At 57.2% G+C, this 233,655-nt stretch overlaps 17 protein-coding genes and 1 long non-coding RNA gene across 28 annotated transcripts; 7 read left to right on the top strand and 11 right to left on the bottom strand.

Moving 5' to 3' along the window:
- Positions 1-1,559: 1,559 nt before the first annotated feature.
- Positions 1,560-12,398, bottom strand: SPATA20 (spermatogenesis associated 20). Its single transcript, XM_035558920.2, has 16 exons — positions 12,355-12,398; positions 11,437-11,574; positions 11,218-11,282; positions 10,729-10,883; positions 10,460-10,603; positions 10,022-10,223; positions 9,811-9,941; positions 9,626-9,730; positions 9,078-9,152; positions 8,741-8,953; positions 8,417-8,609; positions 7,639-7,807; positions 7,139-7,347; positions 6,845-7,044; positions 6,660-6,740; positions 1,560-3,622 (listed from the first exon to the last, which is right to left on the bottom strand). Exons 1-16 carry the CDS (start codon positions 12,384-12,386, stop codon positions 3,452-3,454), a joined length of 2,283 nt encoding a protein of 760 aa, XP_035414813.2. The 5' UTR covers positions 12,387-12,398; the 3' UTR covers positions 1,560-3,451.
- Positions 12,399-13,442: 1,044 nt separating this feature from the next.
- Positions 13,443-18,827, bottom strand: EPN3 (epsin 3). The gene is made up of 9 exons (XM_035558916.1): positions 18,257-18,827; positions 17,846-17,964; positions 16,592-16,675; positions 16,188-16,295; positions 15,975-16,059; positions 15,443-15,736; positions 14,526-14,636; positions 13,906-14,127; positions 13,443-13,759 (listed from the first exon to the last, which is right to left on the bottom strand). The coding sequence occupies exons 1-9, from the start codon at positions 18,825-18,827 to the stop codon at positions 13,443-13,445; spliced, it is 1,911 nt and encodes a 636-aa protein (XP_035414809.1).
- A 6,566-nt stretch (positions 18,828-25,393) lies between these two features.
- On the bottom strand, positions 25,394-37,253 carry MYCBPAP (MYCBP associated protein). 4 transcript variants are annotated; one of them, XM_035558915.2, is made up of 19 exons: positions 37,151-37,253; positions 36,144-36,268; positions 35,393-35,552; positions 35,177-35,280; positions 34,497-34,671; positions 34,053-34,168; positions 33,180-33,330; positions 32,790-32,905; positions 31,993-32,093; positions 31,238-31,346; positions 30,719-30,902; positions 30,009-30,196; positions 29,293-29,439; positions 28,832-29,113; positions 27,889-28,010; positions 27,040-27,155; positions 26,407-26,540; positions 26,024-26,209; positions 25,394-25,525 (listed from the first exon to the last, which is right to left on the bottom strand). In XM_035558915.2, exons 1-19 carry the CDS (start codon positions 37,233-37,235, stop codon positions 25,421-25,423), a joined length of 2,706 nt encoding a protein of 901 aa, XP_035414808.2. In that variant the 5' UTR covers positions 37,236-37,253; the 3' UTR covers positions 25,394-25,420. The 4 variants fall into 4 exon arrangements, 2 of the variants coding, with proteins under 2 accessions (XP_035414808.2, XP_050570330.1); XM_050714373.1 differs by having other exon boundaries at positions 26,407-26,537; XR_007708976.1 differs by lacking the exons at positions 25,394-25,525; positions 26,024-26,209 and having other exon boundaries at positions 26,508-26,540; positions 27,040-27,540.
- A 106-nt stretch (positions 37,254-37,359) lies between these two features.
- RSAD1 (radical S-adenosyl methionine domain containing 1) lies at positions 37,360-40,055 on the bottom strand (the record flags this gene model as incomplete). Its single annotated transcript, XM_050714446.1, has 9 exons — positions 40,050-40,055; positions 39,223-39,356; positions 38,939-39,143; positions 38,496-38,861; positions 38,354-38,417; positions 38,122-38,269; positions 38,001-38,055; positions 37,832-37,935; positions 37,360-37,693 (listed from the first exon to the last, which is right to left on the bottom strand). Coding segments are annotated over exons 1-9 (1,416 nt in total), but the record flags the coding sequence as incomplete, so codon positions are not given.
- Positions 40,056-40,139: 84 nt separating this feature from the next.
- On the top strand, positions 40,140-42,173 carry LOC118253976 (uncharacterized). Of its 2 annotated transcripts, XR_004780568.2 has the most exons (4): positions 40,140-40,283; positions 40,745-41,019; positions 41,253-41,327; positions 41,703-42,173. It is a non-coding gene; the product is annotated as an uncharacterized LOC118253976 (long non-coding RNA). The 2 variants fall into 2 exon arrangements; XR_004780567.2 differs by having other exon boundaries at positions 40,156-41,019.
- A 1-nt stretch (position 42,174) lies between these two features.
- Positions 42,175-84,000, bottom strand: ACSF2 (acyl-CoA synthetase family member 2). The gene is made up of 16 exons (XM_035558890.2): positions 83,907-84,000; positions 75,746-75,941; positions 71,919-72,047; positions 70,824-70,877; positions 68,698-68,816; positions 67,874-68,036; positions 67,349-67,444; positions 66,159-66,307; positions 65,495-65,586; positions 64,290-64,366; positions 45,571-45,678; positions 45,295-45,446; positions 44,644-44,785; positions 43,212-43,322; positions 42,924-42,992; positions 42,175-42,838 (listed from the first exon to the last, which is right to left on the bottom strand). The coding sequence occupies exons 1-16, from the start codon at positions 83,966-83,968 to the stop codon at positions 42,788-42,790; spliced, it is 1,770 nt and encodes a 589-aa protein (XP_035414783.1). The 5' UTR covers positions 83,969-84,000; the 3' UTR covers positions 42,175-42,787.
- Positions 54,644-62,149, top strand: CHAD (chondroadherin). Its single transcript, XM_035558891.1, has 4 exons — positions 54,644-55,417; positions 59,402-59,565; positions 59,784-59,929; positions 62,046-62,149. Exons 1-3 carry the CDS (start codon positions 54,644-54,646, stop codon positions 59,923-59,925), a joined length of 1,080 nt encoding a protein of 359 aa, XP_035414784.1. The 3' UTR covers positions 59,926-59,929; positions 62,046-62,149.
- Positions 84,001-87,257: 3,257 nt separating the features above from the next.
- LRRC59 (leucine rich repeat containing 59) lies at positions 87,258-92,090 on the top strand. The gene is made up of 7 exons (XM_035558871.2): positions 87,258-87,523; positions 87,855-87,914; positions 88,429-88,587; positions 88,929-89,033; positions 89,714-89,786; positions 90,466-90,639; positions 91,274-92,090. The coding sequence occupies exons 1-7, from the start codon at positions 87,419-87,421 to the stop codon at positions 91,516-91,518; spliced, it is 921 nt and encodes a 306-aa protein (XP_035414764.1). The 5' UTR covers positions 87,258-87,418; the 3' UTR covers positions 91,519-92,090.
- On the bottom strand, positions 91,786-98,685 carry EME1 (essential meiotic structure-specific endonuclease 1). The gene is made up of 8 exons (XM_035558632.2): positions 98,035-98,685; positions 97,825-97,952; positions 97,536-97,628; positions 96,963-97,081; positions 96,381-96,507; positions 95,704-95,819; positions 94,798-94,987; positions 91,786-94,292 (listed from the first exon to the last, which is right to left on the bottom strand). The coding sequence occupies exons 1-8, from the start codon at positions 98,666-98,668 to the stop codon at positions 94,119-94,121; spliced, it is 1,581 nt and encodes a 526-aa protein (XP_035414525.1). The 5' UTR covers positions 98,669-98,685; the 3' UTR covers positions 91,786-94,118.
- A 129-nt stretch (positions 98,686-98,814) lies between these two features.
- Positions 98,815-101,897, top strand: MRPL27 (mitochondrial ribosomal protein L27). Its single transcript, XM_035558793.2, has 4 exons — positions 98,815-98,871; positions 100,103-100,225; positions 100,969-101,036; positions 101,478-101,897. The coding sequence occupies exons 1-4, from the start codon at positions 98,850-98,852 to the stop codon at positions 101,682-101,684; spliced, it is 420 nt and encodes a 139-aa protein (XP_035414686.1). The 5' UTR covers positions 98,815-98,849; the 3' UTR covers positions 101,685-101,897.
- A 6,099-nt stretch (positions 101,898-107,996) lies between these two features.
- XYLT2 (xylosyltransferase 2) lies at positions 107,997-122,047 on the bottom strand. The gene is given in 12 exon segments (XM_035558792.2): positions 107,997-110,174; positions 110,661-110,994; positions 111,431-111,626; positions 111,728-111,987; positions 112,890-113,066; positions 113,581-113,797; positions 114,022-114,102; positions 114,564-114,766; positions 115,708-115,883; positions 116,351-116,822; positions 121,912-121,935; positions 121,937-122,047. Coding segments are annotated over 12 exon segments (2,574 nt in total). The 3' UTR covers positions 107,997-109,851.
- A 4,300-nt stretch (positions 122,048-126,347) lies between these two features.
- LOC118253874 (CMRF35-like molecule 6) lies at positions 126,348-129,900 on the bottom strand (the record flags this gene model as incomplete). The annotated part of the gene is made up of 6 exons (XM_035558724.2): positions 126,348-126,461; positions 126,736-126,873; positions 127,254-127,306; positions 127,830-127,936; positions 128,749-128,878; positions 129,507-129,900. Coding segments are annotated over 6 exons (936 nt in total), but the record flags the coding sequence as incomplete, so codon positions are not given.
- A 310-nt stretch (positions 129,901-130,210) lies between these two features.
- Positions 130,211-131,021, bottom strand: LOC126913527 (CMRF35-like molecule 5). Its single transcript, XM_050714444.1, has 2 exons — positions 130,625-131,021; positions 130,211-130,470 (listed from the first exon to the last, which is right to left on the bottom strand). The coding sequence occupies exons 1-2, from the start codon at positions 131,019-131,021 to the stop codon at positions 130,211-130,213; spliced, it is 657 nt and encodes a 218-aa protein (XP_050570401.1).
- Positions 131,022-142,589: 11,568 nt separating this feature from the next.
- Positions 142,590-152,933, top strand: RAB37 (RAB37, member RAS oncogene family). The gene is made up of 9 exons (XM_050714443.1): positions 142,590-142,643; positions 146,678-146,788; positions 150,886-150,927; positions 151,068-151,134; positions 151,220-151,272; positions 151,644-151,709; positions 152,375-152,431; positions 152,683-152,759; positions 152,828-152,933. Exons 1-9 carry the CDS (start codon positions 142,590-142,592, stop codon positions 152,931-152,933), a joined length of 633 nt encoding a protein of 210 aa, XP_050570400.1.
- Positions 152,934-156,409: 3,476 nt separating this feature from the next.
- On the top strand, positions 156,410-165,412 carry NHERF1 (NHERF family PDZ scaffold protein 1). Its single transcript, XM_035558673.2, has 6 exons — positions 156,410-156,828; positions 162,368-162,526; positions 163,113-163,266; positions 163,693-163,733; positions 164,223-164,318; positions 164,403-165,412. Exons 1-6 carry the CDS (start codon positions 156,436-156,438, stop codon positions 164,565-164,567), a joined length of 1,008 nt encoding a protein of 335 aa, XP_035414566.1. The 5' UTR covers positions 156,410-156,435; the 3' UTR covers positions 164,568-165,412.
- A 3,426-nt stretch (positions 165,413-168,838) lies between these two features.
- On the bottom strand, positions 168,839-173,187 carry NAT9 (N-acetyltransferase 9 (putative)). Of its 3 annotated transcripts, none has more exons than XM_035558670.2 (7): positions 173,112-173,187; positions 172,083-172,225; positions 171,224-171,333; positions 169,997-170,137; positions 169,720-169,779; positions 169,442-169,536; positions 168,839-169,356 (listed from the first exon to the last, which is right to left on the bottom strand). In XM_035558670.2, the coding sequence occupies exons 2-7, from the start codon at positions 172,157-172,159 to the stop codon at positions 169,210-169,212; spliced, it is 630 nt and encodes a 209-aa protein (XP_035414563.1). In that variant the 5' UTR covers positions 172,160-172,225; positions 173,112-173,187; the 3' UTR covers positions 168,839-169,209. The 3 variants fall into 3 exon arrangements, with proteins under 3 accessions (XP_035414563.1, XP_035414564.1, XP_050570331.1); XM_035558671.2 differs by having other exon boundaries at positions 170,021-170,137; XM_050714374.1 differs by having other exon boundaries at positions 172,083-172,297; positions 173,112-173,128.
- A 156-nt stretch (positions 173,188-173,343) lies between these two features.
- TMEM104 (transmembrane protein 104) lies at positions 173,344-217,886 on the top strand. 5 transcript variants are annotated; one of them, XM_035558664.2, is made up of 10 exons: positions 173,344-173,420; positions 174,655-174,765; positions 176,753-176,874; positions 178,840-178,921; positions 179,864-179,966; positions 180,377-180,457; positions 184,822-184,921; positions 185,728-185,836; positions 201,685-201,778; positions 213,665-217,886. In XM_035558664.2, the coding sequence occupies exons 2-10, from the start codon at positions 174,721-174,723 to the stop codon at positions 214,423-214,425; spliced, it is 1,497 nt and encodes a 498-aa protein (XP_035414557.1). In that variant the 5' UTR covers positions 173,344-173,420; positions 174,655-174,720; the 3' UTR covers positions 214,426-217,886. The 5 variants fall into 5 exon arrangements, with proteins under 5 accessions (XP_035414557.1, XP_035414560.1, XP_035414561.1 ...); XM_035558667.2 differs by having other exon boundaries at positions 185,731-185,836; positions 213,665-217,488; XM_035558668.2 differs by having other exon boundaries at positions 173,383-173,481; positions 185,731-185,836; positions 213,665-217,488.
- Positions 217,887-220,130: 2,244 nt separating this feature from the next.
- GRIN2C (glutamate ionotropic receptor NMDA type subunit 2C) lies at positions 220,131-229,701 on the bottom strand. Its single transcript, XM_035558768.1, has 12 exons — positions 229,294-229,701; positions 227,784-228,376; positions 227,172-227,286; positions 226,349-226,559; positions 225,104-225,306; positions 224,830-224,983; positions 223,844-223,969; positions 223,531-223,760; positions 223,109-223,269; positions 222,475-222,662; positions 221,821-222,053; positions 220,131-221,498 (listed from the first exon to the last, which is right to left on the bottom strand). The coding sequence occupies exons 1-12, from the start codon at positions 229,699-229,701 to the stop codon at positions 220,131-220,133; spliced, it is 3,990 nt and encodes a 1,329-aa protein (XP_035414661.1).
- Between the last annotated feature and the right edge of the window lie 3,954 nt (positions 229,702-233,655).

The following is a 233,655-nucleotide window of genomic DNA, read 5'->3' as shown; positions in this document are numbered from 1 at the left end:
TGCAAATGTCCTCCTCTGGCTTCTGCAAAGCCTCCAAAACGCACATTTAATTTAGATTTAATGCAATAGTTGCTGTGGTCAGTAAATACCAAAACCGTATTAGTGGAGGATTAATAGCCGTGCCGAGGCCAAGTGTCTATTGCCTGATCCTGGCTGCGTGTGGGTGGCCGAGCGCCAGCTCCCCCTGCCCCAGGGGCTCTGGGGGGGCTCCTCGAGCCACCCCTTGCTTGCTTTCCAGAAAGACCCCTCGAGGCTGAGGGTCCTGGGATAAAGCAGTGACATCGGTGCAGTGCTCCCAGGCAGGAGCTGCTCCCAGCACCATCCTGACCCCGACCCGCAGGCGAGGGCAGAGCCGCTCCATCCCTCCCGCGCTGCCCCCAGCTCCCTGGCACCCGCTCACGTGGAAAGTCGGCTTAAAAAAAACAAACCACCAACAACTGAGCAAGTGTTTGACAGCTTCGGCTGCAAATTCTGCTTTTCACAAACGTTGGCGTCACTCGAGCTGGATGGCACGAACATCTGGGTGGGGTGCGAAGGGGGAGCGAGGGGGGCCAGCCCCAGCACGGAGCGGTTCCTTGCATGTGTGGGGCTCCAGCCCCACGTCTCCCACCCCCAGCCCTTCCTTACATCTACCTGCACTGAGCTGCCAGGGGCTCCTCTAACGTTTTGGGGCACAAAGGGGCAATTCCATCACTCCAGCACAGCACCAGCGCTTCTCAACCTCCACACCAGCACCGCTGCAGCCCCCAGCTACCAAAACTTGCCCATTTATGCCCAAAATCGCAGGGATGCACGGGCTAATTGGCTGCTCGGGCATGAGCTGATCGGGTGCTCGGGTGTTGCTTAATTGGGTGCTCAGGTGTTGCCTAATTGCCCACCCATGCATGCAGCAATGGGGCGCTCAGGCGTGAAGCAATCGGGTGCCCATGCAGGGAGCAGAAACCTCGCTGGTTTTCCTCTCCTCGGAGGGGCTGGAAGCAGGGGAGGCGGGCAGCACCCACGCACGGCCCTGCAGGAATTTTTTGGGGTGGGAAGAGTCCCAATTGGTGCCCGATGGGGCCCCACAACACCCTCCTCACCCCCTCCACCCACAGATGAACCATCACAAATGGCAAACAGCTTCCATGGCTGTCAGCGTCACAGCACTGCAGGAATAAAAGCGGGGAGACCCTGAACCAGCCACCGATGGCACCATGCTGGGGAACATTAATTAGGGGGAAAGCCTCATTAAAACAGTGAGGGCGGCCTCGGGGGTGCGGGAGGGGGATGGGGAGCACACACACTGGGGCACGGAGGTGGCTGCATCCATGGGGACCCCAGTGGGGTGCGAGGGGCTTCAGCCCCTGGAGCACTGGTGGCTGCTGGAGAGATGGGATGCGCTGCTGTGTGCCCCTGGCAGAGGGAGAGAGGTGCAGATGATAAGGTTTAAAAAAATAAATAAAACAAAAAGAAAGAGAATCCCTGCTCCCCCCCATCTCGCTGGTGCCCCCGCTCCCTCCTGAGCAGCCTAATAACAAAACCAAGTGTTTGTGGGGAAAAAGCAACACACGGGGGCTGTTCAGTGCAGTTTGTGGTGGCTTTTTTATTTTTTTCGGACAGCTCTGCAGCTGGATAGAAGAGGGGGCAGTGAGGGGTGCTGCCTCCTGCCCCCCGAGCCTCCCTGGCGCGGCCCCAGGGCGAGACCCCCGCCAGCCCCCCCGTGTCTGTCACCAAACGCAGGGCAGCGCCCCACGACCAAGTGCCACAACAGCGTTTGTTTGTCACAGAGAACCTCGCTTTTTATTTATTTCCTGACTGGTCAGCCCGATTAATCCTGACAGACCCTTCGCAGCGCATTTTTGCCCAGTGGCTGCTTACGGAGACGCGAGAACCAGCAGGAGGGTGCGGGATGAAGGCACCCCGTGCCCGCACCCTGGGGTCTGGCGGGCACCCACACGGCTCCTTGGTCACCCCAGCCCCGAGCCCTGGGCTCCCCGGCTCTCGGCGATGCCCTCCTGGCACAAATGTGGCACCGACCTGCTCCAAGGGCTCGTGAGGATGGGAAGCGTCGCTCCAGGACGTCACATCAACCCCACAGCAAAGGCGCCAAGTTGAAAAACAATCACCCCCCCCAAAAAAAAAAAATCCCCCAAACCCAAAAAAGCAGCACACAACCAGCCGTCTGCTAAAGCCAGCGATTTTCGTCTGGGTTTCCAGAAACACTTCAGTTCTTAAAACAAAGGGGTGGGGGGGAGAACTCCCCTTCCACAAGCACAGAAAGTGTTCACGAGATGAGGTGCGAAATTCCTCTCTGACTTCAAAGGCGTTTCTCCTGGCCGGGTACCCCGAACCCTGGCACGACCCACTGGAAAGCTCCGAAGGCAACCACCGGCTCTTGCCATCTCCCAAAATCCCTTCAAAGGAGGGGGGGGGGGGCGAGCAGGGGGCAGCGCCAGCCCAGCAGGGCCCCATCAGCAGGATGCGGGCAGCCCCCGGGGGCACGGATGGGACCCTCGGTCCAGCCTCGGCTTTGCTGGGAAAGCTCAGAGCAGACCTCCCTTTTTGCTAACGCTGCCCTAAAGGCCCGTTGCGGGTTATTTCTTCGGCTGGCACTGGCCTTCCGCAAGCAGAAGCAGGTGCCAGGATGGGGGCAGCCCCCGCATCCCCAAAACGCAGCCCTGCCCGACCCACCTCACCCCCCTGCACCCTCCAGCCCCCTGCTAGAAAATGAGCCCTGGGGAGGTCTCCGTCCTCGGCAAAGCCCGGGCGGGACTCGGGTTTGGAAGTGCTTCGGCTTGCTCTCGGCGCAAATTTCCCTCAGCTGTGGGAACGGGCAGCTTTTTGCAGGCGCTATACATTAAGTTCTGTGTGTCACGGGCTGCTCGGTAATGGAAAAACACCGCAGCTGTCTTCACGGGTAACACTTCCAAAAGCACTCGACTCCGAAGCCATCCAGGTGCTTTTGAAAATGTTACCCCGGGTTGCTATAGGAACCCTAATAGTTTTCGCATCTGACTCCCGCGCTAACACCGGGATTTGTATTTCACTTGCTTTCTTTTCCCTCTACAAGACTTGGCAAGCGCGGGTGCAGGGGAGGTGGGCACCGGCGGGGCCTTGCAGCCCCCCCAAGCACCCAGGAGGTTTGGGGTGCTGGGGAGCCGGGGCTGAGCCCCCCGAGGTACCAGGGGCTGCCCCAGCTGGCAGCACATCTGCTCCCCGTGGCAGGGGCTGCATTTTGTGCTCCCACCCGCAGCAGCTCCTGCTTTGCACCCAGGCTGGCCGTGGTCTGTCCCCCTGGGTCCCGACGCTTGCCAGGAGGGGCTGAGCCATGGCCAGGAGCCCCCCAGCTCGTGCCCAGCGTGACTTTCTGATGGGTGTCCCCCCCCCAAACACATTCCCAGGTCCCAGCCCGGTGTCCATCCAGCTCCTTCTCACCCTCCTGCTGGCAAAAACGGTGCCGGGGTGGGGGGGCTCATTGGCAGAGCAGCCCCCGCAGCTCCTGGGGCGAGGTGACGGGCAGGGAGCAGGCGAAGTTGCTGCAGAGGTAGGCGGTGGCTTTCCCGTCCTTCCTCTCCAGGGACGAAAGGAAAGGCAACTGGCGGTAGAGGAACCCGGCGCTGTCCCCGTCTGCCAGCATCAGCACCTGGCGGAGAAGGAAGGGGAGAGCTGGGGGGGCGCAGCCCGCAGCAGCCAGCTGGTGCCCCCCTCCCCACAGAACCCCCTGTGCTCACCCAAAGACGGGGACAAAGCCAAGGGACCTGTGCTGTGGCCACATCCCCATGGGTGCAGCCCGGGTGTCCCCCCTGGGCCACAGCCCCCCAGCAGCTCTGAGGGGGGGCGATGGGGATGTGGGCAGCCAGGGATGAAGCACGAGGCTGGGGGAGCTGTCCTGGGGTCAGGCACCAGCGGCAGCATCGCCCCGTCCCACCCCGCAGCCCGGCTCCTCCTGCCCCCCAGCTGCTTCCCAAAAACTCAGACACCGGCCAGCGCTGGGCTGGGGGCTCTCCCAGCTGCCGCGGTAGCACCAGGCAGGAGCAGCGGCGGGGCTGCCAGGATAATTAGCTTTTGCTGAATAGGAAAACATTTGTTAAAGCCTCAGGCCTTGCGGTCTAATAACGGGAAAGGCCGGGAGCTGGCCGGGAGCCTGGCCCCAGCACGGGGACGCAAGGGGCGAGCAAACGCGGTCCCTGCAGGGGCTCTGGAAGCAGCAGCCTGGCACCGAGCAGTGCCCTGTCCCAGCACCAAGGCGCTCAGCCCTCCACCAAGGGCTGCAGATAGCCAACATCCCCCTCCTGCCCCCACAGCCACCCCCGTGCCTGGCACGGGCTGCCCCTACCCCGTGTCCCCAGGCGGTCACCGTGTCCCCAGCTCGCCCGTCCCGTCCCACGCACCCCACGTCTCCCCTCAGCCCCTGCCCTGCCCCAGCGCCGGCTCAGCCCGCTCTCCCTGCCCTCCTCGCCTTTGTCTGGAATTAATTCCAGCAGTGATTAATTACCAATTCACGTCCAATCTGAAATTCATTATTCATTTTTCTCACAAGCTCCCTAAGGTCCTCTTGCGGGGCCGGGATAAAGGCGAGCCAGGGAGCTCGCACGCCGCGGCTGAGGAGATAATGGGATCCTTCATAATTACCCTAAAGACCATTAACAGGGCAGAGATCTCAACCAGGAGCGGGATCCAGCCTGCCTGGCCCCATCCTGCTGCCAGCACCCCGGCCCCACGGGGCAAACGCAGCCAGGGAGGTGCCAGCGAAGGGGTGGGTGGCATCTGGCCACGCTGATGGCCCTGGAAGTGTCACGGGGAACTGAGCCGGGTCCTCAGCTCCGGCAGCACCACTGCCAGCACCGCTGCATCCCCGCGGCAGCCGCCTCCGGGCCCGGGCTCCTCCACCCGCGGGTGCTGGTTTAAATGTACCGACTCCGGCGCCCTCAATGCCGTTTTATCATCGGCTTCTCATTACGGCGAGGCTTTCAATGTGAGGTTTGTAAGGAATTAATTACTGGAGCGACCTAATTAATTGTTTGTGTTCCCGCCGCCGAGGCTGGCCCCCAGCGCCCTGCCGGCAGCGGGGAGCGGGGGCGGCGGGGACGCGGCGCTGACGTCTCCGCAGCCCCGATTCCCAAAGCAGCCGCGTCCCCAGGGCGGTGACTCAGGGCTGCTCCCGCTGCTGGGTGGGGAAGGAGGGAGGAAGGGAGAGGATGAGGATGGGGAAAAGGAGCGGCTGTGCCTCCTGCCCAGCGCACCGAGGAGGGATGGGCGGCAGGAGGCACCCACGTTGGTGCTGAGCCGCCAGCCCCAACGCCCTTCTCCCTGTTGACAGAATTGCAGGGGTTGGAAGGGACCTCGGCACATCACCGGGTCCAACCCCGTTCTTTCTGTTCGGGAGGTGACGAGCTGCGACCCACTGCTGGAGCCCAAGCTGGCCCTGGGCAGCGAACGTGGCACCGCGCGAGTCCCAGCACCACAGCTGCGGGGGGAGCCCGGCTCCGCGGCGCCGTCTCCCTGTGTCTCCCTGTCAGCCTCCATCGCACGCGGCTGACACTGAGGAGAGCGGACCCCTGGCCCAGCCGCGGTGACGGCAGGGAGCAGCAGCTGTCACCACGATGGGCGCGGGCCGGTGACATCTCCTCTGCCAGAGCCGGGCTGAGCAGCGCAGGCACCGCGCTGCGGGAACGAGCAGGGCGGAGGCGGGCTGGAGGATGAGCTCAGGCCCTGTAACTCCCATACATTTGCACACCAGGAAGCAGAGACGTGAGCCCTCTGGGGCTGCACCCGGCACAGCTCTTCCTGCCGCGCTCACGAGCAAGAAGGAAAAGCCCTTTTTCCAGCCAACCCCATCAGGCAGCAGCCAGGCTGCTCCTGCTGGACCCCATCCTGCCTGCGCCCAGCCTCCAGCCGCAGCCCTAGCGAGGGTGCTGCTGAGCTCCTGGCTCTGCTCGAGCCCCCAAAGCCGGGTGCCCCCCACCAGGAGCCCGCTCGGATGGGCAGCAGCGGCTGCAGGAAGGCAGTGCGGTGTCTGCAGCACCACCGGGCTCCCGCTACCAGCGCGGTGCTCTCCGTGCCTGCAAACTGGGTCACTCGCTGTAATCCTTCAAAGGGAGAGGAATAAAGCGGGAGGAGGGCTCGCATGCAGCACGGGGAGCGAGGGAGCGCTGCAGGGGAGCTGGACGGTGACAGTGCGGGAAGGACCAGGTGCTGCGTCCCCACAGAGCGGGCTCCAGTCACTGCACCGTGTCCTCCAACACCACCACTAAACGCCCCTGGGCGTCCCCAGAAGGACAGCCTCCACGAGCTGTGCTGATGCGAGGACAGGCGAGGGAAGCGCTGCTGGGAGCTCAGCCCACCCCAGTTCTCCCTGGCTGGGTTACAAAAACTGGGACTCTGGCCCCATTGCCAGCCCGATGCTGCGGCTCAGCCCCCGGCACCATGCCGGGCGCAGATGGAGCTGACCCAGCAGTGCCATGAGTGCTGCCCCTCATCCCCTGCCACCTCTCAGCCCTGGGAGAGCCATGCAGGGCACAGCCGTGCCCCTGCCACCAGCAGGACGGGAGGGGAGGTCCCCAGGAGGGAGGCAGGGTGGAGGAGGAGGAGGACGGATGCTGCAGTGCGCCGGGGAGAGGACGAGGTTGCAGTGGCTGCGGGGAGCACGGGCAGGACGAGGACATGGCTGGTTTCACTACCTTGTTGGGGCTGAAGACAGAGTGCACGCAGCGAAGCATCTCTTTCGTGTCTTCTCCGTGGGGGTCCCCGCAGATCACCACCTGTCCAGAGACAGCACAGATGGCAGACGTTCGGTCCCAGCAGGCTCTGGTGGCCCCACAGCACAGCCTGCCAAAGGAGGGCAGCTCAGCAGCCCCGGCCCTACCTGTTTGAGGGTGTGGTGGAATACGGCGGTGGCCCGGGCCATCTCTGGCAGGGCTAACGGGATCTTCTGCAGCCTCTCGGAGAAGGCAGCCAAGATCTGCCCGGCCTTTTCCACCCACTCGGTGTGGCCGGAGTAACAGGCTGCTCGGAGCAGGTTGGTGACAGTGACGGAGTTGGCGTTGGGCTCTGCTCCGTCCTGGTCTGCGGGAGGCACGGCAGCGCCGTCAGCCCGACGCCGGGCATCGCCCCTGCCCTCCCCAGGGCATGCAGGGCACGGGTGCGTCCCCGAGCTCACCGTCCTTCAGGCGGAGGAGCAGAGAGGAGTCGCCAGCCTCGCTGGAGAAATACGCAAAGCCCTTGGGGTCCCAGAAGAGCTTGTCCTGCGTGTGCTGGAGCTGCACGGCCCACTCCAGCCAGCTCTGGTCCAGGGAGGCTTCGTACAGGTCAAAGAGAGCCTGGATGACGAAGACGTAATCCTCCAGGAACCCCTGAATGGGGACAGCACTGCAACGGCAAGTGGGGAAGGACATCAGGGCCTCCAACCCTGCGGGTCCAGCAGGGCAGAGCCCTCCCCACCGGCACCTGTGATGTGGGGGTTGCGTGAGGAGATGCCACCTTGCTTGGTTCCCTCCCAGGCTCAGCCCGTCACCACCAAGGCACCGCATGGCTCAGCCCTGGCTGAGTGCGGGTCCAGCAGCAGCACGGGAAGGCTCCTATCAGCTCCGCAGATGAGGAATGCAAAGGATTTGACCTTAAACCCGTGGGCTGGGTGACACACTCTGCACCACTGCTCACCTCTGCTCCACCGCGTTGTCCTCGCCCCGGTAGCAGCTCCGCAGCAGCCTCCCGCTGGCCGGGTCGAAGAGGTGCCTGCGCAGAAAGCCGGCCGCCTGCACTGCCCGGCTCACGTACTCCTGCCTGGCCAGGGCCGCCCCAGCCTGGGCAAAGCCCGAGATCATCAGTCCTGCGTGGGCACAGGGACAGGCTCAGAGGGGCTGCGGCACCAGGGAGCAGCGGGTGCCACTCATTTTCCTTTAAATGACGCTCAGCGTGAAGCTCATCCCCCTGACATCCAAGGCAGGCCAGAGGCAGGTCGGCAGCTCTTCCACTCGCTTCAAACCAGAGGGAAAGTCACTCGCTATCTCCGAAGGGAAAGGAGGAGCACTGCAAGGCCGGCAAGGGCTAAGCCTTAGCTTGTGGGCAGAAACTGGGCTTAAGAGAGTCTTCCTGCCTGCAGCACTTGGCTCCACGCTGTAACTCCAGCTCAGGCTCCAGACCCAGGAGCTGTGACCTTGCAGTTATTGATTGCCCACTGCAGGACGCTCGGACAGACAGACAGCGACCTGTGCTCACCCTGCTGACGCAGCAGTGGGCATGGACCTGGGTCCTGAGCCCCCAGCTCCGTCCCCTCGCAGCCCAGCCGAGCAGGCTGCGCCACGCAAAGAGTTTTGCTGCTCTCTGCTGGCAACAGGGGAAGATGAACAAAAAAAACCAAACCCAAACCAAACCAACATCCCAAACGTGCAGCAACGCCACGTGCGTGGGGCTGCAGCCCCCCGGGCACCCCGCTCACCGTTCCACGAGGCCAACATCTTGGTGTCTAAGTGGGGCCGCGGCCGCTGCGCCCGGGCTGCCTGCAGCCTGCGCTGGCTCTCCTGCAGCAGGGTGCTGAGCCGGCCCTGCTCCAGCCCAAAGCGGGCGGCCGTCAGCTCCGGGGAGGACCGGACAATGAGGACGTTCTTGCCCTTCAGCTCCTGGTGGGGGTCCTGCAAGGAGAGCCCCGTTCTAGGAACACCTCCTGGCTGAGGAGGGTTGGACCCGCGTGCCTCGGGCAGCTCTGACGTCCTCCGTGCGCACCGATGCTCACGGTACCGGGCAGGCCTTGGCTCTCCCTCACCTGCATGGGGCTCACGTTGCCGTCCTCCTTTACCCCGTAGTGGTGCATGAAGACATCTCCCAGGGTTGTCCCCTCGGCAGCCCCCTCGACCGGGTCGGGGAGGAGAGCCCGGATTTCATCGGCCGCCCACACGCAGAAAGCTCCCTCTCGCTTCTCGCTGGATGTGGTGGTCGGGTAGGAATCTGCATCTTCTGCGCTGTAAAAACCTCCAGCCTGGGGAAAAAGCAGCAGAGATGTCCCAGCTGCTGGTACGACACCCCTGATCTGCAGCACTCCACCACGTTCCAGACAGGGTGAGCGACCCCCTTCGCTTGGTCCAGCTCGGGGAAGCACCTACCTGGTCGCCCAAGTCCCGCGAGACGTAGAGCAGAATGTCCCCGGCAACATGGGCGAAGAATTCATCGCCGGAGATCTGCGGGAGAGATGAGGTGGATGGTGCTCCGCAACGCCACAACGGGCAGGGGGAGGAAAGAGACACAGCAAGATGTCACAGCCCCGATGTAAAGAGCTGGCAAAGGGGAGAGACACATCTGAAAGTGCAGGGATGTTAAACACAGGGGGGATTCGGGGTAAGATCTCTGATAGGGATCACAGGCACCGGGTAGCAGCCCTGGATTTACACCACGGTCAGAGCAGCAGGGCGTGGTTGCTGACTCTTGCAGAGACCAGCCAGAAAGGAGTTTCCTTTCCCCAGGGGCTAAACTATCAGGGGCTCGTACAGCGTTCCCATCTGGATGAAGAGCAGTGAATAAAGGGGAAGACAGGAGCGCCCAGATGGGCGATGTCTGGGCACCAGCCTTGAAGCTGCTCACGCCCCAGCCCAACCAGCCGCAGCCTGAACTCGGGGTGCTGAGCGCACCCCACAGAGGGGCACGGTGGTCGCACCTGGAAGGCCCTGCTGTAGGCGGCCGCCAGCTGCCCCTGGTCATACAGCATCTTCTCGAAGTGAGGGACGTGCCAGTGCTGGTCGGTGGAGTAGCGGTGGAACCCCTGCAAAGACCAAGCGGATGCGTCCCCACTGCCCACCTCCTGGGCATTCCTGGGGTTTATCCCCAGGGCTTTCCTCCTACCTGCCCGATGTGGTCATGAATGCCCCCGTGAGCCATCATCTTGAGGGTATGCAGAGCCATCTGCAGTGCCCGCGCCCCTTCTGGGGTTGCTCGGTGCAGGGCCCAGTACGTGAAGAGGAAATTCAGGTTCACTGCAACACAGGGACAGAGCGGGAGGCTGCGGGCTGGGCTCTGCCCCCCGGCAGGGCTCAGCTGCAGAGGCTGGACTGACCTGGGGTGGGGAACTTGGGGGACTCGGAGAAGCCGCCGTAGTCCTCGTCATAGGAGTTGGAGAGCTGCTGGAAGCAGGTGGCCATCACCTTCTCGGATGGCGGGGGTGACTGCTGGCCCTGCACGCGGATCTGGGACATGGCTAGCAGAGCTTCCAGGATCTTCTGGCTGCTCTCCAGCAGGGTGTCTTTGTTCTGCCTCCACTGCGATGCAGGAAGAAATTGGCGCTTCCATTTTTTGCCTTTCTTTCTGCTTCCTGCACTGCCCCAAACTGCACCTTCAGTTCTCGGTGCCCTCCCCAGGCCAGCCCAAACCCACCCTCAGCCCAGCCACGGCTCTGACACCCTCTTTGTGCCACTGCTTCTCATGCCTCTTCCCTCCGGCACCCCCAGAGCGATCTCTCCGCTCCCCCTTTGCCTGAGCACTGCCTGCCCCGTACCTGCTCTGCGACGCGGAGCAGCAGAGTCCGAAAGCCAACGCGGCGAGCGCTGTCTTCAGGAGGGAAGTACGTCCCCCCTGCGAAGGGCTTGAGGTCCGGAGTCAGCCAGACGCTCATCGGCCACCCGCCTCCACCGCTGGTAGCCTGAAGGGGGCATCGGGGTGTGCAAAGACCCCACGAGAGGTTCAGCCCACCCCACGCTGGTCCTTCTGGAGCAGGACTATGAGCCTCAAAGAGAGAAGGGCAGAGCCTGCCCGTGCCTCTCCTACCTGCACGAAGGTCATGTACACTTTGTCCACGTCTGGCCGCTCCTCACGATCCACCTTTATGCACACGAAGTTCTCATTCATAATCGCACCGATCTCCTTGTTCTGGAAGGACTCCTCCTCCATCACGTGGCACCAGTGGCAGGTGGAGTAGCCCACTGCAAACAAGCTCTCCAGCTCAGGCGAGGCCCCACACATTGAGCAGGAGGTGCTGGGGGGGTCATTCAGAGACGAGCCAGGCTGCTGCGTGCCCCCACAAATTGCTGCAGCAGAAAGGCCTCCTGCAAGCATGGGCCTCGAGTGCTTGTTGAGGACTAAGGTGGCCAAGAGGTCCCTGGATGCAGCCTCCCTACAGCCAGGGCCAGGAAAGCACGGGGCCATCTCTCGCTGGAGGAGAATCAGCGCCCAGCATCCTCACCTGCACCACTACCCGCACACAGCCTGGCTTATCTACTCCTTCAGGGGTGTTAAACGTGCCTTGTTTCTGCTTACCTGATAGAAATATCAGCTTGTTTTCTTTCTTCGCTTTATCAAAGGCCTCCTGACCCCACGGGTACCTGTGGAGGGGAGACAAGAAGGAAGCGGCGGGGGCAGAGCCGCTGGGGCTCGTGGTCAACTCTGAAGCTTCCTGAGAAGCAGCGGCACGGTCACCCCAGGCACATCGGCCTCCGCAGACGGAGGACGGGGCGGGGAGGCGAGAGGCACTCTTACCAGTCCACTGGGTTGTGGGCATGCTGCAGGAGGTAGGGGGACTTCTCGTTAATCAGGCGGTTGGTGTAACGCGGGGGGCCGGGCGGCCTGGCTCTCCCTGCCGTGGCCATGGCGATGCTGCCCGTCAGAAACACCGACCTGCAGGATGGGACGGGACGGGACAGGACGCTCGGTAACGCACGGCCCCGCTCGCTCCCCTCTCACCCCTGGGGAGAGCCGTGACGCCCCCGGCCACCTGGGTGCCCCCGGTGTGGGGTGACACATCCCCAGCACGCTCCCAACCCTCAGCATTTGGGCAGAAGCCCCTCAAGGGTGTCCCCAACGCCCCCCACGTTCTGCTGTGGCTCTGTCCCCCCCCTTGCACCCCCAGCACCCAGTGGTGGGGTGCAGCCAGGTGGCACGGGGGGACAGGAGGGGACCCGTGAGACCCTGCTGGTGCTGGGGGCACCAGGATTCGGGGGTGGGGGGCTGCAAGTGGGGTGCAGGAAGGGGGAGCAGGAGGGATGCAGAGTCATGCAAGGGAGGGATGCAGGAGGGATGCGGGGCGGTGCAGGGCTACAGGGACATGGGGAGGATTTAGGGGAACGCAGGAGCGGTGCGGAGGGTGCAGGCAGGATTTAGGGGAACGCAGGGAGTGCAGATATGCGGGGAGGATTTAGGGGAATGCAAACGGTGCGGGAGGACTTAGGGGGCTGCAGGGGGTACACGCAGCATTTAGGGGAAATTTAGGGGAATGCAAAGGGAGGAGTGTCCGCGGCACAGGGCAGGTTTAGGGCAACGCAGAGCGCTCAGCAGGGACGGGAAGCACTTGGGGGCACACAGGGGGGTGCCGCGGCCGCAGCTACCGCCCCCCCGTCCCAGTAGGGCCACGCCGGTGCCCGAGGGGCCCGACCCCGGTCCCGGTGCCCCCCCCGGTACCTGCGGGCCCGGCGCAGCGGCGCCGCGAACATGGCGGCGGGGGCGGGCCCGGCTGGGCGGGCGGGGTCTGGCCCTGCTCCGGGGCCGAGCCCACAAAGAAGGCCCCGGGGCTGTGTGGGGAGCCGCGGTGGGGGGTTTCACACCCCCCATCCCCACCCCCGAACCTCCCTCCCGGTGTAAGGAGGCGACACGGCAGAGCTCGGTGGAGAATTTTATTGTCGTACGGTCGCTTCACGGGGTCCTAGGTACAGCCGCAGAGCCCCCGGTACCGTGCAGCGGGTGCTAACGCCCGCACCGAAGCGATTACGCCTGCCACCCCCCCACCCCCGACACCCCCTGGACCCCCCCAGGATTTCCCCAGACCCCCCCCCTTGGCCCACCCCTAACATCCCCTTGACACCCCTCGAGCACCACCCGCCTCCGCACCCCAACCCCAGGCAGCGGCTGCTGGGGTCGGGAGGTCCCGGTCCAGGCTCTGCTCGAGGCTCTGGGGGGGGGCTCCAGAGATTTTGGGGGGGGCTCAAAGTCCGCTGAGCATACAGGGGGTGCGGGGCCAGGGCACCCCCGGCTGGCAAATAATACAGGTGACAGGAGAGCAGGGCCATGGGGCCAAGCGGAGCAGCGGCATCCAGGAGAGCGGGGAGAGCGTGAAGCATTTGGGGGGATGAGATTGAGGCGGGGGGGGGCACATTTCAAGGGAAAAAGGAGCAGAAAGGGGAAAGCTCCAAATCCTCCCTGGCCCCGGGACCGTCCCGTAGCGCAGCCGGCAGCCCCGGGGGCTCCATGCAAGCGCCGCGACAAAAGGGAGCGAGAGCGCAGTGCTGGCACTGGGACCCCCGCCCGATGCGCGGGGCCTCAAAAACGAAGCCCTTGCGATGGCCCCTCCGCTGGTGGCTGCGGGGGTCACCCCATGAGGCCGGGCTCCTCTTGCGGGTTCCATGCTGGCTGCCCATGCCCCCTGGCGCGAGGCGTCCTCCGCTGCGGCGAGTGACCCGGCTGCCCTAAGGGTCTCTGCAGGAGGAAATGCCGGGGGGCCGTAACAGCCGGGGAAGGGGCGAGAGCCTACACGTGCTGCTGGTCCAGAGCCTTCAGAGGAAGGGGTTGAGGCCCCCCTGTGAGGCCGGGGGGGCTGGGGGTCCGCTCAGCGGCAGTAAGGGCTGCGGCAGGGTGCTGGGGAGCTCGGGGAAGGGCCCGGCGCCGGCCTGGGGGAAGGCACTGGCGGAGGCGGGGAGGGCGGCGGGGACGCTGCTGAGCGGCAGCGGCAGCGAGGCGCTGTAGGTCATGGCGTTGACAGGGAGGCCCGCGGGCAGGCCGGGCACGGGCGAGCTGGTCCGCATCTGGTTGAGCGTGGGCTTGGGCTGCTCGGCGAGGCTGAAGGGGTTGGTGGGGGACGGCGTGCTGAGACCTGCAAGGAGACAAGGGGATGCGTCAAGGTGGCTGCATGTCCCCACACCCTCCTCCTCTTCATCCTTCACCCCGAGCACCCCTCTCCCACCCAGCCCTTTGGGGACCCCAGGAGCAGCAGCACGGCCCCGGCACCCCGGGACCTACCCGAGAGGAAAGGGTTGCGCGTCTTGGCTGCCTGCGGCGGCGCGACCAGGGAGTCCAGGTTGACCAGGGAGGAGGCGGCGGGGCCAAGGAAGGCCTCGGGGGTTTTACAGTCCTTCCGCTCCTTGCAGGACTCGGCCAGGGAGTCTGCCAGGTTGGTGAGGTCAAAGCTCTTCGCCCCGTCCTGCTTGGTGCTGGGGAACAGGTCTCCGAAGAGGTCCAGCTCTGGGGCAGGGGAGACGAGATGCATGAGTCACCCGTGGGATGCCGACAGTGACGTGATGTTGTGCCCTCATCCCCTCCTGGGGCATTTAGGAGCACATCTTGCCAGATTGCAGCCTCTCTGCAGCAGGGCTGAGGCTGCAGCACCACGGGAGGCAGCAGGGATCGGGGACGTGGGTGCCCACAGGGACCGGTGCTACCCCCTGGGCTGCGGGGCACCCGAAGGCCACGGCACGGGTGGCTGCACGTGGGGACGAGCTTTGGCCACGCCAGCAAGGAGCCATGCACAGATGCAGGAGCAGCTCCTGGCTGGCCACGGAGCAGCCTCCCCGCCAGAGGCAGGGACGGAGGAACGTCCCCGCCTGTTCAAATCGGCCCCTGCCCATGTCCCCGGCGCTTACCCGCGGGGCTGCTGGACTTGGCCGAGGAGGGCGGCTGTGAATGCTCCGGCTCCGGCTGCTCAGCCGCCTCGGGAGGTTTTGCAAACAGGTCGAAAGCGTCCCCCCCTGCAGCTGGGGTGAAGAGGTGAGACTCGAGGAGGGGGGCGAGCGGGAAGGCGAGGGGTGGGAGACGTGCAGGCGTGCAACGGGGGCTGCGGGGCTGGGGTCGGCAGCGCCCACCGGCCCACGGAGACTGGGATGGGCCAGAGCAGGAGCTCAGTTGCGAGCAGGCAGTGCTAGCCAAGGCAGCGGGGACAGGGCGGCCAGGATGGAAGCAGCACGAGGAGACCGTATTAACGACCAGTGCTTGCACCCAGGGCTGATTCTGCTCTCACCCCCTTAGGGACCAGAAGTTAGGGCAACTCCCTGTGCATTTGGGGCAGTGGAAACAGGACTGCCGTGAGGTGGGAGGAAACAACCAAGGAGGAACCGAGAGCAGCACCGAGCTCTGAAACCCACGTTTTTCCTATAAACAGCTCCCCACCTGCAACGTGGCAGGTGCGAACAGCAACCGTCCTGTCTCGGTGGGCACAAAGGGGAGTTTCGGGGGGGGAGCAAAGCCAACAGGTATCGGGGGGGTGGGGGGGGCACCACCCCACTGCGGGAGCGCTGCTGAGGCTGCCACCCACTCCCATGGGAGGGCTCCGTTAACTGTGCCGTGTTAATTAAAGCAGCCTGACTATTGCGGGCAGAGATAGAGCTTAAAGGTACCCTGAAGTCTTCGGCACGCCAAGGAGCGAGTGGAAGTCCTGCAGGAGGTGCTCACGGAGCTGGCTGTGGGACAAGGGGCTCCCGGGACACCCACTCCCAGGACAGCAGCACCAGCCAGCGCCGTGCACGATCCCCAGCAAAACCAAATCCCCGCCCGAGCCGCTTACCGGGGTTAGGAGGTGGCTCAGCCACAGCAGCCCAAGGGTCAGTCGCCGGCACAGCACCGGAGCCCTGGGCAGGAGGGGACGTTGTCCCCCAGGGGTCCCCAGGAGAGAAGCCAGAAGGGGCAGGTGCCTTCCCCCACGGATCGGCGGTGGCGGGGTGGAAATCCCAGGGCCCGGCGGGGGTTTGCTGGGACGAGGCGCTTGCCTGGGGCAGGGGCTCCCCGCTGCCGGCCGGCACTGGCACCCAGGGGTCTGTCGTGCCGGTCCAGGCTACCGGCTCCGCTTTGGGTTTCACATCTGAAAGGAGATGAGGGGAACGGGGTGGGGGGCAGAGGGATGCCGAATGTTAGGGACGCGCCTAGGAACCGTGGCTTCCCACCAGCATCGCCACCCAGGCGTGCAGAGGACAGGGCAGTGGTGGGAGGAGAAGCCAAAGGTCCTTATTGCTGAACGGGTGGGAACTGGGCAGGGACAGAGGCCGGGGAGAGGTCTGTGCCGCTGCCCCGAGCTGTGGCAGACCTGGAGCAGCCCCTACCTGGCACATCCCATGGGTCGACAGACGTGTGGCTGGAGGGGGCTGGCACCGGCCCGAATATATCTGCCAGCTCCAGGATAGAGGACTGCAAACAGAAAGGGAATAAAGGCGTAAGGGAAGCACAACGTAGACCTGAGAGCCCAGTCCAGGGCCACAGCATCACTCGGGAGCTCTAGGCTGCATGTGTGGCCATCCAGGGCCCTGGTCCTTCACCTGGCTTTTCTTCATCTTATCCTCTTCCTCCTCTTCCTCCCCACCCTGGGCAGTCTCTTCCAAGGCTCTCTGCAGCAGGGAGTTCTCCCCTTGCCAAGCCCTCACCTCCTGCAGGGACAAGGGACGGGGCCGTGAGCGGGCCGGGGCCCCCCAGCAGACACCTCCTCCAGGAGACAGACCCAGCGCAGGAGCTGCCACCGCATCCCCAAAAAGTCCCAGCATCCGAGCAGAGGTAGCTCCTCCGGGGCCGAGCCCGCCGGGAGAGCACGCAGCGAACATCCCCGCAGGAGCGAAAGCGAAGCGGGCGCAGGAGCAGGGCCGGCAGCGAGGCCGGCGGCCGCAGGAGGCAGAGAGAAGCCCAAGTGCAAGAGAGAGGAGCGCCTGGGGCTGCGGGGCACAGGTACCTTCTCGTGCTCCTCTTTGCTCAGCGCGAGCGCTAGCTGCAATTGCCTTTCTTCGTCTGTACTGGAAAGTGGAGGAAGTGGCTTCTGCCAACAGAGGAAATCGGGTGAAATTTCAGCTCGGCCTCAGCTTGCCGAGCAGCTCGGTGGTCACCGTCCTTGCCACCAGCATCCAGCAGCCCCTCGCCTACCTGCGCAGCATGCCCATAGGCTTGCTGCGGACCCCAGCTCTCCGGTCCCTGAGCAGCCTGAGCTCCGGAGTCCGTCCCGTCCCCTCCTCTGGGGTACGGACACTCAGACCCGAGGCACTTTTGGAGAGGGACCATCCGCACACCACCACGGCAGCCCTGATCGCCGCCCCACGATGCTCATCCAGGGCTGGGAACGGGGACGCCGGTGGGGGTGTGCATGTGCACGGCTGTGCACGCGTGTGCGAGCGTGTCTGCATGTGCACAGCCCAGGGGGGCTCTGAGAGGCAGCGCTTTCGAGAGCATGTTCCTACAGAGCTCATCGCAGCAGCGAGTGGAAGCTATAAATACTGCATTTCCAGGACTAAAATAGGGATACACACATGCTGTTCAGCCTCCAAAAGAGCCACCAGGCAGGGGAAGGCGGGCAGTGGCGAGCACTGCCTGTGAAGCGTGTCCCCTGCCCCGGCAGGACCGAGGACGCGATGCTGGGTGCCAGCCCCCCAAGGACACTGCCCACGTCCTTGGCATGCCCGGCCGTCCCCGCACGGGCTGTGCCAGCCAGCGGCAATCTCGGCCGGTGTGCAAATAAGCCGTCCCCAAAGAAAAGGGGCAGGTAGGAGAGGGGACAGCGCTGGGGGAGGCTGCACAGCTGGGGCTGGGGCTCGTTTGCTGCCCACATCCCCCCTCGGCTCCGCCAGTTGGAAAGGAGCGGCCGCAGGCGGAGGCAGCCGTGCCCCAAGCAAAGGGCAGCGCAGCGGGACGTATCGCCTCCCGACGAAGGCGAGAGAAACGGGACGGGGGACCAGAAGACCTTGGTGGATGAGGGCAGCTAGGTTTGGTGTCTCAGCCATGGCGCTGTCCCTGCTGGCATGAGGACGGGCGGCACAGACAGCCGGTGCCCCCGCTGCCTGCCGGTGACTGGGATGCAGGCACAGCGCGAGCAGCCCGGTGCGGTTGCGGATCTGTGCACAGCCCTCGGGCAGCCCCATACCCACCGTCCTCCACAGGGGCCGAGCCCCCACAGATAAGCCTGGGCACGGGGCAGACCCCAGCCCCACAGCCCTACCTTCTCAGCCTCCTCCCGACTCATGGCCAGGGCGAGCTGCAGCTGCAGCTCCTCCTCGCCCGTCGTCTGTGGCCTCGCTTGCTCCAGGTCAGAGGCGAACCGTGGGGATGAGGACGATGCTGGGAGAGAAAAGAAGAAGAGGTGAAGGAGCAGCGTTGGGACTTCAGGGAGATCAGCCACCCGTCCAAGCAGCCCCCCCGACCCCATCCACAGCTCCAGAGGTGGTCTCCCCAAGGGCCATACCCCCAAATTAACGCTTACAACCACCAACGAGCTGCACGCCGCAGCCAAGCATCACCACCACCACCCCAAAAAGCGGAGGGGGAGCAGCGGGTGGGCGCAGTGAACCTCACACAGTACCCACCTCAAACCGCACACAGCTCCCTCCTCCTCCCCGCCATGAGCACTCACAGTTAAAGGAGGAGGGCGAGCCCCGCGTCCGGCCGTAGTCGTCGCCGTAGGGCGAAGTGCGGCGGCCGTAGGCGGCCTGGTGGCTGCCGCTGCCCATGCCCTCAAGGGCCATGCGCTCCTTGGTCTGCAGCGCGTGCGCCCGCTCCTGCTTCAGCCGCTCCTCGTCCTTGAGCAGCGCCATCACCTGCTTCACCTTCTCCCGGATGTTGATGCCCTGGTCCTTGCCGTCGCGGTCCACGTACTGGAAGTCCTTCAGCGTCTGGATGGTGTAGAGGTTCTCCCGGCACTGGTGGGTCACCTTCTCGGAGCCGGTTTTGATGAGGTAGTCCAGCAGGGTGAGGGCTTTGTACACGTGGCGCCAGTTCTTGCCGCTGTCGTTCAGCCGCCGCCAGATCATGCCCATGACCTCGGCGAAGGCCACCGTGTTGAAGGTGAGGTCCGCGATCTCCGACATCAGGGAGCTGGGAGGCCCCCAGGGGTCGTTGGAGGTGGCCTCCCGCACCTTGATCTCCGCCTCTGAGTAGTTGTGCACGATGTTCTTCACCTGCCGGCGCAGGGCCGAGGTCGTCATGGCTGCGCGCTGCCCGGGGCCCGCCGGCGGCGGGCGCTCGCGGCAGGGAAGGGACGGGCGCTCACGGCCTCACCGGCACCTGCACCGGGGAACAGGGACACAGAGACCTCAGCACCAGCCCCGGCTCACCAGAGGCCCATCCCAAAGCCCTCAGCCGGCACCGAGGATGCTTCTCAAGGTGGAAAGGCCCCTCGCCACCGCATCTAACGTTCACCAAAAGCAAGAGGGATGCAGGATGCTCAGGGTGGAAAAAATATCCTACAGAAAACCGATACCTAGCACTGCAGAGCTGCCAAGAGATTTGGCTTCAGATTCAGCAACATTCGGATGAGCTTTTACCAGGCGCTTCTGCTGCTACGAGCACCCACCTGAAAATGGCAGCTCCTTCCTCCAGCCCCAGGCTGCCTCCGGGCCCCAGCCCCCTGCAGCGGCCCAGGGGGGCTCCCCTGCACCCCCTGAGGCTCCCAGCACCGCCAGGACACATTGGGTGAAAATAAAGGCCTGGTGTGACTCAGAGCCTGCCCTGACGGTTTTGCTGAGCAAACTTGGTGATTTTGCTTCTGGGATGGAAACACGTGCTGCTGTGGGGTTGCTAAATCAGGGGGCTATCCTGGTTGCTAAACCAGGGGGCTATCCCGGTGCCAGGCCAGCAGACAGGGCGGGTAACACAAAACCCCCTGCAAAATCCCCAGATCCTGCCCAAGCCTACCCTGTGCACGGGTGGCCGCTGTTGAAATGCGCCCACGAGGCTCCCAGCTGACCTGCACCCGCATCCCCTTCCTGTGGGGTGGCCACGAGGCACCCGCGGGCACCCTGCCGCTGCTGCTTGTCACCACGGGTCCCTGCCGTGCCACCAGCCAGGGCTGGCAGGGCCGGGAGCTGCCCCGTCCCTTCCTGCTGGGAAGTGCCCATCCTTCACCAGCAAAACCACGTGGCTTGTCGTTGCCCCGTTTTCTTGTGACCCCATCACAACTCTGTGCCCTGCTCCATGCCAGTCTCACCTACAGGGTGGTCAAACACCACTACCCTCATTGTATCGGGGGATCAGCAAAGCCAAGAGGCAGAGGCTGGAAGCAGGCTGGAGCTCCCCACAGCCGGGCTGGGAGCTGAGCTCCTCACAGAGCTCCCACCCCAAAACTCACCGGCAACGCTTCCCCGCTCCGCGATAAGGCTGCCGGGCACAGGCCTATCTCCCCTGCCCAGCCACGAGCGCGGCCGGCGATTACCGGTGCCCATCCCAACACCCAGCTCACGAAGCCAGCACCTCCCTGCGCCACAGCCACTGCGCCGCGGCCGGCCTCTCCGCCGGCACTGGGCTCTCGAACTCGGGACGCCGCTTCCCCAGCCGACACAGAACCACGCCGGGGCCGTGCCGACGTGCCCACGAGCCACGCACAGCACCCGCCATGCTCCCGTGCAACCCGTGCAACCGGTCCGGCACCTCCTGCTCCGGCGGGCCGGCGGCACCGTGGCTCCGCCGGCGACGTCCCCGTGAGTCAGAGCAGCCTGGCACCGCCGCGCTCGCGGGCGGCCCAAGTTTCTCTCCCCAGACGCTTCCCTGTATCGATTTCCTTTCGCAACGCCGCTGCTCGGCACGGCCTTTGGATCCCACCAGGAGAGTCTCGCTCAGGCGGCCGCGACGCCGGCGCGGAAGCGCCTTCGGGACGAGGGCAGCAGCGTGGCAAAGTCCTCCGGGACTTGGCTCCGCGCTCTGCTTTCCACCACCACCCCTCAGGAAGATAAAGTCAGCTTTCCAAAGGTGCCACCGGCCCAGCAAACACCAGCGTGCCCGTCCATCGGCCTCCAGGGAGGGCTGTCCCTTCCTGTCCCTAGCGGGTCCCTATGTCCGGGAGAGCCCCAGCCCAATGCCACCGGCTCTGGCACCGCTCGTCCTGGCCGGAGAATGGGTCCCAGATGGATTTCACCAGGCTTCCCGCGAAGTCTGCGTGGATAGAGCTGGGAAAAGGGGTTGGGACAGCGGGTGGAGGAGCACGGCCCTGGCTGGAGCGCTGCCAGCGGCGTTGGAAGCAGCGGGTTTTTACCCAGCCCGGTATCCCCCCGGAATATAAAGGCAGTGAAACAGAAGCTGCGCGGGAGATAAGGCGGCAGCGCCCGGCAGCTCATATGGAATTACTGCAGTGACCTTGAGCTGGAGGCTGCCAGGTGGGAGAAGGACACCGGGGGCTGGGGACAGGTCCCCATCGCCCGCGTCCCGGCACAGGGCACTGCGGAGGCTGAGGGGATGGGGGGGGGCGGGAGGACACACGGGTGGGGGGCAGGAACGGGGTCAGGGGGGAGCAGGAGGGGCTGGGGGCACCGGGAGGGGGCACGGGCAGAGGGGACAGGGGCCGGGGGCACCCGGGGGGGCTCGCTGGGTCCCCGATCAGGTGCGGGGCTGGGAGGGAGCAGCGCCCGAAATGGAGGCAGAGCCCCCCGGCGGGCAGCACCGGCGGCTCCGGGGGACCGGCGGGGACCGGGACCCTCCCCCGGTGAGCGGCGGGACCCCGGCAGCCCCCGGTACCCCCCGGTACCCCCCAGCCCCATTCGGGCCCATCCCGGAGCCGCATCCCCCGGTATCCCCCCTGCGCTCCGCACCGCCTGCGGATGCTCGGGGCCGTCCAGAACCTTCCTCCCTCCCTTCCTCCCTCTTACCTCGGCGGAGCGGCGGGGCCCCGCCGCGCACGGGGGCCGGGACCGGGACCGGGACCGTGCACGGGGGCCGGCACCGGCGGGAGCGCGCAGGAGGCGGCCGCAGCCCTCCCGCTGCCTGCTGCGCGCCGCCGAGCTGCCGGGCAGGCTGGGCAGGTCCCGGCTGCCCGCCTTAACCCCTTCGGGGCCGACCGAGCCCCGGCCCGGCCCCCTCCAGCCCCTTAACGCGGGTCTCCCCCCGGCCCCGAGACCCTAAATCCACCCCCCCCCCTCCCCGGTGCGCTAACCCCGGGGGGGATGCGGCGCCGAGCCCCTGCCCCGCCGCATGCGGGAGGCGGGGATGCTCTAAATGCTCAGTCACTGCCCCTCGCTGGCAGGCTGCCAGGCGCTGCTCGCTTTTTTTTTTATATATATTTTTTTGATTTTTTTTTTCCCTCCCCCCCTTATTTTTAGACAGGAACCAGCCATCCCCAGGCTTGGAAGCGCCTCCGAATGATGCTGACCTCCGCCCCCCCCCCCCCCCCCCCAGCAATGCAGCTCCCTCTCTGGTACCCAAGGCCACCGCTGCAATTTGAGTTCGGCAAAATTTTTGCCCGGATCTAAATTTGGAGCAGATTCTTCCCCTGCTCTGAACAGCTCCCAGAGCCTGGCTCGGGGAGAGAGGGAGGCATCAGATGACATTACAAAATAAGTCATGTCTCTCGATTGCTTCAGTGCCACCCCCACTCTCCCGGCCTCTGCCTTCCATTTTAATCAGTGACAGGCCTTCAAGTATTATGGATATATATAATCTTTTTTAATATCACTGGCATTTTCCATAATAGAAAGCATCTCCCGGGTGCCGAGGCATTGGGGAGGGGATCGCGCCTCCCTGCTGCTGCCCCCACCACGGAGCAGATCCATCTCACCCCAGGCCCTGCCTTGGGTCGCGGGGAGAAGCCAGCAGGGAGGCCCTGGGCTTCCAGGGGCTTCGTGGATCTCATCAGCCCGACTTCCCTGGCAGGCTCAGGCCGAGCAAGCTGAACATGCACCCGGTCCCACTCTCGGCTGCGGCCTGTGGGAAGAGCACTTTGCACATCCAGCCCTCCGTCGGGTCAGCCAGCAGAGCAGCCCGCTGGGGCAACCCCGAGGGAAGCCTCCCGCTGCCCTGCTCTTGGGGATTTCTCTGCCTCTGTTCTCCACAATTCATCTGGGGCAGAGGGCCCAGGAAGGCAGCTTGCCGCTCTTCATCCTCTCTGTGGGGAGAACATGCTACGAGCAGCAGCAGAACTGTGCAAACGTGGGGGTTTTTGGGTGGTCTACACCCTCACTATAGGAAGTGGTGAACCAGCGAGGCTCTAAAGCTCATTTCCCTCAGCTCTGGTGCAAGCTGGCTGCTCACCAGGCCCCTTCTACAACTGAGAACCTTCTGGAAACGTGCCGTCACCTTCCGCTCACGGCCTTTTCCTGGAATCCCCCTTCCCAGCCTCTCTAACAGCGATGGTGTCTTCAGGCCCTGCGTCACGTGTTGGTTCTGGTATGCAGCCCGCAAGGCCAGGGAGGTCACTCACCTCAGTTATGTAGCAAAGAGCACGAATTATTAACACTAATACAAATAATGCCCATGTTTGGGGGAGGAGAAGGAGCGCTCTCCTTGCTAGGACGGGCACAATGGGGCCTGGAGCACCCCCACGTCCTTCAGTGCGCGGGGCTGACCTGCTCACCAGGTTTTGGGCTCCAAAGACAGAACCCACACCTCAGCACACAGCAGGACTGTAAAACAGGGATACATGTTTCTAAGGGTGCGTTTGGGAAGCTGGTTCTAATTTTACCACATTTCCAGTCATGTAACTTGCACCAATCAATGTAAAAAATAATAACGGAGCTGGCTCAGCGTAAGATACAGCAGCCAGGGAGCAGAACATTGCACTTGTTGGCCCAGCCCAGCCCTTCCTGGGCTGTGTTTGTATATTGTCCCTGAGGAGGTTCTTGTCCAAGGCTGTAAGAGGCACCGGCAAGATTTATGACAAAAAAGTATAGACTATTTCCAGCATGCAGATTTGTTGTTCTTTGCAGAAATTCTTATGCCACCATCCCCAGGCCTCCAGGCTCCTCCCTTGGAACGGGAAGGAGAGAACAGCGTATGACAACTTTCCATCCTTTAGTATGTGACTAAAGGGAAATTTTATTTTATCTGTTTTCTTACTAACAAGATTTTCCAAGAGCAGAGGTATACATGGAGCCTGGTTTCTATAGGCTGGACCAGATGCATTGGTCTTGCAACTAGGCTTTGCCATCTTTTAATGTGAGACTACCAAATGGAAGCATTCCTGTCTTTGAGACAATCACGTTGTCTCTGTTACGTGCAGACTCCCTCTTGTCTAGAAGACAGATGGCTTGAGCTGTTTGAGTTGGGCATATTCACAAGCTGATAATGATCTCCAGGGAGGCAGGAGCTATTGTCAGAGCCTGTGTGACACACCCCAACTTCAGGCCTTTTTCCTCTCTGATTCTCAAAATGTTGCTGAAATTCTCACTCCAGTAATGCTGAGCAGAGACATTCCCTTTGTGGTTCTGTGCCCGCTAAGCCAGAAGAGGCTCCATCCTTCCACAGAAGCCAAATGCTTCTTCTCACCCTGCTGAGAGAGAGCATCTCAGAACATTAAAGGTCTCACCTGGCCAGCAGAACAAAATAAGCTACAATTTGCCAGGAGCTGAGGGGAAGAACAGACACTTTCTCCAGAGATAGCAAATGAGTTAAAACAAGAAACAAAAAGAAAACAACTCTGCACAAGGAAGTTATTTTGTACTGCATGTGGCTCTGAGACGCGTGTCGGTGTGGTTTCCCATGTAAAAGAGCACGTGCCTGAGGCACACACGCCTGGTGTAACCGTGCAGCGATGTACAGAATTTGTAACAGTAATGCTTAGCATGGATATGAATCTGCTGTCTAAGAACCTCAAAGGTATCATGAACCTCAATTAATAATCTACATTGATGTCATTTATTTACAGGGCCAAAGCCTTTCTGGGGAATGCTGTCCAGCTGCTTGAGCAGGAAGGCTGCACTTCATCCACGTACGGTGCCAGGTCAAGGGAGACCCTGCTTGCTCTGCCTTGGAAGTCTGCTTCGATCCAACCCCATCAGCAGAGCATACAACATTAAGAACGGGTATGTTTCCACAAAAAGAAGCTCCGTTCCAGCTGTGAAGCACGAGGAAACCCAGACAGAAAGAAGTGATAAGCAGAGATGCACACGCAGGCTGATAGAGACAGGAAGGGTGGCTCTAACACAAGGCCCAACCCTGCTCTCCATATTTATAGCATGAATTTCACTCATTTTAATTCAAGAGTGATTAGTCTTGGAAGTAAGCAAGTAAGAGTTGACTCAGAATGGGGCATGGGTACATTAGGCTGCATAAAAAGAGACTGCATGATCAGCACATAAATAGTTGTGTGTGTAAGAAAAAGCAAGGTGGCACATCCTTCGGAATAGTGCATTTTCACTGAGATCCTGAATGCCCCAGAGAAGCCGCTGTCAAGAAGTCCTGAGAGGAGACTGGACAAGCAGTCAAGAATATGATCAAAACCACGATGGATTTTTCTAAGCTACTGTCCTAGTACTTGGGCTCATGAGTACAAGGAACACCCTACTTGCTTGCTAGCCAAGCAAGATTGAAAAACAAAGACTGACACCTCTCACCCTGACTGGCAATTTTAAGTTTTTCTTCCTTAGTAGAGATACCAGTGTTTTCTAGTCTTAATGGTTTTGGAGGCTGTGATATCTCTTGCCTTGTCTCTTATTGGCAAGTGACCACCTGCAGAAGTAACAGATGATCTCGCAACAGTCTTGCATCACAGCATGTCAGAAGAGAGGCACCCCACTATTTGTAATTCCTTCATTACTTCAGAAAGAAGAATCTCCACTTGATCTGTGTAAAAATGGTTATTTATTTAATTCTACATCTAGTTACAAAGTGCTTCACTCTCCCACTTTAGAAGGCCCTTTTTCTGTAGCTCTTCAAATAAAGAAACCATTTTGCTCACCATTGAATCCAGCAGCCCATAGACCTGCAGCAGAAATTAACAGACGGTTGCAGTGAAAATGCATGATGAAATCTTAATGACGCGACTGACAAAACAGAGATAGTTTCTCATGCAGGAGCATATAAACGTACAGGCACGCACACAACCACATAAAAGTGGCTGCCTGCTAGCAGATCTTAGCTCTAGTAATAACTTTTCTGGCTATGAAGTGTGTTTAACATTATCCGAGATACAATTAATTCTGCTGATCCCTCAAGAGTCCGCAAGCATGCTAAAGGCATCCCAGATAGAAATCCCGCATGTGGCTATGCAATGCCTGGATTTATGCTAACAGGCTCCAGGCTGCAATAAAGGACATCTTACCTTGTATTTCACACTTACCTTGCTACAGAATTATGGACATACATTTGTCAATTTTCTGAGTTTAACAAAATGCTTACTGCTCTACCTAAGCTTCAGCACAAGGTTACGAGCAAAGAACAAAAACAAGGAAACAAAGCTATAAGCTTTGGCCAGACTCACTTCAATGTAAAGTTTTTCCTGGTATGTCCCAAACAAAATAGGGTCCACCTGGTCCTGAGGAGGTTCAATGGGATCTGTAACTACAGCTTCTGCAGGTTGTGCTACCTCTTTCACCTTCTGTGATGAAGTGGAAGATTTCAGCTTTTTCTCATCTTTTACTTTTGACTTTCTGCTGTTTGGATGTTCCTACTCAGGGACAGAGAGGGGGAAAAAAAGGTGACATAGATCAGTACACCTTTCAGATTGTAGCAAGATGCACCCAGCAATCAGCACCTCTTGATGGATTGGAAATCAGCTCAAACTCAAGATACGCAGCCTCAGAATGCACCACACTGTCACCAGAACCCAGTGCTCAAGTTTTCAGCAGGCATCCCAACACTTACCTCCTTCTCTTTCCCTGCAGTCTTAGCTGTTCTTTTTTTGTCTTCTTTATCCTTACCACCAACTGACCTTCTCTCTTCTTTCCTACTGGTTATTTTGTCTTCTTTTCCTCCTTTTATAGGTTGTTTTACTTCTGCTACAAAAGAATTCCAATTAACCCAAAGCAACATTTTCACATCCAGACAGACAAGCCTGCTGCACCTACGCACTGTAAGCATATTATTTTTGCCACATATTTTGCTCTTTTTAATTAATCTGAGCTGTACTGCACTGAAAAACAATGACCTTGAAGAGTACTTTGTTTAAATGAACAGGTCTCAAACATACATCAGAACACGCTTATATAAGAGATAAAAATGCGATAGATTTTTTTCAGTTAGTCAGTGTGAAAAGCAGGGCTAAAATCCAGCTAAATTAAAATGCTTATTCATTTTTCTCCATGCATGTCCGTGTTTTTAATACCAAACCTCAGATCACAACTATTGTCTCACACACTGCTGTTTTTTCTGATGCGTTTTCTTATAAAAGCTTTGAGGTGAAACAGCTGACGTTGCTATTTCAGTTGCAACTCAGCAAGTTTTCTGGATTGCCACCAGTCCATGGAATCCACCTGCTGTGCTAAAAGCACCATTTACCTGTTTCCTCTGGAAGAACATCTACACAGGTGTCCTTCTCAGGCAAGCCAAGCAGGGATCTCAGCTTCAGAGAGTGACTCACCAGACCATCAATTGTTTCACGCCACAGCTGGAGGCTGAGAAAAGTATCAGAAACAGTAGGGAGACAGCACAGCAATTGGGCATTTTGGGGTGGAAAGGTAGGGGCAAGGCCATCTTGTTTTACCCAATGCTCAGGAGTGAAGGCACCTTACAGCTAAAGGCTGCTCTGTCCAATTAAATCAATACAATTGCACCTAACATCTAAAAATCTGGGCAGAGGGAAGCTACATTACTTTCCTTGGGTTTGCACGTCAATGGGCTCACATGGACCCATAAATATTACTGGGTAACTAGGTCTCCTGCTCTTCAACATGACACACTGGTAAATCAGCATTGATCTGCTGCCTGTACCAAGAGGAACCCGCATTCCTGTGATTTAGAAGCAGCTAGCAGCTGTTGATATGTTTACAGTCTGAAAGCCTGAGTGAAGAAAAAAGAAACTGCATGAGGGAGGATACAGTTATCTGAGTAAAAGGGTACAGAAAATTACCCAAAGATTTCATAAACATATCCTAGAATAATCTTGCCAGAAATAACCTTGTGTACTCCCCAAAATTACATGAATATTCTAAACTTATCTCCAGAAAGAAATGGCATTTGGGTCCTAGACAGCTGCTACAATTACTCTATTAAAAAAAAACATAAAAAAAAGACTTCTAGACCTCACATAATTATATGCGCTTTGAATCACAACACTTGCAACTGAACTTGCTAAGGCTGTTGATCAGACAAGGCATTTATAAGCTTTATCTTGCAAAGGTAACACACCAGGTTTGATACAAAAGGTCTGACTGGGTTGGCCTCTGTTCGACACACAGCTCTAGTGCTGCCTTATTGAGCTGGGTCAGTGCTTCTTCTCGCTGCTCCTCCTTCGGGATCAACTTTATAGCCTGACTTGAGAGAAAAAAAAACACTTCTCAGTTCTCCTTCCCAATTGTCTGGTCCCTGAGCTTAATGAAAGACACCACGGATCTCTTCCTGGACGCCAGTCTGAAACCAGGTTGCACTGGGCACTTGCACACCCAGACGTAGCTGGAGATTTGGGCAAGGTGCACAGGTTACCCAAGATCTGAGAAGCAATCCCAGATCTCCCAGTTAAAATTCACCCACTGTAAGCCCCTCTGCAACTCTACAGGTAGAGCAAGTCTAGCACGTTTGAAGGCCTTCTAAGAGAGAGCTCTTCTAACAGCAGAGAAGCAGCAGAGGTTTCCAAGAGAACACTACAGGAAAACTGCTGAAAGAATCCAAACCACTCTTGCTTTAATCTAGGGAGGTCTGCATTTTATCCACAGCCTGTCGTGAGTGCCCCCTTAGAGCTCTGATGAACAGGGAGGACTCTCCACGGAGAAGAGCCCTTGGGGAAGCCACAGGAGGCTGTGGGATTAAGCCTGCCCCCCGCATTCAGTTCTGGGATGACAGAAAGCTAATGGGGGAAGAGCTTAAAATATCTATTACATTGTCTGGTTCTCTTTTCTTCATCACACAACAGCCCTCAGAGCCTCTCTTGGGAATTTCTTTACAAGAGCACTGAGGGTGTGGTCAGCAGAGCCGATGTGCTTTTCTGTAACACACGTCATAAATCATCTCAAACTCTGAGAACATTGGAAGCAGACCTTTGGGTGGGCTCGTGCTGGGGTACGCCAGACTATTTGTAAGGAAAATGGAAAGCCCATCGGTTTGTCATTGCGCCAGAGGGAACAAGGGCGACCACCTGCTTAAAGTCCTCGAAGGAAAAGTTCCACGCTGAGGGGCCTGGCTCTTCCTCTTCCACCTTCACTTGACTCAGAGTCACGTCGAGTGTGTTCTTCCAGTCTGGGATCTCTGTAGCACTCCCCTGAGTGGAGAGAGCCTCCGAGACACTCTCCTGGAGCTGCATGTCCTCCACGCTGCTCTTCGGGCCTGAGGGCACTTTCTCCTCAGAGGCTGAAGGGACGGTCACGTGCTGTCTCCACAGTTCCTGCAGCTGCTTAACCACTCGATGCTGATAATGCAACTTTGATAACAGGGGAAAGGTAAATAGCAAAATGAGTTATGCCTTTCCTCTACAACGCTAATTGTTAAAGCCACTATGGCAAGCTATGTCAGACCCCAGAAAGGCATGGATGCACTAGCCCTGCAAGTTTTCTTTCCCTGCTATTTCAGCTGTGTAGCCCATTAAATAGCAAGCTTCACCTTGGGATTCTTCCTGTGGAACAACTCTTCCTCTGTGACATAGGCATCCACAGGAGATGGGGTGCACTCTGGGGTCCGAATTCGGACAAGAAGTTCCTTCAGAGTCTCTTCTACTATAGCAGCACCCTCTTGAGCAGCCAGGTCAGACTGAGGCAGCACAACAAGCACAACGTGAGTCCCCGCTCCGTGTACAAGCACACAAGCAAATTCACACCCACGCTAGTAACTACATGTATATGTTATACAGTATTACAAGGAAAAGAATAACTGCAAACCCCACCACACCAAGCAGTACTTACAGCAGCTTTTCAAATAAGCCCCACAAAAAATTCCCCAACAAAATATACTTTCCTATGCATAGTGTAATTTTCAATTTATACCTTACTTGATATCATACTGTATTACACACAATCCTATCCCCACTAATTAATGAAATTCATTACAAACAGAAAAATCTTTTTTAAAAGGACCAATGTGAACAGTTCATGTGGCACAACCACATCTTTATTAATAACATTACAATAGACTGCAGAGTTCTTCGATTTTATTTTGCAAACCTGCTTAAATACATACAGACGTTCTGTAAATAAATAATCACCTCACTCTCAGCCTTAATTGCAGAGCAATGAAAATACCATGTCTTCCACTCCCTCCCTTGTCCTCTATTTGCATATTAAGTTCAAAGCTCACATTTACACAGTTACATGCTTGGTTACCTCCAGTTTCTCTCTGAGGTCAGCCAATTTATCCTCATACACAGCAATTCCCCAAAGGGTCACCTGCAGCAGAGCTCCTCCTAATAACAGAGGATGTGTCCTAAATTCCCAGGACTCGCTGAAAATGCCAGCTCTCTCTGACTTGAAAAGAAAGACAAACTTTCTAGTTTCTCCAGGCAAAATTACACCTGAAATTAGAGAGAAAATACATCGGTCTGTAAGAAACCACCTGATTAACATGGCCCTTTTCCAGTCCCCACCAAGTGTCCTCATCTCTTTGTAAGACTCTTTCCCCATCGCTTAGCTGGCTATCACACCTCATCCAACAATTTTTCTCCTTCCAGATTTACACCAGTTACCATGTTACTGAACTGGTATTATTTCCACTGCATGCTCCTTTTACAGGAAAGCTCAGTACTCTCTCTGGTAGATCATACCTAGTTTGCCATCAGAAAGTGATTCACTTCTCAGCTTTCCACCCATTTACATTCAGAGCAGGAGCAACCTCCTTTCCTTCAAGTCCCATGAAAAGGATCTGCCTCACACACCTATTTTGGTGTGAGTCAGCTCTGACAGCCAGGGTGGCTTCCTAAGAAGATTCACCCAGGAGGCTTGCTCTGCCATTAGTCAGACTCAGCAGTTCAGATAACACCTGAATACGTACTCCCTGCTCTGCGCACAAAGGTCTCAGAGCTCAGCAGTTCTCATACCTGGTCTGGCATCAAAGTAAAAACACTGTATCCTCTTGGTTTCTCTGGAGGGAATCTGCTGGAGAAGCCTCCTCCAGTTATACCAGATGGCAGCTGTGCCATCATTGCTCACCGTCAGGAAGCTTTCGGCTTTTTCACCAGCCACAGTCTCAAAAGTGAGACGGGCAGCAATGCCAACTATATGCTGTAAGGAAAATAGAAGGACAAAGATAACAATTTCTGCTCTGTCTTGCCTGAAGTCATACCACAAATAAGGGGTTGAACATCGGTCGGAGAACTTGTAAGGCAGGTCCAATGAAGTGGCCATTATACAGAGTGCACCTGGGAGTCTGAGCGTCACGCCACAGACAGAGCGATCACTTCTGTTTCTAGACCTCTCTGGAGAAAATGCAGGGACACTCTATTATGCTCAGAATAAATCCCCCATTCTCCAGCCTGGGAGTGACACTCATTGTACAGCCATGACTTGGGAACTCAAGCAAGCTTAGCTCAACAAAACAATAAAAAGTGCACAATTACCCTGCAAGAAGTGATGCAGTTGATCCAACGTGCAGGCTGGCCACAGAAATCCAAAGACGGGCCCCATACTGCTTCTGGAACCAGATCATGATAATCCCCTAAGGAGTCACTGCCAAAGAAAACAACAACAAATGTTTCCGTGGAGTAAAATTCACTTTCAGAGGTGGGAGAACAAACGGTGGTTTACAAGACCTTGTAAGAAATAACCCCCTACCTAATGCTTTTCCACAGAGCTCTCTCTCTTTACAGACAATGCCCTGCAGATGTGGCAAACAAACTCCAACTAATGACTTGCCACTACCAAAGAGGACAGGACAGCCAGAACAATAAGGAGAAGACTGGTAACTGCTTAAGGAAGGCTGAGGGTACGACTGAATAAGGAGAAAAGGGGTCCTCCGCTACAGATGAAGAGGGCAGGGGAAAAAAGGCAAGTTGATGATGGAAGCAGAAGGCTGCAAAGGGACAACCAAATGGAGATAATTTAGAGCACAGTCTCCACCCTGCCCAATGTAAGCTGAGGAGCCACACAGAAGGAAGACTGGAGGAAAGGCCTCAGAAAACTTTTCTGGTTCTTGCTCCTTGGTCATTAGGCCTCAAGGCACAAAGGAACCACTCGATTCCTAAATCTGGCGATTTTAACATTGGAACATGCCTCTCATTGTGCCCCTGTGCTCTGGATAAGAGCAGCTAGAGATCCCCACAGACGGATGGTGCACACCCCAAATTCTTTATTACTGTCATGAAGTAAAACTTACAGGGTCTCAGGCTCTTCAGAACTGGTGGAACATGGAAAAGACTGCATTGAGACAGACGTGAAAGGCTGCCCTTTACCGATCACCTCCAGTCCATCCAGATCCTGGACATACAGAGAAATGACCAACCCTCAATTTCTCTTTCATATAGAAAAGTCAACTACTGGACAAATGTACCAACTGAATCAAGTAAAGTGAAGCTCCCATACCTCACTCTTTATCTTAATGGTTTCTAGATGTATCCAACAAATGTGTAAGTTAGACAGGAAGTAACTGGTTTTGAGTCTCCTGAGAATCCTATATGACTGTATTCCTCACCACGGATGCTTCATGGATGGGAAAAGTCTCCTTCACACATTGTTCTCATCCCCAGAGCCATGTTTTGGGAAGAAAAAGGTGAGGTTTATTCAGTTTTTAAAAGGAGGGGCTAACTGCCTTCGGATTTCGTATGCAACCACATGGGTAAAGGTGTCTTCCTTCTGCCCTATGGCACAAAATCAAAGTCCTACACCAGTATTTGGGGTTTCTTTTTGTTGTCCGGGTCTTTGCAGCTGTATGCTGCTGGTTCAGGGTCCTATTCTGAGGCTCCCAGCCCAGTCCATGCACCACTTAGACAGGCCAGACATCTTTCACGACCGTGGCCCTTTGGAAATGTGGAAACTGCCAAGATCAGTACTGCAGGGCTAAGCTTTAGATTCCTAATGCTTTTTCAGATCCAGTCCTTGGCAATTTTATGTTATTCTACAGCATTTCACAAGAAATGAGAGATACAAAGAATACCCTTGCTCCTCTCGTCTTACCGGCTTGTAAAAGTCTAGCTCCTCTAGGACAGATTTTAGCTCCTGCCGTCGGCGTTTCAGGAAAAGACTCTTATCCCAGGTTAGACGGAAAGGGATCCTCTTCGGAGGTTTCAGACCTGTGGAAATACCCAAGAGCTCACTATCTACATACCCACATGCCTATTTATTTCACTCAGATCTAGCAGTGTGAGTTTCACTGCAGCAGTATCCTGGGTGCGTCACAGAAATTACAGCGACACAGCCTTTCATGGAGCAAGCTTAACTCTGTATTACTGGCGGCCCGACTGAAGGTGACTAGCAAGTAGCTTGTGCTACAGCTGCCAAAAGGGATGACGATAATGTGAGCCTCTGCACTATGAATGCTATAGCCTCTCTGCAAGGCTCCCTTACCCGTTTCCATTCGCACAGTGTGGGGTTTCCCCACGTGAGTGACTGGCGCTGGGTAGCCCCGTTCCCTCTGAGTCAGGGTCAGCATCAGGCCAGTGAGTTCATCTCCGATGCGCTCGGGCTGGCTCCAGAACTCGCTTCCTGTTCGGTAGCCCTAGGGCAGAAAACAAGGCTCCCACCAATAATTTCAGAGATGCTGAGAAAATAGCTTCCTGTTATTTTCACAGGGACTAGAAGCAAAAAGGAAGGTGGTGTCCAACACCGCTTGTGAGGATATTTTAGAAGTCTATAAATTATTCCTTTCTGCAGGGTAAGCCAGAATTTTTAATCAGGCTGCTGTCAAAGACAAAAGAAGACTTTCTTCTATCTAGTGCTACGCACAGGTTGAATGATACTAAAATAATACAGCACATAAATTAGAACCTTTGAAAGAATTATAAATGTAAAAGAAGTTACCATAGGATATTCCCATAATCCTCCTGACTTACCCATACCCCTTTCTCCATGTAAATTCCTAAAACTCAAACCATCAGATCTTTCTGGCCCTGGAACAACTGTGGCACATCCCCAGTACCACGTCCAGGGCATGTCACTCCAGTAAGAATCACGAAATGGCATTGCCCATGGACAGCAGCTTGTTAGCAAGGAGCCAAAGCACACCACCACTTCTATCTGACCGGTACAGATGGCACAGTTCATGTTTTCATTTTTAAAATCATTGAAAGCTCTGCTTGCATACTAGGCTGAAGGACTCAGAGTGAATGATTTTGATAAGTATCTAAAGACAGAGCCGCACAGATGTTATTCACAGCACCTGTGTCTGAGCTCTTTCACAAGAGCAGAGCCATCAGGGTGCGGAACAAGTGGGGCTCTCACCTTTCCAGGAAACAGGGCAGGGAGACTCCGGTCAATGAGGTCACGTTCTTCCTGGATTTGTCTGTAATCCTCCGAGATGCTCATCAACAACTCATTTTCTGGCTTCTGAAGAATTTCTGTAAAGAAGGAATATCAAATGTGCTGCACTTCTTCTGGGTGCAACCTTTTCTACTGTGTCTAGGTGTAACCCCCTTATACTGTCCCCTATCAGGTCCCTTGTCCTTCCCCCAGCCAGAACCAGCAGCTCACCTCCCCACAGCACCCAGGGCCCTCTCCAGACCCCGTCCCTAGCAGCGGTGTGGGGAGCTTGGAAAACCTGGAGGCAGGCTGTAATGGCAGCAGGACCAGCCCTGGTTGGCTCTGCCCACTGAAGAGTGTTGTGGTGCCATCAAACAGCCCCACGTACACAGAGAATTTATAGAACAAGGCCTCAGCTCCTCTCACCTCCTAGATACCTCTCCTGCTTTTTCCTGAGTGCCATATTACGGTGCCAGTTCTGGAGAGCTCTGTGCTCTGATGGTGGGATCTGACGGACCTTTTTCTTTGTCTCTCCTCCATGTTCTTCTTTTAAAACTGCTGCAGTAACATTTTTACGAGGAACTCCAATAAAATCTGCTATCTGAAGAGAAATGAAATGTTAAATTGACTCTCAATGCACACAATGCTAATGCAACAAAAAAATGGGAGAGCAGAAGTGAAAAGAATTCTTCAGACTGGCAGCACCTTCACCTCATCACTCTGCGAGGAACTGAAACGTGGCATTAGGAACACACTCAGAAAAAAATGGAAGGATTTAGCTGAGTAACTGGACTCAAGCTTTGGCAGTGCTGCATCACCAGCTCTTCCCATGCTAGCCTGATGCCATCAGCAGGAGCACAAATGGAAGAGGAAGCCTCTGTAATTCTTCCCTCCATGACCTCCGCCTGCACACATGACTTCAAAACCTGCTGGAGCAGTTTCTCTGAAGGCAAGCCCCACAGAGTAGGACAAGGCAGGGAAAACCACACCTCAAGCCTGACCTGTTCTTGATAGGTGCTGAAATAAATCAAAAAGTACTTTACACATCACATTCCACCTCTAGAAAAGTGCTGCACAGCAACATTTTTGTAATTTTAAAATCCAACCTGAGTGTTTCCTCTGGCCAAGGCTTCCATCTTGAACTCCTGGAGACTTCCCAAAATGTGGTGAGGAAGAATCTCTTCACAGCCATCACCAAACTGCCCTGGTCCTACAATGAAAACAAACGAGCAAACAAATCAAAACCAACCCCCAAGACAGGTGACTAAAGCTAGGCTTGACAGAACCAAAACTCAAAGCCAAAATGTGGAATTTAACCATACCAGAAAAACTCAGCTGTTCCTTGGGTGCCCTTGGGAAGACAGGATATGCTACCAGAAGATGGGCCTTCTTTTTTGTCTCTTTGGGTCGACATTTTCGAATGAGGAATTTCCTCCTAACTGGAATTCTCCCGGCATCATGGGGAAGGTGTGGAGCATGGAGCTTCAAAAATAAACATCACGACGCAATTAGCGACATACTTACTCACCTTCATTCCTTCTGACCCTTCCAGGATACACAGACAAGCCCTATCGGTGCACACTGCTCCTCCTCAGAGAGGCACATTACACGACTGCGGAGATACCAGTTTGGTTTCTACCTCACTCTTCTTGACTCTGCATTATAACTGGGACAGCGGAAAGAGTTTTAAATTGCTTTCCCGATAATTATCTGCTGTGTCACTTTGTGTCAAATGCTTCCACTCACATAGCTTGACCCGAGTTTTGGAAAGCAAGCGGTGGTAGTTACTAAACAAAATACTCTTCTCATTAGATCAGGAAGTTGGAAATGTAGTTCCAAAAGGGCAGGTGAAAAAATCACGTCGGGATCAATAACCCTTTACTTTTAGAAACTGACAAGTCACAAAAAGCAGGACAGGCAAGAGGGAATGAGAACTGAACTCTAGCAACAGATTTTGGTTTAAACGAATGTACAGGACCCTCTGTTAAACACAAAAACACCAAAATAAATAAATAAATTAATAGAATAAAGTTTCAGTGAAGGCAGCTTTTTCTATGAGTTAAAATTACGTACTTTTTCCAGGTCCTCTAACTTAATTGCAAGTGCTTGGATGTCATCTCCTCGCAGAACGAATGGAACAGGCTCTGGCTCCTCTGGAATCGTTGAGAAGGATTGTTCACATGCCTTTTCCTTCTTGTCTGAAACACAGAAGGGAAGACGTCCCCTTCGTTCTCCCAAGGAAACTCCATCTTCCTCTCTCAGCCTGGCTCAAACTGTTTTTCCAGCTGAACTGTTTTTTTTTGGGGTTACGCGGGACAATTAAATTCAGCATCTCTCACGCTTGGAAGATCAAAGTTTAGGAAGCTACAGGGACCAAAGTGGGTCACTAGGATTCAGCTGGGTCACGCACTTTGTTCTAGGTGACAGCAAATTAATGAGATAAGTACTCTGTGCTATCTGCACGTAGAAGAAATCTCAGAAAAGTTTCCTTCCCCAGTTCCTAGTACAAGCACGCAACTTTGACGCACAGCTGCACTGCATCACTCACCAAGCAAAACAGCCACAGAAAGCCACCACCCTTCCAGAACACCCCAAATAGCAGAAAAGCCCTTCAGAACGCTGCACACGCTGGTGCACCATCGTCCAGAACAACCCCGAGGCAGGAATCAGCTGAAGGCAACCTCGGATTGATTTTGTATCTCGTTTTATTCTTGACCTGTAACTCCCTCCAGCTAGGAGCGCCTCCTTTATACACAGATACGCACACACGGGCCTCTCCCGTTAAAAAAGGCAAAGGGGAAGGGGCCGCAAAGGGGAAGGGGCCACAAAGGGGAAGGGGCCGCAAAGGGGAAGGGGCCGCAAAGGGGAAGGGGCCGCAAAGGGGAAGGGGCCGCAAAGGGGAAGGGGCCGCAAAGGGGAAGGGGCCACTTGCGGACTGCTTCCATCTATGTATTTGGGGGGGGGGGGCAGAGGTGGCAGCACCCCCACGCACCAGACTCGCCCCGCAGCGCCCAGCCCGCGGCTGCGGCTCCGGCCCCCGGCCCCCAGCCCCCTGCGGCCCCCGGGGGCCGGGCCCGTACCCGGGGGGGTCCCGGAGCGCGGCTCCCTGCGGCCCTGCCCCGCGCCCGAGCCGCGCCTCCGCAGCCCGCGGCCCTGCGCCTGCATCCCCCGGGGCCGCTCCGCGCCGCCACGGCAACGCCGCCGCCGCCACCACCGAGAGCAGCGGGGCCGGCGCCCAGAGGGGAGCGGGGCGCGTGCGCACAGCGGCGCGGCCGGGGGGGCGCCCCCTGGCGGGCACCGGGCCTGGGCCTCCGGGGGCCTCGGCCTCCAGGAGCCTCCGGGTCTTGTGCCCCGACAGCCTCTGGGCTTTGTCCCTCAGTTGGCTCCAGGCTTTGTCCCCAAGCCTCTGGGCTTTGTCCTCCGTGAGCCTAAGGGCCTTGTCCCCTGCCAGCCTCCGTGCCTTGTCCTCCATGAGCCTCTGTGCCTTGTCCTCCAGCAGTCTCTGGGCCTTGTCCTCCATGAGCCTCTGTGCCTTGTCCCCCCGCAGCCTCCATGCCTTGTCCTCCAGCAGCCCCTGTGCCTCGTCCCCCGGTGCCGGCCGTGCGCGCCCAGCAGCGCTGCAGCTGGCAGAGCAGGCCGGGCAGCAGCGAGTCCAGCACCGCCAGCCCCTCGGGCGTGCAGCGCAGGCCCCTGGGGGACAGCAGTGGCTGAGCCCCGGCCCCACGCAGGGACCCCCCCGCCCGGTGCCCCCCGGTGCTCACCGGCCGTCCAGGAGCAGCCAGCCCTGCTGCTGCAGCGCCATCGCCTCCCCTGGCACCCCGAACACAGCCCGCAGGGGCAGCTGAGGGGAGAAGCGCCCCCAGCGCTGCAGGGGGTCGTTAGTGGCGGCTCATTAGCAGGGGTCCCCCCCCCCCTCTGGCACTGCCTCACCTGCTGCGTGACGCCCTCGTCCGTGCGCAGCCCCAGGGCGAGCAGCTCCTCCAGCCTGTGGGCACAGGGGGTGTTGGGGCAGGTAGGGCCGGGGGGGACACAGGGGACGCCCCATACTCACTGCTCCAAGGGGCTCAGCGCCGCCCGCCTCCGGGTGCCGTGCCCATGGCTCTGCACCTCCTTCATCCAGGTGTCGGGATCCGGCGTCTGGACACGGGCCTCCCGCTGGCAGCTGCCCTCACCCCACGGCACAAACCTCCCGTGCGCTCCTGCGATGGTACATGGAGGAGAAGGGTGCAGGGGGCACGCACAGCCCTGCGCCCCCTGCCCCGCTACCACCCCCCCGGGCTTACCCGGCCCCACGCCGATGTACTGCTCAGCCCGCCAGTAGGAGAGGTTGTGGGTGCTGAGGGCGCCCTGCGGGACAGCGGTGTGGTGGGTGAAGAGGGGCAGAGCCTGCTATGGAGGCAATGAAACAGGGCAGGGGGGCCTCACCTTCCTTGCAAAATTGGAGACCTCGTACTGGCGGAAGCCAGCGGCCGCCAGCATGGCCCGGGCGGTGTGGTACATGTCGGCCAGGAGGTCCTGGGGGGGCGTGGGCAGGGCCCCCCGCCGGACCCGCGCCTCCAGCACCGTGCCCCGCTCCAGCGTCAGCTGGTAGAGGGCCAGGTGGTCGTCGCACAGCCCCAGCGCCGCCTCCAAACACCGGGCCCAGGCCTCCCGGCTCTGCCCCGGCAGCCCGAAGAGGAGGTCGATGGAGGTGCGGCCGGGGAAGAGCCCCCGCACCGCCTCCACCGCCGCCCGCGCCTCATCCGCCGTGTGCTCCCGGCCCAGCAGCCGCAGCTCGGCGTCGTCCAGCGACTGCGGAAGGAGCGCGATGGCAGCGGGGCCGCGGGGGGCTGCGGGGGGCCGGGGCAGGACAGGGCAGCCCCGCTCACCTGCACGCCGACTGAGAGGCGGTTGACGCCGGCCGCCCTGAAGCCAGCGAGGCGCGTGGGGCTGGCGGAGCTGGGGTTGGCCTCCAGCGTGACCTCGGCTCCGGCAGGGAGGTGGGCGGCCTCCGCGGCAGCCTCCAGCACGGCGGCGATGGTTTGGGGGCTGGCCAGGCTGGGTGTGCCCCCGCCGAAGAAGACGGAGGTGACGCTGCGGGGACAGCAGGGAGGCTGCGGGCGGCCGTGGACGGGCCCCGCGGCCCCCCTGGGACCCCAACCTGGGCACCCACCTCTGCACCTGGCCGAGGCGGAGCAGGGTCCGGGCCTCGCGCACCAGGCAGGCGCGCACGGCCGCCTCGTCCACCGCCGGCACCACGTACTTGTTGAAGCTGCAGTAGGAGCAGTGCTTGCGGCAGTAGGGCCACTGCGGGCACAGGGCGAGCATGTGGGGGCGGCCGGGAACCACCCTGGGCACCCCCCGCTGCCCCCCAGCCACTCACAGGCTCAAGGCGCGCACGCTGTGGGTGCCCCTGTTGGATGCATGGCGCAGAGACCCCCACAGCACCCCCACGTGTGTGGCAGGGGGACCCCCATGTGCAAGCCCACCAGGTCCCACCTGCAGCCCCCCCCCGTGTGCACCCCCGAGGTCCCACGAGCAGCCCCCCCCAGGTGTGCAAGCCTCCAGGTGCCACGCGAAGCCCCCCTGGTGTGCCCCCCAAGTGCGCACCCCCACTTCCCACGTGCAAATCCCCCTTGCGTGCACCCTCAGGGTCCCCTGTGCGCACCTCCCGCTTCCCACGTGTGCACCCCCTGGTTCCCACGTGCAAATCCCCAAATCCCCCTTGTGTGCACCCTCAGGGTCCCCTGTGTGCACCCCCCGCTTCCCACGTGCAAATCCCCCCCGTGTGCACCCCCCGTTCCCATGTGCCCCCCCCAGGTTCCCACGTGCCCCCCCCCCCCGGTCTCTCACATGCACATAGAGCGCGGCTGCCGCGGCTCCCCCCGGAGCCCCCGGTTCTGGGCCCGGCCCCGCTCCGGGAGCCGAAGCCTCCCCCGGGCCGCCCCCCCGGGGCCGCCCCGCAGCGAGCGCGGCCACCGCCGGGCGCCAGCCCCGCACCGCCATCGGGCAACGGCGGCGCCGCCGCTCCGGTTCCGCCCCCGGGCCCGCCCCGCAGCCCCGGGAAGGCGGGGGGGGGGCCGGGGGGGGGGGGACAGGAGGCAGCAGGGAGCCGTGTTTCGCCCGGTGCTGCGGGGCGTTTGCCCGAGGGGACGTGTTCTCCCCGGCTCTGAGCCCAGTTCGGAGTCACTCCCCGACTTTAAGCTGAATTCGGAGTCACTCCGGTTTGTTGCGGTGAGCGATCCGCAGCCCGCCCCGGAGCTCCGCCGAGCACCCGCTGTTTCCATCCTTCCCTGGTTGCCCCACGTCAGGAGGCAAAAGCCCCTGGGCAGGGTGCGGGGGGCAGCACCCCGAGGTGTGCCCACAGCGGGGTGCCCCGAGGTGGGGCACGAGGATGCGGCCGTGCTGGGGCCCAGGGCGATGGGGAACGGGGAGAGAGGAGGAGGGAGCTGGGTGGGTGCCTGCAGCGCCCCAGCAGGGAGGTTTTGGGACGGGGCTGGCGTCTGCCCCATCCAGCCCCGCAATCCCACAGCTACTTCCCTGGGCACCCGGCTGCTCCTCGCGGGCTGCCGGAGGAGGAAGAGGGTTTCCACCCTCCAGCCGGCTCCGTGTTCCCGAGAGCCTCCGCTCGGGGCAGCGCGAAGCCGGCGCTGACGGTGCGAGGCATTGCGTTTTCTCCATTTTACTATTAATAGCGATGAAAAACGCCCATGACAAAGGGAGTTTACAAAGGGAGTTTCGCAAAGGCCACCGCCGCAGATTCCTGTTCCCAGGCCAGGAGCGGGTGTCTCAGAGGCACCGCTGACGCAACCCTCGCCATGCTGGGAAGAGTCCCCGCTGCTGGGAGTTTCCGAGCTTACCGCCAGTGCTATAAGATGGGCACGGGCCCGTGCAGAAGCCCAGGAGCTTGTGCATGAGCCCATGCGCTGAGGCTATGCTGCGAGCTGCGGCGTGCGGCCCTTTTCCTCCGGTGAGTATTCGCGGCGCGGGGCTGCAGGAGGCCGGAGAGCTGCGCTTGGAAAGCAGCTGCCTCAAAAGCCTCCGAGGTGGCTGCGAGACAGGGGAAATGCTCAGGGCAGGGACAGCGCCGGGCTCGGGGCTTGTGCTCGCAGCCGGTGCCGCTGCTGGGAGCGGGGATGGGGGCGCTGGGGGTCTGCACCCCCCGTGCTGGCTGTGACCGGCGCTCGGCGCATCTCTTTGCAGACCTTCTACCCACACAAGCCAGCGTTGATTCGTACTTCAGTTCGTACCAGCAAAACCCAGAGATCCCAAACTCGGGTGAGTACATGGGGCACTCCTGGGGACCAGGGGCTGTGCAGGTGAAGGTATCAAACAGGCACAGGAGAAATGCCTCTCGTTGTGAGCCGGCCTGTCCTGCACCTGGGTTAATGCTGGGGGAAGCAGAGGAAGGGAAAAAGCCCTCCTCCAGGGGGGTTTGCAGTTCCTCCTCCAGGCAGGAGGGTTTGCAATGATCCTAACACCCGAGTTTCGCTTGCTTAGCCCAGGGTGGGCAGAGGGAAAGTGGTGGGGCATGCTGACACCAGCCCCGCAGTGGGTACTATCTGAAAGGGCGCGCTCTGGAGAGCTGTGACAGTAGCCCAGGCCCAGCCCTCTTCAGCCTGGTGCTAACGTTCTCGCACACTTTTCTTTCAGAAAGCAAGCACGAACCAAGGTCTTTTTGTCCGATTGGTCTGCTTCCATGGGTAGAGCCCACAGCCCAGCTTGGAGAGCCAAGACAGAGACCTCGCTGACACCGCATGTCTCTCCCTGCGCACCATTTCTCATCACCCACCAGAGAGAACACCAGCCTGGAAGTCGAGGCTCAGTCACTCACCGTCTTTGGGAAGGAAACGGGGGGAGACAGAAAAGGAGGCCGGTGAGAGTTGGCAGCAATGTTATCTGCGTCCCAGCTGGGGTGGGACACTTACGGCGGGAGGGAGAGGAGCTGCGCTCTTCAACTTCTCGCCTCAGTGTTTCATGGTTGGGAGGTACCAAATAACTCCCGTAAAAACGCTGTCCCGGGTATTCTCTGCTTTGCACTTCCGATGGGACAGGAAGTTTGGTATTTCTGTAAAATGCTTACCGTCTGTCTTGTCCAAAACAATAAAAATATGCAACACCGAATCTGTGTTGGAGAAGTTTATTGGTGGGTCACAAGGCCCCCGCAAGGCCCGGGAACGGGGCTAGCTTTTCCAGCCAGCTGTAGGGAGCCGCTTCCTACGTCACACCTCTCTCTCTAAAGCCCCTGCCCTTCATTTCAAGTTTATCAGGTGTGTCGTTTCACCAGGCAATGTTACATGACCTACGAATCTCAACAGCACCCAAGCAGAGAAGGTACTTACTGTGTGAGGCTGTTGTGACTTAAAATATCAGTAAAAATATCTTACCGACATCTGTTCAGGCCTACAAAGTCCTCTGAAATGGCTGTGGCCAAGCTGCTCGAAGAGACACAAGGTTTTAGAACCTTCATAAGGTCTTACAGTAACAGGACAGGATTCCAGAAATAAGCATCCCTTCCTCACACCGCAGTATTTCTTTTGGCAAAGAAACAAACCTAACTGGGAAAAAGAGGCTCTCTGTTTTATTAACATAAAAGTGCCATCAGGCTGATGGCAGGGAGAGAAGCCCTCCAGCGCTGATCCTGAGGCACAGGTGAAAAGCAGACATAAAGCTGGCTGAAGCAAGTCTGATTTATCCCTTTATTATTTTTTTTTTTTTTTAATTCTGCCTTCCTGAGCTCAGAGCTGAAGGTGCTTCTCCATCTGCTCTCTCAACTTGTATTTCTGAACCTGGAATAAAATGGAGGTGGAGAGGCTCAGACAGCAGACAGCACAGGAGGCCACAGCTTCCTCCCTGCCGCAGCCCAACTCTTACCTTGCCCGAGACGGTGAGCGGGAACTGATTCACAAACACGACGTACCGGGGGATCTTGAAATGGGAGATCTGGGAAGAGAAAGCCAACAGCTACACAACCTGCCAGGAGCAGCGTATCCAGCCCGCACGCTGTTGTAACACCCGCCGTGCGGTGGCCAAACTGGATCACCAGCTGCTCTAAAACACTGCAGATCATTTGCAAAAACATTTGCAAATCCCCAGCTGCTGCTGGGTGTGATGCTCTGGCAGGGAACAGAACAACTGGGCGCAGAGGAGCGCAAGACCTACCTTCCCTTTGCAGAAAGCCTTAATGTCTTCCACGGTGCAGTTCTGCCCGGCTCTCACGCGGATGCAGGCACAGACCTCTTCTCCCATCACCGAATCCTTCACGCCAACCACCTGGGTGGGACAGAAGGACGTGAGAACCCTGGAGACATCCCTGTCCTCCCACGGGCTCGCTGTGCCTGCAGGGTGTGTGCGCTGGCTCACGAACCCTCAGCGCCGTAGGATGCCCGGGCAGGGGCTGGGTGGCTGTACATGGGGCGGTTTGGGCTGCTAAAAATCCCACTAGAGCTTTCTGCGTGCCTTCAGAGCCTCCCGGAAGGACTTCCTTGCCGTTTGTTGGAGGAAATGTGTCACAGCAGGCACCCAGACGCCAGCACCTTCCTTTGCTTTTGCAGAGTGATAGGAATCAGGGCTGAGTCAGACCCGTAACAGGGGCCCGTCATCTTTCTTTGTGCCGCCGTTTCCCCAAATGTGAATATGGGGCAACAGGTTTTATAACCAACGAGGAGACTTGGGAGACTGCTTCAGCTGCCTGCTTTGGGATCTCCAGGTGAAATGGCAGGCGAGGGATGAAGTAGAAGGAAGGGATTTTTTGGAACCCGTATAATGGCAGCGTTCAGCCCACCACTGCCAGTGACACCGGCACATCACATTGCTCCATGCAGGGGCTGGGCTTCCCAAGCTCCATCTCTCAGTTGTGCTCACGGTGTTTCACCAGAGTCCTACTGTCATCCCCTGCCTTGAACCAGTATCTCGAAATCCTAGAGACACGTCAACCCTTTTGAGTCCAGAGCAGTGACATAAGGCCCTAGAAACTACATAAACAGGGCTGGTTTGCAACCCATCTGCACGGGGACTGTTCCAAGGAGAGATGCTAGCCTGGCACAAGCACAACACTTACTAAATAACTGGTTTATTTATGGGGAAACTTGTCTGGCACAAAACCTGGAGGAAAACAATCCCAGCAGATTGGGAGCAGCTGCTCAACGTTGCAAATCATTTCTGTCTTGTGAACGGATAAAACCGAGTCTAACTCCTCATCTCCAGGGACTTGTTGGAGGAGTCTTTTTTTGATTTAGGAGCTTAGAGTAATTAATTATCAGTAAAAACTGTCCTCTCAGTCTGCTTTCCAAGTAAGAATTTCAGAGAGTGTTATGAAAGTGGACAGGCAGTTTAAAAACAGAAGAATGGCAGCTGTTGCTCCGCAGATGTGGAGCTGTTGCACAAGGAGTTTGCCTGAACTTGTGCGCCCCACACCACGGAGAGGAAAGACCCAGAAGCTCTGCCTGCCCCTTCCTGTCTCTCCCAGCTGCCAGACGACATTACACTAAAGGAGAAGCTGAAAACAGAGGAAGCAGTCTCAGGCATCTTTGCGTACACATTTCCCACCACATAAACCACTGCTGCTCCCCCACTCCCGCTCCCTCTCACTCACCTGCACCTCCTCAACCTTGGGATGGGTGTGGAGAAACTGCTCGAGTTCTGCTGGGTAGATGTTCTCTCCTCCCCGAATAATCATGTCCTTGCAGCGGCCGATAATACTGCAGTAGCCGTGCTCGTCCAGGCTTGCGATGTCCCTGCAACGACACCGCAGTCCGAACCCTACCCCGGAGAGGTGGAACAATGACTGGTACGCCCAGCCAGACTGGTCTGGGGGCCAGGTCTGATTATCTGGTGGGCAACGGGTGAGATGCCACCTGAACACGTGGAATAAACTCCTGCAGAGCTCAGAGAGCTCCTGCTACAACCTCCAGTCATTGGCAGCGTCTCCACAAACACCAGGGCTCACGGGGAGGACACTCCCGCTGCTGCCATCCTCGTCTCCGCTGCACAAACCCCAGACCTTCACCTCTTGGAGGGAGCACAACCACACAAAGCGTGTCCCAGCCTCCAGGAGCAGTTTGCACCGAGGTGCTGGAAGCTCTTCTCACGTTTCATGGAGAGGGACCGACAGATCAAAGCGCTAAATCTGCTCAGTTTTCCCCACTTTGGAAGTCCCTGCCAAACCGTTCGTGTGTGCCTCGATCCCCATCCAGCGCCACCTTGCAGGACGGACTCAGAAGAGCAGGTTTGCTTCCAGACTCACCCCGTTTTGTACCACTTCTCATCGGAGATCACTTCCCGTGTTCTGTCAGGGTCGTCCCAGTACCCCAGCATGACGCAGTAGCCGCGGATCTGAAGCTCCCCAGCAGTGTTCAGAGGCACGGGCTTCCCCGTTTCTGGATCCTCAATTTTTGCCTACAAAGGAGGAGAAGCAGGGCCCTCGGGGTGCTGAGCCAAACGTTACAGCAGGCACCCCAACTCCAGCACTGGGTCTGCTGCAGACGGAGGACCTGGAGCAAGCGGGGAGGGTCCTGTTCACCTCTGTGTGGGGGAAGATGTATCCCACCGTCTTGGTTTTTCTGTCAATGCTGTCATTGGGGAATCCCATGAAGGTGACCGGGCTGTTTTCTGTGGTCCCATAGGCAACCTGCAAAGATGAGAAAAGAAGCATGCCTCAAGCTGAAAGGGGGCAGCGCAGCTCCAGGCTTGGGAAAGACGAAGCTAGTGATGACCACGAGGGGGATGGGGGTCAGATGGGAAGAGGACATTTTCATAAATCATTCAGGTCACCGTCAAGCACCTGCTCTCCTGGCTCACCAGTCACTCCTGCCAGAAAGACACCTGGAGCAGACAGGAGGCTGCAGAAGCACCGCACCTGCCTGCCATGGCGTCCTCCATCATTGCTCTCCAGATCCCCCACCCAAGACACTTGGGGTGTCATTTACTTTTGACAACCCAGTTGCTTTTCTTGGAGGAAGGCCAAGCCTGCCCTCCTCTTTTTTAACCTCCGTGTGTCTCCCCGAGCCCTGCCCTGTTTACTCCCTGCCAGATACTGAACTCGCCTTTGTGCCCTTGCGGCCATCTGCTGGAGGTGCCGAGTTCACCTTGCATCTTCTAGAGCTCGGGGCACCTTGGACATCACTTCGATAAAAGCCTGGAGCCAGCAGCGGGTTCCTGTGGGAAACCACGTGCCCCACCGCACGGCTGTTTGCTCCAGATCCTTTTGTGCAGACATCAGCTCCTGTAACCCTCCTACAGGCATCACGAGGCTGCACGGCGCTCAGTGCAGCTGCATTTACAGATCGAAAGCCTCACAGCAGGACAAAAGCTTCTCGCTGCTCAACCTCCCTCACCGCTAATCCCAGCGGCAGGCACCGAGTCACCTCGGCTGAAGGTCACTTCTCCTCGGGAGGAAAATTCCAGCTCTTTATGCCCAACTCAGTGGCCCGTCGAGCGCAGCAGCTCGGAGATGGCAGGAGCCAGGAAAGAAGCGCTCTGGGCAGCTCCGAGCTGCGGCCAAGAGCACCACGCTGGAACTGCTGCTTCACCTCCAGCTTCTGGAAGCTGCATGGCAGCAGTGGGATGTGCCGGAGCACTCTTCTGGTCTCTCCAACTCACTCAGCGCATTGTGTGATAGCACCGGTGGCTGCTTTGTTGGGAAAGCATGGCTGGGAAAGGGCTGACGTAGGAGTGTTTGCTCCTTTCTCCTCCGTGTCTTCAGACTGACACACGAGCAGCTCTGATCCACTGAACTGCAGCAGGGCCCTTGCCCTTAGGGCACACGGCCTGGGTCCACCGCTGCTGCAAGGGCACGTGGACACCATCAGGGCTCTGCGTGGTGCCCACCGAACTCCAGGCACCGTGCTCGAACTCACAAGGCACTTCACAAAAGGACTGTGATGGAGCATCCTGAGCAAGCTATGCCTACATCCTGAACGGGCTCCACATCGTGCTGGGGGGAGCACTTGGCTCTTTCTGCTGCTCCAGGCTCACGCTGGGCACAGCCCGCCGTAATGTCTGATGCTCTTGTTTGACTACACCGGGGTCAGCGCGAATCTGAGCTGGAGATCTGTGGGGGCCTCTTCTTAGCCAGGGATCTGGAGGAGATCGTCTCCGGGATGCTGCAGGGACCATCTGGTGCAAACTGCTCTGCTAGCAGCCCCGGGGGAGCGACTGTAAATAGGCTTCTACCAGACGTAATGATAGCTTAGCAGGCGGGGAGGAAACCTCCAGTGTTCAATGCTCAGAAAGGACTTCGCTTCCACCCACTAATATAAGTCCTGTGGCTGGATCAAATGACTGACGAGACACAAATCCAAGATCTAAAACGCTTATTAAAAATCCCAATGCCTTTGTTTTTCTGTTTTACTCTGCTGGATGTATTGGGATATCAGCCCAGGATCCTGGCCAAACCCTGACTCAATCCCTTCTGCCTCCCCAGATCGCTCCGGCACTGTAATCGGAGGCAGCAGCAGGCAGATCCCTCGCAGGGCGCTGCTGCGGGTGCCGCGGCCGTTCAGGCTCCGCCAGCTGCCTGGCGGCGTGCCGTGCACCGCGAGCGCAGCCACACAGCCGGGCGCTGGGGATCCGTGCCTTGCCCTGCGGCTTGTCCCCATAAACACTCTCGCGCCTTCAAGACCGGAGGTGGCATGGCTGGCGTCGCCAGAAGCCCCGCCGCCGGCGTGACCCCAGGGAAACGGGCGCCTCCTGACCCAGCCCAAGGAGCTGTGCGGGTCTAAAACCTCCCCCTCGAGCTCCCAGCTGGGGCTGCTGCTGCTCCCTGCCTTCCCCGCCAGCAGCCAGCACTGCTCCGCAGCTGGACACCGCGATGGTGCTCCTGTACTCCTGCACTTCTCCTCTCTTTTGACAATACTTCTCTCTGGATAGTGCCTTCCTCGTCTGTGTGCCCTGGGTCCAGGCAGAGGCTGAAGCAAGCCCTCCCAGCCGCTCTGCTGTCCTTCCCTCCCCTCATCGGACGCGTGGCGTTTGCTCCAAGGGCTCCTGCCAGCCCAGCCGCAGCTTGTGTCAGCACGAGATGAAACCAGGCTTCCACAAAACCCCACACACCAATTTAAGCTTGGAGATAGCCACGAAGATTCAGAGTTTTCAAGACCCAAAGGGACACTTAATGCTCATCTAGCCTTGTCATCCCGTGTAATTCAGTCCAGAAAACCTCACCCAGTAATTTCTGCATCAGATCCATAATTTCCACTGGAGCTATATCTAGTGTCAAAACAAAGCTTTTAGGTGGCAAAGAGCCCGGCTCGGACTCTTGGCTTTGAGAGGAGCTATGAGAGAACAGAATAGAATTGACTTTAAAACCTTTTTTTTTTTTTTTTTTTTTTCTTTTTTACTGTTAGGGCTGCAAGTGACCTCCCAACGCCCAGCGAGCTGATCAATCCTGCCTTCAGCATTGACAAGGACAGCTCCAGAACAAACTGCTGCCTAACTTGTTCCTCCTGACAAGAGATTCATTCTCTGTGAATCCGAAGTCTCTGTCTAAACTGGGAATAAAAAGAACGTCTTAACAGAAGGGTGTTTTTTAAAGCACATTTCAAAAACATTTCCTGCGAGCACTGTTTAAACAGCGGCCACTGTGGAACAGGCAAAACAGCCCGAAGAAGGCAGCGTCTAAAAATTAAAAATAAAAACAATCCGACTCCAGTCTCCTTAGTAAACATGTGGACAGCAGGCTGATCTGGTGGGTAGAGAGGGCACTCTGAAGACCCGGGTTTTTTTTTTCTTATTTATTGCATAACTTGGAACAAGCCTCACCAGCTCCGTGCTCATCAGTTTTCCCAAGCACTCGATGGTAATAAAAACAGCCGCTTCCCCTGCGCTCGACTGCTGCTCCGAGGCTGCAAGAAAAGGGCAGGTTCAGCACTGCATCGCCCCGGGAGGGGTTACGCCGGGTGGAACTGGAGCAGAAGGCCGGCTCTGCAGCAGGACGCGAGGTCCCTGCAGGGGAACCCTCCGGACCCAAGTGGGGCTTCGCGCCCCCCGCCACCACCCTCTGGTTATGCCATCCCGGAGAATGGTTCCGGGACTCGAACCGCCACACTGAAAAGCACAGAAACTGAGCTTCGCTGGAGACAATGCCGGCCTCAGAAAAGAGAAGCAAATTGACCATGAAATAATAGGGATTTTCAGACTTCAAAGAGGGCGTAACAAACAACGGAAAGCAGCCTGACAACCCGAGAGATGTGCTCCGGGACCTCGGACAAGCTCTTTGAACCCTGCTCCGCGAAACATTTCGGATGGATCTCATTATTCCTAAACCCACGCTGAGTGGTGGAGATATCTGAGACAAAACAAAGTTAACGGCAGCCCTTCCCTCAGCAGCCAGCTCCAAACCGTTCTCAGCCGAGCAGTGATCTTTCCCCATTCACTTGCCCTGAGTTTTGCCATCCCCTGGGGGCGTTTATCTCATTGCTTTGGAGCTATCCCACCATCCCAAATTGTATTGGAATATTCCTGAACCTTCAGGTCAACTTTGCCACTGCAAAAACAACTTCTGATCATATCCAGCCTGTGTCACATCGAGATTTCATTTCCTGCCACAGCAACAGTACCATCTTTGTGTCAAAGCATCAGGACACAAACAAGCAGGTCTTGTAGGACGAACCAAGGGTGGCCACCCCGCTGGCATTCCTCCCCACACGAAGAGCTGCCAAGCAGCCCCAGTTTGGACGAGGCTTTGAAAGTTCCCAAAAATAGCAGGTGCCCAAAGCGCTGGCTTCGTGTTGACGCACGCAACGGCTTTGCCTCGGGAGGAGACCACTGCAAAAATGGCAACCCAGCTAGCCTGGGCCAGCAGGCTGCCGCTGAAAACCGGCCTCCTGTGATTGTACAGTCACTCCTGCACAAACTGCTCCCTGCGGTCTGCAGTTAAAGCTTCCTCTCTTCTTTCCAGGCTGATCAGAAGTCTCAAGGCTTGCAAGTGTTTCCACAGCCCTGCCAGCGCTGCAGAAACACTGCCCAGAGGCAACCAGCAAAGGCACGTGCAGGAACTCGGTGTTTTATCGGCGGCTCGAGGGAAGCTCTCTGCTAGGGGATGAACTCCCCCTGGTGCTGGGGTGCCACTGCAGTTAGGAAAGTGGAGTAGAAGGAAAAAGAGAGAGGGAAGATGAAGAAACAATGCCTTGCAAAGGCAGAAAAGCACTGGTTTGGGGGTATTTGAATGCTCAGAGCTGCTGGAGGAGGAAACTGGCCCAAAACCTCGGTGTGGGGGGAACACCCCCGCAGACAGGGAGAGCTCAGCCCCCATCGAAGACACGGCTGGAAGCCCGGTGTCCTGTTTCCATGCCGTATAAGAGGTTACCATTTTAAATGTTCTCACGGCACGTTCCTACAGCCTGTGCAGCTACCGGAGCCACCGACTTGCCAGCTCCCCCAGCAGCAAGGTGGGGCGGGATGGGACGGCGAGGTCTCGCTTTGGCCAGGGACAAGCAGGGACGCTGCCACCGAGCGGAGCTGAATTTCTGTTCTGGGAACAGCGCGGACTCACACCTGGGGAGCATTTGGGAAAGTCAGGAGCCTCAGGGGCGCTGAGCGGTGGTGGTGTGCTGCTGGAGAGAGCTCCAGTGCTCCTCAGAGCGCGCAGGTGAGCAGAGGAGAGCAGCGCCAGGCAGAGCAGCGCCCATCTGGGGATGGCCGGGGCCCTGCGGGGGCACAAAGCACGGCCGGGGAGGCAGCAAGGGCCGGGAGCTTCCCAGGGGAAGCCCAGGGCATCGTGCAGCGGTTGATCGGATGGCAGATCTCCTCCTGCCAAAAAGAAAGCCTGGGCCCCAAGGCCAGACACACTGGTGCCACATCAAGAAGGTGATTGCTACTGATATGCACTGACATGCGCAACTAGATCTGGATCCCCTTAAAAGCTGCAGAATCAGGCTTAAGCAAGCAGTGGAATATTTTAACACGGAGCAGTACATGTGCAGCTGTCTTTACATACCAGAATTGTTAATGCTAACAAAAATAAAGATTAAACATGGAAAAGACCATCTCCAATGTTGTATCAAAACAGCCCTGACCTGCAGCAGCAAAGCAACACCCCAAATCTATATTTATACTGTTTCAAACACTGTATTTATTTGCTCAGCCCGCAACGCCTCCAAGAAGGCAAGGAGGGGAGGCCAACGTTTGCAAATGACTAGGCACTGTGAGTGTTTGCAGAACTGTTAATCAATTAAGAAAGAGAGGATGGCGGGATAATCCCGCCTCTTCTGCCATGTCCCAGCAGCACTGGTCCCAGGGGAGCTGCGAGGTACGGGGCTGGCCGGGCCCCAGGTCCCTGCGGCATCCTGCCCCTGCAGAGGGAACGCCGACACTGCTGCCATTGTCACCACCAGACTGCAAGCCACCCACGAGACACGAGCGGGGCGCAGGCGAGCTTTTGAGGATCACTGTATGTTTGCTGGCCGGCCTGACTCATCCCCCAGTCAACGGCTACGAAATCCAGCGGGGGAAGGCCAGGCCCCGTCAGCAAGCAGCTCAAAACACAAACAGCTGGGAGCCCAGGGGCCTCTCCCCGCAGCCAGGCGAGGTGCCAGTCGTGGCAGATGCCAACCGGCTCCCGCCACAGGAATGTGCTCACCGAGGCATGGAAATGAAAAACATTAGGGGAAAGAACTTCCTTTTATTCAATATTTGTGCCCGGAGAAACGGAGCCGACAAGCAGACACCTTTCCCCCAGTAGCACTGCCCTGCTGCCACCCCGCAGCAGGACCAGAAATAACACAGCATCCTCCTACCTCTGCTGCGCTGACGGGGCTGGCGGGGAGCTCTCCGGGGCAGGGACGTCTTCCCACCAGCACAGCATCAGGGCAACTACCTCACGGCAGCACCACGAGGAAACACAGCGCTTACCTGAGCCCAGAGCCTGACCCCTCCAGCCACAACACGCGTATCCATGCGGGGGGAGAGGCTCCCTGTTCCCCAGAGCCTGCAACCTCAACCCTCAAATAGATAAAGGGTAAAAGAACGGGAAATTTATCCTTGGAGGAAGACAGAATAGGAGGTGGTTTGAGGTCTCTATGGTTTAACCTCTGAAAGGGGTCTATGTTCTAGAAATACACGTGGGTGGAATGCATTTATGGATGGAGTTTGCAAGGACCTCACCAGCTTTTAGCTCCAATCTGACCCAAGCTAGCAGAAATGGTTATCTGTCAGCCAGTAAATCTTTGCAAAGGGATAAGGAAACCAAGGATCAAACATCAGCTGCGCTCAGGGAGGAAGCACAGATCCACTTCCTAGCTTCACTGTCCAACAGAAACAGCCTGAACTTTAAATCTCACCGATCAGTTGCTCTTGCACAGCAGAGCTGGGACACAGCTTTCAGGAATTGTTCAACAAATGGTTTCAGGTCAGACTAAGGGAGTTGAACCTGCTCAGAGAAAAATCAGTCAGTGGAAAGAGAATGTTTTAGAGGTGAATTGTTTTCTTTTCCATTCCCTGTCTGGGCTTTACTAACGGCACACACTGGAGGGGCACTCTCAGTCCTGATTAACCTGGAGCAACGGAGGAAGACATGGAGGGGTCTGTGCACGCCTTCTTTCACTGCCTCAAAGGTCTGAAGACACTCAGAGAGAGATTCCAGTGGTCAAAGCATGTGCCCAACTCAGTAGCTGCTGAATCAGGCGTCAGCAAAAATACCGATCAGCATTATTCTGCTGAAGAGTTCCGAATTCTGCAGTAACTACAGCAGTCAGTGCTGCAGCAGGTCCCTCCGGCAGGAGCCCGGAGGTCCCACAGTGACAGCACCTCTCGGGGGACGAGGCAGGGAGAATTACTTCACGCTGAAGCGGGCGCTGAGGCCCCCGCTGCTCACCAGCAGGGCGTTGCATGTCAGGACTGAATACTGGAAGGCTGACACGGCCTGGTTTGCACCGAGGTCCCCCGTTACATCATCGTTCAGCCAATCCCATCTGCCCCACAGGCTCGCCAGCACCTACATTCACACCCCCGAAGCCCTCTCTCTCCCCCAAGTTAGTCATGCAGCGAAAACGCCGCTTGAACTGACAGCTGCTGCCGGAGCTGGGGCTGCCAGGCCCTTTGCATAACGCCGTCTGGAGCATGCTCGGTGGCGCTGGCTGATTCCTCGGTGCAACAATGGAAAAACCCAGAAATCTCCGTGAATAAGCCAGCCTGTGTCCTAAGGCAGCCCTTGGATTTCCTCCCTTTCTTGAGACTGTCTCGCCTCTGCAAAAGCTCCACTGGGGCTCCGCAGCCAGGCTGAGCAGCAGCGAGCTCAACAAGCTCGCAGTTATGTGCTCGGCTCCCAGCTGTTTGCTACAGCCAGGAACTGGCTGCAAGTCAGTTCAAAATGTTCCACTTCCAAACCCCACCCCGCGACTCCTGGATCTCTCCCCTCGCACTCACAGGAGCAGGCGCTGGGGCTTTTAACTGCTTTGCTGAATGTCTGCGTCGGGAGAGCGGGGGAGACCCCGTGCATTAGCACACCCCTGCATCACGACGCCTTGCAACGGCTCCTCCAAGCCCGGCGCCAACGCGGCCCCAGCCCCTGCTCCCGCTGCAATTCCCTCGCTCTGCAGCTTCTCCATCCCTTTACCCATGCCTGAGTCTTTCCCTGCCCACAGCTGCGTCTTGAGAGCACTGCCCTGCACCTCACCAGAGTCAGGCGCGCCGTCGGCACCACTGGCCGGCATTTCTTCCTTCAGTGTCACGTCCACCAGCCTGTGCCTCACCGCTTCCCTGCGGGCTCTGCCTCTGCCCCGTCCCTTGTTGGAAGGCAATGGCCACTGCTCCCCAGTTCCGTGTGCTGAGAACCCCGCCTCGTGTCACACCCCGTGGGGAAGACACGGCAGCAATGAACAATGAACGTGCTCCCTTTCTTGAGCAGCTCCTCGGTCAGCCTAGATCTGAAGGTCTTCAACCCAAATTTGCACTGCAAAAGCACCTCCGGTGCTGTTGACCACTGGCATGACACCGTCTCTCTCCCATCTTCTCCAGTCCCTGCTCAAGCAAACTCCTTTGAAATCAGCAAGACAAAATCCTCCAGAACCCCTGCTCTGTGATAACAGGAAAAGGTGCTTCTCCCCCCAAAAAGTGCTTCTCCCCTAACTGACCTAGGCTACCGCACAGCCCGGGAGCCTGCTGAAAGCTTCAGCACAAGGACAACCACCTACGGACAACAAGGTGACTGCGAAGAACGGCCGCGGTCCTCGCTGTGCGCCCTCAGGCTGCCATTCAAGCGGAACAGGTTGCTTTTCCCCCGCTGGTAGATCTGGGCCCCACTTGGCTCAGCAGGGATCAGAGAGGTTCCCCACAGAGCAGGTTTGCGTTTGTTCTTCCTGACCATTTGCCTCCCTGTTGCAGAAACTGCCTCTGCACGGTGACTGCTGCAGCGGAGCCCGGCAGCGCCGAGGACATTCCTCCGCCCGGTGCCAAGGGGTTAAGCTCGCAGTAAGTTCCCAAAGCCACTTGCTTCCAACTGGCTGCTGCCTGCGGTTTGTGGGAAGGGATTTTGCTTTTTAATAACATTATAAATAGGGCTGTGTTCAGCATGCTGCTAACCCAGTTACTCTCTCTCTCCCACCCATCTCCCTCCTCCTCCTGCTGCTTCTCTTCCCGCCACACCGATTCCAGATCTGACCATGAATCGGTCGGGCTTCTTCCTCGGTGTCCTCCTGGCGTGTCTCGCCTGCATCGTGCACGCATGTCCCCCGAGCTGCCACTGTCACGGCGGAGACCTGCAGCACGTCATCTGTGACAACGCTGGGTTGAAGAAGATCCCCAAGGTGCCCGAGCAAACGCGGCTGCTCAACCTGCAGAAGAATAATTTCCCCGTTCTGCCAACCAACGGTTTCCGGGACATGAAAAAGCTGGTGTCCCTTCACCTCCAGGGCTCGCAGATCAAGGAGATCTCGACGGGAGCCTTCAGGGGGCTCAAGAGCCTGGTCTACCTCTATCTCACCGACAACCAGATCAGTGTCATAAAGCCAGGAGCCTTTGATGACCTGTCTGAGCTCACCTACCTGTACCTGGACCAGAATAAGATCCCAGACTTATCCAAAGGGCTCCTCTCCCCTCTCGTCAACCTCTTTATCCTGCACCTAGGCAGCAATAAAATCCAGGAGCTGAAACCAGGGGTCTTCAGCGGTGCTAAAGACCTGCGCTGGCTCTTCCTCTCTGACAACTCCCTCACCAGCCTCCTGCCTGGGGCCCTGGAGGACGTGGAAAACCTCGCTGTGCTCCACCTGGACAAGAACCAGCTGAGCAGCTACCCCGTGAACGCCATGAGTAAGCTCCGAGTGCTGGAGGAGCTGAAGCTTTCTCACAACCCCATCGAGGTCATTCCCGACAATGCCTTCCAGTCCTTCGGGCGGTACCTGCAGACTCTCAACCTGGACAACATGAAACTGAAAAAGGTGAGTCCTTTCTCTTTCCCTTTGCTCTGGATGGGAAACACGGGGCTCGATTCTCTTCTCCTTTCCGAAGCTCTCAGTTCGTTGTCCCTCCCCCAGTTTGCAGAGGAGAGGGGGGATCCGGGCCTACAGTCAGCGAGGCACAGCTGAAAAAACCCCTTACCCAGCCCAAGCGAGGGATGAGAGATGTACCCCACCCTTTTCGTGGGTTGTTTTATGCAAACCCAAATTATCTGGGGCTGATCAAACTCCTTGGAAAGGCAACGCATTCCCTCCTGAGCTGGAGGAAAAATATTCGGGAATATACTGGGAAAGTATTCGGGGTGCTCCAGGACAATCAGCAACCTGCCAGCATCCCGGACTGGGGCATGGGATGAGAGCCAAGCATCTGCCTCGCACACGAGGGGCCGAAGGGCACTGCCACCTTGCAGAGCTGAGCTGCCCGGCCTCCTTCGTCCAGCTGGGTGCCCGTTGCTGGCCGCGAGGGGGGGATTCCTCAGGAGGGGATACGAGCAGAAGCTTTTTACTCCTGCCTTGCACACAGGTAGACACGTGAACCTTCACCTTCACCTCCCCCCCTGCCTTCCAACCTTACACATTATAAAGAAAGGGTTGTTTATTGATGCTCTCTCAAAAGCAACTCTCGCAGCACCTCACAAAGGGGCCCTGTTCCCACTAGGGAGGAGGAGGGACATTCAGGTATCCCGGCAAAACAACCCCCTTCTTTTTCTGTGAGGAAGCACGATCCGTAGTCAGCAGCATCGCACTCAGGGAACTGCTGGCATGGGGACCTCTGAAATGCCAGGCAGCAGTGCAAGAACAGAGAGGAGCACAGTGCAAGAAGAGCAGCACCCTACGGCAGTCCGATAGCCTAGGTGCACCCTGCGGGGCTGGAAAGGGAGGGTGCTTCTGCGGGCGAAGGAGAGCAGTTCTCCCCGGGATGATGCTTGGCCAAGCAGCCCAAAGACAAAGAGCAGCCAGGTAAGGCAGGATAGCACTTCACAGCACAGCAACACCCACTGTGCGAAGAAAGATGGGATGAAATAAGGAATTTCTTGGCAATAAAGGGCAGCTCGAAGGGTCTCGGGGGGTGAGGACATCATCTGTAAGTCAAAGAGCAAACCCACTGAAAGCTACCACAAACAGAGCATACCGGAGCTTCACAGGGAACACAGAAAACTCAGAAAGTGGAGTTACAGCTTGCCCAGGTGGAAAGTGACACTGGCTAGAACAGGTTGGTGCAGCCCGTCAGTATTTAAGCCCTTGCTCACTCCCAGCACTAACCTCTCCAGGATGGGAGTAACCAACCCCAACATCTAAACCCAACCTGCTGACCTCCCTAGGGGGGGCATACGTTACACGTGCTGTCACATCACTTTTGTAGACTCAGTTTCCAGGCAGTCTCATCATGCACAAGTCAAAAAGTTACAGCACAGATGTCCCACCAGCTGTACAGGCACCAGGGTCCCGAGTTTTGTACTGAAGACCTCTGACTAACTCACGGTGCTGGGATGCTCCAGAGAATCAAGTGCCCTTGATTCCATCAAAGGAGCATCAGCAAAACTTGAAGTCTATGAATCCTGTCTTGTGTAGCAATGATCTGGTCAATTAGAAGACCACCTGTAATATTCATATAAGAACAGATCAAGGAACTGCACTGATATCTATCAATCCTTATTCAGTATGCCTTCAAGATTCCTAGCTAGACAAACATGATCTGCTCTTTGATGGTGTCTGCATCTTCTGTCAAGTCAAGGAAAATACTTTTCTTTCTGAATCTTCTAACCCAAAGCACGATCCCAGATCTTAACAGAGCTTGAGGGACTCAAGACACAATTATGCAACAGCCAAAAAAGAGCTGGAAAAGGTTCTGATACCCCAAAGAAATTGCAGAGGTTTGCATAGAAATTTATAAGGACTGGCCAGAAAGCAAGGTTTAACAATTCTAGCTAGCAAGAAAGACTTTCTTTTCAGTGACCACCTGGGGACAGGGCTCTTTTGCAGCCAGGTGCCTCCTTTCCTCTCCAATGGCCTGATAAGACACCAGTTTACTGGATCAACACTTACCAGTGATGGCCTCTGCAGCTTCTGGGCTTGCTTTTTTTTTTTTCCCCCCTTCAAGAAAACAAAGTCCCCATGCCAGCTCTGAGCTTTCTCTTCAAAACTTCCGCAAACCTCATATCCAAATGGCCCACATGCAAACTTTGTAGACATCTAATAGTAGACATCTAATCACAGGGGCCACATGACCTAGGAAATCACTTTAAGTGCTGCTGACATCTTAACTGCAGCTCTTTCTCCTGAAAGATATCGTCCTTAGCTTTTCCTTGCATGGTTGCAAAGTTTTAGAGCTGATCAAGTGCAAAACTGTTCCATGTGACACTGTCACAGCCTCCATGGCTCTTGAGAGAACAAGGATAGCCCCTGGGCTGCTTTGCAGCTCTACAACCACAGAATTCCCTGTCCCCAGTCACCTGGGGGCTGCATCGCGTGGGCCAGGACCCACTGCCTAAATCAACAGGAACCAAGGTCACGCAGATCCTGCAGGCTTTACCTGCACCCTCTCGTCATCGCAAAAGAAATTACAACAGTAATCCTCCATTTAGATAATGGGAAATTCACCAATTTCTCACAAACGCCCGCTCTGGCAGGAAGCACAGGGGCCAGGAGAGGAACGAGCAGCTGAGAGCACCCCACTGGCCAACCCAGAACACAGCCGGGGCAGCCAGGCTACCACCCCGCCGTACAGCACGTCAGCATCTCACTATCAGCACAGTAAAGCCCACCACCACCAGCCCAGCTTTGGCCCCCAGAGGCCAGCAGTGCTGACTGCCCGACAGCTACAGCACTTTGGGATTCTCTTAGCTAAGCTCTAAACCTATCCAACGTTGCTTAATTTGGACGATCGCTGAAGTTCATGGCTTAAAATAGCGATTTCCCTCTGACAAGCTTTTCAGCTTAGAGAGCTTGAACACACCCTGATGGTCCTGTCTGAAGTGTGACTGAGCGTGTGAGCTAGCCAGGAATGGCAGCACAGGTCCTGGACTCTGAGGGTTTCTGGGAGACCTAGCGAATCTCCTCTCTACGTTTTTGAGAAAGCTTTTCCCTGTTTTGAGAAAGAGGGAGGAATGGTTTGTCGTGGCCAAGGTCGTGTGTCAACAACCCCATCTCTAACTCATCACCTCCAAGAAAGTCTGTGTTGATGGGTTTGCTTTCAAGAAGAAACTTTCCAACCTGAGTAACCATTGGCTGCAAAAACCAAAACCAAAAACAGAAATGAGGCCTGAAGGAAAAGAGAGGAGAGGGCTGCAAAGCTGGGGCCACAGCCACGCAACGCTTAAGCAGGGGGAGCCCTCCCTTAAAGGCTACCCATTAATCAAGTAAAGACAGGTCTTGCAGCATCCCTTGCAAAAACCTACTAGAAATGAGAAAAAAAAGTGGAGGAGGTTGAGGTGCTGGAAACCTGCCTCCATTTCTGCACTGCTCTGATGCCAAGTGTAACTTTCCACTCGGAGCCCTTGGGCACTGCCAAAGTCTACAGGCCCCTCAGACGCCACAAACACTCCCTCCTTCAGCCGTTCCAGGACAGGGCAGGCACCAGGCACTGGGAGGGTTTCCAGCCTTGGAAAGGAATATACCCAGAAAATACCTTCTTTTAGAATGGAGAAGGATGGCTCAAAAATTAGAGAGGACTGGCAGACTCTGCTTTATTTAGGGGTGTAGCTGCAGAGACAATCCTGCATGGATCTGGGATGTAGCTTTGGGATGTAGTCCTCTTCAGGTAGGAGACTGTCCGGGAACCCCCCAGCATGACACCTCTCCCTTAGGTTTGTAGAGCTTCCAGCGAGCCAGGACTCTCCCTTCACCTCATGTGCACACCCTCTCCACACTTATGCCACTGAAAACCTTGAATGGAAGCACTCAAGAACCAGGGAAAACATCTCCCCTCCTCTAACTCAGCGCTGCTCAGCGTAAACCTGTGTTTAGTTTGCAGACAACGCATTTGCTGGTGTGACCGTTCTGAAGACCGCTCACCTCGAGAACAACCGGCTCACCCAGCTGCCCCGCAACTTCCCCTTCGACAAGCTGGAGACCCTGACGCTCTCCAGGAACGCCTGGCACTGCAGCTGCCAGCTGGCACATCTGCGCAAGTACGGCACCACTCGCGTCTTCCCTCCCCTAACTCCTCGGGGTCTGTCTCCCCAGGGTCCCCCAGGCTGTGCCAGGCAGGAGGGGATTGCCGAAGGCTGCTGCCTGCCTGCCCGGCAGCTCTCCCCAGCCTGCCACGTGTGCGTGCGCGGTGCGAGCAGTGTTCTTGGTGTGCCGTGCCTCCTGTAAGCTCCCCGTGTTCTTCCTCCTCGTGTCCCAGGTGGCTGAAGGGCAACCGCACCCGCACGGAGGACACGTGCTCCACGCCCGCGCAGTACCGGGGGCAGTCCATCAGAGACACCCCTGCCCTGCGCGCCTGCAAGCTGCCCACCAAGAGGTCCAGGAAGGGAAGCCGCCATTAAGCACGTAAGAGGGCTCACAGAACCGCTCCCTATCGACAGGGCGTAGTCACGTCTCACACGGGCACACAGCTAACCCCGGGGCCACCAGAGTTACTGGGATTTTTGCCTCAGATGGCAATAACGCTCACATTCGCCTCAAAACTCACCTGCTGACACTTCACTCAGAGCTGCTCCATCTCCTGGGAGGTGCTGGACTCCACACGCCCTCAGAGCAGAGAATGTGCCTGGAGCAACAGGGAGGGAGTCGAGCCCATAAAGCAAACACCGAGCTAAGGACAGGCCTGGGGCAGCAAGTGAGGGTGAAACACGTAATTAGGTGTCAAATGAAGGGTGGATTTAGCCCACTTCCAACCCTCAGACGGGATATTACACACTTTACCTTCCTAACTGAGAGGAGATGCTCAGCCTTTTGCCCTAGCGAAGGTCCTCCCAGGTCTGGTTCAAAAGCCAGGGCAAGACAAGGCTGGGAAATCTGGCCCCAGGCTGCCCAGCCCACATCTTCCATAGGAACACAAATATCTTCCAGGAGGAGCAGCTCCCAGTCCAGCACCTGCCTTTTAACAACTACCGGGCAGTCCAAGACACTCACGTATTCATAAACAAAGGCTGGTGCCTTCAAATGAAGGTCCCAGAATAGGGAGGACCGAGACGGTAAATACCCGTTGAATAAGGTGTTCTGGGCCAGAGGGTGATTCAGGAGACAGGGCTGACTTCCCTTCGAGCACTGAGCTGCTGACATCTACCAATCCAAACACAAACTGTGAAAAAGTATCACGCAAACACCTTTAACAACTGGAAACTGCTAAGCATTCAGTTCAGAGCACAGAGCCACAGGAAAGCCACAACTGTCATCACTCCACCCCAAGCATTTTTCTTTTCCCCATCCCAGGACTAGATTTGGAGCTTGGATGGATTCCAAAGGACTTTGGATGAGCCTGCAAATCTGTAAGCTTTTGGGAAAGGAAGGGACCTTTGCCTATTTGTTAAGTAAAGTACAGCGACCCTGCTCTGCACTGTAGGAACAAGAGCTGTCCCTGTGCCCTCTCATATAGGAAAGGACCAGACAGGAGCCCAAGGCCCAGGTATGGCCGTTTGGTCCCCAGTTCACCAGGGAGGTGCATAACAGAATGGAGAAGGTAAATTTATGACCCAAATGTCAGGGATGGTGCCAGCGGCTCTGAGCCTTCCTGAAGTGATTATTTATCTTGTAGTGCCAGAGGCTTTATGGATTAGACATGGAAATACCAGGCGTTCCATATAGGGCGGGTAAAGTTCCGCACTAAAGATGGAAAAACTTCAGTTTCCTAAACCACAATACTTAAATGTGTTTTATTCACAGACCTGGCCCTTCTTAACCTTCTTCTCTCCCTGTCTGAACTCAATTTCAGTTCAATCCTCTATGACAAGAGTAAGAAAACCATAACAATACCTGGCTTTCCTATAGCACCTTTTACCCAACAAGTTCAGGAGTGTTAGTGAAATAAAAACCTATTTATTGCAGTCTTGCAGAACACAAAGCTCGGTACCCTCAGGTGTGAGTGCCAAAATGCAAGCACACAAACCCAGTTCAGTGCAGTGACACAATTTTCAGGAATACGAAGCAACTCTGACCCCATTGCGCGCCTCCTGAGAGCCAGGCAGCTTTCTCAGCTGTCAGCTGTGTTCTACATACACAGGTACGCATTTCAGAGGTGAACAGCGACTTGGGTCGCTGCACAGGAACCACGTTTCAGATGAAAGGCTGCTTGGCACTTTCCAAAAACCCTATCTGCTCTGGAGTTTCAGAACTGGGGCACCAAAATAATCCACTACTCTCGAAGCCCCTTATTAATCTTATTTCACTGCTCTCGGGTTTCTTCCTTTACAAAGGAAGTGCTCACTGGCTATGAACACTTTGGGTCAGATACTCAAGAGCCAGATAGCAAGTTGGCAGAAGAGGCTGGAGACAGGACTAACACAGCTCCTCTATTGTGGGAACTTGTTATGGCTTCTTGACCGCTAATTCCTCACTTTCAGTTATGGGCTTCACTCACTCACTGAGCATAAAAACAAACAAAAGCTCTGAGTTTATTTATGTGCTTAGAAATGCCCTTAAACATGTGGACTTCTTCTTCCCCTAGCAGGCCCTGGTATGGCCTGTCCTGGTGACCGGTCACTCCAACCATCAGAAAACTACTGACTTCCGAGTCCTTCCTTAAGCTTCTTCTACCTATCAGGAAACATATCTGATATATCCGAACACCTCCAGCCTCCTCCGAATCCCCGCTTCTCTGCTGATCGCAGGATGGAATCCACCTTCTCAAGCTTTTCCGACATCTATGTATTTTAAAAGAGGCATTTTTAAAACCTAAACTATGCATGAGCATACTAAGACAAGCTAAGCTAGATCCTGCCGGTAAAACACAGTCATCTTTCCCAGAGGCAAGGTAACCACACCCCTGATCAATCCGTTTGTTTTGATTGATCCTACAAGCAAGTAGGAAGGCAGAAGCGTTCTCCCCCAGCTGCTTGATCAGGAAAGTTGGTCTCAAGCCATGCAAAAAGACTCCTCTGCCTACCCCCGGAGGGGATCCCTGCAGGCCAGGGCTGAGGATGATAGGTGAAGCGATGCCCACCGCCCGGTGGCTCTAAGACAGAGCTGCCCTTTTGCTACAAAAGGCAGCGGTTTCCCTAAGTCAGCCAGAAATCTCCAAGTGAAGCAGTACTGGGAAAGGCTGAAACTGAAGCAAGCCGAGACTGGATTCCCTCCCACTCTGTGGGGTCTCCCAAGGTACGCGCATGTCCAAGAGGAGAAGGTGTGCACCGTGCTTCAGCACCCCTCCTCCTCTCTCTGCCCGTACTCCAGAGGATCTAGCGGGACACCAGGATGACTGTGGTTTATTGTCGCGGCTATTACAATACCACAGTTGCAACTTAACCGTGTTTTTTAATCCTAAAGAGTTATATAAATATATGTATATTTATTCCTCTGTAACTGAGTGTAAATGACCTTTAAGAGGATGAAATCTCCTCCGTTTCCTACATAGAAATCAAATTGTATATTTTCTTATGTACATCTTCTGTATAAAGCTCTTGCTGCAAAGATGAATTCGACAAGTCTCCCGGTGTCTGTCTGAGGGCTCAGAAGTAACACGAGACTGGCGGTACAAATATAGACTTAATCCTCTTTATCCTATGGGCACAGTGACCGTTTGGGAGAGGAGGGCTTTATTATTTTTCTCTCTACAAAGCAGGAACGTGTGACACCTAGTGAGTCCCGGGCGGTTGTAGTAATGTCTGAAAATATTTTGGGAAGCCAAACTCCAGCCTACTATAAAAATAGGTGGCTGTCATCTGACAGAGTCCAGGGGATGGCACCGGCTGGTGTTTTCAGCTCAGCATTAAGAGCTTCACATCCAGGAAAAAACTCTGGCTGCCTCTGAGACAGCTCCAGGACGGATGCCCTGGCCTCTCCTGCTCCACCCCAGAGCATACGGTCATGCCTACGAGGCTGCTGGTGCTGGCGAGGGCTGGATTTGCCAACAATAACAGCCTAATCTGACTCCGAGCCCCACGTGTTCGGCCACCACAACAGAATCCTTCCTCAGCGTTTGCAAGTGGTGTGGCACTGAGGCAGAATTTGTTTCCTCTAAAGCAAAACAGAAAAGCCCTTTTTTGGCTCAGCCATTCGCTCCCAGGCTGCAGCATCACCCAGCACCTGAGAAACCTGTCACCCCGAGTGCCAGGGCCCCTTTGCGGACGGCCTGTCCCCTCCCCATGCAGGACGTGCTGGTGCTCGTGTACGGGGCCGAGGGTGCGTGGACATGCAGTGGCACAGAAGCACGTGCTCCAACACGTGCTGCAGTTCTGGCAGTGCAATGCCTGGTGCCGCGCGCGTGGATTGTTCCATTCCCACGTTCAGCCTCCCAGACGCGTGGCATGCGTGAGCTTTTATAGCCGCATCCAGCCCCAGGTGGGGAAAGGAACCTGACAGCTCTGCAGCAAAACGAACACATGCAGCCACCCCCACCAATACAAACCAGAAACGCCTCTCCCCAAATCATGCATCCTTGCAGCATGTACGAGGAGACACAAGGGTTTATAAACTTTGAAATACACCAGCAGCAGCTCAGCTTATGACGCTAAATGAAGCATCTCTTCTTACAAGGCTTCCTCCCTAGACACCCCAGCAGTTAACAGGCAGAACTCCCCTCCTCCCTTCCAGCCCCTCTACATCTTCACTCCTCAGCCCACCCTCGTGCCCCCGTTCCCACCGCACCTGACCCCAGCAGCTCTGGCACAGCTGCCGTCCCGCGGTGCACAAACTCCGAGTCTCACCGCAACAACCAACCCTTACAGCTCTAGTCACAGCAACCATGACTCACCACAGTCTCTGGCATGTGCATCTTCGTTAAAATCATCTTCATGATCTCAGGGGGAACGGGGGAACCTGCAATAACTCCTAGAAGAAAGAGGAAAAGATGACTGTCTTGGAAACCATCTGTTTATTCATAGGAGCAGTCTCTCAGAAGGTTCTGCACTCCTAGATTTAAAAGCTGGCGAGACCTTTGGGATACACTGGTTCCTGTCAAAATACTTTCTATTTTTACGGATACAGGTCCTAGTTATTCTAGACGCAAAAGCTGCAGCAAGGCCAGTTTGCCTGAATGAATTAAGGGTTGGCAGAGGTCACTTATTAGGAAAATAAACTCTATAGCACATACCTGGTCCAAGCTGCAGTTCCAGAAAAGGAAAGTTTCAGAGCAGAAAGAGGCATAGATTTTTAGCAGGACAAACACTCGCATAGATCATCATCACCACAAAAACAAAAACCTTTCCTCCTGACTTAAGCAGACCAGCCCTTTTGGGAGAGGGCAGATCGCATTTTCACCCGTTCAAATCTGTCCTAGGATGACAGAGCGAAAGAGCAGGGCAATATATAGGCTTGGCTGGAGAACAAGATGAGACAAGGATCATTTTTCACATGTCAGAGATGAATAGATAATCTGCTCTAGGTGTTTCTTTATGCTCGAGCACCATCTCCTCCCTGTGCTGCCATTGCCTCAGAAAGACAGGTGGCATCCCTGTTTCAGCTGTTGTGCTCAGCTATTTCTGAGGCTGTCTGAGATAAGAGAAAAAGCTCAAGCACACGTTACAACACGTGCTCCAGTATTTATATGAATGACTTTAAAAACAGGCAGGAAACTTTAGGTCAGAGAAAAACACAGAATAGCTGTTTTAGATACTGCACCAGCTTAAAGCACACAAAGTGTCTGCTGCCACACAGCGGTAGTTGATGATAGAGAGTCGAGCAATATCGGGCTTCCCAGCTTACCACTAGAGCAGACAAAACAGAAAGGTCCTTCCCTAGATTGCTTTAAGACGAAAGAAGAGTCCTAAAAATACAGAGATCTTGAAGGAAACCCCAAGGAAACGAGATGGAGCACCAAATTAACAGACTCACACAACATAACTTTGTCCTCCAGAAGAGTGATCTGTTCACAAAGCTTAACATAGCCTCCCAGCAGGGAACCAGTAACATCCAATTTCTCAGTGTTTTCCCATTTTCTGTTTGAGTTGTCAAACTTACCTCCCCGGAGAGTCGACAGGTCGTAGGAGTCAAAGTCTGGCTGGGAGAGCATGGCTATAAACATGGTTGGCGTGCCATGTAAGAAGGAGCATCTTCAAGAAGGGGAGAGAAAAGGCAAAGCTGCAGTGTTGGAACCTGGTGCAGTAACAGCTCCAAACCCTGCTCCCATCACACTCAGGGCCTCAGAGGCAGTAGCGCAGAGGCAGGCACAACACATGTGCCTCATCAGTGTGTAAATATACCCATCAGTGTCCATATGCATACGTGCATACAAAAATATACAAATATATACACAAACACAACTATAGCTCCTTTGTTCTACAAGCTGCACATGAAGCACAACCTGGAAACGCGACCACCTCAGCAACAGAGCTAGATTTGGAGAAAAAGGGCAAGTGGCTGGGTGTAAAAACACACCAGCCCTAACAAACCAAGAAAACAGTTTACTTTATCTAATTCCTGGGAGAAAAGAAGTGTGACAAACTCCCAAATACAACTGAAGAAGTGCCCTCCTGCAGAGCCTTTGCAAGTATGTGCACCCGCAAACACGCCTCTCCTGTTGTGGGAGAGAAGTGTGAGCGACGGCCTGGCAGGTGAGACAGGGGAAGAAAGCACTGCCACGGGGCACGGAATTCCTCTGTAGCAACAACACACAAACTCTCACTTCTCTTGAGACACTGCCTCCAGTGCCGCCTTCCCCTCGAAACTCGGAGATGAGAAGATGCAGGAGGAACCATGCAGAGCCGTCACCATGCAGCCTCCTACTGACGCCAGGCAATGATAGAGGGGTGCAGGGAGGCAAACACGATAGTCCTGGGAGCAAGCCAAACAAAGACAGCCGTGAGGAGATGAGATCTTCCAGGCTGTGACTTGCCCATCTCACTGCTACAGCTCAAAGACCTCAGAGCAACTTCCTCCGTTCATCTAAAAACTTGCTGGAAATCTGACATTCATCTGGATGAAAACGCTACTCTGATGCTTCTTGCCTTTAATTAAAATTAGTTTAGGAAATTTTTCACATCAAAATTTAATTCTGGAATTCTGCAATGTCTCGTCTCTGCTGGACTTTTTGGTCGGGTATTGCTTACATGTTACTTTACAATATGCCAAAAGAGAACAGTGGTAGAGCTATGAAATATCATGCAGGACTTGGCCCATATTTTTAATTTTATTTTGTTTTTAAAAACACCAAAAGCTCTGAATGCTGACTGAAACAACCCATCTATTTTTTTTTTTTTCAATTAAAGCTGTTGCGTGAGAAATAACTGCTTCAGAACTTCAAAAGAAAATATTTGCCTTTAATGATTTTTAAGAGGAGCTAAAAATAGAGAACTTCAACAAGGTCATATCCTGAAAAGAGTACCACGGCTGTACACGTGACATGAATGAAGCCATGTAAAATACATTAAAACCTCGTTCAACAGAATTCAAAGCTGGCATCTAGAGCCTTGTAGTTGTTTGAAATGAGTATTCACCAAAATGAGAAGCGATTCACTTTTTTTCCCCCCACAAAAATGCCTTTTTTTTTTTTCCTCCAAAAAAACTTCACATGAAACTAAAATGCAACTTCAATGAAACTCCACTGAAAATAACAGCGTTATGTAGGAAGAACACAGAACGGTCCTTCCATCTGCTGGATGTAAGGAAGGTGACCTGAAAAGCATGAACCGTTTTTGTTAGAACAAACTTAGCCTTCTGAGAGTTTACACTTCCCAAGCTTGCCCAGCACCTCGTTAGTGACTCAGTATCCCTCAGTATCAGTTGTGGCAAAGCATCCTGCCCTTCTGCTGAGCAAGCACCAACTCTCTCCGCACAGGGAGACCATCCTAGCCCTGCGTTCCCAAGGAGACCCACCTGCTCTGTGATCCCCAGTCTCATGCCAATCAAATTGCCATTATTCACAATGTTCCTATGAGAGAGGGTGGCTCCTTTGGGGCTTCCTGTTGTCCCCTGAAAGACAGAACATTCTGCAATGAAGTCACCTTTTTAGAGGCTGAGGTACGTGCGTTCTTTGGGGCAATTTACCAGGCAAAGATTCTGGGGTGATCTTTCACTTCATTCTCCATTCTGACCAGAGAGACTCTCTTTCTTTACCAGCATCTCAGTCCCAAACCAGGCAAGAGAAAAGTGGCCCAGCTACAGCTGGACAAATTCCCAGAACACCTCTTGACAAAGGGATGAGCAGGAAGAATAGAAGTAGAATGGGAACAATTCTAGAACGCTCTCTCCATCCTACAGCAGAAGGCTGGAAAAAGAGAGAACCAGGGCTTGGTCTAAGAGTGCAGAAGGAAACACGATGCTCAGCACCTCACACAGTTTTCTCTGTCTTCCCCACTTAGGAACCCAAGCACAAGTCACGGAGCAGACAGAAGCACTTACTGAAGTGAACTGAATGTTGATGGGCTCGTTGCAGGACAGGGTCTGCTGTAAGGCTCTTAACTGCTTCACGTGGCTGCTGTCCCCAGCCTGCATCACGTCGTTCATGTGGAAGGTGCCAGGCAGCTTGGAGTCCACCACAATGACGACAGATAAGTCAGGTAGCCTGGCAGGAAGACACACACCATCAACAATAACAGGAGAGAAGAAAACTGTCTGGATAGTCGTATGCTAGTTGGGGCAAACTTCCAGGACAGCCTAACCCGTTCTTTTCAGATGAGACCAAATTATCAGACCACAAGAAAGAGAAGTATACTAGAGCAGTTCACAAAGGGCACATGTATTCGAGGAGTCTTAAGCCCGTTTCTAAATCTGAAATCTGGTTTAGAGGGGAGGAATCATGTGCAGGATGTCCATGTGAGCCACCAAGAGCCACTTTAATTGCTGGCAATGACAGCCAAAGCCCAAACAGGGAAGGAATAGCGATGTCAAGATGTTATCAGCCACCTGTCTGGGATCCCTCTCAACTCAGTAAGCAGGGGGACCTGGGTTTTTCAGGAGCTCTAGGAATTGCTTTAGCTCTGCCTGAGGCGGTTCCTGCAGGGGAGTGCTGGAGGACAGGCTTCCTGAGTGTGCTGTTTCCTTCCTGCTCCAGCACAGGTCCACAAAGTTGTTGCAAGCTTCCCGCATCAGTACCTAAAATGCTAAAAAGAGAGCTCTCTGCACAGCTCCTTCCTCCTCTAGAGCTTGTGATGTGTAAATGAGAGAACACGAGGCAGGACACAGCTGTGAGGTCATTGAAAAAATACCAGATGTTCCTAACTCACCTTTTACTCTTTATTCCCCCTGGACTGGAATTTTCTAGCTCAGGACATGACTGCTTTAGAATATCATAGTATTTCTGTGATTTAAATTGAGTAGGAAACACCAGTGCCTTACAGCCAACCTGTGAAGGGAGACAGACACTCATAAGAAGTCATACTGGGTTGATTTCAGGACATGGTAAAGAGCAGTCACCACTGATGCAAGAATGTGCACAGCCCTGTGACCCCACGCAGCAGGAGTTAGCCATTAACACTTCACGGGGATTTTCTCCATGGCTGCTTTCTGTAAGCACGTGAACTGACTCTCCGGACTAAGCCTGGAGCTTTTTCACACCTTCCTAGTCAGAGCTGTGGCACGGAAGGTTAAAGATCCATTGAAGAACATGTAATAGTTCTTTGCAGAGTGAAGGTACAGCAGCCACCCTCTCACAGCTGGGTGTTCATTTTCTGTTGGGCAAGAAGCGGAACTGCAGCCCGAGGTTACCCTGTTCGCTAAGGATCCGCGCTGTTCGTTGCATTGCACAAGGCCAATGACTGATTTTTCAGATTTGGAGTCCCAACACTAACAAAAAAAACCCAGTCCCAAAATATGAAAAAAAAATCATTTGAGTTGATCTGAAAAGAAGATGTTTGAGGAACCTTGGAAAAACAAGGGAACCTAAAGACTGCTTCTCAGTTCAAGCCAAGGGTTTGGTTTTGTTTTTTGTTTTTCATAAGGTATACAGTTTCCAAAGCTTTTTCCACCTCTTTTTAAAGTGTCAGCTGTTTTGAAAATTAAAATATTTTTCATTCAACCTTTACATTTACATAATCCTGAAACAAAGCCCTTTAATTATTCCAAGAATTTATACTTATTTTTCAACAGATGTGGTCTGCTGAATTTGAGCCAGATTTGCAAATTGTTTTCATCTTCCAGGAATCCATTCTTGTCAAATAAACTATCTACGTAAATTTTTTACTTGGCTGTTTTCATTATTTTCCCAGGGTCCATGAAATAAAGCGACCAAGGCTAGGCCAATAAGTTATTCTTAAATACCCTCTGGGGTGTGTCAGAAAGGAAGGCAAACATTTGCTCAATTTATGGAACAGTCTGCCTGGAACCCAGGGGACCGGGTCTTTTCTGGGATGTTTTGGGGCTTTGTAACTTTTCACTATTAGTCACTTCAAACTACTATTCTGATATAACTAGCTTTGCAAAACAGATGCTATGTGAGGAGAGAGAGCAAGGCAGACGCTATATGAGAAAAGGGCCTTTAGTCAGGCACCTCCTACTCGATGTCAACTAAAAGGCAGCAGACCCTTTTTCAAAGGACCTGTCATACGAAAGCCATCATCAGCTCACTTTTACAAAGTCCTGGAAATTCAACAGCAGCAATCGGAGGAAGAATGGTTATTATTCGGTATTTGTTCCTCTATACACTGGAGGGGGAACCTGACGTAGCAAGAAGGGGACTGCACAAGCTGACATGATCCAACAGGCAAAGCTGAAAAATCCTCAGGGTTTTCATAGTGCAAAGAAACAAATACGATCAAATAATTAGCAGCGGTGAAGAAACTCAGAGACCTCAGTGCCAATGGCACACAGGAAAGCTAGGAAAACTAGAAAACCTGCAAGGGTGAGACAGGAGTAATTCCCCGCGAAGCTGAAGCACATTCTGCTCTCACCCCTTCAACACTTCAGGTTTACACTAGAGGAGAAAATCAGAGCAGAATCTGACACAAATAGCTAGAAAGGAAAACAAAAGCTAAGTCCTACTGGAAAACAAAGAAAATACTGACACTTCAGGAGAGTTGTACAGAATTAAAGTCATAAACAGCCAGGAAAGGTAAACTTAAGACGAATGCAGAAGTCTTTTATTAAATGGATCAAGTGGCAGCCAGAGAACAGCAACAAATGTGACCACTAACCTGCAGTGTCATCCACATGGTCACTGCGGTGGTGTTCCCTTTGCACGGTCACCACCAGCCCAATTCTCTGCCCAGCTCTCCCTACCTCTTCCTGATGTACTGAAGTGCTTAACTAGAAGTTTACCTCCGTACTGTGCCCCTACTCTCCCCTTTAACAGAGTGCTGCTTTTATGATCTCTCGTAACAAATCAAGCAGCAATAACAGCAAGCGCCACACAAACCTTCCTGATGACAAACTCCAGCTCAAGGGCCTGATAGGCGGGATTCACAGATACCTGAAGAGGGAGAAACAAGAAAGTTAATCAGTTATCCCTGCCTTGAAAACCCTCTTCCCTAACACATACTCCAATAGGAAAGTTCTCCCAGGGACAAGTCACAGTCAAAGCCTCTCCTGTCTGAGACGCAGAATTAAGAGCTCACCACCACAAGGATTTCACGTTCATTAGAAAAGCAAGCTGAATCCCATGTTTGCATGAAAGACAAGTGAAGCAAAAAAAAAAATACAGAGGAAAGATTTATGTGAGGTCAGATAGCCACAACAGTTTAAGAACAGAAACAGGACTCCTTTCTGCCAGGCTAATACGCTAAATACGCTAAACTAAAGATGTTCAAAACTCGAGGACAATTCAAATTTCTTAATGGACAACCAGCAAAATATCAGCTTTCATTTGTACAGCTCTCAACAGAGGCAGTATTGGCCACTGGAGCTGAGCTGACCACCAGGTTCCCACTGAGCCATGCTCAGGCATCCCATTACTGTTTCTTGGCAGACACTAAGATGAACAGTGTTGAAGTAAACATACCAGATGGGGTACAATCCTTGCCACAGAGCAGCGTAGAAATAAGACACGTTCTGATTAATGTGCCAGGTTGTACAATCAAATGAAAATTTGGGGTTGGGCTCAATTTTTAAGTGAGCCTTTGCACCATGAAGCAATACAGGGCCTATTTAGGAGGGACATAAATAACCGATAGCTGTTTAGGACAACAGCATGTAACATAAAAATGGTCCTAAAGGCAAGCATGTTTCCATCTATAATTGTTTACTGCAAGCCATTTCACAGCAGTTCACTTCTTTCTGCTCCTTCCTCTCAGCTCTGTAGTCTGCTTTCCTGCAGAGCAGAAGACATGCAGAGGGCTGCACAGATCTTGTTTAAATACCGGTTTCAGTTAAGAGCTATCATGCTGGGTGAGAGCACGGAGAACACGTCAGACAGCAAACTTTTCTCTCCAGCATAACTTATTGCTTCTTTGTCTCCGTTTCCTTTCTCAATACACCGCTAAAAACCCAGACGCTCAGACTCAGTAAGACTTACCAGGATGATTCCTGCCTGGGCAGTTGCAAACTGCATGAGAACCCACTCGTATTTATTGGGACCCCACATTCCTAGCCGGTCTCCCTTCTTCAGGCCAAGAGCCAGAAGTCCAGCTGCTGCTTGGTCCACCTGTAAAATACAAGACAAGTGCCTGAGGATCTCAAACAGCACGCATCAGGGGATATTCATTTCCAGGCACTACTTTTTGGGGAAGAACCATCATCTTTGCAACTGAAATCAGACAGAACATGCCTCTGCTGCGCAGTCTGTCAGCTTACTGCTGCAGCGAGATCGTATTCTGATTGTAAAAGTACATTACGTGGATGCTCACCTACCTGACTCACGCCACTGAAAAACATCAAAACTGCCAGGAGGAGGATCAGGGCGCTAGAACTGAAATGGCTCAGGTGGATATGGCAACATAAAGGTGAGTTATTTATAGCTTGGTGGGCCCAGGGCACCTCGGGCCGTCAGGGAAGAGACACAACACTCAGATGGGCTTGTGATCGAGGGGTGATCCTGACCATCGACCCCACTGCACACGTTACCCACGGATGTGAAGCGTGCACTGCAGTCAAGCAAGCCAAGTGGTTAAAAGCCTCTCTGGTAGGGCAGACAGCAGCATCTTCCCCCGGTGTGCCAGCCCAGAGGGGTTTGCTTCTGTGCTGCTTTTGCTCTGCTTCCATTGCCGTAAGCTGAGTCAGTGTCACGGAATCACAGAATGCCCTGAGACGGAAGGGACCCACGAGGATCATTGAGCCCACCTCCTGGCTCCACACGAGACCACCCCAAAAGCAAGCCGTATTTCTGAGAGCATTGCCCAATGCTTCTTCAACTCCGGCAGGCTCGGTGCCGCGACCACTGCCCTGGGGAGCCTGTCCCATGACAGACACAGAGCACTGGCCGCTTACTTGCTCAGCAGTATCCAAAGGCAGCCGGACAGCCTTCACTTCTGCAAACGTCCTCCCCGCGGTCACACGGGTAAAACCACAGGGTGGCACGTGGTGTTGCCCACTACATACTCTCTCTTGAGCAGAGGAACACTTACTCCTAATAGTTGAGACACTGGTCCATGTGGGCGGGTGAAAAGACATTCCGTCTCTCTTCAAGCTGCTGAACCAGGTTCTCCACAGCCAAAATGCAGGCCCGCAGGGAGACTTCCTTTGTACTGCCGGTGTTGGCCAGCCAGCGCAGCTGCCGTTGGTTCCTCTCCATCTTTCCAGGTCATTACTGCCAGCAAGCTGGTGCACGACAATGGTGAGCTCCACACAACGTTCTGCCACACGGATCACTTGCAGTTGACTTCATCTGGACCTCCGGTCATCGTCCAGGTCACCGCAAATCACCTCCAGCACGGCGAGCTCCCTGGGGTGCTGGATGCCCCTCTCCATGGCGGTGCACGTGCCTGGGTGACAAGGCACACCTTCCCTGAGGGGATGCCTTTCCTTCACGCCTGACGGGAGTCACCTCCAGAGCGTGAGGGCTTTGCCCCTTTTCCAGCTGCCTTGTCAATGCCTCCTTCCCTAGAACGGGATCCCAGCCGCCCTTTCACTCCAGGCTACTGGCCCCGTTGTCCCAGCACCGCAGCAGCCAGGTGACAATGTGCTCGCCTGGACGACGGCTGAAATCTTCTCACAGATCTCGCAGCTCACCCTAGGATAAGTTTCTTTCCTTACCAAACCAGACGACTTCCGCTTCCATTGTTTCTTCCTGAATTTAGGGACAACAGATTTCGGCACGAGCTGGCTCTCTGCTTCTGCCGCAGCACGTGTTGCAGGGGCTGGATCAGAACTAGAGGCATTCTCTTCCCCCTGAGGGTGCTCGATGGCGCTGACTAACATTTGATAGGTGCACACCAGACCCGGCACAGTGGGGCAAGCTGTAAATCTCTGGCATTGCCGGGGGCAGGGCATACCTTTGGTAAAGATTCCTTTTTTTTTTTTCTCCAGATTCCACACTTGTTCACGGGAAGTCCAAAACCATCGCAGGTGACAATGACAGCTGTGCTAAATACCTGCCCATGTCTTCCCACACACCTCGTCACCCATAACTGCCCTGCCTCAGGGCAGGATATTCTTAAACAGCTGTTTAACCTTAGACAAAACCAGAACCACAATCAGGAGACAAAGCAATATGCTGGTTTGAACAGCCACGGGATATTCAAAATTCTTGAGAGCTATTATTGTGGAGGGGAAGAGGAAGGGGAGAGTGTCCTCCCTCATCTCCCCCACTGACTGGCTCTCCGAGGAGAAAAGGGAAAATGTTTAATAGTTTCCAAGAAACGGTTCTCAAAGCAAGAAGATGACGGAAATGCTGAGTGCAAATACCAGATTAGGCTCACAACCGGTACTTTTATCGTCTCGTAAGCCAATGCTACACAGTACAGCAAAGCGATAAAACCAAAAGCCACCTTAAAGCAATGACAAACAGCGAAACAGGAAGCACGTCCAGCAAGGAAGGGGTTACCTCACACAGCTCTGACAGCAAACTTTGAGAGCAAATAAATCAGCCTTGTGGCCAGCAACCATTAAACAAATATAATTATAGCAAATTATAAACAAGTTTGTTCTCTCTAACACACTCTGGTCAGACCTGCCATTATCCCAACCCTTTGCAACCCACGCTAGGTGCCAAAAGGACTGTTGTGGTTTAACCCGGCAGGCAGCTCAGCACCACGCAGCCGTTTGCTCACTCCTCTCCCAGTGGGATGGGGGAGAGAATCGGAAAGGGGTGCACGGGCAGGAACTCGTGGGTGGAGAGGCAGTTTCATAAAAGGGTGGTTTAATTAAAAAAAAAAGGGGGGGGAAAAAAAGAATTAAAAAAAAACCAACAAGTGATGCACGATGACATTGCTCAGCACCCTCTGAAAGACACCCAGCCTGTCCCCAAGCGACAGCAGCCCCCCCAGTTTCAGGGTTGAGCCCTGAGGCCGTGGTGGGGAACATCCCCCTGAGCAGCCCAGGTCAGCTGGCCCGCCTGTGTCCCCTCCCGGCTCCTGGGGCACCCCCGGGCTCCTCGCTGGCAGGGCAGCACGAGGAGCCCAAAGCCCTTGGCTCCGCGTGAGCACTGCTCAGCAGCAGCCGAGCCATCGGGGTGCTACCAGTGTGATTCTCAGCCTAAATCCCAAACACGGCACCACACCAGTACCGGGAACAAAACGAGCTCTATCCCAGCCAAAATAGGGCTACTGTTAATATTATTTATCCGAATGGATTTAAACAAAATGCTAGCAAACCTGAAAAGCATTTCCTCCTACCCAAGATCTTATCATACATTTAGTGGAAACTTCTGATGTCTGGAGACGTTGCCCTTCCTTCAGAACACACAAACACACACCTGTAGGTGTGCGCACACAGATACACCGATACACCCACGCGTTTTTGTGTATTATGTTAAGACAAAGTCCTTGACTTTGCTCACGGTTGCATTCGTGCTGGGACTAGAAATACCTACACGCTCAGGACCTCTGAAAGTCAGAGCAGAGCGACTAACACGAGAGCTGGAGCCTACTCGGGGTGACAGAAACGTCGTGACTCAGCCCATAACAATTCCAGCCGCTATCTGACGTGTTAAATACAAAAGTTCTTTCTGAGATGTTAAGTAAGCATTTTACATGGCATGACTCAGAAGGACGAAGGCAGCACACGGCCCTCACGCGTTCACCCAGGACATGCTGTTACTGTGGGCTCGGGGCCAGGCCAGAGATGCACACAGGACAAACCTCACTGCTGAGCTAACGGATGAAGCCAGTTCTGATTTCTCCACCGTACCTGTTGCTGCCAGTATCTGTCTGTTTGGGCTCTCTGACAGGCGAAGCAGACACTCACCTCCTCTTTGAACTGAGCAAACGTTTTCCGAACCCCATCTTGGAAGAAGACGAAGGCCTCACGGTCGGGAAAGCGCTCAGCCGTCTCGTCCAGGCACTGGCCCACGGTTTTGTTTAGAAGCGGAATGTCTACGGTCCCTTGGACATAGCTGTTGGTCGCCCGCTGGGATGCAGCGGGTCTCCTTGTGTGCAGGGCACTGTGAAGGAAAAGAAGGTATGAAAGAGATGCCAGCAGGGTTCTCTCTGCTGTCACAGACCCCCAGAGCTCTCCTTAGGGAGCCATCCCACGTTACACTGCCTCCTCACTGAGGTGATAATCCCAGCTTACCTCACCGACTTTGTAACGTTGTAATCTAAGACCCAAATGATTCCTAAACCACACGGTTCAGAGCAGGGCTCTGGTTACAAAAGAGTGCATTTTTTTTTTTTTTTAATATAATCCATCAACACAATCCTCCCTGTCTGCAAGGACTATCAATTTGCCTGCAGTACCAGGAGTTTATGTATGAGGGTTAAAAGCCTTGGCAGTTCATCCCTGCGTGATCTTTATAGCCTTTCCTTGCGCTGTTCCAGCCTCAGTTTCTCAGTCTTGAGCTCCACCCCGATGAAGGACCATAAAACGCCAAACTGAATCACCAGACAAAGGTGCAAGGTGTGTGTTTGTTGTTTTTTTTTCTCCTCCCCAGAGCTCAAGGGCTCACTCTCAGGAGGTGCAAACAGTGCATCCCACTGAGGTAAGCAGGGAGCTCTTGCTTTGCATCAGCTCCAACAGCATTTCAGCAGTCACCTATTAGAGAATCACAGGATCACAGAAGAGCTGAGGCTGGCGCGGACCTCCGGACGTCACCTGCTCCAGCCTCCTGCCCAACAGAACCACCCAGCGCTGGCTGCCCAGGACCACGTCCAGGCAGCTTTTGAATGTGGCTGAGGATGGAGACTCCACGACCTCCCTGGGCAACTTGTGCCAGTGCTTGGTCACCCTCACGGTAAAGGAAGGTTTCCCGACATCCAGAGGAACCTCCTGCGTTTCACTTTGTGCCCGCTGCCTCTTCTCCTGGTGCTGGGCACCACAGAAATAAGTCCGGCTCTGTCCTCTTTGCAGCCTCCCTTCAGGTACTTAGATACATCGATGGCATCCCCCCGAGCCTTCCCGCTCCAGGCTGAACAGTGCCGGCTCGCACAGACTCCTCCTGAGAGAGAAGCTCCACTCCCACCCCTCCTCGGGCTCTCTCCAGGAGCTCCACGTTTCCCCTGGACCGAGGAGCCCAGAACTGGACCCAGCACTCCAGACGTGGCCTCAGCAGCGCTGAACAGTGAGGGATCCCCGCCCTCAGCCTGCTGGAAATGCTTTGCCTAAGGCAGTTCAGGATATCGTTAGCCTTCCTGGCAGCAAGTGCACATTTCTGGCTCACGTTCAACTTGGTGTCCACCAGGACCCCCCAGGGCCTTTTCTACCAAGCTGCTTTCCAGCTGGGTGGCCTCCAGCATGCCCTGGTGCCTGAGGTTGTTCCCCCTCAAGCACAGGGTTTTGCATTTCCTCCTTTGCCCCCCTTAGGGCAACAAAGAAAACTGCTTCAGACATCTCTAAACATCTGGACAGCTTATTGATTTTGCGGTTTACTGAGACTGCAACTGGTTTTGATCTTTCTACAATATTAAAAAGTGCAAATAACTCGGAAGGTATACAGTAGGAACTGTGTGGAGGAGAATTCTCCAGACTGGCTTCCCTCGGCTGGAAAGAGCCGACGACTGAGAAAGTGAAACTTAAAGTCAGAGTTATGTCATCTTAACCTTCCCTGAGAAGGTCTGCAGAGAACAGGAAATTCTCATCTTACAGAATAAAAACGGCTTGGAAGAGTTCAAAGAAGTTGAGCTGTAACCGAGAGGAGCTGGCGAAGTACTGGTCTGTGTTTACACTGCTAAGTGGGCTGCGCGCACTTCACTGTCTCTGTGAACTACACTAGAGAGAGTTTATGGTCCTGAAGACAGCATCAATAAAACGAGGAGCTACCAGATGGATGAGGGGAGAGAGCTGCAAAGCTAATAAAGCAGGCTTGCAGGGTAGAGGAGGCTACACCCACCACGACACCGGGGAGGGAGGACAACATGGGAGGTGTTCCAGCAGAGAGAACCTCGGCGGAAATGGCACGACAGAGTACTTGAGAGGAGCGCAGAGAAACTGTATGTGAGGCCAAACTGGAGAGAAAATATAGGTAGGGGAGGCACCGATACGATGTGGGCAGGGCAGTGGGAAAAGCGTTTTAAAATCATTTTGGCTTTCCCTGAGGTCTGATCACCAGCTGCCTCGCTCAGTGGAAAAGCTGCAGCCTCCGCTGGAACCGCAGCTCTCAGAGATCCAGGTGCTGCCGCTCTTCTCCCTGCTTTCTCGCCACCTGCTCCTGCTCTGAGCCTTCCTCCACCCAAGCAGCCCCCCAGCACACTGCAGGCCTCCCTGGGCTCTCTTGCCTCTGTCCTCACTTCTTCCCTGCTTTCCTCCAGGCTCTCAGCTTCTCTGTTCCTGATTTAAATAACCGGGAAGGACAGGGTCAGGGAACACATTTGGGGTGCACGGTGCTGAGGCAATGTCCTGTGTTTGCAGGTGTGGGGCAGATCTGTGGGAGAAAAAAACAGATCCGCCTGAAATAACAGCATGACTGGGTACAATTGTATCAACATTCTGCGAAGACTTGGTGCTATTTACTCCACCAGATTTGTCTTCCTGCCCACGAGAAACAAGCAGCAGCGTGTAGCTGCTTCCTCTAAGGGGTGAGCACAAAACAAGCTTTTAGCCTCGAGGGGGGGGTTCTGCTCTGCGGGCTCAGCGGATAACCGAACCTCCCTCCACGTTCCTTTTCGGCGATGGGGAGCTGCGCAGCTCCCACTCTACTCGGGCAGCCATTTCTAGCAGTCTGGTAGGGCAGTTTACACTAAGGCTGCACAAGGGTCGCCAGAGAAGGAGAAGGGAGGACACAATCAAGCAAACGTTAAAGAGAATTATCTTCTCTTGTTTGAAAGCTCCTGGGCAAGGCAAGCATAAAAACCAGGAGATGAAAGAGAGCTCTGAAGAACAAAAGCCTTTTATAAAGGTTGAGAAATCTCTCCCTAACGCAAGGGAAGGAAGAATGTTCCGAGGAAAGCAATAAAAACCACCGCAGCCACTGTCATTCGCCGGTGGAAACGGTGACCAGGTAAGCCCTTGTCACGCTGCTGGGGAGTGGTTTTAGAGGAGCCGCCCCACTTTCTGGGGCACTGGAGGAGGAAACCACGACCTGTTTGCAAAGACGTTTACTGGAGAGCACTACCTTCTCACCTCTCTGAAGCCAGGTCGCCTCCAGCTGCAGTGGAAGCAGAACCTGTCCCTGAACACACTTCCACTGCCAGGCAGCTGCAGCACAGAGAGGAGCTGCTCCCTCCTGTGCGCAGCTCCCTCAGGCAGCCTGGAAAGGGAAGAAGAGGCTGGGGGTCAGAGAGCAAACGCTGACCTGGCTGCGCACGAGCCCTTTCACCAAGCGCCCCCCCGGAGCTCACCTCGAGCTGGGCGGGCTGAGGGCTCAGGGCTTTGCTGGGCTGGGAGCAAGTAAACAGAAGCATTTCATCAGCCGCGCGGTTCCTCTTGGGACACAGGCCGAGGGAAGCGTTACTAATTGGTAGGGGAAAAAAAAGGAAAAAAGAAAGTTGGTCTGACATGTTTCCCTAGCGTGTGACTGACAAAAAAAAAAAAAGACTTAAGATAGAAAAAAAAAAAAAGTGAGAAAATTCAGTCCAAATGCAGAGCCTCCAGCTGAAGCAGCCTCGTGCTTTCTGCAGCCAGCCTTCTTGCTCTCCCAAGCTCCTTGCAGAGCCCTCTACCACTGGCAGTGAGGAGGGAGAATTTTACACCGGCAGGACCTGACAAAGCACAAAACAGGCCAGGCCTCCCGGTCTTACTCTCTCCTTTTTTTCCAGGCCTGAAGAGCCAAAGGGTTCCTCTGACCTCCCGGCAAGCAGAAATTCACCCTACATATGTGACAGTTTTTTTTTTCTTCGTGCAGACACTGAAAGTCCCTCCTGTAGTCCCTCCGAAGCGCAGGAAAGTTTAAGGGCCTGATCCTCACTCATTACATGCAAAGCCAGAGCCAAACAACGGCTCCTCCTCCAGTCCCCACAGCTCCAGCTCCCTCCCCACCCCCAAATGCGGGGATGAAAGAATGTCAAGGGCCAGGGAAAGATTTCTTTATAAAGCCCTGCACTTTAAAATCCTTCTGTGAAAAAGCCAATGGTTAGCCTCAGTGCGAAAACACGCACAGCTCATTCTCACAAGTCCCAAGCGTTCACACCCTCAAACGCACTTGCAGCTTTAAAATTAGGGTCTAAGATGCCTCATGCCCATAACCCAGAGCCACTACCTCTTCTCAAAGCGCTTCCTCACGTGGCCTCTACAAAAACATTAAAGACGCAAAATTCACAGCAGTCATTTAGTTTGAGTTCCCTGAATTCCAGTCTGACGTTGCAAGCGCGTCAGCATTTCTGTATCACGCGTTTCTTGGCCGTGGCAAAAAGTGAGAGGTGTGGGACAAAGTAAAACAGTGTTCTGGAAGCCCTGGGAGCCCAGCATGGCAGGAGCAAGGCAGACACGTTAATTACCAGTGAAAAAGGTGCTATAACCAACCTGTAACCAACAGCCAGTGTTAAACTGAAAGAACGCTTCGAGAGGCCTCCACATAGAGGGGTCCAAAGGATTTAGAAATATTTGTTTTGTTCGTCTTTGTTACAGAAGACAAATAATTCGCCCTCCACCTTCTCCTGTGAAACAGCTGGCACTGCTGGAGATAAAACAAGCCTGGTGGGCCCCCGCTCTGATCTTACGGCAGCTCTCATTTCCCTGCCTCAGCTGGAGGAGAGCAAATAAACTCCACGTGCTCTTGGGTTTCAGCATGCTGATAAACACTACTCCTGGAGAGTGCGTGCCTTCTTTTCGCAACGCATTCCAGCAGCAAACGGCCTGCAGAGCTGCAAACGAGCCAAACTCATCTCCAGGCTGCTCCCAGCTCTAGGAACTTCAGAGTTCGGCAGTGTAACTGAACGGAGACCTGGGGAAAAAGCGCCTCCCTCCTTGGCGTGCGTGGAAGGAAGGCAAGCAGCTGAATCCTGGCAGATGAATCCTGGCACTCCTGCCCGGCCATGACCAGCAGAAGCCATCAAACTTAATAAAGCGCTCTTGGCTAATCTTAGGGGCTATGTATGAATAGCCTCGGCTAACATTTTATCGTTGTTGACAGAAGATAAGCGGCTTCATTTTTCACCTTTAACTCTTCCTGTCTCTATAGAAATTATCAGAAGAGCAGCATGGGGCAGAGGCATCAGCGTAACCATTTATCCCACTGCAGGGAGTACACAAAAAGCTCCTGCTTCGCAACCGGGAAGGACGTTGCCCTGACCTGTGACATTCCCCCTGCACCTATATAAAAGGTTCTGCCCTCCCGTGGCCTGAAATTGAACCTGACTACAGAGGTCACGTTTGGAGAGGTTCACGGACTCCTCAGCCAGCTCCTTTGTTCTGGAAAGTCGACCACGATCATCTCCCCAAAACAACAAGTTTGGGGTCTTTTACGTAACGCGACCGCAATAAAAGGGTGGTGAAAGCTAACTCTGCCCTGCAATGCCTTACCTCGTCTTTGCTCTTTAAAACAACTCTTTTGACTATGGAGTTAATGGGGTTTTGATTACTGCTTATTTTTTGTTTGTTTTAGCTCGAGGAATGATAGTCTCTAGAGCTTTAACGGAGTCCTCAGATTCCAATTCCATCAGACAGCAGAATACATTTTTCAGACAGAGGAATACATGCCTCTTTCCCTTCTGCCCTCTTCCTGCCAAAAGGATAAGTACTGCCTAATGCTAACAGCAGAATTTAAGAAACGTTTATGTGACTAGAAGGAGTTTACTCCTTTAAATTTGCTTTGCATCCCACTGCTTTGGGCTCCCGCCCCTCAGTTCCACTTGAAATTCTAGTCTGGAGCCCAAACTGCAACAAACTTTGTCCTGCTTCTCTTCTGACCCCGTTTCTTACGAAGGAGTTTCGAGGCTGCAGTCCTGGCCCCAGCACTGCCTCACTCCCTCTCTGAACCCAGCTGAAAGGAAACACCTGGACCTCACGTGTGAAAAGCAAGAGCTGCCCCTTGTGGAGCTACTCGCTGACAGCCATGCCTCCGAGGGAGGATTACTTTCTGAATTTCTACTAATGTTTCCAAGCCCCTCTCCAAACCAGTTGCTTTCCCTTTTGCTGTTTTTTCCCAAGAACTTGCTCTTGGGAAGGCAGCGATGAACAAAAGCAATTACTGGCCAGGCTCCAGAGCTCCTCGGTGCCAAGGACCGGCTGGCACCACGTTGCCTCTCACCACCCTGCCCACGCAGCAGCCTCTGCACGGCCCCGGTGCCGACAGGGACGCTGCCCTCATGTCATGCCCTCAGGTCAGGGTGCTGGGGGAAGAGGAGAAGCCGTTGGGTACATCTCCTGCTGCTGCAGCCCGATGGAAGCTGCTGCACAGCAACCCAGCCCTGGGCACACGCTCCCATCCCTCTGCACGCTGTGCTGCGCTCATCCCTGCCCCTGGTGTCCCCCCCAGGTCAGGCCCCGTCTCCTGCCGCATTGGGGGGGGTTATAGGGAAGCCAAAGGACAGTGACACGCACTTAGAGGAAACCCCCAGCACCCCGAGCTGAACCTGGCCTCTCTGCACTGCGAAAACCCCCAAATCCCCTGTCCCCTCTACCCCGCCTTGCATCACTGCCCCTTATAAGTCCCTTCCAGCCCCCTCAGGTCCCTTAAGGTCCCTTCCAGCTCCTTCCAGCCCCCTCAGGTCCCTTCCAGCCCCCTCAGGTCCCTTCCAGCTCCTTCCAGCCCCCTCAGGTCCCTTCCAGCCCCCTCAGGTCCCTTCCAGCCCCCTCAGGTCCCTTCCAGCCCCCTCAGGTCCCTTAAGGTCCCTTCCAGCTCCTTCCAGCCCCCTCAGGTCCCTTCCAGCCTCCTCAGGTCCCTTAAGGTCCCTTCCAGCTCCTTCCAGCCCCCTCACGTCCCTTCCAGCCTCCTCAGGTCCCTTAAGGTCCCTTCCAGCTCCTTCCAGCCCCCTCAGGTCCCTTCCAGCCCCCTCAGGTCCCTTAAGGTCCCTTCCAGCTCCTTCCAGCCCCCTCACGTCCCTTCCAGCCCCTTCAGGTCCCTTAAGGTCCCTTCCAGCTCCTTCCAGCCCCCTCACGTCCCTTCCAGCCCCTTCAGGTCCCTTAAGGTCCCTTCCAGCCCCTTCAGGTCCCTTAAGGTCCCTTCCAGCTCCTTCCAGCCCCCTCAGGTCCCTTCCAGCCTCCTCAGGTCCCTTCCAGCCTCCTCAGGTCCCTTAAGGTCCCTTCCAGCTCCTTCCAGCCCCCTCAGGTCCCTTCCAGCCCCCTCAGGTCCCTTAAGGTCCCTTCCAGCTCCTTCCAGCCCCCTCACGTCCCTTCCAGCCCCTTCAGGTCCCTTAAGGTCCCTTCCAGCTCCTTCCAGCCCCCTCACGTCCCTTCCAGCCCCTTCAGGTCCCTTAAGGTCCCTTCCAGCTCCTTCCAGCCCCCTCACGTCCCTTCCAGCCCCTTCAGGTCCCTTAAGGTCCCTTCCAGCCCCTTCAGGTCCCTTAAGGTCCCTTCCAGCTCCTTCCAGCCCCCTCAGGTCCCTTCCAGCCTCCTCAGGTCCCTTCCAGCCTCCTCAGGTCCCTTAAGGTCCCTTCCAGCTCCTTCCAGCCCCCTCACGTCCCTTCCAGCCCCCTCAGGTCCCTTAAGGTCCCTTCCAGCTCCTTCCAGCCCCCTCACGTCCCTTCCAGCCCCTTCAGGTCCCTTAAGGTCCCTTCCAGCTCCTTCCAGCCCCCTCACGTCCCTTCCAGCCCCTTCAGGTCCCTTAAGGTCCCTTCCAGCTCCTTCCAGCCCCCTCACGTCCCTTCCAGCCCCTTCAGGTCCCTTAAGGTCCCTTCCAGCTCCTTCCAGCCCCCTCAGGTCCCTTCCAGCCTCCTCAGGTCCCTTAAGGTCCCTTCCAGCCCCCTCAGGTCCCTTAAGGTCCCTTCCAGCTCCTTCCAGCCCCCTCAGGTCCCTTCCAGCCCCTCAGGTCCCCTCCAGCCCCCTGTCCCCTCCAGCCCCCCCCCCGTCCCGCTGCCCCCCGCTCCCCCGTCCCTACCGGCCGCTCAGGAGGAGCAGCGCCCGGCGGGGCAGCGCTGCGAGCCGGGCGGCGGTGGCCATGCGTCCGGGGGCACCGGGAGCCGGGCGGTGGCAGCGGGGCGGGGGGGGGGCCGGGCCGGGCCGGGCCGGGCCGGGCGGCGGCGGGGGCGGTGCGCACCGGGATCCGCCTCGGGCCCGGCCCCGGGGGGCTGCGGGAGGGGCTGGGCCGGGGAAGGGGAAAGGAAAAGGGGAAGAAAGGGGGAGGGGGGCGTTGGCCATCCCCGGCCCCCCCCGGGGGCGTTCCGCAGGCAGCAGCGGGGTGGGATGGGGGGACCCTCACCGTTCCCTCCGGCTCGCCGCCCCCTCGGCGCTGCCGCCTGCCGGCAGGGGGAGCAGATCGGGGGAAGGACGGGGGATCCTGCGGGGGGAAGGCTGCGTGGCCCAGGGTGGGGGGCGTGGGTCCTGGGACCCCCCCCATCCCCTGCCCATCGCCCCCCTGCCCGCCGCCCCTCGCAGCGCCCCGCCCCGCAGCCCCGCTCCTTTCTGCTCCCGTCCAGGCTGCCCCCCCCCCCTTTTTTTTTTTTTGGCTGACCCAGCTGCCGCACGCCAGCCCTCGCCCTCCCACGCGCCCCCGGTAAGCCCTGTGCCCTGGCTGAGGCTCGCTTTGGCACAAGGGCTGAAATTCCCCCTGGCGAGGCAACCAGCGCCGCTCACCTCCGCGCTGTGCCGGAGCCCTGCGAGAATTATCGCAGCTACCGCCTCGCCGGGAGGTTTCGGCACTCCCTGGCTGCCTGTACCCCACCACGGCACAAACAGGGCAGCGAGGAGCTGGGGAGCTACTCCAGAGCCGGCCGGGCTACGGGGGACCACGCAGCAGCGCTGACACTGCGGGGGGGGGGGGGGGGCACACGCGTTGTCCCCCGTGGGAAATCACCGGCAGCCTTTCTGGGCACTGCCAGGCACGGTGGCAAAGCCTAGCTCGTTTCGGTGGAGGGGCTGGGGGACGTGTTTGAAGCCTTGACTGCCATGCAGGCAGGAGCCAAGCAGCGCTACCGGCGCGGGGCTGTTTGTCGCTCGGCCACTGACCTGTGGGGTGATCGCCGGCACTCGTTTTGGAGCTCCGCTTCTGCTTCTCCTGCCACGCTCTGCCCGGGTGGACACGAGTTCAGCACGCAGAGTCTTCACGGCATGCTGTGCTGTGCTGAGCACACGAGAGCTTGTGAACGAGGGAATCAGTACCGGCCCCAGAATCAGTGTGTCTGAGGCATCAAAGCCATAAAATAAGCTCATAACAGAGCCCCGTAGTGAAATGCTGACTGCAACCACATCTCCCCTTCTGGATAGCTGGTTTTAGAAGCAGACTTTGGATTTTCCCTGATGTGCTTGTTTGGTGGTAGCAGTGACAGTGTTTTCTTTGGTTGGAGGAAGGGAAATCTTTGTCTTTGAAATGTGAAAAACTGGCTGTGGCTATGCACAGGAACTGGGCAAAGCAGTGGGAATCCCCTCCAGCCCCCGACCCGCTCCCTTCTCCTTGCTGCTGTTCTTCCACCCCTTCTCTTGCAGAGCAGGCAGATGTGTCCCTCACTATGATTTGTCTGCCTCGTGCAGGTTTGAAGGCTTGTTAGACACGCACAAGTAACTCTGTTTGCATGTGTCAGTCCCGCTGAAATCAGTCGCTAGGCGAGTTTCTGGAGATGATGTAAGGCCGTATGACATCCGTGGCCAGAAGTCATCTCCTTCACTGTTGCAGCAAAGCCCGGTGCAATTATCTGTACCTGTACTGCAGGAGCATCAACGTTGTGCTCGGTGTTGTATAACCAGAGAGGGAAAAAAAAAAGCCTGTGATCTGAAAAACCCTCACCTTAAAAACAAACAAACAGAAATAAAGCTGAGTTTCAGGCTGACCTTTCTTTCCACATTCGGATCACTAGGGTACAGAGTGAAGCCCGGTTAGGTATTAAACAAAGAATTATACAGGAGTTAACGTGACCTTCACGTCTGGGTATGTTCGTTTGAGATGGTCAAGGCCTGAGGCTTTGAGATGGCAGCCTGACAAGTAACACTTCACGCACACCGAGTGATACGTAATTTCTCTCTAATAAAGATTTAAAAATCTGCCTTGAAGTTAATCACGGGTAGGTGGCACACACTCCAGGCGTTCCCGTCTCTGCAGCACTGCACACATGAAGGCATTTTCTACACACGCAAAGGGTTTCACCCAGGTCCCCTCTGAGCCTCCACGTGGAGGACTCCGCGTGCCTCTGCCAGGATGGCCGGGGTGCCCGTCAGATGGGAGCAGGGGCCGTGCTGCTGCACGAGACCCCACAGGAGCCCACCCTAGCTCTGGGTAACTCGGGTCACCTCCCTTGGTGTCCACGTCGGGAGACCTGGCGATGCACGACTTTCCCTCCTGTCCCTGGCACAGATCTGGCCCTTCCTTGCCCTCTGAAACTCGCTGAGAAAGGCTGAGGCACAGGGGAGGTTCTTGCGTAACCAGACCTCGCTTTTCTCACACGAGGGCTCTGTAATGTCAGCTTGCCACCGGGAGGTGCGATAACCTGCTTTGTGAACCTGCAGAACCTCCTGGGTGGGAGCACATCAACTTTAGGCAGATTTCGTTAGACTTCCTATGAGACAAATCTGTGTTTGCTGTTTGTGATGCCTTTGCTCAGAGACTCCTGCGATCTCGGTCGCATCTGTGCTGAGGTAAGCAGATCTCAGTGCTGGAAGAGGCCTAGAGGCAACTCAAAGCCTAACCAAGGCACCCGCGGGGCAGAAGTGCTGGAGCAGTTATAAACAACATTGCAAGATCATGTACGCCGCAATTTGCACAGGGGCAAGCAAAGCCAAGGTTGGTACTCGCTGCAATCCCACTACTGGTAATGCCAACTTGGCTCTGTCCCAGGCTCCTTTTTTTGACTTTCCCACCAGTGGGTCAGGCAAGGCAAGGGAGCACTTTGCTTGTGTAGTGCTGGAGCTTTTGGATCAAAGGAGGAGTAATAGCTGCAGAATTCCTCCCTGGAAAGAGGAACACCTTGGTGCAAAAAAAAAAAAAAGACACAAAAAAACCCCAAGTGTGGCACTTTGATTATGGACACCACGGCGAGAACGAAGCGACGGCACCCAGAGCTGTGAGACAAGGCACAGACCGCTCAGCTTGCCCGTGATCTGCTGCCGACGACGCTCCGCAGCAGCAGCGGCCGAGTGCCGGCGGGGAGGGGCCGCAGGAGCCCTCGGAGCCCCCCGCCGAGCCTCCGAGCGGCCGGGGGGCAGCGGCGCGGCCCCGGGGGGGGAGCCGAGCGCGGCGCTCCGGGCCGGCAGAGGGCGCTGGGGACCCTCCCGGTGCCGCCGGCCCGAGCGAGGACGTGGCCGCGGAAGTGGGTGGCGGGGAGCGGCGTGGCTCGGCCTGGCCCGGCAGCTCCGCGTTGGCCCGCTCCGCACCGCTCCGCACCGCTCCGCACCGCGCTGCCCCCGCCGCTCCGCGCCGCCCCGCGGCCCCGCGCCTCCCGCAGCGCCGCCCGCGGCGGGGCCATGGCGCGGGGCGGCGGCAAGGCGGGGAGCCTGAAGGACAAGCTCGACGGCAACGAGCTCGACCTGAGCCTGTGCGATCTGAGCGAGGTGCCCGTCAGGGAGCTGGTGAGCGGCTGGCAGCGGGGAGGTGCCGGGTGGTGCCCCCCCGGGCTTCGGGGAGAGCTGCGCACCGCGGCCGGGGCTGTCCGAGCTGGCCTGCGGGCTGATAACGGGGCCGAGAGGAGGGCTCGCACGTCCTGGTGGGCACAGAGGCTGCGTGTCCGTAAGCACGGGAATTCTGCCTTTCGGCTTTAAAGCCAGGATGCTGAGTCCGGACCCCGTAAGGAACAGCCTCGGGGAGGAACCCGCGGGCTGGGTGGAAGTCTGCAAGGAGAGTAGCACATGCAGTCCCGGTTTGTATCTACCTGGCGGCCGAAGTACTTTGTTTCTCTTTCAGGCTGCACTTCCGAAGGCGACTATATTGGATTTGTCCTGTAACAACCTCATCTCCTTACCGGTAAGATGCTGGAGGGAGCCTTTGTGAAGATAAGGAGGGTCTGCTGGGAGATATTTAGGAGAGAGAAATAGTGCTCCGGCAGAGCAGGGAGGCTTGGAAATGGCCCTTTACTCCTTGTGGGGTGGCTGAATGGCACTGCTGCCGATTAAGGGTCTGTACGGGTGGGTGGCTTTTACTGAGGCAGGTAGCACCTAACGAGAGAGGTCAAACTGAACAAAGGCTGCAGCATCTTCCTGCCAAAGGATCCCAACACGAACGCAGACCGGTTTCCTTGGCAGTGGAAATTCGGTTTTCGGGTGTCCTGCTGCACACCACCGCGTTTGGTTTGTCTGTCCTGTCTGTCCCACTGGCACCTACCTCTCTCTTCCGAGAGATTTTCCTCCAGCTGTGGTCCCGTGCTAAGTTCAGGATTTGTGGCTTACGTAAGGTGCAGGCTATCTCAGCACGTTCCCTGCTGAGGTTCCTTCGTTAAGATGCTGACAAGATTTTTCTGCTTTTTGTATCTGGCTTTTAGTCAGACTTCTGTAGTTTGATGCACCTGGTGAAACTGGATCTGAGTAAAAATCGCCTTCAACAGCTGCCTTTGGACTTCGGCCGCCTGGTCAATCTGCAGCACCTGGACCTCCTGAACAACCGTTTAGTCACCCTGCCAGTCAGCTTTGCACAGCTCAAGGTAAAACTGTTTGCCGGGCAGTTACGTAAAGCTTTGGGATGCAAGCCAGGGTCTTGTGATCCTTCTCAAGTTGATTTCCCTGGTAAAGCATCCATCCTGATGACTACCCATTCCAAAATTCAGCTGTCTCTGCACCGCAGCTCAGTGGAAATTATCTCACATCTATTGAAAAGACCTCTGCCTGAGCTCACTGCTTGTCTTCCGTACCTGTTTCGTTCTTATGAAGTAGCTCTTTGCTTCTGCTTTGGATCTCTTAAATAATTACAGGACCGTTGTGCTATTTGTGGTCAGCTGCTTGCTGTGTGCTCTTACCGCCTCCCCTTTGTCGTTCCTTCCTGCAGAACCTGAAGTGGCTGGATCTGAAGGACAATCCCCTGGATCCCGTTCTAGCTAAAGTAGCCGGAGACTGCCTGGACGAGAAGCAGTGTAAACAGGCTGCTGTCAGGGTAAGGAACCTGCTTGCTCTTTTATTCCTGTTTCCTTACTTAGCTCTGTCGGCGGATGGCTTTTCCTCTTTCTGCTTAGCAAGCTGGGCAGCTGCTGCTGCAGCACTCTGAAATTTCTTCAGCCAGTGAGGTGCTGGTTCACTGCACTGACTTCACTGCTTCCGTGCCTAGAGAGGGAAAACACCAGGCTGAGCAGGACTCTCTTCCATCGCTAGGGAAGCAAAGGGACACTCAGAGAAAATAATCCGTGTGTAGGCTTGTACTCGAGTGTACAAAAATCTTTGGAGAAGTTCTGGCAAACTATAGGGTCATGTAAATAGTTATTGCTGGGAGCTGTGGAGCAAGAATAGGTAAAAATCTGTGCCTGTGCCTTGCCGGTCCTTGCAGGAATTCAGTTTGCTGAAACCAAAATTGTTCTGTGACCCTCTGTATCAGCTAGCATCATTTGCCACGTGCGCTCTTCTGACACACAGACCTGTTTCTTAACTGCAGAGGTTCACGCAGAAAGGTCTGAGCTCTCTTCAGAGCTGTACCTGCAGGGCTAAGGCAGCTGTGTGCAAACTCAGGGGTTGGTTAGACCCAGCCGACTGTCCTCAGCTACGCTCCAACTGTTCTGTTTTGGACTGGCTACGCAGTGAGCCTTCTGCAGAGCTCTCAGGTTGTTTTCTTGGGCCTTGAAGGTACTGCAGCATATGAAAGTGATCCAGTCTGAGCAGGACCAAGAAAGACAACGGAAGCTCCAGGCAGAGCGAGGTAAGCTCAAAGTCCTCACACGCACATTGCTGAGCTCTGTTCTCAATCTTTAACATGTCCATATATATTGATTGCCAGCTAGCAACTATTTGTAACTGTCAGAATCTTGTGTTTGTGACTACCAGGGAGTCCTAGGGTAGGAGGGCCAGAGGGAGAAAGATAGTCGGGGATCACTGTGCTATTTGTTGCCTGAACAACAGAATCTCAGAATGGTTTGGGTTGAAAGGGACCTCAAAGATCCACGGGCAGGGACAACTTCCACTAGACCAGGTTGCTCAAAGCCCCATCCAGCGTGGCCTTGAACGCGTCCAGGAATGGGACATGTTAGGTCCCTAGCTGGAACGTTCTATGGATTGCACATAAAGTATATGAAAGAAGAGCACAGGATTTATTTTAAGAGAAGCCTAAATTTGAGGTAGCGAGATGGAAGATACGTAATAAAAAACAGCAACAAAAACAACCAACAAAACAGAAGTCCACCACAGGGGTTATTTAATTTCACAGAATCAAAGAATGGCTAAGGGTGTAAGGGCGCAGTCCCCCTGCTAGAGCAGGCTGCCCAGGATTGTGTGCAGGGATTTGTTTCCTCATCCCAACTGGGAACAGATAAGCAGATAGTAAGGAAGAAGGCAATAACAACCCTTTAAATTAAAGGAAAAAACTTCCTATTAATCCCCAGAAATGGAGAAGAAGCGTGAAGCCGAACAGCGAGCCAGGGAGGCTCAAGAAAGGGAACTGAGGAAGCGAGAGAAGGCAGAGGAAAAGGAACGCAGAAGACGGGAGTATGATGCTCAGAGAGCTGCAAAACAGGAGATGGAAAAGAAAACTAAAAAAGAAACCGTGCAAACCCGAAGTAAGTAGCATCCACAGTGAGTCCAAATAAAGACTGTAGTGTGATAATTTAATGTATGCCTTGAGCACTGCGTAGGCAAAATAAGCAGAGGAGAATGAATAAGACCACTGCCATAGAACTGCAACATATTTTTAGTCTGCATCCTATTTTTGATGCCAGATTTGCTTTTATGCAGTCCAGGTACTGAGAGAGAGCAAGAGTGGTGTGGAAGCAGCACAGCAGTAGAGCTTGTTAGAAGCCTTACAGGTGGACAGCTGTAGCTGAGGAACAGTATTGCAGTATCCGGGATGAATTGAAGAACTTTCTGGATTTTGTAGCTCGGCAAGTGTTCCTGAGAACTTCCCTCCACCCCTTTCTTCTTAGATGTACTGAACTATATGGTTAAAAACAGATCTTGTGCAACACAGAGATGCTTTACTGCCTGTACTTCCATGGGCAGAAGTGAAAATCTCAAACTTCTCATGTAAGTGGGGAGATTTTGTGCATTTATTTATTGACCAGAGTTAAGTGATGAGGATTCATGAGCAAAGACACGCCAAAGCACGTTACCTGAGCAGCACGTTCCTGAATGTAACTGTTAAAGATATTTGACTAAACCCTCACATTCTTGATCTTGCAAACGTTCTTGTTACAGAGCCTGCCTCCAGTTCTCGTCCTCCTCAGCCGCCCCGGCACAAGCACTCCTGGTCACGGTCAGTGCTGAGGGTCCTGCTGCTGGTGCTGCTGTGCATCCTCTGTACTTTGGCTGTCTGCAAGCTGACAGAGCTACAGCATCAACCGCTGTGCATCAGCGTGAACACTCTCTACGAGGATGTGGTAGCTGCTGTGCAAAACCATAAATCCCTGCAAAACCTGCTACACCAGAACTCGCAGCAGTGATCCTCCGGAACGGGCACTCGCTTCGTCAGCATCTCCTTCCACCATCCATGCAGCCAGAATTCCTATGGAATTGTGTTCTGATGAAACTGCTTCTAATCAGTCAGCATCGATTTGCTGGTCCACTCCACGTAGAGCAGAGTTATTGTTTGGATCATCTTTGCTGTGCGTGTTTCTCAGTTGGCCTGTCAACTCTTATTTGCCCAGATTAACTTACTTAAATTTGTTAATAGTTCTTGCCTCCAAGGAATTTTTACCTAGATTGTGAGATACAGAAAGTTGCCAATTTATAGAAGCGGGGGAAATTAAAAAAAAAAAAAAAAGCCTTACAGTTATCTAGGTAGCTATAGCTCTATAATGGAGGTATAAGTTTTGTAATACATATCCATTTCTTGCTCTCATTTCTGTTAATGCTAAAAATCAGTGATATGGCTGTATGGGGTTGATACATGTAGGCCTCCTCCAGGACCAATTACAAGTTTGTGGAATGGCTGCGCATCCTTATGTTGGAGTGAAGAAGCTGATGTACTCTTGAAAAAAGCTGAAAATTTTCAATACAACAGTTTTCGCATCAATTTGTCTCCACTGGATGTTTGTGTTGCTAATGCAGAACACCCGTTGTTTTAATTGGAGTTAAATAATTTTAGTAGTTTAAAAATAACCTCTGGCTGCATACAGTAACCACTCATTTTAGCCAGCTAGTGCCAACAAAGGAGCTGCAGCTTAGAAGGGCTTCTTGCCAGTCTGCAGACTCTTTTCTTGCGTGTAACTAGAGGGGGTCTGACACTCACGGAAAGCCAGGGGATGGGTGGCTGCCTGTAGCAGCAGTAGGCAGCACTGGGTGGCACTGTTGCAGCGTCACACACTACGGCAGCCTGGCAGAAATGGACTTCACCTTGGGACCACTGCTGCAAAGGCTGGGAGGTTTGGCAGGTTGCACCTAGAGAAGAAAACTCAGCTGTACAAAGGCCTATTAATTATAAATAATCTCTGTAAGAGAAAAACAAACAGAAGTTGGTCGTGTCCTCAAAGGGTTCATGAGCGTTAAACTGAAGTGCAGCTGTACCGCTGCGAGCGCAGGTTTCAGAACAGCCACGCTCCAAACTCCACTGAGACGTGCCGACACCAGCCACCAGGACGGCTCCCCCTCTGGCGCTACCTGGAGTTATTGGTGACTGCAGTACTGCACTGCCAGGAGGAACGGCAATTACTCTGTCCCACTCTTGCTGCATTGCCACGAGGAAGTCACCCATAGCATTTCACATCAAGGTCATCACTCAAACAGTAAGCCCTCACCTTTCCATAGTCCAGTGATAAGTTCTCTCACAACCTTGCAGAAGAAAGCAACAGATTTAAGATAAAAGGAAGGAAAGGCTGCCTGTCTCTCTAGCTTAGCAGTACGTACGTTTTCCAAGCTTCCTTGAAATAGCTTTGGTATTTAACTCACTATAGTCTTTAAAAGATCCTTGCTTACTGTCTGGAAGCGTTCAGAAACATCGCAAACACCACTCAAAGCAACATTCCCCCTCTGTATCCATTCCTCTCAGCATCTGGCAGGAATTTGCTGCTCTGCTATTTAAGAGAAGGTGTTGCTTAAAATAACAACTGCAAAGCTATTAAGATTTATCAGTTCAGGTCCGAAGTATGCTACTGGCTGCGCAAAGGTACCCGCTGAGTGTGTGAAGCTGTCACAGCTCAGGATTTTTCATTGGAAAAACGTTCCCCCTTTCCAAAGGGCGACTTCCATGCTTTGGATGCAGCCTAATTCACTCGGCACTCATCTCAGTAAGTGCCTCTGTAGCGCAAGACCTCAGCCTCCCTTGGGCGCGCATCAGTGCTGATGGCTTCGTGGACAGGCAAGCGTGGTCCCCAATCTAATTAAAAGAAAGCTTTTTTCTGCCAACTGTTTAGACCTCATAATTCCAACACATGTAATCAGATTTCACGACCCTCTGTAGATTAAGCTGTCTGGAGACCGAATCAGGGCAGTCTAAATTTAAATCCGAAAATTAGTCTCACTCATTCCCATCTGCCATAGTGGAAAACTGAAAAAGTCTATTTGGCGAGGTGAATTCTTCCCCCTCACTAGAGCAGGTGCTGGGGCAGCACCATACTGCTTTGAGCATTAGAGTTTTTCACACTGGAGAGAGAAGGAAACTACTTGCAGTTTAGGATACCAGCAGCAAACACTCCTTTCAACAGGAGACATACCACAGTCACAGAACGGCTTGAGATGGGAAGGGACCTCTGGAGGCCACCTGGTCACAGCTGACTACTGTCAAGACAGCGCGTTAGGAAGCAATGAAAAGCATTATACAAAATGATTTATTTCCTAGGAAGAGCTCTTGATAAATAGAAAGGCACCATCAGTGCTGTAAGGCATGTCCATCTCACGCTGTTACAGAAGACATTCACCACCTTTGTGTGAACCCCAGCCATTCCGCAATTTTATCCAGATTTCTTCCACCATGAGAAAAGACTGTACGTGGTTAAAGTCCTTAAACTGCGAGTGATGACCCCACGCGTTACCTAAGCTCGTCTTCCCAGAAGGGAGCAGAATATTTAAACCAGGGAAACCACAAAATCCTCATTCACTTGGGCTATCAGGTGGCATCCAGATAGAGGTCAGGATCGTGAGAAGTCATCTGCAGATAGATTCGCCTGGAAAGTTCTGGTCCGATCCGGCGGGAGGTGGCTGTCACACCATCACCGCGGCGCACAAGGATATCAGCCAGCATGTTCTCCCGCTCCTGCTCTGAGGAGCATCTACTATAGGCCTACAAGCAACACAAAGGAACCACGGCATCATCTATTTGCATCCAGTGCTCAAAGAAAATAAAAAAAATCCCAGCTATGCACCTGCGACAGCTCTACGCCTTCACAACGTGAACCCATTTTTCAGCTGGTCCCTCTCCAGATCTCACTTGCACGCTCAGAGGCAGCTGAAGCAGTACGGCTGCGTGTAAATGGAACAGACTCGCTAAAGGCTGCTGCTAGGCACGCCCCTGCCGTAGGTAAGAGTGAACAAATCAAGCAGGGCTGTGCGGCGACGGGCAACTTCTTTGGCTTTCCCGCTGCAGGGAAACCCTTACACGAGCTCCTCTGCAGTCTGCTCTGTAAAGCCAAAGCAACGGGTACCAAGGAGTCAGCTCCTTCACTACCTTACTAAACAGCTCCTACAGAATCACCGCATCAAAATTAATCCCAATTAAAGGATTTCTTCCTCCTTTGCAGTAGTTGGCTGTCTGCACACAGTCCTCGGGGCTCCTGAGGCAGCCTTACCTGGTCCAGAAGCTGAGGAGAAGGGTATGCAGACACAACAGCCTCGGCCATCTCCAGGCTGACCCGGTTAAATTGTTGTATCTGCCTCTTCCAGACTTCAAAGAGGCCCTTTCCAGAGGGATCCACCTTCACACCTCTGCACCACTTGTTCTCTAAGTAGAAAGAGAATCCAGTCTTCTCTTGCTCTCGCCTAAGGACAATGGATAGAAATCCAAAGGAAGCCATGAAAAAAAAATTAAATTCCTGCACCTGTTATCACATAGACAGAGACAGCGCGCGTCACTTCTCATGCCAAGCTCTTACAGACACCACTGGCATCAAATGATAAAAATTTGACCCTGTTTTGTCTACACTCATTGCCTATTTCTTAGTCTAAGGCCCAGATTTCCCATTGAAAAAGAAACAACCCTGTACTAGGGAGCAATTCTGACAGAAGCCAACATGCACACAAAGCGGTAAACAAGAATTCACTTTCTGACTGCCAAAGACAATCAAACACTTTTAGATGTCATTTTAAAAAGACATCTCTCTTCATGGCGGAGACATAAAATACAGCAGCTGCTGTGATAGGAATGCTAAGACTGTGTGAGACTACACAAGACGGCTTTCTTCGCTATCACCGTGTAACGTGTTGCTGTCTTTCTTTATCAGTTGAAACATTTAAATGGTGCACTCTCGATAATGTCTCTCTTGGTTACATGCGGAGGAAAAGCTGGTACTTTGAGTTCAGCCCGACTCACATCCCCTTCCCACTCTTAAAATCTCAGACTGAGATCAAGACCTTTACTTGATGCCAAGAGACTACACCTCGAAATCAGGGTCTCTCCTCACCCCTGCTACTCCCTCCCAGGAATCCTGAAAGCAAAGCCTTTTAGAGATCTGACCAAACCTCATCTGTTTACTTACTTGTACGGTGCTTCAGCTACAGCTTTTGAGAACATAGTGGCAAACTCTCCAAGCTCCTCCCAGCTCGCAAAAAAAGTGACTTGGACTTGTGTGCACAGCTGCAAATCCACCAAGGCCTGTAAACATCATCGGAAACAGCAAATGGAACAATTCACCTTCTAACCTCAAACCCCATTCCTGTCTGGAAAAAACAAAAAACCACAAAACCAAAACAACGAGTCGTAACATCTTGCTATAAGTCACAACCACCCACTCCTCCCCATTTTGGAAACAGCTTAAGGCACAGCCGTATTTAGGGACGCTTTGACTCCTGCTGCTTAACAGGAGCCGAGTGCCATCCCAGCTGACATCGCCCCTCAGCGGAAGGCTCCCGTTACACGCAGGCCACCAGGGCAGCAATGGTGGGCTTTGCCAGTGGGCCACAAGCGTGAGAGATGCTAACCAAGATTCACGTTTCCCTGCCCAAAATTAAGGTGAATGAGACCTGGTGGTCCAGGGGAGAACAGGTCTGTATCTGAGCGGTGGGGAACTGAACACAAAGAGCTCCGTACACAGCACGTAAACTACTAAAAGCTGAAGGTCCCTGTCCAGGAAAGGGTGTGAGCGGGTCAAATGTTCCAGTGGTGGCAGACAGCAGAGACAACAGCTGCCTGCCTGTTCTAAAGGTACTCACTCACTTCTTCCACATCCAGTCTGGATATCTCCAGGCCGGAATCCTTAGCTTCCTTTCTCCTCTGTTCTTCTCCTTGATTTCCGTGCATTGTTGCCTGTTGCAGCCTCTTTTTCGACTGAGCTCTGAGACATCTAAGAAGATGAAGATAAGATTGGGAGTTCCCTTCAGCAGAAGCAGCAGGACCAGGCTGCTGTGGAGTATAAGACAACTTAGTACCAATAACCCCTACTAAGAGACACTGAATTTGTAGAAAAAACGCCAAGGACCATCAAATCCAAAAGCATTATATCTGATTAACAAAATTCCTCAGCAGCAATTCTTTGAAAACTAGAAAAGCACTCCAAGAAAGTATTCGGGACTTTTTTGCCATCCTCATGCTCTTCCCCAGCTATTTACCCTCGGTCACTGTGGTGACAGACTAGGTGGAACTTTGCTTCTGTTCCTACACAAAAAATAGTGGAGCACTTCTGGGTAGGAACGCTAGTTATGCTCCAGTCTTTGCTAGAAGGAATTACTGTAAACACCTATGGCATTCTGCAAGGCCAGAGACAACGTAGAAACATTTGGAGGGAAAAAAAAGTCTCACCTGAAATACTTTTCTACTTCAACTACTGTCAGTGCCAAAATTTTTCCAGGCATTTTCTTCATAACCTGAGCTACAAAGCTCTGTAAGGTCTCCTTATCTCCTGCACAGCCCTGGGCCTCCTGCAAAGATCAACAGAACCATACTGAGTTATGCAGGCAACCCCAGCAACCTATGGCTCCAATTTTGCATCTGAGTCAGTGCAGATGAAAAGGTCTGCTCCCATAGCCCTCTGGGGACAAACAGACAATACTCGATGTAGTAATAAGCTATGGCAGAAAGCAAACCACCAAACAAACAACCCACAACATACTTGACCTGGCAGTATCTATTAGGACAACGTTACCTCTTCAAAAATCTGTGAAAACCAGCAGCTAGGAAAGAAAGCTTGTCAGAACTCTGCATTATACAGCCCTGATGTGTTTGATCAAATACTGGCTTTTAAAAACAAGATTTATGGTCTACTGGAACCATGGTTTTTCATCCCACATCAAAACCATCCCATGAAAAGGGATGACAAATATCACCTTTCAGCAAGGCACATTCAGAGAGCATGAAAGTCATAAGCAGCCTTACTTGCTTGTAGCCGCGAACCATGGACAAAAACTCCTCCAAGCGAAGCAGAACCAGGACATTTGGCTCTTCTGTCCATTCATCACCATCTTCAGTCTGCCCAGATACAAAAGCAAACAGCCAGAGCATCAGTCTGTTTGTAATTCAAACTCACTCAGTGGCACTCCCACTCAGAGCTCTGAGACAGGGAGAAGTTTGGAGGATGCTCAAGAGGGTTGCTAAAGACTACTGTTATGAAGTGCAAATAACACAGAAATTAAAGGGCAAGCACATCAGGGTTTTGTCCTCGCACCTGAGGTATCACAGCCTTTCTCCTCCAGGTGATGCTGCAGGGAACAGCCTGACTCTCAACCACACAGGAATAGTTTGCGGACTGCAAGGCAGCAAGGACCTGTGCACCACCTTCTACCTGTAAAATACCTGAAATTGATACATGGGTCAGGCTTCCACGGCAAGAGCCAACTGCCAGCACGAGGCAGGCGCAGGTTGCCGGGAGAAATACCTGGATCCAGCACCACCGTTATGTATTTCCGGCACTCCCCTGGTCTCTGAGCTTTCAGGATCTTGGCAAGGGTCTTCTTCCTTTCCTTCTCCTGCTCCTGCTGCCTCTTCCGCGCTTCTCGTTCCTTTCTCCTCTGCCACGCAGCCTGGCACATCGCCTCCCTCTCCTTCTGGCTATATTTTCTCTTCTTGGGAGCGGGGGAAGTTTCTGCGCTGCCTCCGCTTGGTGGGGACCCGCCGGGCCGGGCTGCAGGCTCTGCCAGAGCGGCCTGTGGCAGGCCCCGAGCCGCCCTCTCAGCCCCTGCGGCGCCGTTTGTGCCTCCCCAAGGCCTGACTTCGGCCACCAGCACCCCGGCCGTGTCACCCTGCCCCCCGCCGCCAGCCGCCGGCCGCTCCCCGCTCCCACACGGCCGCTCTCCCCCTTCCTTCCCCCGGGCCGCGCTCCCCTCCGCTGAGGGCAGGCCGCGGGACAGCCTCCTCTTCACCCGCTCGGCCAGAGGAACCACCTCGGGCTCGCTGTCGCTGCTCAGCACCACAACGGCGCTTCCCCACCCGGGGGAGGGCGGCGACACCGGCCGCGGGGACAGCCCGGACGGCGGCGACCGCCCCTCAGCGCCCCCCGCGGCCGCCGCCATTTTGTCTCCCCTCAGGAGAGGGAACTGGGGGGCGGGCGGGCGTTTGCCGCGTTGGGCGCCGATTGGCCCGAGCCCTCGCGCACGCCGCGCGTGCTGGGCGGTGGTTGGTCCGCGGGCGAGCGTGCGCGAGCGCTCCGACCAACCGCCGCGCCGGAAGAGGAGGGGAGGTGGCGCCGGGAAGATGGCGGCGCTGGGGAGGCTGTGTGAGTGAGGGGCGGCAGCGGCAGGGGCCGGGAAGGGGCGGGGGGGGGGGTCCTGGAGCTCGGGACTTGCTTTTTGGTCGCAAAATAATTAACTGCCACACAAAACGTGACCCCGGGAACCAGCCGTTCGGGTTTTATGTGTTTTCTGGTACAGCGAGCTGGGCTGTAGCTTAGAATGGGGGCATGTTTAACTCTGTAACTCCCCTTCCTCTGCCTCCTTCCCTGCGGCCGGGTCCCAGAGCCTGTCCTTAACGTAATAAATATAAGCATTTTAAATTAACGTTCTTCACAGAGCACGTTCCCTTTTTCTCTACAAGATTTCTAGCTCACTGACCATCTATGATAACTTCAGACTAAGTGAATCCAGGGGGTTTCCTCAGAACGAGGAAACAAGCATGTTTTATGGCACAATAGGCACTCTTTTCTCTTACCTGCTGCTTCAGAGGTTGAAAAGAGGGAATTAGAAAACTTGGATTTGCCAGCTAACTGCATGAAGGAGGAACTTCTGAGATCTTTCTAAGAAAAACTAATTATGTCATAGTCGTGTTTTACGCAGAGAAGTTCACCAGAGGGTGAACAAAACCACTGTGTTTTCTGTCGGTGTCCTTTTTTTGCAAATGAGTAAGTTTGCAGTGTGAATGACATTGTGTTTCCAGACACAATCTGTGACTGTAACGACTGACTTGTTTTGCTTGACTTGTCCTGATTGTAACTCAAGGATTTGCACAAAATGCTGAAGCTGTTATGTTCAGGATAACAATTCTGTATGTGCTTATGTATCACTTTGAATTGGAGCCTCCTCATTTGTAAGATTACAAAATATTTACTTACTAACTAAATAAATGCCATTCAATTGAGGGGTGAAACTGAAACGGAGATCACAGTTTGTCTTTTCTTGAACCAATATAAGGCCAATTTGTAGCGACCTGCGATTTCTGTAGCACGTTTTACAAGGCCTTGCTGAGACATGGATTTGTCTGTGTCCTTCATGTCCTGATTGTTTTAGTCTTGTCTGGGTAGCGGCAGAACTTGAGATGTCGTCTCTTTGCAGAAGATTTAGTCCAGGATGGTCTAATTATGATTTATCTTGGAAGTAACGTTTTTTTTCCTCCGAGCTTTTGTTTGCCTTTAGCTTTAAAAACTGTATAAAGCGATAAAGTCTGGAAAAAAAAAAAAAGCATGTGTATTAACTTTTCAGCTATTTTTGTTGTTGTTCTTGCTCCAAATCCAGTTCTGAGCGTTCCGCAAACAAGCCTGGTTGCTGTCAGATGTGCTTCTAAGAAATCTGGGGGCAGCTCAAAAAATCTGGGTGGCCGCAGCCCTGGGAAGCGCTATGGAGTCAAGAAAGTAGAAGGTAGGCCAACCAGGTACTCTGCCCTTAGTTGTGTTTCGTGGCGTCCTTCACGGGTTATCCCCTGGCAGGGGTGATAATTGCGGAGCGTTTCTGTAGGAGGCGGCTGAGGCACTCTTCCAGCAGAAAGGAGAGAGGAGGTGCAGCGAAACCTCCTGGTCGAGGGTGGGCAGCAGGAGGGCAGCGTGAGTCAGCCTTCCTCCCCGACGGGCCCACGAGCGGGCAGCCAAAATTGGCTACAGAAAACGTACTTTGCTTCCCCGGAGAGGCTGGGAGGAGGGTGCGCTGTGGGACACCGAAGAACTTAAGTGCGCTTTCCCCCCATGCTGGGTTGAAAAGCGTGGCATTTTAGCTGTTTACAAAGGGGAGAATTATGACGCGTAGCTGAAGCCAAAGTACAGATTCTTGCAGCTAAGTGCTTAATAATTAGTGAGTTTGCTGATGAAAACACATCAGTGTTACAGGTAATAAAACGAATGCCTTCAGCAAACAGAAAATGCCTTGTACCCCAGGAGCAATCTTTTCAAGGCCTAGAATTGCTTTTTTCCGTTGTATATCAATTGCCCTCTGCTTCACGCTAACAGCATTTTTGTTCGGATGCTTTCAGCATTTGAAGTCACTTTTTCCATAGAAAATTTCCACAGAAAGCTGTTTTTTGTAAGTCCTGGAACCATTAGTTTTCCGCCAGCTTCAGGGCCTCGGGGAGCTCCATTTTTCCACAGGCTGACTCCGTCGTTCTGTTGCAGGTGCGTTTGTGCACGCAGGCAACATTTTGGCTACGCAGCGATTGATACGCTGGCATCCAGGGGCTTATGTAAGTCACTTTTCTGTCTTCCTTGGTACTCAGAACAGCAGCCCAGAACAGCCCAGCTCCGTGCTTCCTCTCTCTCAAACTGTTTTTTAATTATTGTTTCTATTTTTTTTTTATAATCCTGAAATTGGGTTTCATTATTTGGTATTTCTTAGTGACAGCCTGCACAGAATCACAGCTGTGCCCACCTGATCTAGGAAAGGACTGAGGGTTATAGAGCTGGGGTCTTATACTTTAGGGTGGAATCAGCATCTCCTCCCTCGTAACGAGCAGCATTACAGACTGCTTGCTGGAAGCAAGTGGCGTGGTTTTCTTTTATTTTAAAATACGAAGCAGCGGATGCTGTTGAAGCCAAGATACGAACCAAGGCAGGCAGATGATCAGATCTGCTTCAGTAGCGACCTCCAACCTTTCCATCCTGATGCTGTGCCGGTCCTTTTGCAGGTGGGGATGGGCCGTAACAAGACGCTCTACGCCCTGGAGGATGGGATCGTGAGATACACCAAGGAGGTGTACGTACCTCCACCCCGCAGCAGCGAGAGCAGGGAGGTGATCTGTCGTCTACCCAAAGGCGCAATTCTTTATAAAACCTTCATCAGTGTTATCCCCACCGCAGAAGTGGGGAGCTTTAAGCTGGTCACCATGCTCTGAGTCTCCTGCGTCGCGTGGGGATGGATGGGAAGCAGCGGCTGGGACAGACCGCTGTACCTGGGCTGCCATCTCAGGAGGACGAGAGTGTTCTAGCTCTGAGGACACCTGTTTGTGCCTTTGCTCTCTTGCTCCCAAAGCACACGGGGTTGGAGTTCAGGCACTGGAGAGATCGCTGGGTTTTGTGAGAGTGCTCAATAAATGCATTGGAGTTCCTGTGGGTCTTGACTGTTCATAGAACATCACCTGTGTTCGTTCAGTACGTGGAGCTGCCTTCCCCCGGAGAACCCCTTCTGTTGTTCCACCGGAGTACTTCACTCTAGAATTAGCCTTACGACAATACTTGTCCTATTAATAATTCCCTCTATTTGTACTCATTTTAGGCACTACTGCTGTATTTTTATCGTAGCTCAGCACGCTGCAGGAGAGGACAGGTCCTTTGCCAACTGCACCTACCTCTGCACCCCAGGAAGCTAGATTTTTGCTAATGTCTAACCCACCTCACTGATTACCTCAAATACCTGGGAGCATTCCTTTCTCTAACTACGCGAGGCAAATTCATCCTTCTAAAGCTAATTTGTAACTAATTTTAGAGTGCCTGGTAAGATGCACAAGTCTGGGATGGTGTCTGAAGCTCAGCAGCTGGAGGCGCCTCGTAGAGCCGTAATCCGGAAGACTTGGCCGTTTGTCTCTCCCAAGCCATTCCGTGATTGCTTATTGTTACTTGAAAGAAAGGAGCCCAACTGCCTCGTGGCCAAGCTGATCTCATTTTATCTACAGGTTTGTAAACAATTTGAAACATTGGCTCTGCAGTAGAAAACAGATTATCAAAACTGGTAACGACATCAGTAGATTGTCTGCTCCGCAAAAGATGACTAGGTAAACTGTCAGCCACAGTATCTCCACCTTTGCTTTACGTTTTTCATGGAGACCACCAGCTACACTTTAGCCTACACTTTGTCCTTTCCCAGGTTGCACATCCAGTTCATCTCGGTGGCCTGTATTTGCACGCGGCGCTGCACGTGATGTAACCCCTGGATCTCGAGCGTCTCCAAACCTTTCCCTGAAGTCCACACGAGGTTGCTGTAAATCAGAGGAACGCTGCTGGGAGAGCACGCAGCAGTGCTCTGATGCACGTTCGTTCTGCCACTCACGGGTCAGATTCCCGCCTGGTATCTGAGACGCTGATAAAGTAAAGTTTTATAACCCAAGGAAAACGTGAAGTGGCACAACACAACCACCTGAGGTCTGACACTCGTGCTTGGCGGTGCCTGCCGCAGCCTCACAGAGGTGCGATACACCGGCTGCCTCGAGGAGCTCTGGCCGAGCAGGCCTTCGTCTTTGCTTTGCCCCTCTGCAGGACAATAGCAGCCGGTCCGTCGCCTTTGGTAACAGTGCACGTGCCAGAGAGAAGAGCCAGTGGATGTCCCTGGTCACTCCAGGCAGAGCGCGGTGCTCAGCGCTGGTTGTCCTCGTGCTGCGGGACGGACACCTGCACTGGCTGGGTCTGACTTGCCTCCATCTCTCTCAGCTGATCAGAAATAAGGGTGAAGGTCTGAGGTTTGGCTGTTCCTTGCAGATGAGAACGATGTCCCAGGCACTTCCATCGCTGCCACCAAGGGAAGGAGGAGCACGGTGAGGCTAAGGCCTCACACAGCTGTGTTTCGCTGAGTTTGGTAGCTGACCGGGGCCTGGAAAGGGTTTGGTGCACCACGTCTGTCTGAGGTCTCTGAGATGATTGCTGTTCCTGAGAAAGCTGGAGGATGCCGTAGAGCATGCTCGTAAGGAGGTGGCATCTGTCGAGGAGAGAGGAAGAGCGTTGGAGCTGATCAGAAATAATCAGAGCAGATACAAAAATCACAACCGCCACCTGCCTGAAACTGAACTCCTGCTCTCCCTAGACGAGCAGGCTGCTGGCAGGCCGAGCACCTGGGAGATGGGACCTTAGCACCCGTTCGCCGCACAGTGGGGCAGAAATCCAGTGGAGAGGACACAGCATGTTCCACCCGCTCCCCTGGTACGCTGCGTAAGGTTCCTGTTCCTCCTTGTCCCAGGGACTTGTCACCGCTTGTTAAATTGACTTCAGTTAACACAAGACTCAGCTCCTCAGCTCCAGGCTGCCTGGGCCTTACCTCCTGTGCCTTCAGTGCTCTCACTTCGGGGCAAGTATCATTAGTTACAATCCCAAACACCGCATGCCAGGTGCTGACTATTCCAAATTCCATGATGCAGCATTAAATCCAGGTAAATCAGTGAACCTTTTGTGCTCTACGGGTTTCAAATATTTCTGTCCTGCTTTAGTCAATGAGGTCTTTTTGTTCGGGAGTCTCTTGGGATGCTGCCACAGGACCTACTTGGCAGATGCACTTGCTCTTCTCTATTCTGTTGAGGGAGTGCAAATCTTAAACGTGGTAACAGGCAAAGCCTTTGGCTCATGAATAAGCCATAAACACTTCAAGATAACAGCGAGGGGCCTGTCAGAGGTGCCCTGTAGGGAGAAGGGAGCAAGAAACCATGGAAGCCTTACGGATCCAAAAATAACATTCCCAGCTTGGACTTGTACGGGTCTGCTCTTTCATCAGCAGTTCTGCCCTTACTCCCAGCACAAGCATTTCTGCAAATGCGCCGAGAAGGATGAATCATTAACTGGCACAGATGCACACAAAAGGAGCCTCCTGGTACACCGCGTGCCTTTCCCAGAGATAAAGGCTATCGGAGAAAGGCAAGTGCAGAGAACAGAGTCCACAGCTACTGCAAATTGCTGAGGCAAGACCCAGAGACGGAGCGGAGTGGGGACTGCCCCTGGGGCTCTGCCAGCTGAGAACAACCTCAGGCTCACCTCCTGGGAAGGATCTGCCCACAGCCCAAACCTCTTGGCGATCATCTGGTGGATTTCCCGCTGGCGGTCTTTCTTCCGCACGCTTTCGTAGCTCGGCAAGCGGGGCTGCTCCCAGGAAGGCAGCTGGTAGCTGCTGGGGGGCCCGACGCAGAACAGCTCGTCTCCCTGGGAATGCCAAGCGCAGAGAGAGATGTCAGCACCGCGGTGGCTCTCGGAAGTTCACGGCCTGGTGCCACCTCAAGGTGCTTCAGGGTTCAAAGCTGTGGGTGCCATTCCTTGAACCCTGAAAGAGGAAACCCGCACGCCCTCCCAGGAGGCAATTACACCACAGCCACGCAACGCAGATGTGCTCTGCAGGATCCCAGACTGCAAGGGATCGTGCCCAAACACCTCGGGGCAACGTGGTAGCCCTGTAGCATCCCCAGCCCTCCTCTGCGGGATCTCACATACAGGCAGCACTTCCCAAAGCTGTTCCTGCTGCTTAGGGCCTTCTCCACATGACTCCAAGAGCTCCCCAGACCCCTGTAACCACAGTCCCCTTCCAAGTTCCCCCCAGCTCCGCTTAGGGACAGCCTCCTCACCTGCACGCCAGGATTCTCAGCAGCGCTCTCCAGCCGCGATGCTCCGCGCTGGGGCCCCACAAGCCGCTGGCTGCTGCTGAAGTACGGAGGGGGGCAGTCCTGTAACGAGGGGTTGGGAAGGGAAAAGATGAGAGCGAGCCAAAATCCCTCCCATCCCGCCTGCCAGCAGAGCTCAGCCAGCAGGCAGCCCACTTTCCCCCCCAGCAGGAGCCTTCATCACACCCCAGCGGGGCTCGGCGGCACTCTCCCTTTGGCTTCTGGAGGTGCCCAGCTCCAGCAGCACCCCCGGAGCTGCGGAGGGAAGGCACAGCCTCAGCAGGCAGCGCCCGAGCACGCCGGCACCGCGACGCAGCGCAGCTGGAGGGACAGCAGCCTGGCCCCAGAGGCAGGTTTCATTCAGACTCAGCAGAACGAGGTTGCTTTGGGAGACAACAACAAAGACGACGACAACCACCTGACCGCCCCGCCAGCGCAGATAAGAGCCGGGTCACATGCTCGGGGTTACAGAATCTGTAAACGCTTATCTACCGAGGGAGTCAGTTCGGAGTAACGCAGCAAGCAAATCTGAAGAGCAATAGACGTCCTGTTCCTGAACAGCCCTGCTCTACTTAAACTCAATTCCCTGCAAACGTGCTGAGCGGGAGCAAGCAAAGATTCTTCCTACGGAGAGGAGCCGCGGGACGCTCCTCGTTCCCAGACAGGGCGGCTCTGCCGGCAGAAAGCAGCCCAGGACCTCCACGTTACCTGCATGTGCAGCAGCAGAGCGCAGCCCAGCACCAGTCGGGCCCCGTGCCTGTGACTGCGAACACCCGGGTGAGCCTCGCAGGCACCGGGGCTGTCACAGGCAGCTGAGCCGGGTCGGTGCCAGCAAGGTCCTGCTCCTCGGCAGCAGCCCCAAGCCAGTCCCAAGCAGCTCGGGATGCATCCTGCCCAGCCTCCAGGAGCTTTGAGCCCTCTCCCCAGCGTGTGCCGCAGCAGGGAGGAGAGGGGAAAGGAACAGATGCAGCAAAGCAGGCAGGGGACACCAGCAAGGCAGCCCACTGCCACTGTGATTTCTGCTGGAGCTATTAGATTTCCCTTCCACTCAACAATCTCTCCATCCCCTGCTAGCCGAGGCAGAACGTCCCCTCTTCTCCAGGGCGCTGGAGCAGTACCCAGGGCCCTCCTCCCGAGCTGCCGTCCCCGCAGCTTTTGGAGGCCAAGCTTTCCCCAAGGCGGCCGCTACCACAAAGGCCGCGCTGGCTGCACACGCTGCTCTTTTTCCATCGGCAGCTTCCCCACTTGAAAGGCAGCCCCAGGAAATTACAGATGGGAGTGAAAGGGCTTTGTGTCTCGCGCAAGAAGCCAGTTGCTGGGATGCAAGCGCTAGAGAGCGGCATTGTCTGCCTCTGCGCCGAGCCTTCCAGCCCCCTTCCCTGCTGGGCCCCTTCCCTGTAAAGCAGCAGCCCGGAGGAGCCCAGCCCTGCACACGGATGTGCCGGGGGAGGAGGACACCCCTCTGCGAGCAGCTCGGGGAGCCGGAGGCATTGCTGCGGGCTGCACGGCCGGGCACGTGCGGGTGGGTGCAGAGGGAAGGCAGGTGGTCCGGCCTCGGGGACCCCAGCGGGTGGGAACGAGAGCTGGGATCTGGGGTCGGTGTGGGACCCGCTGGCGGGAGGGGAGGGAAGGTACTCACACACTGGCCGGGGGTCTGGAAGAAGCGGCAGGAGCAGAGGAACTGGCAGCACATCGGGTCCCGGTGGTACAAGAGCAGCAGCAGCACGAGGACGGCCACGATGAACACGGACGTGGACACCGCTGCCGGAGGTGGGACAGGGGGGGCGCGGGGGTGAGCCGGGCTGGGCAGGGCCTGCCAGCAGCTGCCCCCCTTCACCCCCTGCGTTTCTGGGCACAAAATCAGCTCGGAAACAAACCACAGACACCGGCTTTGCCGGCCGCCTGACCCCAGGACGCTGAAAGCCCCGCTTGTCTCCCGGCCACCTCTCCCCGTGGGGTCGGGGGCTCAGCCCCAGCTCCGCACCCACAGCTCATGGCGGGGAGGCACCGGCCTGGCTCCAGCAGCTGTGGGACCCCAGCTGGGGCTGCACAGCACCGGGTCAGGCTCCCAGCCCCATTCCCTGGCTCCCAGCCCGGTTCCCCCACTCCCAGCCCGGTTCCCCCACTCCCAGCCCATTCCTCCGTCCCAAGCTCCGTCCCCAGCCCCGTTCCCAGCCCGTTAACCCACTCCCAGCCCCATTTGCCCATTCCCAGACCCATTCTCAGCCCCATTCCCCTACTCCCAGCCCGTTCCCCCGTCCCCAGCCCCATTCCCAGCCCCATTCCCCCACTCCCAGCCCGGTTCCCCCATTCCCAGTCCCGTTCTCACCCCCACTACCCCACTCCCGGCCCCGTTCCCCCGTTCCCAGCCCCATTAGCGCACTCCCAGCCCGGTTCCCCCTCTCCCCCCGGCTCACTGGCGGCGATGACGATGGCCAGCACGTTGCCGTCCATGGCCGCCCCGCTCCCCCCGGGCTGCGCCATCCCTCGGCCCGGCCGGCCCGGGCAGGGCGCCCCGCGGCGGGGCCCGGCCCCGGCCCCGGCCCCAGGCACCGCACCGGCCCCGGGCCCGCCCCCCGCCCGCCGCCATTGGCCGCCGCGCCGCCCTCCGCCGCCCCCTATTGGCTGCCGGCGGTACCAGAGGCGGGGCCGGCGGTTGCCAGGGGGACGAGGCCCGCGGGGCTGGGCCGGGGCTGGGCCCGCCGGGGGGGGGGGCAGCCCCAGCTGATTAATTAGTTAATTAGTTAATTACCGCTCGTAGCCAACAGGGGGCTGACCGGCCGCAGCAGGGCCTGAAGTATCGCCCCCCCAGCCGTCATCCCCCTCCCGCACCCCAGTAGCCCAGCACAGCACGCCACAGTACAGGAGATGGTTATATTTGGGGCGAGGGGCACAGCGCAGCCATCCCCACACAGCGCCGCCACCTCCACAGGGTGCTGCCAGCCCCACGCAGCGCTGACAGACAGCCCCACGCGGCGCTCGGTGGCCCCAGGCCAGGCATCGCCTCCCCTCGTTGCCCCCAGTCCCGTCCCTCGTGCAGCACCCCGCTCACAGCACCGCTGTCCTCAATCCCCGAGGGAAAGGAGGCGGCGAGGCGAGCCCCCAGGCAGCCTGAGCGCAGCCCTGCAGGAAGGCGGCACAAAAGTCTTTGGAGATGCTGTGGCTGATGTACAAGCAGAGAGGATGGAGGGGACAAGCTCCAGCGCCCCGGTCCGCAGCAGTTCCCCTGCCCCAGCCCAGCCACAGGGGCAGTGTCTTGGTCCCAGGCCACAGGCAAGCTCCGCTGCAGTCCAACACGGCTGTGAGCATCTTCCCAGGGCAGAAACCCAACCACAGCCTTCTCTCCAGGCAGCGCTGGTGTCTGGGAGAGGAACGCTGCAGGCAGCCCCTGAGCTGGGAGGTGGATGGGGGAAGCAGGAGGCTCTGCAGCTCCCTATCCCCCGAGGAGGCAGCTCCTGGTCCCTCGGGGAAGCAAGCAGCCAGCAGAGAGCAGATGGAGCCAGCTGGACCTCGTCACACTTCTTTGCTTTTTAGCCAGGGAAGCACAGCAGATCCTGAGAGCTTCTGCTGACCAGGGAGAAAGGAGAAGGCTGGGCCATGGCACAGGACAGCTGCCGTCTCATCCGCAGCAGGATATCAGCCATGTGCATCGCGTTTTGGCAGGGGACGTGAGCAGCCCGGTGCCCAGAGCCTCAACTGAAGCAGAGACAGAGGCTGCAGCATCCGCAGCAGCTTACTGGGCATAAACTGCTCACCGAGCCAGGGCCACCGCGCAGCAAACACCACCAGCTCCAAACATTTGGCACAGTCAGGCTGCTGCCTTGGAGGGCAGGCAGCGCCCCGCAGGCCTGGGGCAGCCCTGCCCAGGGGCAGCAGGATGTGGTTCCCCATCAGCCCCCAGCAGGAAATGGGGAAACAGCAAAACAATAATAATGACAACAATAATTAAAAAAAAATGTAAACAACCCAGCACCCTGTCCTGTACCACCAGGACACCCAAGAGAACAAGGTATGTTACAGTCTCAGGGGAGATGGAGACACAAGGACTGCCCGGCCAATGCGGGGTCTCATCTCTATTGCACTTTGCATCATATATATTTCTATATATATATATTTATAAAAATACAAACTAAAGGGCTGGGGTCGAGGGGATGAGATGCAAGCCCTGGGCCAGCAGCAGCTCCATGCACACGGCAGGTTTCGACCCATTCTGCTTCTGACTTTCCCTGCGTGCCCTGTCCCTGGAGTCCCCAGCCAGCCCTCCTGGGGGGCAGCCTGCAGCACAGGGCCCGATCCTGCACAGATCCACCTGGGGCCGGGCAGAGAGGACAGGGTGCTGAGTTGGTCCAGAGCCCACCCCCCTGCCAGCCTCCCTTCCCAGCCCATCTCACCCCTTCCTGAGGCACCAAAGAAACAAGCACACAGCTCCTCCCAGCCACCAGCACCACCCGCACCCCACGGTCACAGGCGCCCCGGCACACTCTCGCCTGGCCAGCAAGTGCCCGTTCCTGGGGGAGGTGGGCGAGACCACATCTCACACCTCCCTCTCCACCTAAAAAACCCACAGGAGGATTTCCCTGGCCCGCCGGTTCCCATACTCTTTTCCTCGAGTTACTACGGTGTGAATGGCACAGGGTGATGTAGTCCAGAGACACCCCACGCCGGTGACAGAGGACGCTCCTCGCTCCCAACGCCGCCCCCCCGGCTGCTCCTGCTACCTCAGCCGCCCGTCAGGTTTGACGGGCCCCAGTTCTGATTTGGGGTCCGGGGACAGCGAGCTCCAGGAGGTTTTGCTGCAGGTCTCCAGGGAGGAGCAGGAGGAAGAGCTGCCGACGCAGACGTCTGCCACGGACCAGAAGGCGCTGATGGCGCTGTCTGCCCACTCGTCCAGCGCCTGGCCCGTCAGCTGCGCCTTCCCCGCCGCCGCCGCCTCTGCCTCCTCCGAGCGCGGCAGGTTCAGGATCCCCCCCAGGCCCTGGAAGCTCTGCTCCATGTACTCGTTGCGGGGGGGCCCGCCGTGCAGCCAGTTGCTATCGTCTGGACAGGACAGGGAGAAAGAGGTCAGCAGTGCGGTAACGTCCCAGCAGCCAGCTCCTCCTGCCACCGCCCCCAGCACCCCAACCCCTTGCAGCCCCGTCCCCTCCATGCCAAGGAACAGGGATGCAGCTGGAGGATGGAGGGGTGAACCTGGCTCGCCTGCAAACGGGCCCACAGCAGCCTAGTGGCCTGGTTTGAGGGCCCACAGGGACATGGGGACACCACCAGGGGGGATGGCTCCTGCCTTGGCAAGCCAGAGAGGCCAGAACCAGGGGGAAAAAAAAATAAATCACAGAATCAGAGTGACTGAGGCTGGAAGGGACCTCTGGAGGTCATCTGGTCCAACCCCCCTGCACAAGAGCCAGGCATAGTTTTTCCTTAAGATCTATAGCCTCAAACATTGGCATGGAACAAGCAAAACAATGCTTTTCACCATTTTTTTCCCCTACAGAAAGACCCCAGCCCCGATCTCCAGAGCGTCCTCACCTTTCCTGAGAGGCTGCTTGCGGTTGAAGGTCTGGGGCACCACCAAGAACTGGCTCTCCCCCAGGGGCTCCCAGAACTGCAGGAGGCGGATGGTCCAGACACCGGGGCGCAGGGGCCGGTTGAGGGGGGGCTTGTACTGGGTGAACTCCGTCTCTGCATCCACCGTGATGTCGTAGGAGGTGGCGATAACGTACGTGGGGTCGATCCACACCACCGTGGCTGTCAGGTTGGGGCCCCGCGACCACTTCTGCATGGCCACCGGCTCGTCAAAAGGCCCCATCAAGCCTCCAAAATTGCGGAAGAGCCTTTCCTTGGGGTCCCACTCTGTGCCCACCTGCAGGGACGAGGCACAAGGCAGTGGGACACTGGGCAGGCTGACACGACCAGCTCAGGTTTTGTGTTTCACCATCCCAAACTGAGGAGGGCACAAGCTTTGGAGCCCAAAGCAATGCACACCCAGCCTGCACTGCTCCCCCGCCTGCCTGCACCACGTCAGGGCCAAGCCAGCTGCCTGTGATGCCTACTGCAGCCAGAGGTGCTGGCACCAGCAGCCTCAGCTCCCCCCTGCAAGATCCCTTCAGGCCTTTCCCAAAGGATTAGCTCCAAACTCAAGAGTAATTCTTTGACAAAAATCCACTCTCAGCCCTGACAACAGCACTCTCTCTCTCTGTCCCCCTCAGCACGCAGGCTGGGGAGAAAAGGAAGGGCAGCACAGAGTGAAAAATCTGGGGAGAAAAGTAGGTGCTGTGAGGGACACGTTTCCCGTTTACCTCGAGGTTTTGTAACCGGTTTGCCTGCCCTCCGTGACCCGCCAGCTTCAGAGCTCCTTGGGGCATCATCCACACCTCCAAGGCCTCTGCCTGCCCAGTCGCCGCGTTCTGCACTTCCTGCATCACCAGGTACCCCTGGAAGCGGTCGTCGTAGAAATACAAGTGCACGCTGGATGGGAAGCCACGGGGCTCAAACCTGGAGAGAGAGAGACAGAGAGGTGGCACGCGTGAGCATCGGCATCCTCCCAGCAGCAGCCACCGCTCAGAGCCCGGGCCGGGCCGCGGCACGTGCCCCACCTGCAGAGCTTCTCCTTTGGCGCCAGCACGGAGGCGGCTTTGCGGAGCCCCAGCCGGGAGAAGGCAGTGTAGAAGGTGAGGGTGACGTCGCTGAGGCCGCTGAGCCCGTCGACGCGGTCGTAGACGTTCTCCCAGTACGCCTTCAGGGCCGGCGTGTTGGGGGGGTAGTTGCCGTAGAGGTGGGTGTCCAGGATCTCCAGCACCTCCTGATTCACCGTCGACTCGAACTTGCGGGCGAAGAAGGTGGGTCTGGAGAGTTGCTGGAAGAGCAGAGGCGTTTCTAGCAGCGGCGGTGGCACCCCCTCCGCCCTCCTGCCTCAGCGGGGCAGCTGGGTGTGGGGCACTGGGAAGAAACAAGCTGGGACCCATCCTGCCCCCTCTGATGGGGCAGGGCAAGGAGCAGCAAAGCACAAACAGCCTCTACGTGGGATCCTCTGAGGCAGGATCAGCGGGAGCACACGGTACGGTTAGCGGTTACGTGGACGGGTTCTCATCTCTCCCACTGCCTCCCCTTTATGTGCTCAGCAGCAGACGTGGCATCCAGCTCCTTAGCTGCAACCTCTGCTCAGACGGGCCCCCACCCTCCAGAGCCTCTGCAGAGCCCTGGCCATGCAGCACTGCCTGCAGGATCGGGGCCATGCACCATAAAAGCTCGGGACTGCAGGGCAGAAAATCTTGCTAACTTCACTTTCAAGGGCTGAACCTCCCCCCGACCTCCCCCGTTCAGCCGACATCTCAGCTCGCTGAGAGCATGGCAGGCGGTTCATCACAGGGTACTTTGTCCTGCCAAAGAGGACAGCACTCAGAGTGTTTCCTGAGCAGGTACTTGCCCCAAGTAATTAGTCTGCAGGGAAAGAGCAGGAAAATGAGGAAGTCTGTGAAAAGGAGCAGCGCTGCAAGCAGAAGCCTGGCTGCTGGGCAGGACAGTCAGCATAATCCTGCCACCCGAGCATTTACAGACACGTCTGTGCCAAGCCCCACTCCGCCTGGAGAACCAATCCTGCTCCCGTCCCTTGCCGGGCTGGGGTGAGGCTCGTGCAGACGTGGGGAGCAGCGGCACAGCACCCAGGGGTGCGCCTGCGGGGCAGCTCAGAGAGAAGGGCTGGGGACAGAGACAGGGAAGAGGGGAGAGAGCGTGAGGAAAAAGGAGGATCTTTTTCACCTGTAGCCGGAGGAAGTCCTGGGGTTTGAAGTCATTTGGGGAGCACCCGCACCAGTCGACTATGTGTTTATATTGGCACTTACAGCCCAGCTTACGGTTCCAGTTGGTCACCCGCAGGTTGTTATCCACCAGCGTCTCGCAGGCGTGGCTGTTCTCCAGGACCGTGTGGAAGAAGGACTGTGCGCGGCAGAGAAGGGACAGGAGACCCATGGAGGAGGGTGGTTAACGGAGGCCCCCTACCCTGCACTCAGAAGAACACGACAGGCCCGGAGAGCTCCTGGACAGAGAAACCTGTCCCGGTTCCCAGCACAGGGCAACCCGTAAGAGATCAGATTATACACGCACATCAGTCCTTATCCAGCCCACAGGTGTCTCGACCTAAAGCACAGGGCTGGTTACAAACACAACCCTTGGCACGCCTGCTCCTCTCCCGCTCTTTCACACCCAGACCTGGGCAAAGGAGGCACAAAGCTGCCAGAGCAGAACCAGCGATGCCCTTTGCAGCTGCCTAGGGCAGGGATGAAGTGGGGCAGAGATGTTATGTACAGGGAGAAGAAAATCCTACCAAAGCCAGCATCACTTTTTTTTGTTCGCTTCTTGGGGAGAAGGATTAAGGCTGAATCGAGGACACAGGAGCCCTTACAGCAATGCTGGCCCCAAACTTGGCTGCCCACGTCCCGCAGGCACCCACCTCGGCTGGCAGCAGCGTGTAGGTGTAGAACTGCCGCAGCTGGGACACCAGCTGGTCGTCCGCGTACACCACGTACTCCACGAAGCTGCGCGTCAGCGAGAACCAGTCAGAGCCCCCATCCACCACGATGCCCTCGGGGATGTGGCGCTCGCCCAGCCGCCACATGTGGGAGTCACACTCGTGGAACAGGCGGTCCAGGCCCTGCTTCTTGATAAACCTGGGCACAGAGACAAGGGTGAGGGGCCAGGGACACAGGGTGGAACTCTCCTGCAGCGTAAAACCAATGGACTACCACTCGTGACACAGCTGGCCACACAGCAGCCCTGCTACACCTCTGGTAGCCACAGCCAGAGCAGCCCCCCAGCCTCCTGTTTCTGTTCTTCTCCCCAGATTCCCGCTTTTCTGTTCCTCCAGCTCAGCTCTGCCCCTAGCTGGGGTTACCTGGCGTTGTCTCGGCCGTGAGACTTCAGGAAGTTCTTATCTCGGTATTTGGACAGGAACATCACCAGCTCCTCGTTGGTCCTGAGATGCAAATTAGGAAGCGTTAATGGCCGCTGGGATAGAGCAACCCAGTAGACATTCATGCTGCAAGAGCCACCAGACACGAGGAGCCTCAGGCTGCCTGGCAGGCGCTGACTCAGACCCTTATCCCATCGTGGGAAGACAAAGCCCTGGTCCTTCTGCTGTCTGGCGCCTGCTGAGGGTGTGCAGCACCCATGCACGCCCAGATATACACGTGTTCATGTGCGCATTTCCCTGCAACACCCCGACAAGAGGAAAATACAGCCTGTGAGGTATTGGCCGAGCTCCTGGGCAGAGACGGAACCAGCCTTGCCCTGGAGCACCAGCACGTGGCTGCCATCTCCAACCTCACCTTCCCCGCACTCCCTGCTCCTCCCAGCAGCGTTACTCCCAGGGCTCACTGGGGAGCCACGCAGCCCGAACCCTTCCGCTGTCCTCCCCCACCCCAGCGAGGTGCCCACCTTGTGGGGTAATCGGTGGCACTCAGGTTGATGAAGAAGTCCCAGGGCCACTCGGAGAGCTCCAGCAGGTCCTTCATGCTGCGCAGGTACATTTTCAGCAGGCTGGCACCTCCCCAGATGGTCACCATGCGCCAGGGCGTCACGCGGATGTTGGGGTAGTGCCGGGCCAGCTCCACCGCCTCACGGTGGAGGTAGTTGGAGCGCTGCAGGGGAACGAAGCTCACGGTCAGCAGGTGCTCGTATTGCCAGGGACCCCCCCCTCCTCGCCCCAGTCCTGACTCTGTCCATGCCTTGCTGCCCTGAGCAGCATCAGAGCTGGATCCTGCAGCCCTGCGGTGCCCCAGCTCACTGCAGGGCTAAACTTCAGGCTGCTGCTGTCAGGGGCTGCTCACGAGCCTCAGGCAAGGGCAGCCAGTCCCTATACACTGCCTGGAAGGGCTCAGCCACCCCTCCATGCTGCCAGCTCCCTTCTTGCTGTGTTCCCAACCAGCCAGACAGCCCAGCCTGCCTCTGAAGTCCCCCCCGAGCAGCAGAGGCAGCTCCTTGCAGTAGCCATCCTATGACCTACGCTGCCTGCCCAGGGCACAGCAGCCAGCCTCCTTCATTTGCTGCTGAGAAATAAAAGTGGGCGGCCAGGACAGAGCTGATTGCCTGACCCCAACGATCTTTTCCTTCCAGCAGGCAAACCCACAGCTCTCCCTGGGATCTTGTGAAAGGACGCAGCGCTGGGGGGAAGGTGAGCAGAGAACACTTGCTCCCTGCAGCCCCAAGGGCTGAGCTCCCCCTGCTCTGGGCAGGGTGGACAGATCACAGAATCATAAAACATCCTGAGCTGGAAGGGACCTACGAGGATCATTGAACCCTCCGTTAAAATCTAACTGTATGTCTGAGAGCGTTGTCCAAATGCCTCTCGAACTTGACTGGGGTCCTACCTACCCTTTTCTGGGGATGCAGAGAGCTAAGGGAGGGTCACAGCGCCACAGGCAGCGAGGACAAACCTCACCCAGCCACTTCCCCTAGCACAGGAGATGCTGCACCTCCGTTTAGCATCCATCTGCACCCCAGCTCTGTGGGCTGCTTCGGTGACGGACCCAGACACTGTCAGCACACCCCCTCCCCTCCTGCCTTGCCCCCTGCCACACACCTTGTCCACGTGGATGTAGAAGAAGTGCTGCTGGTGGTACACCGCCTTGATGAGCCGCTTCAGCTGGCGAATGGCCCTGCCGTGCACCACCAGCATGTAGGCGATGCGCACGGGCTTGCTGGGGGGCAGCTGCTGCAGCCGGCTCTCGTCCCACTGGATCACGGGGCTGACCTTTCCTGGGGGGGGAGGAGAGGGCTCTCAGCCAGCCAGCCACTGGCCTCGGATGCAGACGGCACAGGGCACACTGCTGCCCTGCCACGTGCAGCTCCTGCCAGAGCAGGGAGATCTGAGCGAGGCAGGGGATCGCAGGGAGCAGCACGACGCAGGGCAAACCCCGTAACGCTGCAGGGCGCACGTGGCAGGACACGTTGGGAAGCGGGAATGCCCCCTCCGGCCCCTCGTAACAAGACGCAGCTGTGCCCAGCTCCGATCCCTGCAGTGGCTGGGACGAGCAGCCCAGCTTAGGGAGGCTGGCACAGCTTTGACAGGATTACACAGGCAGCGGTAATCTGGGAATCAGTGACAGCTTGAGGCAGCTTTTTGCCAGGTGGGACAGTCGGTCACACAAAGGAGGCGGCCCACGTGCCCCGTCAGGATATTCCCGATGCCCGGAGGCAGCCAGGGCCACCCCGGCAGGACTCACCCGAGAGCTGGCAGTGGCGAGGCACGGACAGGGGCATGAGGTTGCCGGCCCGGTGCAGACACACCACGTTGGCGATCTCCTGTTGGCACTGCTTGCTGCTGGCCCGGGCCAGCGCCGAGAGGGCGTCTTTGCCCGTGATCTCGCACTTGGGGGTGAAGCTGTTCTCGGTGGGCTGCGGAGCCCCCTCCACGCTGCCCGTGTCGCCCTGCTGGAAGACGGCCAGCTGGGCGTCCCCGCGCGCCTCCGTCAGGTTCCTCCGGCTGGAGGCGTCCGGCGCGGCCGGCAGCCGCCGTCCCGCTTTGTGCCTCGCCGTGACGGCTCTCACCACCTTGGACGCCAGCACCCCGGGGCTGTCCGGCCGTCCCCGCCACCGCCCGTGCTTCCGACCGGCGCTGCCCCGGCGCCCGGCAGAGCTGTCCGAGTCCTTGGAGCCATCGCTGTTCTCGGGCAGCCTGGCTTTCTTCTGCCGTTCCTGTGCCAGGTGGATGCAGAAGAGAGGACAAGGCGTTAACTCCCATCCCTGCCAACACACTCAGAGCATCCTCGTTCCCAGTGCTCCGTGCTGGCGTCCCCATGGAGCCTGGTAACCGACACCCTTCTCTGCCAGGCTGCTGTCACCACGAGCAAGGCAGGGACAGGTATCCCTCGCTGCAGCCCTCTCCCCAGGGCAGAAGGTCAGCGCTGAGCCCAGAGGAGCTCTGGGTGAATCTGACCCTCCGGCCTCGAGCAGGTTTCCATGAGCCATGACCACGATGACCCAGTGCTGCAGCAAGCCAGGTGCTCCAGGAGCAGCAAAGGAGGCCGTGATGTCCCCCCTCCATCACCTAAACCCCCAGGCTACGACCCCACAGCACCTCCCTGCACAGCCCTTTGCCCCCGCAGGGGCACAGCACCCAGACCCCTACTGCCAGCAAGGGAGACCCTGGCCTGCAGGCCCCGGGGTCACAGCACCCACGATACAAAAGCAGGACATAACTCTCCGTGAGGCTACACGGGTGAGGCTACGTGGATTCCTGCCATCTTCCAGGCTCCCGTGTGAGCAGGGGCATCCCCGAACAGAGGGGGTGAGCACAGGGCTCCTTCAGCTACTGGTAGTTACTTCGCCAGGTGGCAAAGGGACCAGCTCCTCGCTGTGAGCCCCAGCTTAAAGTCCAACTTATCCAAGCCCAAAAGTCCAACTTATCCAAGAGAAGGGGTCCCAGCAGGGCAGCACGCGCCCCCTGGGGCTAACAGTGCCGGAGCTGTGTCAGACAAGGTCCTGCCCGCGCTCCCTTCCCCACGCCCTGGCTCCCAGCACTGGGCTGGAGCGGGTGCTGCAATCGCCGGCTTCTCCAGAAATCCCTTTAACAACCCCTCCCACGGAGCCAAGTTTGTGTGTAAAGGGAGCAGTTAATTACGCTTCGTAACCTCCGCCAGGCCGGCTGATTAGCAGAAACGAGCTAGCCTTGGGGAGAGCGGGGAGCTGTTCCTGGGCACGCTGCAGCTTGGACAGCGGCGACGGCAGAGGGAAGCTGCGGGGCCAGGGTGCTGAGCTGGCCGCGAGGATGCTGTGAGGTACAAGCCCCGTGGGATGCCCCGGCCACAGCAGCCCCGTGCAAACCCTCTGGGAGAAGCAGCCCCTCAGCACCTTCTGAGGACACGCAGGTGCCAAATTAACCCACCGCACAAGCCTCCCCGTGGGTGCAGCTGCTGGGAAGGTCACTTGGGCCAGGAGAAAGCACGCTGTGCAAGGCAGGAAAGCACCTGGCCAGACCTGCAGCCGAAGGCAGAGCCAGCCCAGCGTCCCCGAGCTACCTGTGCCGGGGTGAAGCAGCCTCCCCGCAGCCCGTAACCCACGGGTACCCAGAAAGGGGCCGCGCAGCCGCCTGAACCCCAAGGGGCTGGTGCCAGGAGGGATCAGACGAGCCCTCTTCCACTGCCAGGCACCACGGCCGGGAGCAGCTCACCAGGCACCACGCAGGACCGTCTGTGCAGACAGTCACCAACCCGTTTTCTCCGCACAGCGTCGCAGGAGCAGGGAGGCAGGAGGTGACCGAGGAGCAAAGAGCAAGGCTCTGCCTCGGACTCACCCCCCCCCGCAGGGAGAGCCGCCTGCCCTGCCAGCACCCGCGGCGCGCCCGACTCCACGCACGGCCCCTGCGCGATGCCCACGCGTGGCTGCAGCCCCGCGGTCCCCCAGAAGGAGCCCCCGTGGCTGCCGTCCCCAGCAGGGAAACCATCCCAGACAGCGCCAGCCTTTCCGGAGCTGCTAGTTAACGAGCTCCGTGGCTTCTAATTACTGCGCCACAGCGGAGCAACCCCGCCGCCCCGTGCAGGCAGGGAGCAGCCCCGGCCACGTTGCGCTGCTGCATTTACGGCTCGTGTGCAGGGCCTTTGGCAGGGCTCCCAGGAGAGCCCGCAGCTGCCTGTCCCTCCTCCCAAAACGACTCCAGCTGCCTGCCAGAGGTCGCTTCCCCTGTCCTGCAACCCCTCTGCCTCCTTGCGATGCCACACCATGGTCCCCACGGTCCTGCCTCTGGGGCCAAATACGAATCGGAAAGTAAAAGTATCGGTGGGGAGAGAGCGGAGACCCTTGTGGGGAGGAGAGTTAACACCTGGTGTCCTGCAGGGTTCTGCCTGGGCCTGGCTGACTTTGGTGTCCGCCAAACGCCCGCTCCCATCAGGCCAAACAAACGCCAGAACTTTCCAAAGTCACCGGGGGAATCTGGACACAGACGCCATCAGTTCAGGCAGCAGCAGATCCTCAAGCCTCACTGTGGAAATGGACTCGATCACAGCCCCTAAACACAAGTTCTTTTGGGGGAAAAAAACAAGAAGGCATCTCAGCCAAGCTGCAAACACAGACACTTCAGAGGAAGCCTCTCTAGAGGCCACTGTGCGTGGCTGACAGCAACACACAGGCCCCAGAGAGGTGCCTCCGCCTGCCTGCACGGAGGAAGCCGGGAGGCGAAGGGGGAGAATAAGGACGTGGCTGGGCTGTGACACGTCTCCCAGGTGGCAGGTCCTCGCCTCCGCCCACGGGGACGTTCTGCAGTCTGTGCACAAGGAGCCAGCTCCAGCTCCAGCTGCCCGCGTGCCGCTCGGGAGCCGTCGGTGCCACCGCGAGGAACTGACCCGACTTCTGCTGGTCTCAACACCACGAAGCGTCTGCGTGGGGAGCACAGGGAGCCTTCGGGGCCTGGAACCGGCACCAAACCCGAGCACGGGTACCTCCGGACAAGGAGCCGGACAGGCGGATCCAGGGACGCCGTGCAGACGCCACGGCCAAGGCCAGGAGCCACCCCGCGTGCGTGGGCTCGCAGCAGGGACAGGATCCATGCGACACGTCCTCCTCCCGGCTGGGGGCTCTGAGGCAGCCACAGCCCGCTGCAGAGCGGAGAGCGCTCGGCGCTGCTGGTGCGAGATGATGTTATAACCTGCTCCAGTGAAGGGCAAAGCCCGAAGCCAAACGAATCCTCGCGCAGCCTCTGCCCAGCTCGGAGCAGGGAGGCACCGGGGACGGATCCTGCTGACTGTGGAGGAAGGGAGCCGCTCATCCCGTCAGCCAGCAGGAGCACAGGGATGCTCCCAGCCTGTCCTCCGGGAGACGTGACTCACGAGAGGACTCTGAGGGGCTTCAGCCTCTTGCACAGCCCTGCCAAGGTCGGGACCACCTCCCTCCTTCCCCTGCTCCCACGCCTCTGGTGGCGCCCAGATCTGGCTGGGGACAGCCCTGCCTGCTCCCGTCACCCCTCCAGGAAGGGGACAGCCGTCGGAGCAGCCCTCTGGGGAACACACAGCTGCCAGCCCGGGCACAGGGCACGCAGGGTGACCACCCCGCTAGTCCAAAAGGCAAGGCGAGCTCACGGCGCGTGGAGGACCCGCAGCTCCCCTGGGTCGCGGCTGGTGCGTGCTGGGAGCGAGCCAGGCCAGAGCAGTGCCCATCAGCGGGAAGGAGCCGTTCATGCACGCAATTAGGGGATCCCAAGTTCCCCAAAGCCATCCAAGGCTGCAAGGTCAGGGTCCCCTGGGAGAGCTCGCCTGCTTTCATCTTTACCAGAAATGCCCCCGGGGAACGGTGGCTCCTCCAGGTCTGGCCAAGATCAGGAACTGGAGAAGGGCAGGGACACGAGGAGCTTTGCCGTCTAAGTAACCAAGGCTAACTGGACGTTTCCCAGCTTGCTGATGGGTTTGGGCTGCCGGAACAGCTCAGGAAGCTTCTTGCCTTCTCCGTTCCCAGGCCCCAGAGCCGTGAGCCTGGTGGTGGCGAACCATCCTGAGTCCAGAGGAGGGGCCCATGGCCAAACGCGTCGGTGTCCAGCTCAGTGTTGGGAAGAGACGTGGTGAAACCAGGCGAGGATGCTCCAAGAGCCACCGCCGGAGGACGTGTGGGGCAGGAGGAAAGGCAGGAGGCAGCCCAGAGGACAGCGACACCCCGGGGTGCCTTCCCAAGGAGTGCGGGACGGCGCAGAGGGAAGGGAGGCTGAGACTGGTGAAGCGCCCTGGCCAAGGTCACAGAAAAAGGGACGGGGCCATCAGGCAGCCCTGGCTGCTCTCACACTCACAGCATCCTCGGATCAGAGGCAACCCCACGTCCTGTCTCCTTGCCACATTAATTCCCTGGCTCCGTTTCGCTGTTGTGTGGATGCCGGGCATGAAGTGCTGCCCCCCGAGGGGTGTCCAGGGGCTGTCAACGAAGCTGCTGAGCGTGCGACCACCTCACGCCTTCCTCCTGCTCCTCGCCAGGCGCTGCCGCGACCCTCTTCTTCTCTTGCTGCTCTCAAGGAAAGTTCCTGGTGCCACGAGGAGCCCTGCGACCGGCGCGTCTTGGGCAGACGCAAAGTGGAGGTGAAACGCCCGGCGAGGGAGCCTGCAAAATGGGGTCTGCCGGCCCCACGGCCTGCTCCGGGGCAGATGGGATCCAGCCGCAGGCCTGGGCTCCGTCCGAGCAGCCCACGAGGAGCAAACACGCTGAAACCGGTGACCAGCGCGGGGAGTTTGGTGGCCGACATGACGAAATTGGGGGCCAACAGGGTGAAATTAGCGGTCAACACGGCGAAATCGGCGGCCGAGGGGCCAGGAGCCGTGTTGGGGGGTGGAGGCGAGGCGCCCCACAACCCCCCATCTCCCCAGCGCCTGCTCCTCGCGACCCTGGCCGAGCGCCTCCAGCCCTGCCTCAGTTTCCCCAGGCGGGGGTGCCGGCGGCGTTCGGCTGCGAAGTCCCCGCGTGGCCGCAGGGACCCCCGGCCCCCCTCCGCAGCCGGGCGGGAGCCCCCAAACACCCCCCTGAGTCCCACGGCTCCGCTGCCGGCTCCCCCCGACCCGCAGCCCCTGGGGACCCCATTAACCCTCCCCTTAACCCCCCCACTGACCCCCCAATTAACCACCCCCTTCACCCCCACCCCCCAGGCAGCACAGCCCGACCACGACCCCTCCCTTTCCCCATCCCCACACCCAAACGCTTTTGGGTCTCCCCCCCCCCAACCCCGAACGCCCCTAAATCGCCCCAAATCGCCCCAAATCGCCCCAAATCCCCCTCCCAGCCCCCCCCGGCCCCTCTCCCGCGGCCCCCCCCGGCGCACCTCGGCCGGGCCCTCCTCGTCGAGGGCCGGCGGAGCTCCAGAGGACGAGGCCCTGCAGCAGGAGGATGCCGAGGGCCGTGGCCAGGGCCAGCCGGTACCGCCGGGCCAGCTTCCGCGCCCGCCCGCTCGCCACCATCGTCACGGCCGCCGCGGGGCGGGAGGCGGCGCGCGCACGCGCGGGGAGGGGCGGGGGGGGGGGGGCGGGGGGCGAAGCGGGGAGGGAGCGCGCATGGGCAGCGGGGCGGGGGGCGGGGGCGTGGGGGGGGGTGCGGGGGTGTGGGGGGGTGCATGCGTGGGTGTGTGCGTGTGCATGGGTGCGCGTGTGTGCATGCATGGGGGTGTGCATGTAGGGGCGTGTGCATACATGGGGGTGTGCATGGGGGTGTGCATGCATGGGGGTGTGCATGTATGGGGGTGTGCGTGTGTGCATGTGTGCGTGGGTGTGCATGTGTGCGTGTATGTGGGTGTGCATGTGTGCAGAGTGTGTGTGCATGGGTGTGTGCATGCATGGGTGTGTGCATACATGGGTGTGTGCATGCATGGGGGTGTGCATGGGTGTGGGTGTGCGTGGGTGTGTGTGCTTGTGCATGGGGGCACTGGGGGTGTGTGTGCACATGTGTGCACTGGCGGGGTGCATGGGGGTGTGCATATGTGTGCACTGGGTGTGTGCACGCGCATGTATGCACACAGGTGTGCATGAGTGTGCGCACTGGGGGTGCATGTGTGGGTGCATCTGTGTGCAATGGGGGTGTGCATGGGGGTGTGCATGTGTGTGCACTGGGTGTGTGCACGCGCATGTATGCACACAGGTGTGCATGAGTGTGCGCACTGGGGGTGCATGTGTGGGTGCATCTGTGTGCAATGGGGGTGTGCATGGGGGTGTGCATGTGTGTGCACTGGGTGTGTGCACGCGCATGTATGCACACAGGTGTGCATGAGTGTGCGCACTGGGGCATGCATGTGTGTGTGCACTGGGGAATGTGCGTGGGTGTGTGCATGAGTGTGCCCTGCGGTGTGCATGGGTGTGTGTTCATGTGTGTGTGCATGTGTGCACACTGGGGTGTGCATGCCTGCATGTGCATGCATGTGTGTACTGGGGTGTGCATGTGTGTGCACGTGCATGTGCACACACTGGAGAGTGCATGCGTGCGCTGGGGTGTGCATGCGTGTGTACACTGGTGTGTGTGTTCATATGCATGTGTGTGCACATTGGGGTGTGCATGCCCGCATGTGTGCGCCGGGCTATGAGCGTGTGCCTGCATATGAGTGCACTGGGGGTGTGTGCGTGTGCATGCACGCGCATGCCTGTGCACTGTGGGGGGAGTGTGTGTGTGTGTGTGTGCAGATGCACGTGTGCGCACTGGGGTGTGCACGCCCGCAGCACGGCACCCGAAGCGCCGGGCGAAGCTGCAGACAGAGGCCGGGCGTTTCCTGGGCAGCGGCTGGCAGTGACCCTCCCGTTTCCTGGCAGTGCCCCTGCCTCACCCGCTCCCAGCCCCGCAGCGCGCGTCCCCGTGCCGCCAGCCAACAGCCACCAGACCCAGATGAGACAAAAATGCAATTAAAAAAAAAAAAAAACAGAGTGCAATTAAAAAAAAAATAAAAAGTGCAATTAAAAACCAAACCCAGCCGAACACAACCCAGCACGAAGCAGAGCCCAGAGGGGCGGTAGCCCCGCGGCGGGGTGCGGGAGGCAGAAGCACCCCGAAGCACCCCGAGGCGGGGTGGACACCAGAGCCGCGTGCCCCGTGGGAGCTGTGGCAGGAGGGTCTCGGCGGAGGGAAGGGGAAGCGGTGCCAGCAGCGATAGCAGCGCCCTGCGGTCCCGCACCCGCTTCCTGGGCAGAGCTGCGGCCGGGGCAGTGCTGCGGCCCCAGCCGCCCGCCGAGTTTTAGGGGGAGGAGGTTTGGGTAAGGACGAGGGCTCTGGCGGGTGCTGCCACAGCCTGCGGGGCTCCGGGGGGCTTCCCCTCGTGCGGGAGCCGTTTGGTCCCAGGGTGAGCCCCCCCGGGATGCCTCCCCCTGCCCAGGGCACCGCCAGGCACAGGAGGAGAGAAGGGGGCACCCTCCGGGGGCTCTGAGCGATGCCAAAGGGAGCAAGGCTCGTGCCGGACGTGTGAGCTGCAGGATCCTATATAACGAGGGTGTTCTCCCCGCTGTTGCCTCCCCGTCCCAGCTCAGCACCTTGCCAGCCACCAGAGGTCACATTTAGGTGGTGTTTGGAGGCTGGCTGCCTGAAACAAGCCAGGATCGCTCCCCCAGCCTGGCACTTTGCGGCTGACCCTGTAGTAAGGAGCTGGGGGAGCAGCCACAGAGGAGCGAGAGCTGCAAGGAAGGACGGGGGGGCTCCCCGAGCCCTGCACCCCTCCCCAGAAGGGAGTTATTCGCACTCTGCTGCTCACCTGAGCAGTACAAATTGTTGTGGAATATACACGAGTTCCAGCAAAACTAATCCCCAAAGTCCTCCCCTTTGCACCTGGGTGAGTTACGGGGGATTTGGGGGACCAAGCACGGGCTGCAGCTCCCAAATTCAAGCCCTGGCACGGGCGCAGGGATGGCCAGGAGGAAAGCTGGCAAAGCTGCCCGCGTGGGACCGTGAGGGTGGATGTGCCCAGGTGCTGAGCAGGGATGCTCGCAGCCGCTTCCACCCCCTCGGATGCACAAAGCGCGGAGGTGTCCCCTGCCAGGCGTTATTTCTGTCCTGGCAGCCGCCCTGTGACGCTGCTGATGCTGGAGAAAATACAATTATTATTATTTTCAGCTCTTGATATCACCCGAGAAGGATTGCAGAGTCTTCAGCTGGGAAATACGAAAGCCTCGGTGGGCGGCTTCCTCGGCCCCGCAGCGCCTGCTCCCCCGCAGCCCGTGGCTATTTCTGCCTCAGTGCTGTGGGGAGGGCCTAATTTAAGAAAGCCGCTTCGTTCTTTTTTTAAAGCATGAAGCTACCCCCAGGCAGCGCGTTATGGGACCTGCTTACCCAAAAAATCCAACTGCTTCATCCTCCCGTCGGTAACACAGGGGCTGTTGGCACTGCCCGGGGGAGCAGGAGCAGCAGCAGGCGATTTGTTTTCCCCTGCTCGCACACCGGGTCTGCAGCACCGCTGCTCTGTGCCCTCCCCTGCGTGCTCCCCGGCCCCATCAGGGCTGGCCCTGGACATTTCTGGGTGCCGACAGCTCCCGGCTGACCCCAGGAATAATTCTGGCTGCCTGAAGGCAACCACTGTAGCAGTCCCTCTCATACTTCCCTCGGTTCTGGCAGAGCGGCGATGCTACGCCAGGCTTCTTCAATAAAACGAGCACAAAAATACCCAAACGAAGCTTTGCGACAATTAACAACATTAATAAATTCTCCCCGAATGAGTCTGCCAGCACTCCCGACTGATGCACAGAGAGGTGCCGAACCCCAGCCTGTTTCCCAGGAGATGGACGGCCCCGAGCGGGGCAGGAGCTCGGAGGGAGCTCAGCACCGGTGCTGGGCTGGGGAGGATGAAGGCTGGGTGTCGGCGAGCTCCTGCTGCTGCAGCTCGTGCCCTGACGGAGCTGGGGTCCCCCTGCTGCTGGGGGTGGCGCCAGCAAGGTGCCAGCTCTGCTTCTGGGTGTACGTCGTGCAACAAACCCTTATCGCGGTGCAAAACTGTGGCACGAATACAGCTGAAAGGGGCATTGGATGATATCAGACGCTCGGTTGCTTTTACTGATAAAGGAGCGATGTTTTACGGAGAACAACACATTTACAGGGTGCCGAGAAATAAATTATCAGCGAAGCCGAGGAGAGAGAGTGCAGGACTGTGGGGTTTTGGGGGAGCTGCTCCCCAGCAGCTGTGCAGGAGGGACGGGAACACCTCTGCGGCCTCCTTTGGTGCACAGACACGAACACAACGGCTGTTTTGGGGCTGTCCAAGACACCAGGCACCACACTGCGCCCCTAACCTGGGATGCCCTAGGTGCTAGCAGTGCCTGCAGGCACAGGGCACGTGGACGTAGCATTTCTCCCTGCCCTGCGCTCGGGAGCTGCCAGCTCTGCATCCATCGGTGTGAAATGCCAGCGTGAGGCAGGGGCAGGCGCGGCGGCTGCAGCCCCTGGGCGCCACGCAGCAGTGGGGGCGCGGAGCCAAGCAGCCCACCTGCAGCACCCGGCCCCCCTTTGCCTGGACAATTTTGTCCGTCTGGACAACCCAAACATGAGGCTGCTTTCCGACCCTGGCACCATGGCTGAACCGGGCGTGAGGGCTCCAAATGCAGGGGAACGATTTCATCCCCGTGCCGCGTGCTCAGCCTCGTCCTCTCCGAGGCTGCTCCAAGTTAGCACTGGAGCCTGTGGGAGCAGCAGCTCTGTTGGGGAGCCGTCTCCTGCCCAACTCAGCATCCGTCCCGGTGTCCCCACATGGGTCCTGTGCCCAAGGTCCCACGCAGGGCGGCGGTGCTGGGTCCTGAGCCCTCATGGCTTCGCGTGCTGCTGGGCTGGAGGCACGTTGGCGTAGAGCAGCTCCTGCTCCTCCAGCTGGGATTTGCGCACCGGGGCGTAAGTGGGCTCCTTTTTCTCCTCCAAATTCTGGGATAGGAAGGCAAAAAAAATATTTAAAAAGCAGTGTTTGCAGGTTTCCCCAAGCAAAAGACGCTCCACCTTCTGCAGGAACTTCTTGCATCCTTTTGGAGTGAGCACAGGGAGCAGGGAGCACGATTATCCACTGACATTTGTGTCCCCACCAGACCTGTCCCTCTGCAACCATATCCAACCCAGCCGCCAGCCCTTCCCTGCACGGAGCCCCCCACGCAGAGGTGAGAGCCCCAGGCTGGGTGTCCCCTGCCGCTGCCTCGTTCCCCACCTGGCTGGGCCTCTTGACCTCCGTGTAATCGGTGGCTGCGTTTGCCGAGGGGCGGAAAGCCTCCACGTTGCCGTAGGGCTGGCTCTCGCCCGCGCCGGCCGGGTGGTCAATATCCGCGTAGTGCAGCACGTCCGCTCCCTGAAACACCACCGAGAGCGGTCTGCGGGTGCTCCTAAGCTCCCTCCAGCCCCCCGGCTGCAGGCGTGGACACCTCTCCCGTCCCACCGCACCTCACCATCGGGGCTGGGACGGTGGCGGGAGCACCGAGGGAAAATTCGCCTGCCCGACCCCAATTCCCCTTCCCAGGGTTTCTCGGTGGCAGTGGCACAGGATCGCTGCTCGGCTCTTTCTGCTGGCCAGCTGGGCCCTGAGCACCCCTCCCAGCTGCAGGGAGCAGCCGTGAGCCCGGCTGAAGCACACTAAGGCAGCAGCCTGAGGCTGGGCTCGGGGCGCAACCTTTCCCCCTTCCAGCAGAGCCCGGAGCAAGCAGTCCCGACACACCACAGGGTTTGCCTTACTGGGTTCGGCGTGCCACGGATCCTGTCCATCTCGACAGCTGCTCCTGAGAAGGCTGAAACACAGACGTGGTCAGACACAAGCAAAGCCAGGGGATCCGAAATATAAAAAAAATCACACACTGCTGCTTCCAACCTCAATGTGAAACAGGAAGGAAGCCTGCAGCCCAGTGAACACCTGAAGCAGCTCTTCATACAAAACCAGGGCCCAACCACCAGCTGGTGGTGGCCCCTGCTGGCCCTCCCCACCCTGCCCTCAAACTCTGCGCCAAATCTGCTGCAAACCTGGCTACAAAGCCAAGCACGTTGCCTGCTTGTGGTGCAAGAACGTTGCGTACAGCGCGCACGGTGCCGTGCCGGGCAGCACCCACCCCACCAGCTGCCTTTCCCCATCACCATGGGGACCCGACCCGTGGGACGGTGCCCGCAGGGGAAGAAGACCTCCCCACGCCTCCCCTTGCTCACAAAGCAGAGAAGTCGCTCGGTGGAGGTCAGGAATTGGGTGGGTTAGCGAGGGAATGAGGAACTAAGAACCAAAAGAGGGAAAGCAATAGCACGCGGCACAAGAGCCTCGCTTACCCTGCTTCCTCTTCCTGGACAGTACGACCAAAACCCCGGCAGCAACGGCGAGCAGAAACAGAACCACTGCGATGCAGGGAGTGAGGATGACCAGAGCTATGTCCAGGCTTCAAGAGAGAAGAGTTTCTGCCCTCGCACCTCTCAGCCGCACCCAGCAGCAGGCACCGCGGGGCAGGCGCACGGGGCCATGGCCAGAGGGTCACAGCCGTGGGCAAGGGGCTTGCCTGGGGAGCGAGGGAAGCAGGCACGGTGGTCCTCAGCCTGCAAGCAGCAGAAGCGGGTGGGACTTTGGGTTCTGCCTCATTCTGCTGTGTCCTGAGCATTTGGAGGAGCACTGCCTCTTAGTTTGCTCTGGTTCAGCTCCACTCTTTGGTGGCTTCCTTTGTTGTAACGGAACGAGGCACATTGTGGTGTGTCACCGGGGCTGGTTTAGAGGAAGCAGTTACCCCCGAGCACGGTGACAGGAAGCCTCAGCTGTCCCAATTCTTGCATCACGTCCAAGGGACAGCAGAGCGGGGAGGAGGCTCCGTGCTCCGGCCCCAGGCTCTGTCAGCCAGCCCCGTGGGACTGTGCGACTACAAAGCAGAACAGGACCCAGCTCAGCCCGTGCTTGGCTTCCCATGGGCAAACAGCCCCGCTGAGCCTTGCGGAAGGAAACGGGGCCAGCGCTGCAGGCGAAAACCACTTCTTGTATGGCCAGGACATGTGGATTTTTTAAGCTGCAGACATGGCTGGGGGGGGGGGGGCGGTGCTGCGATTGCTTCCCGTGCGAAGCGGGTAGGGTGGAGCGCTGGTTCCTAAAGGCGAGAGCAGGAATCCCTAAGGGAAGCCCGAAGAGCCAGGAGTGCTGCAGCCCCAGAGAGAGCTCAGGGAGGGAGGCAGCTGCTGCTCGCAGTGCGGGCCAGCAGCTGCCACTCACCTGTGGTCCAGGTCGGAAGAGGGGCTGGCTGTCCCCTGCATCCCTTCCTGCTGGGTAGGTGGCTGTGTAGGGCCCGAGGTGGATCCAGGCGGAGTGGCCGAGGTGGGGGGCGATGCTGTGGGTGTGGGAGCTGCGGCAAGAAGAGGAAAAAGGCTCAGCCAGGCTCCCTGCCTCTGCAGGGGAAATGCTGAGGGCGTTGCAGTGGGTCGGAGAAAACAACCTCACCGTCCTGCCGGGGCACCCTGCGTCCCCTCTGCTGTGTCCAGAGCACTCAGCCCGAGGTGCGTGGCTCTAACCCCACACCTGGGGGGATTACAGCAGGATCCCAGCAGTCCCAGTCCCCCCAGCATGCACACACAGAGTTCAGCCTGCAGGAAGGGGCCCTGGGCACTCCGTGCGCCGCCAGCACCGACACGGCAGGGAAATGGGCTGGGAGCTGAGGACTCCACAGAGCTGGCAGTGAGGGCAGGAGGGCACAGGCAGGGAGAGGGCCACGGGGCAGGGAGAGGGGCCACAGGGCACGGACATGACAGCGATGCACCGCAGCCATGGGGCAGCTGCCCCTGCAGCACCAAGAAGGGGCTGTGGGGACACCTGGAAGACACCGAGGTGCCCTGGTGACCCATCCCGGCGCAGCCCCGCGGTGCACAGGCGCCCACCTCCTCCTGGCTGCCCCTTCCCACAGCCCCCGCTCCTGGCGCTTCTACTTGGCCAGGGGGGGCACCAACGTTGGACCTCGGGGACCCGCAAGCACTGACCTGGGGACACGATCACCCGCACCTCATCGCTGTCATCGATGTGAAACATGGGCTTTCGCACCCCGCAGCGGTAGGTGCCCGCGTCCTCTGCCTTCAGGTTCTGTACGGTCACGGTGAACACCCGCTGGGTGCGATTGTCCCAGATGGAGAACCGGCCCCGCTGCACCCAGGGCTCCTCCTCCGAGGTGGCGATGATGTGGGTGTCAAAAGCACAGCTCCTAATCGTTCCCGGATGGCACCAGAACTTCGGGTTGGTCTCGTAGCTGTGCCGGTACGTGCAGGACACCAAGAGGGACCCCCCCAGGTGTCCACGCACGGTGCCGGGCCCCCTCACTGCCTGGCCGCCTGCCGGGTGGCACGGAGCCGTGCAGGCGAGCAGCACCAGCACCAGCCTCAGCACCCCCAGCCCCAGCCCCGGCCGCCTCGGCATGGCCGTGCCCTCGCCGACCTCCGCGCCCGGAGCCTCCCGGTGCGGCTGCGGGGCCCGGCCCGCCCCCGGGGCCGTACCTGGCAGCCGGGCGGAGCTCGGCGACTGCTGCTTTCCCCCCCTTTAACCCCCCCCCCGACCCTCCTTACCACCCTCCCACCCCGCTTCCTCCCCTCGAGGAGACCGGAGGGAAGGATGGAGCCTCGACGCGGTGCCCAGGCGCTTTATTGCGGCGGGGAAGCGGCGGCGGGGTGCTGAGCGCTGAGAGCCCCGGTGCTCAGCCTCTCCGCAGGCTCAGCCAGAGCACGGCCATGCTCATGGCCAGCAGGGCCAGCAGCTGCAGCCCGGCCAGCAGCGGGAACCAGCGGAGGCTGTCGCAGCACCCCGATGGCACGTCCACACCCAACGGCACGTCATCCGTGCTCCGCAGAGCATCCGTGCCCAATGGCGCGTCCGTGCTCGATGGAGAGTTCACGCCCGGTGGTAGCGACTGTGGAGTGGTCCAAAAGAGGGCATCAGTAGCCGTCGGTCGTGGCCCTGCAAAGGCGAAAGGGTCCCAGCTGTGTGTGCAGCCCCCTGCTCCCTGCCCCCGCTGCGCCCGGGTGTCGCCACCTCCCGCAGCCCGCTCCCAGCCCCGCACTGTGCGGCTGGGGTGGCACTGGTGCTGCGCAGGGGACCCGCAAGCACTGACCTGGGGACAGGATCACCCGCACCTCATCGCTGTCATCGATGTGAAACATGGGCTTTCGCACCCCGCAGCGGTAGGTGCCCGCGTCCTCTGCCTTCAGGTTCTGTACGGTCACGGTGAACACCCGCTGGGTGCGATTGTCCCAGATGGAGAACCGGCCCCGCTGCACCCAGGGCTCCTCCTCCGAGGTGGCGATGATGTGGGTGTCAAAAGCACAGCTCCTAATCGTTCCCGGGCGGCACCAGAACTTCAGGTTGGTCTCGTAGCTGTGCCGGTACGTGCAGGACACCGAGAGGGACCTCCCCGGGTGCCCACACACGGTGCCGGGCCCCCTCACTGCCTGGCCGCCTGCTGAGCGGCACGGAGCCGTGCAGGCGAGCAGCACCAGCAGCAGCCACATGGCCGGGCTGGCCTTTGGCACCCGTCGGGCAGCCCTCCGGCCAGACATGCTCCTCGGTGCCTCTCGGGGGCTTCGCTTCTTCTTTTCCCCGTGCCTCAGCACCACTCACTGCTGGAGGCCAGGCAGCTGCGTGGGAACTCTAGTTTTCTCCGGTGTCAGCTGATTTCCCGCATCCTCTTCTTGCACCAACAGCAGCCCGGCCCCCGTGCCTGGCCCTCACATTGTGCCCCTGCTCCATCGCTTCCCTTTGCCCCCAGGGAGCCCCCACGGTGGGTGCAGTCCTGCCCCTGCGTGCCTTGCTGCGCAGTGCCTCCAGACAGCGGGGCACACAGCGGGGTCTGCACCCAGGGGGGCTCAGCCCTGTGCAGGGACCCCCTGAGCCCCAAACGTGCCCCATCCCTGCTGCCCTGGCTGGGATGTCCCCCCCTATCCCCATCCCTTGTCCCCTAGCAGCAGCCCCCCCAGCCTCCTCCTTCCTCCTTCTCACCGACTTGCTGACCCTGTGGTTTGCTGGGAAAATCCCTCAGCAGCAGGGGAGCTGGAGGAGTGCGTAACAGGATGGGCAAACAACTGGCCGATGGGTCAGGCTCAAAGGGTTGTGGTGCCTCAAAGGGTTGTAGGGCCTCAAAGGGTGTTGGTGCCTCAAAGGGTTATAGTGCCTCCAAGGGTTGTAGTGCCTGGGTTACATCAGGCTGTTGGCCAGTCACTCGGGGGTTCCCCCGGGCTCCATTCCGGGACCAGTTCTCTGCAATGTTTTTATAAATGACCTGGATGCAGGACTCGAAGGCATTTTTTTGTGGGTGATGTTAAATTGGGAGGAGCTGTGGGCTCCCTCGAGAGCGGAGAGGCCCTTGTGCACAGCCCCGCTGCTGGCACCACCCGCAGCTCTGGCCTGGGAGAAGGCGAGGAGGCAGCTGTAAGGCACGCTCCTTAAGGTCTGCCCTGGTCTGACAGCACTGAGGGTGCCCCTTGGTGGAGATACAGCTCAGCTGGCCCTGGCCTGTCCCTGGATCCTGGCCCCAAAGCAGGCTCTCTGCAGACCAAGGGTCCCCACTGAGCATCATCCACGTGGGGCCCCAGGCTGCCAGGGTGCCCGTGCGGTGGCTGTGGGGCAGGCAGAGAAAGGTGGGGTGAGGAATGGGGGGGCTGTGTGACGGGAGTGTCAGCTGGAAGGCCATCGGTGGGGACGGGCGAGCTGTGCCACCTCCAGCCCCGTGCACCCCGGGGCCCGTCCTGCTGCTGGGAACGAGCTGGGGGGCAAAGTGGGAAGGGCGCAGTGGTGCTGGAGGGACGCAGCTCCCAGGCTCGGCCAGCTGCAGGTGAGCCTGGAAATGGGCGCTTGGCTCCATCCGGCAGGGCTGGCGCTGCTGAGGGCTCCTCCCCGCACAGCGGGGCTCAGCCAGGTGCTTGCGTCCCCTCCAGAACACCAAGTCCCCCAAACGGGGCTCCCTGCGCGGCCCCACATGTCCGTGTTGGCAGCCCCCCTGTGCCCTGACCAGCGCTGGCAGCTGGAGGAGGATGTGGGCAGACAGACAGACAGACAGACACACACCTGCAGGATACCCACGTTTATTCCAAATTGCCTTTCCTCAGCAGCTCCAGCTCAGCAGCCGCAGGCACCCCGAACCCTCCCCGCCGCAGCCTTGGGGGTGCCGGCAGCGGTTTGGGCTTTGCAGGGGGAGAGGTGCCTGGTGCTGAGCAGCTCCCGCTGCGGGACGGGTGGCTCAGCCCCGGCGTCACCGCCGTCCATCAGGGACAACCACACGGCGCGCGCCATCACGGTGACGATGGGCGGCGTGGCGCCGGGGGACGCGGGCTGGTACTCGTGCGGGGTGGCGAGGCCCCTGCTGTACGACCTGCGGCACGCCACCCGGCTGGTGGTCTCTGCAGGTAAAGCGGGAGGCTGCCCCGGTGCAAACCGTGCTGGTGGTGGAGGGATGAGGCTGTACGGAGCAGAGCCTCTCCCTCGGTCCCTTTTAGTGGCCCTGCTGCTGTGAGCCCAGCCCTTGGGGTTCCCAGTTCCCCCCCCCCCCCGAGGAATCCTCCCTGTCCCTGTGCCTCCCCCCAGCACCCAGGGGATCACCACGATGGACCTGGTGAGCCCCCCGCCCAGCTCCCAGGGGTGCCGGCAGTCCGTCGCAGCAGCGATGCTCTTCCAAAAGGTTTCTCCAAGGAAAATTTAAATACTCAGCCTCGGAGCACTGCACCTGCGACACCTCCAATGGCTGTGGCTTTTCTGCAGCCGCCAGCACTTTCCACTTGCCCGCGGGGACGGAGCTGACCCCAGGCAGGCGGTGCTGGTGCGGGGTCAGGCGGTGGTACGGGGTGATGCCCACGGGACTGCAGAACCCGCTCCCCCCCCATCTCCTGTGCCCCTGAGACTCAAGCCCCTGGAAGGAGATCAGCGCCTGCGGGGCCACGGGGTGGCTGAGATGAATGGGGACAAGGGGAAGGAGGACAAGAGGGAAGGTGTGGGTCGGCCGTGCCGGGGTGGAAGGAGCCACGTGCCCACCCCACGGGCACGGCGTCAGGCCGAGCCCCCCCACAGAGTGCCCAAGACAGGGCTGCTCTTGTTTGTTTTGTCGAGCAGAAGTGGCTGGCTTCCCCCCAAACCACCTCTTCTGGCCCGAATATGGCCTTTGAGTGGCAATGCTGCTCTTCCCCCGAAATTAAACCTTTCCAGTGAAAGCTGCAGAAGCCCAAAGGTTGCAGGAGCAGAGCCACTTCCCGGCAGCTCCCGGGCCGGTGGCTTTCTTCCTCTGTGCCCCTTGGGAAGAGGGGAAAGCAAGACCCCGCCGGAGGCTGAGGCAGCTCCTTCCCCATGTCCTGCCCGTCTGTCCCCCGCCTCCCACACTGCCCGTCCCTGTAGGGCGAGAGGAAGCTCGGTGTTTTCCCCCGGCCGTGGGGTATCTCCCTTCCCAGAGAGCCGGGGGGCTGGCTGGGAGCTGCCCTCCACCTTCCTGGCCCCTGACTCACGGCAGATAACCTCAAGATGTAAATTCAAGAAGTGGCCGGCGGCTGCCAACCTGCTTTCTGCTGATAAACCTCCCAGGGAAACCTGGCAGCGAAGCCTCACTGCCACATCCCCAGGTTCCTCTCCTCTTTCCTTGCTCTGAGCTTTGTTTCCCCTCTCCCTGGTGCCCCCGAGCACCCACCGGCACGGCCCCAGCACCACCGGGGTCCCCGGGGTCCCTTTTTCACCCAGGGGGTCCCAGAGGCGCTGGGTTGTCCCATCCCTTCCGCACTGAGCCCCACCAGAGAGGTTCTTTCTTGCCTTTTGTCTAAATTTAAAGCAACCCATTTACATCCAAGCCAGGAAAACATCCCGCACACCAGCGTGCAAAGGAATCGGATGTATTTTTCCCATCTGGAGGCGTTGCTCAACCCGCAGAAGCAGCAGCAGGAGGTTGGGATGGAGCGGGGACACGCTTAGGGTGGGGAATTGGGGTGTCCCCGGGCTCCGGGGGCTCTGTCCATGGGCAGAGGCAGTCGAGCTGCTGAGATCCTCCCGTGATGGAACCGCAGCCCCTGGTGAAGCTCATTCCCGCCCTGCAGCCCCCCTGCTCCCCGCCCAGCTCGGAGCAAAGCGCCGGTGTCTCTGCAGGGGACCACCTGGGGACCCCGCTGCCTGCCCGCGGCGCTCCCTTACGACCGGAGGAATTAATTTCTTTGCTGGGTGCCGTGGCCGGGCCCCCCCCAGCTCCTGTCCTGGCAAAAGCTGTTGATGTAGAAGTTCTCGTCCTCCAGCTCGGCGTCCTGCTCCACGGCGCTGCTGCCCTGCCGCGGGGGCGGCGTGTCCCCAGGGCCCTGGGGCACGGCAGGGGCTCAGCAGGCGGCACGGCACGGCCGGGTGCTGCAGGGCTTCCCGGTTCCCCGCTGCCCGTGCCGGGGCTCTCACCTTTGTCAGGTCCAGCTCGTTGTCGTAGACGTTGTCCAGCTCCCCGGCGAAGGCAGGCTTGGAGGGGGTCGGAGGGGTTTCGGTGCGAGGGGGCGGCGTGTCCCCAGAATCCTGAAACAGGCAGCGGGGTCAGGGGGCAGCCGGCCCCGCTCCCTGCCAGGCTCAGCCCCGCGAGCTCCAGCCGTGCGCCCGGGCACCCAGAGGAGTCCGAAGGCTGCAGCTGCAGGGGGGGCTCGTGGGGACCGGTGGTCCCGGGGGGGCTCGCCGGGTACTTGCCGTATGGTGCAGCTGCGCCCGGTCCTTCGGCTTAGATCTCACCACTCCCAGGGGTCTCCAGAGGTCTGGGGGCAGAAAGAAGAGCCGTGGCAAAGCAGCCTAACCCCCTCCAGGTTCCCCAGCTCCTGCCCCGCTCAGCTCCCCCGGATGGGTCCCGCTGTGCCTGGGACGGGCGCAGTGGCACCCTTGGGTGCCCTTACCTTCCCTCCTCCTCCACAGGACGTAGATGAGCCCGGCAGAGCCGGCCACAGCCAGCAGGGAGAGCAGCACCGCCGTGGGCACCAGGGCGCTCAGGGCTGACCTGGGGGGGCTGGAGGCAAGAGGAGCGGGGCTGTTTGTCTCTGCCCCCGGAGGCTGGCGCTGTGCTCCTGCAGCCCCCTGCCCACCACGGGACGGGCCACGAAGCAGGGACACCAGCCTGGGGCCCCGCTTGGGTCTCTGCTGCCGCATCACCCCCCCAAAAAAACGTCTCCGGAGAGTCCCCACGAGCCCCCCGGTGCGAGGACCCCCCATGGCACCCCACTTCTGCGAGCCCCCTGCCCGCCCCGCGGTGCTCACCCCGTGGCAGTGGCATTGGTGATGTTGGCCGTGTAGAGGAGCTCGGTCGTGGCGTCGGAGAGCCAGGGCGAGGGGGTGGCTGCAGGGTTTGCAGGCACAGCTCGTACGGACGCGTCAGGGGTGGTCCTGGGGGGAGCTGGGGTCCCCCACATCCCACCAGCAGGAGGTGAGCCATTGCCTGTACCGTGCCCAGCCCTTGCCCCTGCCCTGCCGGCGTTCCCACGGGGTGCTCCTTCCCTGCAGCTCCCCGCGGAGAGGCATCTCCCCGGCTGCCAGGAACCGAGGCTTTCCCGAGGCTGGAGGGCCTGGATGTGCCCCTTATCCCCACCCAGAAGCTCAGACTTTGCATCCCAGACCCCATTTGGTTTGCAGTTTGCACTCTCTCTGGCTGCAGCACTGAGGCTCATCCAGGAGCATTCACTTGCAAGTTTAGGTGCTGGCTTTGCCATCCTTCCTGCACAGCACCCGGTGCTGGGAGCCCAAATAATGGTCTGGGACTGGCCTCGGTGCTGCAAACCCCTGCACAGGGCTCCAGCCTGCCCTGCATGCACCTACATGCATCCCTTGACAAAGGGACCCGTCACTCCTGCCTCCCTGCCACTGGTTTATACTGGGTGGCAACCAATATAAGCGGAGCTGAGCTGCACCATTTCTCCCCGACATAACCCAGCACCTTCCCCCAAAAGGCTTTCCCTTACAAAAAAAAAACACAACAAAATGCCAGCACTCACCTGGCAAAACCCTGATGGTAACCGGTGTCATGATGTCCCTCCCCGCTCTCTCCACCCCGCACCAGTAGCTCCCAGCGTCCTCCTCCGAGAGCTCCTCCAGGGTGAGCAGGACGAGGCAGAAGACGTGGTTGTCCGTGATGGAGACCCGGCCGCGCTGCCGGGGCACTTCTCTCCCCGCTGTCTCCACCACCTTGCGGCAGGAGTCCCGCGAGGCCCCGCGGCACCAGTACTTGTTGTAGCCCTGGTAGCCCGGCGCGTACCAGCAGTGCAGGGACAGCGCCTGGCCCGCGCGGCCGCTGACCTCCCGGGGGGCAAAGAGAGCCTGGCACGCTGCGGAGAAACCGAGCGGTGATGGAGAGGAACCGTCCGTGGTCTGGAACTGCGCCCTTCCTCCCTCCAAGCTGCCCCTTGTCGGCTTGTTTTGGAGGGGCGGTGAGAAATAAGCACTTTTTGGAAGACCCCATCTGCCTGCTTTTAGCCCCAAAAGGCTGCGGTGATGGGAGGCTTCGGCTCCGGGGCCGGTACCCGAAGGTTGGAGCACCGCTGGGGGGGCCTCAGCAGCTCTGCTCCCCCCCCGGATCGCTGCACCCATCCTCACCTGGGAGAAGGAGCCAGCCCCAGCCCGGCCACGTCCCCATCATCCTGCTCCGCTCCAGGGGCCCGCGAGCATCAGCCGCTCCCAGGGGAGTGAGAGGTCAGGGGCGGGCGGCAGGGGATGCGGGGCTGGTGCTCAGCCTCTGCGATTTTCTGCTGCTGCTTCCTCGCTCGTGCAAGCGGCGACCGCAGAGCATGAGGCTGGCTGGGTTATTTTTGTCTGGGAGAGTTTCACCTCGGGGCTGGGGGGTTTCTGCTGGGGGGAACGAGGCTCTGGGGTGCTTTCTGCAAACTGGCCCACCTGGAGGCCGGGTGCTCGGGGCCGCAGGGAGGGTGGCAGCAGGAGGAACAGAGCCCTGAGCCTGCCCCGGGTGCGGGGACGTGGAGCCCGTGCACGGATGCAGGGGGGGTGGCACGGGAGGGCAGGGGCCTCACCCCAAATTTCTGCAGGGAGAAGATGGAGCACGGGGGGGGGATGGAGCACAGGGGGGGGATGGAGCACACGAGCTCTGCCCCGCTTTAAATGCCAAACTGGAGCAAAACCAGCACGGGAGCTCCGGCCTTGGTGCGCCTTGGGCAGTGCTGGGGAGCGGTGCTGGTACAGAGCAGCCTCCTGGGTGCTCGGAGGGCTCGGCTCAACCCCTCAGCTCTGTTTGGGCTCTGGCAGGGTCGCTGCCTCTCCCCACTTGGGTTTTCTGTTGTGCCTTACAGCACCGAGCAGGGCACAGGAATGACAGTCCTGGGGGCCACAAGGAAAGTGTCTGCTCCTCTCCTGCCAGGCGACCTTGTGGGGAGGCCGAGGCCACCCTTGGGTGCCAGCAGCACCCAGAACGGGCTCCCCTCGCCTGCTGGTTCCCTCCCCTTGCACAGACCCAGAGCCCCCGAGCAGAGGCCGGTGCTTGGCAGGGCCAGCAGGGGCACAAACGGAGCTGAACCCCAGCTTGGCCCTTCCCTGACCCCCCGGCGTCCCTGCGCACCGCAGCAGGAGCTCCTTTTTGCACCAGCCTCCTGGGTTTTCTTCCTCTTCCTAGAACTGCCGCGCTTGTTTCCATTTCACAGCCAGGTGCCTATGTCCTGGTGATGGGACCTGCTCAAAGCAGGAGCTTTCCTGGGGGCTCCCCAGCCTGGGACAGGGGGCTGAGACCCCAGAACCCCTGCAGGAGACCTGTTATGGGGCCAGCACCCCTCGCGGGGCACACACACGATAGGACCCCACAAACAGGGTGTCAGGGGCCACCCCAAGGCCCCCCCTTCCTTCCCACACTACTTTTTGGCCCGTTTGCTCTACGTGAGGAAGCAGAAGGAAGGAAGTGAGCCTGCAGGTGAAAATACAGAAGCCGGCGGCGGCCGTGCAGGAGCGGGGTAACCGCAGCGCCCACAGCAGCATCTCCTCCGTGGGGCACCGGGGCAGGGCGGGGGACAGAGGCCACATCTCCGCCCTGACACCGGCTCCCCCTTCCTCCCCCTGGGCTCTTTCTCACCGCACACGAGAACCGCAGAGGATAAAATAACCCCGAGGCTGCCTGCTCTCTGCTGGGCTCGTCCCATCCTAGCAGCCCCGAGCGGGGCGCGCAGCCGGGGCACTGTGTCCTCCGGTCACCCCTGGCCGGGGTGCTGGGCTGAGGTGCTGGGCTTCTCACCCCTGCTTTGGGGGTGTTAAAAATGCCACAAATGCTGATCTTTGCTCATATAATGTCTGGAAACAGGATGGGGAGAAGCAAATCTGCTGGCCCATGGTCCCCCAGCATGTCCAGCCATGGGCACGGTGACAAGCAGGGGTCCCCCCATCTCCTGCATTGTGGTGCTGGGGTCACATCTGTGGGATGTGGGGCACCTCGGTGGGACAGGCAGAGCCCCTGGCAAGAGGAAAGCTGGTGTAGGGGAAGGAGCGTGAGCCCAAAATGCAGCATCTCCCCCTGCAGCACCCCAAAACAGGGCAGCTCCCCCTGCTGCATGGCTGGGAGTGGGGAGCACCCATGGTGTGACCCCGTCCCTGCTCCTACACCTCCACGGCCACCCCGTAGGCAGGGTCTGCCTGGTGCAGAGCGATGCAGAGGGATGGGCTGCTGCCCCTGCTCCATGTTCAACATCCAGCAAAGTGCTCCGCAGCCCCCCGGCCCCACAGAGAGATCGCTGGTGGTGGGCAGCCCCTGCAGCCCCTGCCTGGTGGTTGTAGGGTTAGGGTTAGGGTGAGCGATGCGACCAGGCGCTGCTTTTGCCCAGTGAGATTTTGGGTCAGGTCTTGTCTCTGGTCTTAACAGAAATGGGCAGAAAAAGAATCGACCGAGGCCCACGGGTGCTCAGCCCAGAGCCAAAAGACCCGCCGAGCCCCCGTCCCACCTTATCCCACTGCAGCCTCTGAGCTGCAACCTCTTCAGTGACATTTCCCAACCCCAGATCCCGTTATTTAACCTGGGACCTTTGAAAAATAATCGGTGTGCTTCAGACCCTGCTTTCATGTGCTGCTTTGTCAGCTTTGGTGAAATCATCCATACGAGATAAGGGGAACATTGTAATTGCTAATGGGGCTCCCGCAGTGCTGGCTGACCGCGTGCCCGATCTGATCCCTCTCTTCCGCTGCCGTCTCTGATAACCACGTTAAAGCCAGATCATTCCCAGATATCCTGATTTAGCATGGAAAATAGAGCCCCGAGGGCTTGGTTAGGGCTGGGGGCTTCCTGGGGGCTCTGCCTGAGGCTGGGCTCCTTGGCCAGGAAGGGCCAGGGTGCCAGGGTTTGTTCCTGCGGGGAGGTTAAGGAAGATGCAGACGGTGAGATTCTGACTCCTGCCTATTTCACGGGGAAGGAGCAGCCCCAGCAGGGCTCACATCTCCCCCCGAAGTGCTACACAGGTAGTCCAGGGGCAGCTGGTGGGGTCAGGCAGCTGAGAAGGAGCAGGATTGGAGTGAAGCAGAACCCCCCGCGCTGGGTGCGAACCTTCCAGGGCTCCCCCAGGCAAACAAACGGACAAGGAGATAAGCTCAGAGGTAGCAGAGGACTATCAGAGTACAATCTACCAGCAGGTGAGGCCAAACAATGGGGTAAATTGCCGGCTCCTTTGAAATCTCTCCTGCCAATCGGTCGTTTCCTCCCATTTCATTGCTGCTTTCGGGGGTCGCGCACCTGCTGGGGCCATAAACCTCCATAAACCCCTCGCTGGCTGCGGGAGCCTCTGCCCGGCTGGGTGAGGGGCTGGGGAAGCCGCCGGTTTTCTTCCGGTGGTGGGGGAGGACAATCCTGGCGGGCTGAGGGCAGAGGGTGCTGCAGGTGTCAGGCAGCTGGGCCCCAATTAAGCGGCGGCTGCCACTATCAGGAAGGGGTCGGGGCCCCAAAAGCCGTAAAGTGTCCCCAGGCCCCTGGAGCAGGGCCAGCCCGTGCTGCTGGAGAGCTGCCTGTGTCCCGCTGCTGCTGCCTGGCTTTTTGCAGCGATCCGTGCTGTCTCGCCGAGCTGCCGCAGGCTCGGCATCGGCGCGATGAGTTAGGAAAACTCCTCCTGCTGTTAACCCTGCGGGGCCAAGCGTGGCTCTGGCGTAACCCCGGTGCCCGCAGCAGGAAGGCGAGCTGGTATTTACGAGGCTCTCCGTCCTGCCAGCTGGGCAGCAGCCTCTCGTTGCTCTCTGTTATGGCTTGGAAAAGGAAAATGAACATTTCTGGAGCCGAGGACGACCGGAGGATGCTCCCGGAGCCGCTCCCACAGCAGGGCTGAGCCAGGAGCCCCTAGAGCTGCAGCTTTGGGCTGGGGTGCACGGGGGGCTCCAGCTCCTCTTTGCAGGGGGGTAAAATTCATCCCAGTCCATCGGGGGGCTTGGCTGAGCCCGGCACAAACTCAGCACAGCTCAGGCACCGGGGGCAGGATCCCCCTGGTCTTGTTGAAGTCACCCTGGGTGAAATTCACAAATTATTTTTCAGGGACCCCCAATTCAATAAAAGAACCCGGGGTCGGGAGATGCTCTCCTCTTCCCTGGGCCCACCTGGGGCGGGGCGTATGCCTCGTGCTGGACCTCAGGGCCGGCCTCAGCACTTCTAAATTATCTGATCCAGACGCGGCCGGTGCTGCCGCTTGTCTCCGTGCTGGCGATCAGCTCTGGGTGCCCCAGACCTGGGGGCTCAAGGTGTAGGATGCTCTGCGCCGGGTCTGGGTGTGGGTACAGCTCCGCAGCCTGAGACCCCCCGTCCCCCGTCCCCGGGCTGGTTTTCCTCTTTTCTGGCTGTCGTTGCCCTGACCCATCCCCTGCCCTGGCAGAACCGTGTCTGCCATCGGAGGAATTAACGGGCAGATGCAATTAGCAACGTCAGGCAAAGCAGAAAGCCGGCAGTGGGGGGTGCAGATGGCTCCTGGCAACTGCTCTGCTCGGGGCCGTCTGCTGAGCTGGAGGGGGGACCGGAGGTTGCACTGAGACCTCTTAAAGAGCTCTCCCAGGGAAGGTTTGTTTCGTTCCCTCCTGATCCAAAGCACCGGGTTGCTCTAAAGGGAGGGAGCTGGGAATAAAAGGGTCTCAGTGAGATACCGGCTGTCGCTCCGGGTTTAGGCACAGCTCTGTCTTGTTCCTGAGCACAGCCTGGTTTTGTCCCTGAGCAGGCTCCCAGCGGGGCTGTCTGAGTGCAGGGTGTCCCCAAAGGGAGCTGCTGGGGATCCTAACGGGGCCGAGGGGTCCCGGCTGGCACCAACCCTCGCTGTGCCGGCGCAGCACGGCCCGATGGCAGCAGGGGCTGACGGCCAGGGAGGGGGTGACCGGAGCACCCCCAGTGCAGGGTCAGGAGCCCTAAAATTAGGGTTTTAGGGTGAGCTGGGCATGATGCACAGCTTGGTGCCTGCAGCAGAGATGACTTCGTGCTCCCAGCTTGGTGGCTGGTCGGAGCCCAGGGCTCCAGCATCGGCTGAGGTGGAGGGAAGGAGGGAAGGAGGGATGCAGGGACAGAAGGAGGGATGGAGGGAAGGAAGGAGGGATGGAGGGAAGGAAGGAGGGATGGAGGAAGGAGAGGGAGAGGGATGGAAGGAGGGAGGGAGGGAGGGAAAGAAGGAGGGAAGGAGGAAGGAGGGCAGCATATCCCGGTGGTGAGGGTGGGGTTCAGGGAACCCCCGGAGAGGGACCGGAGCAGGAGCGCTGCAAGCCCCGGGCACGGCAGGGAGCCAGGCTCTGCTCCTCTATCCAACGGGGAGGCAGCCGTGCCGTGCCGTGCCGTGCCGTGCCGTGCCGAGCCGAGCCGAGCCGAGCCGAGCCGAGCCGAGCCGTGCTGCGCTTTGAGCTCCTCAAAGCGACCGGAGAGAACCGGGCAGGGCCGGGAGGGAGCGAACCGCGCCGGGCCGGCTGGAGCCGTGCCGAGCCGTGCCGAGCCGTGCCGAGCCGTGCCGTGCCGGGGCGCTGTCCGCGGTGCTTGAAGGCGAGCGGGGCGCTGTCCGCCGTGCTGCAGGGAGCGGCGCTGCCCGGCACGGCCCCCCCTTGGCCAGGCACGGCCCGGCCCCCTGCCGGCCCCCCCCCCCGCAGCCGGATCCGGCCCCTGCAGCCCGGCCATGGAGCCCGCAGGCCCGGCGGGGGCCGGCTACAACGAGGCGCTGCTGCACAAGGTAGGGCTGGGGCAGGCGGGGGGGGGCGCAGGAGGGCGGGGGGGCTGCGAGACGCCGGGGGGGGGGATGCTGGGGAGATGTGGGACCACCAGCCGGGGGCAGGGGGCAGCCTGAACTTCCCCCGCTAACTCTGTCCCCTTCCCCTCCTCGCCCCTCCTGCCCCGCTGGGCTCCCTTTGCAGCCCCCACCCCGGTTTGGGGGGGTTTGGGGGGGGGTCGGTTCCGATGCTGGGGGGCGGTGGGGGGGTCCCAGGGGGGCTCGGACGTGTGTGCAAAGCGGAGCTGGAGAGGGGCCAGCCCCGCGGTGCTGCCCGCAGCAGCTCTGTGCGTGCCCCGGGGGCTGGGGGCAGCCACAGCCCGTGCTCCGCTTGCCGGAGGCAGCTCGAGGAGCCGGGACACCCCTGCCCTCCTCGTTTTCAAGTCCTTCTCCTTGGCCCTGAGACCGTTTCGTAACCCCGCACCGCAGGGGGGGGTGCCCGGGGCTGCTGCCGCCCCTGGGTGGCTCAGGATCTGCTGCAGGCTTTGCTGGAGCACAGCCTCAGCTCCCTGCGCCCAGGCACTGCCCTGCAACTCCGGGAAACGGGGGGGGGGGAGATGCTGATCTCTGCCAGATCCACGTCTCCTGTTTTTTTTTTTGCTGTCCTCACGCTGTTTTTCTGCAGTCCCGAATGTGACTGTGCAGGGCTTGCACTCCTGGGGGCCGGAGCAAAGCAGGGGGCTGGGGGGAGGCAGGGGAAAGGGCTGGAGCCCAGAGGGTTTCTCATCGCAAACCCCAGCCTATCTGACAGCCCACTTTACTCAGGGCAGCGTGCCCAGCCCTTGATTAGCAGGAAAATATCAATTACTACCAACTCTCATTTCTGCTGCACACCAAGAAGAGAGGACGTGCCTCTGGGGATGACTCGAGAAACTCCGAATCTTCGCAAAGTCTTAACTCCCTCTTCTCCAGCAGCACGCTGCTGCAGCTGGGGGTTGGTGCTGCTGGAGATGAGTTCCCAGGCAGAAGAGCTGCCCAGGCAGATCACCATCCAGCCCCTCGTTCTCTGCCTTTTCCCTGGGTGTTTTGCTGCCACTGCTGGCTGGGTTGCTTGTCACGCAGAAACAAGTCTCCTCTCGCTCCGGGGACATGAGGCAGCAAATACCTCAACAGATCCGGTTCCTGCCCGAGGAATCACATTGCAAATGTGCTGAGAAAGCCCTGGAGAGCTCGCTCTGGAAGCAAAGGTTAACTGGTTTCTGGTCGGGGGCTAAAGCCAGGTCCGGGAGGGAAAGAGGCAAGGAGGAAATCAAAGCAGGGACGGCAGAGGTTTGTTCCGGGCTGTTCCAGAAAACTTTCACTTGGCACAGGATGACAGATTCTGCTTTCAGGTGATGTGACCCGTTGCCAAATTGTTCTTCCTCCCGTAGGATGCTCGGATCCACTTCAGCTGGAACAAGCCACAGGGGAAGAGAGCGACGTGTCCCCAGGCTGCGGCTGAGCCACGGTGCTATGGGGGGATCAAACAGGGACCCCCTGGGAGAGCTTTTGGTTTGGCGCCCAGCTCTAGGGCTGCTGTCTCAGCAGTGGGATGCAGCCCCTGCTGGGGCTGAGGCTGGGGAGGGTCCTGGGCTCAACGTGAGGGGCTCAGACATCCACCTGCCTGGAGTGGGGCAGATTGATTTCATATATAGAGCAGGCAAAAATAAGTGACAGATTCTGCTGACCTGGGAGCAAACCTGTGGGGCTGGGGCTCCAGCAGCTCAGGGAGCAGCAGGAGAACAGCCCACGGAGGAGTGCCTCTCCCTTCCCTGCATTCCCTTGCCAGGACTGGGTTTTTCCCCTGCTGGGCTCTCAGTCGCTACAATTTTAGCTCAGGTCCAGCTGCCACATGCTAAAGCTCAAAAAAACAAACCAAAAAAGTAACCTCAGCCCACGTGCTCCATCCCAGCTCTCCTACTGCTCGGCTGGCACTGGAAACGCAGCTCCCTAAGCTGCCTCAACAGCCGTGCAAAACCTCTCTTTTCCAGGCGCTTTCGCCCAAAATCTCTTTGCTCACTTGCTGCCAGGAGAGAGATCCCAGCACGTTTCCTGCTGGGGTTCACCCCCAGCACCCATCACCCTGCCTCGTCTCTGCAGCCTGCACTGTGCTGGCAGCGATTTCGAAGCAAGGGCACTTGTCTAGAGCAGCCCAAACCCCCAAGGTGTTGTTGCTCTGTCCCTAGCCCAAAGCTGCAGGCAGGATTTCTGAGGGTTGGGCAGCTCTGCCTGGCTCCCTGCAGGGGTGGTGGCGGGGAGCTGAAGCTGCTTTTGCCCACGCAGGGCACGGGGACGGCTTCCCCAGCCTGCACTCATGGTGCCCTCCTCTGGGTTGTGGTCCCCGGCATATCGTGATGAGCGGTTTTATTTCCCATTTTCCAGGCAAAAGCGTTCCCACGGGAAAACAGCGGGGCTGAGGGCGTGCTGGGGCGGCCAGCCTGTGGGAGAGGGGTGCTGGAGGGGGGCAGGGAGGATTCGGAGCTTCCCAGTGGGCAGCCCTTGTGTTATCACAGCTCAGAGATGCCCGAGCTGAGGTCTCGATGGCTGGTTAGAAAGGGGGGTTCCTCTGTGCTGTACCCCCACAAAGCCCTGAGCTTTTCCCAAAGCCACCACCAGCACATCCCCATCCCCTGCTGCCGCTCCGTGCCCCTGTGCTTGCTCCTGCGGTGCTGAGCCGCTGCCTCTCCCCTGGCAGATCCAGACCTTTACCATGATTAAGTCATGAAGCAGTTCCTGAGTCGTCTCTGCTAGAAATCCCGGTTAAATTATTGATAGGGGAGCCTGCCTTTTGTACAAGTTCTCTAAATCCCAGGCCCTGGAGACTTTCCTGGTGCTCATCCCAGCTCCCTCCCCTCTCTCCATAATTAATGCCATCCCCTGCATTAACCGTTCCCAGAGAGTGCAGCAGGTCGCAGCTGGCTTTGCTGCACCTTGGGGCACTGGTATTTTACTGGAAAATAATGTGTAGCCCTAAAATAGCACCGGGTACCAGGCATCCTGCAGTAATGAACTCTCCTGGTGTCTTCCCGTGTGGCTGCTGCGGGGCAGACCCAGCTCTCCGCATGGGGAAGGTGCCTGGGCAGAGCCAATGATGCCGGGGCAGGGGCGAGGTGCTGAGCCCAGGACGAAGCAGGGGTGCTGGGGCTGCAGGGTCTGAACCCCGCGGGGAAATGCGGGGCAGCAAAATGCAGGCACGGGCAGAAGTGGCAGCACAGGTCCCGTGCTCGGCAGAGCTGCGTCTATAGGAACGCCCACGTCCTGAAGGACGGGGCCAGAACCACTTCTGAGCGAGACGTCTGCTAGCGGAGTGTTTATTCCTCCTCGTGTCCCTAGGACGGGGCTCCAAGTGCCTCGGTTTCCTGACGGGACGGAAATGTTTGCACCCGGGGCTTTGCAAACAAGTCCCAGAGCTGGCAGGGAGGGGAGGGAGGGCTTCGTGCTCGCACCTCGGGCCGGAGACGGGGAGGAACCAGGGCAGGCACCGAGCAGAAGGGAAAGGGCTGGGAGGAGGACGGGCCCCCCTGGGACACGGGGACACGGATCCGTAGCTCGGGAGGTGGCGATGCCCAGCTCTGCCACCCGTGCAGCCCCCTTGTCTCTTCTGCCCGGGTCCAGGCATGTTGTGCCCCTTGCGGGAGGGCTCTGGGGCTCGGCAGGAGGGGACATGGAGGCACGGACCGAGGCTGCCTCTCCCCCAAAGCTCAGCCCAGGGCAGGGCCATGGATTAGGGATGCTCCGAGGGGTGGGAATCCCTCCCTGGGCAGGCAGCAGGTCCAAAGGTGATGGTGAAGGACAGGGCACCGTGGCACGAGCCACCTGGCCGTGGTGCCCGGCAGCCTGTGGGGACGATCTGCTGCCTAGCGGGGCTGCTCGTGGGGCCGGGCTGTCCCCCCTGCTCCTGCTGCTACCCCCCCCGAGACCCCTTCCCTTCTCCTTCCTCCCCCAAAATGGGCTCCTGGGGGCACGCTGGGGCATCGCCAGCTCCCGCGCGCTGATGTCGCTTCACGCGGTCCTTGCAGACCATCCTGGTTGGAGACAGCGGCGTGGGGAAGACGTCTCTGCTGGTCCAGTTTGACCAGGGCAAGTTCATCCCAGGCTCCTTCTCCGCCACTGTGGGCATTGGGTTTACGGTAAGGGCCAGGTCCTTGGGGCCGGGGCTGGGGAAGCAGCTGGGGAACCCGGCGGAGGGCTGGGGGGATTTGTGCTGCTCAGAGCCGCGTTTGGCTGCGCGCTGCTGGGGCTGGAGGAGGCGTCACGCTGCGGTCCCACAGCGGGGCCGTGCCCACACGCGACCCCTGCACCGCTCCCAGAGAGCCGCCTTCAGCTCGGACCCTGCCTGTGTAAAACTCAAGCAGATGGTGGCAACGCTGGCAAAAGCCCTGGGCTGCCATCCAGAGCTATTTGTAGAGCCGCCACGGGGCTGGCAGCGGCTCCGGAGCGTGTCCCTCCCGTGGGGGAGCCCGGACCGGAGACCCAAGTCCGGGACCTCGCACGCAGCAAGGCCAGCCCCGTGCAGCGGGTTTGCTCCCTGGTTCGGGCCAAGGAAGCAGGGAAACGTGGTGCTGTGCCCCTGGGGGGGCAGAGGAGGCTCAGCCGCCCTCCCCACCTTCACCAGCTCCTGAATATTTTATTTTTCTGCACCAAGAGGCAGCGCAGGCAGGCGATGCTGAGCCGGGCTCCCACCCCTTGCCCCCAGCTCTCCCCCCGCACAGCGAGCTCGGCTTGGCCCCGGGGCTGTGGCAGGGATGGGGGCTCCTCGAAGGCAGCCTGGCCAGCCCCCCGTGTCCAGCCCTGTGTCACGCTGTCCCCTTCCATGTCCCCATCCGCTCACAGCTTGGAGCAAACAGCAGCCAGCCCGGTGAGCCCCGACGGGGCCGGATCCCCCCCGTCCTCCCTCCCGGCGCGCCGCAGGGGGGCTCGGCCTCTTCCAGCAGCTCCACGCGCCTGGGTCCTCAGCTCCGGGCAGTGTGCTGGCCACAGAGCGTGTAGGAACTCCGGATCCCCCGGCTGGGACTGGAAATACTGGTTCCATTTCCCTGCGTGTCCCCAGGGGCAGCGAGGGGTGGCTGGGGCATGGAGCGGGCGGCAGCGCCGGCGCAGGGGGCACCTCTCTGAGCGGCGGGGCCGGGGATCTGTGTCCCGTGGGGATCTGCTGGGGTCCCGGGGGAAATAAAGCAGGGGCTGAAGGCATCAGGGGGAGATGCCCATGGTCCCTGTGAGGCTGAAGACCCCAGCAGCCCTAAGGTGTGGGTCTGGATAAGGCTTTGTGGAGAGATTTTGGGGTAATGCAACGCCCCTGGCTCTCCCCGTGGGACCTCTCCTGCGTTCCCACACCTGGGCTTATCCCAAATGATTTGGGAGATGCGCAAAGCCCTGAAGGTGGATGGAGGGGGCTGGGGGCTGGGCGAGGGTCCCGGCGGGGGGAGCGGGAGCCCCAGCACCCATCCGGCTGAGCACGGGCGCCGCTGCACCGCCTGGCCGCAGCTTCCTGCTAACGGCTGCTGCCGCCTTCCCCGCCTGGTGCCGAATGGGGACCCAGCTCACGGCCGGGGGGGGGGCTCCCAACCCTGGGGGTGTAAACGGGGTGAGCCCGTCTTGCTGCAAGCAGCTGCCCCCCCCGGTGATGCCGCAGTACTGGGGGTCTCCATCCCTGCACCCCAAAGGGTTTTTGGCGGGGCTGCTCAGTGCAGGGGGTGGCCCCGTCCCCCCCCGTGTGCGCGCCCGCAGGGAGGTGGCAGGGCTCGGTGCTGCTGGGGGGGGGCAGGGGCAGGGTTCCTGGAGGAGGAGGAGGAAGAGGAAGGCGGGCTGGGACTCACGTCTCCTCTCGGACGCACCATGAGCAGGGCGGGGGGCAGCGGGGCCCCCCCGGCACCGCCGCAGGACTACGAGGTGGCCGGCAAGGTGCGGGGCGGTGAGGGGGGCCCAGGGGATGGAGGCTGGGGCTCCGTGGAGGCTGCTCTGGGTGCCGGCTTCCTCCTGCTGCAGCGAGAGCGAGCGGGGATGGGAAGGGGCAGAGGGTGACAGAGGGTGTCGGGGGTGACAAGGGGTGGCAGGGGGGGCTCGCTCTGTGGGTGCCAGCCCCCAGCCCTCTCCCTGACGGGTGGGCAGGCAGGGCTGGCCCTTCTTGGCTCGTTGCCTTCTTTAAGCTCGGGATCCCATTGCCGGGCAGGAAAAGGGCAGCGTGGGAGGGGAGCGGGGCAGCAGCGGGTACGCGCCGTGCCGGCAGGCACCGGGGCAGCGCCTGGGCTGGCGGTGCCTGGGCCGGGGCCTGTTTGCTTTGCAGGAGGGGACGAGCGCCCTGTTTGCTTTGGTGTCTGCAGCGGGCAGGGCCCTGGAAGCCTGCGGCAGGCTTTGCCCGAGCCGTGCACCAGCCCCCGTGAGGGGCACACCTGGGGGGGGGGCACCGGGGCTGCTCCTGTGGCCGGTTCCCCACCAGCCCTCCTGGGTCCGGCGATGCTCCGGGGGTGGCCGGGAGATGCCTCCGGTGCTGAGTTCCCTGCACCTCCCTTCCTCTCCCTTCCTCGGGAGGATTGCAGGGCTGCACCACTGCTCCCCCCCGGCTCTCACGGGGCTCCCCGCACCCCACAGGACAAGCCCTGGGGGCAAGGGGGACACGAAGGGACGGGGGACATCGGGCAGCCCGGTGCCGCTGGGGACGCCCCGCCGACACCTCCCCTGCGCCCGCCTTGCAGGTGATGTTACTCGGAGACTCGGGCGTGGGGAAAACCTGCTTCCTGCTGCAGTTCAGAGACGGGGCCTTTCTCTCCGGGACGTTCATAGCCACCGTGGGCATAGATTTCCGGGTGAGACCACCGCGGCCGCCTGCCCTCGCCACCCAGGGGACGGGCGGCCCTGGCTCCCCCGGGCCCTGGGGACAGGCTGGGGGGACGGACAGATGGGCGGACGGACGGGGGCTTCGGGGCTTTTGGGGCCTCCAAACCCCAAACTGTCCCCCACCAGTGGGTGCTGGTGGTTGCTGAAGCTCCTGCAGCTCTCTGCAGCAGGGCTGCACCAGCAGCTGCGAGCGGAAGAGCGTGCTGAGTGCGGGCTCTTCCCCTTCAATTAGCGAAACGTTCGTTTAACGCCTGCAACCCACGGCAGTGAGGGCTGTGGGACGGTCGGGTGCTTCACCTGGCCGGGGCAGACACCTCGTGGGGCGAGCGATGCTCCCCGCTGAGTTACTCCGGGCAGATCCGTGCCGCCCGGCCCCGCTGCCATCCTCCGGCCGCTTTCTGCTCGCCAAACCGTAGCCGGGCCGTCACCTCTCTGGGGAGGTGGCACTCAGACAGCTCGCCTTCCGCCAGGAAGAGCTGCTTGCAGCACGACTTACGGCGGCGTTTCAGTGGGTTGAGTGCCGGGGGGCAGCCCTGGGCCGTGCTATCGCGGCGGGGCCACGTGGCGCTTCCTCTGTGCCCTGGGGGAAGAAAACCCACCGTGCCCAGCGCCGGGTGGCCCTGAGGGTGCTGCCGGCCCATGGGCACCCCCTCGGCCCCAGGTAAGTGTCCCACCAGCCGGTGTGTGGCTTCCTGCCCTTCAGCAGCACTCTGAGGGCGCTTTTTTCTTTCATTCATCCCATTTTGTGAGCTAACCCCCGAGTTTTGTCAGCGCAGAAGCTGAATTTCTACCTCAAACAGTTCCAGGAAACCGAATTATTTATACACGTCTTCCGTTTCCAGACCCACCCCCAAGCACAAGCCTTCAGAAGACTCTCGCAACGCCCTCCCAGTAACCCACGCTTTCCTTTTTACTTTTTCTGGAGGGAAGTCCCCGGGCTCTGGGGTTCGGCTCAGCCATCGCTCGGTGCCTCCAGCCACCCAGCCGAGCTGCTCACCTCCCCGCCACGGGGGCTGGAGCAGGAGCAGCCCCCAGCAGGTCCCCCCCCCACGATGCCCGCAGACAGCTCCACGGGGACGGCGTTTGGCCGCAAGCAGCGATCCCACAGCGTCTGCTGGCCCTGAACGCTCTCCTTGTGCTTGCCAGGGGCACGAGAGCGGAGACAAATTCCTCCCAACGCCCAGCGAGGACACAGGGCGGCTTTATGCCGGGCAAGCGCCAGGGGAGGCTGCTCGAGGGCAGCCCTGCAGCCACCCCGTGGCACCGCAGCCCCCGGGAGCACGGGGTTTTGTAGCAAGAGGGCTTCAACCTGCGGCCCCACGGCCAGCCCTGCCTGCATCTCCATCAGCAGGGCCTTGTGCTCACCGCCTTGTCCTCTCCTTCTCCCCCGCAGAACAAGGTGGTGGCCGTGGATGGCGTGAAGGTGAAGCTGCAGGTGAGGCTTTTTTTTGGGGGGGGTGCAATTCCCAGCCCTGCTGCTGCATGGAACGGGCTCAACACCGTGGTCCCACAGGGCTGCAGGGGGTCCCCAGCTGTGGGGGCCCTGCCTGCTCTCATTGGGACGATTTCTGGCAGATTTGGGACACTGCAGGGCAGGAGCGTTTCCGCAGCGTGACCCACGCCTACTACAGGGATGCCCAAGGTGGGTCGGGGGCCGGGGGGTGGGTGGGCGAGCCCCGTGGGACCTCTCCCCGCAGCACCAATGCCCTCGGCCCCTTCCCTTCCAGCCTTGCTCCTGCTCTACGACATCACCAGCAAGATGTCCTTCGACAACATCCGCGTGAGTGCCCCCGCCCCGCGTTCGTCCCCAGGGATCGGTGACGCCTGTTTGTTTTTTTTGGGGTGGGGAGCGGGGATTTTAAGCCTGTTTTGCAACAAGCACCGGTTGTTTTGGGCAGACCCAGGCAGCTCGGAGCTCGTCCCCTGGGCGCGTTTTGTTTAGAAGCACGGCAAATGGCCGGAGGGGGAAAGCTTGGGGTGGGGGTGAGTTGTCTATAGGGCTGAGGGTGTTTTCAGAGCTCTCCGCCTGATTCTGGAATGGTTTCTGCTGGGGGGGGGAAAAAAAAAAAAAAAAGTTTTCCCAGCCCTCCCGGGGGGCTGTGCAGGGTGAGGGGTGCCGCTCGCCCCGACGCAGCCCCGCTGTCCCCGCAGGCCTGGCTGACGGAGATCCACGAGTACGCGCAGAAGGACGTGGTCATCATGCTGCTGGGCAATAAGGTGGGCACAGCGCCCCGAGTCCTCCCTCACCCCGAGGCTGGCCCTGCCCCGGCCGTGCCTCTGAGGAGGGCTGGGGCTGGGGGGGCTCCCTGCTGGGGGGGCTCCCTGCCCTCCAGCGGGATCCAGGCTGGAGGTGACCCCGGAGGGCTGGGGGGGCCGGGGAGCCGTGTCCCTGGCAGCCAGTGGAGGGCAGCACGAGGCTGAGGTTCCTGGTACGGGATGATCCCGGTGTGGGTGCTCCTGTATGGGTGCTCCTGTGCGTGCTGCCCAACCCTGTCCTGGGGGCACCCCCCGGATCCCAGCTGCCCAGCCAGGTCCCATGTCCTCTCCTCGGGTCCTAAACGCTGCTGGGTACCTGATGCCTGCCTGGGAAATGGATTGTCCCCGCGGCACGGGATCCCCCTGGGCTATGGGATGATGCCGGGCACCAGAAGCCCCTCCAGGTCCCTGATGGCCCAGGTGCTGGATGCTCCCCCGCTGTCCCCGGGTCCCAAATGACCCCAGTATCCTGGATGCCTCCGGGTACTGGGTGCTCGGCAGGTTCTCCTCTGGGCAATGGGCGTTCCTGGGCCCCTGAACCCCCCAGTTCCTGGGAGCCCCCTGTGCACCCACCTGCCTGCTTGCCGGATGCCCCCAGGTGGGTGACGCTCTCCCTCTCTCCGCAGGCTGACGTGAGCAGCGAGCGGGCCGTGAGGACGGAGGACGGAGCCTCGCTGGCCAGGGTGAGCCCGAGTCTGACCCAGCTGCACCGCCCGCTGCCCCCCGCAGCACCCCAGGCACGGGCGCTTCATTTAGGGACCCCCTGTGGCCGTGCCGCCTGCTCTGCTCGATGCCCAGACCTGCGTGGCACGGGTGGCACAGCAGGGAGGGGACGGGACCCTATTTTCAAGCCCCAGCCAGCCAAAGGGGGTGATCTGGGGGGGCAGGAGGGGGTTTGGGACTGGTCCCTGATGGGGCCGCGCCGCCCTTGCAGGAGTACGGGGTGCCCTTCATGGAGACAAGCGCCAAGACGGGGATGAACGTGGAGCTGGCCTTCCTCGCCATCGCCAAGTGAGTGCGCTGGGCTGGGGGGGGAGCAGGGGGTGTCCCCGGGGGTAACGGGGTCCTGCCGCCCCCAGGGAGCTGAAGCAGCGAGCGCTGCAGCCGCCGGACGAGCCCCGCTTCCAGATCCACGACTACATCGAGGCGCAGCAGAAGAAATCCAGCTGCTGCGCCTTCGCCTGAGAGCGGCGGGCAGGGACCTGGGCGCAGGCAGGGCTGGGGCAGAGCGGGGCCCAATCCTGCCCCCCAGCACCCACGGGTGGGCCGAAGCACAGGATGCAGGAGGAGAGACGTTACCCCAGTCTGGTGGGGTGCTGAGCAGGGGCCAGATCCTGTCGCCCTATGGGGTGGTGCCAGGGGCTCGCCGTGCGCCCCAACCGCCGCGTGATGCCTGCCAGCCCGAGGGTCGTGGCGATGCCACCGTCACCCCAGCAGGACTCAGGATACGGCCCCATTGCCCGGCCTCTCCTCCCCTGCGGCCGTTCCTGCCCTCGGTGTGCTCCCATCCAGCTGGGAAGGCCGGATCCTGCCCCTCTTCCCCCCTGCTTCCCCCCGGGGAGCCGCCGTATCCATCCCCGTGCTGGTGCCCAGCCCTGGCCGTGGCTCCTCGCCGGCACCTCCGCGGGTGTCCCTGCCTGCCCCCCGCCTGCCGCAGCTGGAGCCAGAGATAAAGGAGCCCCCGGAGCCCCCGCTGACTTCGAGCACACGCGGCAGTTTGGAAAACCTTCATTTCCCCCTCGTGCAGCTGTGGGATTTGGAGACTTTTATTTTTCTTTATTTAAGGGAAAAGCTTTTTCCATTTCAGCCCCTCCGGACCAAACCAGCTGCGGCCTCGCGCAGGCTGGGGTTGGGGCTCAAGTGGCCCTTGGTGGTCTGGAAATCTTCTGCAGGTTGCCTGGGCCCGCGGTGGGTTGGGGGCACTCGTGTGTGTCCCAAAATGAGCTCGGCAGGCTGCGGGGTGCGGGCAGCGAGGCTCAGGCACCGCGGGGCCGCGGCTCCGGCGCTCAGCATCGCTCAGCACCGCGCCCCCCAGCACCCTGTGCCACGCAGGGCATCGGGACAGGGAATATTTGGGACGGGGAATATTTGGGACAGGGAATATTTGGGGTGCTGCTCGAGGTGCTGAGGGCAGCTGCAGGGCGCACAGCCCCGCTGCACGTGGGGGCTGCCGGGCACAGCACCCTGTCAGCATCCTCCCTGCCCCGGTGCCTCCTTTGCCCCCGCTGTCCTGCCGGGTCTCTCTTTGCAAGTTTACAGATTAAAGCTGGGTATTTTTGAGGCTTTGCATCTGCCTGTTTTTTGTTGTTTTTTTTTTTTCCTCTGCCTGAGAAATCCCTGCCCCGGGCCTGCGACGTGGGAGGCTGCTGCGGCCGGGCTGCAGGGGAGCGGGACGGGGACCCCCGGGACCCCCGTGGCACCTCGGGGTGGGAGAAGCACCCACGGCCCCCTCCTCCTCGCCGGGGCTCGGCCCGCACATTTCAGCCAGTCCAAAGGTGAGAGGGGAGGAATAAACACGGCCGGTTAAATTAAAACCAACCTCCTACCCTGCTGCTCTCACGGTGCGGAGTCCAGCATTCCCCAAATAACTCCGGCTTCCCACCAATGGCATCGCCGCCGCCTCTTGGCTGAGCTCGGCAAAAAAAAAAATATGCCAGAGAGCTTCAACACAAACAGACGTCGGCTCTATTCTCTTCCCCGCCCTCCGGCCCGAGCTGTGCCAGCGTCCCGGAGCTGCTGGCCCTGGCAGGATGCGGCTGGGCTCTGTCGGTGTCCCCAGCACCCTGGGCTCCGCTGGGGACCCGAGCGCAGCGCCGGCTGTTTCCTCTCCCTCTGCCTTTCCTCCTTATCGGGGTTCCACGCTCACAGCAGCCCTGCCAAGGCCGGGTTTTGTTTCCTGAATTAGAGGAGCATTCCCCGAAAAGTGCACCCGCTTCTCCCCGCCTCGGATGAGAAGAGCTGGGGGGGGTTTCGCTGCCCGCAGCCCCTTCGCTATGGGGCCGTGCCGAGGCCTCCAGGGCACGCCGAGCGCTTGGCCTGGTTTTCTCCTGCTGGTTTTCTCCTCTGCTGCCGCCCGCCGTGGGATCCCTCCCGGCCGCGGTTCTCAGGGCCGAGCGGCAGCGGGGTGATGCTCAGCGGGGCGAGGAGACGGGCAGCCCCCCTGCTCCTCGGCTCTCCCGGTTCTGTTGGCTTCCCTCGGCGCTTCCCAGCCCCATGCAGCCCCGTGGGGCCAGGGCAGAGCCGCTCCGCCCCGCAGCGTGCTGCCCGTCCTCCCCCCCTGGCTGGGGCACAATTAATTATGCTTAATTAAGCGGCCCCGAGGACCTTTGGCCGGTCTGAACTCCAGCCGAGGCCGCGGAGCCCAGCAGTGGGACCTGCCCCCGCAGCCCAGGCTGACCCCAAAGCCAGCGCTTCCCACTTCCAGAGCCTCCCGCGGCCACTTCTGCTTTCCAGGCTGAGCGCGGAGCACGGCAGGGCCGTGGCAGAGCCGAACCCCAGGGATTATCCAGCCTGGGAGCGCCCTGTGCCAGCGCCCTGCCGGGCCAGAGCCGGGTGCTGAGCAGGGGCTGGGGACCGCTCAGGGGCTGCGCTCCCATTTCCGCCGCCCAGCAGGTCACCGGCGAGCACGGCCTCCCCTGCAGCTTTCCCATGCTGAGCATGCTTCTCTCTGCTCCTTTCACTTCCGTGCACCCCTTCCACCCCTTGCACCCCTTCTACCCCTTCCACCCCCAGCTTTGAGAAGCCCCCAGGGCCCTGCAGCTGGAGCAGAGGTAGCAGCGGGCACACCACGCCAGGGGATATGGGGCTGCGGGGTGGCACAGGCACTGCTGGATGTCCCACGGGTGACGGGGACAGAGCAAGGAGCACACGGGGGCTGGCGATGCTTCGCAGGGGGGTGTGGGGGGGGAAGAACTGTGGAGGCCAGGCCTGCAACAGGGAGTGGGGGTGACCCCACAGGGAACTGGGGGTGACCCCACAGGGAACTGGGGCTGACCCCACAGGGGAGCAGAGCTGCAGAGGGGGTTAGGGGGTGACCCCATGGGGGACTGAGGCTGCAGCAGGGGGCAGGGGCAGCCCCACGGGGGGCTGGGGGTGACCCCACGAGGGGAGTGAGGCTGCAATGGGGAGCTGGGGTGGCCCCATGGGGCAGATGGTTTGCAGAGGGGGTTGAATGCAGCCCCATGGGGGACCGGGGCAACCCCACGGGGGAGCTGGGGTGACCCCACGGGGAACCAGGGGCGCCCCCATGGGGGAATGGGGCTGCAGAGGGGGTCGGGGGCAACCCCACAGGGAACTGGGGACGCCCCCACGGGGGACCTGGGGTGACCCCATGGGGCAGCGGGGCTGCAGATGGGGCTGGGGTGACCCCACAGGGAACTGGGGGCGCCCCCACGGGGGTCCCTGTCCTGCCGCCCCCCCCCCCCCAACCCCCGCGCCCTCGGGGCCGGGGCGCGCCACGGGGGCGGGGCCTCATTTCCATAACCACGCCCACTTTGCTTTCTATTTCCAAAACCCCGCCCACCCCCGCGCTATTTCCATAACCCCGCCCCCCTCCCTCTCAGTTAAGCGAAGGCCCCGCCCCCCTCTCCCTCCGATTGGCCGTCGCCCCCCGGCGGCCCCGCCCCTCGCTATAAAAGCCGTCGGCGGGCGCGGGGCGGCGCAGAGCGGGCGCGGTGCAGGCGGCGCCATGAGCAGCGCCCCGACGGGGCCCGCGGCGCCGCGGCTCTGCTGCCTGGAGAAAGGCCCGGACGGGTACGGCTTCCACCTGCACGGCGAGAAGGGCAAGCCGGGCCAGTTCATCCGCCTGGTGGAAGCCGGCTCGCCGGCCGAGCGCTCCGGGCTGCGCGCCGGGGACCGCCTGCTGGAGGTGGACGGGGCGAACGTAGAGGGGGAGAGCCACCAGCAGGTGGTGGAGCGGATCCGGGCCGCCGCCGGCTCCGTCCGTCTCCTCGTCGTGCAGCCGCAGCCCGAGGAGCACCCGCAGAAGCCCCCGAGCCCCCCCGACGGCGGCGAGGCTCAGCGGGACCCCTCGGCGGCGGAGCCCGCGGTGCAGGAGCGGAGCAGCGGCGGCAGCGAGCGGGTAACCGGGGGGCAGGGGGGCAGAAGGGGGGGGGGCGGGCGGTATTTTTCATCCCCCGAGAAGTTTTTTCACACCCCCCCCCCCGGGCTGGGGGAGCCCCGCGCCGGTGCCGCCCCCGGTGGCGCCGCGGAGCCCGGCGGGGAGCGCTGCCGCCTGGCCGGCCTCGGTGCACCGCTCGGCTGCTCGGTTCGGCCTTTGTTCGCTTGTTTTAAATGCGCTTACACCACGAACAGCCCGGACCCGGCCGCGGAAGGAGGCAGCCAGCCGGGGATGCTGCGTGTTCTCTTGGTTTTTGCTTGCTGCTGGTTGATTTTGGGGTGCTGAGGGTGCACGGGGCTCTGCACCCCAGCAGGAGCAGCCCTATCCTGGCACCCCCCCCTCACCCCAGCCCATCCTTGTGCTGCAGGATGAGCAAAACGGGGTCAAACCCCCCCGGGAAGCTGCGGGCGTGCGAAGCTGAGGACCGCGAGTGGGCACAGCAGCACCTGGGGAGCTGCCGGCTCCATCCCACTGCCCTGTGACCCCTGTAGGGCTGTGGTTTCGAAGCAGGGTTTCACTTTGCTGCTGCCCACGGTGTTTGCACGGGGGCTGCACAGCTCTGCTCCCCCCGCCCCACTAGAAGCATCCGGCCCTGCTGTGTGTATTTGCCTTCAAAGCACCGGGGAGCCCCAGCCTGGGCTGCTACAAGGTTTTTTGGGTGTTCACCAGCTCCAAAACACAGCAAAAAGCCTCGGTCGAGGGAAGGCTTGGGGCTGTGGCTGCAGGAGTTGGCAGCAGCCACTTGTGCCCTGAGCGTGCCCGGTCTCTGCGCACAGCGGGGATGCTGGAGCCTGGAGCGGGGTCGGTGGGTCCCGGGGGACGGACAGCAAGTCAGGAATGTCAGCCTTAAGCAGCGCGTAGGAGTCAGCGGTTGCACAAACAAAGCGATGTAGAGGTGAGGAATTGAGAAATTTCTGACCTTTCCTGCCCGCAGCGGTTTCTAAGAGACGCTCGGGGCTGCCGGAGATAATACTGCTTTTTGTTTACCCGGTGAAAAAGGGTGTTTGTTGCCCCAACAAAGATGGGGGTGGGCTTCCCGGGAAGAGGGCAGGGCCAGCACGGTGTCCCCGGGCTGGGGACAGTCCTGGGGACTGATGCAGATGCCTGACCTCCCCTGATACCCCCCTGGTGCCAGCACGGCGCTTTGCTGTGGCTCTGGGATGGGCACCGGCGCAGGGTTGGTCCCGGGTGGACTTTGGTGCCTGGCCGAGCTGTCGTCCTGTGGGGTTTTGCTGAGGATCAGGTGTTTTTACTTGTCGTGTCTCCTGTTGGACTTTAGCTTGGTGCAGCTACGTGTTCCCCCAGCCCCGCTGACACACAGTAGGACACCCGTCTGGTCCCTGCCTGGCTAAAGCACTGCTCCGGCACCCCTTTGCCCAGTGATGGGGGTCTGGTGGCCATGGAGGTGTAAACCTCTCCCATCTGGGGGCGTGGGGCAGGATGCTCTGGGTAGGAACACGCGGCCTCTGCGCCTGCAGCATCCTCCCGACCAGGCTGTGCTCCCTCCCCGTGCAGGGGGCACGTGCCCGCCTTCCATCTGTCGCAGTGCCAGCGCTCCCCCTGGGCTAGCGAGACCTTCTGTGCGTGCCTTCAGCCCAGGCATCCCTCCACGAGCTGGAAAAAGTAAAAGGGCCTTATCTAACGCAGCTTGGGCGAGCTCCTTGCTGTGCTTATGGGGCTGAGGGCGCTTTGAGGATGTGCGGCTCCCCGGGGGAATGGGACCCCAGCACTATCGGCCAGAGAAGCAGGTTGGCTATGGGATACCGGAGGTGCATGAAGGCTTGGAGTCAGCTTGGGGTGCAGCCTCACTGTTAGCACTGACGGTTTCTCTGTGCACGGGAGCAGGAAGTCGGTGGCGCTGGTGACAGCCGCTGACACTGCTGCTCGCCCACCCGCAGCCCCAGACGGTTTCTCAACAGGTAGCAGGAAAAACCCTGTGGCTGGGGGTGGGGGGGGGGGGCAGGGCCTGGCCCCAAGCTGGGGAAAAAACAAAGGTTTGGAGCCGACGCCTCGGTTGGGCGCTCATCCTGCTCCCGGCCGTGCTGGGAAGCCGCCCCGTGGGACGCCGAGCACGCCGTGTGCCTGTCCTGCGGCCCCCGAGCCCTGCCCTTCCCCGCGGCGGCCGTGGGGATTCTCCCAGTGCCGGTCCCGGCGGGGAGCGGGAGGTTTGCATGTGTCAGAGTCCTGTTTGCTTTGTTGGGCTGGACTTGCCTTTATTTACTTAGCAAGCCCAGAGACGCTCGCTGCCAGGAGAGCTGGCTGTCAGGCTTCCTGCACGGCACCGCTCTCCCCCCGAGGATTTAAAACCTCCAGTGTCGAGGCAGGATCTGTCCCTGCTTGCCCTCCACAACCCCCCAGCTCCCCCCATGGCAGGGGCCACCCCCACAGCTCCCTGCCCTGCAGCTGGATGCGGGCTGAACTCAGCTGCACCCCTGCAAAAGCGGGATCCAGGGGGCACCCACGAGGGGCTGGGAGCCGGCAGCAGCGCACCCACGCTGGGGCGAGGGCGGTCTTGCATCCCCGGGGCCGGTGCCGGGTGGCTGAACATGGGGTCTGGCCCCTTTGTAGGGCAGGGAACCGTCCCCGGTGCTCAGCTGGGGGCGGTGGCAGCTCGTCGTGTCCTCCCCCCGCGTGGGTTTCCGGAGGCTCCAGCTGCTCGGGGAGCGTCTTGAGAAAGTTTTGTGCAGAGCACGGGCGGCTGCCAACCGCTGCCCTGGCACGGGCTGGGGCTGCTGCCACCAGGACAAGGCTTCTGCTGCCGGGTGCCAGCCCTGCCCGGCTCCCTCGGCCTCCCTCTTGCAGATTCAGTCCTCAATTACTAAATTTGGTGCTCGCTTCCCCCTGTGAAACCCGGCTGAGCCTCCCAGAGCTGCTTTTTTGGGGTACCGGGGTTGGAGAAGGGGGCAGTTCCCAGCTGGGACCATTGCGCTGGGGTAGCTGGAGTTTAACTAGGAAATGAATTAAATTTCCTCCCGAGCCAGCAGCGTTTGGGAGCAGGAGTGGGCTGCATGAAAAGCAGCTCCAGTCCAGCGCTACGTGACGGGGATGCTGCAAGAGGCTGCTTTGCATCCCCTTTGTATGAGGCCCGACTGTGTGTGCCAGATTTCAGGGCCCGTGTGAATTTGCTGGCCTGGGCGTCCTCAGAGCCAGCGTGTTTCTCTCTGAGTAACCCCAAAACGCAGCTGCTCGGAGCCGCCTACGGGCTCGGTGCTTCTCGCAGGGCTGCAGGGAGCTTCCTGGGAGCCGGGCCTTCAAAAGCTGCCCTGAAATCTGTTAGCAGGCCGGGAGCACAGCAGGTGTTTGGGTTCTCCATCCCCCTGGGATGGGGAGGATCTGCCCCCAGATCCCCTCCCCAGGGCTGGGTGCTCCAGTCCCACGCAGGCTTTTGGAGCAATGCGGGTGTCCCTTTGGCAAAGGGGGATTTGTGCCCTGCCTGGGGACCCCCTGTGGCCGTGGATGGGACCCTAATGGCTGCGTGTCCCATGCTGAGCCCAGCTTCACCCAGCACCATCCCCGCGGGAGGTGCAGGAGAGCTTGTGATGAGGCTGTGCAGCTAATCCATCCCCGAGTGCAACACAAGGGCTGCTGGTGCTTGAGGACAAGGAAGCTTAGAGAAATTAGGGCCATTTCCATTATCCTCCTGCCCAGCTCCTGCTGCAGTTGCACTACAGGATCCTGCCCCCAGCAGGGCTGCCCCACACCCTGGGTGCCCACCCCAAACCCTCTCGCCCTTGGCCCTGGCTGCTCTTGCCTCTGCTGGCCGTGTTTTAGGGCTCGGTGCCTCACCGGTGGAGCTGAGCAGGTGCATCCTCCTGCCCCGAGGTGCCAACGCTCTGCTCTCCAAATCGTCCTCCTCCTCCTCACCCGGGAGTGCTGCCAGTGCCCGCTCGCGGTGTGCTCCCTCGGGCTTTGTCCCGAGCTATCGGCGTGGAGCAACCCCGCGGCTCTGCCAAGGGCAGCGAATCCCAAACCCGGGCAAAAGCAGGAACAAGAAGCATCACTGCTTCCTCCATGCTCCGCCACCTCGTGCCTTTTGGACAGGGACCCCCCCCAGGCCTGGGTGCTGCAATCCCACCTGCTCTGGGGGCGGCTGCGAGCATCGCAGGGGGGCTCCCGTGGCCACAGCCGGGGCAGGATGCAGGCACCGCTGGCTCCTTCTGGCTGCTGGCATGTCCCCCTGTTGCCTTCGGTCCCCCGTGGGCCCAGCTGGGCGTTGGCGAGCCGTGACAGCCAGCCTTGGCCCTGCAGGAAGGCGTTGTGCAAGAGGAGCGGGGTTATCGCGGCAGCAGGGCTGTCACCCAGGCTGGGCCGATCCGGTGCCCGTCGTAAATGTGTCACCCGCGCGGGCTGCGGCTCCCTGTGACCGTCCTTGGTGCTGGCTCCAAGGACTGAGGCTGGCGAAGGGACCTTCGCAGCATCACGTGCAGGGTGCTGGGTGCAGAGCAGCGTGGGGTGAATATGTTGGGGGAAACTCCTGCCGTGCACACACGTCCCTGGGGTGTTACAGGTACCAGAGGAGAACAGGTGGCATCAACAAGTAATAAAAGCCCTAGTGGGGAATGTTGTGGGGACTTGAGCACGGCTCGGCTGTTGGGGAATCCCTACCCAAGATCAGGAGGTAACAATCAAGACGGTATCAGCAACCACAGACAACTTTTATGTATTTAATATAAACGTGGCTTAAGCCTCTCCGTGTAAATATATAAACGTTGTCTGTGGTTGCTGGAACCGGACCGGTCCTGGCCGTGCTGTGTGCAGGAAGCCACCTCCGTGTCACCCTGTTCCTCAGAGGGTTTCCGGCCGTCCCGCTGGGCAGCGAGTGCAGCTCACGAACAGCCCGGCGGCGTGCTGTACCTATTTTCCTCTTCTTTGGGGTTAGCAGTAGGGACCCCCACCATTAAAGGGTTTCATCTGGGGGTGGGTGGCTGCCCTGCTTGGTTTCCCCGGGACGGGGCAGGTCTGGGCACATCGTGGGCGGGCTGGGTGGTGCCTCCCGAGGAGGTGAACGTCCCACGTGCCACCACCCCAGTCCGGCAGGTTTTGTGTTTTGCAATCGCTGAGGGTCGTGGCCGGGCATTGGGGTGCACCTCGGCACCGGGGTGCTGCGGGTGCTGCTCCCTGCCCCAGTCGAGCAGCGGCTCCACGTGTCCCTTCCTTGTGGGGTGCTGGGGGAACGAGGAGGGTCCCCGTGGGTTCCTGGGTGGGGTGGGATGTGGGTGCCTCCCACCAGTCCGGGCCGCTTCCTCCTCCACCTGTACCTGGTGATTGCAACCCTGATCCCAAAAGGAAGGGCCTGGTCTGAGGACATACGTAATAACAGCCTGCCTTAACGTTTCACCACAATTAGTGTGCCCTGTGCCCAATTAACTAGGGCCAGGGTTCATAGGGTGTTTCAGGACCCAGTGTCCCAGCTGTGGGTGCAGGTCCATGGCCCTGCCCCACAGAGGGAAGGGTCTGGGAGCGGCTGTCCTACAGCTGTCCCCTTGCTGTCCCCTCACAGGAGCTGCGTCCCCGGCTGTGCCACATAAAGAAGGGCCCCAATGGCTACGGCTTCAACCTGCATAGCGACAAGAGCCGCCCGGGGCAGTACATCCGCGCCGTGGACCCCGACTCGCCAGCCGAGGCAGCGGGGCTGCGTCCCCAGGACCGCATCATCGAGGTGGGTGATGGGGCGGGGGGTGCCTGTGCTCCCCGAGACTCGGGATGGGGCTCCCCAAAACTCAGGACGGCACTGATGGGGCTGTTCAGTGTGGCGGTGCCCGGGAGCTGCCCTTTTGGGGCACGGTGACTCAGGGCAGAGCCGTTCCCACCCAGGGGTGCAGCCGAGCCCTGATTCACCCCCTGGGAGATAAGCTGCTGTCACTGTCACCTCACGGGGCACGGCTCTCCCTGGGCTGTCCCAGGGTGGGACGGGCTGGGGAGGGCATCAATGCAAAGGGTGCTCGATGGCCCCGCACCCTGTGGGTCCTGGGCTGTGTGTGGTGACCAGGGTGGGGACAAAGCTCTGGGCTCGTTGGGGACCACCCGGAGGAGCCACATCCTGGCACGTGCCCCGCACTCCTGCCAGCACGGCCGGTACAATCCCGTGCTAATCACTCCGAGAAAATCTGCTTTTAATGAGGTTTCCTGCCCGCTGATCCCCACGCGTCTCTGGACGTTGGCGGGGGGCTGTGGCAGGGCCATGCCTGGTGCCGGGAGGAGCAATGTCCCCGGTGCCAGCGGTGACGGCGCGGTGACGCCCGCAGGTGAACGGGGCCTCGGTGGAGGGCAAGCAGCACGCGAATGTGGTGGCCGCCATCAAGGAGGGTGGCGACGAGACCAAACTGCTGGTGGTGGACGTCCTCACAGACGAGTTCTTCAAGAAGTGCAAGGTGGTGCCCTCGGAGGCGCACCTGGCAGGTGGGTCTGGTGTCATGGCTGCGGTGTCACCTCGTCCCCAGGCCCTAGGGCTCTGCTTGGGGGGAGCCCCCGAGCACTAGGAGGGGGGATTTTGTTCAGAGCAGCCCCGTTGTGCCACCTCCGTGCTTGGGTGAGGGCCTCGTGTGAGGCACATGGCCGTGGGGCGTGCGGTGAGGAGGGTTTATGGCCCTGCCGGTTACTCTTTGACAGATTTTATGGCTCAGGGAGCGCACGGAGGGCGCGCGGGCGCTTTCCGCTCTCCTCGGCTCGGCCTTGGCCCCCTCCCTGCCCTGTGGGGCAGTCGCTGGCAGGATTTGGGGGTGGGGGGTGCTCAGGGGTGCGGGGCTGGGTGCAAGGGGCGGCTCGAGGGGGTGGGAGAGGGCAGGGTGAGCCCGTCCCATCAGCATCCGTGTCCTCTCCCTGCAGGTCCCTTGCCAGAACCCGTTGCCAACGGTGATATAGAGAAGGTAAGAGCCTTTTTCACTTATTTTTTTAAATCCCACTTCTACCAAGCTCTGGGCATGGTTTAGGAGTCCCTCCATCCTCCATCCATCCAGTGGGTGGGTGATGCCCCCAGGGACTGCTGGTGCCCCCCAGGGAGAGGGTCTCTTGTGGGGCTGAGCATCACAGGGGTGGCCGTGATGCCCCGTGTCCGTCCTCGCGATGCTGCGTGGCCAGGGGCCCTTGTGCTGCAGGGAAGTAGCAGCCAGTCCTGCAGCCTTCCTCCTCCTCTTCCTCCTCCTCCAGCAGCAGCCAGGCAGCCAGGCCAGCCTTTAATCCTCCCAGCCCTGCTCGGGCAGCACCGGAGGTATTTATTAGGCTGGAGCTCTCAGCGGATTATGTGCTGGGAGGAAGGATTTCAGTCATCTCCCCTCCACCCCCAGGACCAGCAGCAGCCCGGGGGGTGATTCCCAAACCCCATTCCCACCTTTTTACCCTCCCTCTGCTCCCTCCAGGAGAACGGCGGAGAGCTGCACTCAAACTTGGTGTCCGAGAGGTCCCCTAGCCCCGTGTTGGCCACGTCGCCCGACGGCAGCGAGACCCGCAGTGAGGTAGGGATGGGGGCAGGAAAACACGTGTGGGTACCGGGGTGAGAAGCCCCCCACCGTGGTGCTGAGCATCCTCTCGCCCCGCAGCCCGGCGCGCCAGAGGGTGACAAGCGCAGCTCGGCGTCCGGCTCCCTCCTGGACCTTGACATCCCGCTGGCTGTGGCCAAGGAGCGAGCCCACCAGAAGCGCACCAGCAAGCGGGCGCCCCAGATGGACTGGAGCAAGAAAAACGAACTGTTCAGCAACCTGTGAAACCGCCTCGGGGCGGGGGCGAGGGCTCCTGTCCCCACTGTCCCCCCTCTGGCCTCTCCTTTCTTCCTCTCGTCTCTGCCGCCCTGCCGTGGAGGACTGGGTTTGGTGGCTGGTGGGCGTCCCCAGGAGGGTGAGCGGAGGGGGGCTGGGGGTGCCCCCACTTCCAGACTGGCCCCGGGTGCTCCCCTAGCCCCGGCTTGAAGTCCTGTGCCCCTGGGTAGGTGTAAAGGAGAGATTTGGGGTGGCCAGGTTTGATGCCCAACACTTCTGATCCCCTCTACCAGCTCTTCTCCCACCCCAAACCCCATCCCTGTTCCTGTCCCCTTCCAAATCTCCCTTTTTTTTCTTCCAAACCTGAGGCTTTTGGTGACCTCTGCCCAGCCCCAGACTATGCGATTCCTCCCAGGTCGGTGCTCTTCCCCCCTGCCTGGCAATGTCCGTCCACGATGACCCCGTCCCTTCGCCCCAGACCCCCACAGTCACAGGGACAGGGACATCCCATGGCACCTTGCCCCGGGGCTGTTTTGGGAGAAAAGAGGGTGTCTGGAGCAAGCAATAATCACCTCCTGTGCTACCACTCACTCCTGGAGGCAGAGACGATCAGGGTTTGCATCTTACACTGTTTAATTTAAAGGGTTCTCAGTAGCCTGTCTTTTTTTTCCCCTCCAAAAGAAGAGGTTTTCCAATCACACTGTTTATTTTTTTTAAAAAATGTATTTTGTGGAAATTCTTCCTGTGGACGTTTTGTTTCCGTGTTTCGCGGTCGGGTGCCGTGCTGATGAGCTCGAGAGAAATTCTGTTGACTGGAATAAATCTTCCTGACTTCACGAGCCCAGCTGCAGGATAAATCCTTTCAGAGCTGTGGGTCCCTGGCCCCAGGACTCAGCACCGTGGGGGTCCTGGGTGACGGAGTGTGGGTGTCCCCGTGTCCCCTTGTGGGGGTGGTTGTGCATGGGGGGTCCTGCAATGGGGCTGGGGCTGCGTCTTTGGGACCAGTTGTGCATTGGTGGATGTCTTTGCGGGGTTTATTTTAAATTTCTAGCCACAGAGCCCCTCCGAGATGCTTTGGCACAGCCTGGTTTTCTGATTTAACACCCCCCTGTTGGGGGCTTAGGCTGTGATGGACCCACACTGGGTCCAGTTTGGGTGCTGAGCTGGGGGGATTGGGAGGGCCAGGCTGGTCCCAGCACGGGTTAATGCCTTGGGGGGATTAACAGGTTTAAATCCCACAGAGGGGGGGCAGTGCCAGGCTGCCCTCCTCTAATCTGCCCTGAGGGATGTGGCTGCTGGCTGGGTGGGAGGGGGGCAGCCTCAAACCACCCCAAGCCCCTCCAGTGGGGTTTGGGGTGACCCTGAGCCCCTGGGCGGGCAGGAGGAGGGCAGGGGACTGCTTGTCCCGGGTGGGATTTCTAGGGGATTCCCTGGGGGGGGGGGGGGCTGACCCTCAGGGGAGGATGGAGCCTGCAGGTGAGGGTGCTGGGCTGGTGTCCCAGGGCTATTTTTAAGCCTTGTGCTGCTTACCAGGTCAGAGCTAAGCCCTCCTGCAGCAGGAGGGCACGAGGGGCTCAGCAGTGACCCCTCTGGGGAGGGGATGGGGGCTCCAGAAGGCACCCTGTTTGTGCCAGCCAGCGCCTCCAAGGCTGGGACCCACCTTGGGACCCCCCAGGGGTGCTGCAAGGTAGTTCTGGGCTGGGTCCTGGCCCAGGAGTGTGGCTCGGGCAACCCTGGGAGCCTCTGGTATGTATGGGTTTTCCAAAAAATCACCAATTTTGCAATTGGATTAAAAGACACATCTGAGCTGTGAAATCTTGTGGGAACAAGGGGGCTGGTGCTGGCAGATGGGAGGTGTGGGGGGCTCAGGAGCATATTGGGGGGGGGGGGGGGATGTGCTGGGGGAAGCTGTCCCGGGGGGTTGGTAAGGGGGGCGTGGAAGGGACAGGGTATCTGACAGGGTACCTCCTTTCCGTGCACTCATTTCACAGGCTGAGCACCAAGACCAGGCCTATAGGGCATGTGTAGGCTCCCACCCCCCTGGGAGCTGGGGGAGGTCTCCTTTCAACCTGCTCCATCCTCCGGAGCGATGTTCCCTCCTGGAGGCGATGCTGCGGGTTGGGGACACCCTCAGGGGACAGGGGCAGGCCTGGGGGGCAGCCGGCGGGTCCCGGGAGCATCTCCTCCCGGCAGCCCCGTGCTGTGTGTCGCCTCTTCTCCCGATCGGAGCAGCCTGGGGGCCGGTTCTCACGTGGGGGGGCTCGGGGACAGACCCAAGCTTGTTTCGGGTTGCCAGGGTGAAGGCTTTGCCTGGGCTCGGCGTTGCCTGGGCACTGGGGATGCCAGGCGGGGAGCTTGCCGGTGCCGGAGCAACAGCGGGAGCGCAGCAGCACGCGGGCTCTGGTGGCTGCCTGGGTGACAGAAGCGAGGCTGTCCCGTGGGACCAGGGACCAGCACATCCCTAGGCCAGGCTGGGCGATGGGAGAAGGGTGAGCCCTTATCCTGTCCCTTCCAGGCACCGCTGAGCACACCCCAGCTTGGGGAGAGCCAGAAAAGTGGCCAAGGGGGCTCCCAGATGGAGGTGAGCCCCTAGGAGATGGGGGTCTGGCACGGGGAGGTGAGAGCAGGGGGAGCCCCAGCGTGGTGCTGGTGGGCTGGGAGCTGGTGGCAGGGGGTTTGGGGATGGTAGGGTGCTCGTCACCAGGTCCACAACCAACCTAGACCCAGACCCTACAGCTGCCCAGCAAGGCGCGAGCCCAAACGGAGCCGCTACACCCCTCCAGCACCAGGCCCCACTCCTCACGTTTTCCCCAAGGACTCTGCCCTAGCGGCTCTGGAACAGAGCAGCCTGGTGTCAGGAACCTGTGGACGTCAAAGAAAGGAGCGCGATGCCATCGGGTTCTGCAAATGCCGTCCTGGAGAACAAAATCCACTCCTGCCCAGCTGGTGTTGAACAGCCCGAGGCTCACTAGGCCTTGTCACTTCGATCCCAGCTGTAAGTAGAGCTGCTCTTGCTTTATCGCTGCAAAGCTTTTGCTACAACAAAATCCCTGTGAAACACTTGTTTAAAATACCACGATACACACTTAGTTCCTACGCTTGGTTGTAATAGTATTCATAGTGCTGATTTATTTAACTGAACTAAAATTGGAAAACTCCAACTCCCAGGCCCTAAAAATACTGGCAAAGCGGCACTAAAAATTCCAGAGTCTACCAGTCTCTGATAACAACAGTCCTGTGTGGATCTGCAAGCTATTATCTGATACTTCATAACTGGAACAAATCATTTCTGGTCTAGAATTAGCCATTACAGCTGCCCTTACAGTGAGGGAACACCCCATGAGTTATCCTCCCCACCTCTTCTTTGAGCGCGCTTCCCTGCTACTGAGAGCATGTTGAGTCGGGCAGGGAAGGTCAGGTTAAATAACTGCGTTAGAAACTCGGTCCAGAATGAGTCAGACCAATGGCTCTTTTTCAGCAACAGACCTCGGATGTATCACAGGCTGACTCTTGCCCTAAAGGTTTCTGCCCCGGTGAGCGGTGCTCGCAGCCCGCCCCCCGGTTCATCCCACTGGGGAGCAGCACACAGCCTCCAGGCTCCGCACGGCAAGTCCTGAGCTGCTTTGAAGAAGGAAATCACTTCTTCTTTCAGATGCGTTTTCCTTCCCCTTGCTGTGATAACGACAGATAAAATGAAGTGAAATATCACTTCCCAGCTGATGGCCTGAGGTTTCCAGGTCCGCGCTCGTACCAGACACCCGTGTACCCAGGCACAGGTCTGAGCGGAGCAGGGTTTTGTCTCGGCAGCCTCCTGCAGCTGCCAGTTCCCTGGTCATGTAGAGATCACGGAGAGGCTGTGCTCTGGTCTTGCTTGGCTGATGCTGGTGGTTTTAATCATGTTAACAGGCTGACTCCTTCAATCTTTGTAGTTTTATTGTGAATCAGTAGCATTTTGGGGGACTCAGAGGGGCTGTGGTATCCTAGCAGTCTATGCCGTCTTTCCTTGTGAGAAAACTCGACCCTGTCAATCTTTGAGCAGTGTGATCAGCCAGGTATTCCTCACCTCACCAATTCCCTTACCAACCCAGCTTCAGAGCTGAAAGGGGGCCAGCACTTTTCACCCACACCTGGGCCTCTCTCACCTCCAGCACCCAGCAGCGCCCACCGCACCCCAGAAAATAGGATTCAGAGTCCCAGAAGGGAGGCTCTGTTGGCCTCACCACCCTTTCACCAGCCATAGAAAGCCCCACTGCTCCCAGATCACGCTCAGGAACCTCAGATTTTTGTCTTTTTTTTTATTATTCCAAGAAGAGCAGAGCCACCAGAGTTCCCAGACTCCTGTGTCGCACTGAGGAATCCTGCTCTAAGGGAAGTAGGAACACTGGGTACTGCCTGTCCACAAACTGGTTGCACCAGGAATCAATTAACTGCTGGTGATTTAGGCTGTGCTGGAACAGCACGTTAAAGTTACGGAGTCATTCCCAATCGGGTCTGTGAGTTAGTGGCTGTTGCAAGAAAGTGCAAAGGTGACAAGATGACAACATAACCAAAGGAGACAGACCAAAACAACACAGAGGTGTCACCCACGCTCAGAGCTCCCAACAGGGTCCAGCTCCTCCCTGGAACCCAGGCCTGTGCCTGGCTGTACCCGTCAGGTCTCCAGCTCTCCGGCTGGCAGCTTCACTTCACTGTAGGTTTTCTTCTCCACGTGGCTTGTCTGGTCCAGGAGCCATCGTTTCTCCTCATCACTGACATCCAGCCTCAGCGTCACCTCTTGGAAAACGCTGTTCACAGCAACCTGGACCACGCAGAAGAAAAAAAGTTCAGTCCCAGTCATGGGACAAATGCTGCTCATGTCCTCTGGGTAGAAGTTGGCACCACACCTCCTTAAAATGAAGCTTCTTGAACATGCAAATGCTGGCTTCGTTTTCCTGACCGATCTTAGCCTCAAATTTGGTGATGCCCAGGTCTGTCACTCCTACAAAAGAAACCAGAAAGACAAGCATTCCAGTTACCTGCTTGGCTGCCACATCTACAAAGACACAGGACTCCAGTTTCTGAGGCTGGTGCACCCTTTACTACTATCTACATCACCAGGAATACGTGCTTCGAGTTCACATCACAACTCTACTCCCATCCCTGTGCCCTGGGCTATCCTTACCGTAGGACATCATCATCAGAGTTGCCTCCTTGCCAAATCCTCTGCCACGGTAGCTGGGCTCTGAAAGGGAGAGCCACAGAAATCAGCATCCTGTCAGGTGAGACAAGTCAGCTGTGCTGGGTGCTTTTCAGAAGAGGCTGTGTCCCAGGCCAGCAACAGATGCTGATCAGGACTGAACGGCTGAGGTAAAGCAATGAGAATAAAAATCTGCCCTAAGTAACATCTGTCTGGCTTTAGCCAAGGTGACAAAGGCCCAAGCTAGCAAGCAGAACCTTACCTGCAATCATAATTTCAATCTCACCCAAAGTCGGATCCTCAGTGTCGGTGAGAAAGAGATTCACATCCCCCACCATGCAGTCCTCCTCCCCATGTGCCTGCCCAGACCAGCGCTCCGTGTCCAGCACGATGAAGGTGCACTCTGTGGAGAACAGACAAGAAGCAACATTCTCACGGCACGCTAAGAATTATTCACAAAGTACTGAAGGATGAAATTAAAGGCATGCAACGGGCAAAGGAACAGCAGTTTCCACATGTTAGCAGTGAGGAAGAGGTAATAATTGCACCTCCCATGCCAAGCATGCCTGCTCCCGTCCCTAGAAACATAAGAAATATTCTGAAAAACCCATTATGAGCACAAAGGATCGTGCAGACACTAAGACTAGAAACAGCTTGTGTAAAAAGGAGCGTGAAAACTTTCATTCCCTGACTGAGGTCTCACTGCTTTGTCTCTCTGCAGCAAGTTTGGGCGAAGAATTGTTTGGTGCACAAGGATCACCTAGTGATTCACCTGGTCCACTTTACTGCTGCTCTCAACAAAGCTTTTAATGCCAGCTAAGATCTTCAGACTGAGATCTTTGCCAGCCTTGCTATTTTGCAGCTCACTGTATTTCTACGAGGCTTTTATGAGCACTGATTCATTACCTGTAATAGAGCCAGGGAACCAATTCAGTCAATAAATCTCAACGAGGTAATTATAAAGTAATTCGAATCCCAAGGAAATATACAGCTCCCTTCCACCTTTTTACGATGATCAGTCCTGGGGAGTGGTGATGGTGCTGGAGAAGCTCAGCAGATAACGCTGTGCAAATTAAATCATCGTTACCTTTGAAAAACTGCACAAAAAGGATGCCAGCAGCTCTGCATGGTATATCCCTGAGCATGTATCAGCTACAAACATGCTCTGGTCTCCCTAGAAAGTTACCATGTCCATAGTCCCCTTGCTTCAAACTATCGCTGTTCATCTGGCTCCGAATACTGAAGACGAAGAAACCCAGAGCCCCACAAAGTACAGAAACTGTGAAGGTGGTAGATGGTCTGAGTAAGCCAACGTGCTGTGGTGCTAAGGCAAAGCTGGCTGAACTGACAGCCAGTCTCACATCCCCTCAGGTTCAGTTAGTAAAGCCCACTCACCAGGCGCTCTCAGCCCACCCTGTGTCCTTTACGGGACAGAGAGGGACCCACTCTCCACTTCCACCCACTCCTAGAAGGTATTTAAGATCCTCACTGTCTGCGTCGTCCCGCCAGCTGCGCTGCATCTCATACTCCTGCTCCAGGCTCAGCGCTTCGGAGGCGGTCAGGCGCTGCAGCTCCTCTGACTGCATCCACTCGTGGTACCTGACAAAGAGACCAGCGGCAGACCCCTGGCTTAGCAGCAGCACCGCAGGACGATTTCCACAAGTGCTCCAAGGATCTGCCTGTGCCCTGTCGTGAAGGTGTTCTGGAAATATTAGCCTGGCGTTCACAGCAACTCGAAAGTATCTGCAAGCCTCTCGCTTATGTAAAACAGGAACCAGCGATCTCCTGGGAAGTTTAGCGAAGTTTGTGCATCCTGTAGCTTTGTGTGAAGAGAGCCACGACACAAGCTCGAAGTTTGTAAGAGTACTGACCTAGCAGCACCAAGGGTCAAGATTTCAGCCCAGCCGATTTTGATACAGCCTCACCGTACCACTGACAACTTGACAAATACTGCCACCTTTGTGCAGAGCCGGCAGCTGCCCAGGGCAGCGCTTTACAAAGCGCATTGACGAGACGTTTGCCTGCCTGGCGTTACACATTGAAGTCCTGCTATTCCCTGGCCACTACAGAAAGATACGAGTGAATATTAGAAGTGCTGGCTGTTCGCACACAGCCAGGTATTTCCCTCTCTGTGGATACACAGCAGTCCTGGCAAAAAGCACACACCTCAGGGATGACTGCTGTGCGCAGGGCGGGCACAACTTACTGTCTTTCTACAGCTTTCTTTTTTTAATTTCCGTGCCGTTCCCATGGGGAAGAGGCCCCTGCAGCTGCCAAGCCAGCACCCTTTCCGAACAACACACTAAAAAAGGGAAGTGAAACCAGACCAGAGGATGCGAGCCACGTACCGGGGCACGTGTGCCGGGGTGTACGGCACCAGGGTCGCCCTGTTCCCTTGCAGCACGGTGTCCTGGTTAATCCTCATGGCCCTGAGACACGGCCGTGTGCCCGCCGCGCAGCTGAGGGGTGGCACAGCAAGTGCTGGAGCTCTCTGCAAGGCAGTGGGGGCAGCTCCAGCTGTGCGGATGGGGCTCGGACTGATGCCTGGGGCTGGGATCGGGGGCTGTAGGGGGGATCCAGAACTGGGATATGGGGCTATGGAGGGATCTGGGGCTGGGATCTGGAGCTATGCAGAGATCTGGGGCTGGGACTGGGGGCTGTGAAGGGATCTGGGGCTGGGATTGGGGGCTGCGAGGGGATCTGGGGCTGGGATGTGGAGCTACGGAGGGATCCGGGAATGGGGGGCTGCGAGGGGATCCGGGGCTGGGATCTGGAGCTTTGGGGAGATCCAGGGCTGGGATGGATCAGCTTTGGGGGGATCCGGGGCTGGGATGCGGAGCTGTGCAGAGATCCGGGGCTGGGACTGGGGGCTGGGGGGGGATCCGGGGCTGGGAGCTGGGGCTGCGGGGTGATTTGGGTTTGGGATCTGGAGCCTGGGGGGGATCCGGGGCTGGGATCTGGGGATACGAAGGGGGGGCTGCAGGGGGGGATCCGGGGCTGGGATCTGGGGATACGAAGGGGGGGCTGCAGGGGGGATCCGGGGCTGGGATCTGGGGATACGATGGGGGGGCTGCAGGGGGGGAGCCGGGGCTGGGATCTGGGGATACGATGGGGGGGCTGCGGGGGGGGAGCCGGGGCTGGGATCTGGGGATACGAAGGGGGGGCTGCAGGGGGGGATCCGGGGCTGGGATCTGGGGATACGATGGGGGGGCTGCGGGGGGGAGCCGGGGCTGGGATCTGGGGATACGATGGGGGGGCTGCAGGGGGGGAGCCGGGGCTGGGATCTGGGGATACGATGGGGGGGCTGCGGGGGGGAACCGGGGCTGGGATGCGGAGCTCTGCAGGGCCCCGCGCGGTGCCGGCACCGCCGCCCCTACCTGCGCCGTCTCCCTCCGCGCACGCGCACAGCGCCGCTCACCCCTCCCACCCCGACGTGGCCCCGTGGCCACGCCCCCTTCCCCTTCCCCCCGCCCACCCCCTCCCCGCGTGACCCCGGCCCCTCCAATCCGCGGGCGAAGGAGCGGGGCCTGGTCACGTGCGCGGAAGACTTCCCCCCCTCCACCGCCGCCGGCCCACGCCCCCGTTCCCCGGGCCGCGCGTGCGCAGTGAGGGGCCCGGGGGCGGCCCCGGGGCAGGGCCGGGAGGAGGGGGAGGAGGAGGAGGAGGGTGCCGGCCGCCGGTCGCCGGTGAGGGGGCCCCTGGCCTTGGGACCGGCTGCTTGTCCTCACTAGGGCTGCAGTAGGGCGGGTGAGGGTGTCCGGGGGGGGGTTTGGGGGTCCTGGGGGGGGTTTAGGGGTTCTGGGCGGGTCCCTGTGTGGGGCCGCCAGGGGTCTCTGGGGGGTCTGGGGTCTCTGTGTGGGACCACCGGGGGTCCCTGTGGGGTCTGGGTTCCCTGTGTGGGGTCCTGGGTCCCTGTGTGAGGGTCCTGGGGGTTTCTGGAGGGTCTGGTGTCCCGGTATGGGGTCCCCGGGGGTCCCTGGGGGGGTCTGGGGTCCTGTGGGGGGTCCCTGGGGTGCTTGGGGTCTCTGTGTGGGGTCCCTGTGGGGTCTGAGGTCCCTGTGGGGTCTGGGAACCATGTGTGGGGCCCCTGTGGGGTCTGGGGTCTCTGGGACCACTGGGGGTCCCTGTGGGTCCCTGTGGGGTCTGGAGTCTCTGTGTGAGGTCCCGGTGGGGTCTGGGGTCCCTGTGTGGGGACACTGGGGGTCCCCAATGGGTCTGGGATTTCTTTGTGGGGCCACTAGGGGTCTCTGGGGGGGGGCGGGTTGGGGACCCTTTGTGGGGTCCCCCTGTGGGGCACCTGGGGGGTCTGGGGTCCCTGTGTGGGGCTCCTGGGGTCTCTGTGGGGTCTGGGCTCCCTGTGTGGGACCACCGGGGGCTAGTGGTGCTCCCAGGTCCCCCCCCCTCAGCGTGTGTTGTTGCTGCCTCACTCCCCGGGGCTCTGGCAGGCGGTGGAGGTTCCCCAAATACTCGTGCATTAAAAACCCCGGTGCAGGTAGCTCGGTGCCCTGTGTCTTTGTGGGGCTGCTGTCAGCTGCCTGCTATTTTCTGCCCCCGGGGTCGTTCGGGGAGGCCGGGGGCTGCCTCAGCCTGCCCTGCTTGGCAGCAGCCCTGTGCTCCTTAGGAGCAGCGGCTGTGTGAGAAGCGAGGTTTGAGAGCGTCCCCAGGGCAGGCGTGCTTCCTCCTGCGGTCTGAAACCTCCCTCTGGCTGGTTGGGACATCGCGTGCTGTGGAAGGGCAGGGCCCTCGGGTGTTGCTTTCAGCTGGGCTAGTTGGGCAGGGAACTTCTCGTGGTGCTGAGCTGTGTTGCTGCTGAGCCGGGTGCGTCTGTCCTGTGTCAGAAGACAAGCGTGCAAAAGTTGCCTCGTGAGTTCCCCCTCTTTCCGACAAAGGTGACACAACTTTGTGCTTTTCTTTCCCTAGGTAAAAGGCGACAGAAGTTGAGAACGCCCTCCTCGTTCTGCTCCGAGCCTCCCAACTGCCTTCGCCATGGCCGGCGGCATTACCGATACGGGAGAGCTTTACTCGCCTTACGTAAGTCCTGCGCTTCGGGCTCACCGCCGGCCTGGGTGTCTTTACTCAGAAGTCTTTTCAAAATCCTCTTCTTTCAGCACGGTTTGCGTTGTCATTTCCCACTTCCCCGTGCACATAGCCTCAGTGTTTCAAGAGGTAGTGGAGGTCAAAGGCTACTTCAAAATGCTTAGTACTTGTAGCTCTTTCTTTCTACAACATCACACGTTCCTTTATGTGCTGTAAAGGATGATGTCTGCTTAAGGTATAGTTTCTTAAAATGTGTTAAGAAAAGCTTCGTGTCTGATATCAGCTCTTGCATCCTTCTACCTGTCGCTCTTATACTTCAGCATTTTCATCAGCCTAAATTGTCACGTGAAGCTCACTTAAGCAGGGAAAATTGTGATGTGGAAATTGTCCTTTTGTTTTCTTTTAAGAAGTTCAGAGGAAAATCATATATAAAAGAACAGCTACAAATAAGTGAATTTCAGTAATTTATTTTAACCCACTTCATTTAAAGTTGTCAGTCAGGGTGTTTCTTCTGTGTCATGCCCCATGAACTTGCAGAACCAATTACTTCTTTATTATGTTACTGGAAATACGGTTTTGATAGCCACAAGTGTTCATGTAGTGTCAGCTCTTAGATCAATGCTTTGCAAACAATTTTCCCCAAAAACCCCACAGATGACTAAATAGAGAACGAGTGCTGAATTCTACATGTCAGCTTTCAGATGTTCTGAAGCTTTCATCCCCCTGTTAATGATTGAATTCAGAATAACTGGATATCAGACTGCAGAAATAGGCCACGACTGAGAAAATAGAGCAAGACAGTAACTGGAGTGTCTGGACCCTAAAGAATTAGCGTCACATTTATGTTGGTGTGGCAGGAATTTCCTAGACTCTCATCTCAAAGTCTAGAGCGCTCTTTCCTCTTTGCCTGAAGATGTCCAGCTAGCCTGAATACACAAGCACCGATCTCATCTCAGCCTACTTGACCGCAGTCAAGGAAAATCACTTGAGTGTTTTATTTTAAAGAGTCCTTCACTGAAGTGAGTCATGGCCCTGGGCACTTGAGCAGGAGGTGTGCTTGGGGAATGACAGCTGTGCCAGCCGAATGAAAAGAACTTTCCTGCGAGCTGCGATGGCTGACTTGTCCTGGGAGAGCCATCAGAAGATGAAATTGCTCTGCTTGTGTTAGTGAATGTAGGGCGGGAGGGCGTGCGTGGTCTCTGGGGAATAGTTCTGGTATCAATTTCTTCACCCTCAGAAAAATGTACTCTGGCATAGCTCTTTACTGACTCTCCTCTAGAGAGAGACTGACCTATATTAGGAAAAAAAGAGAGAAAACATCAGCAACAACAAACTTTGGGGCAATCTTTGTGAGTTCGGCTAAATTTGCAGTCTGGGGGTGCTGTCCAGGTGCACAATTATCTTTTTGCCTTGGGCCAGAAAAAAAAAAAAGGCGGTTGCTAGAGATGATAAAATCCTTTCCCTTCCGGAAGTGAAATAGCTTTTCCAGAGCGCTGAGTTGCTTACTGGTAAAATGGCAAGCAGGCTTTGGATTGCAGTTCTGTTTGGATGTTTCCTGCTTGCTTAAGAATAATGAAGAATAAGAAATCCTGAAAGGGAACTCTTGTATGTAGTCGTAAGTACTTAGGTCAGAAAATAACGAGAGACCCAAACCCACATTGTAAACAATTCTGATAGAAGCTCATGGATGTTAGAGCAAACAAAGCTCGCATCCTTTTTAACTTTGAAAGTTAGAAGGAAGCAGTATTTTAAAATTAGAAAAATGGAGAAGGAATTACAGTCTTTTCATGAAAAACGTGCTGTAACTTGCTTTGTTCTCTGGTTATCAGTCTCCTAGGATTTTTGTCTCTAACATGGGCTTGGTCCCACCCACCTTGCGCACAAAGATTGCTCTCTCCATTTGAATTAGCATGCATGTGAGGGGTTTTGGATGATCTCTGGCAAAGCTGCGAACTCATGTTGGATTATGTGGATATTGCAGGTCGGTCTGGTATACATGTTCAACCTCATCGTCGGGACAGGAGCTCTAACCATGCCGAAGGCGTTTGCCACAGCAGGGTGGCTGGTCAGCCTTGTTCTCCTCATGTTCCTGGGCTTTATGAGGTAGGATGTGGGTATGTGTCTTCAGGAGACTGGGGGGTGTTCAGTTCGGTGGAGCCCTAAGAACAGTGCTGAGACTTAGGCTGCCTTTCTCAGGGGTCCTGTCCCTCTGCTCTTTGAGCACTGATCTCTGCAGGCCTGTGGATGTTATTTGGAGGGATGTGTTTTCTGACTGTCTGGGATGTGGTGCTGCACCACATCTCCTGACAGAGAGAAAAGACTTTTGCTCTAGTCCAGTCTTTTGGGACCTCTCTCCCAGCTTCTTTTTTCTTTTCCTGTACTCCCTGTGCATGTCCCTTGCTTGCGTATGTCACAGATCAATTCCACGAACGTTAACCAGGTCACAAGTGACGTGGGTTCATTTCTCTGGCTCAAGAGTTGCAGGTGGGAAGCAGACCTGTTGTTTTTTCTTGGCTTCTGGCAGTGCTTGGGGCAGCTGCAAGCGTGTCGAGCAAACAAACTGCTGCGTGGCTGGGCCTGTCTGCCGCCTGCCCTTTGCTGCTTGAGACCTTGGAGCAGGTCTCGTGACTTTGGAGCGGGTTTGCCACGAGCTTCTGCTCAGCTGCCTGTGTCCCTGCTGGAGCAGCAGGTGGAGCTGAAGGCTGCCGATAGAGCACCGATGTCCAGGCAGCTTGAAATTCTCCAGTTATTAACAGAATTGTCGTCTTCCCGACAAGCCGTGTATCCCTGCTCGTTTCTTGCTTGGTTTACAAATAAATAAGAATAAAATTCCCCTCCTGCTGTTGGTAAGATCAGAACTTAGAAGTTCTTTTCTTGTGGATAACTAGTTCTGAACGTGCCTTTGATGTGAAGGCAGTGATTTTCAGACCTGTTAGGTGCTGCTGAACAGGGGTAGCCATGCTCAGTACCGACTGTAGTAACACTTCTAAATTCCCCACCTCAAAGCTGTGTGCTTCAGAGGCTTGATTGAGATGTCAACTGTGGCAGTACCAGTACCGGGAGCTTTGTAAGCAGTCCTTCTAGGTAGTTGTTTCAAAGCACAAATTGAGCACGTGAAATGCAGCACTAGCAGAGAGTCCGTCAAGGTCAGCAGAAGAGCACAAGTTTCCAAACCTGGGTTCCACAACCAGACTGAAGTAAAAACAGAGCTTGAAGTATTCAGTGCCTCGGGAGCTGCATTGCTTTTGTCCCAGCGCTGGTGCTCGGCTTCCTCTTGCCCTCTGGGCAATGACCCTTCGGTGCAAGAAGAATCTGTGCAGAAATTGCTACGTGGGCCTCAGAACAGGGCTGCTTTCTTTTATTCTGGCAAAATTAATCTCTCGCTTGAGCTTGATAAATGAGTCCAATTCCTGAAACAGGGAAACCACTCTAACGCCTTAACTAAGATTGATTTGAAGTTTTCTTTAATTACAGGACTGTTTAGCTGAGATAACGACGTGCTTTCCATAGAAGCATCAGTGACTGTAACTGTCCCCTGGCCAGTTTTTCCCATGGCCTCCAGCAAAGCTTGTTTGCATATAGATGTGATCTGCCCTTCTGCCTTGTGTTGTTTTTTTCTAATGCCATTTGTAAGAGTCTTTAGGGCAGCACAGTACATTTGCCACAGGCTGTAATAGATAAACTTCCTAACAGCACTGTGCTAGTCCAGGCTTCCTTTTCCCTTTTAGGGCCCAGCTTTGTAACAGGGGGGGAAACTCCTCTTGTCTTCCCAAACCCTCAAAACTACTAGCAAGGAGTTTTTCAGCTACCTAATGTCTCCTGATATCTGAAGGCATGTGTATTTTTACTGCATTTTGTTCTCTGCTTGAACACCTCCATCTCAAGAGCAGAAGGCAGCAGTGTGCTGAGCAGAAACTATGAAATAGGCGGGGGGGAGGGTGCAAAGTTGGTGAAAGCAGTTCTGTTTATTTGGTGTGTTTGCCCCTACAAACAGTGAGACTAATTCTCCAAGTATCTTAAGCAACAATGCTTGACTGTTGTTGATATTAACTGAATTTCTCTCCCAAGCTATATGACTACCACGTTTGTGGTGGAGGCCATGGCTGCTGCAAATGCCCAGCTGCGATGGAAGAGGATGGAAAAACGCAAGGTTTGTGTGGGGTTTCATTTTCCATTTTCTGGTGTTTTTATGACACAAGGCTTGCCTGAGATTCCTCTGTCTTTGCCTCGCCTCATTAATAACTCTAATAAAGGAATAGATTTCTACTCTACGGAACTTTGCCGTGTAAAATATGACTTTTAGTTCCCCGTGGGGTTGCTCATTAAAGACAGGATTTTCTGCTCCGGCTTTGAAAAAATCTCTTGTGCTTCTCACATTTTTTACTGAATGTGCTCTCCTTGCCCTGAAGCGTTGCTCAGCGAGTGTGGAGAGGTGGCAGGCAATATATCGGTGCCATTTGGAGTGTGCCAGGTTCTATAAATCCTCACTGATCTCAGGTCACTTAACTGGGACAGGCAGGAATGTCCTTGCTGCCAGTCAGGATGTGTCCCAGGGGGTGGACAGTCCTGAAGTATGTCCTTGCTGGAAAATTTGCTTGTGGCTTTTTTGGATCCTGGCTTTAGTGGCTTTTCTGGATCAGTGTGAGGTATGATTGTTTGCACTGATTTAGATCCCTGCCTGTATGTTACTGGGCTGGAGTTACGAGATGTCATAGCCAGACAGAGCAGAAATGGCCAATAAAAACACTAAGATTTCTTTTACCAGTTCTGCAGCCCTGTAGATCTGTCAGACGCTTCTGACTTCCTCGTGCCACGTATCACTGTGTGAATCGGATGCTGTTGCTGTATGACCTGCTAAGAGCAGAGCCTGGCACTCACCTCAGACTGCTCTGCTAGTGCCCTTTTCTGCTCTCCAGTGTCTCAAGCTTGGGCCAAGGGCTCCTGATATTGCCCCTACTTGCTAGCCTGTCCTGCCCGGCCCTGTATGGGCTCTACCTCTGAGGTGCTGGAAGTGAGACCATGACACTGGCAGTGCCATAGCTTGTGCTGTAGGTAGTGGAAACCTGAGCAGTGGTCTGGCCTTTTCTTCCAGGAGGATGATGAGGATGAGGATTCTTCCTCTGGAGTATCTGACAGTGATGTTCTCCTCCAAGATGGCTACGAGCGAGCAGAGACGCGACCTATCCTGTCAGTTCGTAAGTACCTGCTTCATGCTTTCACTGAGACCTTTTCTCTACAGGCAGCATTCCCGTGAGCCCCAGTAAGTGGAGCAGGACTCTTCTGTCCATTTTGCCCTTAATTTCACATTTGCATCCCAAAGACTTTAGCACTTGCAAGATAAGGCTCATTGAGAATTCAGTTTACCTTCTGCAGTCTGATAAAGATCTCTTCCCTCTAGGTCACTAAGATGATAATACCTTATTTTGAAAACACTTTAAACTAACTTCAGCAGAGTGATTGGACCCGTGGCTCTGCAGCTGTGGAGTGGTAGATAGTACATAGTGTCCTTCAGACTACTGCTGGAGCTTCTTGGGTGTCTTCAGATAGTCTGGCCTCTGTTTTCACTCGAGGGACTGGTTGAAATCTTCTTGTTTTCAACTTGCAGAGAGACGCGGCTCACCCAATATCTTTGAAATCACTGAAAGGGTGGAAATGGGCCAGATGGCTTCCATGTTCTTCAATAAAGGTATGTGATTCATGCGTTTAAAAGTCCCTCACAGTCCTGCTGCATGCTGTGTGTATGTCTTGTGTTAAGTCTGAGTGCTTCTCAGTGTGGGTTTGCATTCTGAGTTTGAGATGGTTCCGTCCAAGAGTGTTGTTCCTTGTCTGCAAACTATCCATCCCTCTGTGTAGTGTTTCTACAAAGCGGGATATTTGTGGGCCAGAACCTGCATGAAGGGGCGGGTGCTGTGGTGGTGTTGCCAAAAATACCAGCTCTGGGTAGTTGGCTGACACAGGTAGGTTTAAGTCAGTGCCTCTTCTGACTGTTCTCAACCTAACCCTGCATCTGCCCTCTGATCTCTGTTCTCTGCAGTGGTAGAGCCCAGCTGTAGAATTCACTGGTTCCACCTTGGCAGTATTTGAGAATAAAACTTTTTTTTCCTGAACCCTGTAAGCCTCTGTCTGAAGGAGAGAGGCTTCTGGGGAGAGCTGCTGAGAACTGCATGTATCTGGGGGTGGGGGTCAGCTGCTGGGACGTGAACTACTGAATGAAGAAGGGTCCCTGGTGAGCACATGGTAGGCAGATATCTTGTCTTTTTGCTATTAAGTGTCTTTTGTTGTATGTCAGGGAACGAGCTTGTAGGTATACTGCAATAAAGCCGTATCCGTTGCTGCATACAGTAGAAACCCAAGCTACAATGTTAGGCGTTCTGAAGCTGGGTGAGGAGTACATTTGAAATGCTGAGCAGAGCCAGAAAATCATCAGACACCATGGCTGTGCAATTTTGAGCCTGTCAGGCCCCATTTCTTGTGGACAGCGACATTTTCTCTTGTTCGCTAGCCACCTTACAAGGATGTGATGGGCTGTTTTTTCCACTACATTACATCAGCTTTATGCCATTCTAAGACTGCTTCTGAAGGACAGCTGGGCTTAAGGAGTGAAGATTGTTGCAACTATATTATTGCTGATTTTAAAGTCTAGTTGAAAAAAATAGCTTGATTTCCCTATATGCCCCATGTGGGTCTTTGTAGACATAAAGCATTCGGGAGTATCAAAATCCACATTGAATCAGGCTGCCACTTTTCTGAGTCAGAAGATGAGAGGTGACTTGACTGCGCTAGAGACCCAGAAACATCTTGTTCCTAGTCTTGTCTGTTGCTCTGAGATGCTCTGACTTTAGGCAAGCTTTCTTGTTTGTGTTCTTTGCCATCTGTAAAACACTGCGGATGCTTCCTTAGCTCTCAGTACTCCTCTGAGGACTAGTATTAGGATGTTGCTTTGATAACAAGCCCTGGACAATGCGGCTTGGCAGTATCACTGAGGATTTAGGTACGGAGGCCTGTTCTTGCTGCACGTGGACTGGGGGAGTACACAGACAAGTCTCAGAAGGCCTCTTCTTTTCGTGTGCTTCCCGGGAAGATGGTGATAACCCCTCAGGTGAGCCAGGTGTTGAGCAGTTGCCTTCTAGAAGGCTTCTCTGCCTTGGTGCCGGCTGCTGCTCAGCCAGTAGAGGGTGCTGGAAATACACGTCCTCTGGGGTGCCGATGGACGTTTCCCAGCGAAGCGATATTAACTGCTTAGCATTCTGAATCTTAATCCCCCTTCTTAATGTTGTTTTAGCCAGAGTTATCTGCTTTCTGTGTCAGCGATCCTCCCCCGGGCTGACTCAAGCTAGTGCCAAGGGACAAATCTGCGGGAAGTCAGCGGGAACAGCTGCAGGCTTGAAACAACTGGTGAGAGATGAGACGAAAGGTACGCAGAGCAAAGGGTCTGGGGCAGCTGTAACTCACCTGCTGCTTTCCCCTCCTCTATACTCAGCAGCAAAGAGCTGTTGCTCGGTCCTAGTTGAGAGATGCACTCTGGTCTGCTGAGCCGTTGCAGAGAGCAGGCAGGTTAGGTGCCTCCCTCTGCAGATCCTGGCTGAAGTTTTCGTGCTGACAGCTGCACAGAGAGGCCTTGGCTGAGGGCAGTTGCTCGGTGACCCCTTCCTACAGCCTAGTGCTGAGAAACTGGGTCATGCTTGGAAAGTCCTGGCTCCAAGCACCACCCTCTGCCGTTTCACAGCTAGCAAGTGTCTGGGTGGGTTTTGCTCACAATATTTGAAGCGTGGATCCAAAACCAAGGTGTCTGAGAGCTTTACAGCCTTCAGAGGGAAGGCTGGTGAAGGCTTTGTAATAGACCTTAAAGCCTCCGAGACCGAGGGAGTTCTCTGCTCTTTTCTCTTAACTTTTTTTCCTTAAACAATCTGACAGGAGTTGAATCTGCAGTCCTGGGAGGTAAGCCGAGGATAAATCTCCGTCTCAGACTGTCTGCTTTCTTAAAGGGAGCTGTCTTAGGTTTAGGCTGTGGTGGGCCTGTATGCTCTTTTAAAAAAGCTGGCTCTGAAGAACTGCTTTTTTTTATTTGCGATGTTGGGTGCTTTCTTCTGGGACCGAGCAGTCATTTGTTGCAGCAATGGAGTCTGGGCACATCTGTCATGCTGTCCCCCCACAGGAAACCATTGATTTTCCCATTTTTGTCCGGTAATGAAAGTATTGATCAGGGAGGATCAGTAGCAGCTTGTAAAAGAACTGGCAGTGAAGTCTTCTCCCCCCTTTGGAGGGCACGAGTTTGGGAGAGGGCTGCCACCTGGACTTCCCACAGGCAGAGAAATCTACACTGGAACAGGGATATTGGGTGTGCTGGTGAGTACCTGGTGGTACTGCTGCCGCTTAGCTTCTTGTGTGAGCCGTAGTTTCTGTATACACCAAAAAAATAGAGCAACTGAGACCTGGTGTCAGTAGTAGATTCTGGTTTGGGGATCTACATCTAAGTCTGTCTAGTGCTTAGTGGATTTTGCAGCTTCTGTCCTACATCAGATACTTGTTACAATGCTCAACCCTTTTTAATAGGGAATTGGAGAGAACTGGTAGGGAGTTTACTGTCGTCTTCAGAATAATGCAATCTCCTTAGCTGTGTGGTCGTCTTAAATCTTTCACAGAGGGGAAAAAACGAAGGGACCTACAAGAAATTTTCTGGCTATTTCTGGAGGGGCTGAAGATCTCCATTTATCTATTCAAACAAACCAGGAGTAACTCTTGTGTATTGTCTTAGTGCTTTATAAGAGCAGGGAAGTCTTCTTGCTGCTTTCCCATACAGCCCTTTTTGTAGAAACGTTTTCTGCTAAGTAGGCTCAGCACATTGAGTAATTTATTTAACACGAGTGGAATGCCTGTTAATGTGTCCCGACACCCAGGGATCCAGGGACAATATGATGGCAAAACACATGGTGAAACTTGAGGGCAACCAAGTGCTGTGGAAATATTAATCCCTGTTCCTGCAGTAATGACATTTTTATTTGATAGCTGTCACATGAGTCTCGGAGAGGTGAATTGATTTGCCCAAGCTGCATTAGGATTAAGCATCAAGTGGTGTCACAACTGGAAGGTATGGACAGGTTCCTTGAGCTGCTTTCCTTCAGTATCTACTTCCTAAATGAAACAAATTTGAGGCTTCTTTTTGTAGCTCACCTGTTTCTGAACTGAAATATGTTCCAGTTTGTTTTTTCGTTGGTGAGATTTATACCAGGTCTCTTGGAAGAAAAGAATCCCAGGGTCTCATCGATCATATCTTTGTTCCTGCTGATTTCAGCCCTCCACAGCAGTGTCTTCCCGAGCCCAAGAAAGGCTGTTTTGTGCACCCAGATTGCTTGAGTAAGACGTTTCTAATCTCATAGCTGAAGGCAGAGCAAATTTAAGAAATAAACGAACCACGGAAGAAAACATTTGGGGACAGGAACAGAGTTCATTGTGGCACTAGGGTGTAGTAGGGCTGCAGAAATAGTTTTCAAGCTTTGCAAGTTTGAATCTTGCCTCGGGATGCTGGCGTTAAGGAATCTCCCAAACAGCTCCATCTCGACCGTGTGGAACTGGATCTCTGCAGGGCTGAATCCTTACTGCGAAGGTCCTGCAGGCTTGGAATTGGCAGAGTACTAACAGCTCTTGTTTCTTCACCGCACCGTTCCTCAAGCCGTGTTCACACCAGGTCTGTCACCATCAGCTAGCGTGCCTGTGACTCTTCCAGGTTGTCAGCTTCATCTGATAGTTCAGTTATGTGAGACCTGTGGGCCTTGAGCAGCGACTGGAGGATGGGTGTAAGCTCGAGTGCCTGGTGTGAAGGCCAGGTATTTCAGGTGGCAGAGCTGAGCTCTGAGGCCTCATGTCCCATCGGTTCCTGTGCTGTAGCTGTCTCCTAACCTGCTGGTGTGACCCTTCTGTGCAGTTCGATGCAGAAAAAGTAAACTACAGAAAGAAATGGTGGGGTTTTTCTTAAGGTGTTGAAAAAACTTTTGTGAATTATTGATTTAGCGTGCAGAGTTCAAGAATCCCCAACATTTCTTTTTCTTGCAGTGGGTGTCAACCTCTTCTATTTCTGCATAATTATCTACCTCTATGGGGACCTGGCAATCTACGCAGCGGCTGTGCCGGTCTCTCTTATGCAAGTGACCTGGTAAGTGTGCTTACTGCTGTGCAGTTACATGCTAAGAGGGACAAGGGCAGGTTTTTGGGCTTGATGGGGTGATAAGTCTGACTGGGTTCAGCTCTCCTTTCTGAAGACAAGTGGAGAAATGACTCAAGGACATCTCAATGCATGTGCGTGGGAAGGTGAAGTTGTTCTGTATTCCCCACCCAAGTGGCTGCTGCAGGCTAAGCTGTTGTTGGATGCCTCAAAAGTACCTGACCTGATTTCAGGTAAGTTCCTGGGCATAAAGTACTTCAGCTTCAGCACCTTGCAGGCATGGGGCTCGTTGCTCACTCGTTTGAATGCCATCCCCTGTGCAGTATCTTAGCTTCTGTCTCTGGATAAGAGCTGGGAGGTGCGGTGCTTATCAAGCCTGTGACCTGCAAGTGGTGACACTACTTTGTGTTTACCTGATAAGCTCTGGGCTTGAGATAAGTTCCTTCCTAAACGAATAGTGAAAGAGACTGCTTTGCTTGGAGCTGGGCTGGGCTGCGCTTGTGCTCAGAGCTTCAAAATGGAAAACTGCAGTGATCCATATGTGACCTCTAAACTTGCTAGTCTAATGACCAGACTTGTAACTGGATAATCAAATAATTTGTCTTCAAATGCATAGTGTTCATTGACTTGCTCTGTTAAAGTCCAGACAATATAAGGGGTGTGTCTGCATCATGGAGGGAGCGGAGGAACACACACTTTGGGCGTCTGACCATTCCTCTTTCTTGAACGCAGGAGAGGGGAAGACATCTGCTGGGAGGAGCTGATCACTGTCTTCTTTCTTCCTCCTTCTTTCCTAGCAGTGCCATTGGCAACCATTCTTGCAGTGTTGGAGATGGCATGAAGTACAATGATACAGACAAGTGCTGGGGGCCCATTCGAAGGATTGATGCTTACAGACTGTATCTGGTGAGTTTCTCAAACTGGAATGACCTTTATTTTACTTGACCTGCCTTCTGGTGAGTAGGGTTTTTTTTCCCTATAGAGATAAATGTGGTGTAAGTGAAGAACAGAGGTGTGAAGCTTTCAATTCAGCCTGACCTTATTAGCCAAATACCTGTTTTTCAGTCTTGGTGACGTGTCTGGTTTAATATGGTGGACATCAGAATAATCCTTGTGATCTCAAGTTTAAGTAGATCTGTCCTTGTTGTGTAGTTTTATATTGCTTAAACAGGTGATGGATCCATGACAAAGGTTTTCTCTAGTGTTTGGCTGAAGTAATTGTCACTTTGAGATAATTGTTCTCAATATACTCAAGCATATTAAGCTCTCTTGAGTGCGTTCTTTATGTGAATAAAATTGTTTATGCTACAGTAGAATCTGCTTTTTTTGAAAGATGATGGAAACAGACCACTTAACATCAGCGGTGTATGCCGCTTTAGTAATAGCTTTCTGTCTAGTTTGTGATTGTCTATTGCATCTATTACTGTGCTTTGGTTCTGCTCTGAAACCAAGGTTTTCTCATGGGATGATAAACACTGCTTCTCTTGAGCTTGGTGAGAGTCGAGCACTTATACCTGGAGATAATTCTTAGCAGGGCAAAACGAGGAGGTATGTAAGTACTGCATCATGTGGGTTTTGGACAGTGATAGCAAAGATCTCAGGGGGGTTTAAGAAAAAAGTGACGAGGCTCTGGAGGTGCCCATGTGTGCATGGAAAAATCCATGAGTAAAGCCTACCTGAAGTCATTTTGTAGCTGGCACATCCTGGACATGCAGGAGATCACATCTGAGAGTGTTTGTTCCATTATTGCAAAAGAAAGAACTGGGCCTCAGGAATATTAGTGAATGTCAAAGCCTAGTTAATTATTTAAGAGAAATATTATTGCTTTATTAAATTGTCTTAGTCTGTTTCTTTAAAATTTCCACAAGATTGAGGACTTCTTCCCTGAATTTCAATAACTCTGCCTTACCCAGCAGAAGGAGCTAGTCAGAAAAGCAGACATGCATTAATTCCTGCCTGTGTCTCTCAAATATTGTGTCTATAATTCATGAAGATAATTGTTATTAGGACTTGAGGAAAAAAAAAAAAACACAAAACTGTAAGCATTAGACTTGCTGTCTGTGTATACAACTCTCAGAGGCGCTTTTCCCTCTGCTTGTCTCTCGTGGATTTGGAGAATAAATATCTGCAAAGTCCTCGGTAGTGGTTAATCCTTCCCTGCTTGGTTATTGAGGGGAGGGTTTCAGTGTTTTCCTGTGCTCCTCCCTACAAGCAGGGAGGGATTGCTTGTGGGAAGGCATGTGTCTGTGGTGGATTACTGGGGGATAGGAAGCATTCCACAATCGTGTTCAGGAGACTCCTGGGTGTCAGCATTACCTCCGAGTTGTGGTTTTATAAGGCCTCTGATATTCCATTAATACAGGAGCAAACTGGGACTTGTCCAACATCCAGCCCTGGTCCTACTCCCTGCTTGATCTGTGCGCCTTTTTCTCTAGAAAACAAAAATTGTGATGGTTTCCCTAGAGAGGGAGAAGAGATGTGATCAGTCACGAGACGTTAAGACCCACAGCACTGACACTGCCTTCACGTTTGGACTGCCTCTGAAGAGATTAAGCCAGTTATTACTTTTCTCCTGCCGTCCTATTTGTAATGTGGAAAACTAATGACCAGTCGTTACAAATCATAAATTTTTGAAGAGAAACGTGGGGATGGCATGGGTAGGAAGCATCTTGATTTTTGAGCAAAAAATTAATAGCAAAACAGCTTTTGTGTTGTCCACCAAATTGTTACAAATGTTTTGCTATAGCTATCATAGGAAATGTCAGATTCGCTTGAAGTTTCAATTGAGATATTTTAGGAGTGAAGAGACTTTGTAATTTGCTAGGTTGTTGTGGCTTGAGCACTTGATAAGTACCGAAGCTTTCTGCTGTAGAAAGATTCAACCCCCTTTTGGAGGGTTGCGTAAATGAGAGGACTTGATGCAGTCAGATGTAGATGTCAGCCTCCACTTACAGAAAAGCACTGTGCAGGGCATGGGGTGCTGTCTCTGTACCAGATTATTTCTAATTTGCTCATCTTTCCCTGGACCAGGCTACAGGGTGGTCAAGCTCTTGGTTATTGAACACGATGCTGCCAGAGTTACGCAGCATTTGTTTGAAGCTTAATCTGAATGGTGCGTGTAACACAAACCAGGTATGAGAAGCGTTTGCTGCTCCGTTGCAGTGGCAGAGGTCTGGCAGGTATTTCTTGGTATTTCTTGGACATATCACCGCGGTTTTGGAGCACTCTCAGTATTGGGAAGTGTAGCTCTATGAATTTTGTCTTAGCTTCTTGTGTATGTAAGCGGAGTCGTGGACATGCGGGAAAAGCTAGAACGTGCCTGTCTGAAAGGGAAAAGACCTCAGAAGAATGAGGAGGGGTGAGATGCATCAAGAGCACAGCGGTTTCTTCTCTCGGTCCCAGGGGATCACAGCCTTCAGAGAAGTTGCTCTGTTTTCTTGGCTTTCTTTTTCTAGTTTAATTTCTCTCCTGTTGGAATAATTCTGGTTCCACGTTTCAGTGGACAAACAAGGTCTCGTTTTGCCGGCTAAGTTCCCCTGTGGCAAGGGGACAGATGGACACTGCGATCCCAAAAGAAAGCAGCTGAGGTTTTGGGTCAGTCCTTGTGTCCTAGATGTCTGCCTCTGGTCCTCTTACCTTGTCTTAGGACTGTATTTAGGTTTTGAGTGGTTTTTAGGAGCACGATGAGTGAATTTAACTAGAATCTCGTCCCTGTTCCCTGCGAAGCAGGTCACTGGATGTAGTTGTAGCTCTTACTCTGTGCGTGGCCCCACAGAAAGCCTTTTTTGGACTACCAGGGTGAGCAGTCTATTTGAGGTTTTCGGAGAAAACGGTGCCAATGGGAGCTCTCTTGTGCCAAGTGCCACCGGTCTGCCAAAGGCTGGGCCTGCCCTCATCCTGTTGACTCTTTGTCTCCCAATGCTGTCTTTTCAACAAAAAACATTGACTCTTCAGCTAGTGGGGAGAGGAACAATGACTGATGTAAAAATCCTATTTCACGGTTTGTTGTCCCAAAAAGCCCCTGGAAGCTGTCTCAGCTCTGATCACTGTTAATGGGAGCTGAAGACTCCGAACATAATGGGGATATTTAGACAGATTAAATCCTTCTCTTGAGACTTGCTTGTCTGCGCGGCATCTTTATTGCTGCTCCAGATTTTCTCACCTAAGTGTGACTGCCGAGTCCTCGGGGACTGCTGGGCCCCTATTAACCTTTGTCTGAACAAATGGTTATCTTGCCTCTTGTTTGTAAATTGCCTTAGAAAATAAGGGCTTGCAAAGTAAATAAGTGCAGGAAATACTGAACTAATCGTTTGCTCATGTCCTATCACTTGCTGCTAACGTTTGCCTTCTCTTTTGGGTGGCAGGAGCCCGGGAGGCTTGCAAGGCAGCCCTCGCAGGGCTCTGAGACCACGCAGGGCGGATCGGCGGGGAGGAGAGCTTGTGTCAGATGGCCCAGCGACCTTGTTGAAGGCGAGCACTGATTACAGCTCAGGCAGATCGATGGCTTTCTGTCTTTGCTGCAGATCAGTCACGGCGCTGTCATGTCCTCGACAGCCCGAGTGAGTCCCGAGTCCCCTGGCTGTTCTGGTGGCAGCGCTGAGGGCAGGGTCGAGTTGGGTGTGCTGCCTTCACCTGAGTGCAGTCGCTTTATCACGGTCCCTGTAAGGTCAGCTGGAGGGAAGGGGCAGTGCATTTAGGTTTCAGATCTCTCTCCAGAACACTTCGGTCTTTCTGCTCCCGTGTTACACCGATGCACAAGCGTGACACCACAGTCCCTGTTTCTAGAAAGCAGACACTGAGATAAATAAGACATTAAATCCTGGGGATCGGCGGCCGTTCAGAGTGTCTGATCCAAAATGCATCCAAGCCTGGCAAGCGGTGCTTCTCTTCTGCACCAGGCCAGCTGCAGTAGCCAAAACCTCCGTGCTCCTCCCGGCCCTCCTTTGCTGGCAGTTTGGGACACGGCGTCTTCCCTGAGCGGAAGGGAGATGGCTTTTGTTCTCAGGGGAAGCCGAACGCCTTTCGGGGGAGAAAGGCACTGCTACGGTAGCCCCGTCGCCTGGCTCGGCAGCGTGTCGGAGCCCCCAGGTGCATCTGTTCCGTCTGAGTCTCTGCTGGTTTCGGGGCTGCTGGGGAAGGGACGCGGCATCGGCGCGGACGGGCTCGCAGATGCTGCAGTGTCGCAGGCGGCCCAGCGGGTGCGGGCCGAGCGAAGGTGGGAGCGCAGATGGTTTAATGGAGATTATCCCAGTTGGAAGCGTGCTTGTGCAGTGAATAAAATGAGCGGGCTCGCAGGCGCTTACCGGCCCTCTTCGGGTGGGGGGGGACAATGTCACCCCAGCCTGACGCTCTGACCAGAGCGCCGAGCGACCAGAGCGGGGCCGGGCTGCGGCCGCGGGAGGCGGCGCGGGGGGGACGAGAGGTAGCCTGAGGACACGGGCAATTGCTCAGTGCCAGCAGAACTTAATCAGCAAACGCGAAGGCTGACCTGCTAAGTGTGGCTGTAGGTCCGTCTCCGTCTGCCTCGGCGTGGTGCTGCCTTCCTGGGCCCTCGCCGGCTGCAGGCTGGAGCTCCTCGCTCTGCGCCTCCGGTGTGCGTGCTCTGGTTCTCCCCTTCCTGACCGCACCCAGCGCATGTTCCCCCTGCACTGTGCAAAGGGGCCCGTGACTTTTATTGTCTAAACACCTATTTCTTTATAAAACCGCCCTAGTGCACATGAGGCTCATAGCCTCTATTTCCATGTCTCCAGCTCTGCATCGCCTTTTGGCCTCTCTTCTTTTTTTCTTTAATTTTTACCTCCCAGCGGTTATGAGCGGACCCCTCATGGCAATACTTGAACATCCCTGCTTGATTTAAGCTGTCCCCGGCCAGTTGGGAGCTGGAGAAACAGAGCTGGAGCAGTGCTGCAAGTGGAGTACTTCTTCAAGGACACCTGGGCTTGATCCACATGTTCCCTCTGCAGCAAGTGCTTTTCCTGTCCTGCCTTCCTCAGCTGTGCCCTGCAGCAGCATCCGGCAATAAATGGGTCACAGCTGCTCTCTCCTGGATATTTATTCTTACAGGTCTCGCTGTCTAGAGACCTTGAGAGCCACTGGTGGTGAAGGTAGCTGCTTTGGCAGCAGGTGAGGTGTCTGGAGCATCGAGGGCTGATTTCACAGCACATCAGTCAGGTTTGGGATGTCTGCCGTGGGCTCCCCCAGTGAGCTGGGGGAAGGGAAGGAAGGCTGATGGAAGTTTCCCTGCTGGTACGAAGCCATCATCTTGTTTAAACAAATCGCTTGAACCGTAGGATTGTTGTGATCTGGGCTACCAGAGCTTACAGTGAAGATGCGGCAGGACTGGGGCACTGTTAGCATCTCACCTGCATGTTGTGAGAAGTTATTTGTGGTAAGACATTCTAGCCAGATTTACTGCATTATATTCCCTACCACAAACACTCTAATATTATTTTTATTACGATACTGATACAGAAATGGCAGTCACACTTTTGTTTGTACGCTTGTTTCTGCTGTGCATAAATCCAGCTCTGAAAGCCCTGAACACAGGGAAGAGCCTCCAAAGCACCCCGAGTGCTGTGCCGTTTCTGTAGGTACAGGCACCTGAGCTTCGGTGGTAGGAGAGGAATTAATACTGCATTAAGCACAGATATCAAGAGCCCTTGCTGTTTGTTACAGGTGCCTCAAAAATTACAGCTTGGGCTGGCTAAAAGCCCAGTCTCAGGAGCTGATTGGAGTCTTCTCATGCCTCCCATCTAGTCTGCTTCCAAAAGCTGAGGTCAATTAAGTTGCTGCTTTGCTTTGAAGTAGCTGAAGAAGGACAGGAGCCAAGTTTGTTTAAAATAAATGGTGTCTGGGTGTGGGACAGGAAGGCAATTCTTAGCTGCTTTATTGTGGAACTAATAAGGTTGCAATTGGCGCACAGCCTTGTTAATATGGCATAAATCCTGTCTCCTTCATCCCGGTCCATTCTTCTTCTGTGGACTTGTCAATAAATTCTCTCAATTGCCCACTCATCGTATGCCTGTGACAGACAAACTGGCCATTTCGGAGAGTTTCCCACATCCCTCGTGTTCCCTAACGCAAAGGGAACTTCAGATAATAACTGGCCTTGGGAGGAAGAGGTTTTCCTGGGCTGGCAGGAGTGGTGGAAAAGAGCGTGGTGTTGTGAAAGCGGGGCATAAACTTGTACTGGTGACACAAGAGCTGCTGTTCAGCTGCTGGTGTGTGATTTTTTTTTTTTCTTGTCTTGTAGCTGACTGCATTTGGAATAAAAGAAATATTGGGCAGGAGGCAAGCCTCCTGCTGCTGGGGCTGGTACAACAGGGAGGAAACTGCAAGAGCGTGGATTGAAGGAACTAACTTTGAAGGATTAGCTTGTCTCTTTTTCACAGGAAAATCGATAGTGCAGGGGACTGGAATGTGTTTTCTGCACAGAGCCGTCTGCTCGGTTCGCGGTGAGAAGCATTTTTTTTTCTTAAATGGAGCTTGAGTTATGCTGTCACTTGGACACCGAGCTGTCCCAGAGGCTGCCTACCAGGGGCTGGTCCTCTCCCCACCTCCAGCTGCCTGGCAGGGGCTGCGTGCAAGGTAAAGATGCTGGGCTGCTCCCTTTGTACAGCTCGGACACGCTGCAGGCACCGCCAGCCCCAGGAGGAGCCACGTGCCTGGTGTGCCTTGCCTTCTGCGCACAAGTGTCTTGCACACTTCAGCGCCTGGTGGGCTTACGGGCTGGGAAGCCCTCCGTACAAATTGGGCGAAGAAACAGCTCTAGGTGTGTCTGCTTTTGTGCACGTCCTGCAGTTTCGAGCCCCCCAAAGGTGGTTTTGGGGCTCAAACCACAGCCCCTGCTGCCCAGCAGACACCCCTGGCCGCACTGCCTCCTTCCGAAGGGAAGCTGTCCTTCGGAGTAAGCTCGCTTCGGGCAGCAAGGCACCAAAGTGACACTGTTCTCTAGGGACTGGAGACCAGGCTCTGCTAAATGGGGCAGGTGTCAGAACCGATATCTGTTTGTGATCAGTAGCTCGCTGTGAGACTCGGGAAGGCTGAAAAAGGGCTTTTTAAATTTTCCTTCCCGGGCGAGGCTGTTCCGGGAGATTCATTGATCTGTTGGTTTTGGAATGCTTTTGTAGAAAATAAGTTATAAACGTATTTCCCCTGTGCAGTGTTATTTTGTGCGATAGTGGTGACAGCATTGGAGAAACCAGAGTTGGAGGAGGCCTGGGAAGTCAGCTAAGCGCTCCCCTGGGAGATTCAATACACGCCTTTTTCTCAATGGCGTATTTTCCAGCGTTTTGTTCAGGGCTTTAAAACCAGGCTTGTTTCTAAACAGAGCTCCGACCTTGCTGCCTGCCTGACTCCATGAGCGTTTTCATCAAGTAAGGCAGCGCTCCTGATCTTTCTTCCCCTGAAATTTTCATTAATTCCTTAATATACGGACAGAAAGTACCAGGGCTGTGGAACGGCGCAGTTGTACCACTCTGAACATCACCGGAGGTTGCGGAGGGAAGAGCTCTGGACAGAACGGCGTCTCTTTAGGCTCCGAAATAAGTCTTCTTAACATCCTCCTAAATTGCACTTTGTCTGGGTGAGATCACTGACGTGCGTGTCCAAAAATGTGGATTTTTGGACTACATCAGCAAATCCCACACGTGGCTCATGCTTCTGTAAGCAGGACTATAAATACAAATAATGCAGCTGGGATTTATCTTGTAAGTTGAAGTCAGTGTAATGCTCTCAGGCAGAGCTGATCTCCGAAGCCTGTTGCACCAGCTCGGTGTGTGCTGCGCAGAGCCGGAGGCTGGGAGCAAGCAGGCTCCCTGCTAGCCCCGGGCAAAGTGGCTTTTTTCTTGCTTTTGTGCTGCTGCAATATAGCTAAAGGGTGGGACATTTCCTTCCCCTCCAGCAACTCCCGCCTGACAAAGCACGGTGAATGGGGTGATGCTGTACCTGAAATTGCATCTTCTAGGCAGCTGAAGGAAGGACGGTGTGAAACCTGACTGAAATCTCAAATGAGATATTCACAGGGGAAATAGTCGAGAGGGAACGTGATGGAAAAGTGGTGGAGGTTTGTGTTGTGGCATACGGGGTTAGTGGCCTTCAGGAGCAGTCCTTGCAGAGCCCGAGTGCCTCCTAACCCTGGCGCTTTGTGCTTGACGTGTTTGCAGGGCCCCCGTGGCACACTGGTCTCCCTTGCTCTGTGCTGCCTAACCCAGGGGCATTTGCAGGCGATAGAAATGCGGTTTTGGTTGCCAATACTCTGAATACTCTGCCTAAAGAGGCTGTGAATATGCAAGAATTTGGGGCAGTGTCTGTAGTAACGATTATGCCCTCACTTTATTGGCAGGACCTCATTAATCTCTTGTGGAATACTAACAAATTGCAAAGTGAGGAGGGCCAGCAATGACTCCAGGTGTCGGGAAGGAAGAGGAGCCTGTTTTGTAGCCCGGGGGAGGTCACAGCAAGCTGGCAGGGGCACAGCCAGACCTGGCTCTGCAGCCACCCTGCCGTCCTTCCAAGTGTCACAAACCACCGGCGCAGCTCTCCTGCATCCATCCACTTTGCTGCCTCCCTCCTGCTTGTTCAGATGCAATTAGGAGATGCAGAGTAAGGGGGAGCCAGGGGTCAAGGAGGCGCTAAAGTGATTACAAGATGCTGCAAATGGTGGTGCCATAAATACTCCAGTGATGAAAGATGAGATGCCGGTCACCTCGGGGTTGCTGCTGGCCTCCATCCTTCTCTTGGTGTGAAAAATGATTATGGGAGTGCATTTACCCTAGAGTGCAAGCTTGCCGCTGGCTGTGATCCTGCACACCCAGGTGTGCCAGGGACTGCAATCCTTGCACCGAATGACTTTGTGAAAACACTTCGCTGATATTTTTCAGTTTAGGAGGAGGAAGAACTGGTTTTCCAGGGTGTTCTTTCCAAAGTGGGAAGTTCGGAGCACTTCCCAAGAGGGTTCGGCTTTGGAAACAGGCTGCTGCGCTGGATTGGGGTGGGGAGAGGAGGGCAGCACCCTCCAGTGCTGTTGTCTTCTGCCTGTGGGGGCTGTTTGGTCGCCACTTGGTCCTTGGTGTTGGATGCCCAGCAGGATCACGGCTTGCAGTGATGACAGCACGACACGCATGCTTATTTTCTGGGTGGGCAAATGCAAGCTGCTGTCAGCTGGTGCTGGCCTAAAGCTTCTTTAAATCTCTAGGTTGTGCTCAGACCCACTCAGCTACGTAGCTTTGAGGGTGCAGGCCCTTCTCCTCCATGTCCTGCACAAGGTCTTCCTTTCTGGAAGTGCTCTGAGCGCTGTCGCAGGGACCACAAGAGGCAGCGCCCAGCTTTAGGGGAGCTGTAGGGGGTGAAATGCCACTCGCTTCAATCCTAGAAGTGCTCAGGGCAGCAGCTGAAGCCTTAGTTCTGGGGGATACCTGCTCCCTGCCTTGGGATGCTGGGGAGAGAGGTGGGTGAGGGCTCCGTAGTGCCAGCAGCGTGCTCCACGTGAGTTGTGTGACCTGCTGCCAGGTGTCCCAGGAGTGGCATGTTAATTACCAGAGCTGCTGTAGCAGCAGGTGCCTGCTGCTCTCCAAGTGTAACCCGCCTTCTTTCCTCGGCAATAAATGCAATAAATACCGCGTGGGGGGTGTCAGGTGGCTGCATCCTCCCTCCATCGCGACTTCATTACTCCGTGGGGGATCTGGAGATTAAAATCCCTCTAGCTTCTCACTTTTGAGGCTTCCTGCTTTTGAGCAATCCGTGTCGTGTTATTGGGTTATCTTTTTCTTAATCTGTTTTCAACCAACTTTAAGAGCTCCCTAATCACTTGTCTGCTGATAACTTGCTGCCTATCAGCACGGCCCCTGCTGCAGCCCTGCCTCCAGCCTTGAGTGGCTGTGCATCTTCAGCTTTTTATTTATTCAGCCCTCTAAAAAGCTCCTTCCTGACCAGTCAGACCCTTTCCGTGTGTTTATATTTGTACTGCCCGCTGCAAGGGGTAAAGCCATACCAACGAACGCTTGGACGGCAGCCCTCAGCGATGTGCCATCTGGCTCTTTAGCTGGAGATATGAGCTCATGCGAAGAGAAACGTGGCCCTGTCACGGGAGCAAAGGGGAGGAGAGATGGCAGAGGGGACGCATTGCTCGAGACCCTGCCCTCTTGATGGGGTTTAGCTGAAAATCAAAGCCCTGATGTGAGCGACCGGACACTGCTGCTGGGGAGGATTGCGGCCGCTGCAGTCTGCATTGGGTGCAAAGCAGCTCCCAGAGGCTGGTGGGTGAAGCTGTAACTCACTCGAGTGTTTTAAAGCTCTGCTTTCTTTATTTCAGTGACAAACATTTCAAAGTGACAAACAGGAGTGGGGAGTGCAGTTCAAATTTAACGCTTTTGTCCAAAGTCAGCCCTAAAATATTCCCCGAGGACGTGAGTAGTAACACCAATTCATACGAAACAGATTGTCTTCAGTAAGAAGCAGTCTGGTTCAAGCTTCCACCTAGGGATAAAAACCCCCTAATCTGTGTCAGTGCAGGTAAATCCCTTGTGTTTTGGTGTTTTTTCCTTATATGTCCTTTTCGACATAGGCTAGAGGAGAGAAGCTAATGTGGTTAGCTAACACAAAGAGCAGCCAGTCCCTGGCTCTCATAAAATCTTGCCCTCTTAACACCTTGTCTGCTCTCTGTACTTATTCAGGCTGGTTTACTGTATTTTCTGTCTGTCCCTTGTAGCACTCACCTGGGTTGTGCAGTAGCTCTGAGCTCAGGGACATCTTGCAGGAGCAGAAGGGGTGTCAGAGCTGCTGCCCTGACAGCATGCATGAAATGCCTGCTCTCTGCTACCACGTTCAAGGCGACTTTCCTTGTCTGAGCACTGAATCAGAGCTTGCTCCAGGAGGCGCTTGTTCAGTCGAGCTTGCATCTTTATCTTGGTGTTAAAACTGATGGCCTGATAGCTGAGATTGTTCACTCCGTGTTGGTGTGATAGCCTCGTGCCACTCAACTGCATTTATCCAAAAAATCTCAAACGTTTTACTCTACTCTCCGAGTATTTGCTTTGTTTGAACTTAGTCTTCGTTGTTACACTTACCTCAGGTAAACACCCTGCCTTCTACCCAACCTGTCTGAAAGTGTCCGGGTCCTGAATCAGCAACAAATGGTAGCTGCTTTTCTTAAAAGCAGTGCTCAAGGCACCAAACACAGATGCTGCTATTACAGATGAGTCTGTGGAGTCTGAAAAGAAGCAAGTTCTGATGACGGTTATGAAGGAAGCTGGCTTTCGGTCGGTCCTCTTGCAAATGTATGCAGGCCATCACGCTGTAACGGCTGCATCTAGTATGTGAATCAGCCGAGCTGGGGCTGCTGATTGTGCTTCCTGAGCTGCATTGGCTTTTTGTGTAAAAGCCACGCGCTGGGAAGCGGATGAAAGCTATCGACCCGTACTGGTTCGGAGTGATATATGTACCCTTCAGGTCAATAAAGAACCCGTTTAGTCAATGCAGCCCTCTGACTCTGGCATAAAGCATATTTGTAGAGTCTGAACGACTGCTGGTGTTCGCTGGCCATCGCTTAGCGGCCGAGAGCTCTCTTGGTGGTCCTCTTGGCCAAGACTAAGCTGATTCAACCAGCCAGATGTCCTATTAACGCTTGATCTTACTCTTGCTTTTTTCAAGATAAGCCAATAAATAAGGTTATGTATTCAAGTTTTAACATAAGAGCTTTAATAACATACGCCTTTAGAAATATTTACAAAAATACGCTCTGGGCAATAGTACCCCCCAGCCGGCTTCCCCCATGGCAAGAAGACACAAGCGTGCCAGCCTGCTTCTCGTGCTGAAATGCGAAGAGCTTACAGGTACAGAGGCTGGGAAGGTGGCAGCAGCTGAAATGTGGGTGAAGAGCAGCTCCCAGGCCTCGGTGTGCTCCTGGCATGGCAGGAGTGGGTCTGCAGACCCTCCCCGGGCACCCCAGCAGGTCTGCTGCTCGGGGTCCTGCTAGCCTGCAGGGCAGGGTGTAACTCAGGGTGACAAGCTGCTCTTCATTCTTCTGCTCTACATTTCTACTTTTCTGCCTGAAAACGTCAGTAAAAACAAGAAAAAGTGGGTTTTGATTTGTAATCCACTCTGTCCTCCAGCGTAAGGAGAAGTCACCACTTGTGCATCTGTTGCATTTATTTGCCACTTGTCTGATCCTCCCCATACGGTGGAGGAGGGTGGGCAGAGATCAGGGAACTGCTCTTTGCAGCCATTTTACTGTGTAAAAACACAGCAGGAAGGCTTCTCTCTGCCATCCTCTGCGTATAAGCAGTGTTTGATAGATCTGGTGCTCCTTAGCTGGGGGGAGGATTCCCTTCCCCTGTTTAAGTTGGAAATGAATCATCCTCGTACGCCTGATGGTTCCTACCAGGGAAGATTCTTCTCGCTAGAAGAGAAATCTTTAATCAATGTAGACTGTGCTCGTTCTGCCTCAGGTTAATTTGCTGAAGTTCAGGAAGAGAATTATAAGCTCTTAGCTGTCTAAGCAAGCTCAAGAGGTGAACTGGAGAACTTGGGAGAGCTCTTTAATCTGTAAGAGCTCGACTTCTGGCGGGGCCAACTTCAGTTTTCTGTGGAGGTTTCAGGCTGTTTGAACTGCACGCGTAATGAAGCACTCCGTAAATTATATCCCTCTGGGGAAAGCTTGAGCTTAGAAAACATCAGGTGGAAGGCTTGGTGTGTGTCTGAGGTGCTGCTTTGGGCTTGCGTTCTCCTCGGGGAGGGTTATGAAACTAATTAGCTCCGCGGGTAGGAGGAACGTTGAGGTGTCTGGCACAGGGAGGCTGAGAAGTTAGACGTCCTCGTTCTAAGCAGTAGGGTCTCTTCTCATCTTTTTGGGGATGTGATTTCAAGCAGCCTTCTTGGCTGTGGGCTCTGAGGTTTGAGGGGATCGGGTCCAATCCAGGGACTGAGCCCTCGCCCCTCGTGTCCTGGCTATCGGCGAGGAACTGGCCCTCTTCCCTGACCTGTGCTGCACCCTGCGGAGCTGTGCACTGTTTCCCCCTGAAGGGCTGTTAATCTTACAGTTCAACCTCCTCTTCTGCCCTGCCCATTCCCTCCTAAGCTGTTCAGTGTGTGCTGTGACTTCCTTCCCTCAAAGCAGCTGGCACAAATCTCTGCGGAGCAGCACCACCTCATCTCCTTCCAGGCCCGAGTGTCGTTCGTATCGATCTGTCGATACCCATCTCTGTTCCCTAATAGGCGTCAAGCGGGAGAGGTAATATATTTCTATTGCGCTTGAATTCATTTCTCACTGGGATCCTCCGAACCGGTTCCAGGATCTTGTTAAGCACAGAAGATGCTGCTTGCCGTAAAGGATGGGATCCCGACCGCTCAGACACAGCGCCTTGGATCTTTCCGCCCTGCTCCCCCTGCCCTGCACCATGACTTGAGTAAAGCCTGCAGGGAGTTGAAAGAGTTGCTTGATGGATTGAGATGTTTAAGATGACTTAAGCACTGGAGAGTGCCCGCAGAAAACTGAGTATAAAATGCAGAAGAGTTCCTTACGCTTCGTTAGTAGTTGGAGGAACATACAGGAGAGCCAGGTCCTTCCAGCAAGTGACACTGCTTTTTGTGCTCTTCAGCACCAGAGCCCCAAATCCACCCTAAAGCAGCTCTTTGGTGATTAAGAGGAATCCAGGTTTCAGCCCCAGCTGTTTCGGTGCGCAGCGATCTTGTGTCAATCCGTGGTACGGTTTGAGGTGCTGTTCTGCCAATTGGTTCCGCTGCATCCCAATTTGCAGAAGACACCTGTGCCTTAATTAGCGCCATCCTTCCTCTGTCTCCTTTGTTTCAGCTCTCGCTGATGCAGGAGCTAATAACGGGACCTAACGGGAGGCAGTGCTGAGCAGCGCGTGTGTTTTGGGAGGGGGCTGAGACAAATCAGTGTCAAGCTCCAGAATAATTTCCAGTAATGGAGTTGGTGTCTACTTTGGTTTCTCTAGATCCTTGACCTACAACTCTCTTGAAGCTAAATTTTAGTCCTTTGCCCTGTCCTAGGACTGAATGGCAGTCTGTAAGGGCAGGAGAGGGAGTTAAGGTGACTAGAGGAAAGGAACAAGAGGGGGAAGAGAAAAAAGGACTTTTAACGCAGAAGTAAATCAGCCAGTTACAACTGAAAGTGTCTTAATAGTTAAGGCTGTTTTAGCATTTAGTCTTGTCAGTTATGCCTGCGATGCTGTATTCTCTGTGTGATTTCAGCACTTCCTCCAAGGATCCTGAATTGTTTTGCAAGTCTGAATTCTCTGTATGCTTTGTCTTTTTTTGCAAGCAGAAAAAACAAGATCCAGCGTAAATGGTGGCCCCAAGGTCGTAATGTCTTGACCGAGCAGCGTGTGAAACCCAAGGGTTCTCTCCTCTGGTCCCCTTCCTGGATTTACTTTGGTCATCTGAGAATACTTGCAGTGTGAGGCACTTCCAATTTGCCTTGCAGATATTCTGAAACAGTCTCAAAAAAAGGTTTCTTGGCGTTGTACTTGTCTTAAAATAGCTTGGTTCCTGCTCTGTCACTGACTCTGGGGTCGACAGAGACCTGGAGGCTCCGCCGCCTGCCCTTTTGAGTCTCAGTTCTTCCCTTCTGGTGACACCTTTTCTTGGGAACTGCTTTAAGAAGTCGTGGAAAAGAGCAATGTGTAAATATTAATGTTGAGTATTTGTCTTTCAAATCCTTTTGGGATTCTGAACAAATCTGCGCGGCGTGCTCTGTAGCCTCCTAGATGCTGCTTTCATACTGCTCGTGGACCTGCTGGTGCATCGCTAGCCCACCGCTGGCAGCTGAGAGCCTGTGCTGCCCCAGGGACTGCAGGCAAACCTCTTCTGTAGCACCCGTTTGTGTCCCTGGCACAAGCAGCTTCTCGCAGTTCACGTTCAGACCTCCATCGAGGTCTGTTGTCTTCCTGCAGCAATTCCTTTTCTCTGCCTGGACGAGGCGGTGCTCTGGGTGCTGCCCCGTGCCCCAGCCAGATGTGATGGTGCTGCACAGGGCGCTGCTGCTCCAGGCGTGGGCTGACGGTGGGTTTGTTGTGCGCTGCACGAGAAAGCTAGAGGAAACACGTAGGGAACAGCAGTCTTAACACTTTCAGTTTTGCTGGATATATTTTGCAACCCTGCTGAAAGGGGAGCAACAGCCGGGTGCGGCAGCGTTCCCGGGTTAGGTGGCTGAGACCCACTGGTCTCTCAGAATACATCTGAGAGGGCCGCGAGGAGACCAGCGTCCAAGTCAGCAGCGTAACTGTTAAGCTCTAAGCTTCCTGCTCTAAAACGTGCAACTTGGTGTGAGAGGAAATGTTCTGGGCAGACCTGGTTCCATCACTGTTCAGCCTCAGACGCCTCAAAGCTAGCCATCGACGTTAATGCGAGCAGACTGCTCACAGCTCTTGCTGTCCAGGCCTAAACTGAGCACGTACCTGGACAAAGAGGCTGCTGTTTAGTGTTTAATGTTTCATAAAGCTGCTCTGAGAGCTTGTACTGAAACGTGTCAGTAAAGACAGGCTGTAGCAGTGATAGCGAGTGGCTGAGTGCCAAGAGGATCCTGTGCTCTGCTTCTGCCCAAGGCAAGTTCTGATACCAAGCAGCTTGCTTGACCCCTGGTGTCTCAGCCAACCTAGCTGTAAAATTAAGCAACAAAGAAAGCTCTGACAGACGTGTCTGGAGGTGAACTTGCAAGGCAAGCTTTGCTTTACTGATAAATTTGTCTTCCTAGTATAACTTGTTTTTTAACCTGTGTGTTTTTGTTGTCCTTCCAGGCAGCGTTCACTCTACTCCTGGGTCCTTTTACCTTCTTCAATGTGCAGAAGACCAAGTATCTTCAAATCATGACGTCTCTGATGAGATGGATAGGTGAGTCTTGGCAAGCCCCCACCTCTTCGCCATAGATGGAACCTGAGTCACGCCACTGATGCATCTTTTTGGCAAGATATTCTTGTTTAGAAGTAAATGCTTGTAAAAACAGCCTCTTTGAGGAGGACTGGCCAGGCCTGATATCTGTGGTGAAGAAAAAGGAATGTTGTTCTAGGATGAAATTTCCAATTGAAACAAAAATATTCTCAATCAGACGAAATCTGGTAGATGGAGTTTTGATCTCGTTTATATGAGAGGTAGAAGGGATTTGGAAGAGTCTCCTGTGGCTGGGCTAAGTATGGTGACCACCAATTGCTGTTCAGCAGATTTTGAATGACTCTTGTCTTGGTCTGAGAACAAATGGCACTTCTGTGAGACTTTCTGTCCTTTTAGCACGTTCGCGTTTTTTTCCCTGGGTCTTGATTTCGCATAGGATGTACTCACTGAAAACCCCTAAACCAACACATGTTGCCCTTGGGAGGTGTGTGCTCTCCCAAAATCTTACTGCCAAGCTCTTTTGGAAAGACAGATACTTCTCTTAAGGGAGATGAGCCATCAGTGTTTGCAGCGCTGGTGTCATCCAAAAATGCAGCTGCCTCACATCTGGCTTGTATGTGTACATGCACTTAAGGCTGAGAGGTAGGCGTGTGTTACAGAGGCTTATACTGAAACTTGTCTTGGTTTGTGTAACCTACACAGTGACTACTATTCAGGGCTAGCAGTTTTAAAGCACTAGTAGCATTTTGGCAGGTTAAGAATCTCCTTGTTCGTGGGCCCAGACCACTTGAGCACAGAATTCTTTGCTTATACCTATCACTGACCTAGAATAGGTTGAAATGATGATTCTCAGACTATTTCCCACCACACACACGTTTGACCTGACTTCAGTTGGAGATAATATCCCTTCTCCAGGAGTTCAAAGGCCTGTGATCCTGTTTGGAGGTGGCTGGCAGTCGCTGCAGAGGAACAGAGAGCCTCTGTTGCAGAGGCCATCTGAGATGGGGTTAAGCAGCCATCACCCAGGAAAATGAGGTTGGATCTTAAGCCCTCAAGTCTCAGATGCTGAACAGCTCAGTTAACGAATGCTGACCTCAGATGGTGTGAAAATCCTGAACTCCCATTTTTCCGCTTTGTTGTCTGAGCACATGAAAGGTTTGAAAGCCCCCCCACGTCCTTTGGAGAGAGAGGTTATCTCATTAAGGGGGTATTAAAGGAAGGTTTTATATTTTTTTTAAAAAAAGTGTAATCTCTTCAGCTCGCTGGCCTGTTTCCAATGACTCAGCCTCCTCTTTCCCGGTAAAGACATCAGTCAGACCTCATCCTGTCCCTGTGACAACCTGCCCGGCCTGCCATTGCTTTCCCTGTAGCCAGCTGCCTCCAGTTCGGTGATCGCTAAGCCTTGGCGTAAAGGCAGAGCTACCTCTTCCCTCGCTTGATGGAGAGGGACAAAGGCAGTGGTTGGAGAGGTGTAGGGGAAACTCGTGCTTTAGCCTGATTGATTCCTGCGTCAGCCTGCTGGAGAACAGCTGCCCCAGATAATGATATTTAATGACCCTGACAGCACCTCGGTGCCTACTTAGAGCAACAGATTCCGTATGCATACAATGAGGGATAGGCTTGTTAGGAAGGACGATTTATCAAGCAGCCATGTGACGCAGGGAACAGAAAAGCTCTTGCTGCAGGTTCTGGGATAAGGATGGATCCCATACTGTTTAGATTTATCAAGCTGGCTTCTCCCATGTCCTCATGTCACCTGCTGTCCTTCTCCTCCAAAAGTGGGGCGTTGAGTTAAACATGGCTTTTTGTTGGTGCTTATTGAGATTAGATCCTAAAAGAAAAAGCAGTTGTCTGGTGTCTTGTGGTCTCTTGAACTTGTCCTGCCTGAACGCCAATGGCCAGATGGGGACTCCTGTCCTGGTGTCTGCCTTTTCTTTGATTTCCTTCGGTTGTGTTTAGCCACGTGGCACTGAACGCGGTTCTTCTGTCTTAGATCAGCAGCAGAGCTGAGCGCTGGAGCTGCCGGCCTTGCCGTTTGTTCTGCTGGGTGCAAACTCCCCCAGGGGCAGGGGCTGGCTCAGCTTACCCGAGTCCATGGGCTGGTACAGATGGGAAGCCGACCCATACTCTGCATTATAATTTTTAAAACCAAGCCTGTTAGAGCCGGGAGGCCGGTAAGGCTCTGTAACGTGCTTACCACGAGACCCGCCATGCACCCTTTCCCCAGCCCCGTGAAAAGCCCTCGGATTTCAGAGCAGCACTGCCTGCCGTCCGGCTGCACCGCCCCAGGTGCACCGCGGCGGAGCTGGCAGCGGCTGAGGCTGGCTCCTGGCAGCGGGCAGAGCTCGCTGCGTGTGAAGGTCACTGCTGCTGGTGGCTGTGACGGCGTCAGCGCTGCCTTTGGAAGTCGCTTCCCTTCTCTCCCCTGATCTAAGCGATAATCAGATGTCACTGGGCTCCTCGCAGAGCCTCGTGCTCGTCGCTTTGTCCGCTAACAAAGCCTGCAGCCGTCTCTCTCCACACCTCATGGACAGGAAAAAATCCTCTGAAAAATTGTCTTAAATGTTGGGACCTGAACTGGGAAGGAAAAATGGGCCAGTCTGAACAATGTGGAGGTGCACCAGGGGTGAGCCCTGTGCGTGGAGGTGTTTCTCATCCCAGGTAAGGGACCAGCCAGGACAGGCACCCCTGAAGCCTCTAAAAGGAGAAGGCAGAAGGAGGAGCGTGCGCGCCCAAGTGCTGTACCACCGGAGAGCCCACACAGATGGCCTCCTGCTGCCTGGGCCTGTTTAACACAGGGCTTGTCTGGAAACAAGGCTGGCACGGTGAGTGGTCTCCTGTCAGGACAGATAGGAGCACCGAGGGTGGATCTGCAGCTGCAGGTGGCCTGGGGCAGGGAGAAGGCTTCCAGCAGCGTGGAGCTGTTGGCAGCTTCCTGGAGTAACAGCTCACACACCTGGCTGCAAAGCCGACTGCTCCCTGCAGGGCGAGTGCCCCTGGTTAAATTTAGCGTGGTGCTCGAATTGCTGGTCTTACCCGTCGTGAAATAATCTTGCTTTTCCTGGAGTTGGTGCGTAAATGGTCCCTTTTCCAGTGGTAAGAGCTGCTCACCCTGCCTTGTCAGCCCTCTCCTGCTCTTGCCTGAACTGCCCGGGGAGACCTCAGCGGTCAGAGCACAGACACCCTGGCCCATCGGCTGTGCTCTGCTCAGAAAGGGCTGGTCAGGAAAAACCACTCGTTTTAAATCCTGGTAAAAGTGCTTGGGGTGAAGCCTGGATTCGAGTTGGGGCTAAAACCTTAAAACCTTGTTGGCTCACCCAGTTCCTGAGGTATGTTACCAAGAGCACACAGGGACTGGGTGACCCCATAAGTACGTCAGCAGTGGGAGCTGTCTCCTTGGGGTGGGGAGGATTCCTTCCCTGGACTGTAATTTCCCCCTTCCTTTCAGCTCCCTTCCACCTCAGCCCTGTGAAGCGTAGAGCTGTCGGTAGCCCAGGTCCTCTGGTGGTTGTGGGGCCTTTTCCCAGGTCCTGTACAGGATTCTTCGTGCAGGGGTTTGCCTGCAGAAGGCTAAACCGTGAGTAAACTGAAGCTGTAGATATTCTCAGTTTGCTGTTTGGACTTCAGGCTCTTTTTGTTTTTTCTAAAGGGTTTAAATTTGTGGTGGAGACAGTGACCCAGCCAAGTCCGATGCACTTCTTGAAGCAGAGGGGCCCGGTCCTACCTCTTTATTACTGGACAATAACTGTCTAGCAGCGTCATGGGAAAGGATGTGGATTAAGACAGATAACAAAAGGGGACAGGGCTCGGCGGAGCTCAGCAGCAAACACTGGGCTATTGTGTATTAAGCAGCTAACCCGATTAATTGCAGCCTGTTACAGCCTGGGATGCCCGGCTCTGTAGGTGGGGACTGTTGGCTTCAAAGTTATTGGTGGCGATTATTGCTGCTGTTATTGAATAGTCTGTGGCAAATATTCCCAGACAGCTCCCACGTGGGACATTTGCTTTATGTACTGCTCTCGATGCCGTATCGTAGTTAGCAGAAAGTATTGTATTTTAATAAAGAGCCCTTTTACAGAGGAATAAACTTCGGGGTTTGCTTGCTGCAGGCTCACTTCTCTCTGCTGTAGCACAGTTGGATCGTGCCACGTCCATTCTCATAACTGCAGCCCTAGGGACAGATTGCTCCCAACCCTGCCCAAGTAATGATCTCACGATTATATGCCCAGAAATTAAATCTCTTTCCTCTGGCCAGTAAGGTGGGGAGAAAAAGGACAAGAATAGCCAGCAGGTGTGTATTAAATATTCCCCCACTCCCCCCAGTTCCTTTTCCAGGGTGTTTGGTCGAAGGCTTCTAGGGAAGAAACCAGGAAAGGGCTCTCTGAAGGCGTGCTGGTGAGGCTGACTCTCCTCGCCTGTTCATTTCTTTGATACCTCTTTCCTCACCAGAGTCCCGTGCTTTACAGGACCCCTCAGCACTTCCCCGCAGAGAACCGCTCTCGGTGTCAGCCCGTGACGCTCGGGGAGCAGCCTTCAGCTGCTGCACGCACTGCTGCCGCCATCCTCAGCAGGCTGAGCTGGCCGTGTACAGGTTGGTTCGGCACAGAGAGCCGGGGTCACTCCGTCCCTTCAGCTGTAGCGATGGAGACTGTGAGAATTATCATGAAGTTTGGTGTAGGAGAGGGTGGCAATAATCTGAAGTCCCCTGTTTGCAGTCCTGCGGAGAGATTGCTGCCAGTGTCCGCAGTCCTCAGGGTGGCCTCTTCTCTGCATCGAACCAGCTTTCTGCAACAGGCAGAGGAGGGAGCATTCCACCTCTGCCCCTTTCCTAGAGCAGGGCATACGGGAGTGACAAGGAAGAGGGAATTACTGTAAACCAGGACACTGTTGCATGTTCGGTTGTTTTAGGGGTTCAGACAAGCTTCTTCACCGAAGTTACTTCGTGTTCTTGCATCCTTTTTGGAGCAGAGAAAGCTGCTGCCAGAGCCCAGGGTAAATAATTCACTAGGAAGTGAATATATTTATGAAGAGGTAGCTAAAAGGCAGTGCTTCTGTCATGCTCGCTCTCAGAGTTGTCGCTTGAGGAGCTCATTTCAGTGGTATTTGTGGGGGCAGCGGGTCGAAGCGGTGCTGATGTAAGTGCAGGAGCCTTGTTAGCTTTAGATGCAGATGGAGAGTGACGTGCGGTGCCGGACGGGACCGCTGAGATCCTGCCTGAGGAGCTGACGTTCCTGAAAAGAGCACTTCATCCAGGCAGCAGGAGACAAACCGATGGGTCTGAGAGCTGGAGAAGGGGAGCTGCAAACACAGGACGCATTCAGCCCCACGTCCCCGTGCTGCAAGGGTCCAGGTGATTTCAGGGTGGGTGTGTGGCGCACACAGCTGCTTTCTGCTGTTCAGCCTGTGAAAGGATGTGCTGTTGGGACAAGAGGATACAAACTTTGCTGGATGAGGCCCCAGCCAAGATGGGGAGCATGTGGCTGAGGCTGCGGAGTACCTGGAGTTCGTGGGACATGGGTGCTCTGCACCCAGTGCCTTCCAAAGCATGCCAAACCCTAACTCGGGTTCATGGTGATGCCCAAGCGTGTGATTCTCCTTTCTCATAAAAAAGTAACTTGTCACATGGGGAGAAGTGACTGTCAAAGCTAACAGGCCAAGCCAGGAGCAGAGCTCAGAACAATCCCAGATTCAGAGGTTTTATGGTGCTGCTGCCAGAGGTGACCAGAGAGAGGCCAATAAACAACGCGGGTAATTTTCCACCAGAAGCAAACAAACGCCTTGGCTGCTCTTCCCTTCCCATATGTTGAGATAAAGCATCCGTGATAAACGCTGGAGTGCAGAGCAGTTTTTCTCCTTGTGCATGGCTGCTGGCGTGCAGATGTCTGGAGCCGGGCTGCTGCGGGCAGAGGGGGCAGCTCCACGGGGCTCCCAGCAGGTGGTGGTACCTGGGGGGGCTGCCTGTTAACCTTACTTAGAGCCTAGCAAACACTACCCCAGATGACAAAGAAAAGCAGCGAGGTGATGTCTAAAGTTTTTATTTCTTAACAAAATGAGTTCTTCCTGGCCCAAGGCCAGGGCAGCAGCAGTGCCCGAGGTGGTTTCAGCAGGAGCTGGCACAGCCTGGTGCTGTGGGTGAGGTAGCAGGGCGGAGGTGCCGGAGACCCACTGCTTCCACTTCTCAGACCGCCTTTTTCTTGGCTTTTTGGTAAACTCCATTGCACGTCCGGGTTCTTAACACATCCCACGTGTGGCTACGTTTCCCCTCCTGTATGAGCAACAGTCCCCTGCCACCCGGACTGCGCCTCCTGCTTTGCAGCAGGGAGGTGAAGTTATCCCTGCAGGTCCCTGCTGCCCGTTAGAGGAAGGAGCCACGCTGATGCCCCGCAACTTTTGCTCATACCTTTCTTTCTGGAAAGGCATTTCCCTGCTCTTCTCCTTCTGACGTTTCTCCCAAGAGAGTCGCTGTCTTCAGCGAAGAGATCCATTGTGCTTCCCCACAGTCTCTGCTCTCATAAATCCTTCATCTTCCCAGAGACTGTTTTAGGCTCAGTCAGTGCCAAGTCTGATCCTTAACTACTCCAGCTCCCACATCGGAGGGAGCAAATCCGGTTTCCCTATTATCTCTTCACCATCATTTTGTGTAGAAACCTCCTCTGAAGGCTGCAGAAATTTATCAGTTGGCGCTCCAGATTTTTCAAAGAGCTGCAGGTCATTAGCAAGTGACAGGATACAGCTTCTGCAGGAGAAATGGGGTAACTGACTTTTAAGAATCAGCATCTTAATTTCAGATGCTCTGTTCTGCCAGCATGGTGAACTCCAGCTGTACTTGAATACTTGAAATGCCACAGCATCTCTAATGGCTGGCAATTCCAGGGCTCCCGTGGGCTCGTAAGCTTACCCAAATCACTGACAGAAGGCAGCTGGCACTGAGGTGGGGAACTGCATCGTGGAAAGAGAGCGGTTGCAGGGTGGACAGCACAGGTCTTAGCTAGGGATGTGGAAGGTGCAACTGTCTTGATGTGAGGCTGTGCCATTGGGTACATACGGAGCAGATGCTCTTGCTTTTACACCTTCTCTCCTGAAAGCTGCCTGATGTTAAACTAAATGGGGTCTGTTTAATACCGTCCTCTTCAAGAGTGGTCTCAATGTTAAACTAGATGGGGTCTGTTTAATACCGTGCTGTTCAAGAGTGGTCTCTTGTGTTTCAGCCCGATGAAGGTTCACGACCAAGGCTAAGATGAGGAGTGAGCTTCTTCCTTCCCTTGAATCCTTTCAAAGAGAAGGGGCAGTGGAAGCTCAGGAGGATGTCCTCCTCTCGGAATCCATCATGCCAGCTGATGTATGAAAAGGGAAGCAAGTGGCGTGCATTTGTGAAAGGGCGATTCATTATCATTATTTCCTGGCATATTGATTCTCTGCTCCAACAACAAAAAAAAAAAAAGCTCTGTCACACCGACAGGCAGCGGTGACGGATAGCCCTGCCGCAGACGTGTCTGGAGCACGTCGCAGTGCCTGCTCCAACAAATGGCCCTGCCTGGGGTAGGGGAGCAGCCAGGCTGGGGGGGCTGCACGGCACTGCCTCCTCCAGGGACAGCAGGCAGTACTGTGATGCTCGTGCTGGACTTTCCTGGTGCAGGATTGAGAGCAGGGACAGTGCTGGAGAGGATGTGGCTCGAGCTGGGGCAAGGTCATTGTTCTGGCTCTGCCTTCCTGACTCTGGGCATACAGAGCACGATCCCAGAGGATCTCAAGTTCTGCAGAACCTCACTTCTGAGCTTGCTTCCACCTTGCCATGCTGCCTCCTCCCGAATTACATGAGAACACATATCTCTTCCACGCTTCCCAGCATGGCTCATATCAGCATCTTCATTATTTCCTGTGTGCTAATGGAGAGACAGAAGTGGGCCACCATGTGAAACACCTCCAGAGCATCGTGTTTTGCCAGGGGTGTAGGAAACTTAAGCCAGAAACTCATCTTGAGCATCAGTTCTTCAGGAACCTACCATGGTGGGAACCTACCAGTGTGGGAAATGTTTTATTCTTGGAGTGTTTTTTTTTTTCTTGCAGTAGCCTTTCTGCAGAGAGATGAAGCTCGTGTATGAGACAGCACTTAGCATTTACAAAGCTGTTTGTTCTGACTCTGCAAAACAATCCGTAAACTCGGAATGGCCAGATTACCTTCCCTGCTTCTCTGTGCAGCTCTGTTATGCTTCTGTCAAAGCTCACAAAACTGTATTTTTAATATCCCCAGGCTCCCATATTTTCCTGGCGTGCTGGTATTTGGATGTGTTCTAATTCATATTCATTTTTCCACCTGCAAGAACCATAGCAGAGCTGCCCTATCTCTGAATCATCTCCTGAGTCAAGCAGGACAGGTGGCAGTAGCGGTCTGCAAGGGCTGATCTGTCTCAGAGGAAGAGACAGCATCTCCTCCTTAGAGAGCGAGAGCAGGAGTCTGCAGGGGAGGCGATTGGGCAGCGGTGATGAGATGCATCACAACTTTTGTTTTGTGTACCCCTTTTTTCCCCCACGCAGTCTCATTTTCATCCTTCAGTTAAATGATGCTCAAAGCTCCAGGGGAGGGCAGATGAGACGAGCAGTGTCCTCTGAGCCTTGCTGACTGCAAAGCTTATCCACGGTGCGTGGGCTTGGAGAGGGTCTAACACTTTGTAAATCAGGGCAGGCAAAGCCCTCAATAGGTTTTTAAGGACTGTACAAAATGTGGTTTAAAACAAAGCTTTTGTGTAACCTCCTAGTGGTCCATAGCAGCACTGTCTGCCTTGCTTTGTGCCCCTGGGCGCTGGTGGCTGTGGTGCCTGAAGGGCTTTCATCCCTGCGACGTGTTGCTCATCTGCTCCGTTCTGTGTGTACAGAGCAGACTGAGGCTCTTTGATGACCCCGTGTCTGCCTTAGCAAGGGTTCTTTCTGGCGAAGCAGCTGCTGGACAGTTGATGTGGCACCTGCAGGTAACTTGAAATGTTGTGGTGAGACTGCCTTCAGCCCGCTGTCCCAGGTAGAGGAGGATGTGAGCAGGAGACTTGTGTGTGCCCGCAGGGTCCTGTGCTGCCTCTTGTCTGCTCAGAGCAGCCTGTCAGTCAGAGCCTGTCAGCTTCTTTTCATCCTGATTTATCATCCGGCATAACGAGGTTTCAGAGTTTCATTTTGGGCTTGCCTCCTCCCAGGGACAGGCAGATAAATCTAGCATGCAAATGTTTTAACTCTCCGGTTCCAGGAGCGAGGCGAGAGGCTCATCCGCTGCAGGCAGCGAGACGACAGCCACCAGGGCAGGGCTGCTGTCATGTCCTGGGGCTGAAATTGGACAGGGGACCCATCCAATCCACCCAGCACCACCTCCCTCAAGGGTAGCGCATCTGCAAAGCAGCAGTGGGCAGGGGGAGCGCAGCTTGCCTTGTTGAAAACAGCGCTGCCTTAGATCTTAGTGTTGGCTTATCGCTCCTCATAACTTTAATTTCTGATAGGTTTGATCTCTGAAAGAAGTCTGTAAGGAAATAAAACCAAAGGGTATATGAGTTCTAGCTTCTGAAGTGATAGACTTCTGTCCATCATTTGGGAAATCCACTGGGAGCCTGGTCTGTCTGCTCCATGCAGAAAATGTGGCAGGGCAGAGGGGAGCTCGGAGGAGAAGCTCCGAGGCCTGGCTGCGAGCCTGGAGCCTTCCCTGCACTGATCCTGCCTGGTGCTGTGTGGGATGAGGGGGTTTGAGCGAGGTGGGAGCTGAAATAGGTCACCCGGCACTCTCGGTGAGCAGGCAGACATTCGCGGCCTCGTGAGCAGGGGAAGAGGTGCGAGACTCGTGCAGGTCCATCTCTGCCAGACGTGGGCCTGGGCTTCAGAGGCCGACCGCTTCTCCCAGGCGGGGAGAGGGAAGCGTCAGCGTACATCCAGAGCTGCCCAGCCTGCTTTGCCTTGTTCTCAGGGCACCTTCCCTTCCTCGCAGCCTGTGTCACGTCACCTGGCACGTTTCCTAAGGCTGCCTTGCTCTGGCTGATGCGCCTGGCACCCGTCTCCACTTGCGAGGGCAATGGGGAGCGGGGGGAGACACCATCACTGTCTGTGACCATGGTGCGCCTCACTCGCTGGCTTGAATGAAGGCAAGGGGAATTGCAGGCACCCTGGGCAATGAATTACTGCTCTCTGCAGCCCTCTGTGCCTGCTGGTGGGGATGTACGCAGTGCCCAGCGCCCCCGGGGCGGGCTAGCTCTCTAGGAGCCGGGAAGGAATGGAGCGGCTGTCGTCCCCCAGCCTGGTGTTTGTGGAGAGCTGTGAGGCTTGTCCTGCCGCTGGGAAACGGCTGGAAGTGAGAGGTTCCTGGGGCAGTAAGAGAGAAAACAGCGTGGTTGGTAAGTGCTTAGCACCAGGCTGCGGGGAAGATGGAGGGGAACTGCTGTGAGAAGAGCCAGCGAGGTTTGGGGGTACTGGGGGTGTGCGAGCAAAGGCGACGCCGGGTTGTGGTGAACCCAGTCTCGCTGGGGATGGAGGCAGTGATCACCAACTGGTCTGCAGCTCGCTTCTAGACCTATCCCTGGCAAGCTTTCCTGCCTCAGCTGCCCACATCAGGCAGAGCGGTCCTGGGCACGGAGCGCGTGTCCTTGTCACCCTGCGCACAGTGCCGCTGCCCTGCCTCCTACGGCCACACAACTGCCTGCTGCTCCGTTAATTCCTCTGTTTTTATTTATGACATTGAAAGCCATGCATAATACCAGTGTCAGCGGTTTGTTATTTCTCTCATTACCTGATAATTCATGGCTGGGCTCTGAGGCCTTACCCCAGCGCAGGAGACAGCTCTGCGCGAGCCACCGTGGCCCATCCAGCGCCAGCATCAGGCTGTAAATCTGGGTGTTTGCTGCCCTGGCAGGCAGGTTTTTCCCCTGCTCCTTTTTAACTCCAGCCGATGATCATCCTTCCCAGGTTGATGTGATTTCTCTGATGCCAGAATTAGTTTTCTGCTAGTTTTATGTGCCATGCTAGGGATAATAGTCTAGCAATAACTGCTGCTGGCTTGCGTTTCCAGCAGCAGAGTAAATAAGGGTATTAGCCCGATCGCCTCGATTCATTTTGTCCGTGGCACGTAGCTTCTTGTGATAAGCTTTGTGAAACACTGTTAGGCTTTTCCCTGACACGAGTGAAGGGTAGACGAGCAGACTTCGTGCCGAGAAGTGATGAATTTTAATAGCAGCCTTTCGGTGCTGTTTTAGTCCCTTCCAGACTGGCTCTTCCACCCTGGGATTAGCTACAGACAGCCTGTTCCTCCTGCCTGGGCGATGGCTGGCTAGTTCTGGCGCTGTCGTGCCTGACAGATCGCAGGGACTGGACAGCTCTGTATAGCTGCTGCTCCCCTGCACCTGCCTGCATTCATAGATGAGGGCTTGGAAATGTTAGTCCGGTTGTAAGCGTGTAGCAATATTGCTGGAGTTGGCTCTGCAGCCAGGCTTAGTCTTCTTTTCCTTTAGAGGTCAAAGCTCACACATCTCGGCACTTTTAAATGGGGATATTTAGCCAAGGTGCAGAGCAAAGCATCCACGAGACCCTGGAGGAAGGGGGCAGTGGTCCCAGCAATGTTCGTGTTACACATCTGAGGGACCCTGAGCAATTATTTGCTAGCAGGGGTGGGAGCGTGAGTCCCTGAGGAGGGAGACGGGAGGGAGATGCCTGCCAAAGAGCCCTGAGCCTATTCCCTTATGTGCTGACGAGTGCTGACAACGAGCGCTGATTAATTCCTGCGCACCTTGCCTTTGTTGTCCCCCGTTCCCCAGAGACAAGGAGACGCTCTTGCGGAGCAGGGGGAGAGCTGGTGCCAAGGCTGCCGGTGCTGCTGGGAGGGCTGTGGGCAGCGCGGGGCTGGGCTTGACCCGAAACCTCTCTCTCCAGCTTTCATCCTCATGATTATTCTGGCCCTCATCCGCATCAGCAGAGGCCAAGCTGAAGGTCACCCGTCCATGGCCCAGCTGTCGGGCATCCGTAACCTCTTCGGGGTGTGCGTCTACTCTTTCATGTGCCAGCACTCCCTGCCATCCCTCATCACGCCCATCTCCAAGAAGAGGCACGTCAACAAGCTCGTGCTGCTCGATTACATCCTGATCCTGGCTTTCTACAGCCTCCTGTCCTTCACTGCCATTTACTGCTTCCGCAACGACACCCTCATGGACATGTACACGCTCAACTTCACCAACTGCGAGATCATCAACGTCACCTTCATCCGCTACTTCCTGGGCCTCTTCCCCGTCTTCACCATCAGCACCAACTTCCCCATCATCGCCGTCACCCTGCGCAACAACTGGAAGACCCTTTTCCACAGGGAAGGGGGGACCTACCCCTGGGTGGTGGATAGGATCGTCTTTCCTGCCATCACGCTCATCCCTCCGGTGCTGGTGGCTTTCTGCACCCACGACCTCGAGTCCTTGGTGGGGATCACGGGAGCCTACGCTGGGAACGGGATCCAGTACCTCATCCCGGCCTTCCTCGCCTACTGCAGTCGGAAGGACACGCAGCTCGTCTTCGGCAGCGGGACGGTGAACAAGCACCTCTCCCCTTTCCGGCACACCTTCTGGATAGTGTTCGTGCTCATCTGGGGCTTTTCTTGCTTTGTCTTTGTGACTGCAAACATTGTGCTGAGCGAGTCCAAGCTCTGATGGGGGTGGTGGCACTCCCCCTCTTGGGTTCCAGAGACTGCAACCCCGCTGGGACTGGAGGGGAAGAGGTGGCGTGGAGGGAAGCCTCCAGGCCATCAGCGTGGTGGTGCAGGTCACACCTAGACACAGACTTTCCTCACCACGTGTGGATGGAGTGGGCTCAGCCTCGTCACCCTGGTTCTCAGACCCACCCCACAAAGCCATGGGGCTGAGCTCTGGGCAGTGCCCAGCCATCGCTGCCTTCGGCTCCGTTTGAGCATCGCCCTGCCCCGACAGGGGCGCTCCCCTGGTGCTGCAGGTTTCAGCACGTGGGAGAGAGGCAGCCTTGGCTGCTCACTGCACTAATCGGCTCCACTTCTTTCTCCCAAAGGCAGGGACCCGCTGTGCACAGAACCAGCGGGAGTTTGGGGGAGAGGAGTCTCTTCTGTCTGCTGACCCCACAGCCCCAAACCCTGGGGAGCTGAGGGGAGAGGAAGGAAATCAGGGTGGGCACAGCCGTAGCTCAAAGAAAAGGACCTCATGTGCTGTTACACTTTATTTTTCCGGAGGCATTAACCTATTTGTTCTCTGGGGAAGGAACACCACAACTTGCCCAGGATCTGGGATCTCTCAGAGCTGGATTTCTCCAGGCTGGGAGTTTATGCTCACACTTTTCAACCTGTTCTTCTTTGCTGTGGCAGCCCGAGCCCTGTGGAGGCACGCCTGCAGGGATGTAGCTTTGCAGCCTTGCTGCCCGGTGAATTCAGCTGGCAGAGCCGTTCCCCGTTTCACACCAGGCTGGTGCAAGAGGCCAGACCCCGACCGCAGTGGTCAGGGTTTGTGCGGGCTGGGAAGGTGCTAATTACCCAGTCCTGCCACGCGTTCCACCTGTGTCAGTGTGCACAGCCAGAGCTCTCGTATTTCCAGCCTCCTGTGCTGGGTAATTAGCCTTGAAACAAGGTGGGTGTTAACTCAAGGGAGCGGGCTGGTGCCAGCAGGGAAAGGCAGTGCCGTGGCTCAGCTCTGCCTGCCCCCCTGCGGGAGCTGAGCTCCCAGGCCTTACAGGGCAGTGAGAAAGAACTAGTCCCAAATCCCATCTCTCTTCTGCACGGGGTTGAGGTGGGCTTTTGGCTGGTCCTGCTCAGCTTATCCCAGTTTGCAGAGCTCCCAGGCGCCTCTCTGTGTGTGTTGGGCTGCCCCTTTCCTTAGGCAGGCAGTGCTGGAGATGATCAGTGCTGCTTTTGAGGCACTTCGGAGGCTTCTGTTGGTCACTGCAGCACCACTTGGCCACAACCAGCACCGGTTCTGGGGGCGTGAGGCTCTCAGGCAAAGATCCTATGGGTTTTTGTAACAAAAGGAAGAACTTAAAAAGTTTTCACCTGGAATATTTTAATTTTCTCCTCTGCCCTTCTTAAAGCAGGTTCAAAGCCAGGTCCATGTCACTTACATCCTATCTTCTTGCCCTCTGCACTTGCTGCAGCATTAAGTGTCACCGCTAGCTAGAAGCAAGCTTTGAACTGCAGCTCTTTTTAATCAAGCTCCGTTTTCAAGTAGGACTTTCTCCTTTCCATATGACCTGAAGTGCTCCTCCTGGGGGACTGTGCAAGTACCTGGAGCTGTACAAAAACACTCAATGGTTTTTACAGCAGAGCCCTCCACCTCTCGAGCCCAAGCACTGTGCCTGTGTCCTTGCCAAGCTGCTTGGAGAGGATGCAGGGGGCCTGTTTCTCTCTGCTCCAGCTCCATCCAAAACAGCCCTTGGCAGCCCTTGCTAGCGAATTTAAACATCCCCAGGTGCTGCAGGGCATCCTCGGTGCCAGATTAACATGTAGCTTCACAACACGTAGCTTCACAGGTGGCTGCTGCCTCAGCTGGGAGCAGTGACGGTAGCTGTGGTGGTTGGAGAGCAAAGCCTGGGGGCAGCCTGTGTGGTGTGGGGCAGGCGTCTGCCACTGCCCCCTTCCCCTGCTCGCTCCCCAGCTCTTGCAGAGCCTCGGCTGCTGAATCTGGACCCGTCGCAGGTGCCCCGATGGCTGGGGCATGCTGAGCCCCCCCATCCAGCCCCCCCAGGTGCAGCTGGAGCTGGGCACAGCCAGCGGGAGGGATGTGCTGCTGATGAGACCAGTCTTTGGAAAGCCTCCGCACCAGGTGTGGGTTTATGGTGGGGGCCGAGGCCTTTCCTGTCAGCCCTCAGCCTCCTGTGCAAGGCACTTGGCTCAGCCTCATCCCTTCGAATGCTGATTTGAGGTACCTGCCACCCGATTTCAGTGCCAGCCAGAGCAGGGGTGTATCTGTTACTGCTATTACTGCTTTCACTCATCCTCCTGTCCCTGCTTAGGGCTGCCCTCAGCCTCCCCTTCCCTCCTGCCCCTTTTTGCAGCAGCCTCCAAGTGCTGGTGGAGGCAGCAGGGGGTGGGCTGAGACCTCCTGGCCCCGCACACCCTCTCTTGGCCTCTTCGCAGGAGTTGGTCATCTCATTTCATGGTCTCACGTGTAAAGACGTGCCTTCTCTTCCCTGGCCTAGGTGACCAGCTCTGCTCTGTGCCGTGCTGACCGCTGAGGGGCCTTAGGTCTGAGCCGAGAGCTGCCTGGAGCTGGGTGCTGGATGCTCTGGGGGCCGCCTGCCTTGCGCTCATACCTCCCAGCCCAGCCTTTGCTGTGGTACCTTACCTGGAGGAGCTCTGGTCCCCGAGGAGCACGAGGGGTTCCTGAAATAAATAACCCAGAATATTCCCAGACGCCTGCTGTCCTCACACAGCAGCAAACCCAGTCTGTCCGAGGAATTGGGGTGATTAACGGAGAGAAACTCCGCCGCGGGGAGAAGATTTTTCACCCGAAACGTGACATAGCAATGCCTTAAAAACGACTGGGGGAAGCGGGCAGGGGGCGGCTCAGCAGAGGAGGGGCTGGGTACAGGGCGCGAGCTCCCTCCTCTCACCGAGCCGCAGCAAACCTGGTTTTATTTGCCTGTTCCTTGCACCAACGATTCATTGTTACAGGTTCTCACGCCATGCTTGTCCTGACTGTAATCAGTTTTCAAAAAAAAAAGGGATTAAACCCAATAAAACTCACACGGTCGCCCAGCTCTGCCTCGCCTCTCTTTCCTCCCCCTTCCCCTCCTCACCGGGCAGCGACTCCCGGGGGGGCTCCTGTGACAGATGGGGCCGCGAGCCAAGGAGAAATGGCAAGCGGAGAGGCTAATAGAGACCTCACCTCTGCTTCTCCATTAGCCTCCCGCCGCTCGGGCTGGTGGCTGCAAACTCAATTAAAACATCTGCACTTTCCCCTTCTCAATTACATCTCCGTACACTTAAAACCAAACAAATTGAATCGCTCCGCTGCTTCGGGATGCAAAGGCAGTTTCTGCCAACAAATTTATTGTCGCCATAAAACGCGGCTTGATTTATGTTAAAATATTAAAACGCGGCTTTATGATGGAAATAAACACTTTCTCCTGTGGTTCTCTCGGAGGACCTCACAAGCAGCGGAGGATTTTGGGGCTTGGGCTGTAAATCTGGAGTCAAAGTGGCAGCGGGGATGGATTCGGGCTTTTGTGGCACTTCAAGGAGCGATGGCCACAGAAGGGGAAATAAAAACCTCGAGCCTGAGAAGGGGTTAGGCAGGGCTTAAACCTCACCGAGGCACAGCACCTTCCCTTGGGGTGGCACAGGCACGGTGACTGCACCGTCCCCGTTTGGGACCGACACCTTCCCGGCCCCTTCTCCTTTTCTGGTTGCACATTCCCGATTTTAGGGAAAACCATTCCTATCCAAATAACTGGGGGGGGGACACCTTGGGGCAGCTCCCGTGGGACACGGTGATGCTGGGGCTGGCAGAGGCAGAGGTTGAGCAGGATGGGTGCCGGGGGGTGCGGTGCCAGCAGCCCCGCTGGCAGCAGTTTCCTCGCCCAGGGCGCACACAAACGGCAGCCCAGGGCGGCGCGGGTGCCAGAGGCGGCCGAATTAAAAAGTGATTGATTAGCCCATTTCCCCAGGAAGAAATACCATCGCTCAGAGGCTGCTAAGCGTTAAATACCCAACTTCTGCTTTGGACAGCCCGGAGCCCCCACTGACCGACCTCGGGGCTGCTCCTCTCCCATCAGCACCCCAAATTACCCCCCAAAAAGCAGCTTTTCCCATCCCAATTAGCATATAAATTAGATATGCAAATACCACCACCATGGGGGGGACCTGGGTGCTGGGGGCACACGGGGGAGCCCCTGGCCCTGGCTGCCTGACCCCGGGTCCGGCCGTGAGCGGCGCCTGGGGCCGTGCCCATCCTGTGGGCACCCATCCCCGGGCCACCTCCCCTGGCAGCACCCCGGGGTGCCCCATCCCTCGCTGCCCTCAGCCTCCTGCAGCAAAGCCCTTCAATAAAACATGAGGCGAATCCATTTGGCTTTTGCTGAGTCACCGGGGATATAACTAATTAATATAAAACGTGGGTTGGGGATTTTTTTCCCCCTTTTCCGCTCTGTTTTGTTATTACAGCCCCCAAACCCTGCTCAGGCTTGGCCCACTGAGCCCAGCTGAAGTTGCCGCACTCTGTGCTGGTTTTTTTTGGGCCAGAAAGCCACAATTTGGGGGAAAACTCCCCAGGGCACTTGGACCCTGGTGGGGACCAGCCTGGCCAGAGCTGCCCTACGGAAAGTGGTGCCATGGCTGGGGGTGGCACAGGAAGGCTCCCCCCACCACGTGCATTCATTTATCGCCTTTAGTTTTCCATCGCCACCTTCCTCCCTCCCCAAGCGGCCTTCGGAGGGGCTGCCAAAGCAATTAAGAGACAATTGCAGTGATAAATAAGTAACAGGAATTAAAGTGTCAGCACCAGCGCACGATGGCAGCCAGGCTGCGGGGGGGAGGTGGGACACTGGCTGGGTTTCACCCCAGCCAGATGGACGGGTGGATGGACGGACAGATGGATGGACAGGCAGGCCTTGCCAATGGTTCTGTCCCTGGGCAAGGAGTGTTCAGACCTTTCCTGACCTCTGCGGGGCTTTGCAGACATCCCTTTGGTGCTCTTGCTCACCAGCCACCCGACCGGCTGCTTTGGGATGGGGCAAGGAAAGGAGGATCGAGCCCGGGGGGACCAAGGAGTGGTGGCCCTGTGGGACACCTCGGATCCGCTGTGCTGGTAATGAGGGCTGAAACCAGCAGGCTGGAACTGAATTAAGGACATTTCCCCCAAATCTTGCTCTGCAGCAGGTCTCCCAGCCTGCACCCAGGAGTGGCGGTGCCAGCCAGGCATGGGGACACGAGCGGGGCTGGGGCTCAGGACCATGAGCATTGCTGTGGCCACGGGGACAAAGCCAAGGGCAGCACGGAGCTCACTGCCAGCGGTGGAAGAAGGGTCCCCAGCCAGTTTAAAATGTCTCTTTAATGACCTAGACGTGGCGCTTTGAGTCCCTTGAATGAGCCAAAACATGATGGAAACACGGCAGCGATGAGTTCGGTGTCCCCAGCCAGCCCTGCCTGCGGGGCGAACCCAGTCCGGCCCCGAGGAGGCTCCCCCAGCCCCCAGAGGGCACAGCCCCGGGTTGGAGCATCCCGCTGCCGGCGGTGGAGGACCCCGGGATGCTCGAGCACATCCCCAGGAGGAGCACCGTGCCGCAGCCCGGCCGGGAGCCACCGCCTCGCCTGCGGGGAAGACGAGCAAAGGGCACTTTGCTTTTCTCCCCCTGGAGAGGAGGGGAGCAAGCACGGCCCGCGCAGCCCCCGTGTCCCCCCTCACACCTCTGACTCCAGGCTGGAGACCCGCCGCCAGGACCCGCCGGCGCAGGGGCTCATCACCCCGCGAGCCGCCAGCCTCTCCGGCCCCACTGCCCGCAGAAAGCCCGGCTCCCCGCGCCTCCCCCAGCCTCTGCAGGCTCCGTCCCAGCGCCCTGAGCCCCGGCCGCCCCCCAGCACCCCAGGGTGCTCACGGGGTGGCGGGGACCCACGGGAGAGGTGCCCTAAATAGATGGGCAGGTGAGCGTAGGAGTCCATGTAGGTGTAGGGCGCGCATGCAGTGCCACGGGGCTTTTGCCGGCACGCTTCCCGGTACGATGGCAGCTGTGCCACAGGCAAGCGCAGCGCCCGTCCCGTCCCCACCAGCCGCCCGGCGGCCTCGGGGCAGTGGGGGCCACAGCTGTGGGCGGCCTCGGCTTCGGGGAAGAGGTCGGGGATGTCGGTGTGGGCAGCGGGTGGGTGGGCGCCACAGCGTAGCAGTGCCGTGGCTTGGTGCTTCTCACCCCGCTCCCAGGACGCCCTGGCCGTGCTCGCCCGATGGCTTGGATGCTCCCGCTCCGCTCTGCAAGTCCTGGTGGCTTTTGGGAAGGAGCTGTGGGCACAGGCAGGAGGCAGGGAGGGGTTTCCCACCTCCCTCCTCGTCTCCAAGGTGGGGAGCAGCTGAGGCACTGTCCCTGAGCCCTGATGTCCCCGATCCCCGTAGAGCAGGGGGGTGTTGGGCAGCCGGCCCCCCCGCTTGTGCTCCCTGTAGATGTCAGGCAGCGGGAGCTCCCTGGGCGACGTTGGGGTGGCAATGGGGGCACCAATGTGGTTCCCCATCACCATGTGCTCCCCAAAATCCTCCTCCGGTGCTGTCTTCGCCAGGAGGTGGGGCAAGCTGCCCACCACGCAGCCCCGGCGGGCTTTGTCCCCGGCACAGCCCCCCTGAAACTTCAGGGGGTGAAGGACGCGGGGGACGCGCTCGCTCGCTCCCCTCCGCTTCTCTTCCCCGGGCAGCCGTGAGTCCACGGGGATGGGCAGGGGGAGCCCCGGGGGGGCCCCCTTGGGAGCGTGGGCTCTGCCCGGCCTCTCGACGGGGGCCAGGCCGGAAGAGAGTCCCCGGTGGGTGCCGGTGCTGTTCTGCACCACGAGCTGGGGTGTCCTGAGAGAGAAGGTGGTCTGGAGGTGCTCGCTGCGGCTGCTCCAGTCCTCGATGGTGCGCGTGGCGTGCTCCAGCGAGCCACCCACGCTGGCCGTCGACACCATCTCCTTGGCGGCCTGCAGCATCTTCAGCACGTTGGCTTGGGCCGAGCTCGCCGTCACGTCGGGCGTGGGCGCCCGCCTGGGGCTGGGCAGGGTCTGCACCCCACTGAAGCAGCTGTAAATGCCCTGCAGAGAGAGCGGGGACAGCACACCGTCAGCAGCTCCCAGAGCCGTGCAAGGGCTGCAAACGCCCCCAGCACGAGAAATAGTTTTGGGTGGGTTGGGAAGTGCCAGGAGCTGGCCTGAGATGAGTGGATTGAGTGAAGGCAAAGCTGAGATCTCTGCGTGAGCCCCCTGCCTCACCTCGGGGTGGCTCCTGTCCCCCACTGCTCACCCAACAACACCCCAGGCACCGAAAAGTCAGCAGAAACCAAAGCTCCAAGGCGCTGTCCCCTCCCCGATGTCCCCCCCCGATGTCCCCAGCACCACCAGGGCAGGGGGCACGCACCCTGCTGATGGCCAGGAGGAAGTCGAGCTTGTGGGATTTGGGGACGTTGTGCCGCAGCTTCCAGTAGACGAGGTGCTCCCAGGCGAAGACCAGCAGGCTGAGCCCCATGGCCACCAGCAGCATGTAGAAGACCCCGGCCATGTTGTCGATGTCCAGCTTGCTGCTCATCACCTCGTTCTTCTCGTTCTGGCAGATCCCCGACAGCCACACTGTCTCTAGCTTCTGGGTCTCCCCTAGGACCACGCATATCCACAGGGGGGTGAAAACCCACCATGGGTACCCAGCACAGCCCCAGGAGGATAAAATCCCCTCAAAGCCCCCAGAGCTGCTCTCGGCTCAGCCCTTGCTGCTGCTCTCAGCCTGAGCACACCCTGGATCCTCCAGGATTTCTGCCATCTCATTTGTCCCTTGTGCCAGCTCTGCCCCACATCCCAGCCCCTCCGATTTTGCATATGGCCCTGTTTGGGATTTTCCAGCCTGCAAGAAGAGCAGAGACCCCCCCGAGGGAATAACCCCCCCCACACACCCAACTGGACAACAACAGCCAGATTTAAAGCCACCTCAAAGGTGCAACCCGGCTACCCCAGCCCCTCGGGACCACCCTACAACCCCCACGGAGCACGGGACCCCCGAGAAGCTGCCCTGGGCACGCACCATCTCCCAGGAACTGCAGCAGGGCCAGGTCGATGGCCCGCTTCCAGCGCGAGTCCTTCTGCAGGGCGATGCCGTAGCCCGTGGTGGCGAACACCTTCCCCGAGCCGATGGTCACCAGCTTGCAGCCCTCGTCCTTGCCCGCCATGTAGTTGAGCACCGCCGCGTCGTAGATGAAGGCATCCAGCTTCCTGCCCACCACCGGAAGGGACGGGTGAGGAGGGGGGGTCCCATGGGGGGTGCAGACCCCTTTTTGGGGAGCTGTGCCCCTTTTGGGTGGCTGTGACCCAGTGGGAATGGGTGGGACACTTTTTGGGGGATCTCAACCCAAGCTTGGGGAGCCACGACCCCATCTGGGGGGTGAGGAACCCAATCTGGGGGGGATGGGTCCTATTTGGGGGGGCTATAGGAAGCTCTATGGCCTCTGCATGGGGTTGTACCCTTTTTTTTGGAGGGAGTATATCCCATTTAGGACAGCTTTATGGAGCTGTACCCCGTCTTGGAGAGCTCACTTGGGGGGCTGACCCCACTTCAGAAACCATGCCCCACCTGGGAGGCATCACACCGTGCCTCAGGGAGCCATGTGAAGCTGTACTTCAACCAGGGGACCCCCACCCCAGCTCGGGGGGAGCCGTACCCCATTTTGAGGCTGGTGAGGGCGTCCTCCACAGAGCGCTGGTTGTACTTCACCATGTGGGTGTGCATGTCAGGGTAGTTGCTGCGGATGTTCCTCTCCGTGCTGCCGTTGGGGACCGTGCCGAAGCGGAAGGGGGGGTACTGCTCCTGCGGCTTCTGGAACTGCAGCATGGAGCCCAGCAGCGCCGTCACATGGGGACCGTGTTTCCCCCATGTCCCCACCAGGTCCCCCCATGTCCCCACCATATCCTCCCCATGTCCGCACCACGTCCCCAAAGCCACCCATCCATCCTCCCACCCACCCACAACCAGGCTGGCACAAAGATGCGCCCCCCCCCCCCCCCCCTTCCCCAGGGGAAGGTCTCCCCACCCAGATAACCTTAATTTTTGAGGGGGACCTGGGAGAGAACTGTGCACCCCCACCTTCCTGTCGCTCAGCCCCGACACAGTGTCGATGTACTGCTCCTGGATCATGAAGGCGGCCAGGTTGGCCGTGTAGCTGGCAAGGAAGATGACGGCGAAGAAGGCCCAGACGAGCACCATGATCTTGCTGGTGGTGCCCTTGGGGTTCTCGATGGGCACGGAGTTGTTGAAGACCAGGGCCCACAGCAGCCACACCGACTTGCCGATGGTGAAGGAGGGACCGCCCGGCCCTGGTGGGGATGGGGACAGAGGGGACAGGCATCAGCATGGCCGGGGACGTGTCCCCTCAACACACCCACCTCCCCCCACTCACTTTTGCCACTGGTGAGGTTCTGGTTGTAGCCGACAGGGCTGAAGTACTCAAACACGAAGACGGTGACGGCCACCACGGTGAGGCACATCACGAACATCATCACCCACACGGCCGGGCTGTAGGGCTCTGCAAAGGGCAGGACGGTCCCCATCAGTCCTGGGACGTGTCCCCATATCCCTGTGGGGACACCCTGGAGCCCTCCCCAAAAGACCGGGCTTGTCCTCACGAATATCACCGATCAGATCCTCGGTGAGCCAAGAGGGACGGGGGATGCTGCGAGGGGGATGTGGCTGTGCTGCGGATACCACCAGGGTCTCATCGGTGGGGGATGCTCATGGGATGCTGCTCATCTCTGGGGCCATCGCTGGGGGTTTCCCACGGGATCACGGATTATCTACCCCCTGCAATGGCCCCAGCCTCGACAGGGGATAGGGGGTATGCGTGCTCAGGGCCACCCCGTCCTCCGGCGTGTCCCCAGCAGGAGCCCGGCCCCACTCCAGCCAGGCTGTGCTCTTGCTGCTGTGCCTGTGGGAAAAGCCTCAAGGAACCCCCCAGTTTCCAGCCTGAATTTCGTGGTGACCTTGGCCGGTCTCCTCGCCTCCCTAGGCTGCAGTTCTGCTCGTTCAAAACTCATGGAAAGTTTTAGCACCAGCGGCTCCCTGCACCGGGGTTTTCCCAGCTTAGGTTGGCTCTGGTGAGGGCAGCAGGGGGCTCAGGTCCCAAAGCAGGGCTCGGTGCCGGCAAACCCCTGGCTCCTCCGACCCCACAACTCCATCGTGCGAGTAACAATGAGGAAAACCCAATCCCTGCCTCAACCTCCATAATAACAGGATTACTTGGGCAAGAGGAGGAGAAAGCCCCGATGCCGGCGCCGCAGCCTTCCCCTGTGGCTCACAAACAGGATTTTTTTTTCTGAAATTATTAAAACCCAGCAATATTTCCAACCCACCCCTGTGGAAGGCTGGGACGAGCCCGCCCGCGCTCACCAAGGAAGGCGGAGGGTGAGACGGTGCCATTGCTCCGCGCCACCATCACGCTGATGCCGGTCTCCACGAAGGGCACGGAGAAGTCGACGATCTCGGAGCGCTCCTCGTTGATGGTGAGGGAGCCGATGGCCATGTCGGCGCGCTGGTAGTACACCTGGGGAGGGCCGGGAGAGCTCAGGGCAGGCAGAGGAGGAGGAGAGCCGAAGGCACCGTCGTGCCAGCGAGCAGTGCCCTGGGCAGGGCCAGGGGGGGTCCGTGCCCCGCGCCCCCCTACCTCCCCGATCATGCCGTTCCACACCCCACGGACAATCTTGCCGTGCTTGCCGTTGGTCACCAGGTAGAGGTCGTAGGAGAACTTCACCGTCTTGGCCAGCTTCTTCAGGATGTCAATGCAGAAGCCCTTGCAGCACAGCTTGGTGTAGGGGTCCGCCAGGCCATCACCACTGAAACACCACAAGGAAATGTGGGCCCGGGTCCCCCCGTGGGGTGCAGAGCTCCCCCACGGGGCTGGGGAGCTCGGCTTGGTCCTCGCTGTGGGGAGTGTGGGGGGGTGGCGTGGGAGGGGAAGGGGAATGGGGTAGGGGTAAGGGAAAAAAGGCGAAATCAGAAAAAGGGCAAAGGAGAAAGGGGAAAAGGGGGAAAGGAGAAAAAGGGAAAAGGGGAAAGGGGAAAAAGGGGAAAGGGGAAGAGGAAGGAGAAGGGGAAAAGGGAGAATGGGAAAGGGGAAAGGGAAAAGGAGAAAGAGGAGAGGAGAAAGGGGAGAGGGAATAATGGGAAAGGAAAAGGGAAAAAGGTAGAGGGGGAAGGGGAAAGGGGGAAGGGGAGAGGGGGAAGGAGGGAAAGGAAAACGGAAAGGGAAAGGGAAAGGGAAAGGGAAAGGGAAAGGGAAAGGGAAAGGGAAAGGGAAAGGGAAAGGGAAAGGGAAAGGGAAAGGGAAAGGGAAAGGGAAAGGGAAAGGGAAAGGGAAAGGGAAAGGGGAAAGGGGAAGGGGAAAGGGAGAAAGGGGAAGGGGAAAGGGGAAAGGGAAAGGGGAAAGGGGAAGGGGAAAGGGAAAGGGAGAAAGGGAAGGGAAACAAGGAAGTGGAAGAGGAAGAAGGAAGAGGAGGAAGAGGAGGAAGAGGAGGAGGAGGAGGAGGAGGAGGAGGAGGAGGAGGAGAAGGAGAAGGAGAAGGAGAAGGAGAAGGGGAAGGAGAAGGAGAAGGAGAAGGAGAAGGAGAAGGAGAAGGAGAAGGAGAAGGAGAAGGAGAAGGAGAAGGAGAAGGAGAAGGAGAAGGAGAAGGAGAAGGAGAAGGAGAAGGAGAAGGAGAAGGAGAAGGAGAAGGAGAAGGAGAAGGAGGCATTGATGGGCTCCCCAGGCCCCCGGTGGGTAAGCACGGACCCATTCCCAGCATCGCTGCAACCAAGCAGGCTGTGGGGCCACCTTCTGCCCTGCCTCCAGCCCTGTCCCAGCTGAAGCCAGCACCTTCCCAGCCCGTGTCCCAGGGGGTGGCCGGGGACAGGGGCACCAGCCCAGCTCACCTGGCGGAGGCGTTGGTCTGCTTGCGGCAGGGCACGGTGTTGCGCACGCAGACGCCAGTGCTGGGGTCGGTGTTCTCCACGATGACGAAGGGCCGCTCCTCCAGCGTGGCCACCGTCAGGTGCCGGTTGTCTACCACAGGCTGCAGGAAGGCGCCATAGCGGGGCCACACCGGGTACTTCATGTGGATGATGCCATGCTCCCATTTCCCCACCTGCCCCGAGTGAGAGGACGTTATCACCGGTGTGGGGCTGGGGGCTACGGGGGGTCCCCGAGCCTTCGGGTCTCATCCCCCACCACAGAGCATCTCAGCCACAGTGAGCCCAAGCCCAGCTCCCCCCGGCCCCGGTGCTTTGTATCGGTGTCCACAGGCTGAGGGTTTTTTCTTGGGGTAACATCAGCACCAGAGCGCAAAATTGGCCAAATTTCACCCCAAATTGTTATAAACTGGAAAAGCCACCTGCAGAAAGGCTTGTTTTGGGTCTAAGCATTTGCACGGCCAGAAGCACCAGGCACGGCTGGAGTGGGGCTGGCAGAGGAACAAGGGACCTCAGCGGGGTGGGGGCCAGGGGGCTGGGAAGTGCTGGGCACCTTGGGGTGCACGGTGCTGCACAGGGAGGCTCACGGGGGAAGGAAATGCATCTCCAAGGGGAAAACACTGCAGGCACAAAGCCACGAACATACACCAGGGCTGGGGAATCTGCAGGGTCCCCATTTGGCAGGGACAACACCAAAAGAGCCTCAGTGTCAGCCATGGGGTTTGCATGGCTCAACCTGGTGTGTGTTTGGGGGGGTCCTGGCCCATGCCCGGCCCCCGGGCTCCTACCATCTCCCAGAGCCGGTGCTGGTTGAGCGAGATCACCACCATGGTGGGGCGGACCAGGTAGCCACCCTCGTTGAAGGAGAGGTCCCGGTGCTCCCACGTCACATTGAGGAGGTGCCTGGTGGGGACACGGCACATGGTGAGCCCGAGCCCTGCAGCCCGCACGGCCCCGGCCCTGCACAGCCCTGACCCCCCCGCCTCCAGCTGGGATCCTGGATCGGAAAAACACCATGAGGAGATGTTTTGGGGCCAGGAGAGGAGACCCGGTTTAGCCCCTGAGCAGTGGGGTGCTGGGACAGCCCTGCCTGGGAGGAGGCGATGAGGACGGACTGCTGCAGGGTGAGGAGGGGCAGAAGCACAGATGCTGACACTGCAGCCCCCAAAGGAGCCCTCAAAGAGCTTTAAACCCCCTCCTGGGACCCCCATGGGCTTCTGAAGCTGCACAGGAGAAGCCAAGAGCTGCTCCAAGACACTCGAGAAGAAACCAAGCGGAGAGGCACCACCACCAGCCTCCAGCACCCTCCCCCTGCCCGCCAGCTCCATCGCCCTCCCCGTCCCCTTCCCTCCTCCATCTCCCCACATCCCCCCCACAATGCGGAGCTCCCTGGACCTCACCGGTAGAAGCTGCTGTTGGTCACGGTGGTGGCAGGCGCCCGGCAATCCCGTCCCATGTCCGGGAGGAAGCCGTGGGCTCGGAAGTAGCTGGCCGCCCCCATGGCGATGATGGCCACCCCGTCCCGCACCTTCTGCCGCAGGCTGAGTTTCCAGCTCTCCGTCACCACGCTGATGAGGCCGACGGGGAAGGAGGCGGGCGGCAGCTCCATGTTGCCCACCGCCAGGCTGGGCACGATCCAGACGTAGCCCGGCCCCACGAGGCCGGCCTGCTCGGCCATGGCGAAGAGGAACTCAGCCTCCTCCCGCGAGCAGTAGGCGATGAGCACCTGGGCATCGAGCTGCCGCAGGAGCCGCTGCGTCCTGGAGCCGCTCCGCTCCTGGCTCATCTCAAAGGTGAGCACGTCCTGCAGCTCCCAGCCAAAGTAGCTGGCGTCTGTGAAGGCGCGGATGACGTCCAGGAAGATGTTGTAGCCCGGGTAGAGGCTGGTGATGACGGCGAAGGAGCCCCAGTCGTATTCCTCCAGCACCTTGAAGATCACTTGGATCTGCTGCTCGATGGAGACGCCCAGCTGCAGGAAGGCCGATCCGGGCTCCTGCGGGATGAGGAGGGGTCAGGGGGTGCTTGGCACCGCAGCGCCCTTGCAGACCCCCATGGATTCACCACCGTGGAGAGCTGCAGGAGCTGTGGGCTGGTGGGGTCTGTGGGGTGGAGACACCCAAAATGGGACCAGGTTGTCCCTGTGGGATCTGCAGAACCATGGCCATCACCCCATTGCGCAGGGCCAAGCCTTCCTGGGTTGCTGGCCAACACCCATCCAGGGGTGTCCAACAGAGACCGGTCACTTCCCCGTAACAGTGTCGGGGAGCAGCTCCCACCCTGCTACCTGCCGCTGCCACCCATCGCCCGCCCCACCTCCCCAGCCATCTGGCCTCTCATTAACAAATCTTAATTGAGCTGATTCTGTCTTAAATGATGCAGCGAACGGCATTTGCAGAAGGTCACGAGCAGGCAGCAGCGTTTCGCCACGCAGACCGCCTCCACCTCCAGATTTTTTTTTTCCTTTGAAGCTGCAGACGTGCCCGGAGGGGGCTGAGGAGCGGGGGCATCACCCCCCAGACCCCCCTCGGGGATAGCTGCAGGACAACACCACCCATAGCAATGGGGTGGCTCCAGCCAAGGCCACCTCACCTGCTGCCGCCTACCCGCAGCTCGGGGAGCTTGGCACGGGCAGACCTGCAGAGGGGACACCCAGGGGGGTTAGACCCCAGAGCATGAAAGCATCCCCTAAACAGCTTCGGGGGGGCAGCCAGATGTTTGCCCCTGCCCTGAAGAACACAGCTGGGATCCCTCTGAGCTGCTGACGCCATCCGGGTAGAGCCAGCACCGGGACTCCCCAGCTGCTGGGTATGGGACAAGCAGCCAGGGAGGGGATGAGAAGGGTATGAGCCGAATCCTGCCTGGAAAGCCAGGGAGTCAACCCCCAGGGAACAACCCCGGTGAAAGCCTCACCTTCGGGGTGAGGACCACTGCAGACCCGCCGCTGATGCTGATGACGGGGACCTGGGTCTGGGAGGAGAGGAAGTCAAGGATCTGGGCCACCGCCTCCGTGCCGACGTTGTCCTCGAAGACGATGCCGTGGATCTTGTGGCTGGCCAGGACGTTGCAGATGTGGGTGAGGAGGGTGCTGGGGTTGGTGTCGTTGACGATGACGGTGATGGGGTGGATCTCCACGGGCATGTCCAGGAAGCTCTGGGGGCTCAGGCGGGAGCGGATGTGCAGCGGGTAGGATGTGCCCCCGAACACCACGGCCACATTGACCACTGGCTCCTCGGGGCCGGGCAGCAGGATGTCGTTGAAGGCGGCCGAGCAGCCCAGCACCAGCAACAGTAGCAGAGCGGGTGCCGGCACTCTGCCCATGTCCACCGCCGCGTCCCTGCGGGAACCGACACAGCCCCTCGCATCCAGCCCTCCGCCAGGACCCCCGCTCACCCAGAACCCCTCTGTGCACCACCCCGGGGGGGGGTGACCCCCATAAATGAGGGGACCCTCATCCTTCGGAGGCTGGATGCGGTGCAGGGATGAGCACAGGGCTGAATCCCCCAGCTCAGCCCCTTTGGGGGTGCAGAGGTGCTGGTGCCCAGTGCCACATCCCTACCCCCAGCCCCAGCCCCACAAATCCTTCCCAGCCGGCCCCTGCTTCCCACCTCCACCCCATCCCCATCCCACCACCTCTGTCCCCTTCCAGCCCCACTGCCCTCCTTCCCCTGCAGGCCACCACTGTCAGGATTCTTCTTGCCCCCTTGGCAGGGGACAGGAACAGCAGCCGGAGGTGACAGGAGGAGCTGGATGCTCCTTCGTGCCTCCCTCCGCAGCTGACAGTCACCTGAAATATTTAAAGGCTGAAAGCTGGCGTCCCCCACCGTACCCTCCTCTGCAGCACAGAGCGCAGCTCCCCGGCCAGGCAAAGGGGCTCAGGGTGCAGCGGGGCTTGGGACAGGCAGTGAGAGCCCCTCGTCTCCTGCCCCAAGCCCCCACCAGCTCCATGCTGCCTGGAAGGCCACCTGCCTGCCTGGTGCCTGCAAGCACCAAAATCCCCCATCACTGGCTGCTCCACCGGCTTCGGCTGTGCTGGCACCCAGGCTAAGCACCCAGGGTGAGAGCAGCGCTTATCGAGGGGAGAAAAAAAAAATAAATCACCTTTAGCTGCCTGGCATCAATGCAGTAACTGATTTTTGGCTCTCCAGGACTGGTGGTGGCCCCTTTGCACCAGCCACAGCTGTGCCGCCAGGGCAGGAGCCCTCCTGCATCACACGTTCCCTGCGGGTGCCCTTCTCTCCCCCCAGCCCCGGGGCTGTGTGAGGCAGCCGAGCGGGCAGGGGGTGGGCTGGGAGCCGACCGAAAGGTGCCCTTGTGGGAGGATTCAGCCGCACGGAGCCCTGCCTCGGGGCTCTGCAGAGCCTGCGGCCCCAGCACATCCAACACGCCAGCCTGTGCCAGGGGGGGTGACATCCCCTGGGGATGTGCACGGCACTGCTCCCCCCTGCTGGAGCTCACCCTATAATTAAAACCTGCAGGAAACGACGACTCCCTTCCCTCCCCGAGCGCTGTTGCCCCAGGGCCACCACCGGCCACGGTGGTGCTGGCCATGGCCCGGTATCACTGCGTGCAGCGAGATGCCAGCTGCCAGCTGGCGCTCGGAATCATCACTCGGAATTGTCACTGGCAATTAAAAGCCGCTGTTGCTTAACGCGCCCTCGGCACAGCCCGAGGTTGGGGCTGGATTCGGGGTACAGGCTGCCCTGGGGACCCCTCTGCGCCGTGCCGATGCTCAGCCCGTCAGTACAGAAATCCCTCGTTGTCAAAAGCACCGCTGACATTTTGGACAGAAAACACATGAAATAACCCCAACGAGTGCACCCTGATGCCAGGACCTGGCATCGCAGCGTGGGCATGAGCTTTGGGGCAGGGGCACGGCCACCCCTGGCGCCCCTTCCCACGGCACCAGGGGGTCCGCCCTGCCCTCCTCGCCCCCTCCTGCCGCCCCGCACCGCCGCAGCCACGACGCCAAGGCGGTGGCCGCGGCCCCTTGGCCGGGGAGGGCGGCCGGTGACTCATGTTGGCACCGTCCCACGCTACGGCACGGCCGGGCCGGCAGCGGGGTGGACCGCGCCGTCCGCTCCTCGCCACCATTCCCGGGTATTTTTAGTCCCGAGATAAATAATTAATTGGGAATCCGGCACCGGCTACCCGAGCAGGGAGGAAGGGGAGCAACACGCCACCCAAAACAAACAGAGCCGCCCTCCCAGCGGCTTTGCCCAGCTGATTCTTCCTCAAGGACGTTTAAATATACCCCGGGCCCTCGCAGCGGCTGATCAGGCTCCTTCCACCAGCCCTGGCACTTCTCCCATCCCCAGCTAGCACGGGACGGCCGGGCTGCAAATCCTCCTCCTCTTCCTCACACCTGGGCTCGGGGGCACTCCTCCAGCACCGATTAATCCACGCACAGACTCCAAAAAAACCCCTCCTGCAAAGCCAAGTGCTGCCTGCGAAGGGGCTGCTCCCAGCCAGGCTCCAAATGAGGATGGATTTGGGGAAAATGGACCAAAAGCGAGCCCCTGGCCCTCGCCCCCAGAGCACAGTGACGATTGCAGGGACAGGAGGTGGGCACGGGCACAAAACCCTGTTGAGCCACTTCTCAAATCTCCGGGGGAATAAATCCCCATCCTTGCCAGGGAGCCAGCGTGGAGGGTCTGGGGCTGCGGGGCTGGGGCTCGGTGCAGCAGCGGGGCTGCAGCATCGTGCCCGGTGTGGCCTCAGAGGAGGCCGGCGGGGGGCTGGAGGCCGGCTGAGCCCCTTGGGCAGCTGGTGGGGCTCAGGTCGGAGCCAGCCCCGCTCCAAAATGGCCGGGTTTGGGCTGCGAAGCGCAGGGAGGTGCTGGGGCGCAGCCAGTGCGGTGCCCCGCAGCTTCTTCTTCCGGGGGGGGGGGGGGGGGGCGGGGGTGGAAAAATGGGATTTGGGGGGAGAACGCAAGCTGCAGGAAGGCTGCTGGAGGTAGAGGAGGAGGAGGACCGAGCATGTCCTGTTTGGTGCCCCAGGGGATTTGCCAAACCCCACTGGCTCCTCTGGGAAGAGGGGCAGGCGGCCAGCCCTGGTGTCACCATGAACCTGGGGCAGGATGAGGCATGGGGGCACAGCAATGCCACCTCCCAGCAGCCTCCTCTGGGACAAGAGGACACCAATGGGGCTGCTCAGTGGCTTTTTGGTGCCGTTGGGGTGTTTCTGGCAGCTTATCCCCTTTCCTCTGCGCAGCTTCACCTGAGAAGCCAAGCGCTCGCAGAAACCTGCTCCAGGCACTACTTGAGCCCTCACCTTCCTCCACCTCCTGAAATGTTATTTTAACACAACAGGGAAAGTTTGCTCCTGGTTTTAAACCTCCTTTTTGCCCTCCCTCCATCTGTCCTTTCCCTGCTCCGAGCCCCAGCACAGCCAGGGGAGAGCTCATGCAGATATTTTGACCTCATGGAGGGGAGAAATAAAACCCCGAAATGCAAAACACCTCCCGAGAAAGAGAAACCTTATCTCAAAAAAAAAAAAAAGCCCTCCAAGCCTGAAAACCACAGGGAAGAGACAGCACGGGCAGGGGAGGGGGACGGAAAGGACAGAAGGAAGCGGACCCTGGCGGGGATGGATGCCCGGGGCACTGCTGGGGATGGGAAATGGGTTTGGTGCTGCCCAGGTGAGGGGCAGGGACCTCAACAGAGCCCCCCGAAAGAGGAAAAGCAGCAAAAACCTCCCCAAAACCTCCCCAAAACCAACTCTTGGCTGGGGACCTGGGGATTGTGGGGGGGAGAAGCGGCGGCAGCCAGTGGCGAGCGCCGTCTCCTTTCAACCTTCATCCTCCAGCACCCAGCATCACCCTCCCCATCCTCCTCCTCCTCACCGGGCACCAGTTGCGGGCAGGGGCCCGGCGGACCCCTCACCCGCACGCACCCAAACGCAGCTTAGGAAAGGTCGCAGATGGATTAACCCAAAATAAACCCCGAGCGTCCTCCTCCCACTGCGTTACGCAAGGTGCCGGGGGGACGGGGCTGGGGGCACCAAGGTGTGGGGGGGTGCTTTATTTTTTTGGGGGGGGGGGGGGCTCTCTCCCACCCCCCTTAAAAATAACCCAAGCTGATTTTTCATCCTCACCCCAGGACGTGAGGATGCTGGGACAGAGGGAATGGGTTGGGAAATAAGCCAAGCAGCCCCCCCCCCCCAAATAAAATCCCACCCAACTCCCCCCTAAAAGTTCCTCCCGGTGGCAGCGGAGCCCGTCGGGGGGCTCGGCCGCCCCCAGCCCACCCGGTACTTACGGGACCAGCGCTGCTC

This window comes from Cygnus atratus, chromosome 18, assembly GCF_013377495.2.
Source record: "Cygnus atratus isolate AKBS03 ecotype Queensland, Australia chromosome 18, CAtr_DNAZoo_HiC_assembly, whole genome shotgun sequence".
Classification (NCBI taxonomy): Eukaryota; Metazoa; Chordata; class Aves; order Anseriformes; family Anatidae; genus Cygnus; species Cygnus atratus.
The sequence above is the reverse complement of the archived record's forward strand: the minus strand, read 5'-3'. Positions and strand labels throughout refer to the sequence as shown.

Bases quoted from the DNA above. Each gene is read 5' to 3' on its own strand.
- SPATA20 (XM_035558920.2), bottom strand. From the start codon at position 12,386: ATGTTCGCGGCGCCGCTGCGCCGGGCCCGCAG. The intron at 10,884-11,217 runs GTAAGCAGAAAC...GCTTGTTTGCAG, and splicing joins CAAGCTGATATTTCTATCAG to TGGGCTACTCCACCTGCCAC. The intron at 10,224-10,459 runs GTACGGGGCAGG...CCTGCATCGCAG, and splicing joins TGCTCCGCGTCGCAGAGCAG to TGGAGGCAGAACAAAGACAC.
- EPN3 (XM_035558916.1), bottom strand. From the start codon at position 18,827: ATGACGACCTCGGCCCTGCGCCGGCAGGTGAAGAACATCGTGCACAAC. The intron at 16,296-16,591 runs GTACCTGTGCCC...TTGTCCCTGCAG, and splicing joins GCAAAGAGGAGCACGAGAAG to GAGGTGAGGGCTTGGCAAGG. The intron at 16,060-16,187 runs GTGAAGGACCAG...TTCTGTTTGCAG, and splicing joins ATAAGATGAAGAAAAGCCAG to TCCTCTATCCTGGAGCTGGC.
- MYCBPAP (XM_035558915.2), bottom strand. From the start codon at position 37,235: ATGCAGGCGCAGGGCCGCGGGCTGCGGAGGCGCGGCTCGGGCGCGGGG. The intron at 36,269-37,150 runs GTACGGGCCCGG...TCTGTGTTTCAG, and splicing joins GCGCTCCGGGACCCCCCCGG to ACAAGAAGGAAAAGGCATGT. The intron at 35,281-35,392 runs GTATGGTTAAAT...TTTTCATTGTAG, and splicing joins GGAACAGCTGAGTTTTTCTG to GACCAGGGCAGTTTGGTGAT.
- CHAD (XM_035558891.1), top strand. From the start codon at position 54,644: ATGAATCGGTCGGGCTTCTTCCTCGGTGTCCTCCTGGCGTGTCTCGCC. The intron at 55,418-59,401 runs GTGAGTCCTTTC...ACCTGTGTTTAG, and splicing joins ACAACATGAAACTGAAAAAG to TTTGCAGACAACGCATTTGC. The intron at 59,566-59,783 runs GTACGGCACCAC...CTCGTGTCCCAG, and splicing joins CAGCTGGCACATCTGCGCAA to GTGGCTGAAGGGCAACCGCA.
- ACSF2 (XM_035558890.2), bottom strand. From the start codon at position 83,968: ATGGCCACCGCCGCCCGGCTCGCAGCGCTGCCCCGCCGGGCGCTGCTC. The intron at 43,323-44,643 runs GTGAGTGAGAGG...TGTCCCACCCAG, and splicing joins CCAAGGTTGAGGAGGTGCAG to GTGGTTGGCGTGAAGGATTC. The intron at 42,993-43,211 runs GTAGGTCTTGCG...TTCTCTTCCCAG, and splicing joins AGGCTTTCTGCAAAGGGAAG to ATCTCCCATTTCAAGATCCC.
- LRRC59 (XM_035558871.2), top strand. From the start codon at position 87,419: ATGGCGCGGGGCGGCGGCAAGGCGGGGAGCCTGAAGGACAAGCTCGAC. The intron at 87,524-87,854 runs GTGAGCGGCTGG...TTTCTCTTTCAG, and splicing joins AGGTGCCCGTCAGGGAGCTG to GCTGCACTTCCGAAGGCGAC. The intron at 87,915-88,428 runs GTAAGATGCTGG...TCTGGCTTTTAG, and splicing joins ACAACCTCATCTCCTTACCG to TCAGACTTCTGTAGTTTGAT.
- EME1 (XM_035558632.2), bottom strand. From the start codon at position 98,668: ATGGCGGCGGCCGCGGGGGGCGCTGAGGGGCGGTCGCCGCCGTCCGGG. The intron at 97,082-97,535 runs GTAAGGCTGCTT...TGATCTTTGCAG, and splicing joins TGGTTCGCGGCTACAAGCAA to GAGGCCCAGGGCTGTGCAGG. The intron at 94,988-95,703 runs GTAAGTAAACAG...CATTGTCCTTAG, and splicing joins GTAGCTGAAGCACCGTACAA to GCGAGAGCAAGAGAAGACTG.
- MRPL27 (XM_035558793.2), top strand. From the start codon at position 98,850: ATGGCGGCGCTGGGGAGGCTGT. The intron at 98,872-100,102 runs GTGAGTGAGGGG...CTCCAAATCCAG, and splicing joins GGCGGCGCTGGGGAGGCTGT to TTCTGAGCGTTCCGCAAACA. The intron at 100,226-100,968 runs GTAGGCCAACCA...GTTCTGTTGCAG, and splicing joins TGGAGTCAAGAAAGTAGAAG to GTGCGTTTGTGCACGCAGGC.
- LOC126913527 (XM_050714444.1), bottom strand. From the start codon at position 131,021: ATGTGGCTGCTGCTGGTGCTGCTCGCCTGCACGGCTCCGTGCCGCTCA. The intron at 130,471-130,624 runs GTCAGTGCTTGC...TCGCCTTTGCAG, and splicing joins GCGGGTGATCCTGTCCCCAG to GGCCACGACCGACGGCTACT.
- RAB37 (XM_050714443.1), top strand. From the start codon at position 142,590: ATGGAGCCCGCAGGCCCGGCGGGGGCCGGCTACAACGAGGCGCTGCTG. The intron at 150,928-151,067 runs GTGAGGCTTTTT...GATTTCTGGCAG, and splicing joins GCGTGAAGGTGAAGCTGCAG to ATTTGGGACACTGCAGGGCA. The intron at 151,710-152,374 runs GTGGGCACAGCG...CTCTCTCCGCAG, and splicing joins TCATGCTGCTGGGCAATAAG to GCTGACGTGAGCAGCGAGCG.
- NHERF1 (XM_035558673.2), top strand. From the start codon at position 156,436: ATGAGCAGCGCCCCGACGGGGCCCGCGGCGCCGCGGCTCTGCTGCCTG. The intron at 156,829-162,367 runs GTAACCGGGGGG...GTCCCCTCACAG, and splicing joins GCAGCGGCGGCAGCGAGCGG to GAGCTGCGTCCCCGGCTGTG. The intron at 163,734-164,222 runs GTAAGAGCCTTT...TGCTCCCTCCAG, and splicing joins CCAACGGTGATATAGAGAAG to GAGAACGGCGGAGAGCTGCA.
- NAT9 (XM_035558670.2), bottom strand. From the start codon at position 172,159: ATGAGGATTAACCAGGACACCGTGCTGCAAGGGAACAGGGCGACCCTG. The intron at 171,334-172,082 runs GTACGTGGCTCG...TCTCTTTGTCAG, and splicing joins ACCCCGGCACACGTGCCCCG to GTACCACGAGTGGATGCAGT. The intron at 169,537-169,719 runs GTAAGGATAGCC...TTTCTTTTGTAG, and splicing joins TCTGATGATGATGTCCTACG to GAGTGACAGACCTGGGCATC.
- TMEM104 (XM_035558664.2), top strand. From the start codon at position 174,721: ATGGCCGGCGGCATTACCGATACGGGAGAGCTTTACTCGCCTTAC. The intron at 174,766-176,752 runs GTAAGTCCTGCG...TGGATATTGCAG, and splicing joins GAGAGCTTTACTCGCCTTAC to GTCGGTCTGGTATACATGTT. The intron at 185,837-201,684 runs GTGAGTTTCTCA...TTGTCCTTCCAG, and splicing joins ATGCTTACAGACTGTATCTG to GCAGCGTTCACTCTACTCCT.
- GRIN2C (XM_035558768.1), bottom strand. From the start codon at position 229,701: ATGGGCAGAGTGCCGGCACCCGCTCTGCTACTGTTGCTGGTGCTGGGC. The intron at 226,560-227,171 runs GTAGGAGCCCGG...CACTCGGGGCAG, and splicing joins AGCACCGGCTCTGGGAGATG to GTGGGGAAATGGGAGCATGG. The intron at 222,663-223,108 runs GTACGGCTCCCC...GGTGGTGGGCAG, and splicing joins CTCACCAGCCTCAAAATGGG to GAAGCTGGATGCCTTCATCT.